We start from the raw sequence: 217649 nt of genomic DNA, 5'->3' as shown, positions 1-217649 counted from the left end.
AGAAGCAAAATAAGTGTAGTAAACTAGTCTAGTCTTTCCACTAGTCTGAAACAACATGTGATTAAAAGCCAAAAAGCCCAACATTTCAAAATTTAACAGCACATATGTTAAGGGTGACACGAATCCACACAAGTGGTGAGCAAAATATTATTATTTGATTATTATTATTATTTCCCCTTGAATATTACCATATCACTCATAGTCCTTAGTTATTCCTGGTGTGCTGCACTCTTTCTCTAGTTTTAAAGTCAATTGATTATACTTAATGTACCTATTTAAATAAATGCTCTTAAAGAGTCTACCAGGGTTGTTCATCTTGTTCAACACAATATAAATTATCATATAGATTGCACTCTTGTATCATTCCGATTTTATTAAGGCATATTATTTATTTTTTTCATTTCATAATGGTTGTATAATGGAGTATAAACAACTGTGCCTGTCCTTGTTGACTAGAGTCATATCATAGTCAAAAGGCTAGATGATTAAAACCACAGAAACAAGATTAGACAGATATAAAGGAGGTTGCAGGAGTGCAACAGACAGCAGGTCATCTGCTTTGGAGCTTGCATGCTCTCTTGCTCCAGAAGAAGTCAATTGACTTAGCGTGATTAGGCTTTTCTTTGACCCGCAAACAGTGCCTCTCATTAGGATGCTCATTTGAGCTGCGATTTCAGAGGCAGTAGACTGGCTGGTAATTTGCAACATCTGCCCCTTTTAGGAGCACAGACACATGGCACTTTTGAATCAACTTTTTCTTTCTTGCTCAACAAAGCCCTTTGTTTACTCATGATAGTTACCAGTCATCCATTCCGAATGTGATTTTACATGCACTCTCTGGCACTAATATCAGTTTCCGTTCAACAGCCTCCAACAGCGGCCAAACGTCACAAATGTAACATGCTCCATTTACAACCCCAAGGCCTATAAAAAGTTCAGATCAACAGACAACCACACAAATGTTGCTCAAGTGGGGAATAAATGTAGTATTTTTTTCCAGTTATCTATTTCATTTAAATCTGGACCAAAAACAGCAGGGGGAATAGAGAATAAAAATAATAATTATAAGTTATAAAAATGGAATATCCTTAAGTGATGCAAATTTAGACTGTACAACACATTTAAATCACTTTGTATCTTAAAGTAATCAACTTTACCAGACAGCTTGTTTATATTCAGCAATTCTTGACTTTTATTTAGGACAGTCTGATTTTGACTGGACACTACTATAGTATTTTGTTAGCTGTGGGGGGAAAACGGTTTTAAAATCCTGTTCAATCTTGTTGTTAATATAATTCAATTTTCAATTGCTTATTATAATCTGAATTCAGGATAATTGGGACATTTTTCCCAAGTCATCTCAATAGCAAAAGGTGTCCCTGTCTTAATGATTTGTGCATTTAGATTTTAAACCATCTTTCTTTTGTTGTTCCCAGGTTGTTCTTTGGTAAAAGAAGGTCAGAAGACTTACAAAATTGCGAAATCTCTCTCTCTCTCTCTCTCTCTCTATTTTTGTACTTACTTTATTGTACTGCTTTAATAGCAGAAATTGAATTGTATACTAGAACATTATTTCAGAGCATGACAAATGCTGATACTGTCTATTGTCTTTGCTGTTACCCCAATATTTTTGATGTGATGCAAAATAAAATGATTCCATTTAACTCATGTGTTCCTCCTTCTCCATGTCACTAAGAAACAGAGATGTATTCACACCAAATCACCACGCAGCCCGTACAATCAGGAAGCATCGACAATCCCTTGGTGGGCTGAGTAGGCAGAGCACGGGAAGTATCTCACCACAGAGGATTGGGAAAGCCCCGGTTCTCCGCCTGCAATCCGAGGTAGGAGGACTGTCATCTGCTGAGCATTTACCTTTGATAAAGAGGGGAAGAAAAAGGCGAAGCGCTTTATAATGTTCTAAAAACGTACAAGATGCTCGCTTTGTAGACATGCTGGCTGCAAATCTGGCAGTGTCACTTTGGAATGGAAATGAGAGACATTTTAAACAGGAGCACAACACATCATTTCCCAGTGGATGAACATGTGGGTGTGCAAATCCAGTTGAGATAATGTAGAAGCTTTAAACTTGGTTCTGACAGTTTATGTGCCCCAGGATATTGGTTTTAAAAAGGGAAACAGAATTTTATCCCATCCTACCTCCTACATCCATTGTTTTATCCTGAAATGTAACCAAGTTACAGTATGTATCTATGTTCTTTAAAAGTTTGGAGTAATTAAATACGAAAATATTTTGGATGTGCATAAACTAAGTGTTAGGCAATTATTGAGCAATTTATGATATGCCCAAATAATAATAATAATAATAATAATTCCTCTACTAATACAACTAATGGTTTCACTTTATATTAGGTGTCTTTAACTTGAACTGAAAATTAATTGGTAATGTTTCGTTGATATAAATTAAGGAATATTCAATGACGTTAAATAATATTTTTGACTTGAATAAAACCGGTTCATTTAGATGTCACCATTTTCAGGTTACCGTCTTTTTCAGTGTATAACTACATGCAAGCATTTATTATGAGTACAATGTAAAAACCAGATTTAACATACAAATTAGTTGGTATAAATTAATGCATAGGTTGGTTCATTGAACTTTGTTAATTCAATTGTTACCATTTTTAGGTCACTGCTTTTTTTGCAGTGCACTTAATATAAAGAAAGTCCTAAACTCTTTATAAATATAATTCTCTGCAAGTCCAAATCCAGCTCCTTTATAGCAGTGACAGTCAGTCATTTATTCTGTGCAATGGCTTGAAACCTGCAAAGCTGCATCTCTCCACTTGCCCATCGGCAAACCTGTCATCACGCGCCCATCCGCTTGCGTGCAACACACCCGGAGCTCCCACAGAATGCTCTGCATCCCAGGACAAGCTCTACTGTTGAGCATTTGTCCCCCGTGCACGAGTCTCTGGCTCCATCTGATGACCTTCTAACTGTCTTCAGCAAGCAGTGGGTTTGGATAATGAGGGGATTGATAAGAGGGCTCTCTTCCTGTGGGCGATGGGGGGAGAAAGAGGAGCCAGTGGGGTGGAGGGAGCAATGCTTGCCCCATGTGTCTCTGCTGAATTGTGGAAAAAAGGAGTGAAGTGATTCCCCTACAGGCTGTATCAGATTTCCCCTGAGAGGATCATGCTGCTCAAATAATGTAAGCCCCTGGCAAACATAGAGAAACTTATCACTCCTTTGTTTTTGTTTATGCTTATGAATGTGTGCAAGGAGGTGTCCATGGCCATTATCATCTGTAAGTATGGCATCAAGCATTTAGCTAACACAAATACATACTTTGTTTCCTTCCACCGTGAATCGATGCTCCTGCTAGAGTGTGGAAAGTTTACACAAGAGAAGAGATCAATGGTAAAAAATGGCTTCCACATTGAGGGTGGATGGTGAAGAAGGAAAACACATGTGGCCTCCTCCCCTAAGTCAAGTGACACTATTAGCTTGACATTTTCCTTAGTGTCCACAAACAGGAAATATGTGTGGCATTTATTGAACAGACATACAGTCTATGACAGCTGATGGACGTCCCAAAGGATCAAAACCGGTAGAAGGTTCAATAGCTCATCATCAACCGCCCTTTGAGTAATTAGACAATTGGAAGGGGTCTGACATAAACCAATACTTATACTCGGGTCCCACAGGTGGCTTTTTGCAGCCACCTGTGGGAAAGGAATTTCAGAAAGGAAGCTGCTTTAATGTCATGTTTTTCTTGAGCAAATAAAAGAGTCAATCTGCTGAGTTCATAACTCTTGGACGCAACTTCTTCACAGCGGATGGCTTGCCACTTGATGAGGATGTTTAATTGACTGCATTGAGCTTATTTCACACAGTGTAATCAAAATAATATATATTTTTAAAAGTATGATAAGATTATGCAAGAAAATCGATTTCAAAACAATTTAACGCTACATCTACAAGCTAGAAGTTGCATCAAACGCTGAATTACTCATTAGTAGGAAACTGAACCCGCGTGAACATGCTAATATATCCATTACTCATAATTCTTTAAAGGTCTATTTTCTCTGCTCTATTGTTTAATATCAGGGAGCAAAGTACAGTAATATCTCATTTAATTAGGGATTTAAGCTCTCTAACTACCGGGCATATGGTATTTACTCTGCCATGGCCTTGCACATCAGATGAATATGCATATCCTGGGAGTGTGTAGCTTGTTACCCTAGAACGAATTCTACACAAGTTTAATCCCTGATCTATTATTTACCTCTTGACCAAACATGTGAGTGGGGCTTGTAGGCACTCAGCTTGATCAAAATGAATGCCTTGGGATTTAGGGGCTTCTATTGGTCCAAAGGAGAAGTCTGTCATTTGACTTTCCTCAGCCTTCACTCTTGAGAATCAAGCTCTGTGCGCACTGTAAGGAAAAAAGAAACAAGTCCATAATTAAACATTTATAAGCGCTCTGTTCAGACAGTCTGGGGACACAAGTTTGGGAGATATACAGGAAATCAGTGTCCTCAAACATCCCTAAAGCAAAGTATCTTAGTGATATGTGCATGTGTGTGTGTGTGTGTGTGTGTGTGTGTGTGTGTGTGTGTGTACGTTTTGTATAGGGGGACTCTCCTTTAAGTGAACTTAAAGTGGGTAAAAGTAGGCCTCATGAACATTAAGTAAATATTAAAAACAAGGACAAAAATCAGACTCTAACACATTGAAAAGCATTAAAAATGATAGCTCTATTCATTGGTCATAAAATAGTTGTAAAGTTATTGAACAAGTCAGTTTAGGACATTATTATACGGTTATAGAAAACTATGATGAACACCCCAGCTGTTGGTTTCCTTTTAAAATAAAATTATATTCAAAGTCTGTATTATTATTATTATTATTATTAAGTTTTCAGTAAAGCATTTTATACATTTTCTTTAGAATTTCAGAGTCTGTATATAGCCTAAATAATAAAAAAACGAGAAAAAAATGAAAACATTAATGAAATGTTTTGTGTGTGTAGGATTTTTGCAGGCGTTTATTATAGTTCTTATCATAACATAACTAATAAAGCTGCAGTCTCTCGGGGTTTACACCAACAATAATAAAAACCGCTCTAAGAAAAAAAAAAAACCTCTTAAATATACTTATACTACTAGTAACTAGCGCATACTCTTAAAGATACATCACTGAACAAACGAGAAGATAAGAAACTACCAAATAGCCTATACTAGAAGATAATTGCCCAATTTTACAAGATAATAATATACTATCAACGATAATGCAGATAATGCACTACCAACTACACTAGACTAAAATATATTACCATGTTCCTTTGGATGTAATGCAGCAGTCAGAGAGAGCTGACTATGCAGAAGAAATAGCCGGGAGTGAGTAAGACAGTTTTCTCTTCCCGGACAGCCAGAGATTTACCCCGCTGCTTCAAACTACCCACCCACTTTAGTCCCGCTTCAGTCCCGGCGGAGTGTCTTATACGCGCGGATCTGGAACAGCGGAACCAGCGCTGGGCTTCTGGATCCACCGAAACAGCTTATATTTCAACGGGCTTCTTTCGCTTTACAGAGCCCCGGTACATGCGAATGACCAGAGCCTAGGCTAGAGCTGACTCCCTTTTTTTTAATTATCAGTGTTGTTTCTTTCCTTAACGATAAAGGACTGTTGTTGACGTTCCTCCTAATATTATAATCGGTTTGAAACTGAAGGGACAAACATAAAGTTTTGAGTGAGTTTAGAGAGATTTGCGTAAAGAAGAGGAGAGCGTCCCCCCACATGAGGGCGAGATCTGACTGAACTTCATTCTGCCATTCACACAATATGAAGAAATGGTGAGTATGACCGATCAACACACGAACACTTTACAATAACCCTTATCTATGACATTAACAAACACTATTGTAGTGTATAGCGCGTATTACAATCTGTTCGTCGCGTAGATTACACTTAACTAGTCACAGCCTAAATGGCACGAAACGTTAAATAAACAAAAGATTAACTTAAATCTGTTAAACCCTATAGTATTTCTTATTGCTTAGTTTACTCAAGTTTGTTAAGTCAGCTATTTTAATCAGAAAATCTACCGCTTTGAGCATGTTTACAAAATAAAGTCAAAGATAAACTGCTTTACCTGGGGATTGCTTTCATCTCACTCTTTCTTTATTACTCTTAAATAAACCCACTATATGAGTGCACAAGTCATTTTTGTATAAAAGCAAATAAAAACATAAATATAGAAATAAATATAAACGTTATGGGTCATGTCAGAATTGTTAACACTGTAGACAAGGTTCAAATTCATCCATATCATCTGTATTTTTAACTCAACACAGCTATAATAGATACATAGCTATACAATATATAACACGCAATTGTATAATTTATAAATAGCCTACTATTAATGTAATATAGAACTAAAGGAATTCCCTTAATATCATAAAAAATATGGTAAAAACAAAATGTATATGTTATCCATGAAAAAAAAATCAAATCAAATCAAATAACTTAACCCAAATGGTTATGAATTACGAGATATAATTATTTAGCTTTCTTTTTTTAAACACTTTTAAATAGTTTTAAATGGCAGCAATCGTGGTTTATTTTGGATGTCTTTTTGTACTTTAATCAGCTGAGCAGAACAATAATGCAACCAAATTAAAATGATTTTAAAAGATGATTTTCAGATTCCTGTGCAACCTGTTGGTGACAATTACAGTATTTTCTATCATGCTTCTTTTTTATCTTAATGTTTATTGCTTTCATTTTGCTGAAAAGAGAGAAAGTGGTTTACAAGGGCAGGTGAACACTGAGGCATTTCATTCTCAGAGAACGCCGAGACAAGGAGGAGATATCGCTGGATATATACAATTGAAAAAAAAAAAAAAAACCTCACTCTTCCTCTACTTAAGGTTTTATGAGTTTGGCACTTTAAATCATTTTTTTTTGTTCTAATCTCAGCGGCTGTCTGTGATGGGGCACAGTTTTTCAACTGCTGCAGTCAAGAATGCCAATTTGCATTCCAAGAGTGTTATTTGATGACTTTTATCTGCACGGCTCCCCTGACTTGTCTGGACACTTAACATTTCATCTGCTCCATGTCAAGAGTCAAATGCAGTTATGTCCCCTTTCTCTATCTCTATCCTCCTCTCTCTCTTTCTCTTTGTCTTTCTCAGTCTCATCATCTCTCTTCTTAAAAAAAGAGCATAGGTTGAGGACGGGAGTATGGGAGAAATGAGAGGGTGTGCAAGAGAGGAGGAAGGAGGAGGTAAAATGAAGAGCTGCTGTCATGTTGCAGGCACAGTCTAAGGCTGAACTTGTCAGCTGTGCTGGTGTGATTCTCTAGGGGCCCTGGCAGAGTAAGAGGGTAGATGATGGTTAGACGGTTCAATAAGCGCACGGACAGGTAGCCCTAGTGACGTCCCCCGGAGACATTGTCTTAATGAAGAGCAGGTCCACTTAGCCCTGTGTTCTCTGACCCTCTGCCTACTCGCCACACACACATACACACACACACACACTGCTCATTTGATCTTACAGCTCTCTTGAAACTGAAAGTGAGTTGTGTTGGTGACACGTGTAAAATTGTCAGATTTTCTAAGTAGAAATCTAGGCCTTAATAATAGTAATAAACAATAGTAATATTATTAATTACTACTATTGTCTTAAGTCAAAAAAAAAAAAGGCATACTTGCGCAAAATCTGTAAATATGGGAAGAAAATGGATCAGGGTTTTACGCTGCTGAAACTCATACATGTCCACACTGATAGACAGACAGCTTTGTTATGGCTGGATAGGGTGGGTAGGTACGACAGGTGGGTCATACCACCTGCCAAACAGTGAGAGTGCCTAGCACTGAGTAGTATTTGTACTATATGGAGTTAACAGTTAAAATTGCTTGTGATGTTTAGTACATTTGTGCTGTTAGAAACGGACAGATTTTGAGGCATTTTCTTCTCCTTTGTCCAGCTGTGGATTCTTATAATGGATATTATACCCTGTAAAAAGTGGTAAACTGTAATTGCTACCTTAAAGAGCTACCTGATTGAACTAATTAAAATTAGATTTGCTGGTATAAAATAATGTTTATAATGTAAGTTGATTCAGTTATGTGAAATAATATTTTTGACTTAAACTAATATCTGTTCATTTAGATGTTACCATTTTCAGGTTACAGTTTTTTTTCAGTAAAATGTGTATTTGTGGATGAATGAACTGAAAAGAAAAACAACAACTATGAAATTCAACTAATCTCTTCATAAAATCTCAATTATCATTGAGATTTTAGAAAGATTATTAAAGCCTTATCCACTTCATACATTTGGTTAACCCCCCCCCCCCCCCCCCCCCCCAAAAAAAAAACCTATGAAAGAACAACTATAATTACACATGCAGATGGAGAAATAATTTAAAGCTGCTTTATATGGCATTTCAGTAATGAAAACATGTTACAATAATTAGGCTTTATGGTTTCTTTTTTTATTATACTCTGTATTTTCTAATGCACTGTCACAATACATAGTCATCAAGAAACATCATACTGTTTAAATAAAGTACAGCTAAAAAGAAATCATCAATTTAAATGCAACAAAATACTGTTTTAAGATTATTAAGAATCAGAGAAATCACAGAAATGATGTTATCTCTGTTGTTGCATTATTTTTTAGGTTTTGTGGTTATGTGCTGGAATGCACACATAAGCATACCAACATCGGTAAAGTGTCCAACATACACACTTTTTAAATTAAAATAGCATATTTGAATTTTTCCACAACAAGAACACACACTCTTTGTCGTATTGCTGTGATTCATTGCCAAGGGTATTTTGTTGCGGAATAGCTGTAAATGTTTAGGTAAAACAGAAATGCTCAAGTGTGTCAGCTGCTAGAACTGGATTGATGACCTGAGGAAATGATAGTTTAAGGGTAACCTCTGCTCTCTTAAAGAACTAAGACAATAATTCACTTCTATTCGTGGAGTGAACCGAGCCGGGCTGGGGATGTTGTGGATCTACAAGCTAGCACAAAACAGAAGCCTTGCAGTAACTAAAGTACTCAGCGGGGAGGTGTATGATTATTGTGGGTGATTTATTTTTTATATGACGGTACTACAGAATAAGATGTTTCACATTGTGTCATACGAATGTGCTGGAAAAAGAGGAAACAGTGGGATTTCCAGAAGTGCATTTGTCTCTTAATAAAAAAGAACAGGGATAAACCTGTTTAGCGACCCCAAGAGGTCCAGGGAAAGGTTTGATTAAAAAGTGTCACTTCTGACTGAGCTTGGACTAGAGCGCTGAAAGAAATAAGATATGACAAGATAAGTGGTAGGCCTTAAATAAATCCCCCAGAACTGCACAGCAGCACATGGGCGAGTGAATGTATGTAGCTGAGTTACTGTATACAGTAAATATAAAAAATGCAAGTGTTCAGACTGGATATGGAACCTCTTTTCAGCTAAGCTAAATAAACAATAATTGTATTATTATATATTCATTTTATTGTTTATTTTTCTTCATTTTGCATTTTTTTTTTCACCTCGCTATATGAGTGAGGCGTAAATTGAGTGAGTTAGTCATGTTTAAGCCCTTAACATATTATATCTATAAATTCAAATTCTGAAAGTCATGTTTCCTGGTGTTTTAATAATTATTCATCTAGATGCATGCTACGTTCCTGATTTAGTCACTTTTATTTTGATTATTTTTGCTGCCTAGATTATTTGGAAGATTATTAGGCAAGGAAACATTAAGTAATGTTACAAATTACTTACTCTAAAAGTGAAGTAATTTTCTATGCTTTGAGTTTATATATACTTTTAAGGTGTGTAGATAAATTATGGTATTCAAGTATGTGTGTGTGTCTTTAGGTGTGTTTATCTGTGCATATGTGTGCAGAGAGGGGGACAGTGCAGCTTTTGAGCAGACAGAAATGCCGCGTCTCTGAGAGCTCTTTCATGTGACTGTAGCATTCCACTAATGCAGTCACAGCAGCGATGCACAAGACGAGACATGCGTCCCGTCCTCCCTCTGCCATCAGTCTCATCGGTCGCTCTCTACCTCTCTCTTTTGCTTTCTGTGACCTTAACATTTATTGGAGAACCCCGCGCAAAATTCCTCTCAGCATCTGTAGAATGGGTGGAGCCAAACATGTTCACACACACACACACACACACACACACACACACACACACACACACACACACACACACACACACACACACACACACACACAGCCAATAACTTTAAATAATAAAGCACACTGACTCTCACATCAAGTCTCTTAGCACATATTATATGCGTATTTTTTGAATAAGTAGTTGTTTTGTACATAAAATGCAACCAATATTATTGTATTATATTTTTTTTGTTTCTTTTCATCAGTTTCATTAACGTCCGCATAGCCTCTCAGTCTGAGATTGAGGGAACAATAACAAAACAGCCCCACTGTCACCATTATTAGATTCCAGCTTCTTTACTAGGCAACCTCATATTAAAAGAGAGAGAGAGAGAGAGAGGGTGAGGTGAGAGAAATGAGCCGTGGATAGAGTTTGCTGAGTGTGTCAAGGACATGTGCCACATGTTGATAGCACTGAAGACCAGGGGTGAGGACGACACAGGGAGGGAGAAGAGGGGTCTGGCCAGACGACAACTCCGCTGGAGAAGTTTACTGCTAACACAAACAGTTAGTGCTGGAATTCAGTTTTGAATAGGTGTCTAGATGAAAAGGTAATGCTTACTTCCACTGGAGGCAGGAGGGACATGTACACATAATGTTTCTCTCTTTTTCTCTATGAAATAACAAAAAACAAAAAAACAAATAGCAATGTACCTTGCCATGGCCAAAGGGTTACAGTAAGTTACTAGTACTGCTTTAATATCACTGAAATCTGTGCTCATTGCCTAATTGGGACACTTATTAGTCTTCTTGCCTTAAAGCTTTAATAAGACTGCATTTTTTATTGCAAATAGTTCAGATGTTTTGAACTATTTTCATCACACTTTTGTCTCTTTGAGAGAGTCCTCATTTCATGTTTCTCTCTAGCAGAGGCGGACATTTACTTGAGTATTGTACTTAAGTACACTTATTGAGTATCTGTAATTTACTTGAGTATTATTTTTTCTGGAAACTTATGACTTTAACTTCACTACATTTGAAATACAAATATTGTACTTTTCACTCCAATACATTTCTATCAAGGTCCTCAAAGTAGAAAGTCATTACTTTGTAGCAGCTTTGAAAGTCAGTGGGTGATTTTTTTCTTCACTAAAACGTGACTTTCTTTTTTCAGACAGTTTATCAGTAATCACTCTTGTAGGGCTACATGAAGTGATTTCCCAGCATTTTTTGAACACTGACCAGTTGCAAATGTGATATTTACTTACAATTCAATAATAAGAAGTTACTATTGTGGTATATATTAGACACAATATTGTCTGACTTTCCTAAATTGTGTACGTGACAATATTACTTATAAAGCCACAGAAGAACTGTTGTGCATCTCCTAATAAAACACAATAGGTGTTGAACATGAAGCAGCACTGCACAGACCGTTCTGTGTGTGACATCAAAATAACGCGAGAGCGATTAGACAGCATTTGTAAAAATGTTGTTTTGATGTCAAATAAGTCTGGCTGTTTTGCTTTTTTGTTAAAGCAGTGTTGCTGTTGTAAAGTTATACAGCTACAGTTGTGTTGCTGGGTTTTAAAGCAGGTTTGATTTTTTTTTCTTCCTTATCACTCTGTATTTACAGCAATTTCACTGTCCACTCTGTTCAAATGTGGATGAATGGCTACACATAGATGTGTGCACACACTGTCAGAGCTGTGTGAGATCACTACCATCCTGCTTTTATTGGGGTGGGTAGGGGTGTTAAATAATTTTTTGTTTTGTTTTTTCCCCATAGGTTTTTAACATTCTAAAAGCTCTTTATTCCAAAGATAATACAAGCTAGTCAGTGTATTCAGTAGGTGTAATGTATCTTAATTAGCCTCAGAGGTATTGCAAGTATTACATACAACAATAATAAAACAGTGCATTGACATAAAAAAGGAAATTTAAGGACTTTTAAAAGCAAGTACTTCTGTACTTTTACTTATGTCCTTACAAATTTTACTTGTAATGGAGTAATATTTGACCAGCAGTATCTGTACTTTCACTCAAGTAATGGAGTTGTGTACTTTGTCCGCCTCTGCTCACTAGCAAAAGGGCTTTGGTGACATTCTTTATTGTGGCCTGTTCTCATTGATAGCTGTTTTATACCCTTAAGACTTTGGCAGCTGAGGTCAGTAACTGATGAAATAACCCTCAACAGATCATTACAGCAACTTTTCTTTTTGAGGCACTATATGGAGAACAATTTTGACTCTTTTCAACAGGACAGTGCAGGTTATGGTTCCTACTAGAGCATAAGATTTAATTAAATTTATAGGAAATTCTGAGTCAATACTGTACATATACATACATACATATTTATTTATTTAGCAATCACCTTTATGCCGTGAATGCTTTGGACTGCCTTCCAACCTGACATCCTTGAACAAAGTGAAAAAAAAAAAAAAACTTTTATTATGAGATTATTTTGGGCCAATATAAAGTTCGTAAATTGCTCAGTCAGTCAACCAATGTGAGGTTGTCTTTGGTGTTAATTTTAAAAGACTACTAAAGCTACTCCAATAGAATACTGTAATATGATTTTCTTTAGTACAAGAAACCCCTGTTACAGATGTTTTGAGGTATGGTCAGTGTTCATGAACTATATGAACTCTCCCGTGTGATTGCTATAATTTCTCTGAGCCATTTTAGAGAATGTGTAGTTTTATGACGACAGTAGCATCGTTATAACTTATGCCACTAATACAAGCTTTAACCTGCTATATTCATCCAATGATTTAAAAAATGTATATCCATGAAAGTTTTGTTGAGCAAGTCTTGTTTTCCAAACTACAGTAAAGATTAATATCTTACCTGGAAAGCCTTGGGGATAAATGCAATAAAGCCATTTTTCTTTATTAGGTTTTTTTCTCCTGGCCCTCACTTTCTTTCTCCTTTGCTACATGCCAGTAACCCAACACCACCAGAAACAAACGAACAGCTCTGGCACTAGTGAAAATTCTCAAAATGTTTCTTGCTATGAGACACTTTTTTAATTTCTTTATAGATATATAACTGTGTGCTATAGTGAAGTGAAGGCTGCTAATCGATATTCTCTTATTGGGTTTGTGGTTTGGTCAAATATCTCTCTTGGTTGTGCCTCAGGTGAGGGGCAGCAGACTAATAAAGCATGTTGTGTCTCAGGGGCAGAAGCAGGGATGAGTATGGATTAGTCAGTGTACCCTTCCTGTGAACATACAGTACAGCTCAAATCTGAAGCTCTCTCTCTCTCTCTCTGTCTCTGTATGGAAGGCTTTATTCATGTCCTAATGGAGCAGAGAGTCAGCACATGTCAAATAGAGATGAAGGAAGTCTGCAGAAATGCTCTCCTGCCTGTATGTTTGTCCTTGGTTAAGTCGGATTGCCTGTGGCCAGTCCTGTGTGGCTGATGTCTGAGGAAAGTTATGAAAGGAGCCATTCTATTTAGTAGCTCTGAGCTTTGAGATTAGGACACTGAACTATGCTTTAGTAACATTTATGGGGTATTTAAAGACAGCTTATTGTAAAGGGCTTACTGATGTGTGTTATTAAACGTTTATGTATTAAAACATCAAAATGATCTAAGGGGTGTCTGAAGATTTGAACAATAATGATATATATAGATTTGGACTGTAATACCTGGATTTTCCTCTTATCTTTTGAAAGGATAGATACACTCAAAATATACTTCAATAACAGCCCAGAGAGACAAAAAAGAAGGGGAAGTGAGATGCAAGAGCCACTCGCAAGCCAAGCTGTTATTACAGACTAGAGCACCCTGTCATAAATACTCATAATTAGATGCTTCCAGAGACCTAATAATTTTACCATGTAACACAAAGTATCTTGAGTGGCAGAGTCACTTTCCTCTCTCCTCGGGTTTATTTACTGCTGAAGTGAGCCTGTAGTCTCCGTTTCTGCTTATAACTCGCTAATGGAAGGGTTGGTTAGTACAGTAGCTTGGCTGGTGACACCCTGCATGATTTCCCCTTTCAGTGGTGTCGTCTGAGCAAGTCCTGTATTCATGTTTTCACATGTAAACGCCACTCTGTTCCACTCCAGTGCTTCAGGCCTCTTTTATGAGCCTGTGAAAATTTCAGCTGCATTTTCAACATGAAGAAAAACGAGTGTTGCAAAAACTTGTTCTTTTTTAGACCAAGGACCTTCATCAAATATCATTCAACTTAAAAATTGGTCTTTCACACCAGTTTATACCTATTTGCAAGATGTAAGTTCATTTCTCAGATCTTACTGGGAAGGAAGACTAGATTAAATGTTAAAGAGCATGTTGGTACAGTAAGTTAGCATAGTGGCTTTGTACCTTTCATCCAGCATGTCTTTGTGAAGCTTTAGCTGAAGCAGTCCAGGAGTTCCCCTGTTTCCCACATCAAAGCTTCTCGCATCTTCTGTCCAGCCAGGCCAGCTAGCCTAAAATGCAGATTTTAGAGTGCAGGTTTCAGTGGCTCTTCCTAGCTCTGAGTAAATGGAGCATGTTTAGAGTGCTACCCAGTAATGCTAGCAGTTGGTCCATATCATGCTTTTGTGAGATCAAGCACTGTATTGTCTACTATGGCTGCGAGCACTAAGCCATGGCTGTGGCTTAAGGTCTGTTAAACCAAAATTATGTTTTAGTTGTCTGCTCATGTACATTTGTGTGTTTGAACTTGATGTATGCACATGTGCTTGGAATTGTCTCCATTAATTGGTGGGTCTAATACGTGACAATGTTCACAGCTGGGCCGTTGCTTATAAGAATTTCTTGATTACTTCACAAAAATATGCAAATTTAAAAACAACAGGAGTTGAAGGTTGAAAAAAAGTCAGGTCAGAACTTTGTACACATGTTTGTAAAACTCAAGTCTGAAAGCGTATAAAGATATGGGTGCCACACACATTTTCTAACCTTGTATATATTTGTGCGCCTGAATTAAACATTGACATGCGCATGTGCCAGGAATTTGTCCTCTGTCAGTCCACTGGGTCGCAATAATCAGAGTTGGGCAATCTGCTATTAAGGTGCTTTTTTACTACAAAGAAGATCCAAAATGCCAATAAAACAACAGAAGGTGAAGGTGGAAAGCAACTAAAATTGACAAATGAATTCAGAAGTTTAAGTTTAAGCCTGAGTATTGCTCAACGTAATGCAGGACGCAATGATGGGAGAAAAACAAAGTATAACGCCAGAATTTTGACTGCAAGCACAGTATGAAGAGGAAGTTTCCTTCATCACAGAACATCTAAATTCATATGTTACAGTTTAGCCTTTGAATTGTTTGTCCATTTCAATCCTCCTGTGTTAACTTGACTATACCAGAGTTCTTCAAAATGCAATAGAAACTTTCCATGTCCTCTTTCATATCACTGTGGATGCAACACTGTAGTTCAGAGTCCATCAGGCTTGGAGACAACATTAAAACAGTGCTGGTGCAAATGAGCACTTGCAACAAAAGATACAAATTCTACAGCACACATAATGGGATTCTACAAATAACAGCACTTGATTTCTCTCGAGGTACTTTGAATCAAAGCAATATAGAAATCCTTGCCAAGACGCTTCCGGGAAAAATGGCACGTATGGTCACCCTACGTAAAGACAAAGTGACATCATGATGTGAGATACTCTTTCATTTTTGTGTTATCCTCTTGTAAACAACTGCATTGCATAAGGCACCACTTAGCTTAATTTTGTTGTCTGCATGGATGGTGAATATCTCCTAACTCTCGTTATCACCAAAGTTTACAGCCATTGTTATTTTCTCAACATAGGGTCATTAAAAAAACCATGCCTCTACCTACAGTACATTCCAAAAATGTACCTATATATAGTGCACGATTTGTGAACTTATCCATTTTGATGTTTGCAGAGCATAAGCTTCATTATACATAATTTTATTCTTATTTATACTTATTCTTTTATGATTTTCTGATGTAGTAAACTTGCTCAGTAGCTCACCTGGTACAGAACTGCTCTTGTGATGCAAAGCGCTTGTGATAAAAGTGAAAATAGACTTAAGATAACAGAGTTCAGTGACTTGGAGAAACAAGCTAATATGACATGGTTTCTTCAGCAAATACTTTTTTTATCTGATGTTTGCTTTTATTGCTTTTATTAGCACTATTGTTAGGTTTAGGGTAGAGTTGAATCTAGGTGGTACTGTATGTTATTTTCAAATGCAATAAAGCATTAATGTCAATCACCACACATTTCATTTATATGAAATTTAAACATTTCAGATACTTAAAACAACCAACATATTAAAACATTGCCAGATTCACTTCCATCTGTTTTATATAAAACGGAATGTGCTTTTAACACTACATACTGGACATTTCACTTTATGAAACATACAGCTTCCAGCTTGCACTTACATGAAAAGCTGTACGGCAAATTTACGCCAAATTATGTGAATGTAGTTTACTGTATGTAAAGGGTAAAAGTCACTGTTTGAAATTATTTAACATTTTATTTTCTAGAACCCCACATTAAAAGATGTTAGAAAAGCTTATTAATACATTGAACAACATTTGGCTACTTCCGTAGAAGGTTGACTAGCTTCACTCTTTTAAAGTGGTAAACAGAAGACAGCATTCAACAACAATTCAGATTCAGTGGTCCATTGAATTCAAGCCAGCATTTGTCTCTGTGTCCCAGCTAATGATCTCCTTTGTGAATTCATACATGACAAGAAGAGTGCAGACCCAACCGTTAAAACATGATACAGTACACAAGCAACTTCCCTACAGTCCAGAGAGATGTGATTGCAACCGAAAGACATCTGAAAGAAGACATTTCATTCCAAACATACAGTTAATGGTTCAGAAATGTTCAGGTTTAAATTAGTTATAGATGTAACAGCATGGAAATTTCTTATCACGATTATAGTGGCCAAAATTATCACCATTATCAGTATTATCATGGTACTGTTAAGATGTGCTGGAAATGTTCTACGTTCAAAAAAGCTTTATATTTAAAATCAACAAACAAAAAATAAAATAACTTTTTGTTTGCATAAACACTAAAACAATTTTACCATAATTTTACCAACAATGATGCCCGGATTTTGAATGAAAACATAACTGACAACAGTTTATCTAATAACATGTAAGGAATGTTCAAATAAAGCTTTGAAAAAGTAAAAAAAAAAAAAAAGTAAACCAAGTCAAAATGATAATTGATTTATAAATGATTATATGTATTTTATCTGCTCCATAAATAATTTTAGATACCTTATCTGAATTGTTTAAATGTGTAGACTCCATATAAGCTTGTTTTTCATCAACTGGTCAACATTTACAGCAGGGCATGCAAATTTGGTCAGTTTTTTTTTTTTTGACCAGACAAAAACTGCAAACAGGCTGAATGTAAATATAACTCTCTGTAAATCTACTCTCTGACACTATGTGTCGCTTATGGAACAGCAGAATTGCACATGTTTTCCGTAACCTCCGTGGACAAAGCAGCTAATTTATTAGGTATTAGCTACATGGAGCGAAGATGAAAACAAAATGCCAGCGAATCTTTCATGAAGACAGTCAGAACCTTCAGAGGTACATTAATATAATTAATTCATTCTTATATTCATTTGTATAATTCCCTAAGCACTCTTTTAAAACCTCCCAGATTTCCACCATGTTTTCAAACAAAACAAAACTACTCTGCATGCTGTGCACACGTAAGATTGTTACTTAAAACTTTGCTTTATGCTTGATAGTATTTATTTGTCCTGTGTTGTCCAAATCACAGTTATCGATTACGGTTTTAATGATACTTAAAATATGAAACGGTAATACTAACCGTGGGGAATGTTATTTTGATTTATCGTCAAACCGGTAATCGTTACATCCCTAAAAATAGTGTTTCATGTTATTTAGCTGTACAAAGAAATGTAAATGTGTTCATGATTCCCTGTGGTATTGCAAATTCTGAATCTGCCTATAGGTTGCATAGGATGAGTCTACTTAATCTTCTCGTCACCTACAGGTTGCTTTTCCAGCCTCTGGCAGCTTTGCAGTCATGTGACTTAATGTGGACTCTGTCTCATGGGCAGGCCAGGGAATTGTACAGTTATGATTTCTGAACACACTCACATTATAATCAGTGTAAGGCTTACTTTAGCCCCTAATCCTTAAGTGGATAAGCTAAACTTTAATTAGGCTAATCAGCAGTATAATTAGCTCCAATTACATTTTATTGGCCAGATAACAACATATCTTTAAGTGGGCTTAAACAGCATCGCAAAAAAGTGTTACATGAGAATGCGGTGGCATCTTCACAATATTTTCATAACCTCTCTCTATATATGCTTTAAGCGCAATTTTTTTGTTGTTGTTTAAAAGCTATGCCTTTTTGTCAGTTTGCTGTGATGCTGTCAAGCCTTTGGACCAGGTTTGTGCTTGAGTTTACTGTGGATCACCTTGACAATCAGGAGGTTCACTCATGTGCCATGGCTTGACAGCGTGTCAGCAGTTTGGTCACTTAGTTCATTAAACCTAGCGAGATGTGCATTGGTGCATTGAGGGTGAACCCAATCCTGGCCTGACAGCAAGATGGTTGCCCTCCAACTTCTAAGTGTTTCTAGAGGATTCCGGAGACACAAACTGCTTTTTCCTTTGTTGCTTGCACATTGTGACTTTGAATGAATATGTGTTTAAACTCTCTGGGGTTACTGTAGCAAGTATACAGTATGTCTATGCACAGCTTGATTAAGAATAACTAAATCAAGCATGTGCAGCATTTGTCCTTGTAGAAAAATTTGGATGAGCAGCAGGGACAGGATCTTGTCAGTTCTTTATTGGTCACTGCCAAGACAATGAGAGCTGACACCACTGACTTCCTCTTATAATTTCAAACATGTCGTAAGTTGACTTTGGCTAAGTAGAGCCATTAACTCAGCAAGGAGTTGAGTCACTGCGGGTGTTGACACCCACCTGCTGAAAGACTTGGGCTCCATTCCAATGAAATTTTGTTATGCCCTTCCCTCGCTAACTTCCCGCTGTCTTGCGGATGTACATCATCGCTTACGTTGCTTGAGTGCCCACTACTGACGGAATACATACAATGGGTTTAAATGGAACGCTCCAAGGTCTTGATAACTTGGGGTCAGATTTACTAACAGCTTGCTCCATCTTTTGGCGTTAAAATAGTACTGTCAGGAATTACGAAAGACATGCAGTGAAGAATTAGCGCTGAAAAGGCATGGACACACAGGACCTGACTTTATTGAATATGCATTTGTAGGAGTTTCGCTTTCAGACGCAAAATTTATGGCGGAAAATTAATCACGCAATCCGGTTTACTAACGTTTGCGCTCATCAAATTACTGGTATTTGCTCCATTATTTACCCCCCTCCCCTCCAAAAAAAAAAGTCTTAAACTCTTTTGCGCTTGAAATGTCTGCATTTGTTGTTGCTAGGAGGATCGAGGCACCGCAGTGAACAGAGAGCGCATGGTATTTTTTCCACAAGTATTAATTTATTTGGAATATATCCTTACGCTAATTTGCGCTGCGCTTGGTAGATTGCGTTGGTCATTATAGAAATGAGATGTTGCGTCTGTGTTCTTTAATTTGCGCACTGTCAGTAAATCACCCGCAGAAATTTCCACGCCCATCAGCGCTGTTTTGGAATTGCGCTCTCATGCTAATTTGTCCTGTTTAGTAAATCTGGCCCTAATATAATTTGGAGCAGATTTAAATTTTTGTTGAATAAAATATATTGACCAACGAAAATGATAACAAATAGCCTAACTTTGACCATGTAAAAAACAGCTTAAATCTTAAAGTACCGTGATCTACTTTGGTGCCACAGTTGTGTTACATTGTGGTAAATGGAGTAGACTCACTCCGTCTATCAAAACTGAGGGATCAATATTCTGTCCATGTAAACAAAGAGAAACACTCTAAAATGGTAGTGGGGATTCTCTCAATTGGAAGTGTTTAAGGAAGTTCGCAAGAGTATGAAAAGCGAAGTGGGTGCACACCCTAGATCATGAGCACTGACTGTCACTGAATCTCCAGTGACTATATAACAAAGCCTTGAAGTCATCTAGTGTGACACCTGCTTTGTACAGACACTATATGAAATCAATATTAAAATCAGCACAAAAAAAGCACTAGGTACACACACACACACACAAATCTAAATTTCATTTACATTGGTTTTATTCACGTAAAAAATAGTATTTAACATCACTGAACCAAATATGCATCAATTTAAATAATAATTTTAATGCATCAACACTAATTTTTATGGATCAAATCAGGTAGAATTAGTTCTTTAAGGTAACAATTAAAGTTTAACCTCTTTTACAGTGTACATACAGCTAAAGTTACTTCTTAAAATCTTCACTTCATAAATTAAAATATACTTACATATATGTACTTACACAGAAAAGATCACCTTAATTAGTTTTATGCCATTACCAGGGCTTTCCATTCCAGGTTTGTTTCACTCAAAGAGCAATATTGTTAGATAGATGCATCTAGAGTGTATTGTCAAACATAAACATCCAGTTTGGCATCTGAGGGTATTACAGTAACATCTTGAATCTATATCTAATATCTCCTCCTTTTCACCAGGGGCACAACAACCGGATTTACAGGGGGTGTGCAATACAAAATTAGTAAAACCAGCCATATAAATCTGTATTTACATACTGGACAGGGATTAGGTTTTTCACGTTTTAAGTAGCTGTCGCATGCTTTAACATAAGGCAGATCTACCGCAGTGCCTGAACTGAAGTAGTCTGCTTGGGTTTAAAGCTCCCCTCCCTTATTCTGTGTGTGTGGTTCTGTTTGGAACAACTTCAGCATGCTCCAACACTGGTTTTAATAATGTTACAGGGAAGTATCACATAGCAAGTAGCATGGACCAATCTTTTGCCCTAGGCTTTAGCAGAAGTTCCAACACATTCTCCACTAAACCAACAGACAAGGAGTTAGAACACAGCCCCAAGAGCTCAAGTTGTTTAAGAGCTGAGCAGATGTCTGCTAGTGTGCATGCATTTGAGTGTACACAAATATGCTATTTCTACTTGGCTGATACTTTCAGTGTGCACACTTAAAATCCGTGTTCACTATCAGTTGCCACCACCATCTGGACGCCCCCGAATACATCCCAGACCCCTCTTTACTCTCTTTCCCTCATCCTGCCTTCCTGCAGTTCATATTTCAGTTTGCTCCCAGGAGCTCGCAGGTCTGTGCCAGACGGAAATTCGCTGAGGCTGCAGGAGCCCCTCGGAGGCCACACAGAGGAGGGACAGGCCGGGAACAATCAAGCCCAGTGCTCCTGCCTCTCCGGCAGCCTGTAAGGCTGCTCGGGTCCTCAGGGTGCCTGGTGCCTGTCTCTCACCCTCGCTCCCCTCATGCCCCATCTCTCTCTTCCTTTTCATGCTCACACTATTTCTCCACCATAACGGCCCTCCTCTGTCTACTCCCCAGGGTGGATCAAGAGGCCATCCAGTCATCCGTTGTCCATCAGATGTGTTTACTCTTTCCGTGACAGCCAACACATCTGGAGCGCATATTCAGGTTATTCCAGTGCCACTAGACACATTCCATGAGATCATTTCAGAGGTTGTTATGGCAATCTTCTCCCCCTAGTTGTATGACAGAAATTGGTGAAAGAGGGTAGGGAGGTGAGGGTACGGGGTACAATTGTGAACACTGGGGCTACTATTGGTGGGGGGTGGGGGTAAGTAATTACAGATTGTGTCACCCTCCTGGAACACCAGCCATGAGCTTTAATGAAGTGTTGCAGTGACATTCTTCCTCCTTCCTTCACTCTCTCTTTATCTCTTTTCTCTTTTTCTGCTTCTGTCTTTTTTTTTTTCTTATCCATCGGCACATTTCAGGTCCTGGCCTCTCCCCCCTGAACATTCCTGTGCCTGTGTGTGACTGTGACGGCTGTCATCAGGCAGGAATGTCCAGCTCTCCCACTTCGTCCACCGTGCTCTTGGGTGAAGCCCCCCTCCCGACCCTCCTCCTCCGAAACGCTCGCCTTCAGAAAATGTGTTCCTGCAGATGTTGTCCATTCAGTGCATACCTTTGATTGGCTGGCTTCCACAACAAGCAGAGTAATTTGCAGATATTCAGTGGCTTGTTTTTGAGCTTGAGAGTGTGCGAGCTATTTTATCTTCTATTGCTTTTACCAGTATAAGGGATCATTTACTTTGCCATTTGTTGGACACATAACTCCACACGAATGTGTTGACGAAAATGTTTTCTTCTGTTGTTCAGAGAAGAAAAATACCTTTTTCTCCAAAAAAAAAATAAAAAAAATATCCTGCCCATTAATAACATATTTGTTCTGCCCTGATAGAAATGGTATGTGCACAATATGAAGTCTTAATATTCTCATTACACTAAGGACAAAGTATGATTTCTTCAAGTGAGTCACAACATTTGCAGTTTCTAATGGACTTAATTACCATTGCCCAATCAAGCCACATTTGTCCAACCTGAAATGGTCCAGGTTATTTTATTTGTTTTACTGGACTTTATGTAATCATATTTTGCAAACACCAAGGGTAGGTATGTAATTTAACTACTCATTTTTTCTCCCTCTTCCTGAGTCAGGCCTCTCCCAGGTCTCCTCTAAGTCTTGTTTGGTACCACTGTCCCATGGCACTCTTCTATATAACTGAGCTGCAAGCTACACAAAGCCTGTGACCCCCCACCTCCGCACTTTTCCAACAATCCATCACTCTCCCTGTTTTCCTTCTGTACCAGTACAGTTTTCGTGGTTGGGGAGAGCTGTGTGTTATATATTCAGGGCAATGGTGTTCATTTCAACAACACCCATAAAGCCAAGACATAATATTGTACATGGCTTTGTTCCCCAGTCTCTCTTTTTGACCTTAATAAATTATGTAGATTAGAAAAGTAGAAACACATTGTGCTGATAAGAGGTCTGATGCATCTGGAATGGGGGGAGTGGTGGTAGTGAGAGCCTGGCCGATGGGGGGGTCAAAGAGAGACATGAGTCTGTTTAGTCACACTTTTTCTTTAGTCCTGGCCCCATATGTTAAGAAGTGAGGAATAACAGTGGTGTCCCAGTTGGAAGAGACTTTGTAGGCCACTGCCAAAAGAAAGATGATTGTCTGTGGTGGGAGAGTAAAACAGGGGCCTCAAATGGTAAGGAAAAAAACAAAAATGTTACGCTGTGGACCGTTAGTGTGGGTGTACTAAACTATTAGGGGGCGGAAAGCCTTTGTCTGCAGAAGCTGTTGTGTTGCAACACATATGAGAGTCTGTAGTGGAATGTGTGTGTTGGAGCATGTGTGATATACAGTGCGTGATATTTATTTAAGAGGGACTCTTGGAGTTTCAAATGCAGGACACAAGATACTGTTCCCTCTCGCCATGAGCACTCTTTTCTTTCTTTGGAAGTGTTTCAAGACCACCTGAATCAAAAAATACACACACAAAGGGGCCAAGTATTGATACCATTATGTTCTTTTCTCATAACAAATGACATTGAAAACCCTCAGCTGTCTTTTGGGGAATTTTCGTTTCTGCATTTTCAGTACTGACTGTGAGAGCTCTCTTTAAACTGACACTCATAGTGAGAGAAAAAACACAGGGCTCTAACAATCAGGGTGTGACAAGTTTTAACTCAGAGTCTCACATGTGTTGTTCTTTCTCCTGACCTCCTCTGAGACACCACTCAGCAGGACGACGGGATAGGTTTCTGTCTTAAGAGAATTTCAAAGGCCAATGGTGATAGACGATAAGAGGAAACTTTTAGAAGAAAAGAGAAAGCACTTTTCTTTCTCAAGTAGTATATTGTGTGATCAAAGACAGGTCCTCATGAAATCTGTGAACCCCCTGCAGTAAAACTCAACATACTGTCAATTAAAAGACGCTAATGGTACAGTGCTATTCCCAGCAGTTCCGGCACTGAGAGCTCTTTGGTTCCTCTGGGGAATTGGTTAGGTGACAGAACTGCAACATGTTTACCAATCAGCAGCAGTGCTCATGGTTCCTAATGAGAGAGAGAGAATGAAAGAAAAGGAAGAGAAAGAGAACAACTCACTGTGAGTCATCTTATTCGTGCATCATCTCATCCACATGTGTGTGGGGGCGACATACCTGTCTACACAGATGGATATCTTTGACTTGCTATGGAGGTGCGACTTTGGAAACTCTTGGCAGGTCTAGCAGGGGAAGTCCCCTGGACGACGGATGAGGCAGCGTCTTTGGGTTCTTTTCAAAGGCAGGAGTTTAGAAAGGGAGAGGACATGATGAAGAGATCAGGAAATGCTCCATTTGCATTCCTTAGAACTCTGATTTGATTTCTCATGTGGAAGTTTAACAAATTAACAGAGAGAATGAGAGATAGGCCTACTACAGGAGATATATATATTTTTTTCTTAAAAACTGGTGTTCATAAGCAATTTTTATAGTGCTGGGAAAAAAGAATTCGGATGCCCAGAGCCAAGGTTATAATGTGTTTGAGCCAAAACTCAGAGAATTTCCCTGCACAGCAAACAGTATTCTTTGGAGCTGATATGTGCCAAAGACAAAAGATGGAGGAGTATTTTTGGGATCGTGTAGTGTTCCCTCAGTTGAAGGGCTCTCTGTGTGAGGTTTGTTTTGGTTAGTGTCCTCACTGCCCTTCCACATACCAGCTGCTGCGATACACCTCTGAGCCCGGTGCAGGGAACACAGAGGGCTCCTTCCACGGGTCACTTTATTAATGTGCTCTCTCTCTTGTCTGACATTATTAACCACATCTTGTCTGTACAGGAGACATTCCTGAGAAGAGCCCCTTAACCTGACATTGTCACTATTTGAATTATTGCCTCATCTCCCCAATCTGATGTCTTGAGCAAGAATGTGTAGTGGGGGGTTGGGGGTTAGTATGCCAGCCAAGCAGTCCACTTTTGTCCACCGACTTTTCTTTTTTTTCTGGATGGTTCAGTGTAAGACAAGGTTTATGTTTTTTTTTCCCTTCATAAAATAATTACAAATTTACACCACTGGGAGTTTTTGTACTTTAAAATGAAGTGTTTATTTAATTATTTATTTATACACTTTATGTTCTAATGGTAAAAATATTTCCCATCAAAAGCAAAAAAAACCAACAATCTTTGTACCACAATGGAAGTGGTCCAAAGTAATACAGTTGGGGCTATGAGTGTTATTTGTTGCGTAAATGCAATTATATCATGGTATACACTTTCAAATAAATATAATAATATAATTGATGTCACTATCTTAATGTAAAAAATCCCATTGAGAAATGTGTGCAACAACATTGTAGTTCTACAGTGTCATAGCAGCATTCATATATATATATTTTTTCACTTTTCTGTAAAACTGTTAAAAATGGTGAACAATTACCAACATCTAAATAATTCAGTAACTCAGCAAAACTAGTTAAACACTAGACCAGTCAAGGCTAACAAACCAGCTTATTTTTATATTTTTTTTCAGTAGGAAAGAGTGTATAGTCTGGGTAATAGGACAGATGAAACTCTTACATCTCTCAGAGTCTTCATGGATGGAGAAGGAGGGGGCATTTAGAGGAAGCAGGGACTGGTTTACATGTATCACTACTTTGTAGGCAGTGAGAAATCTATTCCACAGGGCTGTGCTGCTCAGAGACACACAGCTGCAGGGGATTAGTGACCCTGAACGAGTCCAGAAACCAGGAATGCACAAGCCCCCTCTTAAAGACACAACCGGAGAAGGAGGTTTACACTCATTCTAGACACTCAACACTCGCTCCCAAAGACACACTTATACTGAACATCCAAATACCATCTCTGTCACATTATTACCCAACAGCCTGGAATTAATATCTATCCATTGCTCAGCAGTTTTAAAATTATTGATCCTTTCTGGGTTACAACAACCTAATCTCTCTCGCCTCAGCTCATTTTTAAATATACAGTATACTACTACACGAACTATGGATCAAAGGCATGACATTCATTTTTTAGCTTCTCTTTTTAAAAATCATTACGATGAATAAATTATTAAGATTACTACTATTACTATTTATTTGTAAATAAGCAGCTTGAAAATGTTGTGAAAATAGGGTAAATAGTGTTTGTAGTGTCTATTTTTAAATGTTTTTATTTAGTTTTTGTTCTTTATTGTGTCACTGAATTATATTTATTAGTAAAATGTGTAGTTCGGAAATCATCTAAGCCTTTTTTGATAGCTTTAAATATGTGGTCACCAGTAGTATCTCAGGCGTGTGTTGTGGTGAGGACTGTTTATCTGAAAAAAAAGAGCAAAAGTTGTGTCTCTTGGGTCAGATTCAGTCTGACTTATCCAGACCAATTTGTCAAATCATTGTTTGTTTCTCAGACACAATGCATTTGGTTTAAATGTCTGGAACCACTGCAAGGAACTGCTTTGGTTTGATCTGTCTCCCTGTATCTGCTGCATCTGTCGATCTTTTTATGCGTCGTGTGCCCAGATTGCTTGAAGTACAGAGTGTTCTATATTGAAGGTGACACAAGTGTCACAAAACAGCCCTTATCCGTGTCTTCTACAATGTCCTCTTGTGTTGTCCTGGCCCTGCTGAGTTGACAGATGTAGAAGAGAGGCACTCATTTCCTCCTAACGTGTTCAATGGGGCTTTATTGATGCACTGAAAGGCGTCGCTGTAGCGCTAGCATGGCACTACCTGTCACTCAAATGCGTATGTCAGGATTACAACCCAATTACATTTACACTTCTGCTCCTGCTCTTAACTCACTTCCACCCACTTGAGTCTCAATGCGCTAAAAGGATGCGTTAACCATGCAAGCCCGTCATTAGAGCCTCATATGGCCACAGCCCAGAGAGAGAGCTGGTTACCCTCAGTACTTCCACCGGACAGCTCTGATGCCCATCATCTAGAAGCATTGAATGTCAGAGTAAAATATGCATAATTTGCAGACATTTTTTCCGCATGCCATTTTGCTCACTTTCCATACTTTCGAGTAACACCTCCTTGTCTCTCTGTGCTCTTTTGATGCTGTTTGCTGGGTAGGACATGATTTCTTTGATTGGTTCATCCTGCACTCAACAGAGTCACGACTGTGGAGTGACTCACCATGTTCAGTTTCCTCCTAACTTTAGTCACACCATCTTACAAGCTCAGACACCTTGTGAAGGAGGATATAGAGAGGGTGGAGCACATCTTGCAGCACAGGTGATATCAAAGGCCCGTTTGGCATGGAGCTGATTGGCTGTCTCTGCAGATTTTATGAAAAGAGCTTTAATTGCAGACAGACATCTGCTTTTATTCAATCAGCTTTATTGGCTTGAGTCACATTTATTCCACTGCCAGCACTTTGTTGCTCATTAAAAAAGCGAAATTAAACAAGCGCTTGAACGAGCCATACGCATGTAAATAAATATGAGGGCTGTAACCGTGCATTCATGCGCACTTACACAATAAGATAATTCAAAAGTCCTGAACAATGAATAATGCAGACGATAACAAGAGCCATAAAAGTGTGCGCAGTGATATTTATAGCGGTAATAACAATGGAGAAATGTAATTTGAGGGTCAGTGGGGGCTCCATTTGACTGTGGACAGGGTCTTCTCGGCCCCCTCTGCAGGGGCACACATGAGCATATTGTTCCAGTCGAACATCTGCATTGTTTAATTCAGTGTTTTAGCTCCAAATGATTTGGTGCGAAACCAGGGGAGATGCGGACGCAAGCATACCTCTAAAGGTAGTTTTACAGGAGATTAAATGTTGCAAATCATTTTTTGAAACTGCAATTGAAGTGCTAGTTCTAGCAACGGTGAGTTCACAGAGCGCTCCTGAGCAGACAGACTTCATTATCTCACAGTGTGGCTTTATAATATAGTCAATGTCCCATCATCCTTTAGCAAGGCACATACAGTATTGAGTAAGTGTACGTGACAAAGATAATTCCATTCTTAAAAGTGCATTCTAAACAACTGGACGGATACAGGCAGAGGTCAGTGAAGTGTTCTTGCTTTCTGGCTGGTATAGGCTGTAGAATTAAAAATTCTGCAGAACTGGTTGTGATTCTAGCAATTCAAAGGGTTACTTCACCCAAAAATGTATCAGTTACACACTCTCATGTTTTCTCAAGCCCATTAGACTTTTATTAATCTTCGGTAAACAAATAATTTTTTTATATTCTTTATTCTTTATTTATTAGTCTTCTGAAGAGACACGATTGCTTTGTATAATGAACAGATTCAGAGGTGAGTAGTAACGAGTTACATTTACTTGAGTAAATTTTTTGGGTAACTAATACTTTTAGAGTATATTTAAAGATGGGTATTTTTACTCTTACTCAAGTACATTTTTAGTGAAAAAATGGTACTTTTACTTCGTTACTGTGGGCGACGCTCCTCTCGTTACTTTTTCTTAATGCAATACAAGTTAAAAATGCTTACATTTTTCCAAACGCGCCGTCTACTTTTCTCTGGGCAATGAGAGATGCCCATTCGCGAATGATTCATTCTTTTGAGTCAATTCTGTTCAAAAGGCTTGATCAAACCAGTTGGCAAACCAGTGAATCGGTTTAAAAACATCAAGAGCGTTGAGCGCAGCGGCACGCGACCTGTTCCAGGAGGAATACCATTGCCTAGACACAATTAATATTGATATTTTCACAATATTTACGCTTGCAGAAATATAGGCTACATTTGTACATTTTGCAGAACACACGGAAGAAGATCCATCAATGTGCATGTGTTTCGTTATGTTCAGATGTTCGGTAGCCGGTCATGTTTTCACTCTTCTCCGTGTCAGAGGTCAGAGGTATACATACAGACATATATTCATTTTCATCAGCTGTTACTCCAGTTTTCAGAATCATATGATCCTTCAGAAATCATTCTAATATATTGATTAATACCAGTGTTACCAAACTACTTCAGTCGTTTTTTTATCCGATACTTTTTTACTCTTACTCAAGTAACTATTCAGACTATTAATTTTAATTTTGAAAATATTTCTATAAGTACTTTTACTTGAGTACAGTTTTTGAGTACTCTACCCACCTCTGAACAGATTTGATTTATGCTTTTATTCACGTAAAAACATTGATCAACACACATAGAACTCAACCATTTTTGCTTGATGTACGAGAGCAAACCTTTTTGGTTCTTGCTCATCATGTAAGTAGAGTTCAGCATCCATTTATCATATTTGATGAGGTCTATTATGTGTGTTCATAAATGTACAATATGAATGAAAGCCTAAATTAAATCTGTTCATCATACATAGATTAAACTGCTTGAATCTCTGTGTTTACAATCAACATTTTGGGCTTTCAGTGAAAAGACAGAAATTTCTCAGGTTTCATTAAAAAAAAAAACATCTTAATTTATGTTTCGAAGGAGAACAAAGGTCTTATTGGGCTGAGTAATTGATGACAGAATGTCCATTTTTGGGTGAACTAACCCTTTATGAGAAAAGAAAAAAGTTGAGAGCTAAGTGGCATGTCTAATAGGGGTGTGACTGGACTCCAAGATCAGGAGCTACGATGGTCCAAATCATACATTCAAGACACAGATTGTTCTAGTATTTTTTGGTAGCCTTTTAAAATTATTTTTAACTTTTATAAATGTAAGTATGGTCATGTCACAAGTATCAACGCATGGGTTCTAGATAATATGTTTAATAACGTTTAAGTTTTTTGAGTTATTGTACTAAAAAGTTTTTAAAGACCCATTTTAAAAATGGATTTTAAACTACAGAAAGCACCACTTTTAATGCTGTATTGTCTAGCATTAATCCTGAGCTGTTGAGCCATGACCCTAAATTACAAATCAATATAGACAACACAAATCAGAGCACAATGACAACTATAATTAGATTATTAGATAGGAAAATGCAGGAATTAAGAAAATTAAAGGGGACCTATTATGACCCTTTTTACAAGATGTAAAATAAGTCTCTGATGTCCCCAGAGCGTATATGTGAAGTTTTAGCTCAATATACCTCACAGATAAATTTTTACAGCTTGTTAAAATTGCCACTTTTAGGGTACGAGCCAAAAATCGCTGTTTTGAGTATGTGGCGAGTGAACTGTTGCTCCCGGAGAAGAGGGCGGAGCTTCAAGAGCTCAAGCTCCGCATCAAGCTCCGCCTTTGCAAATTCCACTATTAGCCTTTTTCACACTTCCACGTTTCTGGCTTCCGGATTGGCACTTGCAGGGTAAAAGATTTTCTGGTGACATTCTTAACAAGAATGAATTTGAAAATCAAAGTCTTTTTTAAAAATTTTTTTACAAATTAGATCCTATGAAAATGCTTGAACTGCCGGTACCATACTCTACAAAGTGCAAGCATTTCACAATTAACTGTTTGGTCAGCTCGGATCATCACAAATACAAGTTTGTTTAATTCTAAATGGTGGCAGTTATAATTCAGTTAACGTTAGCTTTGCTAATCTGTCCATTTGGTGCTGGCTGTGCATTATGACTCTCCACATGATTTTTTTCCGCTATTATTATTATTATTTTATATGTAATGTTGTATTTTCTACTTGCTCTCCTTTGCATTCTTAATGGTAAATGTACGTTGTATAATGTGCCCTGGGAAATACATATTAAACAAGAGATGACTCGGATTCATGACTTTGTTCCTATTCTATCAGGATTACGCTGTTGTGTTGAGTTTAATATGCTTCAACCGGACTGATAATTGTTTAATTTATTCTTGGAAAAATGTGCATCTGGTCATAAATGTTGTCATTTTGAAGTAATTTATCATGATGTGGTGATTCGAGGGAAATGACTGCGTAAACTGAGGTAATATGCTCAAATGTACCGGAGATAAAAGACTATTTAAAAAAGGGACTTTGCCGGAGACGGAGAATAGAAGCCATCCAGTGCTATGTTAAGCGGATTATCTCACGAGTCAGCAGTCTGAGTGGCCATATAAATTACAAACAAGTAAAATGTTCTCTCTTTATAGATTATATAACTACAACTCGGAAAACAGACAAAACAGAAAAGGTAAGACGCATTATTTGAGAAAAGGGCGTACTGATATAATAGGCACAGACCTGTAATGGAACTAACTTGCCCTGCGCTGACGTCACTACTCAGTCAGTCATCTGATTATACTATGCATAATAAATTTGCTTTTATGAATTACACAGACAGGGAGCACGGCGGGCTAAAAATAATAACATAGCTGGTCTCATGCTATCACAAACTTCATAAGTCCCACTTCTGATTATGAGCTCGATAACTTCAAGTGATCGACTCACATTGCTTTCATATGCAACTTTTAACTACCACATTCCTATTCACGATCATTCTGATAGCACTTGAAGGCAGCATCAGTGAAAACACACAGAGACAATGATAGCTTTAGCAATAAGCCTTACAGAGTGCCAAGAAGCTCTTTCAGAAAGGCAATTTGGAAAACAAACGTGTGATACTTACTTTGTCTGGAGCTGTTGGTATTAATTCCTAAACATATAGGGGATGTTACCGGGATGTTTTTTTCCGGTTTATTTCCTTTGGAAATGAAATTTAACCACAGTGTCCTAGGCTCAGATGGGGGGAGATTATGGCGAATCCTATGTTCATTAGTGCATCCCAAAACACAACACTTGTAAATCCTCTTTGTTGCAGACATTGTATATATCTTCAGTAATGGCAGACAACAGCTTCTCACTCAGGGCTGTGTTTATGCTAATAGGGCAGAGAGCATGATGGTCAAATGGGCGGGACTTTTTCCCCTCGGTGACGTGCACAGAGGGAGAATCTGAAATTGCTAGTTTGGAGAGACTGACTGTTCATGATTTACTGGTTTTATAAAAAAATGAGTTGGTGGATTTTTAACATTATAGGCTGGTTGTATTCACACACTGCAGCCACACAACTGTGTTCAAACAGCTTATAAAAGTGATTTTTGCATAATTGGGAACCCTTTAAGGGAACACCTTGAGTGACGAGAGAGAAGGTTATAGAGAAAGTGGAAAATGTAAGAAGAGAGAAAAAGAGAGATGTTAATGGTTTGGGCGGCACCCCTGGCGTGCACAGTACTGGTGTTTCTGCCCAACACCTCCACTAGTCTGATCGGTGCATTCCATCCTCCTAGCACACAGCAGCACAGCCACTCCTGCAAACCACGGGAAATCTGCTGGAGAAAGAAATCTGGGAGGAGTAACTGTGAATGTGTGTGTGCTTTTGTGAGTTTAAGGGCATGTTTACTTGCCTCTCCCAGACAACTTGGGGCAAGAAGGAGTGGAGAGCAAAAGGGGCAAAACTTGGCCTTTCTTTATGTCGCTCTCCCTCTCTCTCTCCTTTACAGATTGTCACCAGGAGTACAGAAAACATTCTCAGGGATTTCCTGCCATTCAAAACAAAAAGCAGGTCCCCCCTTCTTTCCCCTATCACTCCCCCCGTCGGCATGTTAAGGTCGGAACTGTGCAGCAGCTGAGTGCGAGTGCTGATGTGCACTTTCCAGGTCAGGGGCGGAAAAAGGCTCCTGAACCCTCTTGATTGCTTGTGCTGCTGTGTGTTCTTCCATAGCTTGCCACTTACTCACCTCCAGTTGCACACAAAGAAAGGGAAACGAATAACATTAACACCCTGAGAATAACCTGTGTGAGGCTTTGAAGGGTCACATTTCCCTTTGTGCTCAGTGATAAGTACTGGATCTTCAGTGATTCAACTGCCTAGATCAGTATATGTTAACAGGTTTTAGAACATGTACAGAAATGTCTAGAACACATTCTGTGCAATTGACTGTGCGATTGCATGCCTTAACTTATTATACGTTATAGAGTGTGCCAGTACCAATTTAACACATGCCTCTACAACATGAGCTAAGTACACTTACACTATTGGTAGATCATTGAATTAAGTGCTGAAAGCTTGCTAGTGTTTGGTTTCACATTCAGGTCAATGATGAGACACTCGTTGTTTGTCCTATTACCTCTGTATTATATACTAATTAATTAAAAAAATAAAAATAAATCATATATACACCGACTTGAATACACCTCTTGGGGGACAAAAAAAATGTTAGGGTGATACAAATGTTTTCATACCATAATGAAGAAGAAGAAGAAGAAAAAGAAGAAAAATAAACTCATGAAAAGAACAAAACTTAAAAAAAAAAAAAGAATAAGTTCTTTATTATTGTTTCTTCGAATATTTTTTTTAAAAATTGATTTATGATGTATTTATTCAAAAAACAGTTCTTTCTGGTCCTCGAATCTGATTGGCTGATAAGTGTGATATTCAAGTGATAACAGAAGCTGTTTCACCGTTTGTATCACTTCGATTGCAGTTTTTCTCACAATGGGTGTCATGATGGACACCCAAATCCACTATAATTAAAAAATAATAATACTGGTTTTGTGTCACGGAATGTAGTTTTAAGAGTTTTTAGGGTTAGGGTTGTGTGGAATGTTCTTGTTTAGACTTCAAATATGCGTTTTGTTAATAAAGATAACATCTATTTGAAAATTTGCTTCAACATTTTTGGAGATGTGAGCTCCAGGACGTCAGCGGGCATTCAACGCTTATGAACCCGCCAAGAGCAGCCTCACCTCGGCCAGCTCTTCTGAAATTTGTCGCTGACTCTTGTCTCTTTAGGGGTTAAATATGAGATATAATTAATTTTAGATAAATCTAACTGGCAGTCTCATCAATTTGTTTTCTCTCAGGTACACCACCAGTGTAATCTTCATTGTGAAAACTTCTATATCACTCTCATCAATGTAGTCTATAGTTACAATAAAAATGTATCTTGACTTTATCTAGTGGTTATTTTGGGGTATAGTGAAGAGTGGGTTGTACCCCCTTGGGGTAAAGGGCCCCCGTAATGTTTTTTTTCCCCAAAAATAACAACTAGATAAAGTCAAGATCAATTTTTATTGTAACTATAGACTATGTTTTTGTACTGAGGGTGAAGCTGAGGCTGTGTTAGAATCCATTTGCAGAAGTTTAATGAGGAACAATTCAACAATCCAAATCGTGAGGAAAAAATCAGAGTCGTGGTCACAGGCAAAGAAGTCAAAATCACAGTATTCAGTCCAATCGGCAAACAAACAAGAGGGTAATCCACAAGGCAAAAATCCAGAGAAACAGGCGATAAATCGTACACATAGCAATACTTCGCAAGGTCTGTTTGGCCTGGCCTGTTTCGCCCACTGCTGGCGTTACAGAACACCCCCCCCCAGGAGTGCCAGGAGGCGCTCGACGAGGGCGTCCCCTTGGTCGTGGTGCTGGACGATCGGGTCTGGCTCCATGATCTCTCCTCAGGTCCATAGCCCTCCCAGTCCACCAGATATTGGAGCTGACCCCCTCGACGTCTTGAGTCCAGCAACTCATTCACCTTGTATGCTGGTGATCCGTCTATATCCAGCGGTGGCGGTGGCTCTTGGTTCTCAGCATTGGGGTCAGCATTCGGGTGGACCGGTTTGAGGAGTGAGACATGGAAGGAGGGAGAGATCCGGTAATTAGTAGGAAGCTCAAGCTGGTACGTAACCTTATTAATTTAATTATTTTAAATGGGCCAACATACTTGGGGCTGAGCTTCCTGCTCGGTAGCTGCAGTTTGAGGTCCCTCGTAGAAAGCCAGACCCTTTGTCCTGGTTGGTAGGGAGGGTGTGGGCGACGGAGTCTGTTGGCCTGGAACTCTTGTGTTCTGATGGCTCTCTGTAGGCGGACATGGGCACTGTCCCACACCCTCTCACTGCGCCTGATCCAGTCATCGACTGCAGGAACTGTTGAGGGTTCACCTGACCACGGGAACAAGGGGGGTTGATAACCCAAGATGCGCTGGAAAGGGGTCATGCCAGTGGAGGAATGAGTTAGGGAATTTTGGGCATACTCAGCCCATGGAAGGAATTCAGCCCACCGGTTCTGTTCACGACTGCAATAAGTTCTGAGATACCTGCCGATCTCCTGGTTCAACCTTTCCACTTGGCCATTTGACTGTGGATGGTATCCTGATGTGAGGCTTACATTGATGTCTAATTGCTTGCAGAAGGTTCTCCAAACCTGAGAGGTAAATTGGGTTCCTCTGTCAGACACAATATCCTCAGGTAAACCATAGACTCTGAAAACATGGTGGAATAGTGCTTGAGCCGTTTCCATGGCTGTGGGGAGACTTGAGAGGGATCAAGCGACAGGCTTTAGAGAAGCGATCAATAATTACTAGTATGGTGGTGAAACCATTGGAGAGTGGCAGGTCTGTGACAAAGTCTATGGACAAGTGAGACCAAGGACGTTGAGGAATTGGTAACGGTTGGAGGAGACCAGAAGGTAGTTCCTTGGGGGTCTTGGATTGAGCGCAAGTTTGGCAGGACTTGACATAGGTTACCGCATCCTTGGTCATCGATGGCCACCAGAAGGAGTTCTGTAATAGACGGAGAGTGCATGAAATTCCAGGATGTCCTGAGCTCAGAGATGTGTGAACCCATTGCATGACTCGGAGACGTAAGCCTTGAGGCACAAAGTGTTTATTTGGGGGACAGTTGTCTGGTGGTGGTTCTTGCTGATGGGCTCGTTGGATCTCTTCCATAATGTCCCAGGTTACTGGAGCAATGATAACAGATGGTGGAAGAATAGATTCAGGTGTGACATTGCCTGTTGTGCGATCATGACATCTGGACAGAGCATCAGCCTTACTGTTCTTGCTGCCAGGTCTGTAGGTGACGGTAAACTGGAAACGGGTGAAGAATAACGACCAACGGGCTTGACGTGGATTCAAGCGTTTGGCACTCTTGATGTATTCTAGATTTTTATGGTCGGTGATAACTTGGAACGGATGGACTGCTCCCTCAAGCCAATGCCTCCATTCTTCTATCGCTGCCTTCATAGATAAAAGTTCTTTATTGCCTACATCATAGTTGCGCTCAGCAGAAGTAAATTTTCTGGAGAAGAATGCGCAAGGGTAGAGTTTACCTGGTTGACCATGACGCTGTGAAAGAACGGCTCCAATCCCGCAATCAGACGCATCTACTTCTAACACGAAGGGAAGGTTGGGATCAGGATGCTTGAGAATTGGGGCTGTGGTAAAACTGTTCTTGAGTTTTGTGAAGGCTTGGGTAGCTTCTTCAGTCCATCTGAGTTTTGATGGTTTGCCTTTTAACAGTGATATTAGGGGGGATGCTATCAGACTGTAGTTACGAATGAAGCGTCTGTAGAAGTTTGCAAAGCCGAGAAATCTCTGAAGTTCTTTTACTGTAGTGGGTTGAGGCCAGTCTGTGACTGCTTTGACCTTAGAGTCATCCATTTCGACACCTTGATGACTGATGTTGTACCCAAGGAAGGATGTTTGTTTGACATGAAACTCGCATTTCTCGGCCTTGATATATAGCTGGTTATTCAGCAGGCGGGAAAGTACTGTCTTGACATGTTGGATATGTTCAGGTTCAGACTTGGAGTAAATTAAGATGTCGTCAATGTATGCCACTACACACTGGTTCAGTAGATCTCGGAAGATTTCATTGATGAAAGACTGGAAGACGGCTGGGGCGATAGCAAGTCCATATGGCATGACCAGGTACTCATACTGCCCCCTAGTGGTGAGAAAGGCAGTCTTCCATTCATCACCCTCACAAATTCTGATCAGGTTGTATGCACTTCTGAGGTCAAGCTTAGTATAGATCCTGGCCTCACGTAGTTGTTCCAGTGCTGAAGGAACCAATGGAAGGGGGTAGCGTAACTTGACAGTCACATTATTTAAACCTCTGTAATCTATGCACGGCCGTAAACCTCCATCTTTCTTTTCCACAAAGAAAAATCCTGCGGCAGCTGGTGAAGTGGAGGAACGGATAAATCCAGAGTTCATGGCTTCTTCTATGTAGTCTTCCATGGCTTGAGTCTCGTTGCGTGACAGAGGGTAGACTTTGCTTTTACGAGGCATGGCATTGGGTAACAAGTCAATAGCGCAGTCCCATGGTCGATGAGGTGGTAACTGTGTGGCCTTAGTTTTACTAAAAACTTCACTAAATTCATCATAACAGGAAGGTATCTTAGTGGTTTGAGTAGTGTTAGAGCTTTCGGTGCTTCTCGTCAAACAGGGCTGTTTGCATGCAATGGGTTTGGCAGAATCTAGACCGATGGGTTAGTTCACCATGATGCCAGGACAGAACTGGGTCATGAACAGACAACCAGGGGTAGCCAAGGATAATTTCATGTCTGGGGGAATCAATAACGTAGAATGAGATGGTCTCTTGATGGACTAGTCCAACAAATAGTTGAAGTGGTTGGGTTTGGTGGTTGATGCCATCTCCTATGAGGGTGTTGTTAACAGCAGTGATCTTGATGGATGGAACACAGGGTTGAGTGGGAATGTTGAATTTGCTAACGATGTCCTTGTGGATGAGATTCAGGGCAGCTCCAGAATCAATCAGTGCTGTTAAATCAATGAAAGTACTTTCAGTAGATATCCGAAAAGGAAAAGTCAATGATTTGGTAGGGAGGAAAGAAAATTCTCACCCGGGTAGTAATCTTGGTGTTTCTGCGGGCTTTGTGTGGACATGCTATGCTGTGGTGGCCTGTTTCACCACAGTAGTAGCACAGATTGAGTTGGCGTCGTCGAGGTCTCTCCTCTTCAGTGAGTCTCGAGAATCCCAGTTGCATGGGCTCCTGGCTAGGCATTTGAGGAACATGGCAGAGCTGGTGTGTGACTGGAGCGCTGACCTGTGATTGCTGGACAATTTCTCTCTTGGGAGCATTCCTCATAAGGTTATCGATCTTAATAGCGAGAGTTATATATTCAGTAAATGAACAGTTTTCACCCTTGCAAGCCAGTTCAGTTTGTAGGTCGAGGTTCAAACTTTGTCGAAATACAGCCTTTAACGAGATGTCATTCCATCCACTCTGAGCAGCGATATATTTATATGCATATAATTTATATTATAAATAAATATATTTACTATATAAATTAGTTTTCCCCGAAATATATGCATGCATGTGTATTTATATAATACATATACACTGTACAAATACATATATGTTAACAAAAACTTTTATTTTGGATGTGATTAATCCGCGATTAATCGTTTGACTGCACTAATACCACTCTAAAAAATGTTGTGTTAAATACAAACCAGTGCTGGGTCAAATATGGACAAACCCAGCAAATGGGTTGTTTTGACCCAGCAATTGGGTTACTACCCAGTAGGTTGGGTTAAACATTTAACATTTAACCTTAATATATTACCTTTTATGGTAAGGCAAGGGTAGATCAAACTTTAAAATGTCATGTGGTGTGACTCAAAACTTATTTATATTTATGAATAAACAGAATGAATAGAGTATAAAATATGTTACTACTTTATACTTGTTGGTTTTATATAACATTTTTTAGAATCCTTAAATTTAAACTTAAACCTAAAATAGTACAGTAGTTTTTCAAAAGCATGTGAAACTAACATAAATGCACATTTCACATTAATTTTTTTCTTTTGTTTCAAGTGGAAACTATTATACTATCATTTACCAGTTTGTCAAATCATTTTCAAGTTGCTGTAGCAACAATTGAAATAATAATAATAATAAAGTAGTTTTTTTCACCCTGGAGATGGGCAGTTTTTTATGACACCAGGTGGCATTGTGAGAGGTCCGGTCAGGCCTGGTCTTATGACAGCAAACATAGGTTGTGTAGCTGAACTGTAACTTCAAGTGAAGGCCAGCCCAATTATCCCCAATCAGACTCTTAACTGCTGCGGTCTGGGGGTGGGGTGCAAAGCTCCCTGAAGGGCTTAGCCTTCATTACTGGGCAGCACATCCTGCACATGAACTTTCTTTCCCCCTCCTTATGCTCACTCTCCTCTGTTTCTACTCTCATGCCCCCTTGGCTTCATTGTGTGGTGTGCATTGATACAGCAAACAATCAAACAGACAAACCTAAAGCACATGGCAAAGGCCACTGAGCTAGGCAAATCTGAGCCGTTCTAATAACACACAAAGAAAACATGGTGGAATTCTTAACTGCAGAATAATGTCACATGGGCCAGAGGTAGGAGGACAAGAAGCGTGTGCGCCTACGCTTACAGATGATGGGATATGTCCCTCTACCTCCCCTCTCAAGAGAGAGGAGAGACAGATTGGAGCAGAAATCAGCTCAGGTAATTTTCCAGTAGAGAGACAGTGATTACTGCGTGCCTCTCTTGCGGCCCACAGGAAGTTTCCTCTTCACTGGCTTAATGTGTTTGTGTGTGTGTGTGTATGTTTAGAGGAGGGCATCAAATGCTTGCCGCTGTCTTCAGTCACCAGCTGATTGGTTGTTGGCCTCTGTGGGCTAGTAGCAGATCTGAGCAGAAACCTTCCTTGCACACAATGCACAAAACACACTTATCAGCAGTGGCATGGTGAGAACAGAGAGAATCTCAGTATGACTAAGGCTAGATTAGAAGAGTTCAGTGTGTCTCTGGAGTGGATGATGGGAAGGTGTGGTGCCTGTAGGTGTGCTTGCGCTTGTTCTTGTCCGGACAGGAGTGGCATCAGGGGGCCGTGTGGTGGCAAAGAACTCTGTGTTGTGACAGGTTGTGCCTAATCTGCCCTGAGAACGTTCTGTCAGAAAGGGAGGATGGACAGCAGGCGTGTTTAATTTTTTACGGCACATTCTAGACCACATATACAATTTTTATTGTATCAGCAACAATTGTATGCCAATTGTAGGGAATGTTTATTTAAGTAGAAAGCATTTGAAACAAGAGAAAGTCTGCAAATGTTTAAAGGTACTCTTTTGAAAAACTCCCTGTCCTGCATTCGTCCCAATTATGAAGGTCTATAAAAGGGATTTATGGTATAAATTGAATATCAGCAGACTTTAATGTTGAAAGGCTCATCTTGACTGAAGTGCACTGCTGATCTTACCTTTACTCAACTCACTGCCGAAGGCACCAAAAAGTCTCCACACGTTGGAAACTGAGTCAAACCACATCAATCAGGACACTCATTCCTGCTCCACCTCTTTTTTCTTACACCTTGTCTGCTCTTTTCTTCTGTGTGCAATTTTTTCTTCATCTTAGTTGTCTTTTCCCTTCTTGTCACACTAGGAAAGAACTCCTGTAGATGGCAAAAGCAACAAACCCACAACTGACTTATACATTATATATTTTTTGGGACAAAGGCGTTTATTTGAGACACACTCAAATGGTTCAGAAGACATGTCTTAGTGTCTCATCTCCTTCATTAGCTACAAACCCTGCCTTCAATCTCAGGTGCTTATCAGTCATATATAGATCACAGAAGACCACACCGACACACACACACACCCCATCCTATCGTAATGCATTATTATTATTATCTGCTGAGTCTCGGCTCTGTAAAATGAGTTTTCCTGAACTCCATTAAAAGCAGTGCTTGTCGATCCCCTGGGTCAGATTTGCATGCACCGCTGCAATGCGCCTCAAATGGAAGATGTCCTTCCTCAACTCTCCTCCCCCAGCCTCATCTGGGACAATAAGTGGACATATGACATTTTACAGAGACCCTCGTTTTCTCTGCTTCACTGCTGTCCCACCTCCCTCCTGTTCCTCCTCCCCAGCCACTCCTGGCCCAGTCATCAGAGAAGGGAAAGAATATTGCGAATGACACCACCAAATCAGCAGTAAATAGCGGGTAATTTGATTGACATCTGGAAGGCTGTCACGGGCCCGAGTGGACTGGCAAGCAGTTAGTTGAGTACAGAAAAAGTGGCTTTCCAAGTAAATCACTTTTTGTCCAGTGGGGCCTGTAGCAGATTATAATTGCTTGTCCTTCCCATCAGTACAATTTCTCCATTACTGTGTGCAGCAGCGTCTTATTGAAAACCAGGTTGTCCCTTAAAAATTCACATGCTGTCACAGGTCAGATGAAAAATGGCTAAATATGAGACACATTTCAGAATTCATTATACCGTATGTGCTGTTTTCTATTAATGTCCTTTCAAAATTTTAAATGAAAAGAAAAAGGTTAGAGAGTAAATCCTCTGATTAAATACTGAGTGGAGAAGAATTTGAACTGTTTATACAGACAGTCGTAGTCAAAGTTTTGCCTATTTAAAGAAAAAAAAAAACACAAAATCTTTTTATTTGCTTGGCGTTTCCTCAAGTAATACTTTGCTCAAATTTTAAGGTGTTAATATTATGTCAAGAACCATATAACACATTTGCCAATAAGATGTCAATACTATACAAGCAAAGTTATCATAAATGAGAATTCACATCTTTTAAAGAACACATTTTTATTTTTCTATGTTACAATACTTTCTGATGTCCAAGTGTAATGTCCAGAGTTAATTTCATTGAAAAGTGTAAACACTGTGGCTCTTCCTCTTTCAAAAAATAGGACTGTTTGTTTAAGCATCATGACCAGAGACCTACAGAGTTTAGTTAGACAGGATTTTACCTGTGTATCGCCGTTGTAACTAACACTGAATGGCTAATATCCTCCCAGGCAGTTTATTGTCTCTGTCACGGGTCAGAAACAGTCATTGTTAGGGGCAGTCGTGGCCTAATGGTTAGAGAGTCGGACTCGTAATCCAAAGGTTGTGGGTTCGAGTCTCGGGCCGGCAGGGATTGTAGGTGGGGGGAGTGAATGTCCAGCACTCTCTCCACCCTCAATACCACGACTGAGGTGCCCTTGAGGCACTTCCGTCCTTCCGTCTATGTGAGACGATGGTGTAGTTTCCAGAAACTTTTGTCCTATCTGCATTTCCTAGAGTGGCTGAAGAGACCAACTCTGGAATGGCAGTCTTTACCGCAAGTGCTGCAAGCGAAAGTTGAAGCCTGCTGGGGGTGTTTCTCTCTATCCTTCCTCCTGGTTCTCTTCTGGGCGAGGTTTGCGTTTCTGGCCTCCTCAGCTTTCTGCACGCCCAGCCTGACAAGGAGGCGCCAGGACGTGCGGTCGTCTGCGCAGCTCTCCCAAGTGCTGACACTGATGTCAGACATCTTCATATCCTTTTTGCACACATCTCTGTAGCGGAGGCAGGGGCGCCCTGTGCGTTGTGAGCCTTTTGCTAGTTCGCCGTACAGCAGATCTTTTGGAATACGGCCTGGATCCATCCTTCTGACGTGGCCGAGCCATCTAAGGCGCCTCTCATTGAGAATGGCTGGCATGCTGTACAAGCCGGCGTGTTTAAGGACCTCTGTGTTGGGCACTTTGTCCTGCCACTGGATATGCAGGATGCGTCGCAGGCACCTCAGGTGAAAGTTGAGTTTTCTCTCGTGTCTGGCGTACGTGGTCCAGGCCTCGCTACTGTAGAGAAGTGTGCTGAGCGTGCAGGCCCGGTATACCTGCAGCTTGGTCTTCTCGGTGAGGTTTGGGTTGTTCCAGACTCGCTGATTCAGCTTAGCCATGACTGCTGCAGTCTTGGCGATCCTGGAGTTTACCTCTGCATCAATGGAGAGCACGCTAGAGATTGTGGACCCAAGATAGGTAACGTTCTCTACTACTTCCAGATTTTGCCCATCAATCACTATTTCTGGAGGGGAGTCTGCATCTAGGGCCATGACATTGGTTTTCTTGAGACTGATGGTCAGTCCAAACTCCCTGCAGGCGTTGGAGAAGCGATTTACTAGCTGCTGCAGGCCGTCTTCCGTGTGCGACGTCAAGGCTGCGTCATCTGCAAAGAGCATCTCTCGGATGAGGACCCCTGTGACTTTAGGCACTAGCGCCGTAAGCCCTAGTGTGGAGGGAGACTCCCTCGCTGCAGTCCTTGAAGGCGTAATGGAGGAGCATTGAGAAGAAGATTCTGAATAGTGTAGGAGCAAGAACGCAGCCCTGTTTCACGCCGCTGCTGACTGGGAAGGCCTCAGAGGTCGCGCCATTGAAGAAGACAGTGCTGTACATGTTCTCGTGGAAAGAGGTAACGACGGCTAATAGTCTTGGAAGGCGGCCAATCTTCTGCAGTAATCTGAAGAGCCCGCTCCTGCTGACCAGGTCAAAAGCCTTCGTCAGGTCGATGAAGGCTGTGTAGAGGGGCATTTGCTGCTCGCGACACTTCTCCTGCAGCTGGCGTAGTGAGAAGATCATGTCTACTGTGGACCGGCCGGCTCTGAAGCCACACTGGGACTCTGGATAGACGCGTGAGGCAAGGGTCTGCAGACACGCTAGGGCAACGTGAGCAAATGCCTTTCCAACGATGCTCAGGATGGAGATGCCCCTGTAGTTATTACAGTCGCTGCGGTCTCCTTTGTTTTTGTACAAAGTGACGATGTTGGCGTCACGCATGTCCTGGGGGATGTGGCCCTGTTCCCAGCAAAGGCAGAGGAGCTCGTGTAAGTGCTGCAGCAGTACAGGCTTCCCACTCTTCAGGACTTCTGGGGGGATGCCGTCACTCCCGGGAGCCTTCCCGCAAGCGAGACAATACAAATCCATAGTGGGTGGTGAATCTAGCTCCTCCATGACTGACAGATCTGGAATGGCGTCAAGAGCGGTAGTTGTGACGATATTTTGGGTTGCGTGTAGCTCGAGGTAGTGCTCCACCCAACGCTTCAGTTGTTCTCCCTGGTCTATGATGACTTTGCATGCCTTGGACTTGAGGGGTGCGTTCTTTGTGGCTGTAGGGCCTGTCGCCTTCTTGATGCCCTCGTACATCCCCCTTGCATTCCCGGTATCTGCAGCTGTCTGTATGCTGCTGCAGAGATTCAGCCAGTAGGTGTTTGCGCAGTGGCAGGCGGTCTGCTGGGCGTTCTTTCTGGCAGTCCTGAGGGCGTCAAGAGTACTTGAGCTCGGAGCAGCCTTGTAAGCCAGGAGGGCTTTCCTCTTCATCTCAGTCACAGGCTCCATCTCCTCCCAGGATGCCTCATACCAGTCGCCGTTCTTTCGCTCCTTCCTCCCATAGGCGGCGATGGCTGAGTTGTACACAGCATCATGGAGGTGCGACCATTTGGAGTCAATGGAGTCATCCCTTGGTGCTGTCTCGGTGAGAGCCGCTTGCAAGTTGCTGACGAACTGCTGAGTTTTCTCTGTATTGTTTGTGCAGCATGTATTAATGCGTAGGTGTCCCTTCTTCTTGGAGTGGTGCAGCTTCTTTGGTGTTATTCGCACCTTACTGGCCACGAGAGAGTGGTCCGTGTCGCAGTCTGCACTGTGGTAACTGCGGGTGAGGAGGACGCTCGCAAGGTCCGCGCGCCTGGTGATAACAAGGTCGAGCTGGTGCCAGTGGCGGGAACGCGGGTGTCTCCATGACACCTGGTGGATGTCCTTGCACTTGAATAAGGTATTGGTCACGCAGAGGCCGTGGAAGCAGCACATCTCCAACAGGCGCTGACCATTTTCGTTGATCTTGCCCCTTCCGTAAGAGCCGAGGCAGGTAGGCCAGGCCTCATGGTCAGCTCCCACTCTAGCATTGAAGTCTCCGAGCAGGTACAATCCTTCATTGCTGGGTATCCTGGATATTACTTCACCCAGTGTCTCGTAGAACTGGTCTTTCTCCTCTGGGGTGGAGCAGAGGGTTAGAGCATACACGCTGATGATGTTGGCTGGGCCAGAAGAAGTTGGCAAGTGAAGGGCGAGTATCCTCTCAGTGCCTGAAGATGGAGGCTCAATGTAGGCGACGAGCGTGTTTTTCACAGCGAAGCCGACACCAAGCTGCCTTGGTTCGTCCGACGACTTCCCTTGCCAATAGAAGGTGTAGTTGGCTTCCCTGATAGTGCCGCTGTCAGCCAGTCGAGTCTGCTGCAGACAGGCAATGTCGACGTTCAGTCTGGAGAGTTCTTTGTCGATGACAGCAGTCTTTCGTGCGTCGTCGACCAGTTGAAGATCAGGGGTGAGTCCAGGGCACAGCTTGCAAAACAAAGAGCTGGGGTCTTCTTTTTCATTCTGTGTGTTTTGCCTGGTGCGGAATTACGCCTGCTTGTTGAGAAAGTTCTCTAAGCTCCACGCACCCAGTGAAGCAGGCAGGACGTGGCGGGACAGAACCTTACTGGCTGGGGGCTGCCCAGCTTGTGGCGGGCGGTAGCTGTCCAGTGAGATGCAATGACCTCTCCCACCGTCGGAAGTGACCCCTGGCACTCGATTCCTACGCCAATCGGATGAGCTTATCACAGGTAACTGCCACTTCCCGTGTTGTGCCGCCACCTTGTGGCGACGCTGGAGTATCCTCTCCAGTGGAAACTACGAAGCCTGGGCAGGGTAGTATGGAGAATCAGCTGTTGCCCATGCAGCAGACTCCCCCTCTCCGCGCAGCTGGTGGATCCAAGGGAAAGGCGAATGCCGATATAGCTTGGCACCAGCGGCGTCGCAGGAGTTGCCGGAAGGACATTGAAGACAGCGTCGGACCGCCTTTGGGACTCCATCTCCGGATTTGAAATCGGGGTTTACTCCCCTAGCCTTCCCATGGGTGGGTATAGCCGCAAGGCAGCGGAGGTTTAGGATTGGAGTTTACCTTCTCCTAGATGGGCTACCAATCAAGGTTAACGAGCCCCATCTGCTCGAAGCAACTGGTTTTGAGGTACCAGAAACCCGCCTTCACCCCTTCTCCTGTTAGTTAAAACGCGGTCTGCCGGGCTTAGAAACTGAGCCACTCGGGAAGGCCAGGAGCTGGATTTTGGTTGACAGAGGCTATCTGAGACGCACGCCGTTTGGCCATTTCTAGAGAAGTGAGCGCTTATCTCCCACTTCCACCCCGGCATTATCAACCTTGGACCACAAAAGTTAAATCTAATGTAAATCTGTAAAAATGCTACACTGTAAAAAGCGATCAGTTGACTTTACTTAAAAAAATTGAGGAAACCCTTTGCCTTGAAAACATTAAGTAAAGGAAATTCATGCATAATTAAAAGAAAAAAGTTGAACTTGACAATTCTGAATTACATTAACAAATAAACAAAAGAAACTGTGTTGTGCTCACTTTTTATTTTAAATTGGACTAACTTAAATTCATTAAATTGCGATTACTTAAAATTGTTAATCTGAGTTCTGTCTACTTAATTAAATTAAGGAAACCCGTTGCCTTGAGAAAATTAAGTAACCACAACTTATTGTATTTGTGTAATTACAATTCACTTGAGACTGATTTGTTGTAATCTTATTTTACTGATTTCTTTCACATTGAAGGCTACTAATACAATTTTCAAAAATGCTAAATTGTTCAAAACAGACTGCACACAAACATTTCCATGAAGAATTGTCAAAAGCAAGTCAACTCACCCTTATTTATACATAGCACTTCATACACTACAGATGGTGTGAAAGCAGCTTTACATTGTTAAACAGGAAAATAGTGTCAGTAATGCAAACAAAATTCAGTTATGCAGTAAAGCAGCTCTAAAAAGAGGACAAAAGTAAACAGTCAGTAGTTCAGTTAAAGTCAGTTCATCGTTGATTCAGTGATGTCATCATCATCCAGCTCAGTTCAGTTCCCTTCAAATAGTGTCTCTGCAATCAAGTCATTAATATTCCCAAAAATTAAGTGTCCCCAAATAAACAAGCCAAAGGTGACAGAAATGAAGAAAAAACCTTGGTAGAAAGCAGGCTCAGTCGGGGAGCCAGACGAACCAACATCATCGAATTGTCATCGTGGTCTTTGCTGAGGTTTTGTGACAATGGCCGTATAGTTGATGAGGCCTTCACTGGCGATCTGTCTTTGGGGCTCATTCTAGTTGATAGGGTCTCCGCTGACATTCAGGGCTATAGAGTTGTCTCCACCATCTGATCTGGATAGACTGGATCCGGGTGGCTATGGTGACTTCAGAATAAGAATGAAACAGACCAATATTAGCATAGATGCCATACTTCTTATGATGTAACAAGTACATCAGGTGTTATTGACATTGTTATTGTTAGTGAACACTTTCAGAATGAGACGTGGCCTTTTTGGGACTAATTTAACAGACACTTCAAGCATTACAATTACACTACCTTTTCTTTACATATTGCAAGACTGTCAAAGTAAATAACTTACCACAATTCGACCACATGAAAGAAGAATGCATAATCTACTGGTTTTCGCTGACACTTCTGCTTAAGCGTGTTCTTAGCATATGCCTGAAATGATATGAGAGCCATTAACACAAACTGGTTAACTAGGAATGACCGCAGTCTCATTTAGACATCATTTATACTGCTTGACAAAATGAACACTCTTAGGCTGCATTCAATTAAAACTCATGCAAATCAACTCACAGGCACACTGTGTTTGCATAAAAATCAAGAAAATAAAGAAACTTTACTTTTCATACAGTGGACAACAATTGACAAATAAACAATTTAGTTTAGTTGAGTCCATAAAGAACACTACAGTTAAAAGTTTTTGAACAGTAAGGTCTGTTTTTTTTTTTTTTTTTAAGTTTTCTCTTCTGCTCAACAAATATTTCAAAATATTTAAATAATTTTTATATGCTTTAAAATATATATTTAAAAATATTTGAATTTTTTTTACTATATTTGTTGTATTTAGGATCAAATAAATGCAGGCTTGGTGAGCAGAAGAGACTTTTGGAACTGAATTGGGGGAAAGTTTCTAATTCATTTTTATTTCAACTGCAATTAACCAAATAAAATTCTGGTACATTCATTATTCATGCAATAGTCAAGTGTTCACATACCTGAATAATACCTGCATGCATTGCACAATAATGAAAAGTACACACATCAGGGCCTCCATACAGAGTCTGATGATGGAACTAGACCTCACTTCATGAACTGCCCTGAAACAAATGAAAAACGATTATCATCAATATAAATATAGCTTCACAATGCTCATTTTGGCTTCTGTCAGACTGATATTTAGTCTTTACTGAATCGTTTCAGTGTGCTTTTTAAAATAATTTTTAAACTGTAAACGCCTCTCACAGGCTCGAGTGAGCGTCTGGGATCCACGACAAAGCCTTACTACAAGAACAAACGCTTCACACCAGATAAAGTTTAGAAAATGTTAAATATATTATTGTAAAGTTACGCGTTTTAGTGACCAATTTAAACAACTGAAAGGGATAAACATAAATTTAACGTACCTCAGATTGTATCTTGAACCACCTCCAGCGCAAATACACCAACAACAGGGACAACGTTAGCCTGTAAAATAACAAATAGGGGAATTTGAAAACTTATTAACACAGAACAATATAAATTTAGTGTGAAATTTAACATTACATGGACAAAACGACGAATAAAAGTACATTTATAAAGCTTATCTTTGGATTGTCACCCGTCCGTCAGATGACCGTTACTGTGTGTTAGTGAAGGCCATCCTGTTCAATAAAGTGTCCTCAACGCAGAACAGTCAGTTACATACAGAATCTATTGCGGTGGTATTATCTTCTGTCTTTAGTAATATACAGAACTAATATCTTCAGTCTTTAGTAATATACAGAATTAATATCTTCAGTCTTTAGTAATATACAGAATTAATATCTTCAGTCTTTAGTAATATACAGAATTAATATGTTTAACTTAAGTCCCTTCAGAATGAGACACGTTAATTACGAGGCTAATTTAAAAGGGTTTATTTTGCATCAGTTACCAATTTTAGCATTTTATTTTTAGTTTACTATATAATAATTGTATTTGTATTTAATACTCACTTTTTATTTTACAATATTTAAAATTATGTATGATTGTATTATCACACTTTATTATTTTGTTTATTATTTTATTAAACAAACTAAGTAAATAAAGTGCAATAATATTATCTCTATTATTTATTTATTTTATAGTTTTATATATATACATACATACATACATATATATATATATATATATATATATATATATATATATATATATGAAGAGTTAATTTGCAAAATCAGGGGCCGTATTCACGAAACATAAGATAACAAAATTTTTATCAATTTTCAAAAATCTAGTTTTTTTCATTGTGCATTCCAATTAATCTCTTTATTTTATTATTATTTGTTATTTTGATTAGATTAAAAATAACTAAAAAATACAGCTAACTAAAACAATAAAACACAATAAAAACATCATTGTTTACATAATGTATGTGTACTGTGTATATTTATTATGTACACATAAATGAACACATACAGTATATATTTTGAAAATATTTACATGTAGCTATATACATTTATATATTTATATTCTTATAAATTATGCTATATATAAATATATTTTTCTTAAATATATACATGCATGTGTTTGTATTTATATATACAAAATAAATACACACAGTATATGCACATATATTATGTAAAAAACATTTATTTTGAATGCGATTAATCTCTGTTAATCGTTTGACAGCACTAATTTTTTTATTTTTATTTTTTTTACTTTTTTATTTAATGGGCCACACTATGCACAGTGTGAGGACCAAACCAAATCTCCATGTTCTCTTATGAGAACCAGGCTCAAAAACGAATGTGCACCTCTGTCTATAATGTCATGCACAAAGGAGCCACATTTTCAACCTTTTCATTGAACACAAAGAAATTAAGTTTATTGAACCTAATTGCAATGATTTAAGTAACAGAAAGTAATAAATACTCGATCAAACTGAGCAATGTCAACAGAGCAGAAACAAATAAGATGAACGTAATTTTACTAAGTTAACAGTGCATTATAGTTTACAGTGTAGTAAGATGGCGTAATATAATGATATTAATAAATACAAATATAAAAATATTACAAAATTAATTAGTCCAGCTACTGTCAAAAAGGGGTGAGCGAATGCCTCCAGAAAACCAAACGTACCTCCAACCCCCTCCTCTCATCGACCATCCAGCTGGCGAAGCTGGCAGAGATATCAACAACATAAAGCATTTCCCTTTCAATAATAGGAATTCTTGAGGTTATTACAAATATTGACCATTCTGAATGACATTGTTATACTTCTTTCCCAGCTGCCTTTCAATAACATCCAATAATAATAATATCTCATTCATAGTAATTACAGCAAATTCAATAGCAATTATATTGTAATTGAAATTAGATGTAAGATTAATATTTGCTAGATAAATTTACAAATAAAATACACATAGTATGTACACATGAAAATGATAAAATGATAAAATGTATAAATTTGTTGTAAAAACTGTAAGATTTGTAAAAATGAAAACATTTTTAGCTATTTTTCACCAGTGGTCCTCTCAAGCTTTCACAACCTCAGTGGCAATTTTCCTGCCATATAAATGTGTTTTACTTCATATTTTTAGTAATTAATTTCAATAATGATCTCCTGATCTTTGGCAGAGGCTAGAGGCCAAAGAAATTGCACATAGCTTATATCAAAATCTATTTTTAAAATCGCATACCTATATATTGTATGTTCCTGCATGGCTCTAAAATAATGCAAATATATGTTTCTAATATTTACACATATATATTTACCTGTGGTGTGTATCAAACATCCCTCTTGTAGCACAATTCATGTGAAAGTCACAGAGAGCTGTTAGTGTTTAATATTCACACTGTTGTTTCTTCTCTTTCTCCTGCCATGTGCTCCTGATCCTCTGCTCTTCCCTCTGCTGTCACACTCTTTAAGGTAAGTGTCTATTCTTTCTCCCTACAGGCAGGTAAGTGACAGAGCAGGTTAACACAGAAGTGTTCAGGAAGTGTTCAGTCTTCACTTGTGTGATGTGGGATTGTGCCAGCAGCAGTGCCCTAGGCGAGCAGGTGCAACACTCTGGGCAATTAAACGCTTGTGTAACATAAGTCAATTCAGCTGCACATGCTAGTGTCAAGTCTAAGCGGTGTATGTGCTTTGTGTGTCTGTGGAAGATAGAAACTCTCTGAGCATGACAGTGTGTACTTGTGTGTGAAGGAATATGATCGTTGTTTATTGTAATTGACAGTAACTGAGCTGAGTTTAATAAGGGTCAAGTGTGAATGGGCCTCTAGTTATGTAATGTTTAAATGAGTCCCAGAGGAGAAGTGTGCACTTTTGTCTCCCTTTTCCTGCCTTGTCTCACGTGCAGTTTCAAGTAACATAAAAGCTAGATTTATGTCATCACTAAATGCTGATCTTAGAAATCTGTTTAGACACATTAACAACATTTTGCACATTCTAGGTAAGCCTTAATTCTTATTTGACATTCCACATAGAATGCATATAGCATTTTCCATGTAATCAGCATATTCCAAATAAACAAATCCCCTGATAATTCTCGTCTGGAAATATTGTGATTAAGGATGGGCATGTGCTGCATTTTAGTAATTTTGGACAGCAACTTAATCTGCTTATTAATTCACATTCATGTCCTTAACAATATCACAAAAGAGCGCAATGATTTATATCAAACTTCATGCATTCTGTCAGGAAATGGAGTCTTGTTTAGATTTTGGCCCGGCTTTGAGATAATACTGCATGTATGACACTCTTAAGATCATCTTAACTAACATTGTGTGTTGTTTATCTGCGTTAGGTAGTACACAGCTAAATTTAAACTTAAGATAGTATAACAGTACTGTTACAACGCTGCCAAACATGAAAATGAAATGTCATTGTTTCAAGGCACACTGAAAATGAGTAAACATTTACTACTAATAATTAGCTTTTTTTTAATTATGTGCATGTGATTTGGATCTTTTTGGGTTTATTGCAATTAATATTTAGCCTACAGCCTTCTTTTCTTGGATTGGAAACTTGCATTATGCACTGAACTATATACTGTTCATTCACAGATCATTCACAGCGGTCCAAACAGTGTGTGTGTAGTGAACGTGTCAAGTGCTCATTGATAAAGTTATGCACTATAAATGTATCCACTCTGCAATGACTATTAATTTAATATCATAATATTTTATTAAATTTATTTTTGATAAATTGGGAAATCAATGGGAAATATCGGTTTAAGTTGTACTTAATATATTTATGAGTGTTTTTATATGCTACCTAGATATGATTGTGTATGGCTTTTGTTTTGCTTAGTGCTTCGGGAAACCTAGGTTTTGTCTTATATTTTTTTTACTAGTTCATATTACCTTGTATTCTATTCAGTCATGTGTTTTTCTACGGCCATTATGAACAGGCATAAGACATTGGCATATAAGTGTGCAGTGGTGACCTGTCTTTGAAGGATTTTAGTTTGTGGTTTCTTTTTGTCCTGGACATGAGTATATATGTCTTCTGTTATTTACATGTGGCATTCTTCTTTAACCCTGGAAGGTTGTAAATCCGCACAACCTGAATGCAGAACATGCATTTCTGTCACCATAAATAACAACAGAAGGTACAGACACACGACATCTGTAAGCATTAAGGTGAGAAAAGAAGGATGTAAGACAAAGTTCTGAGGGCAGCAAATAAGAGAGAAGAAAAGAGAAGGGCAGCTATAGACAATGGTCATTTATCGCTGACCGACCCCCCTCACACGTACAACTAATGAAGGGAAGGACTATTATTCATGTAGTCCAACTAATCGTCCAGCACTGTGATTTTGTCAACAACTCTGAAAGGCTAGTTAGAGCTACACATGCACAGACACACTCACACGCACACACATACCCCAGGGACTGAGTGGGAAAGCATGAGACGGCACAGCAGTGGCTGCTCTTGTTAGTCCATTAGTTAGCTATGGCAGCACAGCCAGCTAAAGAAATGGCCCTAATGGCTCCTCAGCAATAATTACTATCTTTTTGTCCTCTTTCGATTCAGAGGAAATAATATATTTGCACTCCAACAACCTATAAACATCAGGCATCCTTGGTTGGGTTCACACAGCTAGATGCTGGTCTGTTTGTACTTTTTTCAACTTCTTTTTCTGTCTGTCTGTTTCTCTTATTCTGTTTTTCTTTCAATCTCTTGCTCGTCTTCCATTTACTCTGATCCATCTACCTTGGGATAAAGACTGAAATTAAAGGTTACACATTTGTGGCTCTGGCCCATTCGCCCTATAATGCGAGAGTTGTATAGGAGTACATGTTTGTGTGTCATCTATGTATTAGTGGCCTCCATCAGGGATCACTGAAGCAGCGGGTAACATCGAACATGATTGTGTTTAGGTGTACTTACAGTGCTCCTAGTGTGTGTTGTGTGTGTGTTCTGATATAGATAAATACATAGACAGACAGCCAGAGAGATAGACAGACAAATAGCTTTGTACAGTATGCGAAGAAAATAAATAAATAAATAAATGTCAAGAATCTCTGAATGAATGAATAAACCCAGAAATGAGTAACTAGGAAACATAAAAAAAAGCTAAATTAAATAAATGTAGGTCTTTATTTTGAGAGGAAATGTACACACAGACAAACACAGAAAATCTTCCCTGGCTATGGTTCTATGACACCCTTCTTGCTCCCTTCACACGGACAGTAACGTCTCCAGGCGGCTCTGTGAGTGCTCTGCTCAGGTAATTGTTTTAGTGGAGCTGTCAGCCTAATTCAGCAGTATTATAGAGCACAAAGGGTCATTTCGGAACCATGAATCATTAGAGCTAGTCTGGCTCCATCTTTTACCAGTGCTATTACATCTACTTCTTGGAAGACTGGCTTAAAAAAGTCAGATAAATTGCCTCTGTGTAGGAGCTCTAGTGGTTAACTAGAACGACAATGCTTTTCTAATGGGGGTTTCCAACATCAAACATTTATACAACATAGCTCAGGTTCAGTGCAATGCTTTTTTACAGATGCTTGCACTCAAAAGGGTGTCTCAGTGTTTTTAGTTGTTTTCTTTGTAATATTGTGCTAAGGCGCAAACACTCACATACTTTTAAGATAAACCAAGATTAGTACACTAGTTAGCAATAAAGATGAACATTCAGCATCAGTCATGGAAACTGTTTGGGTTAAATATGTTGGATTCAAAAATGGAAATATTTATTTTCTATTATGGGCCCATCATCTTCTTGTGCAGTAATGAAAGGAAGCTTAGCCACTGGTACACAAAGTAATGGGTCGATGATATGATGCAATTTTTTGTCTTATTAGTTTTAAGATATACATACAATGCATACAATGACTTGAACACCACTTCTATATCTTACTTCTTGAAATATCAGATAATTTGAGCTAAAGCAAAGTTAGTACAGTTAGTACAGATTCAATTCATGTTTATTGCCCATATGGCACGTACAGCATCTTGACTGGTGTATATTTTCACAAAAATATATGCAATGTGTGTCAGTCCTGTGTCTTGTTTCCCTCTCCTCTCGTGCCCATATTTGGACTTCCTGTTCCTTTCCTCGTTTAGAGTCTTTAGTAGTTAATTTGTCCCCAGCCCTGTGTTTAATTACTCCTCACCTGTTTCTGTTCTTCCTCGTTTGATTTCCCAGTGTTCTTAAGCCCTGTGTCCCCCTGTCTCCCATGTCCGGGATTGATTGTCTCACCCCTGTGCTCCATGTTACCATCATTAAAAGTAATGTTTAAAAACCCCAGTCCTTCTGTTAGTGTTTGTCAGGTCTACTTCGTCATGTTCGTGTGTCTCCAGCCGTTTCCTGTGTGAATTCCCCTTGTTTGGATTAAATGAAAGACTGTTGAACTTGATTCCTCGCCTCCTCCCTCCTTCCATCACAGATCTGTAACAGAAGACCCGACCGAACCGAAGTAAGCGGCACTTCTCCTCCCTCGTTTTGTTTTACATTTTTTGAGAAGTTTTTGTTTTTCCTGTTTTTTCCCCCTCCGTGGCGATGGAGTTTGCCGCCCGCCTCCCAAGCCCATCGGCGAATAGGATGGCAAGCCCGCCTGCAGAGAAGATGGCAAGCCCTCCTGCAGAGAATATGGCAAGCCTGCCTTCCGAAAATATGGCTAGCCCGCCATCCGAGAATATGGCAAGCCAGGCCAGAGAAAGACAAGTGTCCTCTGGTGCCTGCGCCTCGACAGCGCCCTCCAGTGCCTGCTCCTCGCAAGTGCCCTCCAGTGCCTGCTCCTCGTAAGTGCCCTCCAGTGCCTGCTCCGCGCAAGTGCTCTCCTGCATCTCCGCTGGTCCCATCCAGCTCTCCTGTATCTCCACTGGTCCCGTCCAGCTCTCCTGCGTCTCTGCTGGTCCCGTCCAGCTCTCCTGCGTCTCCGCTGGTTCCATCCAGCTCCGCTCCTCCAGAGTGCCCCCAAGAGCCCGCGCTGTCCGTGTGCCCCCAAGAGTCCGGGCTGTCCGTGCGCCCCCAAGAGTCCACGCTGTCCGAGCGCCCCCAAGAGTCCGCGCTGTCCGAGCGCCCTCAAGTGCCCGCTCCTCCAGAGCGCCCCACAGAGCCCGCTCCTCCAGAGCGCCCCACAGAGTCCGCTCCTCCAGAGCGCCCGACAGAGCCCGCTCCTCCTCAATGGCCCCCAGAGGGGAATTTCCCCAAGAAATGGTCACGGCCTGTGTGGCCAGGCCAAGGGCCAAGGCCATGGAGTTCCCGGATCCGCCATGGCTTCCCGAGTCTCCAGTCCCGCCGTAGCCTCCCGAGTCACCAGTCTCGCCATGGCCTCCCGAGTCCCCTGTCCCGCCATGGCCTCCCGAGTCCCCTGTCCCGCCATGGCCTCCCGAGTCCCTGGACCCGCCATGGCCTCCCGAGTCCCTGGACCCGCCATGGCCTCCCGAGTCCCCTGTCCCGCCATGGCTCCCGGAACGGGCACCGCCCTGGATACCGCTAGTCCTGCCTCCTGTCCCCTGTCGCCCACCCCCCCTCCCCGTTGGATGGTGTATGGCACGAGGACGCACCTTCCGGAGGGGGGCGTAATGTCAGTCCTGTGTCTTGTTTTCCCTCCTCTCGTGCCCATATTTGGACTTCATTTGTCCCCAGCCCTGTGTTTAATTACTCCTCACCTGTTTCTGTTCTTCCTCGTTTGATTTCCCAGTGTTCTTAATCCATGTGTCTCCCTGTCTCCCATGTCCGGGATTGATTGTCTCACCCCTGTACTCCATGTTATCATCATTAAAAGTAATGTTTAAAAGCCCCAGTCCTTCTGTTAGTGTTTGTCGGGTCTACTTCGTCATGTTCGTGTGTCTCCAGACGTTTCCTGTGTGAATTACCCTTGTTTGGATTAAATTAAAGACTGTTGAACTTGATTCCTCGTCTCCTCGCTCCTTCCATCACAGATCTGTGACAATGTGACAACAAAACTTAGCAAATGTTAATCTAAATACCTAAATAATATAATACCTTTTCCGTGTCTGCCAAATAAAATAGTATGAAAAAAGGCAAAAGCCAAATCTTTTATCTTGAAAATATCTTTAATTATTTTTTTTTATAATAAAGATGTGTACACTCACATGTATTCAAGGTGTAAGGCAAATGCTATTACTTCGTTTTATTTTTTTTGTTTGTGTTTGTTAACTATATATGAAATTACATAAATACGTGTTACATTTCTTACTAGTTTTAAACTGTGAAACTAAACTTTATTTTAAAATCTTAATTTCTTTTCCTTTATCGTGATTACTTTTTGTCATTGAATATATCTGCAAGAATTCATTTTGAAGAGTTACAGACTATGGCATTAGTATTTACACTAGGTTTCCTGAGAGGAATCTCCCGTGCGGTGTGTGATTATGTTTACTTATTTGTGTATGCGTGCAAGTGAAAGTGTGTGTGTGTGTGTGTGTGTGTCTGTTTATATATGTGCATTGTAGACTCCCTCACACTCTCGCACAAGCCAGAGAGAGACCCCTGGAAATCTGAAACTCCCATCTCTCCAAACCGCAGTTTGTTTGGTTTAGTCATCTCCTCTTTCTTTCTGTCTCGCTCCTTTTCTGTGATTGGTTTATACACACAGTCTTCTCCTTCATTTGATCACAGTATGCCAGTTCAGCTGAAGACCTTTCCCTTGCCTTTGTTTACTACAGCACATTCAGTGGTGTATATGTATTTTCACAAAAATACATGAAAATAAGTATCATGAATAGAAAGGCATCTGTAATGGCATTCTCGTGTCGTAAAAGTTTTACCTCTTTCCATTCTCCCTTTCCCCATATCCACAGTCAAAGCACCGCACTATGAAATGAACTTTTAATAACTGATCCTGTGTGAGATTTTAACACTTTAAAATGCTGTTAGAAGTGTGACTTTGTCTAAGGCCCTGAGTGAAACTGAATAATTATTGGGATTCCCCTCGGATTTTAGCATTTGATGAAGAAGATATTTTTTAAGGATTAAACCAGGAAATATGGTTTGACAGAATAAGACATGATTAATTACTGGCTTTGATTTCTGCTTAAGAAAACATATGAAGTATCACAAATGACCCACACCAAACTGGAGCGGTGGTAGCCAGTGGCTCATGCACATGCGAGAGTCGCTGAAAAAACCCTATAACTATAGTGCCCTTGATCAAGACCCAAGCTCTCAGTAGGGAGACTGCATTTAGTGGACTGTCAGTTGCTTTGGGTGAATTAAATGCACTGCAACTCATTTACCTTTTCCGTGTCTGCCAAATAAAATAGTATAAAAAAAGGAAAATCTTTTTGAAACACATCAAAGGAAAGCTATTGTTCATAAAATCTGTGTGGTCTTGACGTTTCATCACAGTTGGGGGTTTCACCAGCTTGTTTTCTTCCATTATAAAAGAAATAACAGCACAATGGTCAGAAGCAGAGTCAATGCCCCGTTTAGTGGCCAGAGATGAAGCTCATTATACTATTGGACACAACTGTTTACTGTTGATTATACAATCCTTTTGACATTTTTGTTAGTAAACTATAAAAAATGCTTTTGGTCATTTTGCGAACATACTCTCATGGCAATTTGTAAGTATTTTATGTTTTGGCAAACTGGTAGGATCTCATTTGTGCATTTTCATACGATTAGTTTGTCTCTCATTAGGAATGGACCATCATGCTTAATTTTTTTTTTCCATTTTCGTTACATTTCTGTTCAAATCACATTGTATAAATTCATACGAAATCACCACCTTATAAGACAGTTACGTTGGCTCATGAGGTTAAGTCGATTTTGCTATATAATGCATAATGCCTCATCGAATCTAAATCTCTCTATAAAGATATAGAATATTGTCGATTCTCTCCTTTGATCAGAGTAACCAGACTGTCTCAGTTAAATCACTCAGAAAAAGTTGATATATGAACATTAGGGGTGGGGCATATGATCAAAATTGTATTTTACAATACGAGTAACCTAATTTAATTATACTATAACATTAACCTCCGGTTTCACAAACAAGGCTTAGGCCTAATCTCAGCCTAAAATGTAAGTCTGAGCTGTTTCAACTGAAAGAAACTTGCACTAACTGATCTTAAAATATGTCAGTGCATTTGTTTTGTCTCAAGATGCACACCAGTATTGTTTTTTTCTAAGGCATGTTTATAAAAACTAATTAAATGTCCTAATTTAACTATTGACTTATCCTGTGAAGTCCTCTCTGTGAAACCAAGACTATATATCACCACATATTTATATTATTTTATATATTTTTATTTTAAAAATAGCAAAGGTGCAAATAACAAGCATTCAGATAACTACAATATTAGATTTGTGATTTTCACTTTTTATTTTGTTGTTTAATTGACAAAAATACATAGACAGCAGGAGGTATACAGTATTATGGTTTAGATCAAATGCACTGCTCTAATATACTGACACATTGTTAATGGTTCACATTCACTTATGAAAATAAAATGAAAAGACTTTTGATTTTTCACAAGAGTAGCTTCCCTGAGTGTAGCATGCACAGTTGAATGGAACTGATGAATGCTTTTTGAAAACTTTTGCACCTCTTCATCTCACTCTATTTGTGGACAGAGTTGCATTATTAAACAGGTAGCCAGCTCAAGTGTGCATGATAAAAAACAGATAGAAAATTAGGAGCACATTTAAAAAATTCAGGAGCACCTTCTGAGCAATAACAAAAATGAGTCTTCCCATTAGTAATATTGGACTCCTTAAAGTGATTTACAGGGGCATTTTTTCTAGCTTTTTTCTATGTTATCCTTTATATCAAATTCCGTGTTCAAAAGTGTATTTTTATAAGCTTTTTTTCAAAATTTCAAATTAAAACAATGCAATAAGAAGAATAAGTTACCGATCAAATAAAATCAGTATTAACAAAATTAATTTGCACTACAGAGGAGAACACAAAAGTGGCTTGTAGGTATTTACAGACATTTAATGAGGCTCTGAGGTGGCAGGAGTGCAATTAACTTAATAAATTCATGTTGAGATTAATGTTTTAAATATAATTTTTTTAATATAGAAATATTCAATGATTTAAATAACTAAAATGATACTGCCATTAGCGTTACAAAACAACGCTGTGTTTGAATGGAGATGTGCAGCGGCTCAGTTGTGAGTTTGTTTGAAACTATTTTAGTTGACGAAATCAGGCAATACTGTTATAGTCAGGCGATGTAAGTCACTTAATATTAACTTTTTGTTTATTGAAATCACTCATTGTTCTTATATGCCAATCCCCTGCTGTTACAGTTACATTAATGATAATGTATATGCTACTTTGATGTACCAGGTAACGCTACGATAGCATCGGCCTCATTTTCTGTACCACGTAGGATAGTATCAGCCTTATCTGGCTCATTTTCTGTATTTTCTGTCATCTGTTTGCAGCAGCTTCAGGGGCAGGCTTACGAAAACACTGAAAGGGTTTAGTTCGTTTCATATCTCCTTTAGTGATTCACATTAGTTAATTTCAAGCTTGCACACTCAATGCTGTGGAAAAGTGGCACAATAGCAATAGTCGTCAACAGAAATATGGTGTGATTATCAAAAAGAGAGTAGTTTGCAACACAGACTGGGTGAATTTATGAATGAACGTATGAAAGATCTGTCACAAAACTAAGTTTTTACGAATCCGCGGGTTTTTTAAGTGGGTATACGCAAATCCTTGACCTTTCCTAGTGGGTATACGGTGTATACCTGCGTATCACGTAGACTACCCCACTGTGACAATATGAATGTCATTGCTTGTAGAGTGTATTCTGAGCATTTATACATGCATGATGTTTTGAGCATCATGATAAAAAAATATTTATACAGTATTTGTAATCCATGTTACAGTGTAATTTCACAATTAGGAGTAAAATAGCTAACAACATGCTTGTATTTATGCATAATTTACTGTTATTACAATAGTAAATGCACATAATGTAACAATGACACATTAAAATGAAGCTTTTCCAAATAAAGTCCATCAGTTACAAAGCAAATTAGATTTAAGCTGTGAAGTACTCTTCAGAAGATAATAGTGTCTTTATTCAGCTCAGTTTAGTTCAATGATGTTTCATTTCAGTTCAATAACTGTCAATGTTGCAAAGTTCATTAATTATCAAACAAATTCAATTAAGCTATAAGCAGCTCTACAGAAGGCAATAGTGTCATTATTCAGCTCAATTGAGTTCAGTAACAATGTCAAAGCTGCAAAGTTAGTGTCATTATCTAGCTCAATTCAGATCAAATTCAGTTTTCATCCGATGGTATGAATGGAGTTAAATCAATAAGATTACTGAACTGAATTGCTTTTTAGAGAAATAAAGCAAGCCAGACTCAAACGTGCATCTTCCACAGGAGAAGCAGTGCTTAATGTCTCAAGCACATGTAGGCTACCTAACTGCCAGCCACAGTTCTGGTTTGCTTCACCATGTTAATCTGTTATAAAAGGTGTGATGATAGCTCCCCCTCTTCTCAAATCATTTTTGCCCTCCTGTCACTGTCCCAGAGACTCACAGTGGTGGTGTTGAAGAGAAGGGGTGCGTTCACTGAGTGCTGTTGACAGCGTGTGATGAGGCGCACATGAAGCTAATAGCACCTTGTCACCTCACAATAAAAGTAGCAGCATGCCTGTCTTCTAAACAGAGACCGATGTGCAAGGTGTCCTCAAATGGTCACAGACGGCCTGGCTCCACACCTCTACATTCAACCCTCTACATGACCTGACCCATACATGCCCCATCAGGAGGAGGTCACTGGTGTTTCACATTCTCCCTAGGATATTTTAATCCCCTTTTGAATTCAATAAAAACCTCCTTGAAGCATCACCACAGATCCACAGTATACAAAGATCAAAGATTCAAGTGGTAGCACATTACTATAAATTTTAGTAAAGATTTTATTTGTTATCAGTATCATTAAATAACAACAAACTGTGTTTTTAAAGCATTTATTAATCTAGGCTAATGTTAATTTCTACATATACTAATACATATTTTTAATGTTTAACATATGTATAAAATACATTAGTTAATGTGTTGTGAAAGAACATGTATTAAAAATTAACAATAGTATATTTATACATATTTATAATAATAAGGCAGTGTCTATTTGTAAATAGTGATATTTACACTATGCTATTAACACTAAGTGCAAATAGCTATAAATTCTATTTACACGATGTTTACATAGCAGAATTTTCTTATTGCAAATAGTGGCAATTATCTGCACCTCTGTCAGGATCCTGGACTGTTTTGTTGTGTTTTTGCTCCTCATGTGTTCCCTGTGACCCAGTTTCTCCCCAGTCTGATTGTGTTAATTTGCTCCAGGTGTGTCTCATCGTCTTCCCCAATTACCCTGTGTTTATAAGCCCCAGTCCTTTCAGTTAGTGTTTGTCGGATCTTAAACGTCATTCCTTGTGTTTCCTGTGCCTCCTATGCTCCCTGTTGGACTATTAAAGACTCGTTTTTGTGAGTTCCTTGTCTCCTCGTTCCTTGCTTCGTGCTCCCTGGCAAAGTGTGACAGAAGATCCGACCAAAACTGTTACCTCCGTTTGTACCCTCCGTTTTGTTTTCTGTTTTCCCTCAGTGTTTTTCTTTCCGTTGAGTTTCCCTTATGGATCCCTTCGTCCGGCCCGAATTCCTCCTCCTCCTGCTGGAGCAGGGGGACAGATCTCTCGAGGACCATGCCAGACTGTTTCTGGCCCTCGCGGAACTTACCAGCTACCCGGATGAATTGCTCTGCTTGTTCTATAACGCAAGCCTCAACACTGTGTACAGAGCGCTGTCGTCCGAAGATGGTCCTCGAGCGGAATTCGCCGCCTTCGTGGAGTGGACTCTGGCGAGAAACGGATCGCCCCTCATAGTCTCCCAAGAGTTTGATCTCGCCAGAGCCACTCCAGACCCAGAGCCCAGCCCACCATCTCCCATGGTGCGGAGCACCAGCCCGAGCCCACCGATGACGGAGAGCCATTTCCCGCCGCAATCTGCGAGCCAGTGCCTAGCCAAGCGACTGAGCGGATGATCGCCCCGGAAGTTGAGCCCAACCCATCAGACCAGGTGCGAGAGCCGTTGTCAGTGCCCATCACGAGGGAGCAAGCCGTGGATGGTGTGAGCGTGAAGTGGAGCTCCGCCCCCTGCACCGCGGCTGAGCTGAAGATAAATCTGGGACTGCTGGACAGAGAGGGGGCGTCCGATCCTCCTGTGCCTGCTCCTCAAAAATGCCCTCCTGTGCCCGTTCCTTGAAGATGCCCTCCTGTGCCCGCTCCTCGAAAATGCCCAGCCTCCCACCCTCTCCTGGCTCCTCCACCGCTGTTGTCTGGCAGCCCCCCCGCTCACCCTCAGCCCCCTATCTGTACAGTGCGAGCCCCGTGGGTATGCCATCCTCCAGCGTCGCCGGGGCTGGAGTATCCCTCACCTCCGCCTCCAGCCTCCGAGGCCCGGACTCCGCCTCAGCCCGTAGACCCAGTGGCTCCACCTCGGCTCCTAGCTCCCTCGCCTCCACCGTCACCCCTCGATCCACCAGCTCCACCGAGCTCCCTCGTCCCTCCGGCTCCACCTTGGAGGAGACTCCAGGACTTGCCTCAGGACTCCTCTCCTCTGGCTGCGCCTCGTCGCTCCGTCCCACCAGCTCCGTTGGGCTCCTTCCTCCCTTCAGCTCCACCTGGGTCCTCAGTCACTCTGGCTCCGCCGCGGATCTCCGCCTCCGCCTCGGTCGTCAGAGCCCTCGGCATCCCCCTGGCTCGTTGGCTCTCCGTCTCCGCCTCGGGCTCCTCCACCACCTGCTCCGCCGCCGTTGGTCGGCCCCCTGGAGTCGGCGGGCCATCCCTCCTCCATGGCTCCTCCCTCCGTCGGCTCCACCGTGGGCCATCTTCACGGCTGTGGCCTGGGTCCAGCTGAGCGCCTCCTGCTCCGGGTCCCTCCTGTCTCTTCCCTGGCTCCTCCCTCCTCCGTCGCTCCCTCCCGGGTGTCCGTCCTCCTCCTGAGCCGCCTCCCTAGTTCCCACCCGCCCCTCCCCTTTGGATGTATCAACGGTGCGAGGACGCACCTTCCGGGAGGGGGCGATATATCAGGATCCTGGACTGTTTTGTTGTGTTTTTGCTCCTCATGTGTTCCCTGTGACCCAGTTTCTCTGATTGTGTTAATTTGCTCCAGGTGTGTCTCATCGTCTTCGCCAATTACCCTGTGTTTATAAGCCCCAGTCCTTTCAGTTAGTGTTTGTCGGATCTTAAACGTCATTCCTTGTTTTTCCTGTGCCTCCTATGCTCCCTGTTGGACTATTAAAGACTCGTTTTTGTGAGTTCCTCGTCTCCTCGTTCCTTGCTCCGTGCTCCCTGGCAAAGTGTGACAACCTCAGTGCTGAAGTACATCATAAAACAGTATGCAATAATAACATATTGAGCGTAAATTTTAATTCAAATTATTAAATGGATGCCACCTTATTGGGACAATATAATCCCTTCCTGCACCTACTCTAACCCTACCCGATACTTTATTTTCAACGTTTTGATTATTTTCTTAATTTTTATTGAAAATAAATGCCTTTCCGATTATATTTGAAAAGGGAGGAAAAAAAGTTAGGCAAAAGGCGCATTCGAACATGAAATGACCACGGCATGCGCTTTACCATCTTTGCCGCTGGAGATGTTAAACGATCCTCTTTTGTAGTGTTGACTTGCCTGATCACACAGTGATCTGCAAGTCTTTGAACTCTTTTATCATGACATATCACTACAACAACACTACTGTCACTACAACAAATTCCTTGTATGTGTAAACATACTTGGCCAATAAAGCTTATTCTCATTCTCATTCTCTCATTCTCATATGATTCATGAGACTGCTTTCCTGTAGCTCAAATGGAAGAGCATGGCGCTAGCAATGCCAGGGTCATGGATTTGACTCCCAGGGAAAGTGAGAACTGATAAAATGTAAATGTGTTAAAACCATAAATACTGATAAAACCATAAATGCTATGTAAGATAAAATCATTGGTCCCACTTTATATTAGGTGGCCTTAACCACTATGTATTTACATTTAAATTAATAATTTTAAACAAAGCACTTATTGTGTACATTGTTTTTGCATTGTACTTTAAAAAAAATATTTATTTAATTGCATTTATAATTACATTATTGACAAAACCCGGTCCCACTTTATATTGTGTCCCTAATACATGTGTACTTACATAGTAACTAGATGAGTACATAGTATGTAACCACAGTATAAGTACACATTGATACATAGTATCTACAGCTCTAATGTTTGTGTACACACATATGTGACAACCCACTGAATGGTATGTGTAAGTACTAATGTGTAACAGGACATTGGTAACAACACTTTTTAGTAATGAAAGTACAAATGTGGAACAGGATTAACAGCACTTTTTGGTAAAGAAAGTGTTACACTTTATATTAAGTAGACAATTCCTATGGATTTACCATGTAATTACTTTGATGTTACACAGCAGCGGCCAGTAAGTTAGGCATTACATATAAATTGTGGTTGGTGTCCAGAATGTTACACTTGATATTAAGTGGACAATTCCTGATGAGTTACCATGTAAGTACACTGGTATTACAATGGTGTACCAACTCGAGATCCAACTCCTCATACTTTACATATCCCTAAACCTACCCGTTTCCACCCCTTACTCTTATACATACTGTTGTTACAAAATGTAGTTATATAATTCCTGTTACACGAGTACTTAGTGAAGTGAACAAAGCGTTGTTACCAATGCCCTGCTACATATTTGCACTTACACATACCATTTTGAGGGTTGTTACATGTGTGCAGTTACAGAAATATTACAGCTGTAGATACTATGTATCAATGTGTACTTACTCTGTGATTACACATTTAGTTACTATATAAGTACACAGGTATTAGGGACACTTAATATAAAGTGGGACCCAAATCCCTTACACCTTAACAACTTAAACCTACCCATACCACCAAAAATGTCCCTATCCTTATACCTGTATCATAACTCAATAGCAGCAAAAGTGTTTTGCAATACAAGATGAACACAATAAGACATTGTACTTATTTTTGATGTAAGTACATTGTAGTTAGGATGCCTAATATAAAGTGGGACCAAAGCATCTGCCTAATACATAAATGTAAATGTGATGGTACTCAAAGTGCTCTGCATCCAAAATATGAGGTACCAGGTGAGCTACTGTAACAAACAAGTTCATTATGCCAAAAAGGCATACCTTTGGAGGTACAGATCATGCGCTATGGTAAATATGTTTTGAGGTCATAAAATACAAAAGCATTGTGCAAGGAATCACACAGATATAAATCTTACTAATTGTTCATCTTCCATTGTCATAATTTGTGTGAAAATAATCAACTTTGGTGTTTTATTGCCAATAGAATTTATTTCAGCTGGAAACTGCAGTGAATTGGCATGTTTTTGGACATTTGTAAAAATGTAGGTAGGCATGATTCTTCCAATGAGCCTTGGTTATTTTGCAATTCCACATTCACTGACTGAGGGAGTGTTGTTATAATACTAGCAGTCAATGGTAGAGTCTTTGTACTCTCTCTTTCCTATAATCATTTCTTGTCTGCATAGCATCCCTCCATTGTTCTAGCTCTGGCAGACCACACCTCTGCCACAAACACATGTAGACAAACTCTAGCGTGTAACCAGGGTCTCTTTATTTCAACTGACTGTGTGTGTAGTTCATTACATGTGCGCTTGCTGTTTGTTATGACATGCCACCTATGTCAATCAGTTAGTGCGGTGAGAAACCATGCCAAAGCACTGCAATAGTTTGCATGAAGTTTCTCAAAGATTCATATTCTTACATCAGCACCACTGAGCGGTGCTGATTTAACACACTTTACAAGAGCTGTTTTACGACAACCGAGGCTCATAAAAAGGCATATTGTAAACATCATTTTAATAAAAACTGTCTTTGAGGTAGCAGTTAGCTCTGACATTATAGCCCCAGACCACCATCTAATCGGCGGTCGTTTCAGCTGCACATTCTCACAGCTTTGGGCTTTGTGTTTTGCAATATGTCAGATAGAGAAGAACTTCCTGCTTATATGACTTCAGGGCATGTTGAATAGTGTCTAGTGTCTTGCGGAGAGTGGCGATTGGGAAGCTTGTGCTGGAAGGATCAAAAGGAGTGCAAGTGTAGTGAAATTGTGTCAGAGAGCTGTAGTGGAAGGTGGAGTAGTGCTGTGTGTGTGTGTGTATTGGTGGGAGTCTGAGTAGGGATGTGATGAAAGCATCCCACGTGTTGGAGCACAGGGTAGGGCCATAGCGCAGAGCTCTCTCCGGAGGTATGGAAGCAATTACTGGCACTGAGGGCCCACAGACACCCACTGAGAGAAGTGGTCCCAGAAAAGAATGCACACAGTTCTCTGGAAGGCTAAATTACTTTCGTATGAGAACTAAGAGGGTAAGGTTAGTGTTTCTGTTCCTCGGTGTGTTTTTTCTTTTTTCTTTTTTATTAGGAACAAATACTGAGGCATATTTAATTCAGATCACACATTTCAAATTTAAGAAAACAAGCCACAAAAATACCACTCCTAATTAGACTAATGCTACTCCCCGTGTGCGTGCTGAGGAGGCCAGTGAGAGAGCGATGGCCAGCCACCCTCCAGGCAAAGCAGACTCCGAACTCTTCTCGCATGAGAAGTGAGGCAATTAAAATACTGATGCCTCGATCCCAAACCCCACACCGCTGGGCGAAAGTGTGTAAGCGTGAGAGAAGCCCTAAACCCCCTTGGATCAACGGTGCACATTGACGCACGTGAACGCTGCTTTAATTATTAAACAGAAAACAGTCACAACGGTATGACCAACTTAGAAATCAGTTGCTGTGTAGCATTTTTGCTTTAAACAACAAAGCCTTTACCACTACAGCTTGCATCAATACATGCTTGCAATGCAAAGACCATTTCACCAAAATTATGACAACTTAAAATTTTATTTCAGCCTATGTAGAGAATCACTGAACAAATACATTAAACAGAGGCAAAAAAAAAAAAAGCTGAAATGATGCTGTTCAGTAGAATAAATTATTTTTATTATTAATATTGTTGTTGTTTATATGCAGATACTTCTGCTGGGAAGGATAGTCCCATAAAGGGATTGCATTCCTGTAGCTCATCTCATTTCTAAGCGATTTCCCCATTTCTCTTCTCTGATTTTTCTTCTTCAATGATACTGTAATCATTTATTATGTTTGCTTCCTTTTTTTTGTCTTCATCCAAAAAAAAAAAAAAAGGAAGCCAACATAATAAATGATTACAGTATCATTGTCAGTTGTAGACATATGTCTGATATAGCCAAGATCATTTAAACAACTTTGAAACTATTAACAGCTATTCACGATTAGCGTAATTTGTTATGTTACATATAAATGCTTTTCTTTTCTTCAACAACAAGCTGACTGTGTAACTTGTTCAAGGAAGCAGCTCAATTATATTTAAAGCCATAATGTTCTTACACATAATACATTACTGCATACTGCCGAAAACCTTTTCTGATTAATTAAGACAGGTGACGCTGTTGATCATACCTAGCTGGAGTGGAATGTGAACAAATCTAAGGCAGCTGTAGACTTTTACAGCATGGCTCATAGTGACGCAGCAAGCTTCAGGGTGAAACACGTCTAGACAAGAATGGAGTAAAACACATCCTATAGAGAATGTGAAGCTACGTCAGGCCCGTTGCATGCTGGGGCGCCGCCACCATTCTGGGAGGATCACCCTAAATGCTTAAATTAAGTGAAGTGACATTCAGTGAAGTGAGTATATAATATGAAGTGAAGTGAGTATATAATATGAATACCTGCTTATCTTCTGTTTTGTTTTTGCCTTGAAGTTAAATATTCACATTCTTCATTGGATTGCATGATAATTAGATTTTTTTCTCTTACGTTTTGTAGAATTTTTTTTACAATGTTGATCTGATAAGCATTAAAACAGTGTCGCCCGCTGGACGCTCGCTTCTGCTTCTGCCATCATTTTATCCAAATAAAGTGTTTGTTCAACAAGCTGACAGATGTTGATCTACTTCTTTGTTGGAAAGCGTTTTAATGACAAAGTATAATTGCTGTCATTGTAAATATTCATTTTTCCGTGGCCACTGATTGATTTTAATAAAAAGGGTTGTGTTTATTTTATTTAAGCTCTCGAATTTATTTGCAAATCTTGTTTGTCATAAGCTGCATTTAGTTTTGACAAGATATTCTCTTGTATTTCAAGGATGTGGAATATGTACAACTTTTGTTAATTCTGCAATAAAATTACTCTAACATGAGACTCGACTCGAGAGCTGAATGAATTTAGGGAAGACTGAGGGAAATTGTCACACTATACAGTTCTCTTCTATTCCAAATAAGCTGGGGTGATGATAACACTAACTCACATATGCACAATTCTTTCTACCTGACAAAACAGGGGCTGTTATCTTTTCACTTTGAATAATGATGATAATAATAATAATAATAATTTATATGGTTTCCTGGGTGTAAATTAACTAAAAAAATAAATAAATGGAATTGAGCTGAGAATGGATGTAGTCATGAAAGATCTTGTTGTCTGTTGCCTTGATGATATCAGAAAATTAGTAAACCATTTGTACAGAAATCAAGATATTGGCTGGAATTTATGAATGCCTTCAAAGAGGACTGAAGTGTGTAGATGGCTTATTTAGGAGCCGATGGATGCCAAAAGACGTTTAGGTCTGTTAATGCTTCTTGCATATATACATTCTTCTGTTGATGCAGAAGGAATACCATACTGAAATACTCAAATAGTTTCCTGCAATACTTGTTATCAGCTACTGGTTCACAGTTCACAGACCTAGACTAAAGCCCTATTGGCACGGGATTAGTATTACCTGGTGACCTCCAGTCATTTGTAACAATTGCGGAGGTTGTCTGTGATCTTAATCCCGTGCGAATCAGCCATGTCTGTAATTTGTAAAGTGAAAATTTCCCCGCAAATGACCTACCGAACATCAAGGTTCTGTGATAATTTTAGTCCCGTGCAAATCGGCATCTCTGTGATTTGGCCAGCATTTGGCGGGTTGTATATAATTTTTCAAGGTTTTTGTTTCCTGAGCGCCTTTTTATCCATCTTTCGCGAAGAATGGAGCTGCGATGGAGTGTTTGATAGTATTTTGGGTGCTGTCATATCGCTACACCATACAATTTGCAGAAAGAGAAAGCTGAAAAGGTTTAATGTGTTACAAATAAAGCTTGAGATATTATTTCACCCTGGTGAAATGTAAATGACACAGGGCACAAAACTATATTAGTTTCTTTCTTTTTTTTTAATCCATCTAATTGGACCATAGAACGGGACTCTCAAAGCCTTGACATCTGGGTATCCAGGAGATAAGTCAGTAATTTCGAGTAATTTCAAAATCACACATGGTCCCCAGATAATACTAATCCCGTGCGAATATGGCTTAAGGATACAGATGTATGAAAGGTGGCATATTTTGAGAAGAGGCTCAGTTGAGATTTGTTTGCTCATAGACCTGCAGGCATTCTCCCTCACCATCTGAAGTGATTTAATGTGGTGTGCCCATCTCCACTATCTTTAGTAGAATGCTGTAGTGTTAGGAGTCTCTCTGCTCCCACTACTCTGACTTTAGGTGCACATCACTCAGCTGCCAGCAGATAAGACAGCCATCCGCTCCTGGAGCCTCCTACTGCTGCCTCATTTCCACAGCAACCCACTCCAATGTGCTGCTCGCTCATCTAAAGATTTCTCTGCTTCCTTCTTTCTTCAGCATACTTGACTCTTTTCTTCCCTCCATTCTCGTCTCTTTTACTAGGCTGTCCAGACACAATGCTGCACATTTCCTTTAGAGTGTTTGACAGTGCAGTCTGGAGGCAAAAAGGCTTTGGCTGCATAGCCACACATTCTGGTTGGCAGAAAATGTGTTGGCTGAAGCACAAATAACAGCACTTGGGGTTAATGATGACTTGTGCAGTCTTCCTGTCCGAATGAGGTGGAAACCTGCGGAGAGAGAAGTTAATAGCTGGAAGAAGGCACTGTCCTCTCTCCTCCTCTTTTACATGTCCAAACTGAGAGACAGAGAGAGAGACGAAACAAAACACAAGTGAGACAGGGAAAGCATGTGAAAAAGGGTTTTTAAATTTTTTGAAAAATACGTCTTGATGCTATCCTCAAAGTTAATGGCAGTCTGGACTAAAAACAGTGGTGGCAACATTTTGGCTCTGGCAACACACAACAGTAATTATTCATAGTGAGAGTGATGGCTTCCAGGGGTTGAAGATTGATTATGTTTGATATGCTATTTTGTGTAATCTGTCTCTGGCTGGGACCCATCCAAATTGGCCAGAACTGGAAAAAGGAGAAGTGTCTTCCCAAAGGGGAGAGAGAGAGAGAAAGAGAGAGAGAGGGGAAATGTAGCTGGCATTTCTGCAGTATGTCTATCTTTAATCAATTGCAATGAGTTTTAGTCCACAAAGAATGGATAGCCTTAGATACAACAATTACACTTTTAATAAATCAAAACATGCAGCAAGGATATGAATAAGACATGTCTTAATAAGACATAAATAGACATATGCGTTCACACAATACTTAGAGTCTTGTGGGGATGGATGAGTTCCTGAACTACGGAGGCTGTAGTGACGTCATGGTATACCATTGTAATACCACAGGTTTGCAATACCTTGGCTGAGGATCTGAGGTGAATGCAGTTCTAGAAGGAACTTAGCAATTTAAATTTGAATGCATGGAAATAGAATGAAAAAAAAAAAATCTAATTCAAATCAGTTCATATAACTGTACTTTTAAACAAGAAAAACAAAGTGAATTTTGAAAGTCGGTTTTTATGTACTATAAAAAAAAACATTCTTATATAACATTTTACAGCTTTTTAATGTAATATTTCCCTTGACTATTTAGACTTTTGCTTCTCTATTTCCTTAAGTATTTAGTTCCTCTGGACAAGCAGGTCAGCTGCACATTGTTTTTTCCCCAACATTTTCCCAAGTGGTAGCATATCTGTTGGAGACAGTAGTTACTCTAAGACAAAACCATGATGGACACCATTAAGTCTAAAATATGGTTATGATTATTTTGGGGGGAATTTTTGCAATGACCAGATCTTGCCATATTAATTAGGATGTAAGGAAGTAGAATTAAAATAAATTAATATTCAAATCAATTTATATAACTTTTAATAAGAAAAAAAAGATGAATTTTGAATGTCATCTTAACAACCTTGTTTTGAGTTTCAAAAATGTAAAACGCCTTCAAATGTGAAGGTTTATAAGACTTACATACAAAAAGAAACAAATATACCCCCCTATTATTTTGTCCCCCTATTAAATTGGTTTTATGTTTAACCAGTTTAATCATATATAAATATAGCACACTCACAGCCAAAAGATTGTTGTGGGTACATCTATGGTGTACTCATAGTAGCTGCTTGCTTTAATGTGTAAAGTGTAAAGAACATGCTCTACCCTTCACCACAATGGTAAGTCCCAGAAAACACTAACATAAGAAACTCTCATAACAGATACCATGATAGAACATAAAATATTAACAAGCCTCCCCCTTTTCTCATTTTGAGAAAAAAAAACAAAACAAAAAACAAACAACAACTTTCCTTATCCAGTCACAGCTACATTAACATAACAAAAATCACATAGCCTCAACAGTTGGATTAACTTGTTTAAATGAAGTAAAATTGAATAAGCAGCAACGTTTGTTATTTTGACTTTGTATATAAATTAGTGTATATATACCAGGGGTGTAAAAAGTACTACAAAATTATACTCAAGTGAAAGTACAGATACTCAGTGAAATTATTACTCAATAAAAATTACATGTACACTCTTAAAAATATAGGTGCTACACAATGCCATAGAGGAACCTTTTTGTCTAAATGGTTCCATAAAGAACCTTTAACATCTAAAGAACCTTTCTGTTTCACAAAAGGTTCTTTGTGGTGAAGGAAGGTTCTTCAGATTATAATAAGGTAAGGAGGAGATGGTTCTTTAAAGAACCTTTGACTGAATGGTTCTTTGTGGAACCAAAAATGGTTCTTCTATGGCATCGCTTGAAGAACCTTTTGAAGCACCTTTATTTTAAAGAGTGTATCTTGCCAAAAACATACTTGAGTAAAAGTGAAAATGTACAACATTAAACTATACTTCAAAAAAACTACAAGTACCCTAGAAGAAAAAACGAGAAAAAAAGGAGATTCTTATTTCATCATGTTGAGTCATCTTCGTAATGCAAAGTGAAACTGCTTAAAATAAACTGAATAAAATGTTTTGTCAGACAGATTTGTTTAAAGGGAGAAAACAAAAAGGTCAAAACATTTATCTAGAAACAACAATTAAAATGCAACAAAGTGGAACACAAAAAATACAGCCCTTAAAGGGATACCCCATCCTCTACACCCTCATGCCATCGTATGTATATGACTTTATTCAGATGAACACAAACTAAGAAAAAAAAAAAAAAAAACGTTCTGCATATAATTGTACAGAATGTCCAAGGGAGCTGATTCAAAAACTACACAACTACACAATAAGTGTAAGAAAAATACTAATACTAATATTTTAAACTTGACCGTTGTGTTCACTTTGTGTGGTTTTTAAAGTGGTCCTGTACACTTGGATTATATGGACTAAAAACATGGAAAGCAAATTATATGGAAGCAAGTCATAAACATCTGGGACAGTGTGAGTAAATCATTAGAGAATTTTCATTTTAGGGTGGACTGTCCCTTTAAAGAGCCCAGGAGGGAGAGCCTCTTTTTATGTTGTCTCTTCAATACCCCTGTCTGTATAAATAATTAAATTTTTAATTGTTTATTTGGGGCATTTAGTGTTTTTTTCTCCGTAAATATTGATATCTAATTATTTGCAACTAATTAGATGAATTATTGAGCAAATCGTGTAATTATTTAGATTAAAGAAATAATTCACTGACAGTCCTAACTGTTACTCGATATATCATTATAATACAACTTATCGACTCCCTGGAAAGAACATCACTAAACGTGACTTATAATTAATTTAACATGCAATGCTCATTTAAACACATTTTGGAGATTTGTAACATTTCATTAAAAAAAAAAAAAAACAATCATCCCTACCAAAACATGATTTGTATTTATATTCTCATCACTTATTGTATTTACACTATTTTGTGCCTTCAGCCGATAAAAGCAACTTTTCTACTTCAGTATGCTTCCTCAGATTTGATGGCAAACATTTGATGCCAGAAATTTAGCTAATTAAAGTTGCATGGAAACAAACCTTATTGGTTCTTGCATGTCACAAGCACTTTTGAAATTCTTTTTACCATATTTAATGTGTTTGAGAGCAAATTAAATACAATAAAATAAAAATACTAATAAATAATGTATTGAGTACTTAAGTTAAAAATAATCAGAAAATAAATTGGAAAGGAGTAAAAAGTAAACAAAAATCTTCAGAAATGTAATCAAGTATAAGTACAAGTGTCTGTTTAAATTTTATTTGAATAATGTTCATATACCCCAAAATAATACTTAAGCACTGAAATCAAGTAAAATTTGACTGAAATTCAAGTATTTTACACCCCTGATATATACAGTACACACTTCATTTCCCCCCCTGTTGTTAGTTAATTTACTAAGAACATTTACTGTCATTTACCAGAATTACATCACTTTTGTTTAATTTGATTTAATTATAGTTCAATAAATTATTCTTGCTGTCATTCTATTTTTAAATTCCAATTCAGGTTAGGTGTGTTCAATTCATGAATTGAAGAGTTCTTCAATTCTGAGTTTTGCCCAATGCACACATTTACACACAAAAGATCCTCACACACTGAAAAAAGGTATAGGATTTACTTTGAAACAACTTTCATTCAAATTTCTAGTAAATTTCCCAAATAATTACAAAGAAACAGCAAGCATCACATTGCATCAAAAGTAAAGCTTTGAAGTACAAAGACTGAAATAGAAATTTCTTGAAAACATACTCCAATCATTTTTATCCAATCATATATATATTAATTTTTTTAGCAGTGTACGTGCTTGCATAAACAAAGAGGCATATTTAATAAATGCAATGAAATTTAAAAAATGCAATAAAAGTAAATGTAAAGGATATATGACGATCTGAAAGGAAATATGACGATCAGTGGAGGAAAAACAGAAAACAAGAAAATAAAGAGCAAGAGTGCACAGGGTTTTCTCAAGAGGCAGAAACACTGGCAGAAAGTGGTGGTAAAATAGCTCATCACTCTTTCTGGGGCGCCCTCTGAATTAACACCAAAAAGCCGTGGTGTGACCAGTCCTGGACTGAGCCTAATCAAAATCTAGAGGTTCTGTAAGTGAGAGCGAGTCTGCTCACTGCACGCCTGAGAAAGAGAGCGAGAAAGAGAGGAGTGAAAGATATGAAGTGGACAGTACCCTAGAGATACACTTCTCTCTCGTCTTGTCATGATGCAGCATGGTGGCTCTCTCTCAGTTGTCAGCTCTGTGGCCAGCCCTATTTACACATTTATACACACCTGCTTATTTATTTATTTACTGCCATGACAGAGAGCCACTCAACCGACTACGCTACACACATACACACTCATCACAGCGTTTTAAAAGGCCAGAGCAAAGCGAGAAGGTCTTACGGCACTGCGGGACGAAAAAACAGGGTGGCGGGTGCATTCAAGAGGCTAACAGTTTTAATGGGTGGCAGGCAGGAGAAGAGTAAAGAGTGGCTAAATTATTCAGTCATGTCTCTGGGTGAAAGGGACTGTGGTCTCTGCTGCAGCTCTACAGTCCTGTCTCTAGAATAAGAGGGAATAAGGACACAACGGGGGGAAGGTACAAATGGGCCAAAAGTGTGTGTGTGTGTGTGTGTGAGAGAGAGATTTTATGGAGGGAAAAAAAACACATTTGGAAACAATGTATTGCAAGGTAGTAAACTACAAAAGCTAAGAGGCATAAAGAGGTACTTTGGCACATCAGTTATTTTGTATTTTAATGATTAAAAGGTTCACCTCATTGTCATTCAGCACTTACATGGCTGGGGTGGGGTGGGGGGGTTATGTAGTATTATGGAAATATTAAAAATTGAATATTCAAATTTCTTTCTTTCTTTCTTTCTTTCTTTCTTTCTTTCTTTCTTTCTTTCTTTCTTTCTTTCTTTCTTTCTTTCTTTCTTTCTTTCTCAGGATAACATAGCACCTCTGCCTCATTTTCAGATGTGATTCATTGCAGATTATGCTCATCAGTACTGTACTGCATGCAGGCCCTTGTTTCCTGATTGTTAACATTCATGTTCTACGACAGCTTGCGCCATCAATAAATGTCCCCTGGCTAATAGGACACACATGTTTTTGCTTCCTCTCGGAGCTCGGGCATTGGAATCAGATGGCAGACAGCTTTCTGGATTGTCCCTCATGAGGTCATTACATTGCAACATTATCAAAAGCATGTAGGGAGAATGATGTTGGATGTGCTATAGAAAGTATGGTATGCGTCACAGCATGTCATTTAATTTAAGTCGGTATTCGTTTCTCCAGCCCACTTTCCATTTATCTGTGAGGGCTACACCATTCTCAGTGTGGGAAACCCCCTGTGTGCACCATGAAGTGGACTGGTCCATGTGTCAAAGAGGAGTAATTGATGACAGGCGTGTGAGTGAGTAAACCTAATCAGGAGCTCCAGGGACATGCTCCAGTGATTCTTATATGCAGAATAGGAAAGCTTCACAATTTGTGTCACTATCTCTCTGTCTCTGGTTGCTTCCTTTTCAAAGTTTTCAAGTCTATACTGTGAATTTACAGGTAATGAATGGAAATTCTGGAGTGTTTGTGAGTCACTGTGGATGTTTATTTACCTAACTATATTAATTAAAAAAACAGTAAATAAATATATCAAAAAAGAATTAGCAATTATATATATATATATATATATATATATATATATATATATATATATTTTTTTTTTTTTTTTTTTTTTTTTTTTTTTTTGTGTGTGTGTGTGTGTGTGTGTGAGATTAGGTAAAATTCTGGAGCTGCACAGGAGACTTATGATAAGTATACTTGAGCCAAAGAGTGCCATGATCTGTAAATGGGCAAATTTGACCTCTGGTGTTTAAATAGAATATCTGAAGATTTGAGTGCTATCTCCATTCTGTCAGTGTCGAGGACATTCACAAGTGATTTCCACAACATCATTGTCAAGTGCAACAAAAAAAAAATGAATAAGATATACATTGAATTCAGAATAGCACACAATTTATACAATGTCTGCCATATCTTCACAAATAAGTAAAATAAGTATGCTAGTACACTTTTTCCATAGCTTTAATTTTGAAACTCAAATGGCCACTTATTAATTAAGGCAGTCATTTGTTTCCAGGCTGCCATTTCTGCATAAAAATAATTTTATTCTGAATCCTGGTCTATGCTCAATTCTCTAAGCTGTGACACTGGGGATCAGCAGTCATTTCTTGAACATATTCATAAATTCTGTTGTGAAGAAAGCTATAGACAGGTTTACAAACTGGATGATGGTCTGCAAGTTGTTGAGTCTGGAGAGGCTATGCCAAGAAGAGGTCACGGGGCAAGAAACAGAGATAAAAAAAAGTGACAGAAAGAGTGGACACACACACACACACACACACACACACATGTTGGTTTTTGTGGTTTATGGGGACTCTCCATAGGCGTAATGGTTTTTATACTGAACAAACTGTGTGTGCTATTGCCCTACACCAACCCTACACCTAAACTTAGCCCTCACAGGAGACTTTGTGCATTTTTAGATTTTCAAAAAAACACCATTTAGTATGTTTTTTAAGCCTTTTGAATTACGGGGACATAGGCAGTGTCCTCATAAACCACCTTCATATTGTAATACCTCTGTCATACCCATGTCATTATACAAATTTGTGTCCTCATAAACCACATAAACATGCACACACACACACACACACAAACACACACACACACACACACATAAACCCCTACCTTTTCAACTCTGATGGAGTTCAAGCATTGCTTTTCACCTCAGTCCCAGAGGTAATGTGGGATGACGAGGGCAACAGTAATTCTGATAATTGTGTGATGGGGCGAATGAGTAATACACTCACTGGAACACTGACACTCTGAATCGGCAGTCCCCATGAACCATGAGTAGAAGTGAGGCAGGTTGAAGAATTTGTTTTATTGCTTTTTTATCTGTTTGTAAATGTTACATCCACATGCCCTATGAGTGAACCAAGAAAAGTTAGGGTGCTAAATCTCGCTTTTAAGTAGGACAACAAGAAAATGTCTTTGTTTTCATTCTCTCTTAGTCCTTTGCTCTGGCTGGTCATGGAATACTGAAAGACTGCACTATCAATGGCGTTTGGATCATGTGTGGCTCTTGAGTTCAGGGACCTTCACTTTCTCTCTCGTTCTCTAGACAAGTGAAAGGTTGTTTATGCATGGTGTCATATGATGTCTTGTGGCCCTTTGCATCTTTCAGCAGAACAGAACAGTGACAGTTCTATCTGGCTGCGATCTGATCGACACGCTGTCTTCAAGTCACATGAAGAGCACACTAATATCCCACTCGTTCATTCACTTGTGTACAGTATGTGTGTGTGTGTAAGATCGGGGAGGGGGGATTGTTTATTTAACAGGTTTACCACACCATATTAAATGAGTTGTGAGTTGGAAATGAGTTAGCACTTTTCCACTGTGGATGAAAAATGAGATGAGAAAATGGCATTATGAAAATTGTTTCAAAAAGGGAACCCTTTTTTTTATTTTAAGAGGGGCTCAGAGATGCAAGGATTTTTCCAAGCATAAAGAAAACCTTTTCTCAGCATTAGGTGAGCATCATTGTGGAGGGGAGAGAGTAGAATCACTCGCTCAGAAGCATACTGACATTCTACTGCCATCTTGATCTACCTACCTTATTTATTTATTTATTTATTTATTTTTATTCTCATGTTTTTATTTCTAAGGTTTTTTTTTTCTTCTTTTTTTTTTCTTTCGCCAAAACAGGTCAAGAAATGGCAACACGATGCAGAATGAGATACTGTATTATATCAGAAGAAATGTCTGTACTAATGTCTGATTTGACGTCTAATTGTACCAGTTATCAAGTAGATGTTTAATAGGACTATATAAATTTGAATATACATTTTTGACATTGCACACCTAAAAACAGAAAATTTCAGAAAGACATAACTAAATCTATTGAATTAAAATTAAATCTTACATTTTAAATAATAATAAAAACAGTAAATAAAAGATAGTACAATAAAAATCATTGCATATACATTTATACATTTGACAATGCTTTTTTTTTCTAAAGCGACTTGCATTCCCAGGGTATCAACCCCATGCCCTTGATGTTGCTAGTACCATCCTCTACAGGAACAAAAATCATCATGTCACCTCATGAATAATTAATTAGGGTTCACTTTGCCATTCACTTGTCAGATAACAATTTCCCCCCTCTCTCGTCTGTTTACCAGCTTTCCCTCAGCGGAGGCAAAGTTTATTATCAATGTCAAGTCATTTGCAAACCGACATTACATCCATTTTCCACCACTTCTTAGTTTCTCAAAAACCATACAAAGGTACCTTGAGGAAAAAAAGACAGCTTTTATGACATTGCAAAAATGTTATAGACCCAACACTAAAACAGACATGGGTCACTAAGAAAAAGTCAATGCCCTCTGTGCTGCCGCAGTGCCACAGCCCCAGGACTCCCAGCATGCTCTCTTCTCTTTTACTCTAATGAGTTGCAACACAGATAATGTGGCTGATGATCTTTCATTGATTTGGCTATCACTTGCTTGTCTGGTAATTGATCCGTAGCTGAGCCTCTAGTTAATTATATCAGCTTCGACATGGCCCTAGTCTGAGGGGAATTTGAAGTCTTGCAGAATAATAGTTTTAATAAAGGAGTCCATTACTGTGGCTCTCTGCTTTCCTTGACTGCTGCTGCTGCTGCTGCTGCCACTGACAGGATCTGAGCTCACCCTCACCCCCAAGAGAGAGAATGAGGACTGGACAAACTGAAAGAAAAGAATGGAGATGGCAAGCAAAAAAGGAAAGGGATATTGGCAGAGTCCTCTCAAACATCTCACAAATAACAACTATTAATGGGGAGGTCAGAAGCTGAGCTGCCGACTTGACTTAAAAAACTCGGTAGCACTTGAAAAATCAAGAGACTAGTACGTTCAAGAGAAAACTGAAGAGGGGGAGAGAAACTGAGATGGGAGATGTGACTAAATAAAGAAACAGTTTAATTGGAATTAAGAGTTACTATAAAGAGTTACTTTTTTAAATCATGGTTACTACACATTATTGCTTGTGTTATATTCAGAAACAACAATTCATGGCATTTTAGAACTGAACAAGAAATAGTCTGTGAGGACAGATGAAATTGAGTGGACAAATGTGTGACAATGGGCTCTTAAGTATCTCTCTCATTAGTGTCCATTTGCTTGTAAAGACGTGCGGTCTTTGCGTCTTTGGTTACTGCGCAGGGTGCTCTACACTTGAAAGAGAGAGAGAGAGAGAGAGAGAGAGAGAGAGAGGGGGTGAGAAAATGAAACAAAACGGCATATTAAGTTCTCATTGCGGCTGGCACCATTTCTTGTGCCTTTTTTCATTCAATCTAAAAAAAAGAAGAAGAAGAAGACACTAGATTTGATCAGACAAAATGCTGTGCAGATTACTCAGGTAAAGGTTAGCCAGAGCTGTCATTAGTGCTATACAGAGGCTTTTAACAGACAGTAACAGCTGTCTCCTTCAAATTGCCACAAAATTTCAAGTGGCTTTCTACATACGTGAAGCCATTTAATGTAGCGAAAGGGAGAAAAGTTAATTCCCTTTTTTTCTGTCTCATAGAAGGGAGATCACGGTGACATCTTCCTCAGACACACTCGCATTGTCAAAGACTATAATTTTAACAGCTGACGTGAGGGAAGTGCTGGAGGAAAAATGTACGAGTGGAAAAACACGCAATAATAACAAAAAATAGCTTCATTACACAACACATTTCTCATGTAAAATGTTTTGGCATGTACAATGAGGGAGAGATGCTGCCACTTATTGTAAGTGCATATGTTAGGGCTTTCTTTCTCTTCCCCACCTTTGTGAGACTGTCTGCTGCGGGGACCAATTTGGCAAAAATGGAGCCTCTTCCTCATTTTTTTCTTAATTAAAATCTGAAAGCATCCACTCGAGGTTTCCCCGCGTGTGTGTGTTTGTGAGTGGGAGAGAGTATGTATGATTATGTGCTCTGCCGCACTACTCCACAAGACAGTGTGTGTGTACGCAGGGGAAGCTTGGGGGGGGGGGGGGGGGGGCGTGGACTGATTACATAGAACCATTAGCTAGAGCTGTTTAATACTAGAGGAGAAAAAACAGACAAAGGAAACAGAGTTTGTAATAAAATCAAATGGTTATGTGCCCACCTTAAAATACCTGGATTAATGACACATTCAAATTTAATTCCACACGGTGTGAAAGTTGACATGAAGACATGCATAAGCAATGAAATAGAAATACATTTATTTCATAATTTTTTATAATAATTCACTTTTTTTGCAGAAAATTATTAAACACTGTTTGAGTATTCACTACCTGTCAAGAGTAAGAACAAAATAAATAAAAATCAAACAGCGCAATTGAAATGCTCAGAAACATCTTTTAGTTTAGCATTGAGGTTATTATAGAAGTTGGAGCTTGTCTAATTGTATTGACAAATGCATTATTTGCTTGGAATAGTTGTGTGGATGGGCCAGTACTGCATGTGTGTGTGTGTGTGTGTGTGTGTGTGTGTGAGAGGGAGAGTGCATGTATTAGAGAGTGGCTCAATCCCACTGAGGTCTGGAGTGGAGAAGCATCAGGCATGGAGAGCTGGTAATAAGACAGGGACAACCCTTTCCCCTCCTGCTCTCTCTCTCCCTCTCTCTCCCTCTCAGTGGGAAAGCAGATCAGTGGAGGAGAGAGAGAGCCGTGTCATTGAGTGCCAGCAAGAAGAGAGGAGCAGTTGACTCAGACGCGCTGCGGCCCGACACACACATGCTCTACCTCACAACAACACACATGTACTCACGGCTGCACGCACATGCACACTGACACAGCGCTAGCTGGAGTTAGTCTGAAGACAGAGGACAGGCATCTCTGAGGGCGAGAAGGGGCCCTAAGAAAGAAAGCAGTACAGAGAAAGAGAGGGAAGGAGAAAGAGAAAGAGAGAGAGAGGAGGGGCTGCTTTGGAACTGACACACTTCAACACCTGATCTCCACACAGCTGGGAGGAAAACCACGCTGGACACGCTGGTGAGAGAGGGCACCTTTTGGGGAGAAGGGAGGGATAATTTGTCTTGTGCTTTTAGAAAAATTGTTTACAAGTCATTTTTGTTGCTTTCTTTTACATCAAACTTTTTTAAAGAACTGTTACAGTGATAGGATAGTTGGTTTAGATTAGAAGATATGGAGTCTAGTCACGCGAGGAGCGAGTGTATAGTTTACATGCGAAATATAAGCATTGTTTTTTTTTTTTACTGTGTGTCGAGGTGTGCAAAGGGTTCAAAGGGCAGGTTGCTGGTGACAAAGTTTGTCTGACGATTGATTTCTGTTTGGAATGTATGTTTGTGTATATGTCCGTGTATGTTTGGAGGACAGCCCATACACAGCCTGACTGACATTTTGTAAAAAAGTGTGTGTTTGGGAATGGGGGGGGGGGGGGGGGGGTAAGGACAAAAAAGCTACTCCTCTCCTTCACCATCTCCTCCTTGATTTCTGCCATCCCCCTTTTTTCTCTCCCTCTTTCACTTCACTTCAGTTCACACCCCCATCCCTCTCTCCCTCCCTCCTTACCTCCGACACTCCGCTCATCCTGCCCTCTACCACCACATGCCCCAGAGGAAATATGCATTGTGTAGCCCTGCTCCTGAATTAACTCAACACACTGCTCCTGCTACTGGCAGGCAAGACCCTCCACTCCCCCCCCCCTCTCTCAAGAGAAGATAGCAAAGAGAGAGAGAGAAAACGAAAAGAAAGAAAAAGAAAGAAAGAAAGAAAGAATAGGACAAAAGAAAAAAAAAGAACAGAGCAGTCACCCTTTGCCTCTTTGAACCTCCACCTTCACGTACTTTTCTCTCCGGCTCCCCTGTCCACCCCCCTTCCCCCTCTTCTCTGCCGGCAGTCTGAGGAGACAGAGTTGGATGTGAGAGGCGGTGTGGTGCGGAGAGAACGAGATCGAGAGAGGGCACGCGAATCCACGGCCAGAGCCAGCAGCAGGAGCAGCAGCAGCGGTGCAGGGGGAGGAGGAGGAGAAGGAGAAAGCTCCATGCAGTTCAGCACCAGACCGGCCAGCGCCGAGCCGGGCTTCATGGGGACATGGACACAGCAGAGCACTGACAGCAACCTCCTCTTCAGAATGTCCCAGCAGGTCAGTGGCATGCTGTCTCTCTGTGTAGCTGTTATTTGTGTGTTAAAAAAGTGTATGTTTGTGCGTAAGCATGATTTTAATTTTTTATTAAATTTTTTAGCGTATGTGTGAATGTGTGAAAAAAGGTTGATGTAATATTTGCTACTTGTGTAAGCTATGTTTTGCTTCACTTTTTTGAGTAGTTTAGTGGCTGATGCCCGTTGTGACAAATTTCAGCCTTCTTTGTAAAGTTTTTGATTGTTGAAGAAAAATTAGCTTTTATAAATTGCATTAGTGAATATGCATCGGGTCAGTGTGGGAGGTTTTCATTTTGTTTTGGTGACCCTTGGTAGCTCAGGCTGTGGCACACATCTAATTGACTTCATCTGCTTGTTGCTGGAGTCCTTAACAATCATCATCCTCTAAAAGCCCAACAGATTAAGTAGCTGTGTTAAATCTACAGCTCTATAACATTGTGTGCAGTTATTGTAAAGTTCCTGTGTTGAATGCTTTTAACAGGACATAATGTTTATGGGAGGGGGATCGGTGTCTGTGGAGGGAGAGATGGAGAGCAGAACATTAATCATCAGGGCTGGTTTCTCTGTGCCATGCACACACTGATACGAGCGCAGGCCCCTGGATTCCCTTTGGCCAACAATGGGGATCCATCCACATATCTTTCCAGATTCCTCACGAACTTTTTTTTTTTTTTTTTTTTTTTTGCACTCGATCAGCTCTTTTTATTTGAGACACCAATATGCATATCGATTTAAACAGAACACCATAAAACGGATATGAAAAAAAACATTTTGATTTTATTTGACATAAAAAAAAGATCTTACTAATAAAACTTTTTTCCGTTAAGTTTATATTTCACTAAATAATCATGTGTTATTTTTTATTGAAACGTTTTACTCTGCGCGGTCGTAGTTGAATCTGAGCGAGAATAAAGATCTGAATGGTACAGATCAGTCACGCGCCGCGCTCTGCGCGCATCGGAGCTCCGGCGCAGGTGGATTCAGTCCTGCGCTTAAATCCTTCACAAAAACACTATGAGCTTTAAAGGGTTCTTACACTTATGACAAGTTAACGGACATTCCGTATGGGCCCTACGCGTTTAGTGACCAAGTCAAATTCTCTAAATAATTTCTTCTACATTCTTGTATTATGACGCAGTTTTGAACATTTGTTAAAAACGGATGATTAATGTTTATACCTTTTATCCTTGACTTAATATATGAAGGTCATAAGTCAAATGTAGTTTATTTGAATTCGACTGTAAATCACTCAATAATTATTGAATATAATAATTTTATTAAAAGAGTCTCGTATGTACTGAACATTGATGACAGCGTAGTGTGGCTGCTATCAATTATTTTGTCAGAACAGAATTGTCTCATCTCTTCAGATGCTGTTGTGCTGCTTAAATATCCCACAGTAAATGATGTGCATGCAAACCTTTTTGAGTGAATGTCAAATAAGACTTTAGAGAAATGTCAACAAACAATACTCTTGTCTTGTTCATAATCAATAACAAATATATAGATATATTGCTATGTTTCTTTTAATGTTCCTTCTTTAAAATGTAGTGAAACACTTGCAGCTGTTTCCCCTAAATATGCGTATTTTTTATGTATTTTGTATTCTAATGTATTTTTAAAAAGAGCGGCTGCAAACCTTTTTGAGCGTGTCATTTAAACCAAATGTATGCGTCTTAAGTTAATTTCAGCTTTATCTGTAGGCTAACTGATATCAAGAAGATCAAGACACCTTCATCTTCAATTAATTTCCGATTTCTTCTTCTTCTTTTTTTTTTTTTTTTTTTTTAATTAAAAGTACCTGCGCATTGCCTCAAATAATTCTGACACTACTGACCACGTGTAATGGTCGATATTAATATCAATATCAATACCACATGAGCAAATATTCTGGATGCCTGTGCTGGGGTTTATTTTATGCAGCAGCCTAGTTTTGTTAATGTGGGTTTGGTTATTAATGGGTTCTAATTGCTCAATCTCGACTAATCGGCTGCAGTATGAACGAGCGCTTAAAGGTTCTTCATTTGATGTGATTCATTTGACACGCGGTGCTGAAACAAGGCTGTGATCAGTTCACATTGTAAACGCTTTTCTGGTGCTGAATCTGACCAGATCTCCCGTGAAACCTCTGAGATGCTGCTGCAGTCGAAGTCCACCACTCTCAGCATCATCTTATGTTTGCACAACTTGTTGTTTTCCCCTGTTGCCCATTCCATGAATAGCAATTTTTTATAAATATAAATGTAAAAATATTTTATATTGTAGATGTATAGATTTTCTATAACAACTTTCGAGAAATTTTCGAATGAATAGGTTAATACAACGGCAAATACGTTGTTGTTATTTATGTTATATTTATTATTATTATTATTATTATTATTAATTATAATAATTGTAATTTTAAAACGAATGAAACTGAAAATGAAAGATTTTCTGCAAAACTATTTGTTGAAAACGCTAGTCTTATTTAGCAGCAAATGAATGCAATCGCCTAATCAAAACGTAAAACACTGTAATTTGATCATTTCTTTACCCTTAAATGATGAATTGTGATATTTGAAGGTCTTGACTGATGAAATGAAAGATCGAAAAGAAAAATCTTCGAGTTGCGGGTGCGACATGTGTGTGTTAGACATAGACTTATTGTGAAAGTAATTGTTAACAATAAAACTTAAACAGCCATAAAAGAGCTGCCCGATTGTGTTCGATTTGTCCGATTTTACAGCTTCTTTAATTTAATTTATGAAACATGTATAATTTTCTCTTATATTTTGAGATCTGAAAACTAAACGCGGTTGGGAGGGGGAAAAAAAAACAACAACATTTTTACATCTACAATTAGGCGTTATATGCGTTTATTGGTGCTCATATTTTTATTTTATATATAGGTTATATATAAAATAAAAATAGGAGCTTCCCGAATGAAAAAAATATATAAACTAATAAGGTCCCTTTCAGACTTTGGCAAAATAACGACATTTATTTTTTTCTACTTTCTTTTTCTTCTTTTTAAGGACTTTTTTTAGACTTAAATTCTGCGGTCTTCTGATCATGTAGCCGTTAGTGGCGTATCCATGCATATATTTTATATCTTCTTCTTCTTCTTCTTATATCTGTGGCTCTCTCCTTTTTTTTTTTTTGATCAGGTGTATGTTTGAGTATGTGCACAGGAGTGTGTGTATATGTGATTATAGTGAAGTGTCTGTTTTTTTCTTTTTTTTCCCTCTGTGTGCTGCATGTGTGTGTGGGTGCGAGATGAAACGACTCTTGGCTGGCCTTGGTTGAGAGAAAGAGAAGGGTGGAGTGGAGGAGAGTGAAAGAGGATATGTGGTTAGGGAGACACCCACCACCATTTCTCAGCAGCTAGAGCAGAGCCCAGGGCAGTGCCAGTACCATTGGTGCAGCTAGTGCTGACTAAGATGGAGCAGTCACAGGAAGCTTGACTGTTTCAACCTTTGGTGGCAGTAAGGTGCCTGTCATAGGGTCATTGTCAAAACTGAGGCAAATTAGATCTGCAGCTAAAATGAGCAAACCTGTTTAGTCACTGGTTTGAGCATACGTTGAAAAATAAATAAATAAATACAGTGTTTTATTACGTAAAACAGCAACTAAATGGAAAGTTGAATTTAAATGTTCGTTTGTGGACAGTTCTGCAAATTATTGTGCCATTGTACAGAAGAGAGGCTGCTGGTTCAGAGGTCTTTGTGCTGAACGGATGCGGCTCCTGCCGTTAACTACTGACCCTGTTAAGTAATGGACTCAGTTGAGGGGAGTAATCTCACCTGGCTCAGGGATGCTTTCTTTCCTAATTCCTCTCACTTTCCCTGACAGACAGCCTCTTAATGTTTTCAAGGAGAAACTGGAATGTGGAGGATGCAGAGAGGGCGGGGAGAGGATCAGAGAGAGAGTGGTAAACTTTTTTTCACTGTTTTTGTGGTAAAGTGAGAGTGCTTGCTGGCGTGTTTTATTGTGGAAGTCAAGAGTTACAAAAAGGTGCATGTAGAGGTGATGAGAAGATGAGAGAGAAAAGGGGGAGATATGTTTGGCGACTGGATACGAGAATTCTGTACTTTTGGAGTGTGTGTGAACGTGTGTTTATTATGTCCGTACAGAAGCGATACATGCCAACTATTGTGCTGCCTACACCTCTGCCTACATCTCTACTGTCAGGCGATTTGTTGGAGTTATTATTGTTTCTGCCCTGAAAAACAAAAACAAGAAAAAACAAAACAAAAAAACAACCCAAAAAAAACAACAACAACAAACTATTCAGTATTTCTCATTCCATTTAAGTGATTACATAATTAGTGTATTAATCAATATGCTACAGTTATGGCTTTTAATAAACATGTTTATAGCAGTTTCTGTGTTAAATTAGTTTTAATATTCATGATTTAATTCCCTCAATTTCACTGTTTACAAAGCAATGTTAGAATATTAAGCTAAAATGCTCTTGAGAAATATCACTATACTCTGTTATTGTGTTTTGAACATTCTTCACAAAAAAATGTTTTTTTCCTTTCTTAAAATTAGATGTCTGGTATTTTATAATCTTAAACCCCAATTTTTAGCGCTCTTTTAATTTGTCCTCAAATTGTGTTCTTTTTCTTGCTTTCTTTTTCTTTCTTTCTTTTTTAAAAATTGTGTTAATCTTCAATATTTCAAAGCGAAGCGAGGGAGCGCAAGATGAAGAGAGGGAGTCAGTGAAAGTGTGGGACATAAGCAGGTTGTTTTTGGGGAAGGGGAAGTGGTCCCTGGTGGGTAGAGAAATTCACTCTTCTGTGATACTGGCTTGCAGCCAGTTTGGAGGCAGATTCATCAGTGCTTCACAACGGGGACAACCTCCCCCCTCCTTCAACCCCCAGTCCCACACTGAAAGTACACAAATCGATCCAGTTAAGATTTCCATTCAGCTTCACTAAAGATTTGGTTGCTATCTTTCCTTTATTCTCTGGAGCGGTGAGTGGATATGAGTAGGTGTTTGAGATCTGTGTGTTCCTTGGGCTATGATCAATAGCTGACACTGGGCACATCACTCACATGCTCGTGCAGTGCCTCTTCTCTGCTCTCTGTCTGTCCTCAGGGGTGACACGGCCATTCACATGTTCGTTCTGGAATATATTTCTGGAGTGTCAGAAAACGGAGCAATACTGTCTCCAGTGTAGCATAGAAGAGAAGAGGTGATGTTGCGCTCTCTGTGGCGACACATGGACGCAGTCATTGCCATAGACATAGACATGCTAAAAATGTCAGACCATCTGCTCTGCTCTTATCAGGAGGATGAGTGTTGAAATGAGTGTTGGTAGCTGTGTTTTCCCATGAGTAAATGCAGAATACAGTGTTAAACACTTGACACAAATAGAAGCCATTTGAAACTATTGAAAATTTTGGAATAATTATTTTTAATAGTGACAACATTTTGCACAAATTCCCTCCATTAAAGCCAAATTCATATTTGTGAAGTAAGGAATGTAAAACAATTCTTTAACCGCTCAAATGAGGGATTGCAATGAAACAGATGTCTATATTTGCTTATTCAAGTAGTTTCAGCTGGTTTTTAATGCACCAGAACTCTGTAGTGTTAACATGCAATTGTTACCTTAAAGAGCAGTTTGTACCTGATTTAACCCATGAAAACTAGTTTGGTTGGTATATATTAATGCATTTAGGTTGATTCAGTGATAATTAAACAATATTTTTTTTATAAAAAAAACAGTTAATTTAGGCGCTACCTTTTTTTCCAGTGTATTTTTGGGCCTTGTCGAGCTAGTCAAAGCTTAAAAAAAGTTTTTTTTTTTTTGAACAGAAGGGAAGTCCTGGTTAAAAGGGAAACTGCTGTTTCAATAGTCTTAGAGTCAGGATGTCACCACCCCCGGCGTAACGGTAATGAGGGGACATTACCATCATTCTGCGTCTTGTTAGTTCCCCGAGCGCCTGACACAATCAGAATGCAGCAGCTGCCCTTCAGACCTTAGAGATCTGAGAGAGAGAAAGAGTGAGAGTGTGTGTGTGTGTGTGTGTGAAAGAGAGAGAGAGAGAGCGAGAGAGAGGGAGGCCTCTTAGACCTCATCTAGAGACAGAGAGATCTGATAGGCAAGACCTGAGGGACTGTGTTCCCGCAGATGAGACACCCTGTGTACTACCTCCATGTAAATATAAACTGATCCACACAAAAATTTGCATAAACATTTTATTAATTCATGTTTTTAAATACTCCACAAAAAGGCAAAAAAAAAAAAATGCGTATCTTAAACAAAACTTCTAGTTGTGAATATATTTAAAGGCATTTTAAATGTATATTTAATTTATATTTAAATCTATTCAACAGAACTTAAAAAGACCTGTGGTGGTATTTACAGTGCTACTTAAAGTAAAATGTTAGTCTTTTTACTCTAAGAATGATGCAATTTGGATTTTCTTGCTACACTTATAAATAAATGTTAAGGTCTCAGTTCCTAAATTATTTAAGAGTGAGCAGGGGTATCATAAGCTAGTTAGGAGTAGAAAGATGTCTGTGTTGTGAACACAGAGGCGGAGACCAGACGTTTTAAAACAAAGAAAGAATGTGTTGGAATTATATGATGACAGTGAAACTTTATTTTTAGTTTTTTTATTCATTTATAGACAGTTTTTTTCATTTGTAGACTGTACAACATTTTTTTTGTTTTATTTACCGATTACATTAAAATAAAAAAAAAGATGAAATGAGATAAATGATGTAAATTAGATAAACCAGATTTAACTTGATCTTGATCTGCACATCCTGTATTTATCAGTATTGAATACAAAAGCGTCTGATAAACAGAGACGATTTTCAGGTTTCCTGCTAACCATACTGCCGCCGCCGCTGTCTGTGCCTGAGAGCTTTAGTCCCGGAATGCCGGTAAGAGGTTCCATTATGATTTACAGTTGCTCTAACAAGAGTCAGTTAGAGTCACTGGAGTCAGTTATCAAGTCCTTTGAGAGCTTCACTGGTATGGAGTTCTGCCACATCCAATCCAGAAAACACCTGCCCTTCCGTAAAGGTCATTCAAATTAGACAGTCAGACCCCAAAGCCTGCTGAGTGTTTTCACTTTACCACTGGGTTTCATCTTTAACTCTCACATTTCAACTTTACACCACCTGAGATCCTGAAAAATTATGCTCTTCAAGCTCTCACATGCATGATTTTATTATCACTTTTAACATATTTAACAGGTGTGAGAGTCTTACATCTGGTGATGTAAAGCCAATCAAATGTCAGCACCCCCGGTGATTGATCATGTCACAAATGTCCATTTCTTGTCTGCAGAAAATTGTTAACACAGTGTGTTCAAAGACGTGGAAAACATTTTGGCAAATGTATGCAGAAATCCAGGTAAAACCAAATGGTTCACTTTTTTCTTTTCTTTCTTTTTTTTCCCTGCAACTAGAATAACCTCAGATATTGTTCAGGCAAATTTTAGAAAACTGAATTTTTCTGGTATGTGAGATTAAAAAGGTTATAGGAAATCAAAAATCGAGGTTTTAGCAATTACATTTAAATTATGAACAACAATACAAAACGTACCTTCTTTTCAGCTTCTTTAACTAAAATCCCAAAAATTAAAAACCGTATGCACAGCAGGTATTCAGTAATTCTGCAACTTCCAAAGACACATACAACACATAGACAAATAATGTTACACAACTAAATGAAACTATTTGTTTGTTTGAGGACAATGAACAATAAGTAAGACTACAATATTTACACTACATGCATCTTGATGATAATGTAATGGGAACATGGGCCATGAAATGAGAGCATGACATCTCTTTCTTTGCTTCCTGGTTTTTTTTTTTTTGGATTGTTGCCAATGCCACTGGCACATTTAGAGGCCGCTATCTTAAACAGCTAAGAGGGCAATTTCTCCCATCAACAAAACACAGACAAGAAAATCACACTCCCCTTTTGCAGGAAAGAGTCTCTCATTTTCCATTTTGCTGTGTGGTTTGACTGTGTCACCATAATTTCATCTAATGTTGTGGATGATTTACCATTATTATTATTATTATTATTATTACTACCTTCCACCATTATTACTGTTGTAGTTACATATGTCCGCAGATAATGACAGTAATTTCAGTTGCTCACAGTGGTTTTCCTCATTAGTGACACTACTCTGGTGCTGTTGAGCACGGGAAAGTAAAGCACTCAGTCCAAGTCATATGAAAATGGCAATACTGATGCAAAGATAAAATGCTTTATTTGGCTGTTGACATTCTTGTGATTATTCTCTGATATTAGTTCCTGAAGACTAATGTCCGGTGTAAAGTCACTTATTAAAAATAAATATGAATAGATTTTAGATTGAAATAAGTTCTACAGGAGTGACAATGATGTAAACAAAACTTACAAACATTTGCAGTTAATCCATTTATGCAAGGAATTCTTTTCATTCAATAATTATTTGTAATTTTACTTAAAAGTTTGATTGGTCTTGATCAGCTTGAAAATATTTGAACTTTGACTTTCAGGATATATAATATTTTTATTTACAATGCAAAATTGTCTGAGATCCATGATTTATAGAAAAGAGACAAAAAAGCTATTCCCTCACTCCCCCTCCATCACCATCACAAAGTTGCGTATCAAAAGAAATTTACTGAGCATGTAAACATTTCTTTGATCTTTTCCTGCATGCATGAAAAATTCTAAAAAGTTAACTCTGAAATACCTCTGTTTCATGTGTGCTTTTCTGTTTTAACCTGATGAATTATGACCAGCATTTATAGAAAATGTCGACATGTGAGTGTGTGTGAACGTGTATGCAGACTTGTGCTGTCATCATCCACAATGGCGATCAACCAGAGGCGTATTTTAGATCCAAATCTTTTGTGCTAGTGTGTGTTGTAGCTCAAGGCTTGAGGGAAAATGTTTTTCTTTCTTTGCTTTAAACTGATACAGCCCAGATTGTGGAAACACACAGCATGGGCATTAATGAGGCACATCTCAGGATCATTCCATTTCGCACACAGACCAAATATTGCACTGTAAAAAGCGGTAACCTGCAATTGTTACGTTAAAGGGCTATTTCTACCTGCTATTTCTGCTATTTCTAAAATATAAATATTTGTTTTGTTGTTAGAAATTAATGAATACAGGTTGATTCAGTGATGTTAATGATATTTTTGAATTAAAATAATTCAGATGTTACCATTTTTGGTTATTATTACTATTTGTTTTTTTTTTTTTGCAGTTTAGAAACTCTTTGAATGGATGAATCTGTCCATGTACTTAACTCATGTCTGCCAAATTAGTTTATTTTGTGATTTTAGAGGGGAATGCATGTGTAGCAATGACACAATTTTTATAAGCATTTAAAAAATCATCAAAAGGGTTTAATTTTAAAAATGAATTCACTGACACATCGCCTAGAGCATGTAAAAGTGTGCACGTTAAATAATCAAATTAGATATAATGCATAAAAAGTCACAGCGCCATGGTTCACAGATGCACAGCAGATGTGATTTAGGGTGGGTTTATTGTCATATATTGAGCGGTACTACTCTTCCTTCTCTCCAATCTATGGTGTCAATTAAAGCTCAAACAAACTCATTTGCTCTTGTGATAGACTCCAAATGAAGTGGCCAGTGTATCTAGGCAACCAAAGAGGTCAGAGTTCCCTGTCCTTATCAGGAGCTGCTGACTGTAGCAGCGTGGAGACACTGTCTGATAATGGCCCCGTTTCCAGCACAAAAGAGGATTGGGGCTGTTTGTACATTTTTAGTGTTCACCTTATTGGCGCCTACCCATATGTTTTTTTTTTATTTAGAACACGCCACGATTGAGTACATTAACAGAATGTTTTGTTGTAACATATGTTATTTTTCTTTTAAGAGTGAATAGTGATATCCAAAAGAATATTTAAATATTTGAGATATATTAAGACAGTCTAAAATGCGCATCCCTGTTTGCTTCAGGGAGTGGGTTGCGCTTCGCATCGCATCGACCCGTGCGGATAAATCCGTCTCACATTGCGTGAGATGTACATGGGCAGTTAACAGTAGGCAAGCCTTCTGTTATTTCGGCACTATTGATTTGCACCCATTCAACAACTATTACACGATTCAAGGAGTGGGGATTATAATCATGTGAAGTGAAACTCTATTTCCAGGCGCATATGTGTGGGAGAAGTACATTATCTGGTCTTAAAGTCAATTGATAATACCCGTGGCATAGAGGGGATAACAGATAGAGGATGCATTTAAAAGTTTAAAATGCTGTCTGATCAGCTAAAGGAAGTGTAATTCCTTTCAGGTTGAAAGCGTTAATAGCATCACCGGTAACGGTATCCTCTGTGAAGTGAGGGCTGAAAAGACGCTATGCACGTCTGTCTGTGTCCGAGCGGGTATGTGCATGTGTGTGTTGTTTAGAGAAGAGTGAGCACATAAAATAAAGTGCCCAGAGGTTGCTTCTGGCATTTTGTGGTCATAACTCACAAAGAATAAAAAAGCAAGGAGGGGGAACCATGTGTGTGTGTGTGTGTGTGTTTGTCAGAGGGGTTGGGAGCTCCTGTCTCTGTTCAACTCATATCGCGTATCAATATTTGATCTCCACTCATTAGAGTGAAGAAGGGACCATCAGGCCACTGAACACGCTGCGTCTGTAGTGCCATGAATACACGCGCACACAGACGCAAATGCACTCCCCCTCAACCTCATTTCATGCACGACACTCCTGAGGTAGTTTGGGGAATAGAAAATTGCTTTCTAAGGAAGGCTCTGGCCAATTAAGGCCCTGACCGTATTGAATGTCAAGTGTTAATTTAGGTTGTCTCTCCTGTGACCCCCCCTCCCCCCTTTACTAGCAGTTGAGCTGGCAGGGGTCTTCAGATGAGCAAATACATGTGAGGTAAAAGTTGATTGCCTGAAGGACCTCGGGTTTTATGTGTCATAGACAAGTGGCAAATGTGTTCTCCTTCCAGCGTTTCCCCTCCCCACCTCTTTGACACCCCTGAGGGACAGAGAGGCAGGATTAACTGTACTGCAGCGATAAGAATGGGCGGTTTACTTTGGGGAAAAGACGAGTGTAATCACCTCACGGGCAGTAGGGAGGGTTGAGGATGGACTCTCTCTCTCTCTTTCTCTCTGTCGGGGAAACAACTTTGCTGACTTGTCCCGTAGTCTAGATAAATGACTTGAGGAGTAAAGGAATTCTGTGACACAAAGAGTGTGTGTTTTCATTTAGTTTTTTTTTTTATTTGATTTATCCAAAAATGTGTATGTACACATATGAACAAACGAACATACTGAACATACCTAATTTATTATTCATAGCTAATGAGACTTAATTGAAATTTGTTTAAATAGCAGAAAAAAACAGATACAAACTATACGATTGTGGGTATGTAGTAAGAGAATAGAGCTATGAAATTAATATTAAAATTTAAATCCTTTGAAAATTAAAACTCTAGAGGAGACACATGTGAGAATACATCTCTTATTAAAGGTATTGTTCCATTACCTCAGTTTACTCATGTTGCCCAGTGTACGTGTAGAGATGGTGAATGGATGCATTTTTAAAGCCCCTTGTATATTCTTACATGACAGACATTTGGTCTTAATGGCTTTATTATCATTATTGTGAAGCAGAGGCCTGCTTTCTTTAAAGGTGCAGTCTTTGGTCTTTCTCTGTCTGTGTAGAATAAATGTTAATGCATTTTTTAGATTAAGCGCACAGCTAATTCACGCAGCCCAACGTGCTTTAGACCTGAAAAAGGCCTCTGGCTACATTTGTTACTAGAAGGAACCAGCATGACCGTTCTCTGATCCACATCACACAGACAAGAGGGAACATGTTCTTGTTTTGAAATTGAATACATAAGAGTATTGATAAAGGTCTTGTGTGTGTTATTACTGCCTACAGCTGCTGACAGGAGTAGAGGAACATACAAGCTCTCAAGGGGTTGGACTCCCATTCACATTAACAGAAAAAAAAATCTAATTATACTTTTAAATTGTAAACCAACATAGAACACACACTTGAGAGTGTGAAACCAGATGGGCCACACAAATGATACAAGCAATCAAACAACTAAATAAATAACAATGACAACAAAAATAATACAAAGAACAGCTATGTATGCTTAGTCCATAAAAATATAGATGCCTCAATAGGAGTCTTTTTTTTCAAACTGAAGTCTGAATGAGGGAATAAGGGACAAAACCGCATGATAGACAGATGATCACAACCTTGTGTCCCCTTCACTGTGACCCCACCGTGCTTCTTTTGTCCCTAATTTCAGTCAAAAGAGCTGTAGTCTAGAAAGAAGGAGAAAAAGAAAAAGGTTAACTTCTCCTTTCTCTTTCTCTTGTCTCTCTGTCAGGATTTCCTAAAGTGGTCTGACATAAATGGACATTCTGGGGCCAAGGGCAAAATTATTATGTCATTACTCACTCTCATGTCGTAGAAACCAAAAGAAGAAATGTTGAAAAATGTTATGCGGGTCTTCTCCATACACAGTCTGTAGTGACTCAAACCTCTTGCCACAGTTTTCCAGTTCTTCAGAAATTGATCAAATGCAGGTGTTAAGACAATTACCGATCAATTTCAGCCAAATTCATTTTTCACCTGCAGTGCACAACCTCAGAAATCAACTATTTCTTTGATCAGTGTAACCAATGACTGTCCATGTACATAATATTACAGTATTTTTGGTTCATAATCTTGTTACATGCTTACTGTATGTCTTTCCTAATTTTATTCATTACTTAGCACGTTATTTCAAGACTATTTTATTGTTATATGTTATTTTAATATTATAATTTCTAATTTCTGTATTGTAATTCTTTTTATTGTCATTACTATTTGCTTTGGCAATATTGTATGCAAACACAATCATACCAATAAGTACTGTACATTAAGAATAACTCTGGATCAAAGACTTACATATATGATACTTTTATATTGATTTTTCTTTCATTATGCCATGGTAAAAAAAAAAAAGAAAAGTGGTACATTCTTTAAAATTTCTCCTTGTGTATTTCACTGAAAATTTCAGCACACAGGTTTGGAAAGACATGAGGGTGAGTAAATAATGACAGAATTATCACCCACTAAAACACTGTAACTCTTATATGGTAGAAAGATTTGTGTATGTACATCCAAACATGCATACAGAGAGGCTTTCTGAATGTGATGTGTTGGGAGAGTACTTGTCAAGTGGCATTGATTTGTTAAAGTGCTGAATTAGCACAGTACGCCAGCTGCCACCGCCCGCTCACTGTTGTGCTGCCGTGGGCTCATTTTCTCCTTAACAACTCTTTCCCATTTCCCCTTAGCCCCTTTTTTGCTCTCTCTCTCTTTCTCTCTCTCTCTCTGTCAGGCCACACACGCTCTCTCTTTAACTCTCGTTAATTCTGTCTTACACACACACATATTGCAGACACACCTCAGCTGTGACCCATAGCAAACCCAGCTTCTCCCTGTCTTGAGGACACACAACCACACCCACATAAACACTTACGCAATCTCTTGGGGAGGAAAAAAATCATTTCTGTGTTGTAGAACATCACCATGTTGAGTCCATCAAATTTAGATCGAGTTCTTCCCTTTAAACCCCCCTATAGTGGGATGAAACTAGGGGAATAATTAAGACTATCTCAGCGTATCCCCGGCCAGTATCTGTTATGCCAGGATATAGTGGAATCTGTGTCTCCCAGCTGTGCCTGACATTGACTGGGAGCTGTAGTCGGTCAGAATAGGATTTTGGCTGCACTGAGAGTCCACATTTTTATTAGGTAGCCAAAGTGTTCCATAAGCAGTTCCCAAGGTTCCCTTGGAGAGAGTGGCTGAGTCATATCCAGACTGTGTCAGGCCACACACAGTGGCAATAGATTTACCATGAGCTCAGTTCAGCTCAGTTCACAACTGCATTCAAATATTATTAGTGTGTACATAGGCCGCAACATAGATATTTGCTGATGAGTTACTGGCACGGTAGGGTTTACTTCCTGTCAGCGCCTCAGCTCAGAAACAGTGCCAAGCGTGGCTTGAATATGACTTCAGCATAACCATTTTCCTAAAATGTGGTATTTCAGAGTTTAGAGTCATTTGCAAGGTATTTGAGTGGAGCAGGCTGCACTTAAAAAAACATATAACATCTTAATTAACCGGTTTTATTCAAGTCAAAAATGTTATTTAATATAGCTAAATCAATCTAAAAGTGAATCAGGCAGATATTACTTGTTAAGGTCACATTTGCAAGTTAACACTTTTTTACAGTGTACAGCATATGTCTGCACTTTAATAAAGTGTAATTCGACATATCAATGTATTTCTGTCTCTGTCAATGACTTCAACGGTCTGAACCATATTCACACCTTTTCCAAGAGGTGCAGATGTTCTGGTGACCCACTACTTACTGTAGATGTAGTGACTGTGTGTGTTGGAGTGAGTGGGAGACTGTTTGTTTTTGGATGTTAACTTAGCCTAAATACCCTCCATCTGCTGACCAGTTTGTGACCTCTGCACACATACACATACAGTATATAAAGTACATGTGTAGACAGTAACCAGTGTTAGCTGACATTAGTTGTACTTTCTGCGTCCTTGCTTCCTTCCTTGTGTTTCCTCTCTTGCTTTTTATTTATTTATTTATTTGGTGTGTGTGTGTGTGTGTGTTTTTTTTCTCTTTTTTCCATGGGGAGAGTGACACCCCCCTCTCCTCAACCAGCATTTCCCTAGTGTATTGTGTGATCAGACACTGAAAGGGTGATGCCCGCTTGCTCTGTCCACAGCTCCCATAAAACACTCAATAAAGCACCAATATAGAGCTTGATAGCACTAATAGTGAAACTCCATTCAGGGAAGAAGTACTCTCCAGAAACAGACAGAAGAATGTGCAACTTCCTAAAATAAAAACCCTTTCATTCTTTTGTACTATTTGTGAATTTTTTTAGTAGTGTTTATTTGTATTATTATTATTTTTAAAGCAATCTTTAGAGACAGCACAGCCAGTGCAATAGGGAAAACGTGTTTTACATGAATATGTTTGTGTTTGAGAGTGTTTGCAGTGTCTGTGCATGCATGTGCTAAATAGGGTGGTGACTGCTGAAAAAAAACATGCATCACAGGATCGTGAGGTGTTGAGGTCAGCCAAAGAGTCCTTAGATCAATCTGTGAGCGTATACGTGAGCATCTCTCTGTATGCTGTGTATGTGTGTGAATGTGTGTGACAGTAGGTGGAGACAGTCACCGGAGGAAGTCAGAAATGGCCCCTTTGCAAGCTCAGCATGTATGGGGCTTTGTGTGTCTCTTTCTCTGTTTCACCGCCTTTTTTTCTGTGCTTTTCCCGTCAAAGGCAGCCAAGCAGAGCCAGAAAAGCAGTTCCTTGGCAGGGCCTAATGGCAGTATGATGTAGTCTGTTGTGACTAGTGCATTCCTTTCAGGTTAAACCAGGGAAATTGCATTGTGTTCAGATTCCAAGTCGCATGAATGTTTTATTGCCACAAGAGTGTCAAAGGTCCTTGTCTGGGCCTCAGGAGAGTGGCAGAGGAAGCCTTTGACTGAGCGCTTCAAATGGGAGAGAGAGAGACATGAAAACACTTGGTTGAACAAATGGTGGTTGAACAAATAGTAGAAGGGGAGGCTAATAGACTGTGGCACACACTAAGAGGGATTTCAGTCTCTCTAAACTGCGACTTTAAAGGAAAATACATACCCTGCGACAATACTAGGTTGAAGAAAATTTGACAAGACACATGCAGAGAGGAGGAGAGAAACAGTGGAACAGAGGATTTTGGTCTGCCTTCTCTGTCCCTCCCTCTCTGAAAATCTGTGTATGTGTGTGTGTTTACTATGCGTGAGAGTGCTCAAGTGTGTTTGAAGCAGTGAGTAGGTGTTTGCTTTTGGCAAGTTTCTGAGAAGGGCTGGAGCATTTTGAAAGTGGGATGTGTGGTGGGGGTACAGACCTGTTATCTGCACACCACTGACAGGAGGGCCATCGCTCCCAATGGTACCTCGTGTTACCGCTTGTACTCCCTCATTCCTGCTGTTGTAACCTAACCTGAGAGGACCAAGGGAGGCAGAGGGTGAGGACGAAGAGAAAACGAGGCCCAGATTAGGGAGTTCAAAATGGGAGGCATTAGTGCTTTAAGAGATTTCCCTATCCAATGTGTCACCAGTTTGAAGATCTTACTTTTTCTCACAGAACAAAGTGACTATGAAACTAAGTTAAAAATATATATATATATATATTATTATTATTATTTTTATTTATTAAGTATGATTTTATTTTTTCAGTTCAGTTCAGTTCTTTTAACGTTGGTCAGTGGCATAAGACTCTCCATGATAAAAAAGAAAGAAAGAAAGAAAGAAAGAAAGAAAGAAAGAAAGAAAGAAAGAAAGAAAGAAAGAAAGGAAAACAGCCACCAAATGTCCTCTTTTAAGAAATAAAAAAAACTTTAAATGAATCATTCTAAATATGTAGATAAATAGTCATGAAAACTTACTTTTATTTCTTTAAATGATATTAGATATTATTTGTGTCACCCTGCCATTTTTGACTTTGTCTAAAAATAAAATAATCCAAATTAATTAGAAAATTAAGTGAAAAACATGCTCATCATAGAATAGGTGAATTCAAATTTTGCATGTGTGAACTGCATTTTTAATGTATTTTTTAGATAAAATTAATTTATGAGATAAAAAATAAAAAATAACATCACAACTTTGACCCATATGCTAACTTTCATCAGTTAACTTTACTTAAAAAGAGTGATGGAGGTTTTATTGATGTCTGAACGAAGAGACTTTTCCACTCATGTTTGTTCCCTGGTGCCAGTGATGCAGAGTATGGGTGGACAGCAGAGGAAATAGACTCTAAAGACTGCATATCACCATACACTTTTTTTTACTGAAGCCATAAATATGGCAGAGGGCAAAAAAGGTCATGAGCTAAGCACTTGATTTCTTATAAACTCAGTAAAATACTTAGTTCACAAACCCTGTCATGAAAAAGTACATTATGTGAAACCATACGACAGCAAGTAACAGAACCAAACTCAAGCCTTTATTTAGTGATCTTCATCTCCATCCTGAGCAGCGACCGTAAGCAGCAACGCTGAACTGACGTGCTCGTTACAAATTCAAATATTACCGCTTCAAGAAGCTTTACGACAGGATTACAGCTGAAAAATCGAACGTTCATTGGCTCTCATCTGCGTCAATATTTTCAGCGATTAACAATTTAAATTCTGCTCTGCACCTCACACAAACCTACTGTATTTCGTCAGAGAGGACTGCGGCTGCAATGCATTGCCATTTGCTTTTGATATTTTTGCAAAAAAATAAATTATTGTGATTGAACTTATCTTTCTGTCATGTTTTTCTTTATACTGTAGGCTACATATTTTTAAGAAATAGTTATGGTTAGGTTTAGAGGTAGGAGGTAGGAGGTAGGTTTTCCTATTTCAGTCTAGTATGTTTTATATCTTTTTATATGCAGTATAAAATGGGTACGTTTAGGTTTGGAAGTAGGCTAAGTGGGTTAAAAATCGAAATCGCTTATTATTTCAATTATAAAAATGGATTGATGCAAATATCTTAATGATATAAAAGATTTGTAAATATTTAACATTTATTAGCTAAACATATGTAGCATTTTTTATGTTTTAAATGTTGTAATACGTCCAAATTGTACGTTTCAGCATCAATAGCAATGTACAAAAATGTACGTTTTGTGCTTGTAAAAGTTGCGCACTAATACAAATGATGACATGATAACATTTAAAAGTATAACAATGCTTGAAAGTATTTTGTTCAGTTTAGTTTGAGTGACCAAGCTGATGTGTTTTGATGTGGTCTGTGTGTATGTGAATTATTTATTTATGCTGTTGCATCTCTTCTGCTCTGACCATGGGGTTGGTTTGCTTTGATGAAATAAATCTTGTTTGTGTGTGTTAGCTAATACGTTGAGTTGGATTATCCCACCTACACCATCACTCAATGTAAACACACCAAAGCTTTCCTGTGTCCAAATGCACATATGGTTAATCCGGCCCTGCCTACACACTGACCCGTATCAGCATCATTCTCTGTTTGCAGTATGCATTTCCTCATGCTGCTGCACGTAGCAGTGCATGGCTAATTAATTTAATTCACATGCCTTTAATGACTTATTGCCATCTATTTTTAATGGGTGGTACATATCAAAGAGCATTAAGTAGATCACATCTCAGCACAGTCGCATAGAGAGCGTTTGGGCTCATACAATCTCATTGCGGGTTTCACGGCCGAGCTGAGTGTTAACACATGTCCACAGCAATATCATTATTATAATTATGTTACACTATTGTACTCTGACTGACTCTGCGTTGGTAATTGTGCTTATTGAGCTATTTATATTAAAAGGGATTTTGTGTCTAGCCTAGAAAATGATGGAAAATGAGATAAAGGAAGTGGCAAAAATTGATCGCCTATATTTCTTTTTTCTTTTTTCTGGGATGATTACAGTGAAGCGTTTGGCTAATGGGTTAGTGGGAAGAGGCCCACCAGTTTATGATGAAACATCTTCTCTCTTTGGGCCTGCTTGCTTTAGCATTATCCTGCCTCCTTGTTGGGCTCACCAAAACCAGGCATTTGAAATATCCCTCATAATTAATATATATTCCAGGGTCTGTCTAACCATTCGAATAAAATTAAATATTAAATATTTAAGATGGTGGATCACCGAAGATGTTTAATCCTTTTCTTCTAAACATGGAAAGCACAATTGCTGATTAGAAAGATAATCTTTCCCCCTTTCTGGTATTGGTCTTTTGTGCCCCTGCAGATCGAAGGTTTTACATATGTTAATGACAAGATTTTATGCACATAGATCTACAGTGGGTCTCAGAGCAACAAAGCATAGTTGAATACCACAAACCTGATGTAATAAATAAATAAACAAAATTAAATAAATACATAAATAAATAAAACTTTCTTTGCATTTGCATTTGGCTTACGGGATCTCCTCTTCTCAATGTCAGACTCATCGGGGTTCCGTGCTTAAGTCCATTTCTATAAAATATTAAAGACTGGGTTTCTTGTAATTAAAGGAGTGGGTGCATCTGTTCAGACTCTGCTGTGCTTTAATTAGCCTTGATCAGAGTTGTTTTGTAATGACAGCACAGTGCAAACACACTGGCACCACGCAGCAAGGGGCAACAGGCCATGGAACTACACACATGTATGCACCAATACACACAGCCGCACACCCTTTAGAGAAGAACAGGGGGCTTCTCTTCGTCTTTCCCGGTTGTAGAATTATCTTCATTGCTATCCATTTATTGATCTGTCTCTTACTCATATGTAATTCTCTCCATCTGTCTTCTCCTCTCATCTAATCTGCGCCAGCTCTTAATGGCTGCTATTCCCGCCATGAACAAGATAGTAATGTGCCCCGGTAGCTGTTATGATGTGAAATGACCCTATTGATTGCTTACCCTGCTGACAAAGAAGGTGGCAGATACCACTTATTACTGTTAATGAGGTGCAGAATGCCTTAAGTGAGTCCTCAGTCAGAACATTGACAATAGCACTGCAGCAGCTCGTTAGTGATGGGGACAGTAATCAGCTCTGCATGGAAAAGAGAAGGTGTTGCAGATGGTACACAATGACTCAGAGGTGAGTTGGTTTGTGTTTTGCTCTGGAGGTTAATATGTCTGCTCAAAAAGTCACACACACACACAAAAATAATAGTTTCTACTGTCAGAAAAATGTGTCTTTTATTCAAAAAAGGTATAATTTTATAATAACTGCACACTATGGAACATTAGTTAAGCATTAGTAAACAGCCAGTTCATCATTTATAAAGCATTGTTCCAACATTAATAGGCATTAGTAAGCAATATATAGATACAGCTATAAATGTTTTGTTCTTGAGCATATCTATAATGTTTACTAATTGTATTTTCATACTATATTAATGATCAATTTATAATATCTAAATTATTACGTTATTTACAAACCAGTTATTTAGGAGTTGTCAGTGGTTCATAAGATCATTTAGAAAGTGTAATTAAATGATTAATAAACTATTTTAATGTACATTTATAAATCTTGTTATTTAGACACATCATAATAGTTGCCCAGTGTGTTAATAAATGCTTTAGTAACACATATTCCTGCTGTTATTTCACGATTAAGTCAGGTAGTTATTAAACATTTAGTAGTTGCCAGCCATCTATTTTTGCGAGCTCATCTAAAGTGAGGACTATTCATACCTGGTAAAGCATTTACACAGGAGATTTAAAGGCTCATTTATCTTCCAAACAGAAAAGTTAAACAAACACAACACAGAGGGATACAGAACACAGAAATATTTTTTCAAATGCAAAAAAAAATAATTGTACAACTTGAAAAATAAACCTCTACAATTTCATAGAAAAAAATGAAATACAAATTTAAGTGTACAGTTGTACAGTTAATTTTTTTTGCATCTTGAAATAAATATTTCTGAGTTCTGTATCCCTCTGTGTTGTGTTTTTCTGTTAGGAAGATAACCGAGCCTTTAAATCTCATTTGTAATAGATATGCTTATAAATCAAGAACAAGGCATTTATAGCTGTATTTATAAACTGCTTACTAATGACTAGTAATGTTGGAAGAATGCTTTATAAAGGATGAACTGACGATTTACTAATGCTTACCTAATGATTCATAGCGTGCAGTTATTATAAAGTGTTTATGGTTATGACCATGCTCAAAGGTATAGCTGCTGTATCCTTTATCACAGTCGGAAATTATTTGTATGGTATGTACCCCCAAATGGTAAATATTAGTACCATATAGTGAAATAAATGTACAGAAGGCCTCAGTGACAAGCTTTTGTACAATCTTTATTTATTATTATTATTATTTTATTTTTTTATTCTCTGATAGTGCACATACTTTTGGAAGTTTCTGGACAAAATATAACCGATCTGAAAGTTTTATATAGGTGCTCATTTTCTCTCATTCTGTGAGTGAAAGCTAGAAAAATGTGACTCTCAGTTTTGGAGCTGTTGATGAACCCGAATGGAGAATCCTGTTACACAGAATAGTCCCTTACCACACCGCAACGACAGCACTTCCCTGCCAAATGACTTACTCACCCATTAATGGAACGCAGAATGTCATTGTTCATATTTCATAATTAATCATATCCAGCCTTGCAGCTTGTTTTTTTCTTCTGTAAAAGCGTCCTTTCCTGTTGTGGAAGCATTTATATCCAGAGGTGCAGTTGACTGTGTCCTTTACCATTAAAGGAACCATACACATGTCATTTATCTCAGATTTTTAATACAAGCCAGCACAAACCACTTGTAAACACTATATCATGTCCCTGTCACTCTCACCACAAACACGTTGATCAATATCATCCGCTTGCAATAACAGAACGGTTTAATATATTGCTTGTTTGTCTGTTTTGCAAATGAATAAATCCATGACTTATTGAATGCTGTAAGGCTCCTGATATATATTTTAGCCTGGGCAGGGTTAGAGAGGGAAGAGAGAGGCTGTGGGAACAGTCAATACTTTCATATGTTAGGTGGTGAAATGAATGACCCAATCATCTCCATAAGAAAGCTTGTTTTAAGGAGTTCCCTATACACTGATTTATGCATTTCTCATAATCTTTATCCCTGTCTTAAAGCAACCTTTTCTTGTTAACATTTAAATGCACCCCTGTATTGCACAAAAGCATATACATATAATCACACACTTTTTAAATGGCATGAAGACCAGTTTGTATAAAAAAATCTTTTTCTTATTCTGTTAGATGTGATCCAGATCAGCCAAGTGCACACAATGCAATGGAAAGACAGAAAGTTGGATTCAATTTAAGCGATTCCTTCTGCATCCATGCAAATTAAAACTTCATTATTAACCTGGTGGTGCACTTCTCTGAAGTGTTTCATTAGGAAAATGAAAGGAAGTAGGAAAAAAATCAATAGCATCTGAAAATTAAATTAGCCATTTTGGGTGCATCAGACAAACACAGTTTTGCGCATTCAGTGGTTTTATATTATGCTTGGAGAGATGTTTTAGAGTTTACAAGTCCTGGCATCATAGCGATTATTGCATTTTTGCCTTAACAAGCTCTGGTCAAATATATGTTACAGGTAGAGGAAAATTAACCATAAACTTCACTTAATTTATACCTTATGTGGTACACTTAAAGTGATATTTGTCAATGGTTATCACTTTGAGAAAAAATGTTCAATGGGTCATGGCATATTGTGCCTGTACATGTAAGTTATATTTATTTAAATACTTAATACATTTCCTTCTGCTTTACTTATAATGTATATAATTATACAATATGCTTTACAAAATTCTTTGTGCAAAAATTCATAATTTAACAAAAATGTTGTCAGAATTTTGTCATGTACCGGTCCTGACCATTTAAATGTTTTTTTTTTTTTTTTTTTTTTAGTATAATGTTATAAAATATTACATTATATTCCTCATCAAATTTTATATGTGACATTTGTACACTATGAGCAGATGCCACCATAATAGACCAATTTTCAAGTCAAGTTCTATATTCAAGTGTTATTAATTTCAAACCTGACAACACAAATTACCCCTTTGTCACAAGAGCAAGTGACTCTTCAGCTGAAGTGAGAGATTAGAGTGTATGCATGTGTGTGTGTGTGTGTGAGAAAGAGAGAGAGAAACACTGCAGTCCCTGAACATCTGGCAGCATGTCATAGGGATGTTCGGTGGCTGTCATTAATTTGATAAAATAATTTCAAAGCATCGTGATTAAATAAGCCTGTTAAGAAACAATCACCCATTATATTTGACAAGGAGGTTTGGTTTCAAGACTGTGTACTTTATGAAAGCTGAAAAACAATGAACATAAAACAGTATAAGTGTGAGCATGACACTTTTGCACACACATCTTAAACAGGCTGTTATTCAAATAAGAGGAATTAGATGTGCTGCATTGTGGATAATACATGGGTGTGTAATACCGCCCAACATATCTGGTGTTCAGTTTTAATTGTGAAATTATCTAGGTATTCAGCTCTAGAGAACTGTTCGAAAACAGTGTCAAGAAAGCAGCAAATAAATCAAATTGGCAAATTGTGAAAGTTTAGCTCAGGAATATTTTTCTCTTTCCTCTAAATCCTGTCTGATGATTTCTTTTTGATGCAGTGCATGTGCTGCATTAGGAAATGTCATGTTAAACATAAATTCTGTCTGTTTCCTCCACCGCTGTCTTTTTAAGCATATGACTGCTTGTATGATCCATCTGAACCAGCAAGTAAAGAGAATTACAGGTAACAACAATATAAAGTCTACATAAAAATCAAGTGTCAAAAAAGTTTCAAATTAAATTCAATACATGTGATCCTTAGTAATATCTTTTTAAAAAGCTCTAATTCTCATTTTCAGTTTATTTATTAAGGAGACTTATACCTTTCTTGGTAAAACAGACATAATTTAATTGACATCTGACAAAAACAAAGTCTTTTGCACTATTGTAAGATGAAATGTAAAAGTTAAGCAGGTTTCTGTCACTAACTAAACTTATATTTCTCACTTTATATTAACAACACTTCTAGTGGCCCATAATGTGTGGCCTGTATGGTGAAGGAAATAAGGAGGCGTTTCTCTGAAAAGGGCCACCTCAGAGTGCTGAGTGTATGTTTAGGTATGTGTCTGTGTGTTTGTGTGTGTGTGTGTGTGTGTGTTTTAGTGAGAGAATGTGTGTGTTGGAGTGGGGAGGGGGTAAAAGTCCCTTTGAGCTGAAGATTATTGGTACGCCACAATTTACAAGAGATATGCCGTCATTAGAGCTATAGTTGGTGAAGGACCAAACCACTGGGTAAATCTGCCATGAAATACTAAACTGAGGCAATAAAACCTGAGCATTTGCAAGAAAATGGAAACAGATGAGGGGCCGTAAAGGATACTTGATGAATGTATATGTGTGTGTATGAGAAAAAGAGAATGGAATGTGAACTGCTAGAAAGAGAATATGAATTTGAATGTATTTTTGTGAGTGTGTAAGCTTGTGTGTGTGTGTGTGTGTGTGTGTATGTGTGTGTGTATGTGTGTGTGTGTGTGAACACTGTGGTCTTTACAAGTGCCATAAAGCCACATGCGAATACTTGCCAAAAACAGCGAAATCTTTGGCAGAGAGACACTAGTAAAGGGTGGGCATGGCATTGTGGAGGACACCCACAATACAGCCCTAAAACCAGCACATCTTATACAACATATAAATGCAAAACAAAAGCCTTATTAATTGATACATTAGACAAATTATTACTTTTACTCTAATGTTACTTTTAAACTAAAAAAAAATTAGCAAAAAGAGTCTCAACTGAGAACATTATGCTGTCAGTTCTCAAACATACACAAGTGTGCTATAGTGTATTTATTGCAGCGTTTTCTTGAGGTTCTGGTGTCTTGTTTCCACTCCTCTGAAATGGACAAGTGTTTTTTTTTTTGTTTTTTTTTCTCAGTGAGTCCACTTATTTCCAGTTGGTGGTTCTTGTGTAACATGTCATTTAATAATTTCCGAGTGGGTTTAGTTACTGTATAGTGTCCTCAGTTTGAGCACACTCACACTGCTACAAGACTCAGCTGCAGAATGTAAACATAAATCAAAAATACAGTATATAATATAATACACCTGTAATAAAGAATGGCACAGACTCACCACTTTTTGTTTTCAGATTTTCCATTAAGAAAATAAAAAAAACTGATTTATCTGATGAATGAAATGAATGGCTATTGTCCTCTCATAATTCATCATACATAATTCATATTTCATAATTTGAGTACATGAATAGCAGAACTTGAATGAATACATACATACATACATACATACATACATGCATGCATATACATTTAACCAAAGACACCAAATTTTACAAATCATATGACACATCTCTGTCATTAAAGGGGGTATTACACTGTCATTAAAGGGGGTTTCTGCCAATCTCATGCTAATTTTGAGTACCTGTAGAGTACTGCAGCCATCATATCTCAGAAGAATTTTTAGTTTTATCAGATTTATTAAAGACAGATACAGCTTTATGCTAAAGAGGAGCTAAAGAGTCACGAGCTTGCAAAACATTTGCTTAGTGATTGTATGCAAACTGTGACATCAACAAAAACTTAATTGACTTAATTAAAAAAAAAAAAAACATGTTTTTTTTATAATACATTAATCATCAAAATGCCGAGAACAAACAAACACACGTGCACAACTTTGTTTCTGCCCCGGAGAAAGAAACAGCATCCACTGTTCCCTTAACACTGGGTTCTTTGAGAAGCTGAACAACCAAAAATACAATTCTTTGGTGACATTGTTGATTTCGGGGTCTAAAAAAACAAAATGAAAAATCCTTCTCGATCAAGTCCTGTGCAGCACTGCCGGTGACATCTGTAACCCGAATGAAGTTACATGGGCGTGCTCTAGGCTTTTTAAGTTTTCATGTTATTCCGTCCGTGAAAAACCTGTGTTTTATTTGACTCAGGACTTCGGTTCGATAAACAGATTAATTCTGTTGTCAAATCATGTTTTTTTCCATTTACGCCACCTTGCAAAGGTTAAAACTTTTCTCTTCCTCAAGAATTTTGAAACAGTTATTCATGCATTCATTACCACACGTCTTGACTATTGTAATTCACTTTATTATGGAGTTAATGGTTCATCTATTGGATGTTTACAATTTGTTCAACTTTTTTTATCTAATTATCCAAATAATGTATAGTCCTACAAAACTATTATTATCAGAGCATGTGAGCAGAGCACAGCGGGAGCAGATCAGTGGATGAGAGAGTCATAGCGGCATTTTACCAGTGTTGCCCAGTACAGCTGCACTGCTGTTTGTTTAATCAACATGTGTGGCTCCATTAAGCTTTTGTTTGAGAGGCTGACAGTGAAGGGAAGGTGGGTTACAAAATACAAGTCCAATTAGGGCTGGGCTCCAGCAGTGTCAGAGTCCTTGGCAAACTTCTGTTTCCAAAGTGAAGACTTCTGTCTTCATTATTGAAACCGTACTTGAGGAATTGTTTTGCTGCTTAGTATAGCAAAGACTAACCATGGTTAATAAACAGGCAGTTTAAGGGTTAACCTCACATTTTTAATGTCCCTGTTGGATTTAAGAGCCTACGCTAGAAAAGCCCAGGTTACGGTCTCATTGTGTCCAATGCTGACTTAAGTGAATTTGAATTTTTTAATGAATGGTTCAATATCCAATTCATTAAAGTGGCTGTTTTATTTGATGCATTTTCTGTAGGCAACTGGAGAGAAATGAATTGCAAGCTTAATGTTTATTGGAAGGGATGAGAGTCTGACCCTTTTTTGATAGGATCATAGTCACAGAAGCGCTACTCAGCGTGTCCCTAAGCAATAGACGTTTTGGTCGATTCTTGGCTTACCCCTCTGCAGGGGAATGAAAATGATAGAAAAATGTGCCATTGCAGTATTTCATCTTTAGAGGAAGGTGACAAGTTGGATTGACTCTTACTTTAGGATTCCTTGTCTTTTTCTCCTCATGTTTTCTCAGGTCTTCTGTCTTGTGTACTGCTAGCAGAACAGACAGAAATATAATTGTACTTTAGCATTGTCTACTTCTGCTTCTTTTCTTTTTTGTTGTATGACATATAAGATTAATATATCTCACTCATACTCACTCACATATGCTGACAATATGTATTGTATATAATGTGTATCTATTTCTAATTCTGAAAGTTTTGTTTATATGAACCCAAATGCAATCTGATATCTGATACACATATTTGTTTACATGTGCATTACATGTATTCTGAACACAACTTCAGTGGCTTGAGCATTCAGAACTGGAGAAAGCCAATGCAATAATGTCACAAAAGGTACCATGGATACAAGAGTTTTTTTAAATAATATTTTTTATAATGTCTATAAAGACAGCTAGCATATATGTCAGAAGAGTTTTTTAAGCAGACATTTAGTAAATATTCAGTCTCATCCACTGACCAGTTTGTAAGTAGTAGGCTTAGATGTAAATAACCATACGCACGTTTGTAAGATGCCATTGAATATGTGCACAAAATATTTTTGAATCCAACTGAGAACGTAGTTGGATTCAAATATTTAAAGGCCTAACTTTTCAGGTCTACACCACCACTTCCAATTCAATTTCATTCTAGATCAAGCTCAGTTGGATCAGTTCAGGTGTGAAGTTCTATCCAATTGAGCCATCAATCCGATTACTAATGTATTATTAGGTTGCATGTAAACATCAAGTCTAACACATTTTTGTGTTCCCCATATGCGGAACACAAATTTAACACAAAAAAAACTGAAAAAAGAAAAAAAAGAGGGATATGAGACTTGAGTCAGAGATTATAGGCAAAAGAGGAAGGAAGAGAGAGAGTTGCTCCTGAATGTGTGTCAGATAGAGTTTTGAGGGCCTGACATTGGCTGGAGACATGCCAGATGTCAAGGAATGGTGTTGTTGTACACTGAGGGCACAGCCACAGTCCGAAAGTATTGATTTCCCTGCTTGTAGGAAGCCAGTAACTGTCATGTGGAGAGGCCTGACCTTGGAACAGCCAAGACAACTATTCCCCAATTCCCAGCAGCCTGACTGAAGCTCAGAGCAATGTAGTCAAGACAACAACACAGCTCTGCTTTATGGCAAAGAACGTGGGCTCATCTCACAGCAGAGAAAGAATGAAGAAAAGGAGAAAGAGAGAAAGAAAAACAGTCCACGCTATCCAGTTCCCCTGAGCTCTTCATGGGCAGCCTTGAGTCTAGTTATCACAGTGCTTGAAATGACAATAGCTTGACTTAGATTTTCCTCTAGAGACTCAAATCTGGTCTGTAACTCTGGACAGGACAAGAGAATGAAATGGATGGATGAGAGGTGTGTGAGAGAGAGCTAGGTTAGGAAGTAGAGGATGTACTACAGAAATGATTCATGTGGGAATGTGATGTTGAATAAGACACAGCCCTGTCATCTGCAGCCCTTCCTACAGACCCATCAAGAAGACACAAACTCTTCCCTCAGAACTTTAGAATACTGTTATTATCACTGTGATGATACTAAGTATACTCAGGCATTACTCCAATTACTCCAGTTATTTCAGCGCAGCATAACCAACCAATTAAGGCATTTGCAATGAGCCTGTCTGCCTCTTCAGATTGCACTTCCTGTGTACTTCGATTCACCAATATAGTGCCTTAAATTGTACAATGGTCTTAAATTGTACAACGGTCACTGCACCTAAAATGTTTCCTTCGCTTATCTCCACCACTACTGCCCTCCTCTCATTTTCTACCATTGCAACCTTATAAAAGCAGTTTTACAACTACTACTGGTCTTTTGGTGATTGACAACAGCTGATAAGTATATATCTTTCTATTTATATGTGGGTCATTGCATTTTCCCACTGCTTCACAAGTTGCAGAAGTAATTTAATTACCTCTTGCTCTGCAGTGATGGTTCCGTCTTTTTCATCATTACATAGTCTGATTCTTCATCTTCTGCTTGTCCTCTTTGTTATTCCTTGGCCACCAAATGGAACTGTTTTTCCATATACTTTGGATGAGTTTCTAAGGGCTATCCATGGCCATCTTGCTAATAAATAGTAATTAGACCTTACTGTCTATTGTTCCATGAACACATATGTGGAACAATAGACAGTAAGGTTTAATAACTAGTTACTAGTAACTTAGTTACTGTAATAATATTACTTTTTTGCAGTAACTAGTAGTTTAACTAATTACTAATAAGATTTCAGTAATAATATTACAGTTACCATCCATAAAACAGCTTAGTTACTTTTGATGCCTCAACCCTGCTGATTTAAAATCCAACAATCAAATAATTCCTAGATTTATTTTCATAATTTTGATAACTCGTACATGCATGTGATGTCCCCAGTGCAGCAGACATGCTTGGAATATGGAAAAGCTTATATCCATCAGATAGAAATATTGCATTATATTGATTTTGTCAGGAAAAAAGATGATCTGAACACTGATGTGTAAGTTGTGGCTGTAGTTTACTCTGACATTACTTCCCACCCACATCCCTCTGATCAGCATTTGGTACATTATATTACTATAATTAAACATCTTTTTGGAAAATTAAACAGTTTCTTACAAACTTATGTGATTTGATAAAATACATAATGAAATATAGTCGTATATCGGTAACGGAGAAATTACAATTGGCTTCAAGCTACATATGACAATTAATGAGATTAATACCACACTTCTACTTGAATGTCACTATCAATCACTATTGAGCGTTTGTAATAACCTCTGACTGTGATGCAGGATGGATTTTGGTCAAACGATGAGGCAGAAATATGTTGTTAATAACATTTTATGTGGAAGATACACAGTTACAACTTCTGTGGGGCGTGAAGAAAAAGTAATGTAACAAGTAGTGTAACTAATTACTGTTGCCAGAAAGTAATAAATAAAAAACAATATCACTTCTGAAAGGAGAAACTAGTAATGAGTAATATATTACATTCTTTGAGTATTACTGAGTAATATTAATTAACTACATGTACTTACTATATTAGGGTTAGGATGAGGGTTTGATTTAGGATTAGTTGCATGTTATTACGCATAACTAATTGTTATTATGATAGTAAGTAAGACACCATATAAAATAAAGTTATCAAAAAGTCTTCTATGTGGAGCAAGGCTCCGTGATCATTGTCATGAATAATAATAATAATAATAATAAAACAACAACAAAACAACATAATAATAATATTAATAATAATAATTAGCTTTATAAAGTGTCAGTTAGTGGCAAAAACACACAATGTACATAATACAGACATACAATGGAGTCAACAGCATAGCCAAAATGTTCAACTGTCCTTGCTTGAATGATGAAACAAAATTTGACGACCCATAGCTCCCACACCACAGAACAAGGATAAATCAAACAGTGGGACATCAGTGCTGAATGCGACCGTTTGACACACAGACGCTCCAGGGGTGAGAGCTTACGGCAGACCGGTGCAATGCAACAGCCAGCTGCCTACCAGCATTAACCGCCAGCGATGAATGAAAATAAGTAATAATGAATCTAGATGAAACAAAGACAAAAAGAAACAAAACAAAAGATAAACAAACAATTCATGTGTGAAACAGCAGCAGTTAGTAAACAAACTTTATGCATCCACACTGGTAGCTGCTATCTGTGTAAAATCAAATACTACTGGTACTGCTGGTACTATTGGAATGAATAAAAGCCAGCTAAATGTAAAAAAGTTAGAATACTTGGATGATGAGCAAATAAAGGGTTCTAGGGTTATGTGGAGAGTTACACAGAGTCACTCTCAAATGGTATGTTAATCTGATTACAAAACCCAAAGAATATTTTTAAATTACATTTTAAAAGTGTAAAGGTATTTATTTCAGATTAGAAGACAGCAGAAATATTTTTCTTCCAAAATGATACATAACCAATTCAGTTTTAAATTTAGTGTAACATCAAAATAGAACATAGCACCATAGAATAGAGGTTTTGAAAATTATTTTCATAATTAGTTCATGTGTGAAAGCATTGCTGTCATCCCAACCTTGTCACTGACCTTGTTTACCGACATTGACAGATCTGCTATCTCAATTTGCACTTAGCTCTAGAGCTTGGTCCTGTTGGTCTGAATTATGCACGATGTGCTACAGTAAATGCATGTCACCAGCTGCCTAAACTATTTCACACATTGATAAATTTGTTAAGCAGTAGAAGTACTGGTGTCTGTGACACTGATGCTTCCCCTAGGGACTGGAAGGAAGGCAAGCCATTGCATGTTGGCAAAGTACACTCCAGCGGGCTGGCAGACATGAGCTGGCTGGCAGACAGAAATGGGTCATTTGCATGGTTCCTGCCCCACCATTTGTCTTTAAATGAGTGCACTTCACACACTAATGATTCCACAACAGAGCTACTGTGTCTCTGTAGACCAGAACTCTAAGTTCCACTTAGAACAGATTATTAGGCTGTGGTACAGGCTTAAAAGCCTTGGAAAAAAAAAAAAAAAACTCAAAAAATACTGAAGTCAGTGGAGCACTGCTCTACACATAAACACTCTTCCCATCTCAGCTGAATCGTCCTTTTCCCTGACTCCATCAGTGTCTTGGTTTTTTTCTAGGCAGATAAAAGTGTGACTCTGGACTGCACTATATAGATTCAGTTTCTCTGGTGTAGCACACAAGTATTTTTGTCTTCTGTCAAAGAAAAAAGAAAAGAAAAGAAAAGAGCTTATAAATAGACAGGGGATGCTGATTTATTTGATGATAAACAGGCTGAGCTGGGACAAGTCTATAGAAAGTCCAGTAACATGCCCTGCCCTGCACCTTACACTCATGCCATTGTATCTATGAGATTACATGCTTCTGCAGCAGTTAGTGATTTCACTATAGGAAATTGTGTTGTTACTGTCTTCAAAGGGCTGAAGATGTATTGTCTGCACGTATAAATGTACTCAAGGAGTTTGTTGCTTAAAACTATGTCTAGGTGGTTTGATTTTCTGCCTTGCTTTCATCCCAGTATTTCAGCCAAGTATTACAATCAGAATAAAATTGAATTTTTTAGAATTTTTGCCACTTGACCAGTATTTTACATGTTATGGCTTTCCGTCAATTTGACATGGTCAATAGTAATGAAGTCTTTACGAATAAGAAAACACATTTCTGAAAGCTGAGTTTTTCTCCTACATGTTTATAGTAAAACAATAAAAAACAAATAAAAAACAAAAACACAATTATGCTGTGTTACTTTTGGCAGGCTTGATAGAATAACTACAAACACCAGATCTTACAGCTTTAAATTAACTGCTGTTCATAAAGATCATTGTAAAATAAATATGCATTGTCAGGTACGAACACCTGAGAAGAGATGATGCCAAACCCTCAGAGGACACATAGAACTGCCAAATTTTGCTATAAGTTTGATTGCAACATATAGTCATTGCTGTTAATAGTGTTCATCGTCTGTTTGATTACATCATTAACTAATTTTTACCGTACATTTCTGCCATATGTACATCAACTTGACATAGTCACCACTGATAAGCTACTACTAAATATATTGTAGAAACTTAATTTTCTGTAAAGCTGCTTTGCAACGATTTGTATTGTGAAAAGCGCTATACAAATAAACTTGAACTGAATTGAATTGAACTTTGCAGGCAAACCAGTAAGGTGTAAAAGGTTGAAATAACCATATCCAAATTTCAAGTCTCCTAGCTGATTGGGGAGACTTCTACTGAAAGTTAAAGCACACTGTATGTACTTGCTTACATAATTATATGACAGTGGTGAAATTTTGCAAGCATGAAAACCCTTCTTTTCAATTATGCAGTGTTTTTCAAGTCACCACAAAACTAAATATGCATAAACTTTATGATTTGTAACAAATGGCTTCCTGCAAACAGTTATGGGGACCAAAAGAAATGATCAATATCAATGCAAGGGGCTCTGTAAATTAAGTTTAACACTTATCAGTTAAATTATTCAACCTCTCTTACGACCATTCTTATATATTACTACTTTATATATGTATTATTACTACTCTAATATTTATTAAATAACAAAAATAAGCTGTTTTTAAAATCCCCCTTTAAATGAGAGAACATTTAGGAGTTTTTGAACCAAAAACCATTCTGAAACCAAAACTTTTTATGCATTTTCTTTTTTTTTTCTTTTTTTTTTTACAAAAATTGATTTCAGCATAATTCTGATTTTGAGGGAGATTATAATATTAATATAATATTTGATTAAAACAGGAATGTTCCAAGATATGGCAAAATAATTTTGTAGAAATATGTAGAAGCATAACACCACTTTTTGTTTCAGTTGACAAACATTCCTCTGCCAGCTGTCTTAATCTGAAAATGGAGAGATATAGAAAATATTGTTTTGAAAATATTGAAAATATTGCACACAAAAAATGTTTGGCAGTTTATGCTACTTTTTTTCTCCCAGTAATTTGTCAGGTGTATTACTAGCAATGATTATCATTTTTCTGTCTTTTTTAAAATACAGATTCTTGATTAAAAATTTCAGCTTCACTGCCTGTCTAATTAATTACTGGGGCCATTCTGAGCAGAGCTGTTGGTCTAATTAGTCTGAAATGGGAGCTGATGCTGATCATTCTGCATGTTACAGCTGTCACTGTGGCCTCTCCCTCAGGTGCCCCATCAGCACATGCACATACTGGCCCTGCGTGGCCCTGTACTACCATGAGGCAGAGATGCCCCAATTGTCCAGTGACTTCTTGCGGAAATGCTAATGAAGCACAAAGCAGCAATGTGTGACATGAAGAAACAATTTTGTTACCAAACAGAAGCAATAAAAGAAGCCCATAAACATAAGCAGACACATTCATACAGCATCATCTTACAGATAACACTCTCTGTTAGATTTCTATGTCCCTCATGTACAGATTTATTGTGAAAAACATTTCAATATATATATATATATATATATATATATTTTTTTTTTTTTTTTTGCCAAACCATCTATAACTTAAATACATAATTATATGTTTCACAAATACTTCTATTAAAATATGTTTAAAGTGTCCTGTAAAATGTACTGACAAGCATTTCTGCAATTTAATACCGTACATTTAAAATATGTAAAATATGTTAACTGTAAATGTACTACAGAATAACACAGTACAGTTAAAATTATAGTCAAAAAAATAGTATGAAATTTAGTATGTTAGTTCAAACAAAATAAGTGTACTTCTTTGAAGCTGGACAAGAGATTATTAAAATAAAATTATTAAAAAAGTGTAAAGTAAAACATATTACATTATTACAAAATGCATTTATACTAAAGTGTGTTTAGAAAGAGTTAAGAAGGTGTACTCTCGTCAAGTATGTGAAAATGGCCTTTTATTCCATTAATATTATATAATCTGCCAGTACAGGTTTTAATATTTATGCATTTAGCAGACACTTGTAAGAAGTAGTCTGTAAATATATTTGTAATTATATATTTATAGTTAATAAATATAATAATATATAACTAACTAAATAGGCATTAATCAGTGCACAAGCTATGATCGAAGTCATCCAGTGTGATTAGCTCTGTTTCATCTGCTTCTGTCCAAAGACTTTCAGTCTTTGTACATCCACCAATTTACTATCACAGTCTGTCTATATACCTACAATGACAGTGATTGTGTTAGTTTCTCTCTGTGTGTGGGCATGAGGGTTTGCTGACTTTGTAAGAAAAGACTCGTTACGAGACAAGACCTCATTTCCACTTCAAGGGAATGTATGAAACCTGATATCAGCAGTCCCTTCCTGTCTCTCTCTGTCATGTCAATGCTAAAAAGAAAAGCTCAATGTATACATATACAGTAGCTGGGGGAAACTACATAATGTATAGCGGTTTTCTTACTGAGGCTGAAAAAACCAATAGCTGTATGCACTCATCATACCAGTTCCAGTGGACAATGGGTTAAAAGTAATAACAAAAGAAAAACCCCATAAGAGGACCCAGTTATATTTACCTGAAAGGTCTGAGACAAAGCTTGATAAAAGTACATATTGACTCTGTTTCAACATCTAGAATGTTACAATGACAGTACTGTAACTGAGAAAGAAGCTCAAAACTGACAAATATGCACATTCCACATAGGCAGTGTTAACAGCCATTAAGCATCTCCTCTGAATCTTTGACTGAGGCCTGCAGCTAATTGTGACAAAGTCAAAATAATGAATACATGAATACATGTTTTCTTTAATATGTTAAGAGAACCTTTTGAGGTTGAACCTTTTGCAGTGGAAGCATGCAACAAAAATGCTGTCTATGTAGTTTTTGTGTTTGTGTGTGTACATGATGTGCACTACACACTAATCATTGTACACATTATCTAAGAAATGTTATTTGTTCAATCAACGTTGTTAAAGTCCACTCACATATAAAATTTCCAAAATTAGAAATGTTAAAAATGCAAATGAGACCTTGGGTTATTATTTTCAACTCCATGTTTCTGACATTTTGTCGACATGAGTAATTAATTTAGTCCCTTTTTTGGGTAAGTCCAAAGAGCCCAATTAACATGCCTAATGTTGCTGCATCGTGTAAAAAACATTGGTTTTTAATACCTGGAGAATAGTTAAATGACTTCCCTTCATTATTCAAATGTCTATGCAAAGTATCCACATGGGGATGGCACAAACACGATAATCATGCAAAAAACATGAATGGATAAATCTGAGAGAAAAAAAATAGATTTTCTAGACACCGCAGATATTTACACTTCCGAGTAATTTCTTCTCTTTCGTCACCCATACAATAAAAACCTTACGATCCTATAATCATTAGCCTTTTTTTTTTCTCTTCCTCTCTGTTTTATTGCAATTTTATCTTGACTGGGTGTTTTAAATTGCATTATAGCAGATATTGTACACCTAAACCTGACACAGTTATGTTGCAGATAAATGTATTTACTAGCTTGAATATTTGCTTGCAGCTTATAAACTACACATGTTCTTAGAGTAAGATTATGATAAAATAGATAATTAGATGAAGCAAGTTGCAATTAGCAGGAGATCATGTGGATGTGTTAGAAACATGTTACAATTAAACAATCTCAAGGAGCAGGAACTTGATGCCGGAAGCCAGTAGATGGTGTTGAGGGACAATTTATTGTTTATTTTAATATGATTTGACGAAACAGTTTTGTGTGTTGTTTTTAAGTTTCACAGTTAATATTTGTTTTTAATGAGGGCGAGAGGCCCCCATTAAAAGCAGCGAAAGCAGCATTTGGCTGTGCTATCCACTTCATATTGCCCTACAAGGTAAATATTACAAAGAGGTAACACATGTTGAGGTATGCTCAAAATTCAGCACATGCTGAGGTCTTGGATTTGAGGCAGACCCACAGCGTCAAAAGAATGTGTCCTTCCCCAAATCATTGTGGCTAAGTGAAACCTTTTCACCAAGGGAAATTTCTTCTTCCAAGATTTTTAAGAGCTATAAGTAAACACATAAATAAGGAGAGAGTGGAGCCTTATGACTGCTTGTGTTAATTCACTTGTGTGCACAAAAATGAGGGATTGTGAATGTGCTAAGCCATATATGTGCGCACACAAGAAAAAAAGCAAGTTTGTTTTGTTTTTCCCTTACCTCAGCACATCTGAGAGAGATTTTTGGAACTGTAGAGCCCTGTCAAAACAAAGATGGCCAAAAGAGACTGGAGAGGGACAGGGGCCCGAGAAAGAAATAGCCACTGAGAAGGCAGCTGGAAACATAGAGCATGTGGTTTCCCCCTGAGTACAGCTGCATTCACATGTGTCTGACTTTCTTACCTTCTCTCTCGGTCTCAGTCCTTCTTGCTCTCTTTTTCTCCTGTTCTCTTGTTCGCTCTCAGAGGAGACTGTCACAGCTGGTTGTACTTACAGACTTCTGTGGTAACGCGTGTGTTTCATTATCCTTGGACGTGTGTTTTGCACCAGTTCTAGTCGTGTTATTGTTAGGATGTGGTAAAATTATAAATATGGGATGCAGATTGGAGGAGGGTGTAGGTTGGAGTTGATGCTGGGTTGGTGGGGGAGATATGTGACTCGTTAACTCTGGGCCACTGCTTGTTCTCATGACTGTGTGGCAATAAAAGGTCTGCCACAATTTGTAGTGCTAATGACTTAATACTGCACAGCCTAGAAGATGTACAAACATCTGTCAATAGCTGTATAATTGCATTGGGCCATCTTAGTCGAATGAAGTGGACCATTGTAGGATCCAGGGAGTAGGGTGGTAATTTTGTTGGGTCGATTGCAGGATGGCAATCAAATCCTTGGCAAACATTTCCTGTTGCATATGTGAAAAAAATCCTACCTATAGCTTTAACTCTTGAAGAACAGTTCCACTGGGTTGAACAATGTCAAAATTAGCCAAGAAATCATTGATCCTTAAAAAAAAATTAAATTAAAAATATACTAAAAAACGCTTTCACTGGAAAAGACTCTTTACACCACATGCATGCCTTGTATTGAAACTTAACAGCATATGCAAGCTTTGTATTGCTTACAAACACTAACATTCTCGTTCTGTGCATATACTAGTTATGCATGAAACTTCTAACACATTAGAAATGTGTATATGCATTGAAAATAAGAAGTATTATGGGTAGCTGACAAAATAAAATTGGACTGTGTCTTATGGTGTGACATAGCAAAAATGTAGAAAAAAACTTAGCATACAAATAACATGAGAAAAATGTGAGTTACAAATAGCATGAGCGAGGTTTATCTTCAATGCTAGAGGTTATTATTATTAATTTAGAATTTTTTCCGTCACACCATAGGACACATTGATACGTCAACTTCCCTTATATATGAGCAGTTTAGAACTCCATAGTGTCCTGGTTAAAAAAGCACAGTCCCCTTGCAGAGAATGCCCTGTATCATGCAGATGGTCTCATCTCCTCTTCGTCCCTCTATATCTCTGAACTTTGTTTGGCCTGATAAAGATTGTGTGATGGACTTTCAGTGAGTCTCCCAGACTCTGTATTCATGCACACACATACACACATTCCAGTATATATCCAGACAGCCAGGGCATGGTGGGAGGGACAGTCTCACAGTTGTCTCTGTGGCCATGTAGGAGTGCGAGTGAGACCAGGATGAGTCTCCATCTACATTTTCCTTTTCTCTCTACTCTACTTTTCTCATTCCTTTCCTGTAACAATCTGATGCACTATATGCTAATGAAGAAACACAGTCTTAGAGGAGCAATACCTTTTTCAGAGGAGCAGCTGTCTGAAGTTGGCATTACATCATGCAGACCCAGGTAATACACACATGCAGAATAAGGGGCTTTTATTACTGCAAGTATTACAGCCTACTTTTTGAAATGAAAACAACAATGTTCCTATTTTGAATTGTTGTCTTGTTTTAGAGTAAAAAAAAAAAAATGAGAATGAGAAAAAAAACAACATATTTTTCTATTCTCCCCTTTTCTCTCTCTCTCTCTCGTTGGGTAAATAAATTGCTATCAATAATAACAACAATAATTGTAAAACATTCAGTGACACTGCACTAAAAATCATTTGTAGATTTAAATTAAGAAAACATTTATATGGCTTATTCTAAATACAATTAATTCAAAGGTGAATTTAAAGAGATTAAAGTATATATATATATATATATATATATATATATATATATATATTTTTGTAGAGTGTATATAAGAAAGATCATAATACATTTTAGAAGACCCAGAGGTCTTGTCTGTTTGTCTACACATCCTCGCTGGTCCTGTGTAGTCAATATGTAGCTGTCCCCTCCCTCTGGGGTCAACCTGGGAGCAAAATGCTTGTACTCTGACTAATGCTACTACTGTGGCAGTATGAGGATATCCACATTTATACCGAAAAACATTACACTGTTGCTTTTTTATGTGAGTTGTGTGGGGAGTTTGTTTTATACAATTATAGAATGTCTGTGTTTGCAATACTGACTGTGTGTGTTTGTGTGTGTGTTTTATTAGTCTTCTGTTCTTTGTCCAGTTTACTCTAGTGTTGGTTGCCATCACAAACAATTTTTTTTTTTTTTGTGGGGTAATCGGAGCAGGTGGCAAAGCCTGCTGGGAATTAGTCTTTATCAACAGAAGACTGAAAAGAGTCAAGGAAAGACTCAAAACATGCAGAGTGTGCTACATAAAATACCTCTGTGTTTGATTCACGCAATGTCATGTGACAAGAGGGAAAAGTCAAGAGAGAAAAGCCTGGAACCTGTTCTGCACCTGGTCTTAGTTTTTTGATCAACAGTTGAGAACCTGATCAAAAACTTGAACAAGAATCAACTTTCTGGTATTTGGAGAAAAAACATGTTATTCGGACTTAAAGACACCGAATTACCAAACGTTTCTGTTTATAAAAAAACGAGGATTGTCTTTGAAAGACAACTTAGCGACATATAGCATCTTTACAGTTTTTACAGAATGTGTAATTTCAGATGTGTAATACACATGCAAAATTTGTGTAAATAGATAAACTGAATGTGGAAAAAAAATCACATAAAAAAAAAAAAGATACAGTAAAATTACAAAGGACAGGGGCCTATATTTAGAGATATGTGGAACACAAATTTAACAAAAATATGGGGCTTGAGTCAGAGATAATAGGCAAAAGAGGAAGAAAGAGAGAGAGAGTTGCTCCCGAATGTGTGTCAGATAGAGTTTTGAGGGCATGATTGTGTGTCTGTATTCTTTAATTTGCACATTTTCAGTAGATCACCTGCAGAACTTTTCACTCCCATTAGCACTTTTATGGGATTGCACAACTGGCCTATAGGCTATGATAGATAATGAAGATACACATATAATGTACTGTATGTCTAATTTATAGAATTATTTAATTAATATTAGTGATTCCTTTAACTTGTTTTAAGTATAAACAAAACACAAACAAGTAAAAAAAAAATGCAAGTGCACAAACTACACAAGATATATTATCTGAAAACAAGTTTTTATATTTTATTCAGTTAAATATTTAACTGCAATATTTAGCTTAATATTTTAACTGTATTTTAAGCTTTAAATCCACAGTAATCCCTTCTCTGAGCATTTAAACACTTTACAGCTGCAGTTTTAAGATACAAAACCTAGTACATTACTACACACACACACACACACATGTTGGTTTTTGTGGTTTATGGGGACTCTCCATAGGCGTAATGGTTTTTATACTGAACAAACTGTGTGTGCTGTTGCCCTACACCAACCCTACACCTAAACTTAGCCCTCACAGGAGACTTTGTGCATTTTTAGATTTTCAAAAAAACACCATTTAGTATGTTTTTTAAGCCTTTCGAATTAGGGGGACATAGGCAGTGTCCTCATAAACCACCTTCATATTGTAATACCTCTGTCATACCCATGTCATTATACAAATTTGTGTCCTCATAAACCACATAAACACGCACACACACACACACACACACACACACACACACACACACAAACAGTAATTACTTAGACTAATTCATTTTAAATATTTTAATTGAGACATGTGGCCTGTAGTTGGCCAATCAATCATATCTTGCTCAGCTTTACAAGCTATTTAAGAGTGATTGTCTCTTCATGATGTGCTGAAATGTCACTTTAGTTCACTTATCATTGTAACATGATTATAGTTTTTTTGCATAATTTTATAAATACTTAAACTACATGCTATTTATATTTATGCTGTATATTTATTAAATTATAATTAATAACAACTGTGTGTGTGTGTGTGTTTGTGTGTGTGTGTGTGTGTGCGTGTGTGTGTGTGTGTGTGTGTGTGTGTGTGTGTGTCTACTTGTGGGTGTGTGAAGAATATTGTTTAGTGCTTATATTTAATATCACTGATATTAGTGTTACACTATTTTATGATTATTATTAATGTACAATTGAAATGTTTTGCATTTGCCTCATTTTAACAATTCAGAAAGTGGTTTTGTTAAAGGGATAGTTCACCCAAAAATGAAAATTTGACACAACAGCTGGCGCGTGAAGCGTCTTCTTCTTGCTTTACGTGGACTTATAAGTGCATTACCGCCACCTATCTCTCAAATGGACCATTGACACTCTATCTACAATCTCAATTAGGAGTGTCAATGGTCCATTTGAGAGATAGGTGGCGGTAATGCACTTATAAGTCCGTGATCTGCCGTAAGCAAGAAGAAGAAGACGACACGCCATGCACCGGCTGTTGTGTGAACAGTTTTTTACCTCTGGGCTCGGATCATAGGTAAAAAACTATATAAATACTGTTCAGTTTCTTGCACATACCAATCGTTTCAATGTATCGCCACGAGCCGCAGGGTTTAATTTGGTTTTGTCTGTGTATGTTTTTTTTTCACTCAAAGCCGTGAGTCCCATTGACTGCCATTATATGATTGACAGACTGCAACGGTTTGAGTTAAAAATCTTCGTTTGTGTTCTACTGAAGAAACAAAGTCACCTACATCTTGGATGCCCTTGGGGTAAGCAGATGAACATAAAATTTTCATTTTTGGGTGAACTATCCCTTTAATATTGCCATTCAAATTGCTTTCACATGTTTACCGAAGGTTTATAAATAGTTTTTTTTTTTTTATGTGAAAAAATATTTATAACTTTTTAAAGTGCATAATAGGGTATTAGGGTAATAGGGTATCTTTTTTATCTGTTGCATTTTGAATACATGTTAACATTGACCTACAATGAAAGGAAGTGCACACACGCACAGCAGCTATCCTGAGTGCTGGGGAGAGGTATGTGGATTGGCGTTGTCCAAAGAAGGCCTGTCCACCATCTGGCTCAGGAATGTGCAGCCCCAATCAAAAGGATTGACAGAGGCCTCTCTTTGTCTGAATGCTCTGTGCCTCCAGATAGCTATACAACACCTGGATCAATCAGCGGGTGACAGCACAGAGACAACGAGAGAGAAAAAGAAGATCAGTCGCTGGCAGAAGCGGCTCACCTCCCTCCCTTGTCCTCCTGAGGCGGCCGCATGCCCCCCTCCCTGTGCCCCTTTCTCCAACACTTTGAACACAGTTATGTCTCTGGATACTGCAGTAGGCTGTCACTGGTTTGATCTCTGTCAGCTGAGTCTTTGAGAGGAGTTCACAGGGTCCTCAGTGGTCCAAGAAACAATCACCCTGGACTTCTCTTTGTCTCTCTCTTCCGTTCAGTGTCCACTCTGTACTGCCTACACTCTGACTGATGTCCTTCATGTTTAGCTGGACATGTCTGCACTGATGTGAATAGCAAAGCAGAATTATTAGAGTTGATAGAACAAACTCGCTGACTAGAACAACCTTGGTCATATTGGTCATACCTATAGCCAAAAAGGACGGTGCTCTACAGGCCATAAATGCTCGGGGAATTTTTATTTTTTTGTCCATCATTTTTCTATACATAGATCTACATACACAACCTGAAACCACCATCACAGATATGAGAAAAACAAGTAGAGATCAAGACAAGTGGTGATGGATTCTTTTTTCACATTTTTGTACTCAAGTCAATAGCACACTGTTTGTCTACAATAGTAACACAGTTGGCTATAAAATCCCATTGAATAAAGCATAGAAAGGCCAAAGTTTGGAGAAAATTCAGACATTTGTATTTATTTATTTATTTAACACCCCTTAGGTGTCATAGGTGTCACCACCCCTCACAATGTAGAGCACGTTGAGTGCTTAGAAAAAGCAGAAAAGCGCTATATAAATGTAATGAATTATTATTATTATTATTATTATATGTATAAAATGACACACTGAAGTTCATCAACTCAATGATTTTATTTTTGGAAAATTATGTTGTAAAATTACATTGTAAAATACTTATGTTATGCATGTAAAATACTTAATGGGAAAGAGTGTAAGTCAAGGAGTTGCATGAAAACAAATTAATGAGGGGAATAAGGGGGAAAAGAGTATCAGTCTTGCCTAATGTGATGAATAGTATTCTGAATTAACATTGATTCATATAGTGCCATCATACAAACTGTAAACCCTTTTACACATGAACCATTCAAAATGTTTACGAATAATTTCATGCTAGTAGAATATTCAATAAATAGATGAATATATTTATAATATAATTTATAATATATTTATAATAAATTATATTAAGTATATATTTTTTAACGCCATCACATTTAATTAAACACATTTGATATTAAACATCATCATCTGCTCTGCTCGAAGTGTTAAAAGATTTGTACATCTCTAAAGTTGCACATGCCTAAACAGGTTAACATTTTAGATGCTGTTAGTATGTTGATATTGTATTTTTCAATGTCAATCCAAATTTTTCATGTTTACACTTTACAAATGAATAGGCACTTCACGCATGGATACACATACAAATATTATGCTGGTCTTGAATGCGTACAGTGTAATCTTAATAAAATCCAACTCTTTTTTTTTTTTTACATTTAGAAAGTTAGAAAGTCTCATTTAGAAAGTCCAATAATGCCTATCATGGTGCACTGCCTGTCTTTATTTGTCACAATCTTTCCTGCCTTGCCTCTACATTTATGGCAGGATATTGACAACATTTTGGAAGCTAAGCCTTGAATAAGATCAAATCTTGTGGGTGGTAGAGAGGACGAGATGCTTTTAGTGTTTGCTCGCGACCTGATGTCAGCATAGTTGGTCTGTGAGGCGTATGTGTGCTATTGTGTAAATGTAACAGACACAAGAATCAATAGAGATGGCTGGAATAATGCTTTAGTATCTCAGCTACGGGTTTAGCCTATAATCATGGGATATTTTGGGATCCATACTGTTCCATGTTGTTCTGCATTAGTACCCTAAAAGAACATGCCATGTGATCTGTAGCTTCTATTGTTTTCAGCATTAATATAAATATATAATATGAAAAATGCAATACTGACACTGCTGATATGTAAACTGATATCGTAATTGAGCTTGTAATTATTTAATTAAACATTAACTATCACATTAGTTGTCAGACCCCACATTTGATGTTTCCATTTTCTTTAGTGTTTTTGCATTGTTGCTCTCTCTTTCTCTCGCGCTCTCTCTCTCTCCCTCTCTCTCTCTCTCTTTCTCTCCCTCTCTCTCTCTCTCGCTCTCTCTCACACTCTCTATCTCTCATTTATCATGGGTTATGTGATAAATGACTGTGATACAATAGGCCTCATTCTTCAATGAATCATACATGTTTAGACCAAATGTCCATAAGTCAGCCTGGCTTGTAAACTGATGTCATTGCAGCGATTTAGTTTAAATGATTAATTCAGAGTATTTTTTTTTTCAGCTTTATCAGAGTTTTATTTCAATAAAAAATAAATAATCTTAAATAAACAATTGTAAAACCCCCAACAGAATAATAGTTGACAATAAATAAACAAATCAGGCAGCTACTAAACAGAATTCACTCTCTGTGCTACCTAACTACATATAAGATACATATACAGTACTATATATATATATATATATATATATATATATATATATTGAATTCTTTTTAAAATAGTATAGAACTATACTCTGAATAAAACAACAACAAACTAGTAGGTGGCAATAAATGATGATAAATTCATTCATTTGATCTGATTCAGAAAATACATAAATTACTCTCTTTATAAATGGGACCATTAAATCATTGATTTGATGTATTTTATGAAGTCTTAAGTTAATAGACAAGAAAGAGAAAAAAAATAAATATATCATTGGTTCACCTGAATCATGAAAAAATGAGTGCACATTTATTCTGAATGAATATTTTCAAAATTGAACAAAAACAGGCAATATTGTGAATAAAATACAACTCAATATTCACTTCTTATTTACTGAACTGTTGTTTAAAATCAGTATCACATTTACACTGCTATTTGGGACAAAAACACTACTTGTGTGATATGCTGTTGCACTTGTTGCTCGTGTGAAAATATTTTGTAATAAAACATAAATTATCAAAAAAAAAAAATTATTTCTAAATAATAATAATAATAGTAATAATAAAGTGAGTAGATTTCAACTGCCCAACCTTCAACATTTTGGTCATGTTGTTTCTGTCACATGACCAAAACAAATAGAGGAGGGAAATGGTATGGGGTTCAGAAAAAAAAGTGAAAATCAATAACAAAGTATTAAAACACGGACAGTTAAAACAGAGACTGGTAAGCTTATCATGTTTTTTTTTTTTGTAAGTCATAAAGTAAGTGCACAGTTAACGTTGTAGCCTGAGAGTGCAAGAGATTGATGTTAATATTAGTTTATTTCAGAGTATCTGAGTTTGTGAATGGGCATTCTACTTATATTGGAGATAAAATGAGGAGATTGTTAACAGAGATGCAAACTAGTCACCTTTTGCCATAAATCACAGCTTTGAATTAAAAAAAGGTAATTTGCGTGATTCATGTAGTAAATGGGTTTTTGAAACGTTTACTACTTCATACTTCAGTACCAACAGTGCTGAACTTTGACAAAAAGTCAAAAAGTGAAAAAGTGATTTTTAAATGTTATAATATGATAGTGATTATATTATGTCTAAATATAAATCCAAAAGCAAAACATGCGGAAAGAACTATATTGGGGAGTCGAAATGTCAAATGAGGGAACGCAAAAGTTTTGCGAGAGAACGCAAAATAATTGAAAAATATTTTTCCTCCCACCCCGAATGTTTTTCACCCACCCCGAAATCTTTCCACCACCATGAGCTCTAAGGGGCTCCGTAGTATTCCACTTAAGCATGCCACGTTTTCATTTTATATAAAAATATACAAAAAAAGGCCAATCAATCAATCAAACCATCAATCAATCAATCCCTCCAAAATCCCTGATCTGTAACATGAACTATACTTACTCATGGCATGAAAACGTAAAATCACATAAAAATGCAGTTATGTAATGTTGAAAAAGATAACAATCAGGAAGACAAAACGTTTTTTTTTTTTTTTTTTTTTTTTTAATTCAATTTCTGAGAGACCTTGACAGCAGAGGTGTGAGAGAACACGGACAGTGTGGCCTCCCCACCTTTCCTCTCTTCCTGCCGGAGTATTTTCAGTGGCAGAGTGATTAAGGAGATGTCTTATCACACAATGCCATTGTGTTGTCCTGCCAGGCTGGCTGTCTTGTTGGGACACTTAACCCCTCATTGCTAAAAGCTTTTGGGGTCAGCTCCGGTTCAGTCTCCACATCGAGTAATGCGGCTTTTGTCAAAACAAAGGAAATTCAAATGGGGCAAAAGCAGGCCAGGTTTCAGGTGAGAGGAAGGAAGAGCTCATCTAAATGCCCTTACATGAATATGGAACAAGACAAGACAGAGAGCGGATGTCTTGTTAGCACAATGTCAATCAGCTTGACAGTGAGATAAGCATGACTGCATTAGTTTGAGACATAATTCACATTAATAAATGATGACATGTTTGAGTGTTTTTTGGGGATACAACTATATGTTTGAGTGTTTTTTGGGGATATTTATTGAAAAGAATGCTTCATCAAAGAGTCTTCAACAAAAAGATGGCAAAGTTTAACAAATTTAATTTTAATTTGGTAATTTTTCATACACAATTAATAAATCAGAATGGGCAAAGACTACATATACATATAAAGACTGGTAATCACAGCTATTGTTAATGCATAACAGTTTACGAATCTTTCTATGATGATTATTTGCTTGTTCATTTACAGGCCATCCGCTGTACTCTGGTAAACTGCACATGTGAGTGTTTCCAGCCTGGAAAAATCCACCTCCGGACATGTGACCAGTGCAAGCATGGATGGGTCGCGCATGGTGAGTATCTTTCAGTGTATGTGTGTAAAACCAGCCTAGTCTGATTGCTCCAATGCTTAGTATATATGTATTTGTATTCAACATTTACAGGTGTGAAAACAGTTTTTGTACTTTTGAATAGATGCTACTACAATATGGATGTACAGCATTTAAAACATCAACATTATTATATTACATTATTACATTATAATGTAAATGTATTTATACAGTTACTTTTGTACCATTTTATAGATATATATTTAAAGATTTCTAAACTCTATTCTCAAACCTGAATATTTCCAACAATAAAACAACGTAACAGGCAAAATTAAAATGTACAGTGACTTTTATGACCATTTTATGGTGCGTTTGTGGTATATTTGATGGTCAGGTTTGAATTGCAAATAAGCCAACTGTATTAAAAGTGATCACAAATACAATAGAATCGACAGAACTTAAAAGAAACTAAAAGAACTTAAAATAACTATATTCAATTTAAGAACATTTTCATGATATGTATCTAGGTTTTCATTAGGTGAAAACAAAGAAGAACAGTTGTGACTTTAATTTAATATTGATTGGAATTCATTTGTAATTTTTTTTTTTTTATTCAGTGAAATAGATACATTTCAGACATCTTTGCTATTCATTAAAACCTTTAGGCTAATTTAGTAAAATCATTCAGTTTGAATTCACAGTGCTGCTATAATGGCATATACAGGCATATTAATATATACTTACTTAAGTGTCCTTTTTTAAATTAAGATACAGTCTTTCAGCCTTTCAGATCTTTTCAGATCTTTTACTTGGATTCCGCTTTGTCTGTCATCGGGTTTCCAATTGTTTAGCTAAATTGTCAAAACACAAGTTTAAATAGAACAGTTGATTTAATTGTTGATTTAGTTTTTTAATGACACCTAAATTAGCAAATGTTTCTATTTGCTTCTCTCAATATTTGGTAAGGACTTGCAGATTCTAATGAAAAATAGTACAATGTCACAAGGTAGCAGTTAGTCACGTATGTGCAATAGCACTTAATATATCTGAAAGGCAAAGAAAGCCTGACATTTAACATGACATTATCGAATAAACTCTTGATTCTGCATTTGGTGGTCTTGCTTGCTAGTATGTTTTTGTGTGTTTCCAGACGGGGGTGGGGGTTGGGGGGCATGGGACCTTTTATCTGGTCCCCTTCTTTCTCCTCTGAGCCCAGTGAAGTTATTGCTTCTCATAAAACTGCCTCTTTAGCCAGTCGATATGCTGTGACTCGCATATCCCTCTTTATTCCCTCACTTTTCTCTGTGTGCTTCTGTGCCTTCATTCGTGTAGCTTTTCATTCACTAATAACTGTCCTTTCACTTATTTCATTATACTGAAAATAAAAAAAAACATAGAAAGGTCAAAAAGTAGCTTAAGTGCTGGTGAAAACATCAAATGAAAGGAGACGACAGTCAAAAAGCATAGAGTTAAGTAAGAAAAGAGAGAGGGAGAAACAGACAGTTGTTTCATAGAGAGACAAAAGAAAACACCTGTTGGGTTGGGATGAAAGGAAAAGAGACTCACAGGGGCCCTTCGCCTAGTTTTAATTTCACTGTGAACTGTCAGCCGCTATCCTTCCTCCCTTCCTCTTCTTCTCACTCTTCTCTGCCATAGAGTTCTCATTTTGTCTGTAGTGTTGGCAGCCATTCTGACAACTAGTTAATTTTTTATTATGTTCGTGTCTAGCAGGGTCTGTTGTCAGGCAAAGACCTAGTCAGCACAAAAATCAGTCTTGGACTGAGGGGAAAAAACAGGTGTCGTACAGAGTCAGAGAGAGAGTTAAGAGAAGAAAGAGAAACAGATTATATTGATGCCACTCTCGTTTATTCATAGAAGTGTCATTATCTAAGTGTGCATTTCGTTCACACAGAAAATCAGTAAAATGAAGAATGTCTGTGTCGACACAGTTCATAGTTCAATAATATACTTCAAATAAAAAGACAATACACCACATTTATCTTATGTTTATTATTCAACTTAAATGTGCATGGGTGTCTTGTTACAACCAGCTTTGCGTTACAAACTAATAATTTAAAAGGAATGATGTTAAAGTACACATTATGTTAGTAGAAGTAATGCAGTGTAATGCAAAGTGTGACCACATATTTAAATATAAGCCTTCTGGTGAAAGGATACTAAGTTAGAAAATCTTAAATAGTATGTGTTTAGCATTTAAGCAATAATAATAATTGCGTGTTGTTGTTTTTGTGATTATAGCTCTAGACAAGCTGAGCACACAGCATCTCTACCACCCGACACAGGTGGAGATTGTACAGTCCAATGTGGTGTTTGACATTAGCAGTCTGATGCTGTATGGGACTCAGGCAGTACCTGTGAGGTTGAAGATCCTGCTGGACCGTCTGTTCAGCGTTCTCAAACAGGAAGAGGTTCTGCATATCCTCCATGGCCTGGGCTGGACCCTGAGAGACTATGTTAGAGGCTACATACTACAGGTAAATTAAAAACTAAAAGTAAATAATAATAATAAAAAAGTATTAGGTAGATAACATATCTGACATAATAATAAAAAAAACTTTAATATGAATATAATCTTTAATTTTTAATATATAATATATAATAAGGTAAGCATTTTGCATATCTAAACATGAATGTTAAAAGCTATGCATAAAATAACCCCTGAACAATGGATTTTTAGCTCTATGAATTTAAGAAAAGATAGAATAAAAAAGAAAATAAATACAGAGAAGAAAATGATAGAGATAAGAAAACTTTCATGACTGCAGCCAATGGCAGACTATAGAACCACCACGATGCTTTCCCTCCCTCTCAGTCCTTTAATTGGAATCAGACACATTTCTTAATCAAAGGTACAGGGCTTTTGGGTTCGCAACAAAACCAAAGTGTTCCTGTATGAATTAGTTAAGAGCAACTGAACATGTGCTTGTGGTTAGCCTTGTGTGTCCAACGCCAATAGCAGAGCGAGGTGGATGGCTTTGGTTTGGAGACCATGCCTAAGTGGAACAGCATGCTGAGCTCGAAGGCGGTTTTGAGGCCTTGTACGAGGAAATGGCTTCTGTGAGTAAATCTCTCCCTCTCCCACACTTTTTCTCTCATCATTTGACTGGAAGGAATTGTGGAAGGCTGCAGTTTTTTTTTTTTTTTTACAGTTCTACAGTCATTTGTCGGTGCGCAGTGTCTGTTAGTGTTTCTCATTACTCTCCCCCTGATGGCTTATCGGAAAATCCCCCAGACATTAAATATGACATGGCAAAATACTGACCACTGTATCTGATGTAGTCTGAAATCTGAGAATTAAATGTCTCTCTGCACAGTCCAGAATTTTTGTGGGTTTGCAGTCAAGTAAGGACACTCGGTTGTCTTATATAGTTCATAATATTGTTCCAGATGTTAGGTAGTAGGTGTAAAACTTTAGCCATTCTCAGCTCTTAGCACTGATATTAGTATCACTTTTGAAAATAATTCAATTTGTATGTGATACTACTCTAATATAATTATAGTTCATTAAGTACTGCCCTTAGTCTATAAAAGATTGCTGAAATGATACCCCATCTACCTTAATTACTAAAAAAAAATGCATACTAAAGTACAAAATATTCAGCTTTTTAAAAACAAAACTTCTGCCATTGGCCAGATAAAATTTGCATTTCTTCTTGTTTGTTCCTTTCAAACCTGTTCTTTACAAAATGTAGGTAAGTGGTTTGATTCAGGACTGACAAAAAAAAAGCACAAAAAAAAAAAAAACAACCAACTTCAGCACTTAATGAATCTTCTCTTCTCTTCTCTTCTCTTCTCTTCTCTTCTCTTCTCTTCTCTTCTCTTCTCTTCTCTTCTCTTCTCTTCTCTTCTCTTCTCTTCTCTTCTCTTCTCTTCTCTTCTCTTCTCTTCTCTTCTCTTCTGGCTGTCTGTTCTATGCCTGTTCTTCTTTTTTGATTTGTTATTTACCTGCTAGCTCTCCTCTCGACCTCATCTGTCTGTCAGTCTAGTGGCAGAGTGTTGAGCACTGTTAATCAGAGCCTTGACACATGATGTCACAACCCACAGAAGGTGCTAGCAGGAGCATGTGTGCAAGAATCTTAATTCCAAACTCATAAATATTTCATGCAAAAAACACAAGAAAGAGGTGTGGAAGAGAGAAAGAATGAGAATGTGAAAAGACACAAAGTGATAGTTTATGTATGCATGCGTACACTAGTGCGTTTGAGTGTACTTTTAGGAAACATTAATAATGGATCAGATACCATTTATTTTAATGTTATCTTTCAATGTTATCAAAATCTAAAAATTATCTAATTAATTACATGATGTTTTGATTAATTACTCCAATTAATCGCAAATTTGGATGTGAAATTACACACAAAAGATCATTTAAAGCCATTATTGTGTTAAATGAGAAAGTATTAAGTATACATTACAAATAGTAGCTTTAGAAATAAATCTTTTATTTGATTCAACGTAAAATTTATTACACATAAATGTTTAGGCTACAACAGCCTAACATAAACTATGGAACATAAAAGAAGATAATTTGAGAAACATCTCAGTTTTTGTTCATACAATGAAAGTCATTGGCAACCAAAACAGCTTAATTACCAGCAAAATACCTTCTTTTATGTTGTGCAAAAGAAGAAGGTCATACAGGTTTGAAATGACATATGGGTAAATGATGACATAATTTAAATTTTTGGGTGAACTATACCTTGAATTTAATTAATGAAATGATACTCTATAAATAATAATATAAAACTACCAGCAGGTGGAGGTAAATGTCTTTATGAATGAATGAACGCTATTCGTTCAAAACGCAGATCCATTCAGAAACGGAGATGCACACCAATTCTGCTATGGCTAAAACACTAGCATAGCCAGAAAAGAGATTATTGGTGTGGATCAGAAAAAAACTGGGTGTGCCACATTTATTGTCATGTTAATGTGCAAAAAAACCTGACTCTGCATATCACCAACGTTACAGACTAAACTGGGCTGATGTGTAATTCTATACTCAAACTCGCCATATAATCATAAAACTATATAAAATATAACTACAACGGCTCGTGAAAGTAAACATTTGTCGTGCGAGCGTAGTGAGAACCCAGTTTAAGTGCAGTTTATTTACAAACATGAAATTCAAAATCCAAACATACAAACGAAGACTAGGGATGTGTAGATCGACACCTAGTGTCGAAACACGTCTAGAGTTTTCGACAGACTAGTGCTTCGAAACAGTGTTCCGGAGCATTGCTTGAAATGAGGCTGTCACGTGACCTGTGAAAATGAAGCTTCGTTACCTCACTGACACGTCACGCCGGGCTCAAACACAAAGCGATCCATTTATATCAATATAATAATTATATCCATCATGTCATGCCTATATGTATGTAGTTTTTGTTAATTTATTTTATTTTTTACGAGGTGTATTATTGTTAATAAAAATACACAAGTTTGATGTGAGTACATATGAAGAAGAGAAAGTCTTTATTGTCATTGTATAGTGCAAAAAACAATTAAATTTGGAAACTCTATCACTGCACACACACGCGCCATCATCTTGCTAATGACATATGTTTATTAATATAAATAAACCTTACAATGACATCCCAACGAACAAATAATCTGAATGACAGTTGGTGTAGGAATTTTTATTGACCACCAGATGGCGGATTAGAGCACTGTGTCAAAAGCTTCGAAGCATCAACGCAGTTTGTTGTAAAAACCTCACTGCTTCAGAAGCTTCGTTCGGCACATCCCTAACGAAGACTTGACTTGAACAGACTTGACTTGACTTGAACAGACTTGACTTGACTTGAACAGACTAGACTCACCGACAGCAGGTTACAACATTAATACACGACAAGGACCAATGGTAACTAGGGTTGTAACGATATACCGGTATGACGGTCTATCGCAGTTTGAACGTACACGGTTATCATACCGTAAACATTTGCATATCTACGGTTAAAAAAAAAATATATATAAAAAATATATATAATAATCTCACCTGCGCATATGCAATTTATTTTACATTTACATTTATTCATTTAGCTGACGCTTTTATCCAAAGCGACTTACAATTGCTATATATGTCAGAGGTTGCACGCCTCTGGAGCAACTAGGGGTTAGTGTCTTGCTCAGGGACACATTGGTGTCTCACAGTGGATTCGAACCCGGGTCTCTCACACCAAAGGCATGTGTCTTATCCACTGCGCCATCACCACCCCCTAATGTGGTGCTTCACCCCCATTTTGGCTGCTTCACTCTGCTGAAATGACAGAGACTGTATCTAATCTCTATCCCCCGCCGAAAAAAAGTTTAAATTTGCAGTATGGGAATACTTTGGATATAAAAAAAAAAAAAAACACAAACGTGGGGTTGTCCTTGAGGACGAATCCAATTTGCAAAAAATGTGGACGCCCAGTTTCCAATTTGTTGCAATAAAGGATTTGTTCACTCAAATAACTTGTTCTTATTCTTTTAAGAGTCATTGTTACTGATAAGAAGTATTGTTTAATATTTACCGTGAAACCGTGATATTTTCTGAGCCGATTATCATACCGTGAAAATCTCATACCGTTACAATCCTAATGGTAACATGATGGCTATTTTAACAAACAAGACTGGACACATGACAAGAACAAACCAATGGAAAACAAGACACATGACTAAGATAACCAATAAGAACATGACACAATGAACAAGAGAACCAATAGCAGGAATACAAGAGGGCAAGGGAAGCATGAAACGAACAGGAATCGTGATGAAATTTCAAAATAAAAGACATGAAAACAAGAACATGAAACAGAACCCAAAACAGACCTTAAAGTAACATTATACATAGCCTAATCATTTTCACAAATACATGAGGTAAATAAAAAGCTATAAAATAATATAATATATTGTCTATAATAATATGAGTGACCTGACTTGTACCTGAACTTTAATGGGGACTCAACCCTCTTCTGATACTCTTAAAACACCGAACTGATCATGTGAGCAAAGCCACTGTGCTTTCGATTTTAGTTCATTTGACAGAAGCAATGGCACAAAACAATGTTAAAGACCTTATCAAACTATGAAAAATAATAAATAGTCATCACTGCAAACAGCAAACAGATCAAAGTATTATAACAAAATTATAACTTTACAAAAATATTACACAAATAAAATTATACATTTTACAACGTTATAAATAATATTTATTACAAAATAATATCTGCAAATATAATTGCAGAACTGTTATTATTATAATTATTATTATTCATACATATTAGTGTGTACTTCTCTGTAATGTTAAAAAATTATGTACAAAACCATCTCGCACACTGTTCAGGCCCTGTTATGCATACTTTAATTGAACATACTTAGTATATAACTACATTGAAACAATAATGATGTTTTTTGATAACTGATGATAATAGTGCGCTACTGTCTTCCAGGATAATCAGTGTAGCTCACAGCCCCCTCTGTTTGTCAAATTATCACTACATGATTGCTCTGGCAGGCTATGATTGTTGTTGTTGTTGTTTTTTTACATTATACTAGCAGGACAGCTCCAGTCCAGCACAGAACCAAAAATCTTGTTAAAAAAAATGGCAGGGATGTCTGGTCACATAGGTTATTACATTCTTAAATTAATGGTAACGAACGCTACTTTCACATAGGCTACACTGACAAATAAGACAAGCGATCTTTTTTATTGTCAATGTTAAATGTATTGCAGCAAAGTGGCTTAGCACATAATTTAACAGCATTAAGTTAAAGAGGGTAATCTAAACTTTATTATTCAATTGAACTGTACGCATTCATTTTAGACATTCTTCCTCTATGCATTAGTGAAGAATTTGAAACCAGTCGAGTGACAGAAATAGTCTATTATGTTCAAGTTCAGATATTTTAATTAGCAGTCAGCATCATGTAAACAGCGACAGCACCATACTAAGGTTTAACATCCAACATTTACTTAAAGGAGTCATCGGATGCAAAATTCACTTTACAAGTTCTTTGAACATAATTGTGTATTGGAACTGTGTGTACACATCCATCCTACAATTATAAAAATCCACCCAGTTTTTTTTTTCTTTTTTTAAATCCCTAATTTAAAATCCCCTTTCTCAAATCAGGCTGTTCTGAGATTCCTGTTAGAATGATGTAGTTCTGTTCAGGCCGCTCCCATTATAGTTTATTGACAAGGCTAAATAAATGTCTGAATAAATGTACTACAGTAGCATGTGTGCGATACAGTTTTGCATGTGTATGAGCCTGTTTACAAACCTGTTGTCCAACAAATATATCATTTATTGACATGCTTTTTTCTCCAAATTAACTTTATAACATAGTCAAGTGTTTGAAATAGCTTCTTTTTGTGACCAGACGTGATTTCATATTACAGAATGATAGCATTATATGCAGTGATAAAGGCTATGTCGATTAGCATTGCATTAAAAATATACTTTCCTTATAAAAAAATACCCAAGATTACTTGAAGAAAACAGATAAACCATAGCTATATTTTCTGCAATCGTACGTATCGTCTCAAGTTTCATCAGTTAAAAATCTGCATTTTATCCATCTACTAAGTCCATATTCATTACTTCTGCTATGCATATGCTTAGCTATGCATATTTGCTATGCATATTTCTGCCCAAGGGCGCCCTCCGGCTTCCAGTATGAATTAAACAGTCGTTACATTACGTGTGTACTCAGTATTGCTCACAACACCCTATTTTAGGTAAAAATAGGAAAGAGAATACTTTTCTCTAAACAAACATGATTCCCTAAATTATCGTCATTGTTATCATTATCTCAATAAATACCAGAAATTATTGTGATATATTTTTAAGCCCATATTGTCCATCCCTATCTCGAGCCCCGAATGATTATCCCAAAGACGTATGTGCTGGGACCGAGAAACAAGATCACAGCGCATCTCAATTCTCACAAAGATGCGCTTTCAAGGTAGCCTGGCGAGACCGTTTTGTATATATATATATATATATATATATATATATATATATATATATATATATATATATTAGTGCTGTCAAAAATAGCCCGTTAACGCAGGCGATTAATTTTTTTCAGTTTAATGCGTTGGGTTGGCCACCCCACTCATAATGGCTAATTCTGTCTATTTTTTTTTTGACAAGAAGTGCATTTATTCTGTTGCAGAATGTCTTTACGAGCACATCAAAAAGGAGATGTTTCAGGCGCACGCTTCAACTTCACTTCAGCATCAAACGAGTGCGGAAACTGTACTGTGCTCGCAGCACGTGCTCTTCAATACACACAAAAAGGTGTCTGCGCACGCATAGCCTGCATCATTTCATATGAGATCGTGAAAGAAACTACGAGCATGCAATGTCGTGATCAGTTAAGTCATGAAGTTACCAAAAAAGGCGATTAAAGCTGCCATTAAACTGTGCATGCATGTAATATGTTATATATGAGTTACATTAAGAATATGTCTCTGAAATGGTTTTCAAAACTGTTCTGGAGCATCCTAGCACTGTCTCCCTCATCTAACACAACTCGTCAGCTCATTAGAAGAGACTGAAATGGGTCTGACCTGAAATGGGTCAGAAAAGGTAGAGGTGAGAGAAAATGCGATGCGTGTCAGATCCACGTCTTGTTCGGTAGCGGCCGCTCTTAAATAAATAGAAGCCAAAACAACCTAATAACCAGATGCTGTGATGTCATCAAGAACAAAAGAAAAAGAGGAAATCAATAACTTTTACAGTTTTAAGGATTCATCTGTATTTAGTTTAGAATGTAGTGTTTGATAACTTTATTCCATTTCTGTATATTTCTGCTGAGGGGCACAGGTAGATAAATATGACATTTATTATAATGGGTTTAGCCTGAAGATTGTTTTAAGTTCACTTAAATTAGAAGGTATTTTTAAAGTCTAATAAATGTTAAAATTGATATCTTTTAATTAATTTAATAATGTAAAGTTGAATGGCTATAGTCAATGGTTAAATATTAGGGGGAAACAGTTTTATAGGGAAATCAGTATTAAACAGTGATACTGAATAAAGTATTGTCATATTATAGACAATAAAGGAAAAAATATACTGTCTTGATGTTGTTTGTACATTCATTTGAAGATTGAATGTGAAATTATTGCAATATAAAAGTATATTAAAACTTTAATGTTAGGTGGGATTAATCACGATTAATTTATGAAAAATGTGTCGTTAATTAGTTTTTTTTTTTTTTTTTGGATTGACAGCACTAATATATATTTTTATATATATATATATATATATATATATATATATAAAACACTAGTGGCCTGTGACTATGTGAGCCTTGGCTACCACGCTGACCAGCTTAACAATAGTGGCCTATGACTATGTGAGCCTGGGCTACCACGCTTACTGGCTTAACTCTAATCAGATGCGCACTATGCGGAATGTTAATTAACAAATGGATATGAAATCCGATAGATAAGACTCCAGCACCCACCTGAACATATATCATTAATTTGAGTTATTTGATAACTGTTGTTAGTCTTTCCACTTCATCAGTCCCATTGGTAGCGTAACGTTAATTCATGTTCGTGCAATGATGAGACGAGGCAATGAGTGATCTTAAGCAATAACTCTTATTTCCCTTCTCCTGCAACACTGTCATTGATATGACTGCAAATAGCGCATGCTTCTGACGCTGCGTGTAGCTGGAATCATCAACCTTAGAATTTAAACGAATGTGACATTGAGATTATGTCGCTGGAGATGGCGAAACCTGGTTGAAATGCTTATGTCAGAATGCTTATTTCATTTAACCTGTTTCATGTCTGTTACCATCGGCGTGTCCTCAGAGCAATTACATTCTCTAGACTGCATTTTGTTCCAGCTGTATAAACACAGATTTGTAAATCCTGCTGCTAATGCTTAATATTTTGCTCCTAATAATTTTTTTTTTTTTTTTTTTTTTTAAGAAATTCTTTTCTTATCTCCTAATTTGAATTTGCTATAAGAAATCAAATACACTGCTGGACAATAATCAATCATTTGTAATCTATTATTTTTTTCCTAATGGCAATTTTATGATTGGTTTATACACTACATACAATTATTTAATTTTGTGCACAGAATAAGGTAGAAAATATTCTTTATAGTTTCTGTACTGTAATAAATGATATGTCAATTTGCACTGCATCATTCATAAACTTTATTTACTTATTGTGTTTATTGTCTTAATGTTTCATCAGTTCATTCTATTTTTTATTCAGTTTAGCTGCAGATATAGCCTGGCACGCCTTAAGTTCTATGAGCTCAAGATCACTTCTCTTTCAGTGTGAAAACTTCTTGATCTCATTTTCATTAAATCAAATGCTATAGTATTTAACTTTTCTTCTTCATCGGTGAATGATGATTCTGAAAGGAAACGCGCCCGATGTCTTTTTGCTATTTCAATGAACGCTACTTTCATGCCTTTGATTAACAGATAAAGCTTGCGCTCTTATTTCAAGGTTGTTGTTAATGCTGTGGCTCTTTTAACAGTTTCCTTCATACATTCAGTTCAACTACATTGTTAAAACACATTTATCATTCACTGGAACTGTGCGTATGCTTAGACACTTACATTTTTGCTCCGTCCTTGCAATAAATGCGCAGCATTCGACTGCTCAGATAATGTCGACGGTATGACCGAGAGCCATTGAAAAACTGCAGAAAAGTAAAACCAAAGGCAATAGAAGGCAAGCCTGCAACCATCAGCTGAAAAAGCGTAATGGCTAAAGCTAACGCTTCCGGTCTGGCAGTACGTGGCAGTTTTTTTTTTTTTTATGGATGTCAATGGAGGAGAGGCTTCGCTATGCTGAATAAACAGCTTTTTAGAGTAAACGGCTTATTTAATGAATTGACAGCCTACCTGCTAATCTTCAACATGTTTTACACTAAACAATACTTTTGGATTGAACTATTTTTAGAGTAGTTAACGCAAAAAAATGCCGTTTTATAAGAGAAGTCACTGACTTTTTGCAACAGGCGGGATTCATCTTATGGCACTTCTCATTCGTTCCTATGGGATCCATAAACAGCGATTGAGTGTCGTACAACTCTGACTGAAATTCAATAACGTCAAGGCTGTAATGTGATTGGTTATTAAGGGACGCGTGATCCAAGTTAGCGGTTACGCTTTCTCCAATAGTAAGTAATACAGACCCTCTCATCTCCCTATAGTAAGATAATCTCTGGTAAAACTACTTTACTTTAGCAGTACTGGCCACGAGTACTAAGGAGAGATCACACATCGGCTGCTCAAAATATGTGTCAGTGAGACAAATGGAGCGCGAGCGCAATCCTGTGACAGGAGGTAAACAGTGGAGCGTGTGAAGGACACACTGTAAAAAATGAAAAGTTGACTTAACTTAAAATTTCAAGGCAACTTGCTGCACAGCTTTTTTGTGTTTGTTCAACTGTGGATCAAGTCACATGTCTCTTTTTTGTTCAGCTAACACAGTTTTGTTAGTTAAAAAGACTTGTAATGCTTTTCCAATGTGTAGCAAATTATGTTCTGTGAATTTTTTCTGAGTTTTATGGACAAAGATGTTTTTTTTCAAGTTAGCATTTATACAATGTTATAAAATCTAACTAACTGCAGGCTTAATTTTTTGCTTATCTTGAATGTTGATGTATTTTTTTTGTTTGTTTGTTTTCAGTTTCTTGGAAGAAAAAAAAAGAAGGTTATAAAAGTCACAACATTATTAAGCTTTTGTTTGTATACAAATGACAAACATTAAAGGTCCCATATTGTCAAAACTGAAATTTCCTGGCTTTTTTCCTGATAATAGAGGTCTAGGGGCTATGTAACTACCATATAAGTTTCAAATTAGTCAGTCCACAGTAAAGTGCACACAGCCTGCATAAAGTAGCTGCGTTTTTTCACGATCCCTTGTGACTTCCTTAAATATGTGAAGTCCCAGGGCTCGACATTTACGCTTGTCCGGGACAAGTGAATGTTTTGGTCGGGCAAGTGAAAGAGAATTGTTTTGCCCAATCGTACAAGTAACTTGAAAAAGTCAATACCAAAAACAATATTAACTGCCTTTATTTATGATATAGCTTTTGTTATAGGGGTGTGCAATATATATCGTTTGCGATAATTTCGTAATTGTTGTTTTATGGAGTGTTCTGCAAGAATCAAAACACACAGAGTGCACGCATACATTATGTAGAGTCGTCCAGGTTAGACTAGCTCACGTGCGAGTCCAGCATAGCGGGGGAATGTAATTGTGACGTCGGCCCGACATGACCCTAGTTACCTGTGGTTGTCCTAGCCGTGCGTCACTCTGAAAACAACAGGCCAATCAGAAGAGAGGCTCATGAATATTATTTAGAAAGGCCAAATCAACTGGTTTTTACCAGAGCTCATGAGAGAAGAGCTGTAAAAATATATTGAGATGGTTTTTGGTACTTATACCGCGAATAAATATTCTTAATTACATCAAACCTAAAATAAAACTCTAGAAAGGTGTACAATATGGGACCTTTAATGGATAAGTTAGTATAATAAGTAGACAACATTGTCTTTGTTTGTAAGACAACAAGACAAATATATCCAGAAAATGGACAAAAGTGGCTGAACATACTCTAGGCCTCAAAACTAGACACACTGACCTCAAGAACGGTGGCAATCAACAAATGTTAAAAAGATGAGCCATTAACAACACAGTACAACAAATAGCTAACAATAATGATAAAACATTTCTTATTGTGATGGATGATTAAGGTAATTTGGGCTTTGTTTTCCCTCCTATTTATATTTCTGTGAAACAGGAAGCGATGGCTGGATAATTTCATATTCATAATCACCCTGGAGTGCTCAAACTTGTGAATGGGAATATACTTCAGAGATATTTTACTCATAAGAATTTCTAGGGGTGTCCAACGTGTATTTGAGAAAAAACATTTATTTCATAATGAGATTTTCCCCCATTTTCAATTGTTTTAGTTCAATGAAAGGTTAGATTTTTGTGATTTTTTTTTAAATAAAAGATCAAAAGGATTAATAATGCAGGTTTATTTTCAGAGCCTTCTTTTATCATATTTACCAAGGGTGCTGATAATTCTGACCATGACTCTATATTCCGCCCCCCACACATATAAGCCGTTATTTTGCCATGTGAGACAGATCTGAGGTGACAGATTAGTGGTCAGCTGGAGACGGTCGGTTTTGAGTATTTTGTGTCTGGCATTCACATATGTACAGTGTCACAATGGCAGAGTGATGTGTTCTGTTCTCTATTGAGTAAGTGTTCATGGGTCATTGTTAAGCTCTGTGGTTTATGAATAATCACCTTCTGCTTTTTGCTTTCTCAATTTCCTTCCATCTGCTGTCGAGCTGTCTCCTAGATAGCATACCTGTCACCACTAATAAGACAACAACGCTTTCTCTCAGAATTCAAACCCGTTTGCTTGTCATACTTTTCTCTGGTGCAGTTATCAACTGCTATATGACACACACGCACACACACAAGCACACATTAAATCGTGATTTCCTCCTGGTGAGATTTTGCTGCAGAATCTTGATGCATTACACATCAGATACACTATCATTGTACATTTCCTCTCCTTTTGTCTCTTCTTTTTGTTCTCTCAGACCAAAATGTTTTTGCTCATAATTTATTGAACATCTTGAGATATCTACTTCTATATTAAATGGCAATTAAATATAATATTACAGATTATTTCAACTGCTTACACACACACACACACACAATCTTTACTTGTTTCTGACACTCAAACACCAGAACCACACACCAAATCAGCAAAACCATACACAAATTCTTGGCCTTTGACTCAGTCAAACGCTGACTAGAATTCAAGTCTAAATGATCCATAGAGCGAATAAGATAAGTAAAGAATACTTTGGAGCATACTCTCAAATGGGAATAGAAGAGCATGCACATGTGCATGTTTGAGCTTTTGCTGGCGGCCAAAGTCTTGCATGCTGGATTCACATACTCCTTTGTTCTTTTGCTTTTGTTCTGATCTGTTGTCCGAGTCTTGACTGCTGATAACTGTGTGCTCTTCATGGGCCCTTCAGAAGAGGGCTTGTGTGTGTGCGTGTGTGGGGGGAGGGTGTGCATCGTTCTAGACATCTCCTGTTAGTATGTGGGGTGATGTGTGAAAAATGGACAAGAAGCCTGAGAGTGCCAGCACACTCCCTCTTTCTAGTCCCTTGCCAGCACCCTCTTCTTTCCCTTCTCCTCTCCCAGCTGTAAGATGTAAGCTGGAACACCAGCCTGACAGAAATGGAGACCAGATGCCTGTATTTCTCCGCTGTCACTTGGCCATTCCCCAACAGATGGAATTCCGATCAGTCTGGGCTGTCTCTTGTTCTTTTGGAAAGAGGGAGTGAGGAGGAGTAGTACGGAAAGTGGAGGAAGGGGCCATGGCAGCCAACTTGTGGATTCGCCCCAGGCTAAGCGACATTCCCAGTAATGTTCTTGTCCTTGTAGAACATTCAGCTTCCGCTGGCTTCCTTTAGCTCTTTTATGAGAAGCAGTTTCTCTGACTCTGACATAGATTCTAGGAGAGCCAGATGGAACTGCTAAGCTAAGCAAACTCCTTCCTTGCCCCGTCCTCTTCTCTCCACTTTCCTTCAGCGCTGAAACCCCCCACAGCATTCATTTACCCAGCCTCCCCCTTTTCTCCCTCAGGGACAGACCAGGGTGTCCACACAATGAGCCTATTTTATTCAAATAAACCTGACATCTGGGTGCAGTATGCTTGGCCCATCTTGCATAGCGCAAAGGAATTTGTGGGGGGCACAACCCATCGTGCTTCAGTGAGGCACAATATGCTCCCTTCCTGATACATTTAATGAAGGATGTCCTCTAGCCAAAAGACATGATTTGATTAAGAGAGGAGGTAACAGACCCCAGAAAACAGCAACCACAAGCTGCCTGACAGTCATTACACAGACAAAAACACATCACACAGTAGCCCTTCAGTGCCATGAGTGCATTTCACTCAAGCACATGCACTGAAAAAGACACTATATTCCTATACTTAAAAAAAATAAAAAAAATAATACATTATACTTACAATTCTTATACAATACATATTACTGGATAAACTGACAATTATATTCAGATAAATGTTTAGGGGAGTCATAGCAAAAGTCATGTAAGTATAATGTAATAATAAAACATTATACTTACAATTCTTATACAATACAATACATATTACTGAATAAACAGACAATTATATTCAAATAAATGTTTAGGGGAGTCATAGCAAAAGTACCCCCCCCCCCCCTCTAATATCTGTTCGAGGCGGAGTAGAAATTTAGTCATTGTATATTGCATTGTTACAGATTTACATACCACAATAATCTCTAAAAAATATAAGTATTTTGTTTAAAAAGTGTTCTAGATAACTGGCATTTAGTGTGGCATTAACTGTGCATAGAATTTGCAATGCATAAGACGAACATGAAACGAACCTCTGTGCTCTGAAAGTCAAGTATTAGTATTATTTTAGTACTTTTTACTTTTAAAATGTTTTACTTATTTTAGTATAAGTATTTTCAGTCAGTCAAACCTCTCAGTCTCACTCATTTTTTCTTGCTCTACAATTCGCCTCACTCGACTTCTAATCGCTCCTGAGAAACTTCCATTTTAGGTAGTCTAGCTCTGTTCAGATATTTTGGAATTGATCCTTAACCAAACCTTTTATGCATTACATGCCTCCTGACACCCCCTCCCCGTTTCGTGCTATGTTCCATCCCTTTACCTCCATCTCCTCCTCAGACTCCCACCGTCATCTAACCTGCTCTTTGTTATCGCTGGCTAATGCTTCGTCCAGTGTTTCTGAAGGTGGAATTCTTGCATATGGTTATGATTTCAGTACGTCAAGCTGGATTTGAGTTTTAAGGCATATGCTTTGCTCAGGGCTAGCCAAGTCAGCTTCAGGCACATCAAAGGTTCACTGCACTGAATCAAGGTGATTTCACCAACCCAATCTCCCCTTCAACCCCCTGCCTGAAGCATCTTCCCACCCACCCAAATATGTGGCCAGCTGCAGCAGAACTCACACATCACAATTGTCTTTAATTTACTTTTGTCTAATCACACCTTTACTAACACAAGGCTTTTAATTTTTGCGGTTCTACTTTCTATAATATTGTAGGAAACAGTATTATGTATCAGCGTGTCTTTTGAGAACTATCTTCATGCTAGTGTTTAGAAAGCTCATTTAAAAAAAGCTAGTTTTCAGGCTACTCATAATTTAAAGTAGTTGCAGTAAATTATAGTTAAGTTACACTTTCTAAAAAAGAACTGATAAGTTACACCACAATAAGAATTAGATAACTACACTGAAGCTAATAAAGGTGCAAAATCTTTTCTAAAATATGTATTTATCAATTATTTTATTCATTTCTGCACAGTATTTATCAGGCAAAAAAAATAAAAATAAAGAAAGAGAAAGAAAGAAAGAAAGAAAGAAAGAAAGAAAGAAAGAAAGAAAGAAAGAAAGAAAGAAAGAAACAAAATTATTGTGACAGCATTAAACATGAACAGATAAATTTACACAACATACAGTATTTGATGACTATTTGAAGAAAAAAAAAAGTTTTTTGCAAGAAAACGTCTCAGGTTACGCATGTAACCATGGTTCCCCGAAGGGAACGAGACGCTGCGTCCAAACACGCTTAGGGAACGCCTTCAGCGTGACCGCGCTCTGAATCATCTGTACAATCAGTCCAATGGAAGGGCGAGGCATCACGTGCGGGTGATGTCACGACCAGGAAGCTGTAAAGGCACGTGTGGCAGAGCTGGCTTCAGCTTCTAGGAATGAAGCAAGCGCTGACAGGAATGCCGGAAGTGTGGCTTCGAGACGCAGCGTCTTGTTCCCTTCGGGGAACCATGGTTACATGCGTAACCTGAGGGAACGAGATACCCACGCCGCCAGACTGACAAGTCCCTGCCTAGTGTGTGCTAGGACGAGAGGACAGAAGAGCCCGGAGCGGCTCGAATGTCGAGGTCATAAAACCTTACAAAAGTGAGGGGCGTGGACCACCCAGCAGCGTTGCAGATGTCCTGCATAGTCACACCTGCTAGGAAGGCCTTGGAGGCCGGCACACCTCGGTTTGAGTGAGCTCTGACTCCCATCGACGAGGGGAGCTGAGAGGACTCATAGGCAATATTAATAGCATCCACTATCTACCTACTGAGGGTCTGCTTAGTAGCAGGAAGACCCCTCTTAGGAGGACCATAGCACCTTTCTCCACAGGGCAGCTCTGTGGATTTACGTGCCCAGTGCTCACACTGGACACATACAATTAAGCTTCTGCTGGTCGGGCTCCCTGAAGGGAGGAGGACAGAAGCCTCAGCACACTGCGGAGGAAACGTGTAACTAGGGGGTGTCTACCCACTGACTGACCACAGACAGGAACGTGGTATGCCGCAATGGCCGCCACGCACACCTTAATGGTGGAGTGGGTTAACCCTGCGGAGAGACGGGCCCGCAGAATCTCCAGAACTGTACCAATCGGGCAGTTAACTGGGTTGAGCTGGCGGTCTCCGCACCATGAAGTGAAGAGTGTCCACTTCAGGGCGTACAGTTTCCTCGCAGAGGGAGCTCTGGATTGGAGGATGGTCTCGACAACCTCGGTTGAGAGACCGGAAGCTATGAACTGTGCCCCCTCAGTGGCCACACCCACAGCTTCCACAGCTCCGGGCGAGGGTGGGCGATAGTGCCCCCCGCCTGTAAGAGGAGATCTCTCCGGACGGGAATCTCCCATGGAGTGCCGTCGAGGAGAGAAATCAGGTCTGAGAACCATACTCGGCCCGGCCAGAACGGCGCTACCAGTAGTAGACTGACCTCGTCCCGGCGCACTCTCGCCAGAACTCCCGGGAGCAGAGCGATAGGGGGAAAAGCGTACAGACGAAGCCTCGGGCAAGTCTGCCCCATAGAATCCAGTCCCAGAGGAGCCGGAGGAGTCAGAGAGAACCAGAGGGGACATTGAGCTGGCTTTATAGTCGCAAACAGGTCCACCTGGCCAAAAACTCTCCATATCTGCTTCATCACCTCGGGGTGAAGCATCCATTCCCCGGGCCTCGGGTCCTGTCTCGACAGAACGTCTGCTCCCACATTGAGATGCCCAGGAATGCGCACTGCTCTTAATGAGAGGAGTTTGCCCTGGGACCACACAAGAATCTAGTGCGCCAGCTTGTACAAGGGTCGCGACCACAGACCTCCCTGGTGGTTTATGTACGAGACCACCGACGTGTTGTCGGTGCGCACCAACACGTGGTGACCTCTTAGGTCTGGGAGGAAGTGTTCGAGTGCTCGAAACACGGCCAGCATCTCCAGCCAATTGATATGCCATGTCAGATGGCGGCCACTCCACAGACCGCGGGCAGGGTGGCCACTCATGACCGCTCCCTAACCGGTGAGAGACGCTAACGATAACTGGCGACATGGAGCTCCTAGCACCGGGCCCTGATTTAAAAACCAAGGTTTCCTCCACATGTCTAGGGCTCGCACACACCGTCGAGAGACCCTGATCATGCGAAGTGGATTCCCCTCGGGGAAAATCCCTTGGTCTTGAGCCACCACTGTAGGGGTCTCATGTACAGCAAGCCAAAAAGTATCACATTGGGCGCAGCTGCCCTCAGACCCAGCAGTCTCTGAAACTGCTTGACAGTGAGTGACTGGCCTTCTTTCACTCGGATCCCACACTACGCCTAGATAAGTGGTTCTCTGTACTGGAGAAAGCACACTTTTCATGGCGTTCAGTCTCAACCCCAGCTCTTTCAAGCGCGCGAGAACGACACCTTGATGTCGAATCGCCAGCTGCTCCAATTGAGCTAGAATCAACCAATCTTTGATGTAAAAGTGCGGGGTGAGAGTGCAAGGACAACGGGAAGAACCCGATATTGGTAAGCTTTGCCCCCAAAAGCAAACCGCAGGGACTTCCTGAGAGTGGGAAGGATGGAGACGTGGAAGTATGCGTCTTTTAGATCTAACGTGACAAACCAGTCCTCGGACTTGATCTGAGATACTTACCTGTTAAAGTTTTGAGCATCTTGAACTTCAGTCTGCTGACTGAGCGGTTCAACTGATGCAGATCTAAAATGGGACGCAATCTTCCATCCTTCTTGGGAACTATGAGGTACCGGCTGTAGAACCCGGACTCTCTTTCGTGAGGAGGGACCACCTCGATGGCCTCCTTCCTCAAGAGAGTACTCTACTTCTCGTTCCCTTACCAGAGCCTGCTCAGGGCCCACCTGAGTGGGATTCACCCCGTTGAATTGAGGCGGAGGAGAACCAAACTGGATTCTGTAGCCTCTCTCTACAGTATGCAGGACCCATGGAGACACATTTGGCAATAGCCAAATAGTCTACTAAGGGAACCAGTCTCTTGAGACTGGCTTCTGGTGTACCCAGAGCGGCTAGCTCGGTGTCCTGGAACGGCACACCGACAGGAGACGGCCGAACTAGCTGCTCTAGAGACCCCCGAAGGGGTGGCGAGCTTCTCAGTTCCGCTACGTTTCCGGATGGAAGTAACTGAGAGAAGCGCTCACTGGAGACCGCTGCGCCCTGGAACACTGGCAGGGTTGGCAGACCGATCTCCCGAGGGCACTGAGGAAAGACGGGCACCGTGTACTGCGGTGTACGCTGAACTTCCCCAGAGGGGACTGCCCTCATGAGTCCTGGACCATAGCATCAGGACTGCCTCAGCTGAAGTCTCCTATTGAGACGACGGTCCTCAGACCCACATCATTTAAAGGAGACTAGACTGATAGAACCAGAGCCTGCTCAGGCAGGACCCAATGAGACACACTTAGTAGGGGCTCCCTCACCGCTAGGTAAATACCTATAAATACTCATCTACATCTACACAACTACACAAGATTGATGTATTTATTTTCTTTTTGTACTGTGTAATACTGTATTCACAACCTCAAATGCTTCCAGTAACAAAAGTTTGGTTTCAATCTTGCTTTTGTGTTTACCTTTAATTTTTCAACATCTCTCTGTCAATTACTTTCAATCTTGTATAAAAATGTACATAAGACCTCATGAAAGAAGACCTTTAGGTTTTGAATGATATTATGGCAAAGGTGTTTGCATGCAGTGCTTCATTTTGCAAGAGATGTGAGGCATTTTGCATTTTGTGTGTGCAGTTCTTGGATTTGTGTGTAAAGGTTTGAGAAAAAAGAGGCAAAGTTTTGGAAATGTGTGTAGGCAGTTAAAAAAAAAAAAGTTAATTTCAGCTTTGTGCCATTTTAGCTGCCTTTAATCCACTGTGTATTCCAAGTTGTTTATTTAATTGAACACATTTCACTTAGTGCCAAAACAGATGAATGGATGTTTTTGCAGCTAGAGGGTTACATTCAGGTTACAATGCATAAGAGAATTTGGAAGTAATGCTTCTTATATTGAACATTCACACAGCTCCATTCTGCCTTATCCATGATAGTTATCCATGATAAGTCCACATTGATTCAGGGAGACTACTCAAAACAGGAAGCAGAAAGAAGCATTAGAAGATCAGAGGAGAAACAGACCTTACATTTGCTCCACTGTGGGAAAGAAAAAACATTAGGGATCAGAGTTCTAAATGTGTTAACAATGTGATAATTCAGTTTAATTAAATTGGAGCATCACACATTTGATGAATAGCTATGGGCTTCTCAATTTTGTCGTTTACAGTTTTTTTTCAACTGCTTACACAAAAATCATTATTTGTCACACAATTTCTGAAACCTAACACAAACACCAGATAATTCATAAATGTTACCTAGGCAACCAGAGGTACGACCACTAGCGACATAAATCGCCACCCAGGGCAAAAGGCTGCGACAAAGTCGCTGGTAGTGTGAACGTGGCTGGATTCTCAAATTTGTTGCATCGCTTGACACGCCCACATCCGGTCACCAACGGTTGCTGTCGCTCGTGTCGCCGGAAATCACCAGCTCTCTATTGAAATGAATGTGATCTTGTCGTTTTGTTGCTGCATGTCGCTGGTAGTGTGAACGCGGCTTAAGGAGGTTGACGTGCAGGTTCATGCCTGGTCAAGTCCAGGCATATCCCTGCAGAGGGTGTGTCTCACAGTTTGGGAGAGCACTGGTCCCTGTCAGCGTCACACAGTCAAGTTTTGGATCTGGCCTTCATTAGTAAGCCCTGAGCTGAGCAGTGCCTGCTGGTCATTGATCCTCTATGGTAGCAGTGAGCTCATTCAGGTCACGTCACAGTCCCCTCTGCTCTAAGGAACAGCATTTCATATCATGTCTGCATCTCTCTTTCCCTTCACTCGGCACGCCATCTTTTTTTTCAGAGTATGTTTTTTTTTCTTTTTATATCCCTGCTAAAAAATCCAGCATAATCCAGCATGGATTCCAACATGTGTTTTTCTTTCTTTATTAAACAATTTATTAAAACAAAATTAATTTGGAAAACTGGTCTTTAACTACAAACACACACTAAGTTTTGTTGTGGTCTTTCTGGGATCATACTAGCACCCAAAAAACAACAAATGCTGCTCAACCAGCACACCAGCGTCCCAAGCTGATCCCAGCATGCAAAATATACCTTATGCTGGTCCACAAGCACTGTGCTGGGGACCAGCAAACCAGCAACCAGCATCCCATGCTGGTCCCAGCATGCAAAATATACCTTATTCTGGTGACCAGCAATGCTGTATTTTTCAGCAGGGATGTCACTACCTTATTTGTTCACTAGTTATTTTTTACCCCTTACTTTGCAGTATCACACATGAAAACACATGTCGTTATGTAAGGGAAATGGCTGTCTGTCTCTGTACCCCTGTATTTAGTCTAATGAAGTTCAGTTCAGCGTATTCAGAGTTTTGTGTTCTGGGTCTCCACAATGCTAAGAGAGACCTTTTATGTATCATGATAACTCAATATTTACAAGTCAAAGTGTATAGTGCCTTTCTTCATAAATTCTGTCTGATAAAGAGAAATGATTTTCATGAGTCTGTTGACAGTAAATCCACTCAGTGAAAGTAATGGCACAACTTCATGGTTTCTGCATTTCCAACCTTGGGGGACCCTCTCTACAACCATCAACCAAGTATCATCAATACAGAGCTCAAGCTATCACAATAAAGTGTATTTATCTTTAGCTCGACCACTCTCACTGAAAGGCTTTGTATTTGAAATTAGACACTGTAAGCTAGTCTGAACAAGTGCATTATCGTGTTTGTGGCCGACTTCTGTTTACAGTAAAGTACGGTTGACTTCCCTGCAGGGAAGTGTTTTATGATGTCACTTGCTGTTAGATGCTAAAATATGAAGTCAATATAAATGACAGAGTGCCATAAATGAAAACAAAAGTTTGGTGGCAGCAGTCTAGCATTCATTCTTCTGTGGAACACAGAAGAGGATATTTAAAAGAATGTTAACTGAACTGAACAGTTTTGGTTAACATTGAGTGCGTTTACATGGACCCTCTTAATGCGATTATAATGAGATTTTGGCAATATTGCGATTAATCTTTACCTCATGTAAACGCAATACTTCAATCTAAATAATGCTATTAAGCTCATAATCGCAGCAAGCATAATCGTATTAACATAGGTGGCGTACGCTGATTTTAATCGGAATATACAGGCATGTAAACACCTTAATTGCAGAATTGCAGCTCTGACCAAAGTGCGCATGCGCTTGTGACATACTGACGTGACACGCACCTGTATTAATATGGAGATTAGAAACGATGGCAGGGAAAAAAGCATCGCATTCTGGGGAAAACACAACTCGCTGCCACCAGTCTCTGTTCCTTACCCTCATCCACACCGAGTAGACCACGACGGCAACGTAAGCAAACGAATTGCCATCACATTTCTATGGCGTCGAAAAAGCGTGGAAAACTAGGGCTGGATGATATGGCCAAAATTTATATCACGGTATATTTCTTAATTTCAGTCGATACGATATAATTCTGATATCAATATGAACACTTTGTTTGTACGTTAGTTTTTGGTTTGTAGAACGTTATTCTAACGTTCCCCTAACCTATTTACTCCAGTATGATCACTCCACTGTAATCATCCAGCACACACAACCCAGTATAGTATAAGTGGCATGGAAATGATCCGTATGGACGCCTAATCAGTATTATAAAAACCATATCTTGTTTTTATTGTTTAATTAATAAAAAATAATCTGAACACATCAACTATCATATGTGTAAGATTAAATAAAATTAAATCCATCCATTACGGGGTAGCTAACGTTACCCAGATTTTATTTCTTAAAAATTACTTTACACAATGTGAGTTGTTGGGTGAACTTTCCCTTTGAGGCCTTTATCTAATTTAACTGTTTCATTTAAACTGATAAAGCCTGGTCAGAACCATGAAAGTAGCTGCTGTTGTGTTTCCTTTTATTTGTTAATGATAAAATGCTACTTAGGATAAGTTATTTAGTAAATGAAACCAAGTTTGGACTTTTAACAAAAGTAAAGTCATTGAAAAGTCTCCCTGGTGCAGTTTCACCATTATCATGGATTTGGCTTTCAGGGATCTTGGCTCCTGTCTCTAGTGTTGCTGCATAACTAATGGGGGTCAGGGTAGTGGACACTGGCAGTGATGTTCACAACTGTTCAAAGGGGAGTGAGACATGTTTTAATTAGCATTTCATTTGAGTTTAATCCTTATATATATAGATAGATAGATAGATAGATAGATAGATAGATAGATAGATAGATAGATAGATAGATAGATAGATAGATAGATAGATAGATAGATAGATAGATAGATAGATAGATAGATAGAAATATATATATTGCATTTGTGGATGCAATTTTGTGTTTGTATTCAGTAAGGAAGGAAATGGCTGGCGGGGCAGAAATGACTGTCATTGTTGATGGCAAGGAAAATTGAATTTTCTTCACGCTCAGCAACACTAAGGATAGTGGGAATTCAAAGATATTTTTCTTAAAGTTGCTGGACCATTGATTGGTCAGCAGCATTGTGGAGGGAGACAAAGTATCTCTTAACTGTTCAGGGTAAATGTACTTTATGTAATGTAAGTCTGTGTAGTACATGTAAATTATTATTTATCATTATTATTTACATATATATATATATATATATATATATATAAGCAATATCACACGAGTAGACTTGAGATATGCCGATATACAACCATATCTCAAGTCTACGCGTGTGATATTGCGTTTATACAACAGTTCGATGGCACAAGTGTGTGAACACATAAACAACAACAGAGTGTCTTGAAAAACCCTCTTTTGAGCAGAACTACTTCCTTCCACCATGGATTCAAATCTAAAGCTGGCAGTTTAACAGCTGGGTCCCAGACTCCATTACTAATTCCAAGACATCACATTATAACTAGTAACGAAGGAACGTTGAGTTGCTTCATTGAAAGCTTATTGTATTACTGTATAAAAAGCTAACTGTATTATCTAGAGTATTATGAGAGAGAGATGGACTAAACGAGTGTGATTAACATACTTGCGTCTGATACAGCATTCCTTCTTCAGATCAGTCTCGTATTCACAATAAACATTAGTTTGAATGTCCACAGAGGAAAACGTTATGTTTGTCGTACCATTAATATCCTTTCATCTATTAAGCGTGATTTCTGATGACAACACTGCTCAGTGCGTTTGTTTGCTGTGTCAGTCTGTTGTTGAAAGTAAAAAATATCTTCCGTTTATAGCATTTATTTTTTCAGTACAAAAGTCTACTGCTGACTCACTCATAAAAAAGTATCTTGTTGCCATCTAATGGTGGAACAATGAAACTAAAAGCACCATCATGGAACACGCCGTTTCTCAATGCTAAACACTATTATTAAATACTACTATTATTTATATAAAATAATATTTATATAAAATATTATTTCTTGAATAATAATATTTAATAAACAACAACAACAACTATAGCCATGATAAAAGTTGCTAGGCAATTCAGTCAAAAGTACAAAGGCAGTGCTCTGATATACAGCACTGAATTTACATAAACATGGGATTTTGCCAAAAAAATCTTTTCTGGAACAAATGATAGATTAATGAGACCAAAGTCTGCCCTTTAGATTTACCCAATTATATCTCATCACATCAGAGCCAGCGTTATATTGCAGAAGATATGGCTGAGGTGAAGCGCTCTCAGGCGGATTCATGAGCGCTGAACGGCCGCTGAACAGACCAGAAAGGACTGTTGTATAATATATAAATATATATATATATATAATATATATATATATACACAGTAGTATAAATGTTTTCACATTTTCTTGGTTAAATAAACATTACATAAAAAAGAGGGAACAAATATAATTATATTTTGCATTTTATTAACATTATTTTTTTAAATTTTATTTAACATTTGAAATACTAATTATACATTTCATAGTGTTTTTTGCATTTTTACATTTATTCCAAAATAATAACTAAAGGCAATAAGGTTTCATTATAGTTAACATTAATTTACTACTTTAATTAGCATGAATTAAGAATGAACAATACTTACACCAATTTACACCAAGTGAAAATAGCAGTATTTTCTTAGCGATATGCTATTTACACTAAGTGCAAATAGCTATAGATTCTATTCACACTATGTTAAAATAGCAGGATTTTCTACTATTTTTACTGCGTATTTCAAATATTGGCAATTATCTGCACCTTAGCATTGTAGTGCAGTATGCAACAATAACGTACTGAGTGTAAATTATAATTTTAAATCAAATTATTAAATGGATGCCACCGTATTGGGACAATATAAGCGGATACATTGTTTATGTTCAGATCAAAACGTAAACAACGTAAGCAGCGTATCCGTGTATGGTGCTGCTGACACAGAACAGCATACGTTTGTGATACTCTCCAAAATGGCGCTATAGGGTGACGCGGAGGTGTTGAATAAAGTCATTATTTTTGTTTTCTTTGTGCACAAGAAGTATTCTAGTAGCTTTATAACATTACGGTTGAACCACTGATGTCACATGGATTATTTTAACGATCTCCTTTTTACGTTTCTGAGCATTGAATTTGTAAGGATCCTTGCTGTCTATGGGAGGGGCAGAGAGCCCTCAGAATGCATCAAAAATATATTAATTTTTTAAATTAATTTTATTAAGGTCTTACAGGTTTGGAATGACACAAGAGTGAGTAATTAATGAAAGCATTTTAATTTTTGGGTGAACTATCCCTTTAAATGACTATCATCATTTGTAGTAATCTTACATTGATGGGCTGAATTTATGTAAATAACCTCTGCCAACAAGACAAGCTATTTGCAATAAGTGTGAATAGTCACTCTGTTTTTTGATTTGCAAACTGATGTTCAGTTATTCTTTTTAATAGTCAACTTATTTTCAGGTCATCGTCATAAAAGCCCTGTAAATAGTCACAGACACAATGATACATCTTTCATTTCATCAAGTTGAATGCTCACTAACTGACACCGTCTTCACGTTTTCAGGCCATTTCAAGTTTTATTTTGATGTGACACAAATCAGTGTCACAATTTAAGCGGGTGAATTGTTTACTTTATATTTAATCAATAACACCATTATTTTGTTTATTTAGGCCAGAGCTTGCACAAAACAAGAGGCGGGATTTATCGCACAAATCAATCACATCCAATCATAAATGATTGTATCCAATTATAGCACGATTCATTCTCACCCCCCACTAAACCCACAGCATGCAATGGGGTCTCTGTTGTAAGTCAATGGGCCAAAGGGAGGCAAGCCTCCGCTTTAACTTTACCTATGGGTGTTCACAGTGTTACTTTATAAAAATGAGTGACTTTTATACTTTTAATGTCATATTTAGTAATATTTGCGTTGTTTAATTTTTGTAATATCAATTATTTTCGCATTCAAATTTTTTTTTTTTGAGGAGAAACTGCTCCCCTTGGAAACGCCCCTGATAGTGCAGTCAAAAACAACAACACCAAAATAACTAATTAATCGCACATTTGTTTCTGAAATTAATCGCAATTAATTGCGATTAATCCCGCCTAACATTAAAGTTTTTAAATATACTTTTATATTGCAATAATTTCACATTCAATCTTCAAATTTATATGCAAACAACATAAAGACTGTATATTTTTAATATTTGTTTAATGTCATTTTTTTTTTTATTACTGAAGACCAGTATCACTGATACCAGTTAATACTGATTTCTCTATAAATAACTTCCCTCCTAATATTTAACCATTGACTATAACCATTCAGCATTACAGTATAACTAAGAGCTATCAATTTTAGCATTTATAAGACTTTAAAAATAACTTCTAATTTAGGTGAACTTAAAACAATCTTCACATAAACCCAATATACTAAATGTCATATTTACATGTGCCCCTCAGCAGAAATATACAGAAATTGAAATTTATTTGTTACAGAACGATGTTGTTACGTATTCTCTAGTTTTTTTTAAGTGGGTATATGGAAATTCTTTACATTTCCCAGTGGGTATACGGCGTATACCTGCGTATCACATAGACTACACCACTGGTTTGATGCTTTACACAACAATGGCTTTAAATTATCTTTTGGGAGTAATTTTTCAGCCAAATTTGATGTGCGATTAATATGCGATTAATTAGATTAATTAATCGCCACATCATTTAATTAATTAGATTAAAAATTGTAATCACTTACCAGCCCAAATATGTGTGTGTGTGTGTGTGGAAAACAATCTCCAGGTAATATAGACCTATCTGGTGTTTACAAATCACTTAAGTGTGTGCTTTTAGAAAGAATCCCTACCATACAACACAACAACAAGAAACATTTATTAGGACAGAATTAACTTTGAATTCCTTTACATAGAGAAATAATTGTATTATACAGTAGCTATAATAGATATTTTAACTACTTTCAAAAGTTACAAATAAATTATACCATTATAATAATCTATGCACAGGAATTTGAAGCAAATTCTGTCCTAATAGATGTGTCCTGTTGTTGTACAGTATGGTATGAAAATAATATGTAAATGGTCATTTCACTGACCTCTGTAAAGACCAGAAAAATGGTCAGTGTAGCGACACTTTCAGTAGCATGACTTTAGCTTCAATAGTGCAGCAGTCTCAATACTTGCCTTATTATATGTTAATTAACTATGTATTTCTGCTTGTTTTACTGGCCATTTAAACAATAAAATCTCTACTAAGAAACCTCTGGGGTATGATAGCTGAATGTTAAGGTTCATTTATATAATGTTACAGATGTAGAAAATCTATTGTGCTCAAACCCCTGGTGATAAAAGTGTAAGAGTTAATCCTTAAACAGTTTAGTTATGCCAACAGTTAATCAGTTACTATTAAGTGTGAAGGCAAAAAAGGAATCAGTTCATTCAGATTTGCAGGATGAATATGCAAAATGAGCCATGAAGCACAATACTCAATGATTAATTCTCTCTGTCTTTTTTCTGTTTCACTGCCTCACTGTTTGGAGTAGTTAATTGAGCCTCCATTATGGGCCGACTCAACATGGTGCTTGCTTGATTGTTAGAGTATCATTTAGAAGGCTACAGGCAGTTAATGTTCTTATGCTCATGAGGGCTAGGCCTATTCAAATAGTGGACCAATCTGAAAAGAACAGCAAAGTGCCTCATTGGTCACAAATGAAAGGTTGTGGTATTAAGTAAATATTGACCATGAAAGGAGATACTTATGATACTTGTAATTTTACAAAAAGGATTTGGAAGAAGGATGCTTGCCATTAACCTGTAAAAAAATATCTGGCATCTTGCACCCACTAAAGAGTAGTTAAAAAGTCTGAAACGTTTTACTTTAACTTTAAATTAACTTTAATTTAAACAGATTATTCTACAATTGTGGGTACATTTCACATTGACAAAAAAAGTACAAAATCAGTATGCTTTAGCAACAAAATTACTTCAATTTGTATATTTAATGTGACATATGTATGCTAGTAGCCAAGCTTAAAGCCAGAATGGATGGTTGTGGAGAGAATCCCTGTGATAACAAATAACACATTCAAGTATATATGAAATAACAGTATTTGCATGTTGATTTTGCACCCCTGGCAAAAATTAAGAAATTACTGCAACTCTGTTTTTTTATTATTTTATTTCTATTGATCCATAAAATTACGAATTTCAGATAAAAACTGAAAACAGTTTTTTATTTAAATACAAAACATGTGGGGGCCATACAAACTACTGAGTAACATTTTGAGTTGCTGCAATGAAATTTCAGCAAAATGGACTAGCCTGCTGCATCATTTTTTCACTTTGATTTTCGGGGTGTCTGAATTCAGCCCTCTGTAGGTTGATAATTTTCATTTCTATCAAACGATGTGAAATCCTTTCGTCCCTAACATATTACCATATTGTTATTAACTGCATTCATTTTTAGCACACACACACACACACACACACACACACATTCAGTCTCCTATGACACATTGATTATATATTTGAATTGAAATCAACATATTGCAACTCATGACAATGTAGCAAAAAAAATTGTTGATTGCCAGTTAGTATACTCATTGACTATAGGTTATTGTAGATCAAATATTTAAAAACATGAGAGGACACTTACAACAATTAATAAAATAACAGCATATGATGCTGGTCACATGGTGTTGTGATAAATACTTTTTTAGTTGCAGAGGTTTGGCTAGTAACAGTTCGCATAACTTTTTGCAGAGAAAAATAAGAATTAAAAAAATATATTAAGAATATTAATAACATACTGTATAATATTGACTTTAATAATTACAATATTATATTATAAGATAATATAATTTTTTTTTCAAAATGCTTACACAGTTTTTGAAACTATGGCTCCATTTCTCAAAACTCTACACATAAAACCACAAAACACACACTTATATACAGTATGTATGACTGTTTTATACAGTTATGCAACTGAACTGAATCAATACTGAACTGACTTTAGCTGTAGAAGGACACTATTGACTTATTAGAGCTGCTTTACAGCAGAATGTGAATTTGACACTATTGTGAAGCTGCTGGGAAACCATCTATATTGTATAAAGCACTTTAGAAGTGAAGTTGACTTTCTGACTTGGCTTGTATGCATTTTCGGTATATGTGTGTGTGTTTATACACACACACACACACGCACACACTGAATATATGCATATAAGCCAAGTCAGAAAGTCAGCTTTATTTATAAAGCGCTTTGTACAATATAGATACAATGTAAACAGAAATGGAAGGGGGTGAAAACATTTCTTTCTTAAAAGAAAAAGAAAAAGAAAAAAGAGTTTTGATTACTAAGTCAACAAATTATGTATAAGTGTTTTCATACATAGTCGCTGTGTGTAGGTCATCAGTAAAGTGATGAGCTGATAAGAAACTGTAACTTGAATGCAATGTAAGTCGCTTTGGATAAAGGTGTCTGCTAAATGCATAAATGTAAATGTAAATGTAAAGTGTGGCATTAAAATGGCAGTGTTTCCCAAATTAAATAAAAGAGCTTTTAGTTTCAAATGATGTGTGTAATATAGAGAACTGTGTTTAGAGTTTGTTTGTTTTACAATATTAAACTGAGTTTAAAGCATGTAATGTGCTTATACTTTTGCTGACTTGGTCTAAAGATTAGGTGTATGAGTAATATAATTAGCTAAATAATCGGATATCGTTGATCAAATTGAATGTGCAAATTGCTGCTTGAGAGCAGAATAAAAAAAAATTTATAAAAAAAATCACAAAAAATATTTGCACATTTGAATTATTTCAGAAAAAAAAAATTTATCTTATCAAAAAGATCTTCAAGACATTATGCCAGGCTGTGCTCCATCTCCTCTGAGGAACGCACTTCCCCTCACATGATTTAGAGATTAAAGCAAAAATGTTCACTGCTTGGTCCCTAGTGACACTCTGTTCATTAGTGTTAAACCATAGTCGCGTGTCAGGACTGGGCCATGGGTCAGGCTGCACATGCAGGAACTGAGCAGAGAGAACATGATGTGTGCCTGTCATTAACAAAGTGTTAATGTGTGAAAGTGCTAATGTTATATGTTAACAGATAATCAACAAGAGGACCTGAAACTGAGTTAAACTTAAAGCCAACATTCCAAGAAAAACAAAGAACTAATCCTTAAAAAGGCAAAGGAATTTGAATAAGCACAAACTGCTATATATTATAGGATGCAAGAGGCTACGCTATCATGCTTTTAGCTTACTTTGCTTTAGGTATAGATTATCATCATAACAGTTAGTTGAGTAACAATGCAAAAAAGTGCCACTAGAGACAGAAGGGGAGTAGACTTACAGTGACAGAAAGAGTGTGTGAATGCTGTATTCAGCCTATAGAGGGCCTCTTATGTACTCCACTGTACTTGTTGTGTGCCATTTAGAAGCGTGTTTCTGAGACTGTGTATGAGAACATTCTGCTCAGCTATAATAGTGATATAAGGGAGAGATTCATCCCTTGCATACACAGGAAAACTAATTATATATCAATATTTTAATGAAATATAAAATATTATTATGAAAATCTGGCTAATTACTACTCCCATTATTACACTTCTTTTTTCAACATGCCATTAATTTAGCCTTTTCATGTCTATTCGTGCCATTTTATTTTTTAGAAAAACTTAGTCCTGGTGTCCTGTCCTCTACATAGGACATAGCATAACACATGAATAAATATCATTTTTCAAAAATGCTATTTTCCTTTTTTTTTCTTATGCTCTAAACAGTGTGATGACATGAAAAAACACTAACTTCACAAAGCTTTTTATTCTGGTTCTCAGGAGGATATCTGGCAATGTGGAGGTTAAGGCAGAGCTTGCGCTTGAACCTAGAGATGTTGCCATCTCTCTTTCCTAGATCTCCTTCATAAAATATCACATACAATATCACCTCTTTAGAGATATGCTCATCTTATCTCCACTAACATAGTCTAAACAGACAGAGATTAAATAAATGCACATCCAAAATAAAACAGAGAAAGAATATAGTAGCCATAATAATTTTAAGAGTGAAAAGGCTTGTTCACACTAAGGATAACTATAAAGATAATTATATTAGTGTCTACGGCAATGCACAATAACATCTGTTTATTCTAAGATCACACTGCAGTTACGTTGTCTGCGACTTTAAATGTGCAATCTCTTTAAAGCAGGATGGATTCTGATTGTCAATGTTTTATCAGCTGTGAAAAGAAATGTTCTGAAATTGATTCCAATGATATTGTTCCTCTGTTCCATTATCATTATAGTTGTGGTACATACTTTACAATTCTTTTCAAGAATGATTTGTAAAACTAGACCTTTATTGTTATGGTTATCGTATAATGTGCCTTTATTTAATGGGCCATTCACAAGGTCCACTGTGCCATTTTGTGTAATCTTTATAGAACAGTAGAATTTCATTGGAAAGCAATGTTACAAACCTTCCCTGTGTTGTCATCCATTATATCTTTGGTGAAAGTTTTGAGAAAGATATTACAAATCAAATGAACACTTTATCCGCCATTGACTGAATTTTATTTCATTTATGAGATAACGCTTCCCAGCAATTTTCAGCTTTCTATGTTTTCACTGGTGTATGGTAGGAGGTGCTATTATGCATCTTCTGAAAGAGTGTTGAAAGTCTGGATCAAAACAAGGTAAAGAAGAAGCAGAAACAAGTGATCGCGTATGCAAGCAGATGCATATGTAAAATAATGCGATCATCAAGCATTAAACAGCATATAAATCATGGAGCGATCTATCCCATCTATGTTTTGATCATCGATCTGAATCTGATCCAGACATAGTCTTTTACAAAAACGCAATTTTCTCAACTTTTTGTCCAAAATGTAGCTTTTTTTAATTAAACTCGCCCACATTCAAGTGTTGATAAAAAATATTGCATGAAGCTAGAATAAGACATTTGTTGTTGTTGATGCTGATGCACGCTCTTACAGAAACAACTTTAAACTTCAGTCATATGAGATGATGCAAGTATGTCATTTGTGTGAGACTGAACCATTAATATTTCAATTAAATAGATGACATCCTCAGACAGAAAAATGTCAGTGCTCACCAGGGCTGGACTGGGACTCAATTTCAGGCTGGGAAATCTCACACTCATCCAGGCTACACAGAAAAAAAGAGGCCAAAATGTAAAAGAACATATTTGTACCTTTTTTTTACCCCTAATAGGTACATATTATACCTTAGAGTAATTCATACACATAAGGCACTAATATTTAGGGGTAAAAAAAAAGGCAAAAATACATCCTTTTTAAGGGTACTACTCCAGTGGCAAGCTGTTGTACCCCAAAAGGTACAATTTGGCCTCTTTGTTCTGTATATAGCCTATACACCCACTACAAATTCTGAAACCAAAGATAAACGGCCATCACATAAAAAGGTCTAAATCATCTGGGGCCCTGGAGAATAATTAAAGGTTGTCTCTCCCTTTTTTTTTCTTGTACCTGTCACTTCTTCACCAGCGGGTCTACTGTTAAGATTCAAACTGTTTCCACCTTGTTGCAAAACGACCACCTCATTGCAATTTATCATGTTATTTATCTTAAAATGACTTAAATACCCAAGATTTAACAAACCTTTATTTCATACAAATATATCAAAACAGATTTTCTAAAGTGCCTAAATGTCAAAATCAGTACAATATCTTTTAAAAAAAAATCCTAATACTAAACACACTATTGCATTATTAGGCTGTGATATTTTTGTGTTGCTGTCTGCTCAAGCTCCCTCCCTTCCTATAAGTCCATGTGAATATCTGTCTGCTAAATTGATTAATGTAACTTTCCAGTTGACAATGATGCCCTTTAGCACATTATTCTGAATGATGATAATAATGGGGTGCCGTGATAGGTGCTAGCAGTTTAATACTCATCTCACGTAAATACAGTCAGTTATTAAACAGGTGGGTGAAAACTGAATGTGTGTCAATATTAAATGCATGCCTTCCGTCTTAAATGGACAGCATCACGCATTCCTAATTAAATACCTATCGGTGTCATTAATGTTAACAACAAAAGATGTAAAATTAATGTATACATGTTAAGTAAACCTACTGTATCTGAAACATTTCTATCTCTATGCTATACCCAAAAATGAAAATTGTCATCAATTATTCCAGTTTTTCCAAATGTAATCCTTGATCCAGATTTCTCATAGGCTTAATTGATTCGTTCTAAAGAGAGAATAATTAATGACTATTTTTGTTTGAAGACTACATATAAAACAGCTAGTTCAAGTTCAAGTTCAAGTTTATTTGTATAGTGCTTTTTACGATACAAATCGTTGCAAAGCAGCTCTAGAGGAAATTAAATTTCCACAATATATTTATATATTGCAGAACCTTAATATATTTAACTAAATGGCAAAATTGGGTAATTATGTATGTTGTGTGAGCATTGGCATCCTCTGAGGTCCTCTGAGGGGTTGGCATTCCCTTTTCTCAGGTGTTCGGTCATCGCAGATCATTTAAGGGTTGGATCCAGACTGAAGCTTCTGTAATTCCTAGTTACCACGGGATGTTAATCCCGTGACAGAAACAGAGAAACAAATAGAGACATAATTAGCTTAGCTGCTGTTCCATCTAAGCAAAAATTACTTGTTCAACCCAAGCTAAAAAATAATAATAATGTACATTTGATCAGATATAAGCGCAGTACAAGATTATAAAATGCATTATGTGAATGCTTGGCTAAATATGTGTCTTTAATCTAGATTTAAACAGAGAGAGTGTTTAAATCTAAAACCCTGAACGTTATCAGGTAGGCTATTCCAGAGTTTGGGAGCCAAATGTGAAAAAGCTCTACCTCCTTTAGTGGACTTTGCTATCTTAGGTACTACCAAAAGCCCAGAGTTTTGTGACCTTAGAGAGCGGGTTCAATCTATGATGAGAGACAGCTCTACACTGCTTCTCGCCAGGGTGTTTCCAGCTGGCTCCAATTAACCTTGCCCCAAGGAGCTTTGCACACTAATTAGAGGCGAGAAATATGTCTCTGATTCAAAATGCCACAGAGACATAGAGGCACTGTTATCCTGACAGACAGACCAAGGTGTGAGAGAGACCTCCTCTATTGTGAGTGGGAGCATTCAGTCTTCAACTCAGCTGGTGACAGTTAGCAGCTTTTGAAAATCCTGATGATCACACTGTCTTTATCACTTACAGCTATATGGATGACATCCTTATCAAATGAGTGCAAGGCTAACTGTACTTTAAAGTATGCCTTTGATAGCCAATCATTTTGACTTTTATACAGAGGTGGGCAGTACATTTACCTGATTACTGTATTAAGTACACTTTTTTTCTGTACTTTACTTGAGTTTAATTTTTTTCTGAAAACTTATGACTTTAACTTCAGTACATTTAAAAGAAGAATATCATACTTTTCACTCCACTACATTTCTATTAAGTTCCTTGAAGTAGAAAGTCGTTACTGTGTAGCAGCTTTGAAAGTCAGTGTGTGATTTTTTTTCTTCTCTAAAATATGATTTTTGACAGCCTATCAGTAATCACTGTTGTAGGGTTACGTGAAGTGATTTCCCAGCATTTATTGAATACTGACCAGTTGCAAGTGTGATATTTCTTTATAAATACAATTCAATTCAATAAGAAGTTAATATTGTGGCATATATTAAGACACAAAATTGTCTGATTTAGCAAAAATATTACCTATAAAGCCACAGAAGAACGTTTATGCATCTCCTAACAAAACACAATAGGTGTTTGACTTTAAAGCCAGGCTCACACTACAGGACTTTTAGCCCGATTGAGCCCCGATTTCCCCCTCCCGAGAATCAGAGCAAAAATCTCTGATCGGTCCTGATGTTCAGCGCAGATTATCTGGTAATGTGAGGCATTCACTGATCGAATCTTGCACCTTGCACGACTTTCTGTATAATGTGTCGAAAACGTATAACAACCACAAGGAGAAAGAGAAGCTCTGGGGTGAAAACACCTCAGTTTTGAACGCACCGGGTGAGTACAGAAAGCTGCTAGCACGCTAGCTAACATATGTAAACATCACTGAAATATATGTGATGATCTGCTGCGTGAGATTGCATTAATGTTAATACAAAATCACCACGTGCTCTGCACCCCTTTACCTAAATTTATTTCTTCATACTTTTGTGCCCTCTAGAAGCTTGCGTTCTGCAGGTGAACGCTGCTTTATTGTGTCATCCCAAAGAGGCACAAAATCACTTTCACAGACTTTTAAATAAAATGTTCCCTCCTGGTGAAATGACCTGCCCAGCTCAATCCGAGCAGCTGAGTCCTCAGCCATCTTCAAGTATCGGCTAAAAACACATCTCTTCCATCTTTATTTGACCCTCTAACTCTAGCACTCTCTATTCTAATTATATTCTTTTAAAAAACCCCAACAACCTAATACTAGCTTTTCTAATCTTTTTGTATTCTGTTTTCTTTTTATTTATTATAAAATTAACAAAATCAAAAAAGGCATCTAACACTAGCTTGTTCTATTCTTTTTCTATTCTATCGGTTTTCTTTTTATTATATAATAATAATAAAAAAAACCTTGCTACGTGTACTGCGTTAAGCTAACTGAGACTTGTTATAGCACTTACATATTATTGCTCTTTTGTTGATTTTGATTGCTTCCATTGTCCTCATTCGTCAAGTCTGTCCATCTCTGACAATCCTTAGAAGAAATGTTCAGAAATTTAGCATTTATTGCATTCAGGAGGAATAAATTATTATTTGTACTGTGGTCATAAACATTTAACTTTATTAATTTTTTTTTCAGGAATGACTATACAAATGAAGCACATTACATCTAATTTAGTTTACTGTTATGCTTTTGGACCCCCTGCTGTATTTGTACGTTTGTCCACTGACAAAGAAATTATCAGTCTATAATGTTAATGGAACACTCTAAAAATACTGGGTTAAAAATAACCCAGCCGCTGGGTAACTATGGGACAGAACATGCACTGGGTTGTTTTGACCCAAGTGCTGGGTTGTTTATTTGACCCAACCAGTGGGTGAGGTTAACTGTGTTGCTGGGTTAAACATTACCTAAACATTGGGTTATTTGTTGTCTCATTGCCTTGCTTTTTATTCACCAATATTTATTTTCACAAACTGGTGAAAATACTAGTGACCTAAAACTTTTGCACAGTACTGTGTATAGAGTAGAAAAAGTACAAATAAAAGCTTACAGAGTGGGCAAGACTTTGAAAGCACTCTCCCTTTTTAGCATTTTTACTATTTTTTACCTTTAAGGGAGTGCTCCTAATCTCTGCTCCTTACCTGCATAAAAGACACCTGGGAGCAAGAAATCTTGCTGACTGATAGGGGATCAAATACTTATTTGACTCATTAAAATGCAAATCAATTGATAACTTTTTTTAAATGCATTTTTCTGGATTTGTTTTGTTGTTATTCTGTCTCTCACTGTTCAAATAAACCTACCATTAAAATTATAGAACGATCATTTCTTTGTCAGTGGGCAAACGTACAAAATCAGCAGGGGATCAAATATATATATATACATATATTTTTTCCCCCACTGTAAATTTAATGGTGAATTCAAACGACAGTAGTACCTTTCTTTAACCAAGAAAAAGACTTAAAATCCCTTTTCCAGGAGTGTCCTGGCCAAGATAGGCAGCTGAGTTTGCATATACAAATAAACAACACAGTTACAACAGACATTAAAAAACCAACATATAACCAGTTAAAAACAATTACACATCATTAAATTGCTCTCTAGATTATATAATAAAGACTTAAAATAGTTAAAAGACACTAAGTTTTGTAACTTAATCTTTTAATTCATAATCGGCTGTAATCGGCTGTAAATACACCAAGTTTTGTTAATGGTTAAATATGACTATGCATTTTGCAGAACAAGGTCATTTAATGCATTGTGGAGCACAGCAATCGAAATTTTGTGGAAATATTTTAGTTTAGTCCACAGACTCTCTTGTGTCAGTAAAGTTTTGAAAATGTATAGGCCTACTATACTGTAGGTATTGAGAAACGCACATGACAGACTGTGAAAAGTGTAAGGGTCACATATGGAGTGGGCAGAATGTTCTAATGGCACTCTCATGTCTTTACTTTGCAAACTTGCATTTTAGTTGGAACCATTTGTGATCTCTTTTTGTTTTACATGCTGTTAGTGAGGGCAGCAGCTGATACAAATATGTTGTGGGAGTTGTACAGCAAACAGCCATTTGTACCTGCCTTTGACCAGGGGGAATCTTGAAAGGGAAACAAGGGATAGGCGGAGAGAGAATGACTTGTGCTTAATAGCTCTTGAGTACAGTGGCTGCAGCTCAGTGATGTAGTGTGTCAAATCCCTCCGGATATGGGCACTCCCCTTTCTGCACCTTGGCATGACTTTTCACTTTGATTGTCAGGCAAGGCTGCGTGCTTCAATGACTCCATATCCCAAAAACCCCTGGGACAACAGAAACTGTGGTAGCTGAGTGCTGTGCAAATGATTATAGAGGGTGCTTCAGTAGCTTAGACCCATAAATAACGTTGTGACTGTGTCACATATTGTAAAATTGGTCACATACTGTTTTTATATTTTCCTATATGTATTTCATCAGTCTTTACTTATTTTATTATTATTTATTTATTTATATAGTTTAGGAACGATTTTATTTTAATTAATTAATTAATTATTATTATTATTATAAAAAAAAAATCTAAATACACCATCTACTCTTTGTCCTAGAAAACAGGAAAATCATAGACTAGTAATCAGGAAATAGGCATAAGAAGAAGTCTGCCTAGTTACATCTATTTTCTTTGTCCTCAACAAAAAGCTTGGAAAGTGACTTAGTCAACTGTTTTTTTTTTTTACATGTAGTACATGTAGTAATCATTTGAATATTTGTAACATAAAATGAACACATCATGCGGTTGAAAATATTGCGTGAGCTGCACATTTAAATAATCACTTAAGTATCAAAAATAAATGTTTATAGCTCATGTCAACACACTAATGTCTATGGTAGTAATACTACCCTACACCAGTGGTCGGCAACAGGCGGCCCGCGGGCCAAAACTGGCTCGCCAACAATAATATCTGGCCAGCGCCCGTAGCCAGGTTATTTTGATAGCGGCTGGTTCTGAAATAGATCTGTCATGACAGCAACAGTTACTCACAATCAGAGTATGTGAGCGGAGTGGAGCGCGAGCGGAGCGGTGTGATTTTGAATGGAGCGAGGGACGGATTTTTTAAAAGTCGGAGCGTCGTGGTTTTCATTCGCTCCAAAAGATCTCCATCATGAGTACAATTCATGCCAACGACCCGTAATATAACTGCGTATTTAGCAAGAATTCACATGTTAAACATATTTAGCTAACTAGATAGAAAAGGATCACTCAAATCAGAAAGACTGTGAAGGCTATGACTGCAGTGGACATGAGCGGGAAGTTATATTTCTCAAGGAATTTATATGTTCCTTCTGAATATTTTCAGCTGACAGCTGACTTTTTTTTCTCAAAATTGCGTGAGATAAACTCGCAATTGCGAGTTAAAAAGTCATGTTTCTGTGATATAAACTCGCAATTCTGAGAACATCAGTCAACCCCCCCTCAAAACTGAAAAAAATAACTCGCAATTCTGACTTTATAACTCACAATTGCGAGTTTATATCTCACAATTCTGAGGGAAAAAAAGTAAGAATTTGCGAGAAAAAAAAGTCAGAATTGCGAGATAAAAAGATAAAAAGTCTCAATAACCTTTTTTCATTTTTTATTCAGTAACGGAAACGGGCTTCCATAGAACTGTGATATTTCAAACATACTGAAATACTTCAGACGCGGAACGGTGTTTCTGATATCAGTGAGCACGGAGTGGAGCGGCAGCGGAGTAATTATTAAATGCTCGGAGCGCAGAGGGGAAATTGTTAACGCTCCACTCCGCTCACATACTCTGATCGGACACCGCCACACAAATGTGGCTTTTTGTTAATGACTGTCGCAGGATTTTACACAGAGTAACAGCTCACTACCAGTTACAAAATACACTGTAACAGTCAGTCACAGGCAATTATGGTTGCATCTGGTTTCATCAATTAATATATTAAATTATCCTTTGACTATGTTCTGGCCCGCCATCTAGTGGTGAAATTTATTTGTCAAATGTGGCAAAATGGCTCAATAGCGCCAACTATAAAATTTAAACTAATTTTGATGTTTCGCCATGAAACGGGAAGTTGTTATAGCTCAGCCATACAATGTCCGATCTGCCTCAAACTTCACATGGTTGATAAGACTCCTGACCTGAAGAGGTCTATATTCCCATATTCAGTTATAGTCATAGCGCCACTTGCTGGCATCAGGAAATGACATGTTTTACGCTGTAACACACTCCTCCTACAAATTTAATGACATCAAAATTATAATTGGTCAGTCTAATCTAAAGGCCTTTGTTATGTTAAATTGCGAAGATCTTGAGTTTTCGTTAAAAGGCGTGTCTTTGGCGGCCTGACAAAGTTTGATGTTTTGTCATGGAAAAATAAATTGTTGCAACTCAGCCATACAATGTCCGAACTGGCCAAAATTTCACAGGTTCAATAAGAGTGCTGGCCTTAACACATCTAAAGGCCCATAATCAGTTACAATCATAGCTCCACCTGCTGGCAACAGGAGATGTTTTGTTTTACACTAACTTAAATGTGCAATGTCCGATCTGCCCCAAACTTCACGTTTGTTCAGAGTCCTGGCCTGAAGACATCTACAGTGCCTTGCGAAAGTATTCATACCCTTTCATTTTTTTCACGTTTTATGTTGCTGCCTTATGTTAAACTGCTTTAAATTACTTTTTTCCACATCAATCTACACTCCATACACTATAATGGTAAAGCAAAAAAAAAAAAAAGAAAAGAAAAGGTTTTTAACATGCAAATTTATTAAAAATAAAAAACTTAAATGATTCCATTGCATAAGTACTCATACCCTTATCTGGGACAGTTGGAATTTAGCTCAGGAGCATTCATATTGCTTGTAGGTGTTACTAGACTTTGAGTGAAGGTAACCTGTGGTAAATTCAATTGTATGGGTATGATTTGGAAAGGCACACACGTCTTAATAAAAGGTCCAACAAAAATGACTTTGACATATTCCTCCTATATTTACGTCTTTAAATGCATATTGTCCACTGCTTACCGTTTTCCTAGAGCCACCTAGTGTCGGTAAGCCTGGGTGCGAGGGCCCTTTCAATGCTGCTTGCAGCTTTAATTCTTCTTCTTCTTCTTCAAAATGAATTACATTGTTGAGGGCTTAAATATGCTGAAAAACTCACAAAACAGTCGTGTCCTGAACACATCCATGCCCATATTCAGTTATAGTCATAGTGCCACCTGCTGGCAACAGGAAGTGACATGTTTAACACTGTTATGGACTCCTAACAACATACTGAAAAGTGTCAGCAAGCGTTAAATAGGCTAGCAACATGCTAGAAACATGCTAAAATATGTTGTCAACACTTAGATAAGTGCTAAATCATATTATTAATGTAATGAAACCGGACGTTTCTGTAATCAGGCATGCAGTGTCCAATCAAACTTCACACATTCGCTAAGAGTCCTGACGTGAACACACCTAAAGCCCAATATTCCATTACAATCACCTGCTCGCAACAGGAAATTACTTGTTCTACACTAACTTAAACATGCAATGTCCGATCTGCCCCGAACTTTTATATATATTTTTTTTTTATATTTTATGTTTTATATTTTCAGTTATAATCATAGTGCCACCTGCTGGCAACAGGAAATGACTTGTTTTTGTCACTAACTTAAACATGTAGTGCCTGATCTGCCCTAAAATTAATATGTTTGATAAAAGTTCTGGCCTGAAGATATCTTCTTGTCAATACTCAGTTATGGCCTTAGGGCCACCAGCTGGCAGCAGGAAGTTTGGCACGTGTAAATGAAATTGACATATTCCTCCTATATTTACCACTTTAAATGCATATTCCTCACCATTCACAGTTTTCCTAAAGCCACCACATGTCGGTGAGCCTGGGTGTGAGGGCCCTTTCAACCCAGCTTGCAGCTTTAATTATTAATGTATTTTGAATGCAAAAGGCACTTTATTTTTAAACACAAGTTTTGTAATTACCAATTGTTCGGACCGTTGACATTAATAAAAATTCAGATTTGGATGTAGACTTTGAGAACGCCTGGCCTAGTCCCTAACAGCATAGAAGCCATAAAGGCCTTAAAGCGCTTGAACCCCAGTAATCGCTGCTTCCAGCTATATATATTATTATTAGAGATGCACTGATACTGAATTTCTCTGCCGATACCGAGAGCCGATTATTCAGAATGATATCAGCTGATACCGATGCCGATACCAATATGAGCAAGTTAAAATTTGACGTGGTTGCATTTGTTCCAGTGCATGGTCTGCACTGCTCCAAAATGTCTGCTCTGCTCCATGCATAAAGTGCGCACTGCAGAGCCGCTGCAGAGTGCAGCAGGCAGGGTATACTTCACTTTCCGCGTTCCATTCCATCTCGCGCACAGCCGCGTCCGCACAGCTTTGATGTAAACTCAACCGCAGATTAGTGCGGACAGATGAGCTCAACACATGCACAGTACCACCTACTTGACTTGCGCTCTGTCAACATTCACCTCGCGTATAAAATGTTGCACCATCAAAAACATCAGCCCTTCTGATGATGAGAATGACGTAATGCGGACGGTGCGCGGACACTGACGGCCGAAGTATACTTTGGCCTTAAGATTTCTGATCACATGAAGAGAGTGAGAGAGGCGCTTTCAATGCGAGTTCTTTAGGAGCAGAGCCTGGTTAATACTCGCCGCGTCAGCACGAGCTGCAAAAATGACACGATTACTGAGGAAACGATGGCGGACGGGACAGATGATTTGGTTTTCCAGCAAAAGTAAAATAAAAGACTGCTTCTTAAACCAGAGAAGGTGAACATGTTGGTTTTGTCTTTGCTGTTTATCTCACGTTACACTATGAAGTGAAGTGAAGTGACATACTGCCAAGTATGGTGACCCATACTGGGAATTTGTGCTCTGCATTTAACCCATCCAATGTGCACACACACACACACCGTGAACACACACCCGGAGCAGTGGGCAGCCATTTGTGCTGCGGCGCCCGGTGAGCAGTTGGGGGTTCGGTGCCTTGCTCAAGGGCACGTCAGTCGTGGTATTGAGGGTGGAGAGAGTGCTGGATATTCACTCCCCCCACCTACAATCCCTGCCGGCCCGAGACTCGAACCCGCAACTTTTGGATTACGAGTCCGACTCTCTAACCATTAGGCCATGACTTCCCCATGGAAGCCTTTAATGAAAGCCTATGGAGGCTTTCATTTAATGTTCTTTATTTATTTGATTCCTCAGTGTTTGCTAAAAGTTCTGGTGTAGCCTATGCCATGCCTCGTCTTATTCCTTTATGTTAATTACATTATATAAGTTAGTTTGTAAGAAGAATAACAATGAATCCATATTTCAATCATTTGTTTTAGTTTTAAACAGTGACTAGATGTAGGCAAAACAGACAACTATCTTTTCTTGTATAAAGTGACAAGGTCGTGAATTCGAGTCAAAGCATCCGAAGCCCAGTTTATAGCACAGCAAAAGAGGAACTCCCGTTCACAAAATTCAAATCCCAAATAATACTAATGAAAATGAACAGTTTGAATGTTAACCACTTTTGTTACCATAAACTTAAACATAAACTTTCCTTTTTTCTTCATAAATACCTTAATACCAGATTTATTCAAACATACATATATAATTATAAGTAAAAAAGCTCCTCTTCAGTGTTGTTTTATAGCTAACTAATGAACTGTGAACAGCAGAATAACTTTGCTGAGGTAAATGTCACGTTTAGTGACATACTGTTCACAGTCTGTTTTATTGGCATCTTTCAGCGGTTGAAACACTGATTGAGCGATTACATTAGACAGACATGATGCATTTTGGTAAGCCATATTGCAACATCTTATGTACATTCATGTGTATTTTGCGCTATAACTTATTAAACTGGAAGAGACTTCAACTTGAACTGAGGTACAATAGCGATCTGTCACGTCACATTTAAAAGCATCAAAACGGCATTCATTGTTTGGATTTCGTGATAGAATGTACAGGATTTGAAAGCTGAGAGTTTGTTTCTTATCAGAAGTAAGAAAGCACAGAGCTCTTTGTGATTATTGGATGGACCGAGGTGTGCTACAAATGTCTGGTGTAGACAAAAACTGTGGATCTGGCAATGCTGGCTTGAACTACGGGTGATTCATCTGGTCAAATAGAGCCTGCTTTAATGTTGCTTTTTTAACCGTTAATGCCTTATTGTCACGTTAATTTTGACAGCCCTAAATTCAACAGAGATTTTCTTCACTCACAGTATGAGTTGCAGTCTGACACGTTTTTCCGCTGCCTTTTGATTGATGGTCGATGGCCGATAGTGAAATAAATGTATTCTATCGGCTGATACCGATTGTTGGCTGATACATCGGTGCATCTCTAATTATTATTATTATTAATGATAAAGCATAGTAATTTAATTCATTTAATTAATTTCTATTAACTATGACAACCCCAGAAGTCTCGTCTTTTTCTTGTGCGGTGGTTCACATAGTGGATAGGGTTTAATAACATTATTTCCATTCATTCTCAAATGCCTTTGTATGTGTACGTCAGCAGTAAATAATGCTGCTGGTGACAGTCACTATAGCTGTGTTTGCTCTGGGTCTGTGAGCTCTATCTTGAGAGGCCTGCTGACAGGAATAGCTCAAGTGATGCTGCTGAAGCAGACAAGGGAATGGAAAAGCCACCTCTGAGCTAATGGTCTTGCATCTTCCTGGCAGCATGTCAATAATGGCTCTTATCACATTAGGCAAAGAGTCCATTAGCTTATTCTCTTCTCCTGCATGGGCTGTGGCAGCGTCAGTCTGTATATAACCTCTCTAATGGTTTATGTGTGTGTGTGTTTGAAAGAGAGAGAGAGTGCTATAGATTCTTAAGCCACCAAATGTAAAACACTTGGCTTACCTCACAGTCAAATTAGGATCAGAGAGGGGATATAAATTTGTTTTGTTTGACTTGCAACCAAAAGGGCATATATTTTGTCTAAAGCAAGAAGAAAGAACAACACATACATATCTTCTCTTCATGTTTTCATCTGTTCTCCTTCCAGATGAGCTAATCTTTTGAAGGTTGCTCTTTGACTTATTTTAATAACAACAATATAATAGCTTTTGAGTAAGAGGTGTAAGCATTACTCTAAATGATAACAGTAATGTAAAACACACCCCAGTATCACACTGATACAATACATGACAGCCAAGAAGCAAATTGTGAGCATATGTTATACCTTTTTCAGGCATTAGCAAGTAATCACTGGAGTGAAAGAAAATAGTTATGATATAAAAGAATATAAAAAAGACACTGTTGCACCAAAGACCCTCAGACAGGACATTTCTCATGCACTCCCACGGTTCCCCCTAAAGAACTCCATGTCCACCTAACATCTGCTTCCCAGATCAGCAAATCCATTCCACAGAGGGAGATCACAGAAATCATCTTCAATTAATTGGAACCAATTCTTTTCCCTCAGTCTCTCTGCACTGCCCCACATCAGCACTGACTTGTATTACAGTCAAAATGACAGTGATGCAGATCACTCAAATTTTAACACAGATTCATTCCTATGACAAAACCACAATTTCCAATTTGTACTCTTTCTAATAGTAAGAGAATTGACAATGGTTTAAGGGTTTAAACAAGGGTTTAAATGGTTACTCCACCCCAAAATGAAAATTTTGTGGATACTCTCCAAAATGGCGCTACGGTGCCAGGAGACGAATTGTTTAATAAAATGAATTACATTAAAAAAAATCTTTAATATATAAATATATATATATATATAATGTGTGTGTGTGTGTGTGTGTGTATATATACATATTAGTGCTGTCAATCAATAAAAACAACAAAAAAAATTTCTGAAATTAATCACGATTAATCCCACCTAACATTAAAGTTTTTAATAATACTTTTATATTGCAATAATTTCACATTCAATCTACAAATTAATGTAGAAAGAACATAAAGAAAGTATATTTTTAATATTTGTTTAATGCCATCTTTTATTGTGACTGAAGGCGAGTATCACTGACACCAACTGATGTCTCTGATTTTTTTCCTAATATTTAACCATTAACTATAGCCATTCAACATTGCAGTATAATCGAGAGCTATCAATTTAACATTTATTAAAATAACTTCTAATTTAAGTGAACTTAAAACAATCTTCCCCATTTTAATAAATGTCATATAGCTACCTGTGCCCTTCATCAAGAATATGTAGCCTAATTTAATAAAGTTATCAAACACTAAGTTCTAAATGAAATAAAGATATAGTAAAACTACAGAAGTTATTGATTTCCTATTTTTAATTTTGTTCTTTCATTAACAGACATCACAGCAGATGGTTATTAGGTTATTTTGGCCGCTACTTTAAAAACTGCTGCTGCTGAACTTGATGCGGATCTGACACTTTGCTTTGAATGTGACTCATCATAAATAATAAATACTTGCATGCACAGATTTAAGGCAGCTTTAATGGCCTTCTTTTGTAACTTCATGACTTAACTGACAACATATCTATGACATTGCATACTCGTAGTTTCATTTGGGTTTGAATATAATATAGCGCATTAATATAGCCTAATAGAGTGCACACCGACACATTTGTGCGTGGTGCAATTAAAGAGCACGCCTTACGAGCACAATATAACGGCTGGCAGGACAGGAAGATTTGCTTCTACTAACATATGGCCTCAATATCTCATCTGACCGCAGTTCATTGATGTTCCACTGAAGCTCCTCTTCACCGGTACCGTTTCCGCGCTCGTTTGATTTGCGTCTGGCGCTGAGGTGAAGTTGGAGTGCGCGTCTGAAAACTGTCCCGTTTAATGTACTTGTAAAGACGTTCTGCGTCTGAATAAACGCAATTCTTTAGCAGTTTTGAGTGGGGTGGCCAAACCTAGCCCCGCCCCTGCGTTAATTGCGTTAAATATTTTTAACTCGTTAAACTGAAAAAAATAATCACCTGCGTTAACGTGCTAAATTTGACACCACTAATATATATATATAAATATATTATACAAAATAAAATAATTATCCTCAGTTTCTTTCACACTTAGCTGCCTTTGTACATAAGGTACATTTTGCATTTTGTCAATACCTTCTCTTGCGTTATACTCTGATTGAAAAATGTGAAACAATGAGATAAACTCATAACTTTTATGAGTTTATCTTTTATGACGGGGAAGTTATGGCCTAATGGTTAGAGAGCCGGACTCGTAACCTAAAGGTTTGCGAGTTCGAGTCTCAGGTCCGACAGGAATTGTAGGTGGGGGAGTGACTGTACAGCACCCTCTCCACCCTCAATACCACGACTGAGGTGCCCTTGAGCAAGACACTGAACCCCCAACTGTTCCCCAGGCCGCAGCATAAATGGCTGCCCACTGTTGTGTGTGTGTGTTCACTGCTGTGTGTGTGCACTTTGGATGGGTTAGTTGCAGAGCACAAATTCCAAGTATGGATCATCATACTTGGCCACATGTCACTTTCACTTTTTTTCACTAACTGATATTTGGTCATGTCACATTTGTTTGAAAAGCACTGCCACTATTCACACTTGAAAAGTGCTGAATAGTGGCAGCGGTTCAAACAGTGAAAGGTCATTGTTGCTGAACTTGCAAATGTAAATGTTTGAAAATAACTGTATCCTGGCTGCTCTGATGATTTATTGTGAGATAACAAGTCAGTCAGTAAACAATACCTACTTTCGGATTATTGCAGATAAACTTGTTCCCTGTACCAAATTTTATTAATTTTTTTTTTGTATATAAGGTAGATGTCTGAGTTGTTATTATTATTATTATTATTATCATTTATTTTATTTATTTTTTTCAATTAAATTTAGCAAAAATGTCTGAAAATTCACAATCCTCACAATTATTGTGTTTACATGGGATAAATATTGTTGGCCTGTGTTCTGCACAGAGACAATGCAAGGCAATCCAATTAGAGTAGACCTGTTCCAAATTATAGAAAATATGAATGTTCACAGTGGGCCATGTGTGCACATGTATAATAGGCAACACTTCATCTGGATTCTGAAGATTTCTTCAGCTTGGTCAGTGTGTACCAATTTTCACAAAGATCATGAGCAGTCATTTATGATTATCGTTTAGCCAGGAGGTCTGAATTTGTTCTTCTTCCACATTTACTTTATATGTGTCATCCAGCACAATGGTAGATGAATGATCTGTATCACTGGGTGGCTGAGCTGCACACCTCACTAATACCTTGTGCCTTTACACATTTATGCACAACTGAACACTATGGTTTGCTATAAAAATCATATAACATTGCATGTCCACATTAGCTCTTCTAAGAATAGAGGGCCCTATGATAATCATTAGGCACTATTTGACCAATGAGAGTTACACAAGACTCTTGTGAGCTCTCCCTCTGATGTCATGGCTCCAGGCACTGGGCTTTGACTGAGCCTTTCTCCCCCTTTTTTGCCACTTCCCTACTCAATTATTCATTGCTTAAAATAAAAAGGTCAGAAAGTAGAATACTGAGCAATTCATAGGTCCAAGACCTTCTAAGATCACAGGGAAACCTCTGCTTAACCTCCCTTGAAGTACTGAACACAGGGGATGGAAGGGATTTTTGGTTCTGGCATATGATAGCTACCCCTTGATCAATAGTGTATTTCTGTTGTGTCCACTGGGAGTTACTGGATCAATGTGGTTCCCAGACCAATTGTTCATGGTGAATTAGATGTTTTAGAAATGTTAGTTCTATATTAGGTATGAAGAAACAAATGTTATAATTGTGATACTGAAATATTTTGATCAAAATAATAATGATAATAATAATAAGAAGAAGAAGACGAAGAAAGAAGCAACTATTAAAGTATATTAAAAATAATATAAAAAGGAAGAGTGCCATGCATATTTACCTGTTATTTACCCGTTTTTACTCTCTGTAGTATATTTCTTAGAGCTTAATGATCCCATGACTATGATAAGTGATGATTGTTATAAGGACTTTATTTAGTGGCTTAATCTTTAGCTTTTAACACAATACTGGGGATGTTAATATAATAACTGCATAATTTACTGCATTTCTATGCTTACAACATTGGAATGGCGAATATGTGTCCATCTTTTGCTTGTCCTCAGAGACCATTTACAAAGCTCAAGCCTCCAGCATCATTATTGGGTTGCAGTAAGTGACACCAGCAGCAGTGAGATAAATGCAGCCATCACAGATCACAGTTGATACATTTGCAGCATTTGCTGACTGCCCCATGGATAGATGAGACCCGTGACTTAATGCTATAATTATTAAGTAATTGTCTTTAACCTCACAAACAGTGTTCAGCCACATTATGTAAAGGAGTCAGGGATGTGTAATGACAGTGTAATCCATCACAGCCTTGGGGGGAGGGGGGGGTTCTAATGAGATTTCATTTGAGTATGGCAAATCTGCAGAATGCATAGATAGAAGCAACATTAAGCTAATTGGGAGATGAGTGCCTTGGTGTAAAAGTGCTTCTAATGGCAGGTTTGTTGCCTGACTAATGCAAGGGAGTTGGCTAAAGACCTGAGGCTGATTTGTGGGCAGACATACTAATATTTTTTCGTACCAGTCAATCTAAATGTTGTCTCCTCTTCACCTCTTTTAGTTTTAGTTTCCATACAGTGTAATATTTCTTGAAACAAGAAGTGAATAATCAATAGGATACAGGTATGGGAAAGAGATATCACAGCAATGAAAAGTTCTAAAATGTAACCAAAAGCACATGATGTTTGTCTCCAAGCAGAACTCTTGACAACTCCCCCCTTTTCAAACAATATTGATTTTTTTTTTTAGTGTTTGAGTGGGGCTTTAGCTTTAGTTTGCTTGGGTCCAAATGTCTCTGGAACTGTAGATGGGTGTGTTTTCTCTTACACTGGCCCTCCAAAAGTACTATCTGTGACCTGTATCATGATAGCTGGCTGGCCCTGGTGTTTCTAACCAACTTCATTTGGTAAGCAATACAGTCCAGTGTCTTCTCTTGCTTTATACTCTGATTGAAAAACATAGATAAACTCAAAAGTGATACTTGGCCATGTCACATTTGTTTGAAAATCGCAGTGCTGAATAGTGGCAGCAGTCCAAACAGTCAAAGATCATTCTTGCTGAACTTGCAAATGCAAATGGCACTGTTTGAAAATAAGTGTATTCTGGATGCTCATAGCCTTTTCTGATAATGTATTGTAAGATACTGTAACAAGTCAGTTAGTAAACAACAACTACTTTTGTATTATTGCAATTATGATTGTTACATGTACCAACACCACCAAATTGAACCAATTACTAACTATCGTTTTGAGCTAGGATAATATTTTAGAGATGTACCATGTAACATTGTGGAGCATTTAATCTCTCCCTCCAGGCCTAATAGCGTACACTGCACTGTGTGAGAAGAGATAGAGAACTGTGTTATAAATGATCCTGTGATCTGTAATGAAGATCAGGCGGTTTTTGGTTATATAGAGCGATATTACATGAGTATGAGCGTGATATTGTGTTTATACAACAGTTCGATGGTACAAGTGTGTGAATAAATAAGAAACATGTATTCCGAGTATGGGTTGCCATACTTGGCCAGACGTCATTCTTCTTCTTTCTTCTTCTTCTTCTTCTTCTTAAAATGTCACTTTAGAAGAGACTAAAGAAGGAACATAAAGTTGCTTCATTGAAAGCTTATTGTATTACTGTATTAAAAGCTTACTGTAATATGTGTTATAAGAGAGAGATGTGCGTTTGTGATTACCTGCATCTGATACAGTATTCATTTGTCAGCTCAATCTATCACAATAAAACATTGGTTTGAATATTCACTGAAGAAATCAATATATTTGTCGTACTATCCTTTCATCTGTTAAGGGTTATTTCCAAAACCAAAGTTGCTCAGTCCATTTGTTGATTGCGTGGGGCCCTAAGCAAGATAATGAAAATGGGCCCCACTAGTGTAACTGTTTTACTGTTTGTAAAATACACACGGATGTCTATGGAAGCAGCAATAATAATCCATTCAAATATAATGTGCCGATGTTATTCATATCAGATAAACAGTGTAAGTAACTATAAAGTTCACTCTATTCTTCTCCCTGTTCACCGGCCACTTACTTACATGTATTTCGGGAGAAATAATTTAATTAATGCGCTGTAAATCCAACTGAAAGGACTCTCTGAACTGCAGTGTGAACAAACATGGTGGCGCCCACGTTATTGATAATGATCAAGATCATAAGGTTTTTAAACGACAAAAACTTACACATCTTTGTGAATCTGAATATCAGATAGTTGATGACAAGGTAAGCAAGTTTGTGAATATTTTGAATAAAAAAGAAAAAAAGAAATGAAAGCAATACATCGGTCATATTGTGTTTCGTGGCTGCGGTGTGTCACATGACAAGCGGGACACGTCACCATGGAAACAATAAGGGGAAACGTTCTAAAAAAACGGTTGCCTTAAAAAAAACTCACTCTGGGAGGGACAGCTGTTCTACTTGTTTTAAGTCCTGATTGATGGTCACAAAAAAAAAAAAAAAAAAAACTTTATTGTATTAGACATTGGATCCGGGTCTGTAATGTGACTCACACTGTGTCTACTGTTGCGGCGCGACAGGATACAATAGAATACATTATAATCAGCGACGCTGTCTACACTGGATGGGACATGACAAATCCCTGACAGTAAACTAATGCCGTGTTCTATTTATGATGCACTGACAAAAAGTTCAAATTATTTTTAATGGTCGCTTTGTTGCGTCCAGTGTAGACAGACTTTAGCTGTTGCAGTGTGGCGTGACAACTGTTGTGTCCGGTGTAGACACGGTGTCAGTTTTCCCTTATATGACAAGTCTGTCTGTCTACAGACTACAGGAGTAAATATTATGTACAGTGGTGGCCAAAAGTATTAGAACACCAGTATTTTCACCAGCTAAAATGGTTTTAAGTCTATATGTTGCTGTAGTGTGTCAGTAGGAAATATTAGTTTACATTTCCAAACATTCATTTTGTCATTAATTGTAATAATCCAGTGAGATATTTGTTTGCACAAGGAGTCTAACAACAGCCAGTGCTCCACACAGAGATCTGATTTCATAATTATCCAGTCTGTCTGGAATTACATGAAGAAACAGAACAAACCAAAACAAACTAAATCCAGAATAACTGTGGCAATGTCTCCAAGATGCTTCAAGAGACCTACCTGCAAAGTTACCTGAAAAAACTATGTGCACCTAGGGCAAAAGCTGCTTTAAATGCAAAGGACGGTCTCACCAAATGTTGATTTAATTTAGTTAATATCAGTTAACTGATAAAGAAAATCTTTATTTTCTTTATGTTATTTTAACATAAATCCGTTTAATTTATCAGGTTAAGAAATCCACATTACTCCATTAATCAAAGTAAATAACAAAGACAAATATCATCAAACACAAGTCATTACATTAACTTTGTTCAAAACTTTTTTGTTACATTTATGGTACAACAAATAATTGTGCGCTGCTAAGAACGTGTGACAGATATGGAATATAAAAAAACAAATGGTTTGTCATTAAAATAACTCCATAGAAACTGCCTCAAACGAACTATTAAAATGAGAAGTCGTATCTGAAAACTGCAGTTGATTTTTTAATTTGTTAAATGAATGGAGAATATCATGTTTTTCCGTGTGTCGGTGATGCTCGAGCATTGAGGTCCGCACTTATTCCTTTGAGCCGTCCACTCAGACATCAACGGAAAAACCCCACACCCCTAATTCTAACCTTTGCATATCACATGCACACCAAAACGCCTAATAGAAACAGAAACTTGTGGTATTGACACACACTTTCATAATTTATGATATAAAGCTGCATAGAGTTTTTATTTTAAGACAATATGCTCTCGCGGGCCACATAAAATGATGCAGCGGGCCGGAATAGGCCCACGGGCCTTGAGTTTGACACGTGTCCTCTAAAATGTTTCCTGTCACATGTTAAACAGACCTTTAGGAAATATCTAACATTTTCAGAGTGTTTGTAAATCTATTTTTTAAAACATGTTTATTAGATGTACACAAATATATGCTTTCCTGATTAAATGTTCTTTAGCAGACTTGACATGTAGCCTGTTATAGAAATATAAAGACTGAAGGAAGGTAATGAACACCTAGAAGTAAGAAAATAGACAGAAAGAACAGGAGGAGAGAATTGCTTTAACATTCCACAGTATTTATTTTTTTTAAAGCATTTTTTAGTACTATTTAAAAATGCACTTTGTAATTAGCTTTTTTCCCTTTTACTTACATCAAATTGAAATACAGGAGTTCAAACCACTGTGCCATATAAAATAATATTGTTGAGGCTGAAATTTAAAGTCTTACCTCCAGGCTAAACTCATACTCAAACATGGAATGAAAGTGTAAAATGTTTTTAATGTATATTTAACAACAAATACCCCAGTGACTATTGATGTGCTGTCTCTGAAGAATTTGTCTTGCTTAAATTTCTGAGGCCATGCTGTTTTGAAACCATTCTGTATTCCCACCTCTCGTTCTCTCTTACTATCTTTTCTTTTCTCCACTTTCTCTAATTCTCTAACTCTCCCACTCTCTTTAAACATTTATTCACTTTCTGCGGCCTAAAGGTCCTTTGTGCTTTGTGCTGTTGATTTTTACAACTCTTAAAATCCAGAGTAACCATTTATCATTCATAGAACCTAGCAGGCTAGGGCAGACAAAGCCTTGCCTTGTGTCATCTCGAATTGTCATCAGAACAACCATTGCTCCCTTGATGTTGCCTTGTTCTGTGTCAAGGGTAAACTAGATCATATATGAGAAGAGCAAAATAATCTTCTATCCCCTTAAACTGTAAGTGCCATTCATAAACTCTCATGGTAGCAATAGCAGAGTGGCACACTTTTTGGCATCAAAGCCTGTGGCAAATGCCAATTAACATTTATATACAGTTTATAAATACTATAAGACAGGTTATGCCTGTTACTTTACATGACTTTAAAAGACTATTTAGTCACATGAAGACAATTCCAGTGGTAAGACAATATATAACAGTTGATTCATTTTCAAACTCATTATTCTCATATCAATAGGGTCTAGGAAGCACAGACATGTCAGGAAACATACTTCAAATAATGAAGGTACCAGAGAGAGGAACACTAAGTCACAAATTTTATGTATCAAAGTTATAAGCCTGACCACAACAATAAAAGGTGCTGCCAAGATTCCATTCCTAGAATCTCTTGCCATATCTCAACGTCTGGCAGTGGGCAAGTGTTTAAAGCTCAAACTGTTTTATTTTTTTCAATGGTTAATAATACCATTACTTAGAATGCTGTCTGAATACAAGCTCCTTGGAAGTGGTGCTTATTTTTGCTGCTGGAGCAATACCACTCTCTCAAGATGGAAACTTCCCACATGATTGGTAACACAAGGTACTTACCTGAGGTGTATGTACATGTAACAAATGAGAAACACGGCTGTACTTAACAGTCTCACATGCATGGTAATCAGTTTGTACGTACAGTAATTAGTTTGTACAGTCTTATTTCCATATACTTACTATATACCATCTACCATCAGTTACTCAATAAGCACCTTGGTCCATGTTTATACCCCCAACTTGAGTACCGCATAACTTATTCTGTACATTAACTAAGAGGGACATACACCAGTACATACATAGTAAGTATATAGAATTAGGACCGTAAAACAAAGTGCACCATTTTACATAAACATTACACAATAATTACAGATTCTTCAAACTTTGTAATCACTGTTGTGGAGAGCAATTTAACATTAACACACACTTGTTTGTAAGTACTACATATTTACCACTTGTATACCAAGGACAGTATGTGTCTTGTTTGTTACCACATAATACCACATTTTTCCGTAGGTGCTACACATTTCACTATTAGTATGTACAGTAATGTGTCTTATTAGTTACCATATATGGATACTGTAAGGACGTGCCTGTTTGTACCCACTTGTCCGCAAGTACTACATATTTACCATGTATATACATTAGTAAGTACAGTAAAGTATCTAATTAGTTACCATGTACGGGCACCACCTGTAAGTGACCGTTCTTACCCACACTTGTCTGTATGTACAAACTAATTACCATGCATGTATGACTGTTAAGTACAGCCATGTTTCTCATTTGTTACCATGTACATACACCTCAGGTAAGTACCTTGTGTTACCACTCATTTGCCTGTATGTGCAAGATATTTACCATGTAATAAATATATATATATATATATATATATATATATATATATATATATATATATATATATATATATATATATATATACACACTAGTCAACATTTGAAGTGGATCAAAACCTTTCATCAAAGTTGTCCTAACACCTAAAACCAAAATGTGTTCTTGTCTTTCATGCACTTTTTTGATCCACTTCAAATGTTGACTACTGTATATATGAATATATGTGTATGTATATATATATATATATATATATATATATATATATATATGTGTGTGTTTTTTTGTTTTTTTTCTCTGATATGTCCTCTAGGATGCTGCAGGCAAGGTTCTGGACAGATGGACTATAATGTCTCGGGAAGAGGAGATCATCACTCTTCAACAGTTTCTGCGCTTTGGTGAAACCAAGTCTATTGTGGAATTGATGGCAATCCAGGAAAAGGAGGGTCAGGCAGTCACAGTCCCCTCGTCAAAGACTGACTCTGGAATCAGGACTTTTATTGAAAGCAACAATCGCACACGCAGTCCTGGCCTTCTGTCGCACCTAGAAAACAGCAGCCCCTCTAGCATTCACCATTTTGAGAACATCCCAAACAGTCTGGCCTTCTTGCTGCCCTTCCAGTACATCAACCCAGTGTCAGCCCCCATGTTAGGGCTGCCACCAAATGGACTGACCATTGAGCAATCAGGTCTCAGAATGCGAGAGCCAAATCTGCCCAATCAGAGCGAGCCAGTGGAGACCAGTGAATCTGAAGTGTCCCTCTCACCATTTCGTAATGGTCAGAGCCCCAGTCGAGGAACAATGGGGACCCTACCTAACGCCATTGAACCTAAGATAGAACCCAACAGAGCTTCACCCATCTCTCCAACACCATCTTCGCAGCAGTCCCAGCAACCGCAAACACCCACACAGCAACCACAGGGGCAGCAACAACAGCAATCAAGCACTCTGAACAACCACCAGATCCATCACCACTTTGAAAAGAATGAACAATCGAAAACCATTACACACTCTTCTTTCTCTTCCAAAATGCATCGCATGCGTCGTATGGGTGCAACTTCACGTAAGGGTCGTGTCTGCTGCAACTCTTGTGGCAAGACTTTCTATGATAAGGGTACTCTAAAGATCCACTACAATGCTGTGCATCTGAAGATTAAGCACCGGTGTACTATTGAAGGCTGCAATATGGTCTTTAGTTCATTGAGAAGTCGTAACCGGCATAGTGCTAATCCCAATCCTCGTCTGCATATGCCCATGCTAAGGAATAACCGGGACAAGGACCTCATTCGCTCCAGTTCTGGGACAGCAACACCTGTCATATCAAGTGCCAAAAGTGGCTTCAATCTAACTAGCCCTGGACGACCACTACTAAGCTTTGCCACCCCTCCTCTTGACCCCATGATACAGTCACCACTGCAGAGCCCTCTTGTTTTCCCTTCCCTGAAGTCTGTACAGCCAGTGCAACCTGTGCCACCTTTTTATCGCACACTGCTCTCTCCCGCTGACCTAGTTAGTCCCCCAGTCTCTTTGCCCACCAGTCCAATTTTGCCTACCACAACCAACAGCACATCTCTGACAGACCAGCAACAGATGTTAACTGCTAGCTCCCACAACATGCATATATCAGAAACAATGTTTTCTCATCGCCTACTTACAACTCCCATTACCCAAGATTCTGTGACTGTCGACCCTATGCCTAAAAAGAAGCCTCGCAAATCCAGCATGCCAGTAAAGATAGAGAAAGAAATAATAGATGTGGCAGATGATTATGATGATAACGATGATGATGATGATGAAGATAGTTGTCATCATCATCACCATCAGCCATCCAACATCCATAACAATGTCAATGGCAACTGCAACAACAATAATAACAGCAGCAGCAGCAGTCATCACTGTGGGGGTAGTGGACATCAGTCTCCATCACACGATGAAATGAGTCCCAGTCTAGCCCTTAGAGGGATACACCATCCTGACCAAGAAGAGTGCAGTGGAAGTCATGGCTGTAGAGGCCATGGCGACATGCGCTGTATCGACAGCTTTACCTCTGAGGACCAAGATCATGAGCGTGATTTTGAAAATGAGTCAGAGACATCTGAATCCAAGATGCTTTACCGTGATGAGCTGATGGACACTGACGTACATCATCCTGCCCTAGACAGAAACCTGGGCAAGGAACACCAGGGGGCAGAAGATGAGGGACACCTGCGGAAAGATTTGGAGGAACAAAGCCATTCCCCACCCTCCCAACACCAGCCTGTTATCAAAATCAAGGAGGAGATCAATGATCCTACTTACGACATGTTCTGCATGGGTCAATATAGCCTATACAATGGGGGTATGGCAGCTGCCGCTGCCGCTGCTGCCAGCATGGCTGCCTTACATGAAAGTTTCATCTCCTCTATGAGCTATGGGTCAAGCCCACCAAAATTCTCTTCTCAGTCCCCTGACAGTGATCTCTGTTCTAGTCCTGATCCCAAGATTTGCTACGTCTGCAAAAAGAGTTTTAAAAGTTCATACAGTGTTAAACTGCACTACAAGAATGTGCACCTAAAAGAAATGCATGTGTGTACGGTGGCTGGATGCAACGCTGCTTTCCCCTCCCGACGGAGCAGAGATAGGTGAGAGAAATAACCTTTTTTTCCTCTATCAAAATCAAACAGATGTACACAAATGTAAATATGATAACTTGTAAACTTATAACAGGCCGTTTAGAAGTGAATATATTTTTAAAAAATAATGAAACAAAATATGTTTAATTCACTACATTGCACTATACTATACTATACTATACTATACTATTTTTAATAGTGCATTGTTTCAAATTATGTAAATTTAAAAGTAGTTCTGTCATGACCTCAATCTTTATTTATTTTATTTATTCATTTATTTAAACATTTCATAAAGTTGGGATATAACCTGTTTTAGGAACCTATTCAATCTTCATTCTTTATTGCATATTTGAAAGGGACGGAAATAATAATAATTATGCTTTAACGAGAGGAACGTGTTGATTGTACATTTCTGCAGATGTTTATTTAATGACCTAATGTGTTGTTTACCTATACTTGCTCAACTGTCACGCACAGGTAGACATGCATACATTAGCAGAGGTTGACGCTTGTCAAACCACTGCATTCATTAGCGCATCAGGAGGTGCAGATTTCACTCATTGCTAGTTAACACATTTACCATAAACATTCCCAGAATACATTTATGTTAGAGGGCTAGCAAAAAACCTATCTTTACTCAAATGTAGACTCTCCATAGATAATTGTGGACTATTGAACTAAAGTGTACCATTAGTGACAGAAGTTAGTGCTAACTTCATTTAGCTGAAAGCTAAACACTAATTAGTATAATTTAGTAGCCCTTTTGCACACTTACATACTGTAGGTCAGTGCATGCAGTCCACCTTAACTAAGTTGCTCCACCTCAAGTAAGCCTATAAATAGCAAGAATCAAGTAGAAAAATACAGTAATATAAAAGGGCTTAATAGACATGCAAAATGAAATGTGATGTCAGAGGAATGCATGTCAGAGAGAGAGAGAGAGAGAGAGAGAGAGAGAGAGAGAGAGAAGAAACATCATCTATCTCATTCACTCCAGAGGAAAGACAGATTAAAACCTGTCTCTCCTCACCCTCTCTTTATTTCGATAAAACGTTATTCAATTGATTAAAATTTAGAACAAATGATAAAAGTCATGTTCAACATTTGTGTTTGTGTGTGTGTGTGTGTATATATATCATGTGCTGCATGCATTTATTCCACTTTACTAGAAATTACAAATGAAAATCTAAGGTGTAACCACCCCTGATATCTTCCCTGCTTCTGTTGAGTTTATATGAAGGTTGGCACCTGTTCCCAGCCCTGTTTGTTTATTATTGGTTACAGTGTAAACATCATTGGTGGCTATGGGACAGATAAGAAAGATGTGAGAGTAGTGAGATGTTTTGTAAGCACTGTTGTGCATTTGTACTCAGGTGCTGCAGTGACTTCCCCCTGACTGTGGGGACACAAAATATTTATTTTCTTAATGTGAGGCATCCCTGCCGGCAGTAGTGGAGGGCACAGTTTTTGGGGATGTTCCCTTAAAAGGCTAGAGAAACAGAATTCCCCAGGCAGCGCATTCTACAAATGAATATATCGGATATCAGATTAGTTCAAAGAATAGAAATGTTAACACTTTATTAGTTAACACTTTATTTTATGGTGTCTTTATTGTAGTGTAATTATACATTTAAGTATTGAATTAACTACACTTACTATATGGTTATGGTTAGGATGAGGGTTTGGTTTAAAGTTAGTTGCATGTGATTATGCATAATTTATTGTTTTTACTATAATAAGCATATGTAACGTAACAAGGACAATGTAAAATGAAGTGTAACCAAAGTGTTGTAGTAATCTTAGCTCAAGGGGGAATATTATTAATTAATCATAACTCTTTATAATTAATTATAATATTTGGATAAGTTAATAGAATTAGCTTGATAAAGCAGAATTTACAGTACAATCAATTGACCAGGTCGTCTAGTGAACGCTCAGTATGGATTATTTATGAATTCAAAGAAATCTTAATTTCCAGGGTAAGAGAAATAGCCTTTTTTAAGGTACAGCACTACTCAGAGCATGTAACAAGAACGAAATCGTTAAACTGACTTTGTTGCAAGCAGGGAATCAGAAACAAATTCTCATAACTATTGTGCACAAAGTTTAATTACCTAAATCACAAACACATAACTAGACTAAACAAACATACATATATACACACACACACAGACACACACACATACATACATGGTACATGGGAAGGGTAAGTGAGACTGGATAAATGAAACCGGACAGAAACAGGGGAATGAGGCTGAGTTGACCATCTGAAAGAACCATCAGTCTCTAATTCAAAGCACAGTATATGATAGCTTACAACAAACCTCTGTGTGGTACAGGGAACGATACTTGCATTTGGATACTTGCAACGAGAACGAGAGTCCCGTGAAGCTTCTGAAGAAGGTCTGGATGGTTCCATTCGATGGCCGAAGTTGCAATCTCTTGAAACTCAGAGGTTGTTCTTGAATCTGTTGGGGTTGAGAGAGCCCTCTCTCCTAAGTAAGCACATGGTTGGGTGTAAAGTGGGGCCTGTTGGCCCTGTGGGCCGCAGTGGAACTGCAGGCCGCAATCCATAGATGAAGATGCAGAGACTGCCAGAAGCGGGGACAGCAAAATGTCTGAGCGAGGGCCTTTCCAAGATGGTAAATTCCAGGGTATTAAACTCCAGTGGTCAGGAGCCATCTACCCAGGCTGGGGAGACCGCACACGGCTCTATGTTGGGGCCTGCCTTGTGCACCCGCACTGGCTCAGGCGCTCCGTGAGTCCAACCACACAGGCAGCAATCGGAAGATTTTGCAGAAGAAGAAGGCGGACCTGTGAGTAAAGTCAGGGAAGAGTCACACCTTTCAGGATGGGCTTGACCAATGAGAAAGGCTGAATTTCCAAGCGGGAGGCTTGGAAATATTGGGGGGGTTTATGACCCTTTGTCTGAGAGCATGGTTTGAAAGGCTCTGGCAGTCTATAGTTTGATTAAATTACACACACACCTGTCATTCTATGAGGAGGTGGTGTACACCAAAGTGTACGTCATCAAATCAGCATTAATTTGGTAGGAGACACGATACAGGTGGGGTTACATTAACTAGTACTTCACTCATAAAGCATGCATAAAACAAAATACAATGCAAGGGACACTATACAAGATAGTTAAAATCATACACACAATATCCTGGGATGTATGTTTATGTCCTGCGTGGATTTCAGAAGGGTACGTTCTTAAAGCACGTCACATCTCACATACTTTTGAACAGTAAAACAGTCTTATCAGATGGTTGCCCTGGTAACTGAGCCCTTTAGGGTGCTCTTTCGGGGGGATGGGTCCATAGACCCTCACAGATTGTTTGTTGAATGAGAGGGTTTGCTGGATTATTCATTAAATATAATGAATAAATGTGTGTCTGATTGGTCCAAATGCTACATAAATCCCCCCTTTCGAGTGTTGTTGTCTCCTGTAGACAACGGTGAACGATGGAAAATAAGTAGGAAAATCAGACACGATTCTGGCATGCAAGGCTTGAAAGCTGTGGTGGCTCTCTAGCTGTTGTTGCCTGGAGGAGTGGTTGTGGATGTTGTCAGGCTGTGTGCTGTGGTGATGTATGCTGTAGCAGGGTGTGGGTCCTCAAGCTTGTGCAGCAGGTGTCAAGGCTGTGTCACCTGTGATGGTGGCAGGAGGGCAGCAGGTGGTTGTTAGCCCTCTATTCTGCTTGAACGTCACCAGAGTCCGATGTTTGTGGTGTCGCTTTGCTCTTGTGGCGGCACTGACTTGAACTCGCCTGAGTTGTGTTGGTATAGGTTTCGCTGTTGGGCATGTGAGCCCGTTGCTCTATCCAACGTTATCTGGCTGCTTCTAGTGTGTTGGCTGGTTTTACAAGATGCTCCTCACTTGGAGGGGTCTGATGCTGTGTTGAGTCAGAAGTTTGTCTTCCCAGTGCTTCTCAGTTGAGTTATGTTCAAGGAGCTCTTTTGCTAGTGTCAGCAGCTACAGTAACTCAGCAGTAGGCGTGTCCAGCTGTCCTTGTGCAGCATCCATTTGTCACCGGTGTGAAGGAGCATGTTGTGGTGGACTGCTGTTGGACATACCACGGTGTTCGTGGGATGAGAATGTCCTTTTCCATGGCTCCTCCCAGTGGTTGGTCTGGTACCTGGGCTGTTGCCACGGTGACAATTCTGCGCTGGTCTTGTGTTGCTCTTTCCAACTGCTCTCCTTGTTCAGCAGCTGTCTGAGCCCCTTTTAAGTCTTTGATTCTGGCTTGATTCTCAGTATCTAACTGGTCTGTGAGGCTTTGACAGTGTTGTGCAAGATACTTCCAAACTGTAATACATTACAGATTAATTTTTACTGTTATTTAAAAGTAATTCCTTAGCTTACAATATTACTGTCTCAGAATTGTAATGTGTTAAATGACTGCTGTATTACTTTTGAGTTACTTTCACCAAAATATCTACAGAAGTAGAACTTAACATTCTAAAATGACAAAATGTACTAGAGCCCTGCCCTAATGGCAAAGTGTTTATATTTCGTTCCGAAAAAACATTTGGAGCATTTTTTGTGCATTCTTTCTTAAAGTAACGACCAAGCGGCCAGCGGCAGACCGGCAGGCTGATCATAGCTTATGTTTGATAAATTTAGCCTTCTCAAATCATCATGACTTGCCTAAAATAAAATCTATAGATGTACTAAAACAGTTCAAGCATATAACAATGTTAAAACGTTAAACCTAGATAAATGTGCGCTGCATCCAGTAGTTTGTGCGGAGAGTGAAAGTTAAAGGGCAGGACATGGAAGCACCAGCGCAATCAATTACATTTTTTTTTCAATGGGAACAACTTATGCTGTAATTTTTGATCATAAAGGTAAGAGTAATACATCATTCGTAACTGTAAAGGGTCTACAGGAGCGCTTCACAAAAATGAATCGAAAGACAGCGAATACATGCCTCACAGACATGATAAATATATCTATAGAAAGCTTTAAATTACTACTAATGAAACTTACTATTAATGAAATAAATAAAAACGAAAACAAAAACTATTTAATATAATCGTTATCCGTGAAGATGCACTTCTCTCTAAAGGCGCGTCTAACGAGGAGATGGCGAATCCTTACTATTTTCCCCGGACACATTCATGGTAATTACTTTTGCTGGGGCTTTTGCTTTATTGCGTGTATTTGAACGCAGAACTCTTCAGTTGTGCTGACGGCTCGCTGCTGCTGCGGGACACTAAACACTGTTAAGCCGCTCTTGACAGTCGCGGCAGCACGGACTCATGTTATTTCCACCAGCGCGGCAAATTTTTTTTCCATCAATAATTGATGGATGTCTAAAATATAAAGATAAGGAGAAGCCTAAAACAGGCCCGAGGACCGGCTCGCGTCTGAACTATGACGTGTATATTGGCCCGAAGCCCGGCCCTAGGGACGTAAAAAAAGTCGGAGCCCGACTTTAAATTAAATAAAAAAAATATATAAATTGGGGCTAAAAGTGTGTTGTAATGCAAGCATTATTGAACATGTACCGAGTAAAATATTACTCAAAATTTATTAGTAATGCCTTACACTACTGCGTTACAGCAAAAAGTTATCCGTTACTGTAATGCATTACTTTTGTAACGCGTTACTCCCAACACTGGGCTTTGAGCACATGTCTGCTCCTTGCGGGCCTCTGTGATCTGTTGTGTGAGGTTGTTTTTACCGTCTGTTTCAGATCCATGAGGTAGGCTACGGTAACATTGGTCAGCCCAGCATGGCTGTAACTCTGGCTTCGTGTCATTGGTCCTTTTCTCTCATTGTCCAGTTGCATTTGGCTCTGGTGCTGTAGGCTTTTCAGCAACCCTGGGTGGAACGGTGTTCCTCACAATGGCTAGTCAGTCCTTCAGGTCTCCCACCTGGGAGGATAAGATGAGCATCTGCAACATTTTGGCACACTCGTGGTAAGAGTAAAAGTGGGAGACTAAGGCACCACTCTAAAGATTTCAAAGCTAAACGTTTAATTGGCCAGCTAGGGATATAACATACAGGTTGTTGTTTCGGGCATATCTTGCTAGAGAAGAGTGTCTTCTGTGGTTAAAATCTCAGTTGTGGATGCTAGGATTCTAAGATTTGTGTGGTTCTGAGAATATGTCTTGAAGGGCGTAAGCCGAGATTTAATAAATGGCTTAAGATAGTTCTTATGGTCAAATGATTCCTCAGAATCTCCTGATAGATTGCCACAGGCTAGATCTCTTAAGAAGTAAAGAAAAAGAGAAAAAGGAAGGAGGACAGCTTTACTATTCGGCTTATGCTTGTTACCAGTGCTCATGACTATAGTTATGCCCTAGTAATCATTGAGATTACTCGTGTAGCAGGGTCGTAGAATTTAGTGCACTTGTTGGGAATAAACAGAATGACCAATAAAAAGTGTCTCTGGTTCCTTCCGACTCTACGAGGAAACAAAACCACACTAGAACACTAGGGGTGAATGTAAATAAATCAAATAGATAAAGAATACATATGTGAATAGCTGACTGCTATTATTATTAGGATAACAAAAAAAACAAGAAAACGTAAATAAGTGATTAAAACAGTTGTCACGGTGCACATAGCAGGGAGAAACAAGGAACACGGAGACGAGGAGGTAAACTCAAATAACATACTTTACTGGACATCAGGACAAGACAAGGCAGGGCAGACACTGACAGGAACACCGGGGAGTAACGAGTAGACCAGACGAAATGGCACTACACAGACAGGACTATAAATACTCAGGTAAATTAACGGACACGGCTAGACTTGAATAAACTACTAATGACATGAAACGAGAACAGGAAACAAACCAAATAAGGGCACAAGAGGCAGGAACACATGACACACACAACAGAGGTCTGACAACAGTAGAGTGACCTGAAATTGGGAATGCTCAATCGCACTCTTAATTAACCACTAGGTTTGTTTTGACCATCACTCCATAGTTGGTCATGGCTGCTGCATGTTCAAGACCACATCTTGGGCATGCCTTTCCATAAGGTTTAATCAATGTGCTATTGAACAATTCCCAATATCTATAAGACAAATTATTCTCTAACTGAACAGTTGACATGTAATTAAATGTAGATTTTAGTAGAACAGCCCTCAGGAGGGGATACACCTAAAATAGTGAAGGTGAAATTAGCTGAGATGACTTAAAGGTAAGGAAAGAAAAAGTGAGAAATCAGGAACCAGAAACATGGTTAAATGAAAATGGGTCAAATCACTTCACACTGCATACCCACAAGTTGTAGTTAAAGGCTTCAAGTGAATGATGCTACCTGCTGAAGTTATTAGTTAGCTTAGCCTAAGTTAAAGGACCACTAGGTCGTGTTAGCTTAACTGGCTCAGGTGGTTTGTCTACAGTCCGGTGTCACAATGTGTGCACTATCTGGAGTTGTTTTTTCCTGTGACAAGTCATTGTCATGAAAACCAATGCGCAGCAGTGCCAATTTAAACAGTGTGTAGCAAATGTCTGTAAGTTTCAAAAGAGCCATGCATAGTCTGTTGACATGTGAGGCTTACACTTCCATTCAAGATCTCCTTTCAATCAGCAAAATCTTAAATCTGCTAATGCCGACTTTTGCTTCTCTTTGAGCATGTGTTCCCATCTACTTTAAATGTTGTATGTCTCATGCTGACTAGGAATCTTATTGTTGGAGGGTCTTGTGCTGTGGCAATGCTGGATGCCTTCTGGTGTGAATGCAGGGATGTTTCTGGCAATTCGGTTGAGGTCTTTGAGTGTCACGCATTGTGCTGTTTCAGGGCTTGCCTGAATTAATCCCCTTCCTTCTGCAGCTGCAGAGGTTTTCAGGAAGTTGACTTGTGAAGTGTCAAGTAGCGGGCTTTGGCTCCCCCCCCCCCTTTGTATCTATATACAGGGATGAGGGGGTTTGCACATGTCCTGTCTGGTGACTTTTTCCAGCTGCTTTTGGTGATTTCCTTCTGTTACTCCACTCTGTCAGGTTCCTTGCATCTGTTCTGTGCCGTCTCTCACTGAGCGGGTGTCGGTTTCCTTGGGAGCTCTGTGACTTGCAGTTTCAGTTCATTTACCTCCTGTCTGAGGCCCTTGAGATTGTGGGCCAAGGAGGAGATGATGCTGCTTAGCTCCTGGTTGTCCAGGCTGGGTGTCAGGTGTCCATTTGTGTCGCAGTCTCGCTGTTCCGTTCTCTGCTGTTGCAGGTCATTGGCTGCTTTGGGTTGAAGGATGTCCATCGCAGGGCTCTGCCGGGTCTCCAAGTGGTTCGGGTAGGTGGCAGGGCCGGATGTCTGAGACATGCTGGCTCACTTGGAGGAACATGAGAGAGAGAGAGAGAGAGAGAGAGAGAGAGGCAAAAAGGCAAATGCAAGCACAGGTGGTAATCTATCTGTATAGGGAATGGCTCCGTAGGCCGTGTAAGGTGGGAATAGCTGATGTGGGGCAGCTAGTAAGGCAGGGTGCTACCATTTAGTGTTGGTGAACAGAACTGAGGACTCTAAGTATCTTCGTTGACGGCTGCACGCAGCGTAGACTGATGACTGGGCCTTTACATGTCATCAAACTATTACTCAAAACACTGATGGTTCTTCTCAAATGGCACTACGAGGGTAACAAATAAAACAAAACTGAAATAAAACAATAAGATGAAATCAAAAAGGATTTTACCTATTTAGTTTTTGCTAGGAGATGTGGCTAAGCTGATGTCACTTGTGAGTGATGCTGCAATAGACTCATAAACCTAGGGTTAGACTGTTAGCTAAGCTAGCAAGAACACACCAAATACCTCAAGTTCAAAAGAAAAAGAAACAATGCAAAGTGTTTCTAGTTCTATCTGGGGCCTACATTGTGTTGAACAGTAACTGCACTTCAATGTACTAGGCCTGGCACTGAGGAGTGAGGAGGGGCAGAGAGGAAACAGGGATTAGGCTACTAATAACCTGTACAACTCATTAAGGAAGCAACAATTGCTAGAACTACTGTAATCATATACAAAGAGGGAAGATGGTGATGGTAAAATAACTAAAATAAGGTAAAAGTAAAGGTAGAATTCCCTTATAGCTCTAGAAGACTAAGGGAGAGGTAAATAAACAGACTGATTCACTTAAATTTTAAATGTAATTAAATTCAACTTAGCTGAATAGGGATATTCAGCCTGAAACAAAGGTAAATAAATGAGATAAAATAGAATAGAGGAATAAAGTCAAAATGAAGAGTAAAAGTAGAATGTCCTTAGGTTAGTTTATTATCGTACGATTTGAACATGCATTGTAGCTTTGAATAACTTCTGTACTGTTTGGAGAAGTGCATTCAAGCTATAGTTTTATCTGATCTTGATCGGAAACTGCTACGTGCACATAAGAAGTTAATAAAACTTATGAGACAAATGCATAAGATTGATTACTGAGTCTGCTTGCAACAATGTTTAAAATGATGCCCACATTCTCCACCATTTCTGTAGTAATCTTAGCTCAAGGGGGAATATTATTAATTAATCATAACTCTTTATAATTAATTATAATATTTGGATAAGTTAATAGAATTAGCTTGATAAAGCAGAATTTACAGTACAATCTAGTGAACGCTCAGTATTGATTATTTATGAATTCAAAGAAATCTTCATTTCCAGGGTAAGAGAAATAGCCTTTTTTAAGGTACAGTACTACTCAGAGCATGTAACAAGAACGAAATCGTTAAATTGACTTTGTTGCATGCAGGGAATCAGAAACTAAATAACAAACACATAACTAGACTAAACAAACACATACATATATATATATATATATATATATATATATACACACACACACACACACACACACATCACACATACATGGTACATGGGAAGGGTAAGTGAATGAACTGGATGAATGAAACCGGACAGAAACAGGGGAAATGAGGTTGAGTTGACCATCCGAAAGAACCATCAGTCGCTAATTCAAAGCACAGTATATGATAGCTTACAACAAACCTCTGTATGGTGCAGGGAACGATACTTGCATTTGGATACTTGCAACAAGAACGAGAGTCCTGTGAAGCTTCTGAAGAAGGTCTGGATGGTTCCATTCGATGGCAGAAGTTGCAATCTCTTGAAACTCTGAGGTTGTTCTTGACTCTGTTGTGGTTGAGAGAGTCCTCTCTCCTAAGTAAGCACATGGCTGGGTGTAAAGTGGGGCCTGTTGGCCCTGTGGGCCGCATTGGAACTGCAGGCCGCAATTCATAGATTAGATTAGATTAGATTCAACTTTATTGTCACTGTGCAGAGTACAAGTACAGAGCCAATGAAATGCAGTTAACATCTAACCAGAAGTGCAAATAACAGGTTTATAAATAGATATAAAAAAATGTGTATATACATATATGTTTTATGACATATAGTGCAAGTTATGAGGTAGATGGGGAGAGACTAGCTCAGTGCAAATGACTGTACATACGATTTAGGTTGCAAGGAAATATAAACAGAAGGTGCATTATAAAGAGAGGTATGTAAGTAGCATATGTATGGCCAATGACCTTCACGGCATCCGGAGGTAGAAATGTGCAAGGGAATGTGCAAATATCAGGAATGTGCAAATAGCAGGAAATAAAAAACATTGTGAGTGAGGAGTGCAGACAGGTTGTTGAACAGTGCAGTTTTTTTTTTTTTTTTTTAAACCATTAGGTGGTCCATCTTGGGTGTAGTGTTCAGCGCCTGAGATTGGAGTTCAGTAGGCTGACAGCTGAGGGAAAGAAACTGTTCCTGAGTCTGTTGGTGCGACAGCGAAGACTCCTATAACGTCTCCCAGATGGGAGAGGAGTGAACAGTTTGTGACTGGGGTGAGAGGAGTCTTTGATGATACTTTTCGCTCTCCTTAGGCAGCGTTTGTGGTAAATGTCTTTGATGGAGGGTAGCACGACACCAGTGGTGTATTGGGCAGTTTTTACCACCCGCTGGAGGGCTTTCTGGTCCGAAACAGTGCAGTTGCCGTACCACACTGTGATGCAGTTTGTGAGTATGCTTTCAACAGTGCAACGGTAAAAGTTCAGCAGGATGTGAGGGGACAGGTGAGCTTCCCTTAATTTCCTAAGGAAGTAAAGGCGCTGTCGTGCCTTTTTGATCAGGGTGGAGGTATTGAGGGTCCAGGAGAGATCCTCAGAGAGATGGACACCAAGAAACTTGAAGCTCGCCACGCGCTCCAATTCGGCCCCATCAATGTAGATGGGAGTGTGTGTGTGGTCCTTCTTAGTCCGCCGGTGGTCTACAATCAGCTCTTTGGTCTTCTGGGTGTTGAGTGCAAGGTTGTTGTTGGCACACCACATTGCTAGATGCTGGACCTCATCCCTGTAGGCTGTCTCATCATTGTCGCTGATCAGGCCTACCACCGTGGTGTCATCTGCAAACTTGATTATAGAGTTAGAGCCATATACAGGTATGCAGTCGTGGGTGAAAAGGGAGAAGAGGATTGGGCTCTTGTGGTAGCCCTGTGGTACTCCAGTGTTTAGGGTGAGGACGGAGGAGGTGTGGTTATTGATCCTAACAGACTGTGGTCTGTTGGTGAGAAAGTCCAGGGTCCAGTTACAGAGGGAGGGGCTGATGCCAAGATCGGTGAGCTTGGAGATCAGTGTGGATGGGATCACTGTATTGAAGGCGGAACTGAAATCAATGAATAGCATCCTGACATATGTGTTGGTTCTGTCTAGGTGCGTCAGGGCGGAGTGGAGAGCTGAGGCAATGGCATCCTCAGTCGACCTGTTGGATTTGTAGGCGAACTGGTATGGGTCCAGTGTTGGGGGCAAGCATGTTTTCAGGTGGGAAAGAACCAGCCTCTCAAAACATTTTGCAATGATGGGAGTAAGAGCAACTGGTCGGAAGTCATTGAGGGCCGCTGCACCAGTATGTTTTGGTACAGGTACAATGGTGGCTGTTTTGAAGCAGTTGGGAACAATGGCTTGGGCCACAGAGAGGTTGAAAATGTTGGTGAAGACCTCAGCCAGCTGTTCTGCACAGGCCCTAAGCACTCGGCCAGGGATGCCATCAGGGCCGGCAGCTTTGTGTGAGTTCACCTTACGCAAGGTAGCGCCCACGTCACTGGTGGAAAGTGTGAGCGGCAGGTCGTCAGGTGTGAGCTCAGCTTTGATGGGTGGTTCTGTGTTTCCACGATCAAAGCGAGCATAAAAGTTGTTCAGTTCGTCAGGGAGGGTGGCATTGCTGTTTGGGGGTGTACTGTTTGCTGGTTTATAGTCTGTAAGGGCATGGATGCCTGTCCACATTCGCCGACGATCATTGTTTTTAAATTTGTCCTCAATGCGCAGTTTATAACTGTATTTAGCTGATTGAATTCCCCTCTTCAGATTGGACCTGGATAAGCTGTAGGCTTCACGGTCGCCAGATTTGAAGGCGGCGTTACGTGCCTTCAGCAGGAGCCGGACTTCCTTGTTCATCCAGGGTTTCTGATTGGGGTACAGTTTAATTACTTTATGGGTGGTTACCTTGTCAACACATCTGTTGATATGATGCAGAACAGAGCTGGTGTAGGTGTTAACGTCTGTGTGGGAGTCCAGTGTGGCCCGGGAAGCAAACAAATTCCAGTCTGTGACTCCTGCTGTAGTGAGGAGTCTGCTTCTTCTAGCCAAACTTTAACAGTCCTCACAGTGGGTTTCACACGTTTGATGATGGGGGTGTATTTTGGTAGCAGGAACAGGGAGAGGTGATCAGATTGTCCAATGTAGGGGAGGGGAGTTGCTTTGTAAGCATCAGGGATGTTTGTATAAACATGATCAAGAGTGTTGTCTCCTCTTGTAGCAACGTTTTGATGAAATTTGGGGAGAGTAGTTCTCAGACTGGCATGATTGAAATCACCAGCAATAATAAAAACTCCATCCGGGTGTGTTGTTTGCAGCTTATTAACAACAGAAGATAGTTCTTTCATGGCTAGTTTAGCATTAGCATCCGGGGGTACATACACTGCAGCGATTATGGCAGTTGTAAATTCGCGGGGCAGATAAAAGGGTCTGCACTTGATAAAGATGTATTCAATATCAGCAGAACAGTGGGATTTAATAATAATAGCATCGGAGCACCAGGATCTGTTTACATAGAGGCAAACACCCCCACCTTTGCTTTTACCGGAGTCCACAGCCGTTCTATCAGCCCTGTAGATGTTGCGCCCCTCTAGCTCAATCGCGCTATTTGGAATGGTGTTATTGAGCCAAGTTTCTGTGAAAACCATAATGTTGCAGTCTATAAACATTCGCTGAGTGATCCGAAGTCGTAGCTCGTCGATCTTGTTTGCCAGAGATCGTACGTTAGCAAGGAAGATGCTTGGTAGAGCTGGACGATGCGGATTGAGCTTTAGCTTAGCTCGCAGGCCGCTCCGCTTACCCCTTCTTTGTTTACGTTTGCAGCGCCGACGACGGGCACTTCCTGTCGGATTGAATGGTTCACTCGAGCCCGGGGACCGGAGTAATTCGGGAGGTAGTAGATGAAGATCTAGTGTTGTATCCACATCGGTGTTTGTGTAGCGAAGTTTGATATCCAGTAGTGTGTGACGGTTGTACGAGGTTAATGCGAAGCTATGTCGAATAACTGAACTGAAAATAACTAATAAAATAATAAGTAATTTGCAAAAACTGGAGAGACGCTGAGCCTCACGTTGTTCACGCGCCGCCATCTTGGTCAGATGAAGATGCAGAGACTGCCGGGAGCGGGGAAAGCGAAATGTCTGAGCGAGGGCCTTTCCATGATGATAAATTCCAGGGTTGAGTGAAGATGAACTCCAGTGGTTTTAAACTCCAGTGGTCAGGAGCCATCTACCCAGGCTGGGGAGACCGCACACGGCTCTATGTTGGGGCCTGCCTGGCGCACCTGCACCGGCTCAGGTGCTCCGTGAGTCCAACCACACAGGCAGCATTCGGACAATTTTGCAGAAGAAGAAGGCAGACCTGTGCATGAGCCCTTTAAAATCTGGGAAGAGTCACACCTTTCAGGATGAGCTTGACCAATGATAAAGGCTAAATTTCCAATTGGGAGGCTGGAAATATTGGGGGGTTTTATGACCCTTTGTCTGAGAGCATGGTTTGAAAGGCTCTGGCAGTCTATACTTTGATTAAATTACACACACACCTGGCATTCTATGAGGATGTGGTGTACACCAAAGTGTGCGTCATCAAATGAGCATTAATTTGGTAGGAGACACAATACAGGTGGGGTTACATTAACTTGTACTTCACTCATAAAGCATGCATAAAACAAAATACAATGCAAGGGACACTATACAAGATAGTTAAAATCATACACATAATGTCCTGGAATGCATGTTTATCTTTAGAAAGGTTTGTCTATGAGTGACAAGGAGGAAAGTTTTTTTGTATGGGCATTGCGTGGGTTTCAGAAGGGTCCGTTCTTACGACACGTCACATCTCACATACTTTTGAGCAATAAACCAGTCTTATCAGATGATTGCCCTGGTAACTGAGCCCTTTAGGGTGCTCTTTCGGGGGGGAAGGGTCCATAGACCCTCACAGATTGTTTGTTGAATGAGAGGGTTTGCTGGATTATTCATTAAATATAATGAATAAATGTGTGTCTGATTGGTCCAAATGCTACAGTATATATACTGTAAATACCTGTATCATACATATTTGGTAACACTTTATTTTACGGGTGTCCTTGTTATACATTACATGTACTTACTATTATAATAACAATAAATTTTGCATAATTATGCAGGTAAACCTAAACCTAATCCTAACCCAAACCATATAATAAGTACATGTAGCTAATTAATATTGCTCAGTACTTAAATGTATAATTACACTGTAACAAGGACACTTTAAAATAAAGCGTAACCATATATTTTATATGAGATTAACATATTTCAATATTATGTTCAGGTCAATGCTGCTGCTGCTGATATATCAGTACAAATGTGTTTTAAGATAAAAGATTATGCAGTAGGGTTAAGAAGAACATCAGTTTTTAGTTTAAAAATTGACTTCATAATACACAGTTATTATTATATTATATATATTTTCAAACAAAATGCAACATACTCATCAGTACCATCATTGTTCTTCATTACCAATATTTGCTCATCAAAATAATTCAATAGTTCATACAACAATTTAATGTTTAATACTACTTTACACTTTGTCTACCAAAGTTCTTAATGGGTTCCATCACAAACTGAAAGAAAGAAAGAAAGAAAGAAAGAAAGAAAGAAAGAAGGAAAGAAAGAAAGAAAGAAAGAAAGAAAGAAAGAAGGAAAGAAAGAAAGAAAGAAAGAAAGAAAGAAAGAAAGAAAGAAAGAAAGAAAGAAAGAAAGAAAGAAAGAAAGAAAGAAAGAAAATCAGTCTGAACATAGACGGCTTTAAAAAATCCAAATAGCAAATGCTAATGTGGCATCTAAATTCAGTGTTAACAGACTTCTCCACACAGACTTTTAAATGAGGTCTTGACATCCCAGAGTAGGAAGTTAATTTGATCAATTGCATCCTGTTCGGGTATCTCAAACAGGCATCCATTTCCCCTTTAAAATGAATAAACATTGGCTAGAGGATGCAATTATAATAATAATAATAATAATGTAAGGAAAATCAGAACATTATTACCAATTACAGCAGGTACATTTATTTGTTTATTTGTTTGTTTGTTTGTAGCCAAGAGGGAGAAAATGGGTCTATAATGTAATATTACATAGTGACTGCTGGAAACACACACCCCTGTAGTCTCACCCCTTATTATCTTTGTTAATTAAAAACATTATTTCCTAAAGCAAATAGGGAACCTTTTTCCTCCTCTATTCATTCATTCATTCATTCATATTTTTTTTTTTTTTTTAAATGTTGCCCTCACTGTTGCAAATGACCCTGAGTGTCTGCCTGGCTCCAGATTCCCATGGTGTGCTAATTTTCAGTCTATGGTCCCACACAAGCCAACTGTGGTAAGGGAGAGTGAAGGTTAATTATATCTTCCCATTCCTCTCCTCTCTTCCTGTGGTGTTGAGACATATGATGTCAGGCTTAGAAAATTCAGCACTTCAGACTGACTAAACCTTGTCATTTTTCTTTGTTGCATATTCTCAGCTATTGTGATGATGGTGGCCTTGACATAGAGAAAGTGATCTAATCTTCAGCTACCCACTACACATTAAAGAAAAAAAGATAAAGACAAAACAAAGCACCTCATCATTTAATGTGGCTCTCTTTCCCTTTGCAATTGAGAATTGCAGCTCATTTTGCAAATGTGCACACTTGGCAGGAAACAAAAGGGCCATCAAATCATAAAGATGATTAACATTCTCTGGACAAGACACATTAAGAGCCATACCTCTTGCATCCTCTGCAGAGTAAAAAAAAGGATTCTCAGGAGAAGCTGCCTCAAGCTTTGGGCAAATTGGTTTGGCTGCCTCATTAGAGGTCAAAAGGGAGGGAGAGAGAGCTGAGGGGGTATTGGGGGATGGAGTAGGGGACCGAGGGCAAACCTTAGTTGTGGCCTGAAATGGGGTTGTAGGGGAGAAGGAAATGAAGCAGAAAGGCTTAACCTGATAAATGAAAGGGTAGACTCTCTGTCATGCAGTATTAGGCCTTGGGCTGTGTATTTGTGTTTTTTTTTTTGTTTTTTTTTTTGCTTCATTCTGTTAAATATTTTGTGTCCCTCTCTGAATGTTTAGTATTAATGTGACTTTTTTTAGAAACTTTAAAGACCTAATAAAGATTAATATCCTATGTATATTAGCTTTGAGATAACATATATGCTAGTATATTTCTAAACATTAAAAAAATGCTTAAAAAAATGAAAACAATTTAAAACAGAAATTTAACATAGATTAGCCAATGAATAGCCAACTGTGTAGTTTACATCTCAGTCTGGCAAAGATGCACTTGACAGAAGACACATTTTCTTCACTTTTTTTTCATCTAAAATACAGATTTAAACTTCAGACTATTTTTCAGGACAGGTACCCCAAAATGTGTCCAACCAAATGCTGTCTTGAACAAGAAGTCAATTATAAATGCCCAATATAGCTGCAAGCAGCAATTAGGGGGTCAAGCACAACAGAGGTAAAAATATAGCTGCAAGCAGCGATTCCGGGGCCATGCCCACGAATGGACTGTAGCGCGGCGCAGAGCAGGAAGAGCATAAGAAGCTGAAATAGAACGTACATGGAAAAAACAGACAGGTTCAGAAGCACAGAAGTTCAGAATTGAAAAGAAGTTGGGATGAGAACGAACAAACACACGTTTCTGATTCGAGACAAACACGCAAGGAAGATTCAACGTCTGGAACAAAAGCAATGTTTGCACCGCTTCTGGCCACAGGTCCTCTTGCGGTCTGGCCTTGTTGCCAACCGGGATTCAAACCCATGACCCGAAAGGTTCAGGGCAAGCAGCTTAGCAGAGTGCACCACTCGGTTGCTGCACGTTTGACAGGCTGCCGAGGAGAGGTTTATTAGTGAGAATGATCTGACAAAAAAGTTCTTTAGCATTTTAACCAGCGTAACACAAAGTTAACTGTAATGCAGTTTATGGTTAATTCGATAGGATAGCTGAAGAGTCACATTAAACAGAATGGTAATTGTTTAGCCTGTAACTTAGAAGAATGGTAAGATTAGTAGTATAAGTCAACAAACACAGACACACAATTTTGAAGGAGTAGTAGCGAACAGACAGCATACTGTACTTTTCAAAATGGCCGCTACTGTAATGGGTGTTGTCTTACTGCAAGCTACTGAATGTGATCAGCATGAAGAGAGTAATCAGGTGTACTAAGTTTTATTTTTCTACAACAAGGGGTTCAGGAGTTATTTGTAACGGGGCAAACAAGACTTGAGACGTGCGGATCCAAGTGCAAGCTTTTATTTACAGGCATGGTCAATAACAGGCAGGGTCGAACAAACAGCAAACCGGTATAGAGAGGGCAAGACAGAAGAGTACTCAAGTAAACAGGCGTGGTCGGCGATCGGCGTACAATATCCAAAGGGCTTGACAGAAGGGGTAATCCAGGTACGAGAGCAATAATCCAATCAAGGTGCAAACAGAGTCCGAATGGCAAGGCAAAGGATAAATCCAGAAAACATGGGCAGGAGTCAAAACACAAGAGAACACACAAGGCAAGGCAAGGCAAGACTAAGACTATGACTATGACTATGGCTCCGTAGAGTAGCTATCCCTGTGAAAGTGATAAATGCAATACAATAAATAGAGGAAGTCCATGGTTTATAACGCCTTAGTGATTAGTGTGATCACCTGTGTAATCAGTGAAAACAGCTGTGTGTGTTGTCAGTGCAATGAATGATGAGGATTGTAGTGAAGTGCAAGAGTCCATGCGGTGAGTGGGTGATTAACCGGAAATGCATGGACCAGATTCATGACATTATTAACATTTAAATGTTGTTTTTGAACTGGTGGTGGCGCTATAGAGTTGGTTCTAGAGACCCCAAAGTTGGTCAGATCACTATTCATGGCCATAACTACAAGTGTGCCAAATTTAATAATTTTCCTATGTTCCGTTCATAGGGCTGCCATAGAACCCCATGGGAAGAAAATTATAATAATAATAATAAAACATACAATTACAATAGGGGCTACAGCCCATCCTGGGCTTGGCCCCTAGTAAAGAAAACATACAATTACAATAGGGGCTACAGCCCCTAATGAAGAGCTAATTGGAGCTGTCTTTAATTACTCAGTAAAGACCAGAGTTCTCCAACCCTGATCCTGGAAAGCTACCTAACTAGACTTAAAGGGTTCATATGATGCTTTTTTAAAGATCATTATTTTGTGTATTTGGTGTAACAAAATATTTTGACATGTTTTATTGTTCAAAAAACACATTATTTTTCAAATACTGTACATTATTATAGGTCCTCTATGCCCCGCCTCTGTCAAACACTTGTTTTCTACAAAGTCCCTCCTTCCGACAAGTGCAGTCTGCTCTGATTGGCCAACTGGCACAGTGCATTGTGATTGGCCGAACACCACAAGCCGCATCGGAAGTGTAATACCCCTTTCCATAATCACGAGATTCAGCTTTCAAAATTATAAAGACAGTAAATAATGTCCTTATTTTTACCATCAGTTCAAGCCCGAGAGGGAAACAGAGTCGCGTGACAGACACAGTGATGAAGCTCGTATGTGTTTGTACACAAGCCGTGATTGTGTGACCGTTTCTCCCTCTCTCACACACGCGAGCACACACACACACACACACACAAACGACGCTGCGCTGTGACTCTCTCTCACACACACACACAAACGACGCTGCGCAGTGACTTTCTCTCTCTCACACACGTGCACACACACACACACACACACACACACATTTACACACACACACACACCTGCTCTCCTAGGTTCACGAAATGGTCATCCATAAAATTCGTTGCTGTTCTGTTGTAAGTAATCTTAATGATTCCTAAATGCATCTACTTTCGGAAGGCCAAATAAAGTGCTTTTGCTTTCACCTAGAAACACACAGCGTCTCCCTGACATGGTTTCATCAACACTACTGCGGTTACTGAAACCACACCTTCTTTCTTTGTGTGAACATTTGGGCTGCATTCAAATATTTCCACATCTTTACGTAGAGATGTGGGGGCGGGTTTGAACGAGCCGTTTTAGGGGGGCGTAGCAGAGTCTTAACTTTGATAAAGAATATCTCTTTGGTTTTGAGACTTTAGTCTTTGCAACTTCAGGGATCTTATCTATGCACCAACAGCTTGTGATATTCCAAATAGAAAGGAAAACTTGAAATCGCATCATATGACCCCTTTAAGTTCCAACCCTGCTTCAACACACTTGTCTGAAATGACTTAGTCCTGAACACCTTGATAGCTGGTTCAGGTGTGTTTGATTAGGGTTGAAGCTGAACTCTGCAGTATGGTAGCTCTCCAGGACCAGGGTTGGAGACCCCTCTTAAAGACATTTGTTAATACAGAATTTTACCATAAAATGGCTGATGCCCAAAAAAGCTGACATAGGAAAATTAGGAATCTTTCAATTCTATATGCTGTTCCGAATCTTACAAGACCAATCTTATAATGCTTGGCCAAACTGAAAATATAATTTTCAGCAGAAATATCATTTTTAAATATCTTTTGATCAGTAGGTGGCGCTGTGCCGCAACTACCTTGTGCGCTCAGGTCATGCTTGTTATAACACATACCAAGTTTAGTTAGAATATGTTAAAGCGTTGCAGAGATACAGCCTCATGTCCATTTTTGCACAAACTTTGCCAAATTTGTTAACACGCTTTGCGAAAAAAGTTTGGTATATCAAAAAGCTTTTGATAAATTTTTGCCTGACGATGCTCTGAAGATGATCTGTGCCAATTTTGGTGAAAATTGCACAAACCGTCTAGGACGAGTTCGAAGAAAGTAGATTTTTCTGAAAATTTAAATTTGTGAAAAATCTTGACAATTTTACATTTTGGTATGCATTCGACTCGGTAAGGTTCAAAAGTTATAAGCAGAAACATGCGTGTAAATTTGGCCTGTTGGTGGCACCACAGAGTTTTAGATAGTGACTCCAAATTTGCTGTGGTTAATGACGAGACTGTTCTCTATCTGTGTGCCGAATTTCATAACTTTCCCGCTAGCAGTTCTATAAGATTCATAACAATATGCTCAAACACAAAGTGTTTGAAAAATACTATATGAAAAATGAAAAACCATTTTACTACAAAATTTGAAATTGTCCATGTTCAGATTGGCTGACATAGGAAAATTTGCTTATCATTTGATTCGGTATGCCTCTCCAAATCTACTCATGTGCCCTTAGGTCATGCTCGGCAAAACACGTACCAAATTTGGTCTGAATCAGCTAAAGCGTTGCAAAGATAATGCCTCGTGTCCATTTTTGTGTGAATTTCAATTTTGGTATGCATTTGACTTAGCATAAGCCAAAGAATCAGAAAAAAAAATGATTCAAAAAGAATTTTGCTACTAGACCTTATGGTTCAAAAGTTATTAGCAGAAATACAGTATTTGGCCTATTGATTGTGCTAGAGAGTTTGAAATAGAGACTCCAAATTTGCTATGTTTAATATTGACACTGTGTGTCTATCTGTGTGTCACAATTCATAACTTTCCCACAAGTGGTTCTATGGGCTGCTATAGACTCTCAGAGTAGAACAAGAAGAAGTAGTAGAAGAAGAAGAAGAAATAGAAGGAAGAATAGTAATAATAAGAAAACTAACGAATACAATAGGTCAGTGCTTGGCCCCTAATTATTTCTGACTTACAGCAATTAGCAAGTAGAAAATCATGAGTTGTCTGTGTGTTTTTGGCTGCTCAAACCTGCATATCATTTAATTTTCTAACTGCAAGTTGATTGTGAAGGAAGTGGCTGGACTTTATTTATTTTAAAAAGTAAGCAAAGGCAATAAAACTGTAACAGTGGTGTGTGCTCACTATACTATATTTTGATGTACACAGATAAAACAAATCCAATCAGTAGTTTATAGATAAATAATTTAAAGCTTACCGCTGAGACACATCAACACTTCTTAATTAGATCTGTCACCTGTAGATCTTGGCTTGAATTGAGATGTAGGTAAAGGTGGTGGCAAAAAGTCATCCAGTGTTAAATTAAGTGTCTTCTGTCAAATGCATATTTGCAGGACTGTGATGTACACACACAACTGGCAATATATTGGCTAATCTATATAAATTGCTGTTTTAATATGAAGCAAGTCAACACATCACAGAAAACTGTGCTCATCAAGACACTTCTCATGGACTTAGCATAGCATAAATTTTGCCATCTTATATTTAAAACAACAATAATATCATATTGTACTAACATCATATAGCATGCAGGTGGGTTTAGATGCCAATTAGTTATGCCAGCCTAGAGCTTATGAGCAGTGTGAGGGTGCAATTTTCAGGGATGGTCACATGCTGCAAAAGGAGCCGCCTTAAGCATCATTTACTGCATTAAAATTACAGTCACAATGAACAACTTCTAAATAATTGCTATGAGTTACTTAAAATACAACTAGCTATCCCTTTAGCTATTTTTTAAGATATAATTGAAAGTAGTCTGATAGGTTTCCTATCAGAACCCTTTTAAAACATTGAACTGGTCTGATATTGTATAAATAAGCAAAATACAATAAATGGTCAACTATGCATATTCTTCATATCAGCTGACCACCACAGCTAGTCAGTATGCTGCTCTCTTGAGTGTTGATGATGCTTTGGTGGTCCACTCCTCTATAACTTATATCACCAGAAAGGGTCCCTCTATTGAATTTTTTTTACTTCTTGCAGGAGAATGTCGGATAGGGAACTAAATAATTAAAGAAAAGGGACCCTTTTTGACTGCATCAACCATGGCACTGCTGGTAAGCTCTACAATACATTGTACAATCTATTTATCAGTTACATTTAGGTGATTATTTAAGTTACTTTTAGCCCTTATGCATGGCCTGGGTTCCCTGGAGTCTTTTTATTTAGTTTTCTTGTATCTACATTACTATTAATTTTAGATTGGAAATGTGGTAGGCCATGGTTGTATGGCTCTCACAGAGGCTCGGTGAACACAAATATATTGGTTGTTGAATTTTGGTTTTGTTAATCTATGTTTTAACCAATTCTACATCACTATTACTAGTTTCCTTTTGTTTTCTGTCAAACCACAATATTTATTAAATTAGTTGCACATCATTAGGATTGACAGATTTATTGCATGGTCTCATATTTGAAGTAGTTATTATTCAGTTGTCTTGTGGCAGACTTAGTTGTAAGAAAATAAGTCAAGGTTTAGATTAATTTATGTAAAGTCACTTTTTCTTGCTATGTGTTATGGGATCCTGCATTGGAGTGAGAGAAAATTAATCTGTATTAAAGTGAAGCCTAAATGAACAATATGCTTATGGGTCTCTATTAAGCTACCTTCAGGAGTGAGTCAATGTGCTAATGCTGTTCAAGTCTGAGTTAATATGCTATCGAGTTTCCCTCGATTATTGCATTACCATGGCTCAAATCAATTGATAAACTCCCATTCAATGTGGTGAAGTATTTAATTGAGTCAGAGTCAATTGCATTTGTGCATGCCTGCAGACATGCTGACAGGAGTAAACACTTTAGCAGGATACTGTCTAAGCTGTGTTAGAGTTATTGAACTCTCTGCTGTGTCAGAAAGTAGTGTGCTCCAACACACATTCATGCACTCATAAAAAAAAAAATACAGAAAATACAGGAATACCTGAAAATACAGGATTTTTTTATGTATGATTGCAGATCTTTGTACATTTTCAGTTCAAATAAATTGCTACAAGAACCCTATCCTCTCTTCCCTGCAGACATAGCTCTAACATCAACCTGCACCGCAAACTACTGACCAAAGAGCTGGATGACATTGTCCTGGATCCCCAGCTTACAACCATGCCTAAAGAGCTGCGTGCCGAGTTCCTGTCAACGATCTATGCTGACCACCATCTAGGACTGGAGGGGGTAGAGAATGCTGGACCACCACGAGACAGAGGACACGAGGGAATGAGATACCCAGTCGCTAAAGAATATTCACGCAGCAACGGCTATTGCCATGGCCCCAGTGATGACTACATGGTGCTGGACCTGAGCACCACCTCCAGCGTACAATCAAGTGGCAGTGTGCAGTCGTCACAGGAGTCTGATGAGGGCAGTGATGAGGGAATCCTGCTGGATGACCTGGAGGGTGCTAGTGACAATGAAGACTACACCTCTAGTACTGTGGCTAAGAAACTGGCAAGGGAGGGAAAGGATACAGAGGACGCCAGGAAGGAAGGAAGAGAAGGAGCCACAGAGGAAGGGCTTCTGCACTGTGACCCTTCATTCTCACCATCCGTCTTAGCATCCAGTGGAGGTAATGGCATAGGAGGCATCCTGTGCACCATCTGCCACAAACTGTACAGTAACAAAGGGACCCTTCGAGTGCACTACAAGACTGTCCATCTGCGTGAAATGCACAAATGCAAAATACCTGGCTGTAACATGATGTTTTCTTCCGTGAGAAGCAGAAACAGACATAGCCAGAACCCCAACCTACACAAAAATGCCCCCTATACCACAATGATTGATTAGACCAGACATCCCTCTGCACCACATTGCCTCAAGTTACAAATACTCCACACAATAACGCCCTCTCCATTCCTCAGCATCATAATGCTATAAAACAGCATTATTTCTCCCCAAACGTCTTTTCAAGTATGAAAAATTAGAGCAGAATTGTGCCCTTTTGACATTTCCGTTTTTGGATGCAAAATACATCATAGATCTCTCCTTCCCTCACACAATCTTCTCCTCAGTCTTTAATTTGTGACTCTTGCCTGCAGAAATGATCATGAGGAAAAAAACAAAAAAAAAAAAAAAAGGCATATGTGTAATGATATCTTTTCAAGAATCCCATAGAAGAGCATGTTAAGACTGGCTTAAACATGTAAATATTAATGTTGTGAGGGGCTATTTGGTGTGAAACAGTTGTATTGATGGTTGATATTTTCTCTTTTTTGTTCTTTTTTTTTTTGTCTAATATTTTCATTTTAAAAACGTTAAGCAAGACAAAGTAGCATCTGCCTAGCTTGATTAATCTATATTGGCTTTAAGAATGTTTTACCTTAGAAAAGAAAAAGCAAAAACATGTGACTTGTGACTTGTTTTATCTACATGTTAGATATACAGATGGAGCTGGCATGCTTTTAGCTCTGACACAGTACCTTTTTCTTTTATTTTCTCATGTTTATAGCTTTGGTACAAAAAAATATAAAAAAATAAAAATAAATAAATAAATAAAAATCAGTTTTGCACTTTGCAACTACACTAGTGGGACTTGTAACATTATTACAAGGATAACACATTACAATGATGGTTATCCAACTTGAAAGTGACATTTTTTAGGATACAGTGCCAAGCGGTAATTACTGTTCCTTTAACAGACATGTGCCAGATCTTGATATGAGAGTAATCTCATTTGACATGATTAAACCCAATATTCAACCCATTTAGTAAGTGTTTCAGGTATATTCACTTGAATGCAGTAAATAAGTATCACTGGCTCTGATAATATCATTTCAAGAGTATAAGTGTATGGATAAAGGCACAGAATTAGCCCAGAGGTTAGGTAGATCATCTTTCTACTGCATGTAGTATTACTTTAAAACAGTTAGTAAGTGTCCTATAATTTATTTATTTTTTCTATAAATTTGATCAGTTTTATCATATAAAAATGCCATTGACATTTCAGAGTGCTAGACAAGAGAGGCTCTAAACTGTGGCCAAAATCAAAGACAATGTTCCAAAACCTCATGAACAGAAATTACACATTGAGAAGATGTTTAGGTAGTTAACTATCTCCTCAGATGCTTCCATTCCAGAACGTTTATTTACAGAAGAACATCTTTATCTTGTTAATGGCAAACATTGACTATTGGCCACATAATATCAAGGCAAATAAAAAAGCACTATTGAATTTGATACAGTTAGTGGGTATGTAGATATGACTATTTATTTCTAGTTATCTGTTTATAATAATTAACTGAATGCAAATTAGCCCTTTGAGGTCTGTTTCTGTCATTTCAAATAAATTAAATGAAAGATAATTCTGAATGAATGAAATGTAATTTACATTACTGAAACTCCATTCAGTTCAAAAGGTTATTAATGCTGGACAAAAACGATGTATTTGGTCCCTCCTTTTAGTGCTATAACAGTAGCGGGCCTTGCGGTATGATGGAAGGTATGAAGATTAAGATATATTTCCAAGAGGGAATAGCAGTGTGTGTCATTCAAAATGTGTTGCTACACAAAACCTGGAGATATTTCCATCACTGATCTGTGTAATAATTCAATTGTCGATTCATTAAATTCAGTGATTCAGTAAATGTTGCTGACAATACTGCATCGTGGAGACACCCAAGCTCTCCTTCTGGTTTTCTCTTTCATTTCTTCCTCTGTTTTCTCTTGCTGTGCCACCCCCCTACCCTTACCCCCATCACAACTGCTGCCACAGTTGGGGTCCTAAAGGGACACTGTCTAATAATGTATGGTTAACTTCCCCGGATGGCACACAACACAGAAAAAGAGTTGTAATTGCCTGTTTATTCCACATAAGGGAAACATTTAACACATACAGCCAAGTTTCCCCCTAGAGTCAAACAGTGTTTTTCTTTCCTGATCTCTGAAAGGGCTATAAAAGTGTGCTACTTCAGAGGAATATTACTGCTTCAAAAATAATGCCCAAACTTTGTAGTTCTTGCACCAATAACTGATCAGTAGGATGACAGCAGCATGTGGAACCGTTAACCTCAAAACAGAATGCACTTTTAGGACTGACAAAGGCTGGTGCTTTATTAAAACCTTAATAATAATAATAATAATAATAATTATTATTATTATATCATCATCATCATTATTATGTATATAGATGGGTAACGTGATATCATAAAGTGAAGGTTATCAACCTCATAGCCTCCATATTTTCCAGCCTGTCAAACTAAAGACTTCTAGAGAGACACAGCATGGACACAAAGAAAAAGCCTCATATTTCTATCTGTCGAGAGAAAGAAAATTACTTCCAAGTGTGAATCCCTGATTACTTACACATTGTGCTTCTGTTAGCATTTGATTTGTCCGATGGAAGTAAAATAATAATAATTGAAAATAAGGCAGTCCTTTGAATATCCATTAATATATGACAAAATGGCAAATGGTCTTAAAAAAGGGTTTTATTGTCAGTCATTTAACAAGAGATACCTATGAAAGAAGGAGGAAAGGAGTGAGGAAGCAAATTAAAATAAACAATAATTTTTCAGGATGTTCTGCTATAATGAATTGATCTTCTTTGGAGAGTAAACTCCTACTCTTGTACTATCACATGCTGCTCCTATTTTACTTTTCCCCAGCATAAAAATGACCAGCATATTTTCTCTGAGAGCCCATCAAGATCTCTGTTGTCCAGAGTCAGGCAGTCATTACTGTCCTGCATTGTCCCCACAGAGTTAGGCTTTTACCATGAAGCCACTGGCTAAAAGAATATGTGAGCCTTAAATATTTCATTGCAGCTCTGAGGACAGGACCATTACAGACTGTAATATTACAGAATATAGTATCTTGCAAAGGTGATCTTTAAGTTTGCTGTGTTAACACTGTTCCGTTGAGGGCATGGAGTGATAAAGCACAAAAATTAGATCAAATGGAACTGAAATTGCAGAATCGAAGAATTATGTCAAATAAAAATTGACATTGTAAAATCAAACACAGAGGAACATTTTGATCAGTGTGATCAGTTACATGAATATCAGTGATACAAAAGAAAGAAAAAAACATAGTCCATGATTTAATACAAGTATAATATATCATGTGTTGTGCAACTACAAACAATAATAAATAAGCCTGACATATTTGTTAACCTTTTATTTTGTTCTAATGTGATGTTTAATGTAGCTGTCTTGTTTGATTGTCCTTATTGCCCACTGAAGAAAAGTGCATCCATTTTGATGGGTGATATTAATTGCTTATCAATGCTACTTTAATTTTAAATTGTTTACTTTTCATCCCATGAGACAGTAGATGTCCTCCTTTAACAAATTTACATGTCTTGGACTCTTTTGTACCTTTTTTTTTTGTTTTGTTTTTTGCATAAAATGCATATGGCGTGTAAATGGAATTTTTGTACAAATCAGAATTCTTGTACAATTTTATATTAAAGATTTATCAGTCACTGACATGTTGAAGTACTTTATTATTTTGGATCAGACAATTACATATATTTAGTTTCTTTGCACAGTTGGAAGTTAGCATGAAACTCACAACAGAAAATCCCTATTTATGCCATAGAGGATGACCTGATTAGTAAAGTCAGTAATTAGCTTTTAGGTCTTTCTTGTCTTTTTTCTTTTATTTATTGATTGAAATATGATACATTATATAGATTTACCTAAATGTTCATTTTTAAAATAAAAAAATGGATTTACAAAAATCGTTTTGAGCCTTTTATAAAACAACAAGATTTTATGCAGAATATAACAATTTCTGGCATTTTTGACATGTGGTACGGTGAGGACCAGGCAGGATCTCACAGCACAAGAGGATAGATTCTCTTGGCACAATCAGGCACTACAACAGTCTTGCTGCATGGCGGGTAGAATCAGGGATGGGCAGTATTTATTATACATGTATTTCAAATACGTAATTAAAATATAAAATATGATTTTGTCATTTGTATTTGACAGAGTTAATGAAAATGGCTTCAAATTTTGTATCAAAATACCTAGTGTTTTGTATTTTTAAAATAGTGTAAAATACTTTGTAAGAAGTCGACATGATGACATCATAAAAATGCAGCCTCTGATTGGTGCCTACTCAGTAGTTTGCCCAGACTTGTTACTACACTATTAATGTGTATGTGTCCTCTGTACTTCTATGGCTCTCAATAGATTCATGTGTTTGGAGTTGGGTTAATACTCCTTAACAAGTTCTGTTGCTACTTTCTGATTATGTTTTTGGCTACATTTAAATCAAAACATATTGAACCTTTAATAATTGTTGAAATGCTAAAATATCCAAATATGCTAAACTTCCAAATACAGTGTATCCGGAAAGTATTCACAGCGCTTCACTTTTTCTCATTTTGTTATGTTACAGAATTGGTCTCAAACTCAATTCCTGGAGGGCCACAGCTCTACAGAGTTTAGCTCTAATCACACACACCTGATCCAGCTAACCAAGGTCTTCAGGATTACTAGAAACTTCCAAGCAGGTGTGATTTGGAGCTGGTTGGAGCAAATAACTTATATTGACAAGAAGTGAAAGCCAATAGAATGTTCCACTGCAACAGCGGTGCTCAGCAGCAGCCCTGCGCTTCCGCCATTTTGAGCAATATTTGAGCAAGTATATAACCAGCCAGTTTTCAAAACTATCACCTTACTTTACCCCGATTCACAATGGTTAGCTTATAATGTTTTCTAATTTGAGTGGTACGGGTAGGTTTCCGGGGGAAATTCGAGCATGGCACTCCGTCATTACGTCACGTCTGCAAATATAGAGAAGTTGTTCTGGCTACTAGGTTATCTCATGTGATCTTGCAGGTAGCAGATCTTTACAGACTTTTCTCACAGCAGCTAGATTAATTAAATGTAGAATTTTGATGGTGGATTGTAATCCAGAAAGGATTATGTGTTTATGAAACACTTGAATTAAATTAAATTATATTCCAGTTTTAAATGTGCTTCTACTTGCAAATAGCCTGGGATTACACAGGATTTAATTTTGAAAGAAAACCAGTTCAAAAGGAGCATAATTTGCTTTTTGGGTTAAAATAATTCCTTAACATGAAATTCGAATTAATGACAATTAGATATTAGACTGTACAGAAATTGAAATCTACATGCTAATACACACTACACTCATTGTCACGCAATGCTGATGTTGTTAACATTAATAATTTGAGAATAAAGTATAACAATAATAATAATTTTCACGGTTAGATGTGATATGAGCTAACCGATCGCTAGATTTAATTACCATTGGTAGCGCGATTTATTGTAATTCTATTTTACTAATTACTATTCTATAAATATTGTAATTTCCTCAGTTGGGCAGAACAAACGTGGCAGACTTGTTACTTACTTGTTCAGATGGTGAAAATTCTTATTTGGGTCATATATTCCAAGATGTAGGCTAGAATCTGTGAATCCTGAGTACAGTATCTACACCGATGTGGTGACTGACTGCTACAAATTCACCTCAAAACATTAGATTCATCCTTGCTGGAGCCGTGCCGGAAAAAAAAACGGATCACAACTCCGTGTATGTAATATAATTCTGCACAGAGCTGCAATTCCAGATTTTCAAACAAAGCTGGCGACAAAGAGGCAAAAGTTACGGACTGCAGCTTTAATGACAGAAAATTAGGAATGTTGGACAATAAATATATAACAGGAATACAATCTTGACAGTAAACTGTTTTTGCAGTATTGTCTTATATTAATGTACATTAAAGGAAGACCGTTAACAAAAAAACTTTTTTTATGTAAAAAAAAAAAACACAAGTAGCCTACAGCCACTTTCTCCAAAATTGTTTAATTATGACAGACACAGCAATGCATCATGCTCTAGAGATCATGTTTG

At 38.2% G+C, this 217649-nt stretch overlaps 1 protein-coding gene across 2 annotated transcripts; it reads left to right on the top strand.

Annotated features, from left to right (window-relative positions):
• The first annotated feature begins 5344 nt into the window (after positions 1-5344).
• Positions 5345-212277, top strand: LOC306873494 (zinc finger protein basonuclin-2-like). 2 transcript variants are annotated; one of them, XM_079422825.1, is made up of 7 exons: positions 5345-5819; positions 82203-82448; positions 128587-128689; positions 130925-131160; positions 185283-187591; positions 209814-209887; positions 210848-212277. In XM_079422825.1, exons 1-6 carry the CDS (start codon positions 5817-5819, stop codon positions 209842-209844), a joined length of 2928 nt encoding a protein of 975 aa, XP_079278951.1. In that variant the 5' UTR covers positions 5345-5816; the 3' UTR covers positions 209845-209887; positions 210848-212277. The 2 variants fall into 2 exon arrangements, with proteins under 2 accessions (XP_079278951.1, XP_079278952.1); XM_079422826.1 differs by lacking the exons at positions 5345-5819; positions 209814-209887 and adding an exon at positions 39071-39157.
• The last annotated feature ends 5372 nt before the right edge of the window (positions 212278-217649 follow it).

Source organism: Barbus barbus (genome assembly GCF_936440315.1).
Source record: "Barbus barbus genome assembly, chromosome: 8".
Lineage (NCBI taxonomy): Eukaryota > Metazoa > Chordata > Actinopteri > Cypriniformes > Cyprinidae > Barbus > Barbus barbus.
Note: the sequence above shows the minus strand (reverse complement) of the source record. Positions and strands in the feature narration are given on the sequence as shown.

Excerpts from the sequence above, each read along its gene's own strand:
- LOC306873494 (XM_079422826.1), top strand. The coding sequence starts at position 39,086 with ATGATGGGATATGTCCCTCTACCTCCCCTCTCAAGAGAGAGGAGAGAC. Across the intron at positions 82,449-128,586 it reads TCTTCAGAATGTCCCAGCAG|GCCATCCGCTGTACTCTGGT; the intron begins GTCAGTGGCATG and ends GTTCATTTACAG. Across the intron at positions 187,592-210,847 it reads TCCCGACGGAGCAGAGATAG|ACATAGCTCTAACATCAACC; the intron begins GTGAGAGAAATA and ends TCTTCCCTGCAG.